Raw genomic sequence first — 218,961 nt, 5'->3', positions numbered from 1 at the left:
AAATGACTGTGATTAGCTGCTGCTTTGGCCTCTTATTTGTCTTCCCACACAGAGAAGTCCTGTAAGATCTGTTGAGCAAACAACTTGCAGATGCCTTTTTGAAGCATGTACAGCCTCTAAAAATACATTTGCGCCCCAAGGCAGTGATTTTGCAACTCTGCTGATGGGAGCTTTGAGCAAGGGATCCCGGTGAATGTGTCCATCAATGAGAGTAACATGAGGACGTAGCTTAGCCATGCACCGCCAGTCACAGTGAATGTAAACTATTCATGTCTCCGAGCATTATCTGCCACTTGGTCTGACTTTGTGGGGTGTCTGCGCTGCTCTTCGGGTACCAGGAGGGGTGGTCAGAGTTCATCGGGACGCCCTGGAGTCTTTCCTCTTTGTAAGACATGAGCAGGTAGGATTACAGTTTCAAGCAGCTATTAAGGATGATCATTTAACCCCGAGCTGGAGAAGGAAATGATTTCAACTCTCACCACAGTCTTCAGGTAAAAACCTCCCCCCACCCCTTCTCTCATTCTCCTTTGGAAGTAAACATTTACATTCTTGTGCTCGGTGTTTTAATAGAGATTAAGCTGAATTTAAGCCTGCGTGTCAGGCAGCAATTCAGGTAGCTCATACCATACATACCTGTGCTATTTTTTGCCTCTGGGGGCATTTCTTTAAAGCTCGGCTGAGGACAGATGACATTTTCTAGGAACGTTGTTATTACGGTGGCCCTGGACATCTTCAAAAGCGACAAGCGAGCCTTAATGCCCCACCACTGCGGGCTAGGCTTCAAAGGACGAGAGTGTCTCTCATTTTAATGAAGGTACGGGATCAAACGGAAGAGGAGTTGCCAGCCCGAGCCATCAATTATAAAACAAAATTCCTTCTTTGTTGAAGTGGAACACGTTGCGGCTCTTTTCTGAGTCAGTAAGAAAAAAAAGACTAAAAAAAATTTAAAATGAGGTCAAAATGCCCTCCACAGTGATTTAGCTGTTCGCCTGGTCCAACTTGAATTGTATCTGTTTGGGTTAATATCCGACCCCAGGTTGGACACACATTAAGAAAGTATGTGATGTTCATGTCCAAGGATACAACAGACCAATATCAAATTCCACAAAAAATATGACCCACTTAATATGATTCATTAAAGCAATGACATGGGTCTCATCAGGCTAAACCAGAAACAACCTCAGATTTCAATCATATGCCAGCAAAGGCCAGGGCTATGAACGTCTCATTCCATCTGGTTGATCTCAGTTCTTAAGCAGTGGGAGCCTGATTTAGATAAAACTCTTCCTGACCTTAAATGGCACATGGTTGGCAGCATGGGATGCCTAACTTGAAAGACTAATGCATTTCATACTAAAGCTGTGATAAAGGAGGCACAATCCCTAACCGGCGCACAGCCGACAGCACAAGACGTTCCAGCTTGAGCCTGTGGATCTGTGGGGTTTAAGAAAGAGGAGTGGACCTCTGTTGTGCTCTTCTACCTTCAGGATGAGTCATTTCTTTGAATAATTAAAAAGCAGCAAACATTCCAACCCCTCATGTAACAAACGAGCTGTTAGTGCTCTGCTACAATGAAGCAACCATGTGTCTAAAAAGTCTTTGTGGGTTTGAAGTTGTCCCTGAACTGAGGTCAACCTTTCCAAAACCCGTGACTGGATATGAACACGGCCTTGAAATTAGGATTAACGTTGAAAAGAAGCTGGAGTTAAAGTTTTCAGCATGAAGGTTGAGTCCCCTGTTGAATGACTGTGCGCATGATCTATTTAGTTATTGGTTTAAGTTTCAATACAAGCACTTCTGAGTACAGGTAAACAGTGAGGGGGGAAACAGCTTAGTACAAGTGATCTAATGCAAGTCATCCATTCGGTGAAAGTCAGCCATAACGCACAGCCATAAAAGCATCACTTCAGCTTTGCACGCGTCTTGCGCTGAGCTGCACATCGGCGCGTAACGACCCGGGAGTGTGTTTCTTTAAGAATGTAAGGTGGGTGAGACCCTTTTCCTGACGCACGCCTGGTATGCAAACATAAATTTAGCAGCAACGTGTTTGCAGGGGGAACAAAATATCTGGAAGCGACCGTGGACTGTCATGCTGTCTCCGTCCGCTCTTGGCTGACTTTTACCTTTTTTCCTCTCTCGCTCTCCTGGAAACTGGAGCCGGAGCGCAGCGCGGAGAGACGAGCGGACCTCTTTCTCCCCGAGTGACTGGGGCAGGCTGGGACATAGAGCGGGCGATCAGAGCCGTCTATCAACGCTTTGAAATTACTTAAGAGTTTGTTTGCGTCCGTGATGAGTGGGAGCTGTTTGTGGACGACTAGCCTGGTTCTCCTCGCTGTCTGTGCGAAGGTAAGCCGCGGTGGCGTCTTCACGCGAACAACTTATGGATCCTGTCATTTAACATGAGGGGAGAAGGCGCACCGCTCCGGTTTCAGCGCATTTAAGTCAATTTATTGGGAAGGAAATCAGACACCTGTTGCTTTCAGTTTGGCTTGCCCTCTGTTTCTAAAGGAAAAGTCAGCCTATGTAGAAACATCAGTGACCTGTCGTTTCAAATTTATTACAAGAGTGCTCTGAGGTACAGATTCATACATGGCTCATAGCTGGTGCCCATGCCTGTCAGTACTTTGCCCCCCCACCAGAAGCCAAAACTATTCATCATCTGGTGATGCTGTTTGTCTAAAGCAGCTATTGTTTGCAAGAAATGAGGCCGCTGATTGATGGGTGTAGAATATAATAAAATACACTCCACCAGGAAGTTAGAAATTAAGAAAAAGATTGATGGTGAACAAATATATCTGCTGTTTTGGAAAAAAAAATCAATGTCCAACAATCACTACTAACATATTCGTCACATGTACATGTATTCATACAGTCCCTTTATATGTATGCATCAGTCTTGTGAGGCAGGATTGTGTAAAAGCTGATTCTTTCTGCACAGCGGGGAGTTTTAACCTGGTGCACAAAGCAGTTGTTTGGTGACAGATTTTTTTTTTTGGGGGGGGGGGGCTGTCAGCGTGTGTAAATGACCACAACAGGTGCTAATAGCACTTCAAGGTGATTTGGGATTTAGGCACCCTGGCTGCTACACAGTCCTGCTGAGTATGTCCACATTGTAATCAGTGACTTTCAAGCAACGAAGGAGAGCTCGGGACTTTGCAGGTCTGCAGACCTAACTGTGAGGCTACAGAGGGTTTATCCTCTGATAAATTATCCCTGTTAGATATTAACTGATTCAAATATGTTGGAATCAGCACAAACTCATACGTCAAACAGGAATGACTCTGTAATGAATGTTACTTACAACTGATTGCTTTCAGCTCGATGACCTGCCGATGGTAACGCCCAAAAAATGTCTTGGATGATGCTCACACTGACTTCTGTGTTGCAAGTGTTTGTGGTTTGATTATTTTGTGTCTCCATCACAAAACCAGACTGAAAAATGACTCAAGAGATTATTTTGCTCAAGTGGTCAGCAGACGACAAATCTTTCCATCTGCTCTAGGCCCGAGCAAGTCTGCACCGGACTCTTCAATACATGTTTAATGCAAAGCTGGTTATATGATTCTGATGAACTAATAGTGCCATATTAAAATAATGAAACTAGAAAAGAAAAAAACATCCCCTTTTTATCCTACACTGTTAACACACACCGCACAGTGACGCAGTGCCTTGCTTTGCGGGGCCAGAGGTCAACAAGTGCCTCCTCCAAGGGTCCCTGTTTTGCAGTGGCATTTTCTTTTCATGTGTGCTCGTGGGTCAAAGTTTCTGCATTACAATTTGGCAAAGGAATGAGACCGTGTTTGTGTGCTTGGCTGCTGAAAGTTGTGCGGGTGCAATTTGTGTGTGTGTGGGCCAAATGGCCTGTGGCTCCAACCCTAAATGGAATAGACCTTCCTTTGTGGGTGACATAATGACATACCTCGAGCATTTCTTGGAGGGTCTTGTTGCTTTCACTCATTTCCCCTGATTTGTGCAGAAAAGTGGAACCTTCCAGAAACACTTTTCCTGGATGGGGAATTAAACGACGGTGCGTGCATGAGGCTGTGCCCTTAAAAGACGCCCTGGCATCTCTGAATGTTAGTGCCTGTAACCTGGCAGGGATATGGAGCAGAGCAAATCCTTCTCGTACGCTTTCATTTTTGTTCATTTTGGCTCTTTGTCTTTCCGCTTTGAACTCCTTAGTAGTCACTTTTGAAACACAGGGCACACGCTGACACAGATCTGTGGATTCTCAGTTCTGTTTTATCTATCTATCTATCTATCTATCTATCTATCTATCTATCTATCTATCTATCTATCTATCTATCTATCTATCTATCTATCTATCTATCTATCTATCTATCTATCTATCTATCTATCTAAGTTATAGATGTTGCTGGGATCACTCTCCCATTCACAGGGAATATTAGCAGCACTTTAAAAAAAATCTGCTTTCTTCAAACACAAAATGAAGTGATTTTTTTTTTCTAAATAAAGATGCAAATAAAACACAGAAACACAAAGAGCCTGTTACTGTGACAGCTCTATTGAACTGGTGAGTTTATGTGGAGTATGGCTTGTAAGAATTGATGGATATAAATCAGACTTCAGAGTGTTGGGGCTGCCACACTCACTTCACCACATGCCTTTCCTCTAATTGCTAAGCTGGAATTCAGAAGGAAATTAGCCACAAAAGCAACCGATTTTGATGTTTACTCAAGGAAATGGTCCCTCTCAGAGTCCTAATGCAGGGAGCAGAGTGCGTTGAAGTCCTCAGGATTGGGAAGCTTTGGGGCCTAATGGCAGGATTAAGTGGGGTCACGACGTGCAAACGGTCCCAAGTGAGCGTCCGTCAACAACAACATCGCTTGTTCTCTGAAATACGCTCCTCAGCTCGATCGCTTGATCATAAAGACCCCAAACTATGCAATTAGCTTTCATGAATACCTTTGTTGTGGACGCAAGTGGAATGGGAAGTGAATTAATTTCGAGAGGGATTGGGCCCTCTTGAGGAGTAAAGGAAAAAGCTTCAGAGAACATCTGGCCAGTGATGGATGGATAGAGCAAGTTTTTGGAGTGCGTTAACAAGACCAAGTGTTTTCAGTTACACTGCAAAAGCCCTCATACTCATCTCATTGTTCCCATCTGGGCTTAATCTGTGGAGTGGGACTGAGGATTGTTTAGTGTGTGTGGGTGTGCGTGTGTGTGTGTGCGCGCGCGCGTGTGTGAGCACACAGTTTCTTACAGTCCAAGGGCAAAATTCACTGGTACTCATGTTTGTATAAATTGCCAAGATACCCACAAAATGTTTCACTTTTCATGCAGCGCTATTAGTGTTCCTGGCATGGTAGCAGTGTTTCCTGTGTGTCCTACTCAGGTGTGCCAGCATGCAGCTCTTCCAGTTCTGGAAATCCAGAGAACAGACTTGCATCCCTATAAAGCCAGGCCAAAAGGAAGTAGCTTCAGAGTTTTCTCAGTGGGCCAATGAAGGAAAAGTTCTGCAGAACAGAAAAGGAGATGGCAGCTCCTGCTGGCTGTTGAATCCCTAAGAAAGCTCCTTTTCAACAGTATTTGGATAACTAAGCTTTAGTAAAGCTTATATCTCCAACATGAAATTTTTCTTTTGCCTCTTTCTGAAAATGGCAGGTTATTTTGTACTGAATGAGAATACTCTTGGAGTAAGAAAAGTTTTTGAAAAAGCTCACAATCAGAGATTTTACAAACTTGGCATGGACATAGACTGTATATAAATAAGGGACAGAGTCTCCAGATCTGACAAGGTAGTATACAAATAGCAGGGGCGGGAAGTCAGTCTATGAGAAAATGACGACGCTGTTAGTTTATGGTTTCAATTTTAGGGTCTAGTCATATTTTTTACAACATGATTCAGTGGGGTATAGTTCAGGATGCTGCTATTGACAAGTGACTACTGTGTAGGTGTCATATAAACATCTGACTTGGGATCTGGCTACAAAAAAATGAATCTGGCAAAAATCAGAATACTCAAGATGAGGCTTCAAGATGAAAACCAATGTGTGACATCACTGGCACGAGTAAAAATCCGAAATTAGGTTCTGAGAGGAATTTTTATCAAAGACAACTTTTATTGTTCCTTGCAATCCAAGTCATGAATGGAAAGTAAACAAAATCTGACTTTAATTTCTATTCAGAGGAATATTTGGAAATTCATGGAAACTGTCTAAGGTTGTCCGAAAAAGCATAATAGAGACCTCAAAGTTTCGTGGAGAACTGAATATTTCGACTGGGGCATTCATGCTCTGTTTAAAGTATCTGTGGGAGTGCCTACCATTAAAAAAAAAAAATACTAATTTCAGTATTAATTTAGAAAGAATTAACATGGAATTGGTCAAAGCTTTGATGCATTCAGGTCAGCTTAAGAAATCTCTCATTTTCTTTCTTGCCGAGAAATCTAGCTATATTGCTAATAATTAAACTTTCAGGTTAGCAGGAAATTAGCTTAGCTTAGTTTAAAGATTGCAAGCCAGGAAACAGCTAGTCATATTTTGTCCAGGGCTAATAAATTCTGCCATCAAAATCCTTTAAAGCTCACTCAGTAATAGTCTTATCTTATTTATTTAGCTGTATAAAAATCAAAGTGTAAAAATCCAAGCTAAGCTAACCGCTCCCGTTCTTTGTTTTGCATTTACAGTACAGAACTTCTGTGAATCTTCTCCAACTCTGCGCAAGAATGTGAATTGGCAGATTTTCAAGAATGGCAAACTACTGCTTTCACATCAGGAGTTGATAAAAGAAAAGATGGAGAAAGGAAAATATGGCTTTTTTGCTGTTTTCCCTCCAAAATCTTGCAGCACTTGATTGTGTTGTTTACCTTTTGATTGCTTGATGCTGAGCTCTAATAACAAGCTGTGACTGAGTGCCCAAAGTGGGCTGTGCCAGCAAATGGCATAACTCTCTGGAATTGTGTTGCACGCTGCTGTGCCAAAGTGCATACAACAGGACATGTTGTTCAGACTACATTATGAAAAAGCATAATGAGATCTTGTGGTTTCATCTGCTTCTAAAAATCCTGCACAGTGCAGAACTCTGATTTAAAGTCATGGCGCTGTCATGCTTTGATAAAAAGCTGCCAGTAGATGGCAACATTACAGCAGATGGACCTTCTTTGTCCACTTCAGCAGTTATATCCTCTGTGGCTCCCACGCCCATTTGGGATAGTTGAGCCTTATGGTGATTTTGCAGGTGGCTGCCCTCTATCCCCTTCTGTTTCCTCTGGAGCCCCATGTGAATGTATTTGTTCCTTCATCATGAGGTTTATTTGTCATTGCCAAGCTTGAAAGCCGAGCCTCTGGCATTCTCTTCCTCTGATGAAACATCTTCGGCTCCATCTGTAGTAAACCCACGTCCCCTCCATCAGCGTGATTGAGCGTTGTTGTTTTATCCTGTTGTGTGTTCCTGGACGCCAGCGCAAACTTCATTTGCAGCAGCCGAGACCGTCCGTGCATCATCTGGCCTGCACATTTTTCACATGCAGCTGATCACAAAAGCCGAAGCAGAAGCTTGCAGCCGAGCAGCTCGGCTCAGCCTTGCCTCGAGCACATGCATCGAGCCCCGTCTGTTCTGCTTTGCCCCGGCCTTGACCTCAGACACAGCCCCGGGGTGGGATTGCAGCAGGAGTGCCGGGGAGTGGTGCTAACGAGAGGGGAGAAGCAGCACTCAAATCCCTCTCATGATGCCTAATTAGAAGGGAGGCACAGGTAGGAGGTGTGAGCATGGGTTTGAGAGTTGAAGCAGTGGTGGGGAGGACTGTCAGGAGAGAGATAGACATTAGAAAGGGGGGAGGGTTACAGAGGCAAAAAGGTCAAGAATGGGAAGATGAGAAAAACAATAGAAATTTTAGTGAGTAGAACGCCAAAGGGGGAAAAAACGTGTTGCCATACAGGTCAAAGCCAAAGCCTACACCAGATCACCAGAAAAAAAACTGAATTGTCAAGGAAAGCAGGGTCTAACAAAAAATGCTGTAAAATAAAACAAAACTGTCACAGACTTGGAGGCATCAAGGTGGAAGGTGACTGGCATGCTAGAAGATACATAGAAGTTTAATATTAATGGAGTGATACTGATGTAGATTTAATCGATAGCAAGTAGAGAAAGGGACACACACACAGACATGCAGATGTCTGACGAAATGGGGGGGGGGGGGGGGGGGGGGGGGAGTGTGTTATTGATGGAGTGAGACAGGAAGAGTTGCATGAAGCATGCACGGAGAGCAAAAGGCCAAACAGCAATGATGTATAACAAAGCTACCAGCATAAAAGTGGGAAAGGAAAACATAAATATTAAAGATCTCCTGATCTACCGAGTGGCCGACTAGCCTGAAAAACAAAGAGTAAACCAGTTATCTTAGCTTAACTCGCTCACTTTTGGGAGGAGGGAAAAGGGAGACTGCATACGAGTGTGAGAAATGTTAGCAGTAAGGGGAAAAGAATGAGTGGACAGCTAAATCCAGTGGAAACATGATGGACTTAAGGTCTGCAGCGCTGCTGTCTGACAGGGTCTCCACGGCTGGCTACGGTGAATGTTTGTGAAGCTAATGATGCTTCCTGGGGTTCTCACATCTGTTTCCCCCCCTGGCCACATGTGCTTTGAGTAAACGCTGGGCGGCTACGACTAAACACTAGAGACCCCATTACAAATGATGTGCTATTAGGATTACAATGCATACGTCCACAGAAGCAGATTGATGAGCATGTAATCATCCATAGTGCGCTTGTGGGTCTTTGTGTAGATGCGCATGCATTTGTGTCATACGTTCAGCTAAAAATGAGACACATATACAACAAAAGTCATTCATTACAACTTAATATTCCTCAATTTTTATAGCATTTATGGCACCATGCTATTCCATGTTAGCTTCTAGCTTTTAGTGCATTGCTTCTAGAGTTTAGTTTTTCCTTGTTATATATGAACTGAAAAACACACAGAAGGATTTTGATGTGTCTGTGAAGGTTCTCAGTCAAGGATCAAGGATTTTGATGGTTTTTGGATAATCTTTTGGATAAAAACTGAGTAAAATGTGACTTTTAAGGCTAAAAGCTTATATATTACTAGCTTAAGCTGGTAAAAAAAATAAACGTAATGTTTATGTATAAATATAAGCTAAAAAGGAAACCGTACATTTGAAAAAAGCACATTTTACCCAAAGGTTTTAAGGTGTCGGTGTGTGCAGTCTTGTGACTTTTGTGACCATTGGAGCCAAAAGTCCATCCAAATTCCTCGTTCCCAGGCTTCTGCAGGGATTACCTATGCCACAGTGCCCTCTACAAAATGCGCTCACACTCGCACACATGCACACAGAAACACACACAAATCATGCTGGGGTGAACAGTCACACATCGCAGATGTTGTGACTGTGGCTTATAGCCCCTATAAAGAGGCCTAGGTCTGCCCTCTGAGAACCTCCCACCTGGGAAATCTGTGTGGTCTTGGCGCATGTGTCCATCGTGAGTGTGTTTACACGCTGTTGCTAAGAGTCTGAATGGTTGAAGTGTCTGTCAAGCTCAGGAGTTTAAGAACAGTTTAGGCGGAGCATTTTTCATATTTGTTATAAACATGCAATATTGAGTTTAAGTCATACTGTTGGATATCAGGCTAAAGCGTTAACCAAAGAATGAACTCATTACTACGAACTTTGAGTTCACCAGCCACCAGATTTCAGATGACGTTTGTCTCCTCCCAGTGTTACATTTGACATGTTACTGGGGATTTTTGTCCCAGCATACCTCTGTGTGGTGACATCATCCATGCTGGGATCTCAGTGGGGCAACTTGTACCTTGAGCAAAAATGCAGTCTCACATACCCCTGTCTTGTTTGCATCTGTCATCCTCTCAGCACTCCCCCTGCCTCTCTGATGACAGGTATGCAGCTTGAAAAGCATTTGGCAACCATGACCTGGAAAAGTGCACATTTGACATTGAACATGTCATTCAGCCTTCATTCTCCCCACTCCTCCTTCACCTCGGCAGGGCATAACTCTAAGTCTTTCGCGTTATCGGCACAGCTTCTTCTCTCATCTCAACATGAATTGCTTCATAGCTGGAATAGTTGGGATTGTGGTGACCAGGTGGCCTGTGAAGCCATGTAGATGATATGAGAAATACTGGTCTCAGCTCAATGCGAAGGAATCTGTGAGTTCAGATATTTTAAGCTGAATGCAGATATGAGACAGATGGATCGATGGACAATCGGGGGCACAGGCAGGAAGTTTGTAAAGTACCTGATAGGAAAGTTCAGGTGAAACCGGTATGTCTTTCTTCATGTTGATTGTGCTGCTGAGAGTTATTGACAAGGCGTCTCAACACACTCTGGAGCTGTAAGTCTGGAAGAAACCTGATAAATGACATCAACGTTTCAAAAACATGAGCCATTAAAGTATTTGCTGAAATGAAAAGATAAACTGTCTCTTAAAAGAAGGATAACTGACAGTAAATTTCACCGGTTATTGAATGTAATAATTACAACAGTTAGAGGCCTGAAGATGTAAAACTCTACAGTATTTGGGGAAAAAACACATTGAAGAAATGTCAGATCACAGTTTAAATAACAGCTGTCGACTGAAATCGTACCTACTCTTAAACTAATCGATTAGTCATGGCGTGGTGGGAGTGGGAGGCAGCTTTATCTCTACATTAATGAAATTTGCCACAGACCATGGAGTGCACTCTGTGGCTCCGAGCCTTATTAGGTTAAATTAATTTAAATTGATATAAATGACTAATATTTACCCATATTAAATAATTGTAACTATTTAAAATTATTAAATGATTAGATCATGTAATCTAATTTTGGAGAAGACTGCAATGCACCAGCCCATTTCTTATGATCTCTGAAAATACCAAAAGTTTCAACGTAAGAACTACACCAAACACCTTTTGTGAGCAATATATTCCAATCATGCTTTACTTTTTTCTAATTTTTTTGATGTGAGAGGAGGCTGCAGCCTCCTAGCTGCAGCTACTGACAGATGCTGGAGCCACTGAAGCTGTAAAAAAAGGGGATTATTATAGCACATGCATACTAAAATCTGTTAAGTGTGCATGATTTCAGTTAAACGCTCAAGCTATAAACATGAAAGTTGGTGAAAAAAAAGAAATAAAGAACCTACTGTTTTTATATGGTATGCCATGTTGGTTGTTGAGCTGCTGTAGTCAGATTTCTCAGACTTCTAATGCAGCCACTCCAAGAAACATCTACATACTTAATTTGGCTGACAATAGATATACTGTAGCTTCAGTTTGAGATATTTCTGAATTAGGGTTTTATGGTTTTGATTGGAACAAAATAACGTTCTGTAACTGGAAGGGACAAAACACCATGAGTTTAGCTGTTTTAGTTCAATTCTCTTCTGTTCACTGGGGCTTGTTTTACAAAAACCCTATGCAGGGAATACCCCATTAACCTCCTAAGACCTGAACTCTTCCACGGCATGCATTTTTAATTTCTCTTTGATATTTGGGCTGATTGGGTCCTGATACATCTGATGAATGTAAAAACAAATTCCCAGATTTTTTTTTTTTTACCTAATTTTTGTTCCTAAGAAAAATAAGAGCCACATATGAGGATATTCATTTAAATTTCGATAGAACAGTAGCAGTATAATGTCCTCGTAAGTGGATATCAGGCCCTTGTAGAGCAGAATTGAGTATTTTGGTCTAAATAACCCAAAATGTGATGTCAACATATGTGGACACCAAGTCCTAGGAGGTTAATATTTGTTTGGTTAGCCTATCAACTAAAACATTTGACCAACTGATTCGGACTAGTAATTAGCTAGAATTTTATTTGTTTACTGACTCAAAAAAGCATGAGTGGTGAGCGTCTCCTGCATCTTAGTGAACTGCTGGGACGTCCTCTCCTTTTTGCACTGAAAAAGTTTCAAGCTAGCTTTTAGGGACAGAGCCAGGTGTAGCATCCAATAAGACATCTTTTTTTAGAGCCAGAACATCATTGGAGCTGTAAGTAGAGAAATTGCTTTTTGGTAAATTTTAATTGGGGTCTATTCTAGTATTCACTGGGCAAGCACTTCTGCCTTGCTTGCCCTTGCAATATTTTCTCTATCCTACCCTGACTTGGTTTTATGGCTAAAGACCATAATAAGGATCCATTATTTTACTTGTTTTACATGTAAATTATCTTATTGTAGGTCAAAAAGTTTTACTTCAAGTAGGAGCTCAGTAAAATCAGCTATTCTTCTCACTAACCCCAAGAAAAAGCCACGATTCTTTTGATAAAACAGCTGCTGTTTTAAATGACTGCAGGGATACGTCTTTCTGTTCATGTGTCAGACTCAGTATTTCATCCAATATTTAGTCCAGGTGCACACTGCATGAGCTTAATGGATTTTGATAAAACACCAGGAAATCATGCCATTAAAATGTTGAATAATGGGGCATTATGCCCGTAGTGAGCGTTAATGTTGACTTATTTCGTTAATGGAAGATGGAATTAGGGAGAGGCTTTCTGAAGTCTGACTGACAAAGAGATGGCTTGTTGTTTTAACTTAAAAAAAAGGGCTGGCTTTGCTTGTAAAGAGCGAGCAAGATCCACTCATGTGTTTCGTCTTAGTCATCAGCTGAACCAAACTGATGAAACTGATGATGATTGGCAGGAGGGCGCAGCAGGAATGCGACTACAGCTCTTTGCACAACAGGTACAAACTGTTCCATCATCATGAGAAAGTAATCGTTACGGGCAAATCATTACATGATCAGAGGAAACCAAATCTGTGCCAAATATGCACAGTATGAATGTTTGATAGACACAGAACGACAGTTTTTTACATAGGATTACTTAGGTCAGAGCGATTCATGGTGTAATTAGAAGTTTTACTTGGGAGTTAAGTTTACAATCCCCAAACATTTCCGGCACATTTTTATTGTGACTCTATCTGGAAGCAGCTGTAATTAAAGAAAGGCTTATCAACATGTTTTAAATGTGCATGAACTTTCACTTGCTTAAAGAAAAAGCACATCCTAATCTCTTAAACAACATCAGGAACATCTTAGTGATATAAAGAAATAATTTACCGGCTCATTTTCACTAGAAAAACATTTTGATGACGTGGAAAACTCTCAGTACTGCATTTTCCACAGTTTATCTCAGATGTCATATATGACGTTACAGATAACTTTAGTAAATGTAAATGTATTATAATTATTACCGCTGCCCTGTAGTGGGCATATCACAGGACTTGTTGGGAAAAGGGAAGAATAAATCAAAAGAAAAGAAAAATGAAAAAACGTCCCTGCTTCAGTTTTGGTCTGAGAACAGTAGAATCATTCTTATGAACAAGTACTGCTTTTCCAGACTTTTGATCCATTTTTTTAGTGGTTGACGTTGCATTTTAATAATATAATATAATTTTTTTTACAGTGCAGCCAAACCAATACAAATAATTCTCCTTTAGTCAGTAAAAAACTGCAGATGCAGCAATGTCATGCTGCACGTGGCATCTCTCGTCCAAAGTATATAAAATTACTGTTATTTTGTTTGTAGATGCATGTTTGGGGAATAACTGTAGCTACAGCTAGTCCCAATGACAAATTCAATAAGTTTCTGTGTCTGCCTCCCAATAAAATCAACATCATTTATCACTACAATGAAACTGCATTAATGCAAACGTGCATTGTTCCTCTGCCAAGACAAGAGCCAGGCCATTCGTCTGTCTGTCAGTTTGTTTATAGTCTGTCTGTCAGCAAGATTATACAAAAGCTGAATTTAATGAGACACAGTGGAGAGGTGGAGCACGAAGAAAGAAACATTTAAAACATTCATTTTTGATGAAGATAATTTTTTCAATTTGCAAACTAGGGCAATGACTTTGCTGATGTTTTATTTTAGTGCCTTGTTGGTTGTGTAAATCCTTGCACTTTGAACCCTGTGCAGTAATGGATAAACAAGGTTTAGCACATATGTTAACTGCACATCGATTAAATATAAGCATCGCAACAGACTGATTGCAGCCTTCTGCTTGCAATGCAAATGCTGCAATCTTGAAGTCTTCAAACCAGAATTAAGTCGTCTTTATATAAAGAGCACAAATGATAGCGTGTGTTACTCGGTGATTATGTACTCTAAACGGCTTGCCTGTGAGATTGACGTTTCTCAGCGTTTTTAGCGTTTGACTTGAGCACTCAAGACAAATGGGCCTCGACTTAAAACTTCCACGGTGAAAAATTGGATAATGTAGCTGGAATAAATCTCCAAAATAGGGTGAGCCTGTTTTCCCCATAGCACACAACATGTTAATCAGGAGCCAACTGTGCAGCAGTTGGACAATCAATCAGCTCGGCATTTTGTCTTATTCCATTATATTAACACCTGAATGGAACTGGCAAAGAGGCTTTTTGCTTAACAAGTTTGGAATTTATTGCCGAAAGCTTACAAAAATGCCACTCTCTGCCTTCATATTTAATGATGCCTGCTCGACCAATTTTAATATTACAGTATGTGGTTGCAATTGCAGTGGCTTAATCTATTTTATGTTGGATATTTTTGCAGGAAAATATTTTCCTTATAAACCAGACTGAGCTTGCAGACCGCTAATTTATACAACAGATGTGGAATTGGGCAAAGCTAACAAAACATTTAGGTTTACAGACCTCTTTGATATTTAAAGACAGCTACTCAAGGGTTGCAGTATACTACAGTAAAGCTGTTTAACTGAGCCTAAAAGATTAATTTGTAGAACTGCTTGTAAATCAAAGCATGTATAGCAAAGGTGTGAAATCACTTTTTGCATGCAGCACCAACTGTAGCTGCTGTTGCGTGCAGGTGCGTCCGTGCAGAAACTGTGCCTCGAGCCGCTGCCGAGGATGCAGGTTCGTGTTTAACAGCGTGTGCCAAAACTGTCTCGCCTGTCGCTTTTAACTTTTATCTGTGCAACCATGTGTGTCTGTAATGCAACCTTAGGTGAGTCTTGCTCCAACATGCCATTATCTTGCTTTTGAGTTGCTCTGGCGTAAAAAAAAAAAATATACATACGAGTGCAAAGATGCGTGTCCGTCTTTTAATTTATCTTTTAATTTCCTTGACATATTGAATTTATGTATGTGTTTCGTTCATTAGACGAGGCAAGCAAATCTTTTAAGACATATATTTACATCATCTTGGAAACATTTTCTTTTGCTTTACTTCTTGTATCATTAAAGCGTTCCTCCACACTGCGGGACATCTCAGCTTGGCCGTGTGTGCTTGCTGATGGACTCACTTAACTCCTGCTGAGCTCTGCTCCAGGGTCTTGGGGACGTGGGAGGGGTTGATCCACAGCCTCTCCCTTTTCCTGGCTCTAACCTACTTTAGCTTCCAGGCTTCCTGCTCCTCACAGGTCACACTCTGAGTACTGGTGTGCAAGAGGAGACGGATGACCAGAGTATGAACGTGTTTAAGTCATAAGCCTGTTTAAGTGCTCAGGAGAGACCCCACCTTGTTCCTCTGCAGTGTCATGCAAACTGAAAGTGTCACTGATGGCAGCGTAATTTCCTCTATCAGAGAGAGAGACAATTATATAAATATAGAAGTCGTAAAGGGTGGATATTTTTCTTTCTGCAACAATCCAGGTTGCTGCAGAGGCTTATCCAGTTAGTTCCCTGATTTGACATTGCAAATGAACCCACTAATGACATACACACATGCACAGGACAGCAAACCTCCCATGTTTGTGATTCCCATTCAGTCCCTGACTTGTCAAAGTCTCTTTTGGTCAGACTGTTAGATCCAGCTGTGCAAGTCAACAGTTCTTATTATACAGAAGAAGCCAGCTTGGCTCACAGGCCCTCTGTGAACTTGCATGCCCCAGTTATCTGGATGACGCAAGTGAATCAGGGCAGATCCACCACTTGTGTCTCATTAATATCAGGCACACCCAGCTGTTGTCATAGTGCTGCTGTGTACAAGACCTTTTATGCTTCCATCTTTTCCTCTGTCTTCAGTAAATCGAGCAACAGTTTTCTGTCCCGCTCATTGTTTATTATCGTTCTTTATTACACTTTCAGGGTGGAAAAAACAGAAATAGTTACAAAAAGTTATACATGGTGTTAAACATGGCTAGTAATGTGAACAAAGAGTAGCTTTATATTGGCATTCCTGAGATAATAACAGGTTTTGAGTGATAACAGTTTAAATATACAGAAACCAGAACCTGAAAATATCACAGCTTATGGTGCCAAATTCACTCTACAGTTTATTAAAGGTTTTTTTCACATTAGATGGAAAACATCTTATTACCATTAGATTTAAGGTCTTCAGCCAAGAAAATGTAACCACTAAATATGAGTTTTAAAAGAGTTTTGTCACTATAAATGGCCCATTAATTTTTCTGTTGATGATAGAAGTGGAAAGGAATACAGAGGGTGTTTGTTTCCCCAGAGGCAAAAGATGAGCTCAGTCTTCAGAGTAGGGTTTTAGTTAGGCTTCAACCTGTAAACTGTACATAAAAGATGGACACAGGCACTATGTAATCACCCAGTGGGCTGTGATAGCCCAGTGGAAGTCTTAGATTTATTATTATAGCTGTTCCCCTGATGTTTCTTGGAGTCAGAAGTAACCCTAAATGCATCAAAGGGTTGATTTTTCTGTTTTCTTAACTAATGCTTATTAGCTCCATTCACAAGGTACATCTATGCACTGCACAGATGTGTTGCACTGACACTTATACCTGTATGTTAAGTAATGTTCAAAAGCTAGAAAACCATTCCCTAAAAGTGGTGCACAGACTTGCTGTATTATTTGTCCAGTTCATTGACTTCAATTAGCTCAAGTGGCACCAAGCAAACAGCTAGTGATGGAGTCGGCTCTCATCTGGCTATCAAAGAGGCCAAACCTTTTTTTTCTTGGATGCTAACATTGTTTTCGGCATGTTGTCTTGGTTTGTCTCAGCTGTTCTGTGAGGTAAGGCTTCCTGTTTAGTTTTGAGCTCCTCTGGCTGAAGGACCGATGAACTTATACCATGGTGTGCATCTGCTGTCTGTCTGTCCAGGTAAAATTAGCAAGAATTGCTACTCCTTTGAGAGTATTTATCACAATGTAATTGGACTAATACACAACAACCCAACAGAAGTTTGCCCAAGGTCACATCTGTCATTTTAAGGTCCACAACCCTTAACTCGTGCTTCTGATGATCAGTGAATGGGATGAGGTACTATGTCATGGAAGTTCTAGTTAGTTGGATGAATTTAGACAATATGAAGATGAAACTAGCTAAGCTGAGATACTCGCAGAGAGCTGCGAGGTCCTACTTATGGTGCAACAATGCAAGCACCTAATTTCACTTCCAAAAAAGGGCTGGGCCGCAGGGGATTATTGTTTTACCACAGTATGCGAATATGATTTCTCACATGCATGCCAGTAATTAGTTGAGTTTTCTTTCATTTTTCTTCTAAATGTTGTTTTGACAAACGAGTTGTATTATTGCTGAGAGAATTAACACTGATTGAAGATCAGTTTTTACAGTGTATGTAAATCTCATGGCAGCTGCCATCTCTAACAGCCTCAAAGTTATTAACACAGAAACCGAAATGGAAAAAAGAAATGAAACACATTTTCCTTAATAATCACTCTATCTCAAAATGCTGCCTTCACTCACGACACACTCCACCAGCCCTGCACATGTCTTTACTTTGCTGTCCTTTCCACGACCCATAATTCCCTTCTTCCTGCCCACCTAACTCTTAAAGATTAACAGAGTGCTCACTACCTGTCCACCTGCTAGAGGCATCACATTTACGGGCATCACGGTAATCTCAAGGGTCCAGTTGGTCTTTTAATCCTTGGAAACAGAAACAGAGAACCCAGTCAAGGTCAGGCTGTTCAATTTCCAGGGGGATCTCTTATTGAAACTTCCATTGTTCAGTCTGGGAGGCCATCTGTACCAATATCACTGTTTAATGTGCCAAATGCGACTTATGTGGATATTGTTTTCTTAGTGTTACTAAGATGTTACATGATTTCACCTTGATTAAATCTAACCAACTTTTTTTCTCAAGAGCAAAAGGCACAGAAAGGCTGGCCTGTGCACTGATTTGCAGCAGCGAAGGTTTTTGTAGAGTTCATGCCCTCATCGCTGAGCATGCGGGCGTGTTTGGTAGCGGCACAAGATTACCATAAAGCTACGCTTGAGGCTTTTATTGGCTTCATCTTCCCAGTCTTGACTTGAGATATGCCCTCGGGATCTATCAGTGTCACCTGGATATCTGTAGCCAATGTGAAACCCGCAGAATCTGAAGCCATCTCTGTTACATGCACCGACAACAATGGAAGGGTGACTTGGACCACATTTTGAAGGTTTTGGTTGCAGAAGCAATTTTGGAGCTATCAGATTGAAACTCAAGATGCCAGAGCAAGTCAGTTCTGTCAGGAATTTCTAAGATGGGTGTGCTTCTATTGAAGACTACTTTCTAAATGTAAGGAGAAAAAAAGATTCCCTTTCACGGTCACATAGTTTATATCGAAGATGCCACTATGGGGTTGTAGAGTCTCAGATTTCTCCAGTGTTTAAAGAGCTCCTAGGTTGTCCATAACAAAAGCAACTGAGGCATTTAGGCGGCCTGAATATCTTTGATAAGGAGCATTGTATTATATTTCCATAAGTAGATGACTTGTTAGGTCGGATTGTAATACTATTCCATCCATTTTAGAGGCCCTCTTATCTGTTCTGCCACTATGCACTGTCCAAAACTCAATAGACCCTCTGATTTCCAGTTTTTAACCATCTGGCAGCTCCAACTCCCAGATGCACATTTATACTGTACTTTATTAGCTTGGGATTTTCCACTTCTGAGTTAATGTAGGTAACACAGGCTAAACTAAATGATTCATGTGATACCCTCCTGTCTTCGTGTGTGTTAGCGCTGTAAGTTGAGCATGATGAATCTCTCAGAAATAGGATTTTCCCTCACGATTAAGGGTGCGCAGTGTGCCGAGGCATCGCGCACTCATGTCATACCTGTTTCTTCCGACATTAAACCTTGATTCAGTGCCTCGGCCTGTGTAGATTTCGGCGAGAAGCGGCTTCCAACCGTTTGGCTGCTCTTGCGTTTCGTGCCACCAGAGATTTTCTTCTCACTTTGAAAAAATAACCTAAAAAATAACATTTCTTACACAAACTGAAGCCACAGCCAGCTGGTTTTAAGAGACAAATCCCACATCTTGCAGGGTGAAACTTGCTACCCTTCTCTAGCAAGCCTGTCAAGTCTGTCCTATTTAGACTGGAACTAAAGTCCCTCTTTGGGGAAGGCAGCAGCACTGGATAATATGATGGAAGAGAAAAACTGCTCATATGTGTGCCATCTGACAAGAACCTGTAGCTTTGCCCCATATTTGCAATGGGACAAAATAAAAATTTCTTATCTAAAATGATGTTTTTGTCCTCTGTGAGTTTGGCTAATGCTTTTTCTAAAAGGGAAATACTGGGAGAGGCGTTCAGTGTTCTTCAGCGGACTTGTTCTGTATAACTGTGCCCGGCAGTGCCAAACCCTACTCCCTGCAGAGATGACCCTGGGCACACGCTCCAGCTGTGCAAACACAGCCGCATTGCTGAGCACACACTTACATTCTGGCTGAGCCAAATCCAATTATTTGCCTTGCCTTGAACCTCTTTTTTCTTCTTTCATTTCAGTAGTGCATATTCAGCTGCCTTCCGCAGTGCACACGAGCTGAACTGCCAGGCTGAACAAGGCTGACAAATGTGCTACTGTGGGTACTTTTTTGCTATATTTCTCTCATGTGAACATACCCCTGCTTGTCAGTTTAATTTCTCAGCCTTTTCCTCATTTCTCTCCCCAAGCGTTTGGCATGACAGTAGGTATCCATTTCTTTTGAAGGAGCACCACCAAAGTCAACAGGGAGGGGATGTGAGCCGCTCGACCATCAGTCAGCTGACACTGACGGAGTGCAAAAAAAAGAAAAAATGTTTATGTCAGAAGAGTCCATCCCATATGAAAATCTAAGCACACAGTTATGTTACCTCAAGTGGCCTTTGTTGCTTCAGTTTGACCTACTCCCTAAAGGACTCACAGTTTATGAGGATATCCCAAACAGCAATGATTTAAACATAGCAACTGGAAATAAGCAAAACTTTACTGGACCGTATGGGGGTGTTTCTACTCCCCCGCCGAGCCAGAACCGTTATGTTTGATTGTACAAAACTAAATCCTGCTTCTTCTCAAGCAACGGTGAAGTGATGCCCGGGACTTATAACTTTAACTTCAGTCTTTGAACACAGTATCATGTGTGGGCCTATCCATTTCACCCTAAAAGGAGCTCTTTTTAGCAGCTGTGATGACTGTGTTTTTAACCTGTAGACCTGATGTTAGCATAAATAGCTAAATAGTTGATGCTATATAGCTAAATGTCAACAGCTGGTGTTTTTAGCCCACCAAAGAAATTAACTTCTGCTTAAAATGAAAAACCTTTTTTTGTGCAAAAAACAAAAAAGGTAAAAAATTAAAAAAGTCCTAATATACTGTATATTATATGGAAAATAAAGCTGTGCAAATATTTAGTGTATTAAAATATTGTTTGGGACTCACCTATTCTCAGTGCAACTATTCACACCATTCACATAAAGCGGTATTTATTTTTTTGAACCAAGCTCTATTTTTTCTTTTTACATTTTTTTGGATCCTAATAAAGAAATCTGACCAATCAGACCGTAAAATTTGGTAACAAGTGCTCTTGTGGCTCAAAACGTGCACGGTACCGAATATATAAATAGTAAAATAGTATTATTTTGCCTCAGAAACTCGTTTCAGACGCTGCTCCGGCTCTCTGAAACGATTTCTCTGCCTCCTCAGACATAGTCCCAACTCCGTATCTGAAAAATTCTGAATCTCATTTCAATTTCTCGCAACATGTTCATTGGGTAATTAGCTAATATATAATAATAAACACTCACTATTTCATATATGTTTGTGTTTTGTAACGCAAACCATCGTTTTGAATGTGCTGCCAAGTAGTACAGTGCACAGGCAAAAGCCTGCTCCCTGCCTCCATCCAGGAGAACAAAAGCAGCGGGAGAAGAAAAGTGGATACTATCGTGTTGCCGTCAGATTGACAAGCAGAGTTCATGCCGCAGACGTGAGCTGACATTGCAGATCTTTATGGCTGTGACCTTGACTCGTAGCCAAACTCAATCCTTTTTTCTCCTAAATGTCAGATAGCGCGTATTAACACGAGAATCTGGTTTCAGCTACAAAGACAAATACAAAACACACATATTTTTATAAAATGTCCCCACTGTGTCCCCCCTCTGTGTAGCAGCACATTTTAAGTCACACATATGTATTTCTACATTCAAGGCCGAGCACTCAGAATCAGTCGAACACACAGGCTTAGCTGTGCACACAGAGGAACAGCACTTCCTTCAGGAATGCTGAGCAGTTCTCCCCACGTCTTTAAAGACTGTCCTTTCAAGTGCGCCGTTGTTGGAACAAGTTAAGTGTTATCGTAACTGACAATAGTTTGTTTGGGAAAGAATTTCTTCAATAGCTTGGGGCGTGATCGGTACAGTAAAACCCTGATGAGTGAATCTTTCCATTTCTGGTGAACCAGCGTGACCTGCTTTATATATATTAGCTGACCATGGTATACAGTGGGAGGAGCTTCTTTTGACTGTGCTTTTGCTTTGGACCTAAATGATTTTTCTGAGATAATGGAGTGCTTTTCAGGCAGGGTCCACAGGGAGCCCTAATGCATAAACAAACACACGGTGCGGTGTCTCTCTTTATGCTGTTGCCGGGCCTAAAAGGGAGGGACCTGCCATGCTTCAAGTACAATGAAGAAACTCACGTTCCTGGAATTTGCACACATGCGTGCAGAAAAACATAACAAAATTGTAAGATTGCAAAACAAACAGTATAGCAAACCTGGAACTCCCTATAGGATATTACTATAAACAAAGACTTCATAACTTACATGAACAGTACGACGTAATGAAACATAAAGTTAGATAAACAGGGGCCCCATAGTGGGCTCACACATGATGTCAGATAAATCTCCAGTGGCATGTTTAAGAGTTCAAATGGCGCCTCCGATCTGTCTCTTTAATACAGAGGGAATGTGGAGGATGCACTGTGCCAACTCACTCCCTCACCCACCCATCCACCATGCGCTCCCCTTCCTTCAAACGCCATTTTGGCCGCGGCCCAGATGTCAGGGATGTCATTCATCACACCGCTCCCTCTTGTCAGCAATTACACAAGTATGACAAGGACATTTAAATAATTTTTCTTGACATGGTATCATTGTCACAAGTCTCTGCAATTATCCTCCATTACTGGCATCAACTACCAAAGTGTTAACGCGCTCGCTCTTGTTTTTGCCATCTTTTTGAGACGTATTTTCTAAAGTGACATCTTTGTATAGTATCTTTGCTGATTTTAGAAGTTTGAGTAGATTAGTCAGTCTTCTGTGGACAGCAGCCTTTGTTTGGTCACATAAAAGTTGACTGCATCATGTAGACCAGTTGGGAATACATCATTTTAATAACTCCCACGATGATTGTCATATTCAGAGGACCTTAAAGAAATCACTGGCTTTCTTCTGCATTTTTGTCTGTCAGTGATGAGTCAAGTGGGGGTGTTTGAGACAGTCTGTCAGACAGATTCAAGTTATTGTCAGTGTTCAGTCTGGTACTGTAGCATCATAAAAACCTGACTGTTATAAAAACTCAGATTTTTAGATCGAGTTTAGGGTGCTCAATAACTGTTGTGTTGCTTTAAATGCCAGACTGAATTTAGACGTTACCCACCATAGGCCTTGTACAACTGGTCTGTTCTAATAGTCGTGGGCCTTACTTTTATAAGAGAATACACATTTACTAAATTATCTTCCGATTCTCTTTAGTATTCTTTTTCCTTTTTCAACATGCAGTGTCCTGAAAAAAGTACCTCCCCTTTCCTGATTTCTCCAATTTTCACATATTTGTTAAATGTTTCAGATCATCAAACAGATTTTAATATTAGACCAAGACAACCTGAGTAAATTAAAATGTATCAGATCAAAACGTATCAAATGTGTCAGATGCACACAGGTACAAGTAAAACTGCAGGACTTAATCTCAGCAAAAGCAAACACACTATGCCTACATTTATTTTATCACGTGTATAAATATGTGCAAAAGACTTTTCCCCTCTTTTTTAATAAACCCAAACTTTTGTTGAAATGACCACATCTGTGCAACCACTGCCACGGTGCATCATTTTATAAATCTGACCCTTTTCCTTATTTTTGATATGTTGTTAGATAATTGTATGTTTATACTTTATTGATATTTAAATGCAATTTTTATATGAATTGCCATTTAGGTAAAATGTAAAAACTGGTTCGGACCCCGCAGTGGTGTAAGTGTTGGTAGACATACTGTTTTGTAATTCCTTGAGGTGACTGGAGTCCACCTGTACCAAGCAGAGGATTCTGAAAATGCTTTCCAAAAAGTACAAACCTATATTTTTCAAATTCCTGAACTGAAACTGTGTGTTAATACAAGAAATAAGCCCTCTGTAGGTCTCTGTAGACTACCACAATTAAAAAAGTGAAAGCGGCACACATTTTGAAATCTGTGAGTTTTCCTCAACACAGCATTAATCATTCCCGATGCGTAACATACCAACGATTTGTCAGCCCCGAGGCGTCCCATGGGAACGCAAAAGGTAACCTTACACGTCCCTATGATACAAACAGTTCTCATGTTTCCTCCTTTTTCCGAATGCGTAACATAAGAACGTGTTGGGTGACTGAAAGAAACTGAAACATACCGACGTAATAAGTGTTGGTACGCGTTGGGGGCGAGGACGTGCTGTCCTCAAAGCGCGATGAATAGTGAAATGGAAATACTTGAAAACCACCAGGATTCTTCTTAGAGTTGGTCACTTAGTTGAAAAAAGTGACTAAGCGGATGGCCTGTTGGTCATGAAAATGACTAGAAACCCAATAAACACCCCAAAAATGCTTCAATCATGGAATAACCTTCCAAAAGAACAGCCATCTCAGCAGGACTATCAATCAGACCTTTATAGTAGAGCAGCCAGCGCTCTTAGAGTTTGCCAAAGTGTATTATAAGACTTTCAGAAGCAAAAAAAACAACTGAGCTGACGAGTTAAACCAAGAGCGGTTGGTGAGTGGGTGGTAAACACCATCAATAATAACATCCCCATAATGAAGCATGGTGGTGGCAGCATCATGCTGTCGGGATGTTTCTTAACAGTAGAGACAGTGAGAGCTCATTGAAGAAAACCTGCTGTAGAGAGCAGAGACTGAGGTAGCGAATTATATTTCAGCATAACAGTGGACCAGAGAGCCGAGACAACACTGGAGTGACATGAGGACAAGTGTCCATGGGTAACCCAGCCAGAGCTCAGCCTCAGACCTCATCTGATCTCTGTGAAGAGACTTGAATATGGCAGGTAACAAATGCTTCCATTGATGATGAAGGATTTACCAAGAAGAATGGGATAAATTTCCAAAATTTAGGTTTGCAAAAACTTTACAGACATACCTGAGAAGAGTTAAATCTGTCATGGCTCTGAAAGGGTCCTAAAGAGTATCGATATAGTTTTTTTCAAAAGACATATTTCTGTTTTTTATTTTTTTATAGATTTACAGTAAATTCTGTTTTCACTTTTTCCTCATTGGCTGATTGAATCCAGTTGTAGTGGGAATGGTGAAATTAAATTCACCACACTATGCAGTGTATAAAAAGTGAAAAATCTCTAAAGACACTGCACATGCACAGACACAGTTGGACCGATTGTTGCACTGTTCTGTAAACTTAGCAGAAAGCTAGTTCTCATTAAACAGACTACAGGGAGTGCAGAATTATTAGGCAAGTTGTATTTTTGAGGAATAAATTTATTATTGAACAACAACCATGTTCTCAATGAACCCAAAAAACTCATTAATATCAAAGCTGAATGTTTTTGGAAGTAGTTTTTAGTTTGTTTTTAGTTTTAGCTATTTTAGGGGGATATCTGTGTGTGCAGGTGACTATTACTGTGCATAATTATTAGGCAACTTAACAAAAAACAAATATATACCCATTTCAATTATTTATTTTTACCAGTGAAACCAATATAACATCTCCACATTCACAAATATACATTTCTGACATTCAAAAACAAAACAAAAACAAATCAGCGACCAATATAGCCACCTTTCTTTGCAAGGACACTCAGAAGCCTGCCATCCATGGATTCTGTCAGTGTTTTGATCTGTTCACCATCAACATTGCGTGCAGCAGCAACCACAGCCTCCCAGACACTGTTCAGAGAGGTGTACTGTTTTCCCTCCTTTTCCCTCTCATTTGATGATGGACCACAGGTTCTCAATGGGGTTCAGATCAGGTGAACAAGGAGGCCATGTCATTAGTTTTTCTTCTTTTATACCCTTTCTTGCCAGCCACGCTGTGGAGTACTTGGACACGTGTGATGGAGCATTGTCCTGCATGAAAATCATGTTTTTCTTGAAGGATGCAGACTTCTTCCTGTACCACTGCTTGAAGAAGGTGTCTTCCAGAAACTGGCAGTAGGACTGGGAGTTGAGCTTGACTCCATCCTCAACCCGAAAAGGCCCCACAAGCTCATCTTTGATGATACCAGCCCAAACCAGTACTCCACCTCCACCTTGCTGGCGTCTGAGTCGGACTGGAGCTCTCTGCCCTTTACCAATCCAGCCACGGGCCCATCCATCTGGCCCATCAAGACTCACTCTCATTTCATCAGTCCATAAAACCTTAGAAAAACCAGTCTTGAGATATTTCTTGGCCCAGTCTTGACGTTTCAGCTTGTGTGTCTTGTTCAGTGGTGGTCGTCTTTCAGCCTTTCTTACCTTGGCCATGTCTCTGAGTATTGCACACCTTGTGCTTTTGGGCACCCCAGTGATGTTGCAGCTCTGAAATATGGCCAAACTGGTGGCAAGTGGCATCTTGGCAGCTGCACGCTTGACTTTTCTCAGTTCATGGGCAGTTATTTTGCGCCTTGGTTTTTCCACACGCTTCTTGCGACCCTGTTGACTATTTTGAATGAAACGCTTGATTGTTCGATGATCACGCGTCAGAAGCTTTGCAATTTTGAGACTGCTGCATCCCTCTGCAAGATATCTCACTATTTTTGACTTTTCTGAGCCTGTCAAGTCCTTCTTTTGACCCATTTTGCCAAAGGAAAGGAAGTTGCCTAATAATTATGCACACCTGATATAGGGTGTTGATGTCATTAGACCACACCCCTTCTCATTACAGAGTTGCACATCACCTAATATGCTTAATTGGTAGTAGGCTTTTGGGCCTATACAGCTTGGAGTAAGACAACATGCATGAAGAGGATGATGTGGACAAAATACTCATTTGCCTAATAATTCTGCACTCCCTGTAGTATCTAAGATAAATCATCACTATTTGATTAATGAAAGAAGCAGACACTTAATGCAATAAACTCAGTGATGGGTTTATGAGCCTAAATACTTTTTAAAGCCTCTAGGCTGTTGTTTGATTAACTTGGGTCTGAATTTATAAATATGCTGCCCCGTCTGCAACTTTCCCTTTTCACCAGTTGATAGATGATAACAGGACATGGCCACTGTCATGCACACACTGTAAAGAAAAAGCAAATGAAATTAAGTTTTGGTCTGTGTAACTGGCAGAAACCTCAGCGTACTGGTAAACATCCAAAATTCTTTCCATTTTGTGCCTGATGTGCAGCTGGCTTCCAATAATGTGGAACACAATTGAAGAATGGAGTATAGATTAGGGAGCAGATTGCTGGATACTTAAAGATGCCACGCTAAAGGCAGGGCCCATTTCATTATTTGCCTCGCTGCCAGCCAGATGAGGTCAGGGCTCGAGAATGCCACAGAATATGGAAATTAAGATTGTTGGATGGTCAGGCAACTCCGCAAATGAGGGGCTTAATTTGGGAGAAGGAATGCACTAGTAATTCGACGGTAACCGCAGACGGCTTTCACAGCGCACGTTGATGTCGGTGAAAACAGTTTGGGAAACTCTGCGGAACAAATTTGTTGGCCTTTGCTGCGGTATGAGACTGCAGAGGTCTCGCAATTCTTCACAGATCAGTACAGCACAGTTTACACTGATTTCACTGGTGAAGAAGTGTTACCTTTACTGAAAACCCCCAAGGTTCCAGTTATTTGGCCACGATTCACGCTAACAGCTTGCCAGGTTTGTTCTTTGTCTATTTCAAAGAAAAGTGTGATTAGTGGATTGGTCTTCTGGGAGGTCTGGCATCAACCGCTTTCATGCATGATCAATGTGTGGGCCACCGCCACAGAGAATTCTGCAACAGCTAATGGTATGTTAAATAATAGATGAAATAGGAGAAATTTGCTGATTTGTGACCAGTACTACTTGACTTTGGGCCCTCCAAAAACCCAAATCTGATCCGGTTTTGCACCACACAGTTCAGAGGGAAAATATAATTGAACTGACATTTTTATGTCATATTGCAGTCATAAAATGGACAAGAATTTATAAATATGAGTTACATTTTTAATTTTTATTCCCAGGAACATGACTAATTTTGGCCGAGTATTTCAAAAACTGCTGTGAGACAGTGTTGCACACTGACAATGTAATTTTTATGTTCTTTTAATAGTTTTTGATGAGTGATGTACTTTAACCCACCTGCTGTAAAATGATCAAATGCTTCGTAAATAAATCAGCTATTAATTGCATTTTTTAAAAGAAGCGTATTTTATGTGGGTCTTACATCATTTTCTTTGTAAGCATCTGAAGACTAAAACCTGAATGGAAAGTTACAAAGCCACGAAACCCTGTAGAAACTGTTACCTTCAGTTATCTTGTGACGATCGCCGTCATGTGTGAAATGACCCTGGTGTTTTGCATCGGCCGTGCAGTAGCACAGTGAACTCGTTGGCCTGCTATGCGTGGAACATCGAGTTGTAATTGTGCCACCCAGCTGTCTATTTGAATCCTTCTACGAACTGATGTGATGAAGGGGGACAGATGTTTTTGAATGTGTGTGTGTGCGTGCAGTACAGTAAATCAAACGCACCACTGCACCATCCATCTCTGTAGCCTCTTTGGTCATGGCAGGCGGCCCTGTGTTCACACACTTGCACAGCTTCATTACTGACAGAAGTCAGCATTACTTAACACCACTGGACAGATCCACAGATGGACTAATGAATCGATCAGACTAATGAAAAGCTGCGAGGAAAAGCAGCTACACAGCTGCTGCAGCCCCCCTAAAACATATACACCCCATCCATGTCCGATGGTTGCACGGCTGCTAGCGTTATATTGATATGATAGTTTACAGTTTCTCTCACACAGTAGTGATGCTTTTCAGTGATAAATATGTATGAAGTGTACATATGCTTTCTATCAGGTGTATTTATCAGACAGAATGCGATACGCAGAGCACCAAACAGGCCAGAGATGCATGATCTTAAAGGTTAGAGATGGATGTCTTTCTATCCCTGCCCAGATGGTTACTTCAGGCAACTTACTCTGCGCCCGTTGTGGTAAATTAATAACATTTAACGATCCTCTTCGGTGTGAAATAACATGATAGATTTGGTCAATCTGCCTTTGTCGTAAGGCCAGCGGAGCAGAAGATGGATGATTTCGGTAAACTATCTCCTCCTTTGAAAATGTGACTCGATCATGATTTGTCCACCCTTGCTTGCTTGGGTTTCACACTCTTCTTACATAACCTTCACATCTGTGTTTCACGATGGAATCAACCAGAACAAAGAGCCAAGGCCATTCATCATGGGCAGAGGCTTAGACAAACAAGTGACTTTTTTGTCTTTTAAGTGGGTGTGATGGAAGATGCAAACTGGGTGGATGTCTTGAATCAGAGCTGTGACATCAAAGCCGAGCCCAGCTGAGGCCTCCCTTCTTTTTCTTTCAGTCACTGAAAGGCCAGCTTGACCCAAAAAAGTAATATCTCGTTACTACTCAACTTCTGTTGCCAGAGACACTGTTACGAGTGAATGCGCATAATTCTTAATGTGTAAAACTTTGGAAGCAAGGTTCTTTGAAGCTAGTAAAATTACAAACGTTTAGTCACAATAGACACATTTTTAACTAGCAATGAATCCTAAATTCATCGGACTCACACAGACCTAGAGACTGGTCAGCAACCCTGGCGAACTCCTAGGGAAAAATATGTATTCCCCGACCGGTTGATGAGAGATTGCTGGAGGTTGCTGGCTGCTGCTGAGTGAAAACAACTGCAAAGAGGTTGCTGCACTAAAACCCTCCGTGTGATTATTTTGGTTGCAAACATTTTGTGGCATTTACTCTTTGAGCTGCAGTGAAACTTATAAAATTCCAAGGGACCTGGAAATGGAGATATCTGCCTTCAGAATAAACGTTGTGCCTTGCTGCAGCACATTTCAAAAGGCAATTCTCCATTTCTAGTTTGAGTCAGACTTTTGTCACAGTTTCACTATTGCTTAATGAGCAAGCACTTGGCGACAGTGGGAAGTAAAAACTATTTTAACAGGAAGAAGCCTCTGCAGAACCAGGCTCAGGGAGGGGGCGAGCATTTACTGGTTGGAGGTGAAGGAGACAGGACAAAAAACACACTGTGGAAGAGAGCCAGATATTAATAATAACTAATGATTAAATGCCGAGTGCTGAGTGGTGAAGAAGAAACACTCAGTTTTAAGCCTAATCTTCTTAAAAGCGAGAGGGTGTCTGTCTCCGCCCACAGAGGAGTGGGCTGAAAGCTGAAGACTGCCTACTTTTAAACATTCAAGGAACCACAAGTAAGTCAGCAGTCTAAGAGCAAAGTGCTCTACTGGGGTCTTTCAGTTGAGAATGGGCCTGATTTTTCAAGATGTTGTATGTGACAAGAAGGATTGTAAATTAGATTCCGGATTTAATAAGGACATAATGAAGAGAAGCCAAGATGACGAAATATGCTCTCTCTTTCTAATTTTGTTTCTATTTGTATTCCATGCAAAGTATCAGGAACCAGAGCAACCTGCTGACAGGTCTCAAGGCCTGTGTGATTGAGGCCTTGGTTAGCCAGACCTTAAACTGCAGTTTCAAAGAAGGTAACCGATCAGTACAGAAATCCTGAATCGTGCTGTTAAAACCTCCTGTTGTATTTTAACGAATTAACAAGGTCAGTGTGTTAATTGAAGACATGCTTAAGCACAAGTTGTGCGTGCTCTAGCAGAAGAGTTACTGAGGTGCATGGTTTCCAATTTGAAGTAATGAAGAAAGTTGTATGTCTTGGTCTAATGCCTTCCCCTTCATCTCTGTGCCAGATGTGTGCAGATGTGGTCTTCCCTTCAGTACTTTGTCAGTCTCCACTCGCTAGCACTGTGGGAACCCGTGTGGCCCTGTTATCTTTTCCTGCAGCTGGTATACTCTGTGAGCCCTGCGGGGTCAAGAGTGTCTCATCAGACTCGTGTTATTGTACATGACTGTTTCTTTCACTGCGCCTCCTTTAAATTTGATCTGACGTGAGAAGCTGTTTCTCTGTAACAAGTTAAAGCTGCATTCATTTGATTTTTGAACCACAACAAACTGATATCCACACACAGGTAAAGTAGCGTTGCCCTATAACAGGTAACTTGCACATTATACGTAGCTTTCTTATTTATTATGTATACAGAAATGTTGACTTTCCAGCTTAAAACCCCCCCACATGTGTGCACTGAAATAAATGGGACCGAATAACCCAATACAGAAAGTGCTACACAGTGCTAATGTTTACTTTGAAATCAGCTGCTTGATTTATCTTATTTGCCTTCTTTATCTGTTTTTAACAGCTCATATTTTCCTTCTGTCTTGTTTGTACTCCTAAAGTTATTCCCCACATCGCTCAGATTTTTTCCAAGCATCTTGGGTGTTTTACATGCACAGAAGTGCTGAGATCCACCTCTCCAAGGAGGTCTTTAAACAGTAAATCAGAATGACATCTTATACACAGCTGCTTTGCTTGTGTGCTTTTTACCAGTTCAGTGGGGACCAGAGAGGGTGCTTTCTTTCTCTATCAGTACCTTGATTTGACTGGCTTTGTATTCGACTGCAGGTGAGGGAGAATCATGCAAAATCATCTGTACACTTCCAGTGGTAGTTCTGTGTGCTCAGCTACTTACAGTGTCACAGCACTCCACGCTGTCGTTTAAACTGTCAGACTTCTTGGATGGCTTTATTACAAACCTCCACATTAAATATAAGAGAGGTTGTTACCTGAGCAGGGAAACCACACGATGTCTGGTACACAGATTAATGTTAGCCATGAAGCTATTTTTGCATTGAGATGTCTCCATGCTGGCTAATAGGATACAAAAGCCCCAGGACTGAATTTCACAGCTCCATCTGTACTGAATGTACTGCAAACCAAGGGTTGGAGGCACTGAGTTGTCCCACCACATAATTAGCTCCCCACTAAAGCTGAAACTCCACAATGAACCCTCGTGGCCTCGCACATGGTCAGCAGGTGGACCAACCTGTCTGCTTAGAAGGAAATATGCTACTTGCTAATGTTGCACACTTAGACGGGTCAAGCGCTCAGGTTGCAGTCAGCTCGTGGTCAACTCGGGAGTGACGAGCTGTGATTTATTGTAAAGGCACAGCCGGTGTGAGCATTACAGTATTTGGTCTCTGTTTGCATTGCAGGCAGATATTTTGTGGTTAGAAGGGATTTTTGCAAAAGCCACTGGATAGTTTCAGAAAAATGGCTGGTGACAACTGTGGAATAAAATGATCGATGATGAACTCTTTGGATGAGTTATCCCGTTGCCTCGCGCAGAGAAACCATGGGACACAGTAAATAACTCTGAGTCAGAGGCAGGTTATGGATAACCTTGCTGAATGATGTAGCCTGATTGATTTAGTTAATATAAGTATACCGGTCCTCTGTCTTTATTTGTGCAAAATAGCTAATGGAAACAGTTGGCTAATGCTGTAGTTACTCATCAGGCAGCTGCAAGGAATCCCTGACATTCAACACTAGACTGTAAAAGTGATGATACAGTGAAAAAACTACACAAGTGTAGTTTTGTCCTTTTATTTTCATTTTATTCCCCAATTTAAACTGTACTAAACAACTTTTTAGCATTTTTTGTCCCATTACAAATAAATACATAATTCAGAAACCATTTACAAATGTTTTTTCAATATAGTAGCAAAAACTATTATACACATTTACAAGGCCTGAAATAGTCCCTCCGTGTTATAAATGCAAGGCTTTTCGTTTTATATTTCCAGTTTATGAGCAGCAGTTTCACAGGCCGTATTAATGATAGATGGTGACAGTCGGGTCTGTTAGGTGTTGATGTCTTGCTGACTGCTTCCTGTCAGACGATAAAGCCAACACCTGAAACGAGAGAAAATTGGAGGCATGTTCACTTTAGTTGGATTAAAAAACCTTCATCCAAACCTTCTCTGATGCCAAAAAAACATTTTTTCTCTTTCGTTGTATTTACTTGCACTGAATGTACAGATTTTTACTTTTGAGACTATTTCTAACAAACCACACAGTCAGTTTTTATTAAAACGGTTTGTCTCAGTTTGACTCCCAAACAGTTCAAATTCAAATTCAAAAATTCAAATTTTATTTGTCACGTACACAGTCATACACAGTACGATATGTAGTGAAATGCTTGGACAACTGCTCGTGACCTAAAGAAAACAAAAAAGGAAAGGCTATGAATAAGATAGGAAATAAATATGAAAAATAACATATCTGAAAGGACCTTTCTGATCAGCCATAGTATCAGCAATGCAACAGTGTAATTCTCACCTCTTTTCCTATATTTGACATCTGGAAGGCCACAAAGCCTAACACATTGTCCGTGTGACTCAAAGTCTGTTCAGTTTCTCCATCCCCGATTCTCACAGAGAATCTCCTCACAGAGGCCATCAGAGGAGGGTAAAAATCTTTTGAGCTCCTCTTCCTCGCGTTTTGATATTTTTGGACTTCATCATATCTGCCCCTGTGCTGGACATATGAGAGGCTGTGATGTTCAGGTGAAACGGTCGATTCCACCGCCATGGCTTTTGATGAGCAGAGGTACGCCTGTCACATCGGAGCGCTGTCTTGCTTGTGTCTTCTGTTTGAACGGGACTGCACAACCGGACATAGAGTGAAGAAACTGTGCTGCTGCAAGCCGCGTGCTCACTGGTCAAAGGTTTGTGTTTATGAAGGATAGTGACGTCGCCTACGCTCTCTTTCTCAACTTTACTCTCTATAAGGGCTTGGACTTGGAATTGCTTGATGGTTTCTGACGTCAATGAGTCCCATTGCTTTATCAGCTTTGACCAAATATGGCCATGATGCACTATAACATATGATATCGCAGCTTTTTCTGGTATGAAAAAATATTTTGTCATTCCCGCCCTCTGCTTTGTGTGAAATAATACACAGCAGTAACTGCATAATAGGTGATATTTTCTGGACCAGTATGTACGATGCAGAATCAACAGTTTGCATTGCATTGCATTTGGGAGATCACACAATCTGTACAGTAAAGGGAGAAAATGTAAATAAAAAAAAAAAAATAAGAGGCAGGATGGAGCCATGCTTCTATGTTGTTTACAACAAATTCGGACTCTACCATTTGAGAGTTGCAGCTCAAATTGAGAGTCTGCAGACAAAGTAACATTTTGCCAAGCATCTTCTGCTGAATCCCATCTGCTTCATGGTTTATGTGTTCAGAGAAGCTCTTTTGCATACCTTAGGTGTGCAGTGGCTATTTTAGTTACTGTTGCCCTCCCATTAGTTCGAATAAGTCTGCCCATTTTCTTCTAACCTCCAGCATCAATAAGGCGTTTTCACTCACTACTACTCACTCCTTTTCAGACCATTCTCTGTGAACCCTAAAGACAGTTACATGGGACAGTCGCAGTCCATATTTCTGATAGCAAGCAGCTGAACAGGTGTACTTAATAAAGTTGCTGTTGAATGCATGTCTTCCAGTGAGTTTAATGTTGCGTAATATTACTAGCTTAACCAGAACATTTTCAGAGTTAGCTAATGTGATATTGTCAGAATGAGTGAATCCAGCATTATTTCCTTCAACACTTAAATGCATCTAAACTGTGTCCAAACTTGATATTTCAGATTCGATTTACACCTTTACTCTAACACTATTTGGTAGCAAAGTTAGCTAGAAAATGTTTGAATGCTAAGTGTAGCCGTTGTCTAGCATTAGCTAATTGACCAGTACGCCCCACTACTTTTCTATGTATTGTCTCTTCAGTTGTTGAGTAACCAAGAGAGTGTGTGATATTTCTGATTTATCCAAATTATTTGATTTCCCACCTGGAGCAGCAACGTTATTCTAGTAATAATACTTGAGCTTCCCTTTAGCGAGACCCTAGCGAGGCAAATGGCCGCCATGTGAATGTGTTGAATTCTGTTTACATTTTTAACTAATCTCTTCTTGCACTGTTTTATAGTATCCTGTTTCAACAGGAAATGCACCAGATTGTAAGTAAAGCAGGCTGCTTCAAGACAACTTTAAAGTGTCATAGAAACAAAGTGCATCACCGTGAAGGTGCTGTGCATCGTTAGCAGACGTTAACAAGTGGGACACACAGACCCGCACGCAAAGGGATGTGACAGTGCCAGGAAAATATTTCATCAATCAGAGGTTGATGATTTTTTTTCCTCTCTGTCTCCTGAGGCTTCTCATTCCTAATGCTGTTCCAGATGAAAAGTGGTGGGAGTTGAAGATCACAGCAAGTTGAGCTCCTTGCCCTTCTTCTCTTCTTGTTCTTAGGACAGACTGCACTTGGGAGACAGACACTAGTAAATCAAGTTGAGTGAAATCTGGCAGAGAAACTGGGGAGGTGGTACAACTTCAAAGGCTGCCTGAGGAAGAATATTAGATAACTAAATAATCCATCAGGAATCAGAGAATGTGATGAAAGTAGTGCTTCAATTTTACTTAGTTTTCTCACAAAGCTTTGTCATGAACTGTTACATTTAAGGTTTCCTGTGTGGATAGCTGAGGTGAAAGTTATAACCAGGCGGGTTGTTTTTTCCTTTTCATCTTACAGTACATTAAGGGGTGTCTTGTAACCTGAGGTGTGCCAAGTCTCAGCATTTTTTATGAGTTACCTTCATCAGTTCTGAAACCCTGATGTGTAATTGAAATATTGCTAAGCACTCATAATCTCATGCTTAAACAAATCTTCTAACTAGCTGATGTGTGGGCGGGTAGCAACGGATATGGTGAAAATCCTCAGATGAGAAAAAGGTCATGCTGGGGTTTTTTGGTTATGAAAGAAGAGTAGAGAAAGGGAGGAAAATAGGGCCACCGTGTTTCCTCCTCCAAGATGTGTTAAATGAAAGCTCACATAAACCCCTCTGAAAGTAGATTAGCAAAAATATCTTTTCCTCTTAGGTTTTATTCAGACAGCAGCAAGTCTTTAAAAGGGGGTGAGGGGGGGTTCCTTATCTAAACATTGGAAGGAATCTTATTTATCAAAGGCACCAGTGCATGAAACAGAAGTCTAGGTTTTGGTCTAGAGTAGCATGGCAAAAGTCACTCGTTTTTCATCGTTTCCACCCAAACAGTGGAAGCTGGCACCTCGTTATAGGAAAGCTCAATTATAATATCAGGTTGGATGTTATTACTGTTGATTATGTGCTTTTGAAGACCCAACTTGCCCCGGAGTTCACTTCCTCTCCTCTTCCTTGGTTGAGACGTGCTCTTTGAAATCTAACTCGCCTTGGAGGTTAATGAATCACCATCTTGGCTCCCTGTTTTACTTTCACCCTTGCTCTTTGTGACATTGACGCGCGCACATACACACACTGCATTTAAACCCAAATGCAGATTTAGATATTTGAATACCAGTTGGAGTTGGCTCCAAACTTCAAACTTTAAGTGTACATAAACTGGAACATTTGTGCTTGTCAAAGATCTAACACACTCATTAATTCCCATATTTGGCCGACACGGAGCGACATTAGCGGAGTCATGTTTGTGTACTCTGTTGAGTGTACGCCCTTTTTAGGTCTGTTTATATTAATTTATTTGAAAAATATCCATAAAATATATTAAAGAATGAAGTAGCCACCCTGACATCACCCACTGATATGTCACAGGTGCATGAAAACACTTGAATACTCATAGATCTTTAAAGTTAAAGGTTAAAGTTAGATTTTTAACCTATCATAGGATATAAACACCCCAAATTAGGCTTTGCTTCATCATCTGTTATTTCCCAATTGGGACCATCCATCTGTCCATTTTCTTCCTCTTATCCAAAGAGATCACAGGGACAGCAGCCTAAGCAGCACAGACCTCCCTCTCCCTATTTACCTCCTCCTTTCCTCCTTTCCAGGCTAGCCAAGAGATGCAATCTCTCCAGTGTGTCCTGGGTCTGCCCCAGGGCCTTTTCCCAGTCAAACATACTTTGAACACTCCAACTAGCAGACGCCCAGGAGGCATCCTTGTCAGATGCCCAAACCACTTCAACTGGCTCCTTTCAATGTGGAGGAGCAGTGGCTCCAAGTCCCTCTAGAATAACTCCTCACCCTATCTCTAAGGGAGAACCCAGTCACCCTTTGGCGAAAGCTCATTTCTGCTGCATGCATGCCCAATTTTAAGCGAGTCCAGTTTTTCTTGATCAGCATTGTTCTTCCTGCATCCAAGGGTTGACAAACTCTCCTCTCTAGTACCCTGGCATATATCTGGCATAGATCAGGAAGGCTAAGGAGAGTTGTCCCCCTGTAGGTTGGAGCACATCCTCTGGTCCCCCTTCTTAAAGATGGGAACCATTGCTCCAGTCTGCCAATCCAGAGGCAGTGTCAGTTATTTACTGGTTTTACAAAATAGCAATAAGGTAATTTCTGTGGTTTGGGGTCTGTTTTAAGAAGGAACATTTGTTGCATTGTCTGCACGGCCTTCATTTGCGGTCAAGTTGTGGAGCGTGTTAGCTGACACACACATCAGCAGAGCTTCTTAATGTTTGCACGCTTGACTTACTGGGTATTTGCTCAGCCTCCGGTATAGTGCGTGGTTCTTCAACATTTACTTTTCAGCATCAGTAGCAGAAAGGACACAACATTAGTCATATGACTAGAGATCCTGCGCAATATGCTCAGAAATAGACTGTTTTGGAGGTTTCCATATCAGTTATTTGGTTTCAAATGTCAGATGAGCAAACTGTCCAGGGTGCACGCTGCCAGTCACCCTATGACAGCTGGGCTCTAGCCCCTATGACCCTGAACTGGATAAGTGGAAGAAAACGAATGGGTGGATGTTAAAATGTGCTGAATTCACTTGCATAGACATAACAGATCTTAGATATTCGAACTGTTGAGGCACGGTTGGAAATTTCCAGCAGCATGTTTTACCACTTTCTAACAAGTGAGTCTTCACACTCATTTGTCTCCTTCTGGATTTGCAGACTCCCACATGCAACCACTTTGGAATAATTATAAACAGTCTAAAGTAAAATGTTTATTTTTGTTCATCTTCAGACACGTACAAACCGAAGTGTTACACTTGGCCCAACAGCTGCCACATCTTCAGCTCCATAACCAACAAAAGCAAGCCTGTGTATTATGGTCTCTGTCATCCAAGGAGGCTTTTGGCCACGCTGTGACTTATGAGTTGTTACAGAAGCCCCCCACAGTCTAAGTGACTGCAGCTAAGCGGTGCTGAGTGTGGGGCTTTACACCAGATTTGATTTGTCTTATTTGAGAGCACATTCTGCGGCTCTTTCCCACACAGAGCCAGCGTAAGTTTTGCTGCAGTTGCTTAGCAGCGCTTTTTTCGCCTCAGCAAAAAATTTCTACAACCCCCTACATTGAGCCTCAAGTGCCCCAAACCCACATGCACAGCCCTGCATCGTGCTGCCTTAGCACAGGCCCGGGAGGCAGGCACTCGACCCGGGTTATTACAGGGCTGTTTATGACCCAAGGATAGCAGCTGAAGGCCCCCGTTCAGTGAATCTGCACGTCTTTCAGAATGCGGGCCCTGCTGTGCTGCTAATGGGCCCTATCCAACATACCCTTCACCCCCACCAGTCTCTCCTGACTGAAGATGTGGGTTACTACATCTTGTGATATCAGATCTCCTGTGCTGTGAATTCCTCCAGAGCCTGTAATGATTCCCATCATTAGGAGGGATGTGTGGTTGAGAGAAGAAACCAAAAAGAAAAGAAAAAACAGACCTCAGGAGGCCCAGCAAGAGCAACAGTTTTGCTTAATTAAAAAAAAATCTCATCATTGTTCCAGAGGGACAACATATCGTTGCAACAACTTGTTGCACAGCTTGATAATAACCTGCAACTGCCTCCTTCAGCTGCATCACATCACTGCAAACACGCTCTCAAAAGGCTTCCATTAACACCCTGCCCTGTCTTCACACCTCTGCAATCATGTGTAATTGCAGTGTGAACTGTGTACGATTATGTAAAAGTTGCGCAACCGTCAGCTACCATTACAAATAGCTATGACTGTTGACACTTTGGGACGCAGCTGTTCTTGTTCCCACACCGTAAGGTGGAGCTGGGGCATCTGCTGATGTGACGAGAATTTCATTTAAAGCATTCTTGAATCCATAAATTGTCTCACCAGTGCTGTTGGTGTTTTAACTCAAAGGACTTTTGCTACTGTGGCTTTGTTTTTTCAGATTGCCGTGTGGGCCAACAATGGAGATGCAGTGTTCATCAGGGAATTCACGCTGATTCGGCGAGATCACCTTGCTGAAGAGCCTCTGCATGATGGCGGCCAAAAACCAGAAGACCCGGTAAGTTTAAAAGCATCGCCGTTCATCTCTGTTAGCAAAAACTTAATATGTATAGCACGTTTTATTGCAGGTGAAAACACAATGTGCCACACAAAGCAGGAGCACAGCATAAAAGGTAAAAGCAGCTTCCCCATGTCTGGGGACCCAGGGAATAACCAAGGCAGCCTCTTCCAGATGACCTTAAGGGGGTTCTAGCTGGTTATTACCGAATTCCCACATTCCTGCTTTTTAATTTCAAACATAAACTTCAAATATCCAATTCTCCTTCCCTTAGAACTCGCATTTAAATAAATCGAGATGTCAGATAAAACTAAAACAGCCAATAAATCTATCGCAGTGTGTTTACATAACACTTCGCAGCAGAGGAGTGAAAAATCATCTATGTTACACCTCAGTAATGAATGCAAGTGAATGATGATTGTGGGACCTTGGGAGAGGAGGTGTAATCTGACTGCAGGCTGACCCAGCTTGATGCAAAACAGGGCAGCACACGCAAACGCACTAACATTTGTTGCGTGTTCGGGGGTGGGGTGCCCCATCGCATTCCTCGCGCTCTGCCATCACCTTTGATGACACATGATTCCTGCCTGTGGCAGTTTTTGTCAGCTGATCTCTCTCCCAGATGTTTTATCTAAGCGGTCGGGGAGGGAGGTATGAAGGTGTCAAACTGATGTTGTTGCAGGCATTGATGTGTATCCTCATCCTCAGTGATGGGATTAGTCCTGGCGTGATAACAGAGCAATCTTTTAAAAGTGATTGAAGGCTTTTTAACTATATTACGTTAGCGCCAAGAGTTAGCTCAAGGTGAGTTTTTACGTTGCGCTTTTGTGTTTTCTGTGAGCACGTTTTGTCGTTGACGTGACTTCACTCGCATTTTTCTGGTTTACGTGCCTCTGTGACCTCTGCAGAAAGTCCTTCAGACACGTGTTTCCACGCCTCGGCAAATAACCATCTGACCTCAACGTATTGAATATTCACCAGCCTTCAACAGATGCACACCACTAATCAAACAGTGACATTTCTTTTGAAATAAAATATCTGCTTGAACTCGCCATCGTGCTTTCAAGCAGGATCGTGAGGACTTATTTGACAACTTGCATGTGCTGGATAGTCTTACAGATCTGCAAAGGGCAAAGGTCATTTTGAGTTTTGGGAGGGTTCTGACCACGCCTTCTTTGTAATGTTCATGTGAACTCTAGATACCGCCTGCCCTTAAATGATTTAACTTTTATATGCCGGAGAAATATTTAACGGGAAAAAGAAACTATAAGGAGTCAAGAATTCAGATGCTGTTATACATGTTTACAGTTAGAAACCACAAACGCCATCTTTACAGCGTTTGGATTTCATGCTGAACCCAAACAGCAGTGTGATTTATGACGCACTGACCTCGAGCAAATGTTTGAATTTGCACGCTTTTTAAATGATTTTCAAGCCAAACATCATACAGAGAGTATTTATGTAACCACTCTGACATACTGTAGTCATGCCATCCCAGCCTCAGCTGCTCTTTATAGGCTTCATTAGAATGACTTTTGTTACATTCAGCACACAGGTGCTTTGGTTGTGATAGCCCCACATTTACTGTAAATAGATAGAATGACTTAACTCTGTGGGAAAAGCACTTCTGCCTCTTTATTTTAGATGAAATGATAGAAAGCTGTAATCTGTAAAATCTGATGACAGACCAGTAGAACGAAATTGTCATGATCTAGAATGACTTTTAGAGAACATTCAAGGCCAAAGCAGACATTACCAGCAGTTAACCTGCATGTATAAAATCTACAAAATTTTTTTCTACTTACTTAACTGAATAGCAGAACAGAAATAGAGGATTTCTTAAACTGACGTTACAAATGCTGCGTTTTGCTAAATTTATGATGCTAATGTGTCTTCAGATGAGGAGCTCACAGACTCCCAGGAGCCATACTTGCGATTCCTTTCAGCACTCAGCTGTTTTCAGTCTCTGTGTGCTTGTGGCGCTGTTCTGTGTTGGATCTAGGTTCAATATTAAGGTTGACTCAACGCCAAGATAAATGCAGCTTAATTAGCAAGTGACCCAGGAGGCAGATCCCCTCTAAAGTATATTCCCTTTCTCTCTCGTTTAACTTTCACGACTATATGCCAGGGTTGGTCGGTGGGCAATATGACTGACCTCCCCAGCACCCTTTACCCCATCCCCCAAGAGAACCGCAGATGAATTGTTCTCTCCAAAGGAAAGTGTTTTTCCTGGCAGCCTCAGCGCGATCTACTTCAATGGAATAGAGCTGTCTCGTACAGCTGAGGTCTAACATACCTTTGTTAATTAACCCATATTCATTATATGATGGCATGCGCTTACTGTAGCACTGTCAGCATTCATAAACATATATTAAGTAAATTTATGGGATTGAGAAGTTCCTGATTCAAAGTGTGCAGGGGGTCTGGTGGCTGAAATGTTGGCGGCTTAGTCTGAGAAAGTTTTTTTCCTTGTAATGAGACTGAATGAGTGAGAATGTGAAGATAAACAGAAAATCTGCTCATAAATCTAGCACTGGCTAGTCCTGCTCTTTGTTTGGCCACGAATATTTTTATTTTCCCTGCGTGCTCCTTTGATCTGCTGAGGTTTAAAGAACTGCGGCTCACTAAAATCCTTCAAAACGATGAAAACGTATCATTTTTACCTCATTTATACAAAAGAATAAAACACAAATAAATAACGTAAATCCTGTTTAACTGCAAATCATTTTAACATATCGAATTTTGAAACATTCAGTCATCTACCTTCACAATGTCATCGATAGGTTGTCTGGCCATATGCAAGGAAAATGCAAAACCATCGGGAACACCTCCTAAAACCATCATCAGCGAACACACTTTCCAAATTATTAAAAATACACACTTTAAACACATTGAGAGTGCAAACTTCTGCCACAGCAGCGCACTCATTGGACACTATTTACTTTTAAGGGAATATTATTGTGTTTATTTAGTTTTCCTTGTTCTTTTTAAACCTACTTTAAGACATTTGTGGTGTGAAGGTGCAACGTGCAGGTTTTTATATAGAAATAAATATATATTTATGTAATATAAATGATAAATGAAAAATTATTCCAGTTACAAAGCGACCATGATACAGAAATGTTGTCATGCTTCTCTGGAGCGTTCGTGATATCACGGGGCTTGGTTAGTGCACATGGCATGTGTTGCATGCACATCTCTAATAGCATTATTGATGCTGATCATTGCATGCATGCTTTGAAGTAGCATTTGGTTAATGCAATAAGCTATGCTTATTTTAGCAAGACTAAGTGCACACGAGTGCTAAACTGACCTGCCATCAGTTCAGATCTGCCACAATCTGAAAGCATTTAGTGCATTCAGGATTTGATATGTTTTTGTGCTGTTTTGGTCAAAATAACAGACGGGAGGGAAAGAGCGAGAGAGAGCACACGGTTTTCTCTTTAGCCGCTATGTCTAGACACCAAATACGATCAGCTTGTCAGCAGGCAACTTTAAAGTAGATTACTGAAAGCTGATCCCTCTGTTAGTGTGTGCGCGTGTGTTTGTGTGCAAATGTCACCTCATACTTTGTTTGTGTGTTAGTGAAGTTCTCGCTGGCAGGAGTGTCTTTGCTATGAGTTTATCTGCATGAAAGCACTTTTGCTTCTTTAACATTGGCAGACAAATTCAAAGTTTAAGGACAAGCTGAATATGCTGCACACATCATATTAGCTCCTAACTAGGTAATTGTGGATAACATGTCAGCAAAGGTTGCCTCTTTACATGTCAGGACACCACTCGGTGCTTCACACCGCAATTGCGCACAGATCTTCATTCGCTGTGCTTTGTCTGGCTCACATCCACTGCCACTTGAGAGTCACTGATTCACCTTAAATGCCTTTGGACTCTGGAATGAAGAGTGCCTGGAAAAAAACACCCTGGCAGACACAGGGAGATCCGGCAAATTACATACACAAATGAGATTTTGAACCCATACCTTCCAAAAATATCCATACCAGAGGAAATTAAAGTGCACTGCACACACAATTCATACTGAAGAAGAGCAGAAGTGCCTTACAAAAAGTATACAAAGTACTTGGATTAACCGTTTCCACATGAGACATTTTGAATTGTCATGGCAAGAAGAGCACAGTCCAACTGACCCAGCCCATTGCCCTGGTGTTATCAATGATGGCTTAGTGGGACACTTCCAGTAAGCAGTCGTTTAGTTTCTTCTGTTTTTGTTGTTGTGACAAACTGTTTGTTTGCCTTGTAAAGTGTTTTTTTCTGGTTCTGGTGGGTTGTGATGCACCCATTGCTGCTTTTGATCAAATTTTAAGTGAAATGTCTCTTCCTGTCTGCTCTCAGTCTATCTCGCTTCTTCACACGCCAAGAAATTCAAGCCTTAATGTCTTTACATGCTCAATTGCACCTCAGGCAGCATTTGTCGGGGTTGTTTTTTCCCCCCACTTTTTGAGAAGCTTCAGAGTGAACAGGAGCTGGAGTGGTTCCGCCTTTTGGCAGGGTATCAGGGGTTGCAGTAATTGGGGTTGGGCTTGTAGGGCCAAGGGCCAGTCTGGGTGGTACGCACGGAGAGCGCTCAGTGGCTGTGGCAGCAGCAGCTTACAGAAAAAGTAACCCATTGCTCAGCTGCATGCTGACTTGGCAGCTGTGTTTTGCATGTTGTGCCAGGTGGAAAGGGCAACCGTCTTGCACAATTAAACACTTCATTTGTCTTCATTAATGCGAGAATTGGCTGACAGAGAGGGTGTTTACGTTCAAGGTTTTTTGACTTCATTGTCAAGTTAAATGCGATCAGGAATTTCTGAGCTTTTGATGTGATGAAATTTACTTAAATTGAGCCAGTGCATATAACAATGCCCATAACCTTCCAAGCCTCCAGGTAATATCTCCTGCACATGAGCATGGAACCATGTTTCAAGTGCTGCTGGAATGATGCAATATTTTGTCAGGCAGGGCAAGCACCCTGAGCACGCATATGGAAAAGATCACTATAAATCATCTTAAAATAGGTGACTAACATTGTAATTTTAATAAAGTATGACCTTCTCTAGTGTGCCTTTGTAATAAGCACCTGCCTCACTTCTCATGAGGAAACACAAACTACCTGGTGTTACCAAAGTGGTAACACTTTTAGATAAATCTCAATTAATACATTTGGCAATTAGACTCCCATGACCCATCATGGCAGAATGAAATCCCAGCGGTGGTAGGATTTAGGGGAGAACCCCCGCAGTGTAGATGCTGGTGGTGAAGAGGAAGACTGAGGCTTGGGTGGAGCTCTGAATAACTCGGGTGAGGCGGAGATGCGAAGGACGTGGGTGGCATGAATGAGAGTCTGAATGGAAGAATGACACTGGGATTTAAACCACAGAGAGTGGAGGCTGATTGGCTCAAATAAGGCGGTGGAAAAGATGATTGGACTGAAGGAGGGGTGGGGGAACGCCAGGCCTCAAGGGCCGGTGTCCTGCAGCTTTTAGATGTGTCCTTGATCCAACACTGCTAATTTAAATGGCTATATTACGTCCTCAACATGTCTTGAATTTCTCCAGAGGTGTGGCAATGAACTATAATCATTTGATTCGGGTATGTTGGTGTGTTGACCCAGGGTGATGTCTAAAACCTGCAGGACAGCGGCCCTTGAGGCCTGCAGTTCCCCACCCCTGGACTAAAGTCATGATGTCAGTATTGAAATTGATAGACTAGCAGCCAAACACCGAAGCCTTCAGATGAGTGATCCTAGATCTTCCTTATTGAACTTAATCATGAGCTTCATTAATATAAAACTAACGTTCATGCACTTGACTGATTTTTCTCAGTTCAAAATAAAGATCTGTCCAGCAAGTGCTGTTTGGTGTACTAACGATAAGCAAGTCAGCGCAATGGGCAGAGTTAATGCCAAAGTCAAGTGTTGTCAAGCATCACAACAGGGATGTGTTGAAGTGACAGTGGTCGCTTGTGTTTCAGCGCTCAAAAGGCATTGCTGTTCACCAAATGGAGAAAAACGCACTTTGCCATCTCCCCAGAACAACCAGCATGTTGAAATGGAGTTAGGCGGACGCGATGCTTTCTACCAACTGGTTTTGGAAAACCTGCCTAATCCAGTTAGGACAGAAGCAACGTCAGACTAAAGATGGAAGCGAGTTTAATAAGTTGATAGCTACTTCTGACATCAGGCTCCTAACATTAAGTTATGGCTCACACAAGAATACGTAATAGCTTTGGCAGTTATCTTTTCACTTTTCACTTTACTGCACTTAGTGATTACACTTTCTAAACACTTAAATGTTTGTGCGAGCCCAGTCGCTGCCCAGAAACTCACCGGTTTATGTCCCTGTCAATTTTAATATGCACATTGTAAAGGTATGTTACTGCCAAAATGAAATTTCCTCCACCTTTTCACCCAAGTGAGGTCTCACTGGATAAAGAGGATGCTGTGTGTCAGCTACTCAGTTCCACAGAAAAACGGCAGAATTTTCAGTCTCTGCCGGGATGTTCTCAATTTGTACAAACAAGCAACAAATCTCCAAGGACACCACCATCCCCACCCCATTTAACCTTTGGTATGATGGTAATAAAAGTGGAAGGAATCTTACACTTGGACACACTGCGCTGATATTTTTAACATTTGCTTCTTTTTATTGACGTAAACTGAGTTGTTTCACTACATGCAGCAAATCCAAAGAGCAGAAGACGTAGACAGCAAAAGGTTTTCTCACACAGTCCCCTCGTCTGTATGATGCCCTAATGAAAAGCACGCTTTATTTCACCACTCGGTTGTGAAATAATTCTCTCACATTTCTTCATTATTAAACTTGTTGTTAGAGAAATCAGCTCCTCTGGATCTGTTCACGTTGCATGCGATTGACTATTTATCAAAACACTGCCCCGATGTGAAGCAGCCCATGCTCGAGTTGGATTGGAAAAACCTGGATTTCAAACAGTGAGTAAATAACTACTGTTGTGAGTCCAGTTAGCCATAAATGTAAATGTTTGTTTTCACATAGCCGGGAGTCTGAAAGAGACCTCGACTTTGTTGAAATTTGTTTGTGACAAACCAGAGGAATCCTTTTTTTTCTTTAATTCAAGAGCTGATTTTCTTTAAAACAAGAGAAAAGCTGAGAAGAAAGCAGTGAGTTACAAGCCATGTGTCTTCTGGACTTGTACGCTTTTGGCTGGCTGACTGGTGTTTGGCACTTGCGAGGGTTGTTTGGAGGCTTGAAAGTGCTGAGTGCTGGTGAATGTGGTGTAAAGCCACGTGGCTTTGGACGAGGGATCTTTCTCTCACCCCTGTGTTTGTTCCATCAGCATATGTGTTCAGTAAATCCTTGGCCCGAACCGTGCCACAGCGAATGCATCCCCCCCGCTTGATGTGGTCTCACATCCGTGCGCTGTGGGTACTGGAGTGGTGCTGCTGAGGTAATGCCACCAGGGACAAGACCTCACCACAACACCCACATAACAAATGTGGGTGTTGTGCATGCAGCCAGTGGTGTGTCTGTTGCTGGCTACTGATGCACGCACACTCCCATCTGGGGAGACACTCGCACAGCGTACCCTCGCGTAGTCCCGTAGCTCGCATGCTGACATGTGCATATGCGTTATGAAGAATCCATGTGTTTGTGATTTCGGCGCCTTTTAGCGTTCAGCACCAACACACAGAACTGTGCCTTTGATTAATGGGAAAATCTTCCCTCTCCTACTAAGCTTTCACCCCACCCCCCACGCTCGTCTCTCCTCGCCCTCTGCGCAGTATCTGCTCCTCGTTGGCGTGTGAAGGCACGCACAGATTTTCTGGACGAGTGATTGATTTCTAATTGTTTACATTTCAGGTTGCACTCCCTTCTGCAGAGGTTTGTATTCTTCTCCACATTCGCTGTGCATTTACGCAGGCATGCACAGACACAAACAGAAACACTCATACAATAGCGACGTGTTGATGCCAGCGAGTTTCATCCAGGAATTTTTGGATGTCTTAACTCGGGTTTTTGGCACCGCGTGCGCTAATTGTCTCCAAGTGGAGGTGATTGTTACGATTAGGCCTTTAATTTTCTGGCTTCGGATGTGTGTTTGGGCGTGTGGGCAAGATTATTAAAAGCCCTTGCCATGAATGTGGTTTCTTTCTGTTTAAATAGGAGTGTAATAAGCTAATTTAAATTTTTACCACAGTTTTCAAATCTAGGGCGTTTTAGCCAAGTAAGGACACAGTAGTTCTTCTTCTGGATGTGAATCCTTCACCCTAAATCTTACTGCTGTTAAATAAAACTGTCTCTGGGACAAGTTGTTTTTCACCTTGTGGTTCCTGACTTACTACATAGGAGTTACTAACTGGAATAAGTGTAGTAGCACTCCAAAGTAAGCTTCTGTATGACTTGCTTATAGTGGCCACTTGGCTCAGTCAGTCTGCAGTATGTAGCCAATCTACAGTGTAAGCAATAGTGTTAACCTGAGTTACAGCAGTAATTACTTGCTGCTGAAGGATCCCTGCCACCTATGTAGCAGAGTTTACCTTAAGAAGTGGGAAACCTGCAACCCAAAGCCTATCTGCGTCTTTAATGTGGGCTCTAATTACGCTTTGTGTTGGTTGGTGGACATGTACAATAAAGCAGGAGAACAAACATACATATCTCACAATTTTCCTCTCCGGACAGCCGTGTCCTCTTCTGGTTCTCACAGGTCTGCCAGCACAGCTGGGTCGATTACTGGAACTGCGATTTAAAGTTCACAGGTTGGATAGTCATAACAGAATGCAGAGAGGTCTGCAAATTGGATCAAACAACCTTTGATTGTGATATTTACCATCGTCAAGTAGTTACAGACTGCACAGAGTCATAAAGTAGCAGCTGTTGGATAAGAATCCTTTGGTGTGATGTGATGTTCAAATACACCCTCATTCAGTGTGTTTTCTGCTTTTATGTAAGAAAGTTGAATTTAGCCAAAAGAAACACAAGTTAAGACTAAGATAAAACTCCCTCCAGAATACGAAATTATAGCAAAAATATTTTGTTTCACTGTTTTTTAAAGCTGCTCACATGATATCCTAAAATGTGACTGAGACGTGTTGGTTTCAGTAGTACGTGTGAAAAAAATGTTCTCTATTTACGGTTCATGTTTCTCCACCGGCTAGTTGTTAGTTAGTGAGTGTGTGTGTACAAATCAGTGTCTTCCAGTCTAAACTACAGACACTGGTGGGAATTTGCTTGTATGCGCAAGGAGGTTTTGGTGCATCATCGTATCATCAAACATCCCCAATGTTGTTGGGGTTGAACCAGTGAATCAGGGCATCACAGACTGGTCTCTGTGCTTTCGAGCAATTTCACAGTGACTACCAGCAGCCACGCGTAACTGAGTGTCCAAGTGACCAGTGTGACGAGGGCACAGATTATTATTCAGACATTTTCTACAGCTGAAGCCACCACACAGCGGGCTAAACAGCAAAGATGCAGTTCAAAATGTTACCCTCTGTAGCTACGGCTTTCTTTAGGGAAATAGTGCTTCCAGCTTTAACCTCAGTGAGTAATATAATTCTTTAAAAATAGTGGTAACAGGAGTATTTTCCTTTTTTTTTCTTGTGTTTTTTTCCAGATGCTAAACTAAATAAATTTAGTATAATTCAGCAGAAATCTTTATAATAGAGATCTTTCTTCCTGATGTGATGTTCTCTGCAGCACAAAATATCAGTTAAATACAGTATTTAACAGAAAGAGGAGGGTCTGTTCTTTTAAAAAACATGCTGAGATTTGTAAATACTTACGCATACCACCTAAGGTGATATTAATAGTGATTTATAAATGATCGTGTGATCCATCTTCCTTGTGAGCTTGTTTAATACAACTTAAATTACACCAGGTCAATCTCAATCGAGTGCAGCAATAGTTTTAACAAAAGGGGCCTGGATTTGCTCAGGCATTTTTCAGCTTTTGTAGTATTGTCTTTCACCTTATGGTTAAGTTGCTTTAAATAACAAAGCCTTTGTTTCCAAAATGTAATTTAAATGCAGTTTTTCTGCAGGGCAAAAAGCCCTGATGCTTGTCTCTACACAAGTTACATACTCATGAGAGATTTTATGCTTCTCAACTTGACTTCTTTGGCTGGATGACTTAAAGCGTAATGGACATCGGGTTTGGTCCTAAACTCGGTGGTCTCCCTCTGGTTCATGCTGAGAACCAATAACTGCAAACTGGTGTAAGTACCATAAGTACCGTAAGTCTAAACATGGGAAAATCAGGACCATCCAGTATATGCGTGTAGACCTTCAAACACATTCAGGCGCTCACAGAGTTTTTGCTCTCAGGGAGCGCTGGGAGAGAATGTAATCTGTTCACAAACCACAAAATTGAAAAATGACCCTGACATTCTTCCAAGCTGAAAAGTGAACAATGCTTGCAACACAAGAAGGCATAGTTTAAACCAAACCTTTATACAGCACAGAGGTAAGCCTTTAACGTCAAATGAACACGGTTTAAGGATCTCTTTAGGTTGCGTTTCTCTCCCCTTCAGATGCTCTCACACTTGCACACACCTTAAATATGAGTCATGCAGAAAAAGGGCTCTAGCTGGCACATAACTATACATGCATGGCAGATTCAAGGCACTGCTATGCAGAAACTGCCTCGCTCAGGTCCCAGGAGGACCAATTAAGCTATATTTGTACCTCTGATATCTTATTTATCTTCCCATTGCACGGGTCAGATGACAGTTAGAGATATTTGTTCCAACTTGTGTAGCTGTCCTCTCATCATCTTTATTTTTTCCAGTTCTCTGGTTAGGCCTCTTTTTAAGAGAGACCTCATCAAAACAAATGAGACTAGGACAAATGACTGTTAAGATACTGAAAAAGTACAGGATCGTGCCAGTTTTCACTCTGGGGGAGATCTGGGGGATATCTGGCTGATGTGTGGATGGCAGTGGATGGTTGATGGGGTCCTTTAATCACACATAGATTTTCCTGCAAGTAAAAGTACAATCGGTCCCATATTTAGCTTCTACTTATTTCTCTAAACATCATGTGCATGTAATATGTGCAATAAACAGCGGAGTGCAATAAAGTGTCACAGTGTGTGTCGTGCGATGTGAGAGAGCAGGGTTGAAATAAAACGCTGACAGATGATTCTCTGCGAGACAGATGTGTGCCGCTGTCGAGAGTTATTGCGCATGGTATGAAAGATTTCCTGTATCTGTCCTTGTGGCAGCGGACCTCCTTCTCTAACACACTGATTCAGCTACAGGAACTCTTTCATACCGCATGCAATAACTCTCTTCAGCGTGTCCAGGAAGAGGTGCAGAGGGCGGTGAGCGTGATGAATAGGCAAGTTTATTCGGTGACCTTCTCTCCGCTACAGCTTCAAAAGTGTCCAGTTTGCAGCCAATCACAGAGCCAGCCATCCTGCTCGGGTTATCCCGTCTGTTGGTGTCTCCAGCTCCGATGCTACCTTCCCAGCAGACCCCAGTAAAGTGCGCTGCACTCACAACAAGTGAGTGATAGGAAAACTTCATTTTGTTGAACATGTTCCTTAGGAAATGGAGCCTGCTGATCCCCTTCTTGTATACATCCTCTGTGTCGGCTTTCCTGTTCAGCCTGTTGTACATGTGGACGCCCATGGTTCATGAACATCCTGTCCCAGGACAGACACGGGTTATATAGCATCTGAGTCTTAAGCACTTAAATTGGAGGCAACTGGACTTCTTTTCACATTCAGAAGCAGATGATTTCTCCCAGATCATTTCACAATAAACAGTAAGATTGTAAGTTAGATTAATTTTTAAAAGAACACAATTTTCAGTGTGTGTATGTGTTGTTGTTCACCTTAAAGAACCAGTAAAATTTCGGGCATTGGCTAAAGCTCTTTTTCACCAGACATTATAGAAATGACAGGAATTTGAGATGCCTTTGGAAGTAGAAATAAAACAACACAGACACACAAATATATAAAAATACCCATATCTAGAATATAATAGAACAGCCCTTTATTGTGATTGTACTGTACATGTACAACGAGATTGTGGACAATGAAAGTGACAATGATAATGTACCTCTTGTACTGAGCAGCATCTGGTGCTCGAGGCAAATTGTAGCCTTCCCACAACAGACGTGGAGATTTCCTGGATTCCTTTCACCCCCCTTTTTTCTTCCTTTCTAAATCCCGAACCAAATCTTAGTGAAAGGTGACCCAGTGGAGTATTGAAGCTTCCAGATTTATGACCCCACAGTGAACGATGAAGGTCTTGTGATGAAAACATTGCCTGGAGGCCTCAGGCTGAGAGCCAGGGTGCTAGTTGACTAAAGACAACCGTTTGGTTTGGTGTTACATTGTCCCCCAATGAAACGTCTGCATTGTCTTGTTACACGTGTGTCTGAGGGGGGAAGGAAAAGTCAGTCTGTGATTTATGAGATTAATCTTCTTGTTGCTGCAGAGCCAAATGTGAAAATCTGCAGAACAATATAAAGCCATCAGTCATTTGATCACTGATGAAATCATTAATATTGCACGGAACGCAAGCAAGAGCTCATCTCCGCTCACCCAGGAGTGAAAAGAAAATCTTGAACCAGAATTAAAGAACAAGGGGAAGCATCCTCTTTCCTCTCGACCCCTGCAGCATTCAGCACTTTTATTTCCTCCATGTTAAAAACGTGCTCTGTGCTGTTCGGTTATGATTTGTGGCGCCTTCGGTTTTACAGGCCGAACCACAAACAAACGAGTGTATTTCTCACAAGCAGCTTTTCTGAATGACCTCACTGGGATAATGATAGGGTTGAAGCGCAGTGGATGAGCTTCTCCTCCGCTCCGTCGGTGCGATGCTATAGATGATGGAGGGATGGGAAGCGGAGGGGGACGAGGGCGAGGTTTTAAGGCGCTGGCGCTGTTTCGCCCTCAATTGCACGGCGGCACGTCAGCACGTGGCAAAAGACACCAAGCAGACCGAGCCGCACCAGATGAGCTGAGGCTGCAGCTCCCGTCTGGCACGCAAACTCGGGCCCCACTAACTGGCTCTCGGATCGTTTTTGTGTGTCCTCGCCGCCTGTCTGCAAGAATCTGATGACGGCAGCAAAGTGTGGGAAAAGTGTTTGTAATGTTTACAGTTGCTGCTAATGATTTAAAACGTGTAAATACGTGTGTGATGTACGAGCGTGTTTGCTCTATGGGAGGGAGGGAAGATTTACTTTAACACCCTCTCATTTTGTGTCTGTTGCCAGAAGCTGGGGGTTTATGTAAACCTCTGCCACAGTTGAGAGGGCTCAGACCACCCCAGACATGCAGACATGTCTCATCAGTGTGCGTCATGGATCACCCGTGGACTCTTTGTATGTATGTGCACACGTGTGGGAGGGAGCTGCTAATTAAAAGTGATATTCGGAGCTCAACGGACTGTGTGCTGTTCTCTAGATGTTTTCTATTAATGGATGTAGTCTTTTATTATTTTGTTCTTTCACATTGCACAAAGTTTCTTTTAAAACCTGTCGAGGAGTTTTGATGATGAGCTTAAAAACTTGCAGTTTTGTCTCTGAGACACAAGATGCTGCTCTTGAGCTATGACGGCTACAACATCGATCACGTCAGAGGCTGAAAAGTCAGTACAGCGATAAAGTTGGCTGTGAAATAAAAGTAGAAAATAACATCAGAGCAGAGTTTTCTCTGTATGTCTGACTTAAATGCCACTCTAGAAATTCTATACTTTGGATATACAAATAAAATGTCCCTGCGTGTTAAAGGATTGTTATTCTTTCACCACTGTTTTTGTCCTTATCATGAATTATAAACTTATTACAAATGCTTATTAGGTTTTTAATTATAGGACAGTTATCTTAGTGGTAGAAAAAGACTGGAAGGTAAAAACAACTGTTTTTGTGAGCAGGTCCATCCATTCGCTTCCGCTCATCCTTTTCAGGGTCGCGGGGGCGCTGGAGCCTATCCCAGGTGTCATAGGGCGAGAGGCAGGTTACACCCTAGAAAGATCGCCAGTCTGTTGCAGGGCTAATACACAGAGACAGATAATCATTCGCACTCACACCTATGGGCAATTTAGATTAATCAATTAACCTACCCTCACAAACTGCATGTCTTTGCATGGTGAGAGGAAGACGAGTACCCGGAGGGAACCCATGCAAACACGGGGAGAACATGCAAACTCATGCAACAAAGAAGATGTACGTCCTCTTTCAATTCTAAGGATTTATGTATCAGGACATTGTTAAAAAAAAGTTTGAATCTCAGATAAACAGCAACATTTTGTTTGAGTTTTTAACAAAAACTCCAAAATGTAAAATCAAATGTGTGAAAAATAGCTTATAGAACCACCTTTAGTAATAATTGTTTTCTGTCACAGTTGCAGGGGAATCTTGGCCCACTCATCTTTGCAACATTGAGGCTTGTGGTCATTCATTTATGCACAGCTCTCTCGAGATCCCAGCGCAGTATTTCACCCAGGCTGAGGTCTGGACTTTGACTGGGCCATTGCAACACCTTAATTTGTTTGTTTTTTTCAGTCATTCTGTTGTAGACTTGCTGCTGTGATTGTGATCATTTCCCTGTTGGAGCCAAGCTTTAGCTGTCAGACAGATGGCCTCGCAGTACTTTGGTATAATCTTTTTGCAGTTTCTCTAAGCATTGCATCGTCTGATCTTGGAGGAAATTTCCTGGAAATTCCACTATCGGGAATGTTCACAATGGTCTTGAATGTTTTCAAGTTGTCAGTAATCTCTCTCACTGTCTAATTTTTTAAAATAGCCTCATGGCCCTTCCCACATTGATGGGCAGAAACAATTACTGCTCATTACTTCATGGCACTGTGTTAACACACATCCATAGACTGCACTACTTAGAATAAGAATTTCATGCAATTATATCAGAAACCATGCTGTAATTCATGCATAGCCCAAAGATGATCTAGTATGCAGGCTGCAGTAAAGGTAAAGCAAAGGAAAATCTTTCATCTCTCCTCTGGTGCTGTTCACTGTTACTGCCAGAGGTGCTACCTATAACCAACTTCAGTAGTTAGGAGTTCACTACAGTAGCATACTTAGACAGCTGTGAGCCTAAAGGCTTCTTAAAAACATGGTATAAGGGTTTTTATGGGATAGCAGGATGGCATATGGGTGAACTGATTTATTGCAGCTATTTTTCTGCGATAACTCTTCCATCATGCACCCAAATGTTTACTCCCCATCTCTTGGGCAAGCTTCGACTTGACGCTAACCTTAAAGGAAGATACACAAAGTTTCTTCTCATTAGTGTGCGGTTTCTGGCTTTGTTGTGTAAGCTGTGCGAGAGAAACTTGATTTAATATCCAGTAATATAAAGAAACATAGCCTAAGGTGGATGTTTTGCCACATAAACTGTCTTTTGTCAAATTGCGTTGCATGAAATGAATTATTGCTTGCAAAGCAAACACTAACGGCGCGCACACATACATGTAGACGCTCATTTTCTCATCTCTTTCACATTTTTTCCCCTTATTCTCCTTCACTCTCACTCTTGCATACACAAGCACGTTACCCGCAATACCCTCAAATACAGAGATGCAGGCTTCCAAGGCTAGCAGCAACCTATTATTAAACATGTAACTCCATATCAGAGATAATTTGACGTTTCCTTGTGCAATCATTACTCCCAGTTTTCAAGACCTGGAAAACATTTTCACCTCTTTTTTATATACTGTGTATGATCGTCATGTAATCTAATTGCACTGTAGTTGATTGGTTTATTTGATTTAACATTTTTACTACTGGAGGGTGGCAGATACAAGCTGTGTCTCGAATCATCGAATGGACTTCCAACCTTTTTGACCATTTTGAGTACTTTAATAGTGGACTTAAAATGGTCAAAAAGTTGAACTTGCATTGCTGTGCAGTTTTAAGGCAGTAGGAGAATACATTGTTAACACTTTTAATGGTCTCAATGCTAGTGCTGTACGATATTAGATAAAGTTTTGTATTGATCTGATATCAAGTAAATAAAAGGCAGCTTATGTAGGGTGTGCCATAACTTATGAGATATAGAGGTAATGTAGATAGACAGGAAAGCAGGGAGAGAGCGAGGAAGAGCCACAGGTCAGACTCAAACCCAGGCCTACCTACTCTCTTGTATGCTATACAGCACACGGTCGCCTGCTAACCCACTGAGCTAAACCAGTGCCAAACTTTGAATGCGTTTTACTGGCCACTAAATCACTTTTAATTTTCACAATAATTCATTAACACAACAAAATCCACCTTTCGGCCTCTTATGTATTTAGAGGTTTTTTTGAGACCTGGAATGTTTATGTGCCTGTCTGTAAGACCCTTTCGATCACTGTCTGTTATTTCAATGTGCTTTAGGCTATAAATAAAATAGATGTGACAGTTAACATAGAAGGTTCAGAAATGTCAGAAAGTGTTAAATCAACGATTTTTTTCATTTCCAGAAGAGTAATTCATTTAACACAATTCAATAAGGCAACATACATTCAGTATGTTGGCTTATTGAATCAGCTACAGAGTAACATTTCAGTGCGATATATGAACTCGTTTTAAGACACTGCATCTTGGATCTGGAGAATTTTCACTTGTTCCATCGGCAGATTTTTTTACTTAGTACACTCGTTTGAAATAAGCTGTAGGTTATGGCATCTTATTTTAAGTGTGATGAGATATTTTTGACTAGAAATTAGACAAATATACTAGTTTTTACAGTGTAGAAACACATTATTGATGCTATTACACTAGTGTCAGTCCGATACCACTAACTGTGTTGGTATGGATACTACCAACGTTTGGACTCATCTGGCCACCACCTCTAGTTAGCTGCTGCTGTTTAGTGTTTGTGCAGGTTAAATTGTAGTCTTCACTTTGAAAGGTGTACAGTTACATGTAGGAGAGGCAGTGAGTTGGAAATATCCATGAAATGCAAAAACTAGTGTATTGTAAAATTGTAAATGTAATCTGGAAAGATCATAACTTGTGGTGACAACACCAGCCTATCAGAATTTACATAATACAAGTATAGGGTGCATATAGTGTAGCACATGAAACAGTAGTAGATAGTTAGTAGTATTTAATAGTTGTTTTAGCCGACTTGGTAAGAAACTCTCTAGTTCCATGATTTGCACTGATGTGCCTTGAGACAAGTCCAGATGTGCCATGGGATTTTGCAACAACAACACATAATTATTGCAGTGTACAGCTGCACATAATGTAAATTTAGCAGTTGGATTGTACATTTTCTGTAATTTCTTTGTAAAAATTCATTTTAAAAGACGCTCATTAACAGCTAATCTACCTAAACAAAAGAGAAAATGTAACACTAAAGCTACTTGTCTTTTGGCTAGGGGTAGAAAGTTTGCTACTAGATAACATAATGCTTAAGAGGTATGATCTGTAAGCTTAAGTTTTAAAGGCTGAGGCAGCTATACTGTTAGTCTCTTTGGGAAGACAGCTTCTTCATGTGATACTAATAAAAGTGGCTTGCCTTTAAGTAGTAGATTGATAACACTGGCCTGTATAAGGCACGCCACCAGTAAAATGATACGAGTACTGTCACTGTGGGTAGACAGGCTGAGCTGAAATGCAGTGCAGTGTACTTTATGTAAGAAGGATGGAAAGAGAAGACTAGATGGAGTGAGAGTCTGTAAAGCAGTGAGGCTACAAGAGAAAAAATAAAAATGGGATGGAAGTGTTCAAATCTTGGTTGACTCATGTTTCCTTTTTCTTTAGTAGGATGTCTTTAACTTTGTCTTTCCTGTTCATATTTTAACAGGCTGAAGTCAGCTTAATGAAAGACTCCGTTTTGGATAGATTCATCTCACTTCAAAAATCTAACTGAGCAATATCAGAGAGAAACAGCCACAATGCCTTTTTTTGCGTTACTGTTGCGTCCTCTGTGTTTCTCGGGCAATTGCACAGGCATATGGGTGAGGAACGCTTGAAAGCAGATCTGTGGCAGGCTGATGGATAGTTTCCTCTTTGTGAATGTGGGCGCTACAAGACAAAGCCCAGTTGATGTTTTAAAGTTTGACTGCTTGAAAGAGCTGTCAGCACTCCCGGCACCATGACAAGTTCTAGAGAGAGGAGTATATTACATAAGAGATGTCACACTGTCTATGTGGATAATATGATTCTGAGCTTGTAAAATGAGCACAAGTGTTTAAAAATAAGGAATTCTCATGGAAGTTATATCTCAGGTGTTTTTTGGACATGTAAAAATGTATGTCTGTGATACAGTAACTACAGATAAAGCTAATATACTTAAACAACCACTAAAAAGAAATATTGAAAATGTGCTTTATTTTATTTGTTCATTTTTTGTTCTCAGACTGTTTATTAAAACCAGGTTTTCAGCTGGAAGAAGAAGTTATAGACAATGAGCTATAGGTGCATCTATTAAAAACCTTTAATAAGTAAAAACCCTGGTGACCTTGACCTCAAGGTCAGACGTGAGCTTTTCAAGGTCACCTTGACTTATTAGTCCACAATTACCTAGAAACTATTCTTTTGATTGTTGGGGTTTCTCTCTGTTGTCATACATTTTTTACCTTACAATAGTAACTGCATTGAAGCAACTGTTGCTGTGATTTGTTGCTATATAGATAAAATTGAATTTGAATTTAAACTGGAAAAAAATCTATATACTATCCTGCAATTTGCATTTGTTTTTGCTGCACTACAAACTCCTTAAAGTAGGTTTACAGAACAAAGAAAACAAAATTAATATATAAAACACGCAAATACAGTAAAGAAGGCTTTTAGTGATTACTTTATGTACCTGTATCCTCACTGAGATTTAACTAGAAATCTTTTTTCTTGGTGTGTTTTTAGCATTCGGTTGATTTCTTCATAGCTTTGCAGCTATAAAAATCCACAGGCTCTGAACTCACTTCTAAGCATCATCAAACAAACTTGAAGTCATCTTATCTGAGCCCATATTTAAGATAAAAATGTGAAGATTGCACTATCAGCCTTCAGAGCAACATAAATTCCGTGTTATCACCTTCCCATAACTCCGTCATACAGGCAGCGATATGAAAACCTTCACAGCTTCACACACAGTAGAAAGGAAAGTGCGGTTGAATAGCTTTTCTCAGATTTGAAACTGGCTAGGACACATTTAAACAAAAACCGACGCCAACAGCCTTCATCAGAGAGTGACCAATTGCTTGAGAACTGTTTTGATGAAAACCTAATTGTGTGAATATAAAATATTCAGTGAATCTCCAACTCCAGTTGTGCAACACAGTGTGCTCGAGGTGTCGTCCATTTTTTTCCTACTTTAATCGTTTCCATATTTATAGGTCAGACACAGGTCAGAACAAGGAACTGAAGAGCGCACGCCCCTTCGCTTTCCGTGTAATTGCATCATTATTTAACGGAGCGAAAAACGTCAGATTTCAGAGGATGCTCCAAAGGTTTAAGCCTCCTTTGACCACCTTTATCGTATTACTATCACTTTCTCTGATCGTCCTAGAGCCAAAGACAACATGCAATACATCTCAGAAAATGGAAAACATATGTTACTGCTGTGACTTAATTTTAGGGTTAAAAACTGAAACCTGAGCTGTGCGAAGAGTATATAGCACATCAGAGACATACTTTGTGATTTGAAAAGCTTCAGCTTGCTTTGAGTTTAAAAACTCCACACTCACACTTCATGAATAATAAGTTGCTGAGACAAACCAGGGGTCTTTTTATCTGGGGTTGCTCCTTGCTGTCAGTGCTCAGAAAACGGTTGGTCAACTGTTTTGTCTCGTTTTGCAGTTTTAACTAGGAAGCCTGTTCCATGTCTGCGCTTCGGTGGATTGCTCTCTATTGACTCTCATGGTGTCAGTAATTAGTCAGTGTTTGTTCTGTGTCCTTTTCTACTGAGATTAGCTATTCGTGGGGTAGGAGTAGGGTCGTATAGGTTTACTGTTTGATGTGTGCTTTTAGAAACTGATATGGACCCTGACATGATCATGCATGTCATATTTACAGTTTTGCATTCCACAAGGAGGCTATTACAGCCAAAAAACTTGGATTTCACAGTTTTTATTGCTTGAAATGACTCCTGCAAACAGCTGCAATATATTTTTATTATAATGTAAGTTTTCCCAGACAGCCTTTTAAGCAATACAAGAAAACCGGTTCTTACTTTTGAATCCACTCTGGACATTCTTTCAAATGTCTCGCAGTGGTATATAAAAAAACTTGTGTTACTGACTCTGATGGATAATAAGGGTCAGCTCTGTCTTTCTAAGGTTAGTTTGTTTTAAAAATTGCTTGTATATTAATATTTAATAGAACAAATGAGCTCACAGCAGCTCCACCAGCTTTTCTCCTGCTAATCGAACTGACCGTAACACCAAAACTGTACACTTCATAGGGGTTTTTTTTGCATAAATTGGAAGGGTAGGTGATTTCTGGGGTGATATATGAAAAATATGCTTTTCTTATATTTAAAAAACATGGATGCCTGTCATCTTGTCTGTGCTAGAATAGAATAGAGATTGCATTGCTGTGCGGTCACAACCTCATTCCAGCTGTCAACACACCTGAATCAAATGATTAGGTCATTACCAGGCCTCTGGAGAACTTCAAGACATGTTGAGGAGGTAACTTAGCCATTTAAATCTGCTGTGTTGGATCAAGGACACATCTAAAACCTGCAGGACACCGGCCCTCGAGGCCTGGAGTTCGAGACCCCTGATTTAGGGTGACCTGATCCAGCCTTAACTATATGCTTTATCAAAAAGGAAAGTTTTAAGTCTAAACTTAAAAGGAAAGAGGATGTCTGTCTCCTGGATCTAAACTGGGAGCTGTTTCCGGAAAAAATGGATCTGATAGTTTAAGGCTCTGCCTCCCATTCTAGGAGATGCTAAGTTTATCTGTTTGTAGTTGTGAGAAAGGTGGTGCACGGAGGCATTGTTGGCTACTTGCTATGGTCAAAACCAATGTTGGTGTTTAAGAACTGTGAAAACATCAGGATGTAAAATCACAGCATTAAGATGTTGATTCAAAAAGTTCACATGTTGAATCTTTGGTGTCTTCTTATTACAACTAACTGTAGTTGCAAAGAACTTAGTCCAAGCACTTCTCTCCAGCTTTTGTTGTTGCTTTATTACAGACAGCAACCTCTTAGATCATAAATAACTGACTTGTTAGTGACGGGCAGGAACAACTTTTCCACCGTCGTTACTCACGTCATTAGTCCTATCACCTTTAGATATTGATTGGGTGGTGAGAGAGCCGTGACACAGAGAAACGCATTGCCGTTCCAACTGAACTGTTTTCAAGTGAGAGCACTGTGAGCATAGCAGGAAAAAATCTGTGCACTAAGGGTGTTTTTGCAATGCTCAGTGAGCACTGTTAACACTGAACATTGTATTTGTATAGAAAGTAGACACTGCCAGAGCAAAAACAGCTGTCAGTGGACACACACCCTAAATTGACGGGTTTTTTTTAGATTGATTTCAACAAAAGGAAGTATATTTTCAGAAAACATGTGTAAACTGTTCTGAGCAGCAGCTATATTATCCAGATGATACGGCAATATGGTCTCCATTTTGAAACACGGGGGATCAACTTGATGCCGGCTATCCCATAAATAAGCTGCGGTGCTTAGCGTCGGCCCAGATCGGGATGCAGGTCCCACGCTCCCCGTTTCACTCTAGCCCCAGCCTGGTGTAACTCACTCCAGCGGCTTTACGCGGCTAATTTATGCCCATCCCTTCCTTTCGTACCCTCTTTAAAACACCACAGTGGCCGTGGGTGGGTGAAAGAGGGATGTGGAGTGTGTGTGAGGTGGTGGGCTTTGTGTAGTGGGACCCTGATGAACTTAGCCTTTGCATTCACCAGAAAGCTGCTAAAACATATGCGTGCTAATGGGAAAAGCTTGATGGTGAGAGCACATGAACACAGCTTCAGGAAGTAGTAAATGTCACTGCTGATTCTTAATTACGTGCTCGAGTCCTCTCAGCGCTGTGGCCTGCATGTGGAGTTTTTAGAGGCTTTCTCAGGTGGGATCAGAATGTGGCTTATTCAATAACAGTAAATTGTTAGAAAATATTGTGAGCTGAGCACAGTGGTGGTTGGTTTTAGAGCAAAGAAAGTGCGTCTTTGCTTATTGTACCCTTATATCAAGACATACTTTTTTTTATGATCCAATTCTTGATTGATTTAAGTATTAAACTGACGCGCTTTTGTCTTGTCTTCCTCTCTTTACACCAAACTGGTCACGGCAGATGGCCCCGCCCCTCCCTGAGCCTGGTTCTGCCGGAGGTTTCTTCCTGTTAAAAGGGAGTTTTTCCTTCCCACTGTCGCCATGTGTTTGCTTACAAAGGGTCGCCTGATTGTTGGGCTTTTCTCTGTTTTCATGTAGTCTTTACCTCACAACATAAACGGCTTAAGCTGACTTTTATATGCTATTTAAATGGCATTGAAATGAATTTAACTGAATTTAATTTATATACGTCATTGTTGACATGTCCATGTGACCATTTAATTTATAGTTGCCTGATTTCTCGTCCCTGGAGAATAAAGCTAACCCAAAATTCTGTTTTTTGGTGAATTTTATGAAAACTTTCTTTATTGATCTGGCAAATCAAGCAAGTATTTCAATTTGTCCAATGCTAGAGTTTGTAGAATAAAAAAATAAGAGAATTCCCATCATGCTCTCGTTATATCTGTTTTTTTCATTCATTTTATTCATAGTTTTGTCCCTCTTAACCTTGCTGATTATATGGGGGTTTTTTGGACTGATTTAATAGCTAATGTCAAATAAATTCACCGGTAAGCTATTGTAAGCAATCCAATCTCACGGGTTGTTCTGGGGCAATGCAACTCTACAAGACCTGAGCTCTCATGTGCCTGCTATTCTGAAAAACAAATCATTTTTGCTTTCATGCATACTCCAAAAAGCTGTGGCCCCAAAATCGAGACAGAACAAATGTCTTCCTCTGCAGAGCTGCGGGGAGTTCACCGAGAAGATGTACTCTAAGCCAGAAGAGATTGGCCCATCGGAGGACGAGCTGGCGTTCGTCTTTCCCTCGAGCGCATTATTTATCCCGTGCCTTTGCATGCATCCTCCCACCTGAGCCATGATACAGTAATCTCAATAGGTGTGTTTATGGCTCTGTAAATCTATCATCTTCACATTACCACCAAACACTGAAACCAGCTTGCTCGCAAGGCTCAACGATCCAGCTGACCGCTCCTCTGGATGGAGTATTAAATAATAATCAATCACGATTAAGGAACGATGAGAGGAAAAGCTTGACTCATGTGGAATGCGTGGATGTGGAAGAAGTGAAAGCTAAAGCTTAGGTGACAATGTTGGAAAAAAAGAGATATTTAGGGAGTAACATGTTTTAGCTGTAACGCTGCTTACTTTCATTTCAGCTCCCGTCTGGCTTTAATTGGATTTAGATGATTGTCAGGGAATTACATCTTTATTTTAATCCTCTGGTTTTGGTGGGGTGGGGAAGTGTGGTTGACTTTCAGCTGCAAGTCGTAAAATCCTTGTCCTGGTAAAACATTTTATACCGTGGCTCAGAAAGCTTTTTAAACAATGGCTTTCGTATAAATCATGCCTGGTGCACATACATCGTCTGTGAGGGTGGTGGGAGGCTACCATTTATATCCCGCCTGAACCATTAAAGTCTTCTCGTGGGAGCTGAGGGTTCGGGCTTTCGAGGGGTCCTCGATGTGAGTCTCTCGTTAACTTTAGCTTCGTTTGTCTCTCTTCCTCAGGACGCTGGGACTGTTAAGTAATGTCATCGCATCATAATATTGTAATCTTTTAATTTGACTCTTTCTTCTGCAGCAGAGGAGCGGTATCAGTTAAACATCTTCTGCTTGGAAAGTCAACATAGTGACCCTTTACAAGACCTCAAACACATTCAGCATGAGAGAGCTTTTCTAGTCGTTTCACCAGACAGCGAGTGATGATAGAAGCGGTGTTTTCAAATGTATGGGGTTGGCTCAGTTTCCATCACATTAAAAAGTAAAAACAACAACAAAGTTAACTTTAACATCATTCTATACTAATAATGATGAACAGCTCATTTTGCTGAGCAATACATGCTGTATTGTCAGCTGTTTATCACAGAGACATCATTAGGGGTTCTCAAGTGTTGTGCAACCAGGCGAAACCCTGCTCATAATCCCAACACTGCACACTGAGAGAGAATCGAGTGATTTTATGACAGATGGTGGTGATTTGTCACAATCAAATGAGAGATTCTATCTGCCTAAAGACAACACGGGGATGGGTGGAAGCAGCGGCCATGAAATGGTTTTTTTATTAGCATACAACTGAATGTTGTTCTCCTCGCGCCTGTGCAGGTTCTCTCAGGGTCTCTCTACTGGCTTCCTCCCACATTCCAAAAACATGTTAGGATAATAGGTGAGGATGGATGGATGGATGGATGGATGGATGGATGGATGGATGGATGGATGGATGGATGAATGGATGGATGGATGGATGGGCAACTACATTTCCCTCATCTTTACTTTTTTCACTTGTTAATGATATCGTTTGGGGGGAAAAAGAAATATCAACCAGTGTGTCTGTGGTAATTCAAAGCTTAACAACTTCATATAATCTTTAATTGAGGGCTTTAGATTATTTTTAATTAGATTGAAAACATCACATGAACAGTAGTGTTATGGGCATTTTTTTTTTAATATAGACACAAAAAGCAGGAATACTGAGAAAAAGATAAGCTTGAGTACAAAGGTGATTAACCTTGCATAAATTACAGGAAAACACAAGCGACAAAGGGCAAAACATTAAAGCGATGGCAGGACCACAAGGAGAACTGGTGAGTCAGCAAGTAAGTGTAAAGTAACAGCTAAAAAAGGAAAATGGAAGATGACAAAAACTAACACAGAATCCAACTGGTGAAAACCAGTGAGGGTCGGGAAGATGATTAGAAGCGATTGAAGGTAAATGAACAGGGACTTTTGGTTGTTGCTGTCAGACAAGCTGGTCTGAGTGTATCAGAAGCTGCTGATCTGCTGGGATTTTCCAACACAGCCGTCGCTTGGATTTACAGAGAAAATGTGAAGTGAGTTCCAGTTCTCTAGATGAAAGATGCCTCATTGATGTCAGAGGTCAGAAGAGAATGGCCCAACTGCCCTGAGGTGATAGAAAGGCAACAGTAACTAATAGCTACTGGTTACAAGCAGAAGAGCGTCTCTAAGCATGGAAGATGTGAAAACTTGAAGCAGAAGGGCTACAGCACCAGGAAACAGCACCAGCCACCACTCCTATCAGCTAAAGATCAAGTATTGATCCATCCTGCTTTCTATGGGCGGTTCTGGCTGGTGGCGTAATGATGTGAGGGATATTTTCTTGATACACTTTGGGACCCTTATTACCAACTGAGCATCATTTACACACCACAGCCTACCTGAATATTGTTAGTAACCATTTCCATCCCTCTATGACCACAGTGTCACCTCCAACTGGTTTCGTGAACATGACAGTGAGTTCAATGTACTCAAATGGCCTCTACAGTCACCACATTTGATTCCAATAGAGCACCTTTGGGATGTGGTAGAGTTGAAGATTCACATCATGGATGTGCAGCTGACAAATCTGCAGCCATTGCGTGATGCTGTCATGTCAATATGGACCAAAATCTTTGAGTAATGTTTTCAGCACTTTGTTGAATCGATGACTTCAGTCAGGAAAACTGGGGTGAACTTTAATAGGACTTTTACCATCATGTGAATGCGCTCACTTTAAGTTTTAACTGCAAAATAAAAGGGGATCTAAATTAGCTGTTGGCTTGTTTACAGTCAGTCTTCTTGTTTCTGGCTCTGTGAGATTGTTGTTGTGATTCAACCTTGTTCCCATATGTCAGCAATTACTTTGGGGCAGCCAATGTTATCCTAACCCATTCTTTCATATTAAAGCAGAATCATCTTTTAAGACAGTGGAGCATTTGTCTGTGGACAGTCATTTCCCCTAATCCTCAAAACCTCCTGCATGCTTCTCTTATGCAACCTAATATCCGAGCCTGCCCTTGTGTAAAATAACAATGCGCTCTATCATTTTTCTCACCTCATCATCTTCATGGATTGTTGTTTAAATTGTCAGGAGACACCTTCGGCAATGTTGTGGTAGAGAGCCGTCTCCAAGCTCGTGTCAATCAAAACCGTTAATTTCCTCCTCGGGTGTTTGGTTTTAAGCTCTAGGCACATCATTGATGCCACGGTTTATTTTCTGTAGTCACACATTGGCAAATACGAGAAGGATTTCTTCTAAAAGTAAATATCAGAGGGTTATGGATTGAGAATGCATGGGCCGCATCAGCCTGTGAACATGTCAAAGTCCACGTCCTTCCCTGCTGGCACCACAGACTACACCAGTGTGTGCGCGTTAAGATAATTCCCCAATTCATGGAACATGCTCAACCTACCAAATCAAACAAGCTAAGTCCGATTCTGTCAGTGACTTTGGACTTCGAGACAGGTTTGCTTTGTAGAGCTGAAATATAAAAAAGTGTGTATGTGTGCCGCGTTAAGTGTCGAGACGTCTGCTCCGATGTTGTGATTAGGGTGGCTGACTATTTGCTCTGGAGTGCAGCACATTCCTCTCAGCCTTAATTGATACCAATTATGCGGCTTTTGATTTGGTGTTTGATTGGGAAGAAGATGTGAGGCCTTGATTCGAAGGGCACAGAGTTTTTATTGTGTTTGGAGCCTCGGGGTTGGATGCCTGAATGATAGCTTGCTACCTTGTGAGTAACATCAAGGAATGCCAGCGGGTCATTTTGCCTGCGCTATTTTTAATGTTGGGTTTCAGATTTTTGTTTTTTTGCGTCCTGCCATCGCAAAAGGAAGCTGGAAAGCCACTCAGTGTATAAGTATATTCCCCGTGTGCCAAAGGGTTGTCCATCTTACTGGGTGTTTTTTTTTCTTTAAATAACTACAGGATTTGTCCCTCCAGGGGACACCTGGCTTGTCCCCCACCTCCACGGTGTAAATGTTCTCTAGCTTAAACTGCCAGATGTTATAAAAGGCTCCATTGAAGTAAACCTTTAGCTCATAAAAAAGGGGGTTGTAGGCGGGTGGCTGAAAAGTCTATCCTGATAGCTTCAGTGACCACACTATGTCATCTGATTTAACATAGAGGCTCACACATGTAACTCTTTGGGAAAAATAAAGCGATTTGGAGCCAACGGTGAAGTATGGCAGTGCCAAATGTGTCTCTGCTTTGCTCAGATGTGTAATTGAAGTCACCAGTTCTGCGCAAGCAGGCTGGAAATAAAAGGTTAATTCTAAAGATGTCACAGTAGGACCGAGAGTTTCTGACATTTCCAACAGAGTGAGGGAAAACTACAGAGAGGGAAAAAACCCATCCAAAGCTTAAAAGAAAGAGGAAGCAGTGGCATGAGTGAGACGGAAACTTGAGATATTAGGAAAAGAAATGGAAAAGAAGAAAATTGGTTTACAGTTGTCTGTCTGCCATTATTCCTTCTCTCTGACAGTCTGACCCACACACACACACACACACACACGCACACACACAAACATGCAAAGCTGTGAAGCTGCTGCTGGCCCAGCTTCTTGTTTGTACTAACACTGTCATCTGAAGCCCATTTATTGATTGGCTAATGTGCCAGACCTGAGGGCTCATGGTGCTTGGATCAACCCCCCCGCCCTTCCGATTACTTCCTCCAACTTTCATGCAGTGCACGCTCTAAAACGGACACACACGCACACACATTCACCCACGCTCTCCCTGCCCCCTCTCCCTCCCTCCGCTTCCCCAAGATACTCTTGAGAAAGAACGGGAGCAAGTCAGACAGGAGACGGCAGGCAGGGAGGCAGACACAGCACGCAGAGTGACCCACGGAGGAGGCCGTCACGCATCGGACCCAGACACACACACAAAAGTACTCACGAGCAGATCTGGAGGGACTGGGTCTCACACACGCGCACACACACACACACACTTTGAAAAAGGCATGGAACAAGACTTTTCATCCTGCATGCTGTTGATGACAGCTCTTCTACTTCTGGTACTGTGATTTTTACCCTGTTATCTCAATTGCATTTTAAAGTTTTTATTTTGTCTTTGGTTATTAATGTCCTCTAAAAGCATCTATTTGAGTGTTTATGCTTGTATGTGTGTGTATTTTGAAGTAAGCAGTGCACTCTCCACATCCTGGAGTCTTCTCAACAGTAGCTTTGCCAGGTCAGCTACAGCAGTCCTGCAGCATTGTCTTATTATATTATTATGTTTTTTAACCTAAGCCATGAAAAAAGGACTTGTGCATGCGGAGGTCAGCGAGCTGCAGGCTCACTGTTACATTACAGTGCCTTCCTCACAGCATGACCGTGAGTACAGTACTGTGCTGCGCAGTGCTGGCCACATGACAAGGGATTTAGCAGATGTGCAAATATCATGTGTCTTTGCCAACTGCAAAGGCCGTCGTATTGACACAGTCTGCAAAAGAAGGCACCAGAGTCGGGTTTCTTTTTCCCCTTTTTCAGGAGTTTTCCATCTTCAGGGAAAGTGTTTTTAGTCTCAGCTGCTGACAGGTGACTTAAATAGAATCCGTCCATCAGAATAACTCATAACGTGGAGTTAAGTGATCTTTAATCATATGCTCATTTCCGCTTTTTTACCTTGTGGAAAAACAAAGGCCTTGCGGTTGTCACCCTCGTGTATTTGCTCTGTTTTTTTTTTTCACAGTATGAGCACCAGTGAGCAAATGATAGTTTGTGTTTGCAAAGGTGCTTTTGCAAAGAGTTTTAGGAAGCATTATGAGTCAGTTATGGGTGCATGAACGCTCAAATGAAATAAGAAGCGCGATAGATCATAGCAGAAGCGGTGGGACGTGCAGTGATGGAGGGTTAAGGAAGAGTAGATATCTGAGCCGTTTGATTATTGGCTCCAAATCCCAGCAGGACAGCCGTCCAGCTAGCGGAGCCTTGTCTTCCTCCGCTTTCATTGAGAACAATAGCAGCGCAGCGAGCCAAACAACCTCTTCATCTCCATCCCTTCATCCTTCATCTACTTCCACTCCTCTTTCTTCGCAAGCCTCTCTGCGCCTCGAGCACTCTTGGCTTTGCAACACACAGCCTCAGTCGTAATTGAGTGCAAAATTCACTGATTGCTTTTCAAAGGAGAATTAAGGTGGTGCACTAACCGGCTGCCCAGAGCGCAGCCTGTGTTTATTTACCGGGATCCAAACATTGAAATAGTTGGCCCGTGCAGAAAGTAGCGCCGCTGCCGATATGTTTGGCTGTATGCTCCGCTGGCTGTGTTTAGGTTTTGCCATTCCTCTCTGCTGTTCCTCCGGCGTCATCAGCACTGACAGCCATTTATATCAGTCCCCACGCACTTTTAATAATGTGAACCCGCCATCCCCTCTCAGGACTGTACAGCATGGGTGTTTTTCCTCCCATGACCCAAGGAAAATAATCGGAGCCCTATTATTGCATTGTTACTGTTTTTCTTTGCACGATCCATTCATCTCTGTATTTGAAGTGCACTGCCATGCTGTTCGAGGGAGGAAAAAGGGGGTAAAGAGGTCAGCATGAACTGGCTTTCCCCTAAAAAAACCTTTCTATCTTAAAGCATTCTACTTCAAACGCAAGCCTGGATCTTCACTGTAAACTGCCCAGTAGGTGCAAATTCATTTTCTGAACACACCCCACCCCTAATGTTCAGCGGCTTCTGGGTAAATGAGCTTGTTTAGGGCTCACATTTCATGCCTAATCTGCAAGAGCTGGAAATGTTAAATCACTGTCAAAAACTCTGTTGGATGTGCAGACACAAACTGCCGCCTCACGGTGTAAAAGTCCCTATTGTGCGACGCTGTCCAGAGCACACAATAGCAGCATTTCTGCAATGTTAGGAAAAGAAGTCTTTCATGGTCCAGCAGCATTATGAAGACTGAGTGGTTTAAAAAAATGATAATTTTTCTCTTGTATTCATCTGCTCCCATTGAACACTCCCAAACCGCCTTGGAAGATTGGCAGGTTACTTTATTGACTGTGTTTGCGCTTCGGTCTACTGAGCCACATTCCTGTTGCCACAGGAGGTGGACGATTTGTCCCAGTGTTGGTTCCAAGTTCCAAGTCTTTTTTTTTTTTTTAATTTTCCAAGTTGTCATCCATTAAACAGGTACAGGACCAGTTTTTTCCTTTACCTCAGTCTCACTGGCAGGTTTTAAGTAGAATACCTTCACTGAGTCCTTGTTCTAGATAGCAAAAACAATCTGTTTCCCTTTTCACCTAATCTGAGCCCGGTATTCAGAAAATGCAGCTCTCTATTGCTTCATTCAGTCAGCTCTGGAAAGGGCATTGAGAAAAGTGAAGCAGAGGAAAACTATCTTGACTTAAACACAACAATAGATATTGCCATATTGCCTGACAGCAGCGGCATTATAAATAAACCTTTCCCTACGAGCACGGCGAGTTAGTCCACTTGGAAAATACCAAAGACTTTATGAGGTAAACAGGAGCTGAGATAGCGAGGATCTTAATTTTTTTTGGCTGTCACCCTACATCCGAGACGCACACTGTCCTTGTAGTTGTAAAATTTAGCTTCTCATAATATTGATTTTGGGTGGCGCAGTAATATTCCCGTCTCCGCTGCCAAATACAGCACAATGCAATTAACAGAGAGAGGCACACGAGTGTGGCCCGAGCCTTAAGCAAGGACTAATATTTCAAACTTTAATGCATGACTCAGACATTTTAAATACGCAAAAGGGCCAGAAGTCAAGAACTCGTGATTACTTCCTCTTACTGCCTCTCTTTTCCTGTCATGTGCACTTTTATTGTAGTTTTTAGGTTTTTTTTAAGCTCCTCAATTGCAAAAGGAATGGCTGCAGGAAGCCACAACTCACTTGGCTAAAGAGCTGCTTTCTGTAATGATGGGAGATCTTTGCTAAGTCATAAGGTCAAAGAGTCCAATATAAAGATGACAGTGAGCTTCAGTGATCAGTTTATTTTATCTCAGCTTCTGTAGAGCTGATGAAGGCTGATAACAGCAGACGCCTGTTATCAGAGTGTCCAAAACACTGCATATTAACGTCTCTTCTTCTGGTGTGTAGAGCTCGCGTACGGCCCGATCAGAAGAGGACAGAGACACGCTTTGGGACGCCTGGGGTTCCTGGAGTGAATGCTCTCGTACATGTGGCGGAGGAGCCTCCTACTCCCTCAGACGATGCCTCAGTTCCAAGTAAGACCCAAAAGCTTCACAGAGGTAACCTGTGAGAGAACATGCAACAGTGTCGGGAGAGCTGGTCTGGTTCTCTTCATAGAGTAATATTAACATTTGCAAGGCTAATGTCTCCTGCAACATCAGACTTTTCAGAAGGAGAAGCCGCACACGTAAAAATATTGATGATGGAGAAATAAAGATTAGAGATTGCTCACATTCTTGCAGACATTACTAGAAGTTAACATACTAAACTGCTTTTCCTTATTTCTGTCATTGAGGTAAATATTATAGTTGTGGGTGGTTGTTAAATGTGTGTGTGAATGGGTGGATGACTGGATATGTAAAGCGCTTTGGGGTCCTTAGGGACTAGTAAAAGCGCTATATAAATACAGGCCATTTACCATTTACCATTAAATAATGGGGTCAGTGTATTTACTACTTCATATTAGCCAAAAGTTCAACTTAAGACTCCTCTAGAAGCTCAATTTCAGGTGTTTTTTCCAAATAATGGGTCTTGCTGACATCAGAGAGAGCGGATATCCTAATATGGTCATCTAATTTGTAAGAGGCAGCCAAGCAGCCAAAAACCTCTTAAAGGGAGAGAAGCTAAAAGACAAATGAGGATTATTTTATTTTTACAATCCTTTGGGCAGCATTTACTGATATCAGGTCTAAAAATCTCGGATGCAGAAAAAATTCCAGAAAAAACAATCATTATGAGAAGCAGGGGCATAAAGAGCCTTTTTAAAACAAAAATCAGTGGCCTGATGTAACTGTTGAGTTTATAGCGCAGTCATTAAATGATGACTACATCACAGCAGGAGAGCATTTGCTGTAAATTGAAAGTTAGAACCTCAGTGACCCTCAGAAAAATGGAAACATCCCACCGGCAATTTGTTAGCGTGTGTTCAAACGTGATCTGAGCTAATCCCCTTTTCTAAAGTAGAAAGTCCTGACTGAAGTTGGACGGATTTCCATCAAAATGCAACATCATTGCTTTTAGGTTTAGGCAGGGGTTTTAATAGTGTGAGTAAATCCCACAAATCAAATCCTCCATTCCCTTGGGTTGTAAGTGGAGTGCTCAAAATACACATGACTGTTAAAGATCCCTGAGTGGATCCACTATGGACCCGTCTAGACAGCCATGTGAGCCAAAATCTTGAATTCATCATTGACATTTGGAATCTGAATTTCAGTAATGACCCCAACATGTTTCCTCACAGATCAGAGCAGAACAATCAGTGACTCTTGCGAAACTACATGCCGCTTTTAATAAGTGTTTTATGTGACAGAATTTGGGCTGTGCAAACACGGAGTCCCACATTGGATGGATTCCCACTGCTCATCATCTCAGGCTTATATCAGGAACCTCTTAATCCTTGTGCCAGAGTCACCTGGTCGGTAAGGTTTCAAGCTAACCCACAGTGCTCCAAGATTAAAGCTCAGGGACCGAGTGCATTGGGTAAAGTGGTCAATTATAAACAAATTTAAGGAACAAGTGGGAAAAATGGACATAAGAAGGGAGACAGTACATTTTCCTTAGAAATGTTGTCACATTTATAGGCTGGGAAATAGCTGCAGGGTGACTTCACTTGCATTCCTCTGTTTTACAGTTCCCAGAATATACTGCTGCTCAACTCAAGGTAACCAGTGACGTTTGCTGCTGGCTGCAGAGGTAGCACCCCTAGTGACAGGACTAGTCACTCAGATCATGAAACAGTGCAATAGTCTAGGATCAAACTGCCAGAACAGCTCACATCATTCTTGAGGTCACAACCGAGGTACTGTGAAAGGCTCTCATATGTCTGCAACCATGAATCCATCTGCACTGGCACTAGACAAAAAGACTGAGCAGCATACAAGTGCCAGAGGGCCCCCACCCCCCACCCCCCGTGTACTGCACTGTAAACATTGAGGTCAATGTCTCTTTGAGGAGTTCATTTCACGATCTCTGGAGCAACCACTTCTCTTTGCCTGCCCAGAATATTTTGGTCAGACAAACCTCAGGAGTAATTGACTTGTTAAGAGGTGTTTGGGGCTTGAGCTTCATACGGGACATAGGCAGCGTGTGTATGTGTTGATGTACATTCTCCGCCTCCTCTAAGTCCAGGCAGGTTTGTTTACCAACTCTGGCAGTTGCCATAATGTATGGAGCTCTTGAGCAAATGGTAGGAGGCTTCGTTCCACCTTGTCCCACCTCACCCCGCTCTTGCGTGGGAATGAGGGAGTCGTAGCCTGGCCTCGGGTAGCAGATCAAACGGCATCATTAAAAAGCATAGCACAAGGCCCCTTGTGTGTGTGTGTGTGTGTGTGTGTGTGTGTGTGTGTGTGTGTGTGTGTGTGTGTGTGTGTGTGTGTGTGTGTGTGTGTGTGACTCTTTGGAAAAGGGAGCTGGAAATAGGTCTGCAACACCCTCCAAACCAATACCATTCCAACTCTCTGACTTTTTAATGCACACACGCACATACAGGGCACTTATTGCTACTGCAAAACACACCAGAGTTAGTTAACCTCTCGAAAGGGCATGTGCAGAAGTACAGACTATCCGCAGATTGCCTGGCCTTCATTACTTCTATCCACACAAGTTACTGCACTTGATCGCCGGCTTCTTTATTAACAGCAGCATAGCTGGTTGGATCCAAGTGTGAACATATGGATTAGATGTCATGGCAAGAAAAAGTGCTGCTCCAATATTAATGAAGCACTAGGCAGGAAAATATTAATCTGTACATGTTATTAAAAAGAAAAAAAGAAAGATCCAACCTCAACTTTGTTTAGAAGAAATTCACAAAGAATTTGACTGTGTCGTTTGTCACCATGACACCAATGGGAAGTAAATATCAACAACTGTAGGCAGGAGATGTTTCCTGTAGCAATGCGGTCACGTATGTACTGAAATTATACAGTGGGTGACATGAAGTGACATTAGGCTGTGAAGGCATGCCGCAACTTTTTAAAGGCAAAAGTGGGTAAAAGTGAAATTTCTCCAGGGCAATGAAATGTGAAATTAAGGTTGGCCTAGCAACCAAGATTATGTCTCTTTTACAGCCTTGGGAATCACTCTGTGTGGTCCATGCTGTGTTATTAACACCTCCATCCTTTTTAGTAATATTCCTAACAGTAGTAGACCTACAGCTCTGCCCTACAAATGAATAAAAAGACAAAATATATCATGATTAATTTCACTGACAACTGCAATATTTTTGCCTAATCTCATGATACTCTGGCCTCTGTTATGCTCTTTGTTCCATCTTTTTCAGCTTCTCGTTATCCTCCTGAGATAAACAGTAAACTCTTAGCTTTCCTAAACTGATCAATAGCAGAGCTCATAGCTTGAGCATATTTTAGGCGTTAGCAAATCAGCTACATTTTTGTGTGCCCACATGCCTCAAGTGTATCAATATTGTGGCATGGGTTTTGGAGCCCTGCGTGCAATTACTTTCAATCTTGCGAGAAGAGTTGATGACATATATATGGACATTATGGGCCGGATGAATTTTACTGCGTATCCAATACTAGCCCAATTTTTTTATGGTTACAGTAGATTTTCCTTTTTTCTGTTTAATGCTATAGATGGTACTTTTAGTCTTTGTTGAGTCTCGTGCAGTTAACTAATGAGCGCACTCTCTGTAGTTGTCTTTTTGTGTTTGGGGTCACAGTTTGTGAGTTATGTTTTATGTGCTCCAAGACTTCTGATATTTCAACCGAGTTATTTTTCCCTAACCTATGATGACGCCATGATGAATCCCATGTCCTGGCCCTACGTCTGCTTAGCCTCCACTTTAGAGCTTCTAAAATCAAAAGGAAATGAAAAGGGAAATTCATTTTATTCCCTTTGCCTCTTTATGTCTCGTTTATATATTGCTTGTCCCAGTGTGAGTTTCCACGCTGATCCAGATCTTAGCTACCTGTCTCTCAACTCTTGGTCTTTGAAAGTCTCTTGTTAGGGGTTCAGGCCCCATGGCCTACTGTTTGATTTGGCAGAGGGGACCGTCTGGATTCGTCACAGGTTCTAATGTTCTTGCCATGCCACATGGTCCACATCCACTCCCTCCATTCTCTGGAATAACATTGTAAAAAACCTTAAGCCTTCATTCACTGCTGAGTCCAAAGTCAGTGACGTCTCCAATCATGATTCCAGATTAGCTAAGGGCCAGTGACACTGGAATTCCTCTTAACTTCCCAAAAGAATACCATTTGATTAGTTTCCACTGGGGTCTTTGATAATTGCCCTATCATAGTCACCATCAATGGTTTATCATCACTCTGCATCAAAGCACAAAGAAATCCTCATTTTCAATAAGTGGTTAGCTCGATAATTTGGGCAGAGACAAAGCAGACTGTCATGCAGGGAGTCGTGATCCAAACTGCTCCAATCTGTTCAGCAGACGCAGGCTGGAGGGCTTTACTCTGTCTGCGTTACTACTGCGTGCAGCTTTGCATTTTTTCAGACACACAGAGAAAATGGGGCTCCTATTTTTAAATGTTGTGAAACTCGTGTTAAAGCTTTAGATTTTTGAGATTTTCTTTTACAAGTAATAAGCTTGAAGTCAAATTGTCTATAAAGATTATTCATATCGCAGAGAATGGAGGAACATATGTCGAGTGTGGAAACTGAACTAGAGCCTGACTGCAGGGGAAATAATAGCTATTTGCTGTTATATCTATATCGGCATATATAGTAGCCAATAAATGAAAATGCAAAAGGTAAAGAAATAACACAGTTTTATGCGTTTTGCAGAATTTGTCCATCACAGTGCAATCTAATGCAGCAAGTGCTGGAAATCCACAAACAACAACCAGCTGGGCAGGTTGTAAGTACAGTTAGCAGCACAGAAAGTTAAATTATTCATCAAATAATTGCATTGAAGTTCTTCAAAAGGCACCAATGCCACAAACAGTGGTCCAGTTCACTAACAGATAGCTAGAGACTACTTGGCCACTCTGCTGCTGTTCTTGCCTTTCAGTCAAAGCAGTCGTGCTCAGAACTTTGATAACTTTAAGTCTCAATGATAACAATTTTAAACAATGTAGCCCTGTACAATTGTTTATGAAGGCTGTTAATGTTTATTTCTACTGTGTCGTTGGGCTTTATTCCAGTCTTTTAAATGCTTTGTGAGCCACCCTCAAGTGGTCATTTCAGGAACTGCAGGTTTTATCAGCTTCATTTGTCATCTTCAGCGTGCCACTGGATAATTATGCACAGTTACTTTGTGTGAAATACGCTGTTAAAGCTTTGCAAACGCACCACAGACTTATGTTCGTGGGTTGCCACATCAGCGCTATAATTTTCAATATGAATAATGAGGGAAGAGTCACTGGATATAACACCAGCTCCTTCAGATGATGATGACTGGTTCATGTTATGGTTTGTTTTATCATTCTCTCCCACGGCCTATTTACCCATGGTTTCATTTTTTTTCCTTCTGTAGGACCTGCGAAGGACAGAATATCAAATATCGCACATGCAGCAATGTGGTAAGTTGAACCCACTCATCTTTGTGTCGTGGATGTCGACACAGCTTTCAAGTGTTTTTATTGAAGAAGTAAAACTGATATGGCAAATTGTGTCTAAAAGATTTATGGGTACGGGGTGTAATTCAGTGATTTGGGATCTTGCTGTTTGAGAGAAAGTAAGAAGTTGCATCAAACTTCTTCTGTTTCCATTTATTCTGCTAATTTCATGCAGCAGTCTTCTTCCCACATACACATTTAGAGATGCAAGACTTCATTCGCCCTGCCTTTTTCAAGAATGTAAAATATTTTTAAATATGTTTTAATGTCCCTCAGGATTGCCCTTCAGATGCCGGTGATTTCCGTGCCCAGCAGTGTTCAGCTCACGCAGATGAGCAATACCAGGACCAGTACCACGAGTGGCTGCCGGTATACAACGATCCAGACAACCCGTGTGCTCTCAAATGCAAAGCCAAGGGCTCAGGCCTTGTGGTGGAGCTGGCGCCCAAGGTGCTGGATGGGACACGCTGTTACACAGAGTCTTTGGACATGTGCATCAGTGGTATCTGCCAGGTCAGTAACCATGTCATGAACCTCAATTGCTTTGAAGTCATCAAGAATTTTGGTTTATTTCTTTTAATTTTTGAAGCCAAGATGTACATCTTGTGGGACTTGCATATAAAAACTTCTTTTTTTCAGTAAACTAAGCAAATCCTTATATTTAAGATCAGCTCACCTTAAAAATAACTGAAAAGTTGATCTTCCAAAGTAAATATATCCCAGTGTGTTGTAAAAAGTTTAGATTAAGCTAGTAAGGCAAGTGAAGTCAGTGTGATGCTCTGTGCAGCTCTTTGATTGGCAACCTTGGGTCCTGGTATTCATGTGGCATTACTTTGACATGTACAATCTGCTTAAACATTTTCACAGACCACTACACCCCTGCAACAATACTCTCAAATAGGTTTAGGATCAAGGTGTGAACTTCCCCAGATCTTAATTCGAGTGAACATTTGTGGGATGTCCTGGAAAAACAAGTCCAACAAGTCCGCTGAGGCCCCCGTCTTTAAACGATGTGCTGTCAGTGTGTCTGATACCGCAGTAGCCTCAGAGATTTTGATGGGCTAAAGCTGTTTGTGGAATAAGGGGAGCCTACACAGTATTAGACCAGTGGTTCTAATGTTGTCGCAGTACAGTACTCCTGTCAACACTGGTACGCAATTTTTTTCAATATTCAAATTTCAATATCGTGCATTTGGGAGCAAAAGCTAAGACGTAAATCTCAAGAGGACCACAGTGGACTACCTTACAGCACTAGCATCACGACATCTGCTTTACAAATGAATATCCAATGAGTATTCCTTTAGATTTAGCGTTTGACTGACAGCCCAGGAAATATTTTGCAATGCATTTTCTGGGGTTGAATGGAATTATGTCCCAGGGCATCGTGTCTGCAGAGACTCAGAAGTGTCTCCCTTACAATGCTTGGAATGATATTGCGGTTTTTGGTTTTGTCTTGCTGACAGAAACTGCAAAATGAAATATCCACCATTCAACCATGGATGGCGTCTTAGTAATTCAATGAATGAATATTGAGGAGACCAGAGGGTTGTTTGAATCGCTTCATGGTAACACTTAAATGGTACTGAAGCTCCAACAGAACCAGCTGGAGTGCTTCATGATATCATATCCTTTCTCTTTACTTTTGTGTTGTTGCAGAAAATCTTCCCTGCTATCTTGTCCTCAAAACTAAGAAGGTAGAAGGTCTTTCAGGCTCTAAAAGTGAGGTGACTGTGCGTGTCATTTGTGATGTCTCAAAGTTTTTCGTGCTTCCTGTGTTTTCCAGATTGTAGGTTGTGATCATGAGCTTGGAAGCACTGCGACCGAGGACAACTGTGGAGTCTGCAATGGAGATGGCTCGTCCTGCAGGCTTGTGCGGGGACACTACAAATCCCAGCATTCTTCAGGAAAAAGTAAAGAATTGCTACTCTTTTTTACAATTTTTATTAAATAAAGAAGTAATTGCTGAGCTAAAGAGGTCCTCGAGCAGATATACTTGTTCACCACACAGACTATAAACAAGAGTTATAACTAAGCCCAATCAGCAGGGCACACAGCTTGGGATACCTGCCTCCATGCCTTTAAAATAGCTGCTTTGAAGATGGGAACCATGTCTGTGACCGCTCGCAGTCAGACGCCGTCTTCAGAGTAACTTCTGTTACTGCAACTTCTGGATTTGTTGCAGACCAGCCTAGATTGATTGCAGTATCTTGACAATCTGTCTACGTATATAAACTAGACAGCAGATATTTTCTAAACTTTCTGTCTGAGAGTGACTGCAATCAATTCCAATCAGACTGCAACTGTTTGGAGACAAGTTGCATCTCACCATGGGACCTCCTCAATCACCTCGAGGCTGAAAGTGTTGCACGTCTGAGCGACTAGCTAGTTGCTGCAACTGATTGCACTATTTTGAAATGAATTGCAACCACCAACTTTTCCTAGTCACAAGAAGGTTGCCATCCTTTTTCTACTCTAGCGTGTCTGAGTCATAAGTCGCTCGTTTTTAGCATTTGTGTCATATATTGATGTAGTGATTGGTACTGTTTCTTTGTTTTTGTTCAAGCTGAGGACACAGTGGTCACCATCCCTTACAAGAGTCGTCACGTGCGTCTGATCCTGAAAGGCCCGGATCACTTGTGTAAGTCCTGGTAGGTCCAGGGTGCCCTTCCATCCAAAACAGCTGAGCATGATCTCTGTGTTTGGCAGTGCTCTTTCATTTGTCAAATACTACACACTGAACATGAGTTCACCGCACCGCTCTGACTTTTCTGCACGGCGTGTTATGTTTTTAGCATGCTCCGATGCAAAAACAGTGAAACAGACACGGTGGTGACATTTTCATAACAGAAAACAGAAGATCGTACTTGGCAGGCCTTGAAATGAATGTTTCACACTAATAGCAATCTATGATCGATCTTTTACTCTGATTTCCAAAAGATATTACATTTTGGCCTCTCTAATAAAGACTCGTCTTAAAAGTAGCCCAGAGCAGACTAACCAGAAGAGATACGTGTTTCTTCCCTTTGCTCTGGCTCTGAGAAGACATAAGGCTTCCAGGGAAATTCACTGATGTCAAAGTCCTGGCATCAAATCCTCACCGGATCAAATGGATAACAAATGTTTCACCTCTGTGCCTGTCCTTTGCTCAGTGGCTAGTTTCCAGATCATCTTCTGAATGGACAGCTTTTTCATTAGATATTTCCACCCCCCCTATCCATTTTGCTCTCCGGCATCTTGATTGTAACCATGTGTTGCCTGGTGGTCACCACTTGTTCCCATGTATCTTTGTATTTTTTATTTTCTTTAAGCATCAACACTGAAGTTACACAAGATCCTGTATAGACAGGGATAAAGTGAGGTCAGTGAGGGGAAAGCATGCTGGCTACGTTAGCCTCATCACAGTGATAGAGTGACCACAGCACCCAGTCTGAGCTCTTTGTGTGTCGCTGGGTCTGACTGAAGGATCTGTGATCAACATTTTAATCACAGCTCCAGAACTTAAGAACTTTACTCATAAAATATAAAAAAAATGTAAAAATTAAAAGAAAGATTTTGTGGCAGGCAGTGGCCACACCTGTTTGTCTTCTCTTTGCACATATTGAGACTTTAATTGTTTGTTTTTTTTACCTTCAGACATGGAGAGTAAGACTCTACAGGGGGTAAGAGATGAACTGGTCTTGGATAGACCCGGGCAGTACTACATAGAGAACACCACCGTGGACTACCAGAAACTTTCAGATAAAGAAGTCCTGAGAATCACTGGCCCACTCGGAGCTGACTTCACAGTCAAAGTAAGCGCTGACATTAATGCACATCTCTTTTTCTTTCAGGCTACAGCAGCCAGTATTTGTCATCATCTTGTTAAAAATTTGAGAAATTTCCGAATTGTCCATCTGTTCTACTTCAGGCTTGACGGGTGTCTTGCCGGGGACCTGAGGAAGGACAGATCTCATATTTTCTCTAAATATTGTTTTGTATTACCAAGGTGAAACAGGGTGTGACATATTTGGCTGTCTTTGTGAGAACATTCATTAACATCAATGCATTCCTTACTGTTAAGTTTAACCAGCATATTTATACAAGCCCCAGCCTAAACTTTAGCTTCAAAACCCAAGTTTTGACCCTCAAACAGGTCTTTGAATCTGCATGAAAAAACGAGGACCCGACACAAATTACTACTAATACAAAATGTCATCACCCTCCCAGCCACACGCTTGCTTTAGTTGATTTATATTCGAAGAAGTCGTCAGAAGAAAGCTGCAAACCACAATTGCCCTGTTCTGCAATCAGTAAATCCATCCTTGTAGATGTCCTCTTTGAAAACTTGCCATGATTTTCTGCAGATATGTTTTCTAGAACAGGCTCTGCATTGGTTTCTTTAATGCAAAATTGTTCCAGTCAGCTCACTGCACTACTTGTTAAATGTTAATGTAAATTTTCTCAGGCACCAAAACCGAATGGTAATTCATCAAGTGGACAAAAGCACCACTGAAAGCAAAAAGAAAAGAAAAGAAAAGAAAATAATAATAATAATAATTTTAGAAATTCCGGGGAGATAAACGGGTCACCTCTCTGACTTTCTTCACAGGAAGTTAAAACCAGCAGCGCCTCAGCAGACCTGCGTGCTTGCAAATCAATCACCCTCATTCTTTGGTCTTTGGTGCAGTTTGAGTCAAAACTGTTGTTTTTGTCATGCAATCTCCTGAAAGTGGTGCGGCCAGTTTTTATTTTTTTCGCATGAACTCCTGGTGAACGTCTCACAGCAGCAAAGTTTAAAGCAGCTTTGATTTCATGTGTTTTAAAGATATTTGAGTGTGACTCTTTTAAATGTGAAATTCAAACAATTCTTTTTGTGCAATTGTTCACTTTGAAAATGTGTTTGAGCTGTGTGCCATGCATTCACACAGTAGCACAAACATTCAGAGCCTCCGAGCTCCTCACCGCTCCTCTGTGGTGTAAGTGCCGCTTACTGAAACTTGTACTTGACTCACGGTAAAGTCTCAAACTTTGAATAACTCCAAAAAATCTGATTAGAAATGTGTTATTACATAACAGCGCATAAGCCTAGTTAATACAACGAGCAGTGACGTGCCACAGTGGCTGTGACGTGTTTTTCTGCTTCAGGCCCACATGTGAGCACAAATTCCCAGACTAGGGCAAGTGAGTGGGCGTTAAAGGTTATACAGCCACGAGCCTGCGAAAACTTCCTCCCTCATAAACACAAGTCGGGATGGGACAATAACGAGGAACTGTCGAGAACGAAATCTGAGAAGCTTTAAATGGATAATTTTCGAATCTGTCACGAGGCGGACAGCCAGCTCATATCACTCCGCTGGAAAAAGGTTTGGACAAATGGAAAATCACATTAAAAAGTTGCCAGACAGTCTTTCCACAGTAAATACATGAATACGAAAGAGCGGTCGTCAAGTCTGATTTATACGTGCTGCTGCTAAAATGTGTCTTTGGGCTTTTTTTCAAAGCAAATGAAATAAAAGGCTAAGAAAACACGGACAGACATGGACGTACTTATTCTATTATTGTGTTCTATTACTCTGTTAAAATAAGGACTGTTCTAATTCTTAATCTATTAAAACAGCCTTTATTCTTTATTTTATTAAAGCAGAGCTCTAAGAAAATGTTTCCTCTGATCCAGCAGTTTATGAATTATTTTGTCTCTTAAGAGGATTTCATTATAATATTTTAGCTAGTAGCTGTGCAGATATGTACACTTTAGGTTTCCAAAGGCCAAATTCTTTGAGCATGTTGCGTTTATAGAGCCTTCTCCACATGGAGCCTTGTGTCTTGCAGATAAACATGGGCAATGTCATTGTACAACATGATTACAAAACGAAACGTAGGTCAAGTTTCTAAATTATCTTGAGAATAATTCAAGAAAAAAGTCACTTAGGATGTTCATACATGCTAGGAGCCTGAGTAGGGTGAGACACTGGTTAGTCCCATATTTTCTTTTTTTAGTGCTTCCCTTGTTTGGTAATTCCAACACAGTACATAAAGCAAAATTTCTACAGAACGACATCAGTTTCAATGAGAAACGGCAGTTTGTTGTTTCAATAATTAAAGTGAATTAAAGTGAAGTATTGCAGGGTGAATATTATTTTCTTGAGACCAAAGCTTCCAAAGGGAAGCTGTAAACATCTCTATTTCTCTTTTAAAGCTGGACTTTTCACCATACAGAGGGCCATCTGTGTAATTTAGCTCACTACTGGAACCAGCCTCAGTCAGTGATTACAGGAACTGCAGTGCAGTTTGTTTGGCACTTCCATATTCATTTTTAATCAATAAGGTCTTTTTTTTAAATCAGGAAAGTGTTAAGAAAGAAAGCTAATCACTAAAAACTAAGGCTAAATAAATAAATCAATTAATTAAAATTCTGTGGACGCAAAGTCAGTTTTAACAAATTATTTGATTCTATATAGCAGCCCTATTAGGTTGTCATGGCTACAACAAAGTTCAATTAACACCCCAAGAAGCCCAGGATGAGTCTCTCTTTGCCTCTTAGTTTGATACACTATCTTTAAAAAAATCTGTTTTTTAATCTGTCTAATGAGAAGGAAAGTGTGAGCCGTGCAGTGTAAATACTGCAGTCACCCGCTACACTGATAGTGATGACAAGAAATGCTGATTATATCTGAACAACGTTTCTGTAGGTGCAGTTTACGGGTGGTACAGACAGCGTGGTCCAGTACATCTACTACCAGCCCATCATCCACCGCTGGAGAGAGACCGACTTTTTCCCGTGCTCCGTCACGTGCGGTGGAGGTAAGCAGCATTTTGAAAATCACAATAGCAGCCTGCAGCATTTTCACTTGACCGATAGCAGGTTTGGTTTAAAAACAGGATCCGTTTAATTCACAGATATTTATTAAAAGCCTATTGAATCGTTGTCCTACTAGATCTCTCTTGATGGTCTTTGATATTTGCTGGCCTGCAGGTTACCAGCTAACCTCAGCAGAGTGCTATGATCTACGGAGCGGACGGGTGGTTGTAGACCAGTATTGCCATTACTACCCGGAGAATGTCAAACCCAAACCCAAACTGCAGGAGTGCAACATGGAGCTGTGCCTGGACAGGTTGGAAAGCAGAACTTAAAGAGGATTAAATTGGACTTTTTGTGAAAGCAAACCCTAATTTACTGTTTCTGACTTTTTAGTGACGGCTACAAGGAAATTATGCCATATGACCAATACCACCCCCTGCCTCGGTACATGCCCGACTACCTAGTAACACACAGAGGCACACAATACAAATCCTGACATCTGCTAATAACCGTCAGTCACTTTATGATGTCACCTTTCATGATGTCAGATGGGAGAGCAGCCCCTGGACGGCCTGTTCCACCTCTTGCGGCGGGGGCATCCAGAGTCGCTTGGTATCGTGTGTGGAGGAGGACATGCAGGGGACCATCACTCCCACAGAGGAGTGGAAGTGTCTTTACTCTCCCAAAACAGCTATCCTGCAGCCCTGCAACACATTTGACTGTCCCACCTGGCTGGCACAGGAGTGGTCACCAGTATGTGAACATTTCTACTGTTGAAATTCTTCTGTCATGTAACGTCTTGTATGTGGTGTATTTATGAGGCTTGTAAACATATGATGTGTTCCGAATGGGCAACATACAAAAACCCAGTGACACCGCAGCCAGTGTGATCCCTCTGAATAAATTTCCTTTCTGAACCATTGCACATTGAAATGATCAAGGCACTGCATCTGGATCAACCTAACCCTCCTGGTCAGCTTAGCTATTTTGCTTTAATTCTTAGAGCTGCTGTTACATTAACCAATCCTACCATAAATGTTGTATATATCTTCCTCCTGGGAAATTTTCTACCTCACCAGTTGAATGGGCTCATATAGAAATGTAGCGAGCTAGATTTGTGGCCTCCTAAAAACCTGGGATGTTGTTTATCTAGCACATTCTCCCTCTGCCTTTAAAATGCTTGTTTTGGCAGAGGATAGACAAAGTTCGCTCCCGAGCAGAGAGCTGCTGGGATTTTGGAAGGACTCTTTCTGTACCTCCCTTGAGTCAAAGACTTTCTATCAAATATGAGAAAAGCCTATTACTAGGAATTAACACATGGAAAAATAGGTTGATATGCTTGCTATCTGTGACTGCATGTCCTGTCATCCCCAGTGCACAGTGACTTGTGGTCAGGGACTGCGCTACAGGGTGGTGTTATGCATCGATCACCGTGGCCTGCACGCCGGAGGCTGCAACCCTACCACCAAACCGCACATCAAAGAGGAGTGCCTGGTGACTGTGCCCTGCTACAAGTCCAAAGGTGGGTGATTTTGCACGTTTTGTCATGTTTTAAATATAGAGTGGCGCTTTTGTTCAGCCTCATTTTTGCATCATTTCCTGTAGATACACTACCAGTTGAGGCAAAACCTGTGTGGCATAAGCAGGCCATAGAGCTTGAGGAGGAAGTCACAGCCGGTGAGGAACCAACGTGAGTACTAGCACTCAACAACAAAAAGCTAAACTGTCTTTCTGACTCTTAAAGCATTTGAGACCTTCATCACTAAGCCTCTTTGGACCAGTCAGAGGTGCAAGTCCTGTTAAAACCATTGCAGGTGTTTGGGTCTTGCTGCACTTTACTATTCTGGAAAGCTGCAACTGCTAAAGCTATACAAAGTAAAGTTTATCACCCGGAAAAGAAGGGGAAAATCTACAGCATTAAATTACTCTTGGTCCTCAAGGTTAAAAAAGCAAAAAGTCAGATCCCAGTTACACAGTTTCAACAACCAGCAGCTTAGGACTAACCTGGAGGTGAAATTGAAGTAGACAGAGCACGGCACTGGCACGTAAAGGCTACAGTATCAAGGTTGTGTTCATGTCAGCAGCAATTTCCATCAACATGGAGTCCAACAGGAGCGTTTACTACAAATCCAATTTCAAAAAAGTAGAGACTCTGCGTAAAATGTAAATAAAAACAGAATGCTTTGATTTGCAAATCTCATAAACTGTATTTTATTCACAGTAGAAAATGCACTAAATATTTAAATGGAGAAAACCTACCATGTTATGCAAAAGATTTCCTCATTTTGAATTTGATGACAGCAATGCATCTGAAAAAAATATTCCCATGTAGCAGACGGGTCTGCCCCGGATCTGGTGTCAAGCTGGCACTGCTGGCTGACTTCTGGCATGGTAAGTGGTATGTCCTCCAGATATGGGCCAGGTCTGGTGTAGATGGCACTGTTTATGTGATGGCATGCCACATCTGGCCCGATTATGGTTTGGTTTATGTACCCCAGGCCCATAGAAAACAGGTCTTCCCCGGATCCGGCATCAAGCTGGCACTTCTGACTGACTGGTGTCATGGCAGGGTGTATGTCAACCAGATGTGTGCCAGGTCTGGCAATGATGGCACTATTTATGTTCCTATTCTCCTATTTTAGTTAGAAGACCCAAATGCCATGTTGCAATGCTACACTGCTATGGTAGCCAACGTTTCAAATGCAGGTTTGACAGGTTTGTGAGTGTACACTTTATCCAAAACCTGGTGAGGGTTTGCTCATATTTACCACTGGATGGCTGTAGCTCAGGAGGTAGAACAGGTCACCTACTAATGGGAAGGTTAGTGGTTCGATCCCTGGCTCCTCCAATCTGCATGTCAAGAGTGTGAATTTGTATGCATTCAGTTTAGAGTAGAAAAGCGCTATATAAGAATCAGTCAGTTCACTGTCTGAACAGAGTTTTGTCATGTTACTTTCGCACTATTGTATATTACATAGGTTTACCAGAGGTAATCCACACATGGGCCAGCACATAACCACCAGTGTGTCTGCAACTGGCCTTGTGCTGGCCCATGTGTGGGCCACCAAAAGGCCGTCATTCTTTGCGGTATGTGGGCCATGTGTAAGCACATTGTGTGGGCCAGATCTGGGCTATACCGATTTTGCTGTGTGGGTTGGGACAGCTTTTGGAAATGAGCGCTGATAACAAGCCAGATGGTCCTGCTCCTCTTTAGTCTGGTAGAAATGGTGTCCATGTTTTCCAAGGAGAATTTCACATCCAGAGAAGATGTTGGCGCCTGTACATCATATTCATATATGGTTTCTTCCTTGCATGATGCAGCGTGTTAACCTGCAAGTGTAGATGGCGCAGTGAACGGTGTTCACACGCAGTGATCTCTGGAAGTGTTCCTGAGTCCATGCAGTAATATCTGTGACAGACTCAGGCCTTCTTTTAATGCTGTGCACACTGAAAGATAATCATTTTTTGGACTTGTCTGATGCGCACAGAGATTTCTCCAAATTCTCTGAATCTTTCGATGATATTATGCACTATAGATGATGAGCTATTCAAAGTCTTCACAATTTTACAATTATACCCAGTTATGTTACTGACCTGTTGCCAGTTATTTCATACTAGCTGCCTTGGTCTTAAATAAGCACTATTTGCTCCTTTAACCCTTGCTTTGAGCCAACTCCACTCTGATTGGTTTTCCAGTTTAAACAGAAAGTTTGAACAGGAGGCTTCTCTTATGTATTCCTAAATTAGGGACATCCCCTGTCTTGAGCAGTGTCATGGGGATTATTTGCACACACTCTGACTGACGTCTTTATTTTGAACTTTATTTTGTTTAATATGATCACCCAAGGAAAAGCACAATAGGTCCACTTAAAGGTACATTTGAGGGTGGTTGAAAGTGTTTCTTGTCACCTGCATGGAACTAATAAAACGTTGTATGGGGCTATTGAAGGGAAGAAGGGAAACTAAAGGTGAAGAGTCAAAACATCTTTCGGAAAGCCTTAAGAATGTACAGTCGCTGGCTACCAGCATTACCTCAGCAAGCTCTCACACGTTCCAGATGTTCTTGTCCCACACATCAGTTAGCTAATAATGGCCGCCTTCTGAAAATGCACAATATTTGGACTCTGCCCAGTGTCTTGCATGACTTGTATTAGCAACCATGTTAGCCAGTTTAAAACATCTGTAACTCTGACTTATCTGTGGAGTGAGAGAAGTGCCAAAACATATGATTTTGCTCAGCTGCAAAAAATAAAAAAAAGCATGTCTGTCCTCAAAAAGCACATAAATATCTGTTTATAATATGCCGTCATTCACAAGCCAACAACAATATCTGCTCACCATATGGGGCCAGGTTACAGATGTGAGAGGAAAGAGAATGAAATTCCTGTGCTAGACTTATTGCACCTCCGTTGCCTGCGCCGAAACCCACCGCTGCGCGGCTGCTTGAAAAATTAAACCCATATATGTTCTCCAATCAAGCCAAAACATTTTTTCACCGTGAGTAAATAAAATATTTCTACTGATGGATATTTAATTGATACGATTAACATGGGGCTTTGGCGGATGTGACAAAAATGTGTTGTTTCCCTCCATGAATGAAATCGGGATCGTTTTTGAACTGACAGATGTACTTTAACGGCGCATGAAGATAAACATTTCTGTGGGTTCGCTCGTTGACTTTGTCGTTCCTGTTCCAAAGTCTAACTGCCGGTGATTCATTTGTTTGCCCGTAACACAATGAGTCCTTGAGCTCTTGTACAGAGCCAGCTTTGCCTTAATCATGAGCTCTTTATTGAGGCGTCTTATAAAACAGAAGGGTCCTCTTGTGTTGCGGTCAGACTGTTAAACCAAGGAAGAATGCGGCACAGTGGTGAAGGCTGCCATGCAAAATATGCTTTGCTACCATTATGAGCTTATTAAGGAAAGATAAAGATAGTTTGTCAGGTTCACAAACCCTGTTAGGAAGCAGTGCTTATACTTGCACATTATGTACTTTACCGATTTAAACCGTTTTGTTTTCACCTCAAAAGATTTGTAGTGCTCACTTAGGTAGTTCACTCGTTTCTTTTCATTGCTAAGTGATTGCAGAGGAATTTGACTGCATGTTCTTCCTTCTGATTGGCTCCCTGCCATAAGCAGAAGGTTTTAACAGCAGGTGGGCGTGGCTTCTGTCCTCCCACACAGATCCTATTGAAGAGATCCCTTCTCTCTGACATTGTAAATGGTACATCATTCCTATCTAACTTTCGTATTCCACTGAATGCATCTGAGAGCCTGGGATTCGGGATCTTGCCCAAGGCTACTTAGGCATACAGACTGGATATTAGATCAGCCAGGGATCGAACCACCAAGAATAAAAGCGACTTAAGAGCAGTCATCACTGTGATTCTAGAAACTTCAGCACGTAGCAATGGAGGCTCCCATGCTGCAAGCCTGACTTCTAATCAACGCCATTATCACCTGCTGAAGCTCAGGCTCTGGCTGCCGTGCTGGGGTCAGCATACACCCACTCTATGTTGTTCTGCAGCTTTGTGTTAGCATGCTGTCTACGCAGATGTCTGCAAAGACCCGATGTTTTGTTAGCAGTATGATGCGGTTGTTTCTATACTGGACGCAGGTGACACTTCAGCACTGCAAACATGTCCTTTTGTGCAATAAAAATAAACGTCCTTAAAAATTGTAGGCCATCCCACCGTTTTCCACATAAACTGAAATCAGCTGATCGGCATGTTTAATGTGTTTTTCTTTCTGTCTGTCTGCCCGTCGTGCAGATAATTGAAGTAACAGTAACCTGATTACTGAAGTAATTACAGTGGCGTGGTACATTACTCAGTTTAACGTCTAGCACTCGCAACACGGAAGCACTGAAATAAAGTCATACACTCGCTTTGTGTCTTCTTGTGTTCAGGTTTAGCAAATGGAAGTCGTTAATCTAGGGGGGAAATGTAGCTATTTTAAAAGACTAATAGCTTTGCCACTACCTATCTGCTACATGAAAAACTGCATCTTGATTCAGACACACACACACACACACACACACATCTGCTCATGACTGTGCAGAGCTGATGGTTCTGATGGATGTAGTTTTGTTTTTTTACTTTCACATATGTCTCAAATGACCATCCTTATCAGCTACTCATTCGATCAATGACAGCTGTGATTTAGAAACACAGTTCAACCTGTGCCTCTGGTCTTAAAAACTTTCGCATGTACTCAACACCTCCAATATGACATATGTGCAAGTCCTTTAAAGTCTGTCTGCCAAAAAGGAACCAGAAGTGTTGAGCTCAGACCTAAACAGGACAGCTGCTCTGTGTTGTAAACATCAGGCTATTGTCCAAAAGCTACAGTCCACACTGTAAGTATTTGGACAGCTGGACATGTGTTTTGTTGTTAAGGCTCTGCGCTCCAAATGATTGATGCCACGCGAAAGGGCCAAGACTCAGTTTTAATTTGAGTATTTTCCTATCAACTGTAAAGAAACTTGTGGTGAAAAATACCCATAAATTATCTGATATATATTATTTTATTTCCTTTGTTTGAGGCACTGCAAAGGGTAAAAGTGAGAGGCTGTCCCCTCAGACGGACACTCTCTGCTGTCAGCTTAGCGGTGCATCTGTCACAGAACTGAGCACTTGCTTACTGGTAATATAAGATGTTAATAGGAAGGCCTCGTTTATTTGCTCTCAGGTGCACGTTGTGGGACAGATGCTGTCTTTGTATGTCCATATATCAATAAGTGAGTATCCAGAGTTTTCACAAGGACAGAATGAGCACAAGAACCACTTTGAATGATCTCCTAAATCACTTGATTTAATCTCACTGAGTCATATAGAGCTTTTGTTCAAGCATTTCTGTGTGCATTTTCAACAAAGTTATAGAATCAGTTCAATCTGAAGAGCGCTTTCAAACTCCTTTCTGTATCACACCTTCTGATCTTTTACCCTCTCTGATTTCTGTTGAAGGAGTGATAGTTCAGTCTCTGGGCCTTTCAGGTTTTTCTTCCCCTCATCCATTTTTTAAGATGAGGAAGGATGCACATGAAAGCTGTTTATCCAAGAATAGCTGATCGTAATGTTTCACAGCTGTGCAATTAATCACGCTGCACTGACTGTATTTCATAAATGCTTAATGAGTTTAAGAACCCAGCCACTAATGAATACAATGTGTTTACAGAGAAAACTAAAAAAGACAGCAAAAACAAAACAAACAAAAAAAAAATCGACTGTGATTTTCTATCAAACAGTCCAGGTTTGGTTTGGAAACAGTCCTTATCAAAATTTTCATACTTTTCCACTTGAGTCATCTGTTGCTTGCTCTCCTCTCCAGCTTTATCCCCGGTCCCTGGCAGCCCTGCAGCAGGACTTGTGGTGCTGGGACCCAGCATCGGACGGTCAAGTGCCAAGTGCTGCTGTCTTTCTCCCAGACAATCGTGGACGTGCCAGATGATGAATGCGAGGGGGTCAAACCTGCTACCAGCCAGCCTTGCTACAGCAGTCCCTGCTCTGTAGATTTGGGTGAAGCAGGAGAAAGTGAAGAAGTGGAAGAGGTGGAGGAAGAGGAGGAGAAGGGCAGGACACTGCAAAGAGAGGAACTGCACGACTGGGAGTACGAGGGCTTTACTGAGTGCTCAGAGAGTTGTGGGGGAGGTATGATCTTTATTGATCTCTCTGACATGGGAAAGTAAAGAGAGAGAAGTTGAAAGAGTAGATTTGGGGAGTTGAAAAGTTAACTCGTGTCTGCAGCTATGCTGACACCCTCCCAGTGACAATAAAAATATGCTGGCGCTTAGCAGGTGTAACATTTACCACATCTCCAGTCTTAGGTCAGCATGTTAGCATGTCTGCGATCACTGTTTTCTGCAATCCTTCTGATGCTGTTTCCCTTTAAAACCAAAAATATTAGCCTTATCGTGGCCCTGGAAGAAAAACTCAGGAGATCTCACAAGTCAGCTCTGCATCCTGTGGGGGACCATGTGCAGATTTCATAGCAATCCATCTCAAAACATTTTCTAATATGCTTCACAAAAATATGTAAAATTTACTTCCAACTGAATCAGGGACAAATATGCTCACATTAAATTTTTTTTTCTTCTACTTTTGGCTGATATCGCTGTAGAAATACGCCTACGCATTTTGGCACAGTCTTCATCAGGTACAAAAGTTCAAATGCTCTGAAGACTGCGTGCTGAATCGTGTCAGTTTATTTCTGCTGTGACGCGAGACCCACTGAAAAGTTTATTGCGAGTATTTCTGTCCTTTATCGGTGTTTGAGATGTGCTGCGTTTTTGCATCTCTTTAAATATACTACTTGGATTTTCAGTTTAGCTCTCTACTGAAGCTTTCACTGTTTACGCATCCTTTTATTTTCACTCTGGTGGATCCAGAGACAGTGCCAACCCTGGAGCTGTACACCTGTGGTGGCTCCAACGCGCAGAGCAGATTTGTAGATTATGCTGCGAGTAAATACATCAGCAGCAGACAAGTGCTGTTATGTAGCTTGATTTGACAGTAAGTCTTGAAGACCAAGTCAACTCCGTGAGCGCCACTAAGTACGTCCCAGCTGATTCATTAAAACAAATGTGATGTGCTCCAGCCTTAAACTATTGTCACTGGATGTCTGACGCCAGTAAATGCCTCGAGCAGATGCAAGTCATATCATATTAAATGATAGCGGATGGCATAGAGGTCATACGTCGCCAGTGCTCAAGGCACTGGGAAAATGCTTTGCCAGACAGAGACCACTTTCTTAAATATCCTGCCAACATGCATTGAGGCCCACTTTAATCTTCCTACCTACACATGCAAGCATGCGTGCCTGCCTCATGTGCGTTTGCCTTAATCTCTGCGTGTGTGCGTTTGTAACTTAATTTCTGCACACGGGTGTGGGCTTTTGTCAGTGTCTGCGTATGCGCTCATCCAAACTCAACAAACTCCCATTCGGGGATGATTACACTCCGGTATCAGATGTCCGATGCACACCCTGAGGGCTGTGCTCCTGTGGACCATCACACTGCTATGGTGTTTGAAGTTCCTGCTTCGCTGTTATTGTCCCCAACATTAGAAGCAGACTCAGGGAGTTATGTTACATTACTTTTAATATGACTTTGCATGAAAACTCTGAGAGTGCATCCACAAGTTGAGGCAACCAAAGTGTTTTAATGTATTTTGGACCCTAAAATCTTCCTTTTTAATTACAGCGTCTGCAAAAAAGCAAGCATGACATTGCTGTGTTCTCTAACCGCAGGTGCGCAGGAGGCTGTGGTTATCTGCCTGAACAAGCAGACCAGAGAAGCAGCAGACCAAAGCCTGTGTGTGAGCTCTCGGCGACCCCCACGACTCCTCCAGGACTGCAAAACTCAGCCCTGCCCACCCAGGTACAATAAAAACCCCTAACTCAGACCTCATTATCGTCATCATTATTATTTAAACATGTTTCAAACGGTTTGTGCATGAAAATTAAAAAGGATTTGATTAATGGATGTAGTAAAAATAGGGAGGAAATGCATTTTTGGGGGATGGAAAAAAACGTTTGGCTACGTTTAAGAGAAAAATATTAATTAAAGTCAGGAAAAAAATATGGCCGTGCTTTCTCTTAGCTTGCCAAGAGTGCATCCATCCAAAAATGTGCAATATTCAGTACAGAAGTGGAACGCTGATGTACCACTTTTTCAGAGCCTAGATAAATTCTTAGCTGAATCGGTTAAGTTTGACGGTTCGTTGGTAGAGAAAAATTCAAAAGCTTCTAATCCGCTGTGTTATGCCTCTTGGTTCAAACCAACTGGGGCAATTAAATCTCTGTTAAGGCTGCTCGAGTCCAAGAGATACTAAAGCAGAACGACAGAGATGGATGGTTGTATCTCTGCAAGCAGCAAATTAAACCTTGTGGAATCTGATAGTGATTAGCTTTACCTGCGAGGTTCAGTTGTCCTTGGAAAGGGAAATCTAGGAGGCTTCAGCTGTTTTTCTAAGTGATTTCTTTTGGCACGCTCTTTTTACAACTAGGAATGGCCTTCAGTGATTGCATGTCATATTGACAAATTCGCCACATTACCAGAGGGGTTAACAATGTAGGGTTTATCCTGAGGGGATGCTTTTGAAAAGCCTGTGGGTGGGTAAGTAATGTTATGCAGTCAAGCATGACCTATGTTAATACATGTAATGGCAGTCTTCCCGTTTCCCTCTCCAGGTCAAAATGTAGGTCCAGAGAAAAAAAAGGGAATCATTGAAGTAACTGTGATCATCCTCTGGGGAGCGTTCAGTGCTTGCTACATTTCAAGCTCAAATTATTTTTGATATTACAGGTTTAAGCTGTGCTGTTAATGTTTAAGTCAAAATGTAGCTTCTTCTTTTTTTTTGTTCAATTCAACATACGAGCAGTTTATAAACAGTGTTATTTCACATTTCAAATTGCAAATCATAAGTATTTTTTTTGTGAACCTACCAGATTGATGCACGTCCAGATTAAACATCTAAAAGGTCAAACAGCAAAACTGCATGTTGTTTAACATGAGCAAACTGTGGCTAAATGGTGAGTGGACTTTGTGGTTGGCCACACGTTTCAGGTTAACACCGTGCACATTGTCAGTGTTCTACCCCTCACACTCTTGTCAGAAAACCCAGAGGCTTGCAGCCTGCCCTTGCCTGTTTTTCCAGGCTTTGAGTCTTGTTTTTAGGCACAACAAATGCAGTATTGGGCTTGTTTCCTTTGGCCCTTTTCTCCCTCCCTGAGGCCTCCTCACCATCCCATATTAAGCTACACTCTTTGGATAGTGTTCCCCCTGAAAGGAAAACAGCCATAGGATTTAGCTTTGAGTAAAGCAGCGGTCCATGAGCAAGCTTCATTCCCAATTCTTCTCAGAGCCTTAAATAAATATGAGTAGTTTTGAAATATCACCCAATCTGTCGAGCAGAAAATGAAATTGCTGCCATCTCATTTCAAACCAAAACTTTAAAGGCATGGCAACCACTTGGACACTGGCCACAATTTGGAATAAACCTGCCAAAGTAACTTTGATGCTGGATTAAACCCAGTTTAAAATTTTGTTGGGCAGCAACATGAATATTAATTCCAGTAGTTCATTGGAAAAATACAAATGAAAAAGTAATGTAATAGGGATTTCTTGAATACCGTGAAGCTCGGTGTGGGATTTTATGTTTCATGTCTTTTTCACTTGTATTCACCTTCATGATTTTACATATTCATAAGACTGCTAAGGTGTTCTCTCACTGGATCAAGAGATATATGTACAGTACTATTTACAATGCTATGAAGTATAGATAAGATAAGATAAGATACCTTTATTAGTCCCACGAGTGGGAAATTTCATGTGTGCAGTGTACTGTAGATTTGCCATAATGAGCACAATAAACATTGTTCTAACAGGTGGGAAACTGGAGAGTGGAGCTCCTGCTCAGCTACATGTGGGGTAGGTCTGATGATTCGCACTGTGGGGTGCACACACCGGCCCTCTCGTGACAGCAATCACACTTTAGTTTTGAGGGACGAAGACTGTCAGAACCCCAAGCCCAGTCCTCTCCAAGCCTGCAACCGCTTTGACTGCCCTCCTATGTGGGACACGCATGACTGGGGACAGGTAAAGGACATCATCTATAAAGTTTACCACTGCAAGTGTTTGACGATTGGGAATCAAGCGCATGTGACTGATTTAATCTCTGCGTGTTTTTGCACCCAGTGCTCCCAAAGTTGCGGTGGTGGGGTTCAGAGGAGGCAGGTACTATGCAAGCAACGGTTGGCTGATGGCAGCATTCTGGAGCTACCTGACACGTTTTGCCCTACTAAGAGTCCTACAAGCCAGCAGCCCTGTGGTGAGCAGGAATGCCCACCTGAGTGGGTCACAACTAGCTGGTCCCAGGTAGCCTACCTTTCAGCCAGAGACCATCCTGCCATATTGCTGTTGTTCAAATGGACATGTTAAAACTGGTACTTTGCAGGTTTTGTTTATTTTAATACATTTCTCTTGTTTTTCCAGTGTTCAGTGACATGTGGAAATGGTATTCAGACCCTCCAAGCTGTTTGCAGGAAGAAAGAGGTGAATGGAAGGTATTTGACAGCAGACCCTAAGAACTGTTCCCTGCTGGCTCGTCTCAACAGAATCCGACCATGCTTCTTCAAGCCCTGTGAAAGTAAGATACTCTTTATTTGGCTGTGTTTATGTAAGTTATACTGCATAGAACCAAAAGAAAAGGGAGTTAGCTCCCTTTTCTTTTGGTTCCTTAAATGCAAAGTTTTGTATGTCCAAAAGTACAGATATTTGAGCCAACAAGCAAGCATTAACCTGTCCTCTTAATTACAGACTCTGTCAAGCCTGATGCCACCATACTGGCTCAGAGAAAAGTTTATATCCAGTGGCGTAAAGGCAAAAAGGTTCACCTGGGCATTGGTGGTTATGCGTACATCCTGCCTTGGACAACTGTGGTCCTTCGCTGCCCAACCCGCCACTTCCGTAAGGGCCAAATCCACTGGTTGAAGGAAGGGAAGCCCCTGATCAACCTACCACACCTCTCCATAACGTCACTAGGATATGTGAAGATCCATCAGGTTCGTGCATCTGATGCTGGGATATATACATGTGTCGCAGGTGAGGCACAAGAACATTTAGTCTTACAGATCATTGGCAGCAAGCAAAAGCTGTCTGTAGCAGAGTCAATGCTCAGACGACAAAAGGTTGGGCGACCGGATGCAATCTCAGCTCAAGAAAGATTTCAGGAGCTTCACAGCTCCCTCAACCGATATGATGCAATTATTGAGCGTTTGCTTAATCATAAAGAATCCATTCGAGATGAAAAATACATCGCTGACAAATCACCTGCGAGTGAAAAGAACAGTTCTACCCTGGAGGATGAAGGGTCAGAAATTTACATCCCAGAGGTCCTCGTTGCCGACACACGCAGGCTAGAGGAGATCATGAAAAACGTTGCCGAAGACCTTGGAGGACTACGGGAGGAACAACTTATCGCACAACTGCTTAGTGAGCTCACTGTGGCACAGGGTGAAACTAATGAGTCGACTCTTCACCCTCCAGAAAGTGCTGAATCTTCCACGCAAGAGCCACTCCATTATAAACCAAACACTAAAGTCCACACAGCCAGACCAAGAAACCCGCTGATAATTCAACGTTCGAAAAAGATTGGAGAGGGGCCACAATCTGAAATGATAGTTTATGTGGGAATGCCAGTTTTCCTGCAGAAACCAGTTGTTAGTTTAGTGTTGAAGTGTGAAGCAGTAGGAAATCCTGACCCATCTGTGACATGGTCGAAGAATGGGAAAGAGTTGCGCTACAGTAGCAGGTAAGAACTAACCTTGAAGTAAGGACTTTTTGTGAAAATGACATGGCTGCCTGTGGCTTTTTTATGATTATATCAAAGACCTGGATAAGGCTTCATAGATTGCTTGTCTTTGTGTTGGCAGAGTAGGCCTGTTGCCTACAGGATCACTGAGGATCCAGTACCCAAGCAAAGGGGATGAGGGTTTGTACACCTGCACTGCCAGAAACCGTTTTGGAAGGACATCTCTTTCATCTTCTGTGCAAATTACTGGTAAGGTTTATAGATCCGTAAGTTTCAATGGTTTGTACAGAAGCTCCACCTTCTTGTGGTTCAAGCTTCTGCTTTGAGATGTTTTGAAAGTGGCCTTGAAGCGAGTAGAAGGCAGCTAAGGTTCTCAGTCACACAGGCTTAGAGACTAGTCATCAGATATCTGACAACCAGTGTTGGTCAAGTTACTTGAAAAAAGTAATCAGTAACTAATTACCGATTACTTCCCCCAAAAAGTAATCCCGTTACTTTACTGATTACTTATTTTCAAAAGTAATTAATTACTTAGTTACTTAGTTACTTAGTTACTTTTTAAAAACACGATTTACAACCTGAAGAGGTGATAAAGCGATAGATCTTTCAGCCCAATTCTACTTTTTCTGCATAATCCATCATACAAAATGTAATCAAATGAAAAAGTCTCTCTTTTTTTAACTTGTTTTATCAGTTTTAATCTTTTAACTTTATGCATCAAGCAAAAATTTAATTATATGCAACATTCTCCGACTTTAAGAAATTAGTTTAACATTTAAACCTATTTTCTGCACATTCCAGCACATAAAATAAAATATTTTTTTGTGTTTACACTCACTCTTTCAAATAGATGCAAGTACAACACAGCAGAAAATAAATAACATCAAAGACTCAGTGGTCCTTTTGCTCTATTTTCACCTGTAAAGCAGGAGTAGGGTAGGCGGAGGTTTACCCTGGTGCAGGTGTGCCGCGGTCAGTTGAAGAATCCGCGAGTTTCTCTGTGAGTTTCCCATTACGTCGTTGCGCACTCGGTGCTTGCTTGGAAGTTTAGGGGTTTTTTTCGTTGTAAAAAGAAGTTTTCTTCCCACGCACGATGGACGCTAATGTTTTTGTCACTTTTTATGGAATCAAACTCAAAGTAAGGTCAGTACTTCCACGCTTTACACGCTGCACGCTCATACTCTCTCCCACAATCGATATGTGATCCATCGTTGATCTGCACACAGCTGTTGTCACGAACGCACTTGCTTACGTCACTGTCGTGAGACATTCTCGCAAAAAAATCACGGTTTTAGTAACGCAGTAACGCAGCGTTCCTACGGGAAAGTAACGGTAATCTAATTACCGTTTTTGCAATAGTAATCCCTTACTTTACTCGTTACTTTAAAAAGTAATCAGATTACAGTAACGCGTTACTGCCCATCTCTGCTGACAACCATCAGTTGCCTGATAAAAAATAATATGAATTCTCTGACCGGTTGCTAGGTGATGTTGAGTGAAATTCAAAGCAGGCACTGGACCAAAAACATCTTTGGGATTTCTTTGATCGCAGATTGTCACGATTGCCCATAGTTTGCATTAAACATGCTGAGCACCAGCAAACTGCTCTCCAAGCAGTAGTGAAACTGTGAAAAGTGTGATGCACACAAGAACTGGAGAACATTCAAAGTGAATTGGACCTTCCCATTAAAACCAACACATTTAAGAAGATGGGACTTTTGCTTTCAAGGTGAACGGTCTCCATTTCCAGTCTATATTGTTCTTTTCACACATTGACTACTGCTTGGAGAGTAGCTTGCTAGTGCTTGCCAACAGGTCCGCATCTTCCATGCAAAATATGGGCGACTGTGGCAACCTCTTTGCAACCTAAGCAATCGCAGCTCCGTATACCATTTTGCGACCAATTTCCTGCTAGTGACTGCATCGGCGTAACTTTGTGCTGAACATTGGGGGGGGGGGGGGGGGGGGGGGGGGGGGGGGGGTGTCAAAATCTCTGTCTAAATAAATCTGGGTAAATTCCCAGATGATTAAACATGCAACTATTTTGCTGGTAATACTTGAAATGAGTAAAGAAAATCAACAGCCTATTTATGCAAGATAATTCATAATTTTATTAGGGGGGGTTATATTGGTTGCGTCTGATTATTGGGGGGGGTCATAACCCCCCTACCTCCCCTGGAAATTACGCCCCTGCGTGACTGCCAGCAACCTCCAGCAAACACTATGTGGACCACTCTCTGGGTTCTGTGTGAATCAGCCTTCAGTAGTTGATTTCACAGCGACCCATGGTTGCCAGATTGGTGCTAAAAGGTCTGAGCAGGAAAACAAACAGAGAACAAACTGAGGGGCTGCAGCGATGGACAAGATAAGCAAAGCCTGTTTTGAAATGTGAATCATGCTGTTACTCTATTACACTCCAAGAATTAGAAATAGGAAGTTGTTAGTAAAGAAAGTTGGTTGAGGTTAAACATTTTGCAGAATTACCCTTTGTGTTTTCTTGCTAAAAGCTAGATAAAAAATGCCACATGTAAATCTTTGTGTAATGTAGGTGGAGCCAGACTTTTAGCTGCTAACTGCAATGAGGTTTCAGAGATATTTTGCAGTATATAGATACTAAAAACATCACTATGACTTTTGAGAAAAGTATGTTAGAAATACTTAAAATTGATCAAGTTTGTATGGACCCAATGTCGAGTTGAGTTTGTCCTAATGCTTCTTTGAATAGTCCAGTTTATAGTAATTTGTGTTGTTCTTTGTGGTTTAGGCTTCGAGGTTCTGGGAAAGCATGCGTCCATCCAGCGTAGAAACACACAAACTCAAGAGTAACCGCAGACACAGATATTCAGTAAGCTCTTACTTATCCCAGTGGCTCATGTGGCTGAGTCATTGACAGAGGAATGTCCGGGGCATCACACAGAGCTCCGGTCACCTCTGAGCTACGCTGTCCTTCATCTCTTCGGCATGATCAGCCACATTCTCATCAAAGCGCCGCCACTGTGCGTTTCCTGATCCTATAGTACGCTTCCTCTCCATACGGCAACAATTAGAGGTTCCAGGCAATGTTTCAAAGAAGATTAACTTAACATACCATATTCAGCTAATCTAAATAGAAAGGATAAGGAGTCTTTAAAGGGCTGAAAAATGCCCTGACTGTATTTTGTTATATTTGAATTCAGAGTCGGTTAAAAGCAATGTAATGACTATACTCTTGGGCATTTTAAGGTCAGAGTATTTGAAGAAAAGGAAATGCAATCCAAAATACATGGAATGACTTTCAAATATTTTAGGAAGACTGTTTTGTCATGAAGCTGTGTGGTAATGTTTTTCTTTAAATCCTGGTGCATCAACTGATGAGGTTGGTGAACACACCATTCTCATTTTATTTTATATTTTATGTTATTTTCAGGTGGCAAAGGAAGAATCTGTGTCCAAGGCAACAGTGTGGGAGCAAATGGACCGGCTTGTTCTGAGAGGAGGAATGGCAGTCGGTCGGCCGAGCTGTGCCAAGGACAAGCCTGCCTCTTCAGGTATGCTGCTGCTCTACATGTGTGTGCTATTAGTGATGATAAACACTGAGTTTAATATTTACAGTAAGAACAGAAATCCTCCGTTTACTCACTGCATTTGTTGAGTATCTGAAAAGATTTTTTGGCCTGAAACATCTAATATCTACTTGACTTTTCCTCTTGTTTTATTAGGTGGCGAGTTGATGCTTGGTCCCCATGCTCAGCCACTTGCGGTGGTGGAGCCCAGACTAGAATTGTGCGCTGCATGAAGGGTCCCGAGGGCAGGTCAGAAGAGGTAGAGAGTCCAAATTGCCTTGGAGCAGGAAGGAAACCCTCTGATGCAAGGCCGTGCAACCTCCATCCCTGTGCAAGATGGGCCACAACCTCCTGGGGGCCGGTGAGCCAAGATATTATTGTGCACAAGCTTGTTTTCACAAGGTTTTATCATAAAAACACAGTTTAGACTCAAAACCTTCCCCTAGCAAGAAAATATTTTTGTAATGATAGCTAGGAAATCTGATGAATTCTCCTCTTCCAGTGTCATGGCAGGTGTGTGGGTCCCAGTTTGGCCACACAGCACCGCCATGTCTACTGCCAAGACCCCAATGGTACCAGAGTCCCCCACAGGATGTGCACTGGGCTCCACAGGTAAAGATGGGAATAAGATTAAGAATGTTTAATACTGTTGGTGATATGTGCTATCGATAGACATTTTAAAAATCCAGTTATGGTTCATATTACAAAGGAGAAAAAAGGCTATTCAGCAGAATACTATTTCAGGTATGTTCATATTTTAGGCCAAGCTCTTTGAGGAATTGCACCGCTGAGGCTTGTGCACTTCAGTGGCTCGTGGGGCCTTGGACACAGTGCACCGCCACGTGCGGACGGCACGGTTTCCAATCACGCCAGGTGACCTGCGTCCACCTTCGGACCAGCAAGGCCTTCCGAGACCGTCACTGCACGTGGAGGCCTCGGCCTGCCAGCTGGCAGCGATGTAACATTTTATCCTGCGGCAGAGGTGAGAAAAAGTTACAGTAATGTCAAGTGTGAGTCATAAATAAATGTACAACATATTGTGGGTTTTTGCGAATTTTATTTTAGTTTCTATTGCTTAAAAATGTTTGGGTTATTTTTTTTAATTGCAACTTTATGATTTTCTTCTTTTGAGGGGAAGAAATTCTAGAAGGCAGAAATTTAGGAAGTTCAGAATAGATTTTACAATGAGAAGTGCAACTGAAATGCTCCGTGAGCCTGCTTGCAAAAGCAGAACACCATACAGTGCCTTCATAGGCAGTCACTGAATCCTCTTATTGCATGTTTTTGATCACATTGACATCTTTGCCTTATTAAAGAATCACACCAATAACGCCTGATGGGTCAAACTTTGTTTTCTAGCAACACAAAATTGTTGCAGTGGTTTTAGTTAAATGCAGTTGCTCACACTCTACCTTCATTTCAACTAAAAAACAAAACAAAAGATGAAAAGACAATCTAGTTGTGTTTGCACTTGAGCCCAGCGCATAATAAACATAGCTGTGGTTTCATATGATGAGACTTGGCAGTATCTGTCTCTAACTTGTCTGTTGGCACCCCATTACAAAACTGGTGAAGGAAACTTTGCCCGCGGTGCTTAAAGTGCTGAAAAATTGCCTTAAAAAACCAACAAAAGCCTCTGCTGTGTCAGGTATTTCCAGAAACAATGTGCCGGTTAATTAGAAAAAGCCACAGACCACAGTGAGAGAAAGATTGCCAAATGTTTACGAATTAGAGCACTGGACCTGAAATTTCCAACAATATATCCATAGCTAAGCACTACAGCCCACAGCCGCGACTGTGCATAGTAAAACGTATCCTCTGTATATTCCAGCAGGAGAGTGCCGGGACAGCACGAGGTACTGTGAGAAGGTGCGGCAGCTGGAGCTTTGCCTGCTGCCCCAGTTTAAGAGCCGCTGCTGTTTCTCCTGCCGAAACACCTGAAACGGAGATGTGAGAACGTTGGTGAAAAATCTGGAAAGGTCAGGGAAGGTGTCACGGAAGTCAAGGAACCTCTATGCCTATCCCAACACCCTCCAATGTCTTCAACGATCGCTCCTGGATTCCCGAGTGCGGAGGAATGTTTGTTTGTCATACCCAAAAGTGACTAAAATCGACTTTTAAGATACCATACGTGGGTTTGAATTCAAAATTATTGCTACGAGAGGAAACCACGTCTGTTAATGAAGGCTTTGGTTTTACTTCTTTATTTTTAATTTAAATCTGAAGTTCGTACAAACAGCTTTTGTGTCCCAAACAGTAGATATATTTCCAGTGTGAGCAGTAGGAACTCTGCGGTTTCATAAAGGGGAACTAAAGCCTTAAAAGCCGTGATTACGGTCATGTCCACATTAACAAAATCTGAGCAACGTAATCTTCAGTTTCAGGTTCCTGAGCAAACGGAAGATCACTATCATGTTCCTCTGAAACACAATCACTCCACGCCAAATTAAGTTTATATGATTGCATTCAAATTTACGAAGTAATGCGATGTTAATAATCGGCCTAAATAGATGACTGACTTCATACCAAGGAATTCTGGGTAAACGCCAAGCTTGTGATAACCACTGGATAGCTCTGTGTTTGTCTTTACTGCTAGGATTTTGATGCTAAGTGAGCTTTTATGAACGTAGCAATGGGTTAAAAAGGGGTGGAAAACTGAAAACCAGCTTGATGCTGCTTAAGTGAGAACGATGACAAAATAAAGCCTAGTATTAAATAACTGGGACACATTTAGTACCAGCCACACTTGGAAAAAAGTTTTCATAAACATAAAATATTAATTTTAAGCAAAATGCAACAAAAATGCATAAAATCAAAGGTTTATTTATTCAAATAATTAATCAGTAAGGGAAATGTGGTCGGTGTAAACTGAATGTATACCATATATCAAGTAACTTGAATTTGACCAGATTACATTAAGTTTATCATTTTACATGTACTTATGTTACAAAATTACACGGAAAGTTTACATTTAATCAAATTAAAGCCAACATTTTGGGCATGAATAGATTTAGCACATGTTGACCATAATAACTGGTCTTTCAAAGCAGCAAGGGAGTCCGATTGCAGTTTTTAGAGGGTAAGACTCAATTTTATTTTATTTTTTTTGCATGGGTTGCACTATAGGAGGTGTACGACTGAAGCAAATAATGTTTTGGGAAAAAAGGATTTTGCACTCAGAACTCATCCAAGTCTTTGTTAAAAACATGGCTTGCAGAGTTAATTTCTTTCTTTCTTTTTACGTAGTTTGTAAAGTTGCATTGTTTCAGTATTTTTGTTTTGTGATATTTCTTGAAAAGATATTTGCCAAACGTGTCCCTTTAACCACTCTGTGAAGTTACACACGCTCACACGCAGATCTGATAAAGTTCATCCAGTCCGCCATGTGTCACAGTGTCATATTTACATGTCTGTGAATGTATGATGGGAAGCTTTGCAGTGATCATTACTAATGTGTCGTGTGGACACATTAGTAATGGACTTGGTCTCTGCGTCCTGGGTTCCACAGAGCTTCACTGTCATCAGGTGCAACCCAGCTTTAGCTGAAGACTACTTGGCCCTACGCTGAGGTGTGGTTATGTGATATCACAAGAGGAAAATATTGTATCACATGTCATTTTCTTAAGTTATGTAGATATTTGTCATTTAAACTATTTATTTCCATGTGTGTCCCTGAGCAAAGTTTCTGTAAATATTACAGGGGTGGGTCTCTCCTTGCGGCTGATGGTAGTTGATGTGCATGCGATGGGGACCCCCTGCTGGTGACTTGATGTGTTGCTCCCTATCGTTAAATAAAACCAAATACATTCCTTTTTATAATCTGGTTGTTGTGATTGCTCTTCTTTCTTCTATATATATATTTTTTTTTTTCATGGGAAAGTCCATATTATGGAGTCAGAGATCAACATTAACAAATCGACATTGATGTCTGTATTACAAATAACAAGAGCAGGAATTTCAACATATAGTAGTGCTGTCATCATGAAAAGGGACACTTCCTGTCAGGATCTGAAGGCGCCCTAACCGGTCGACCTGCCAGTGTGTATATTTGTGTGCATATTTGTGTGCGTGTGTATGTGTCTCTCCTATCGCCCTGTCTTCCCCTCCGGCTCCGCTGTGATGTGTTAGGGGGTAACCTAGCAACAGGCTACCTCCGACCCAGAAGTGCTGTCGCCCGGAGCTGCCGCACCTGCAGTCAATCCACCAGCTGCTGCCAATCAACTACCATCTTCAGCAGAAAAACAAACAAACAAAAAAACATCTTCAGCAGGGCTACTTAATGGTGTGGCTGAGCGACAGACAGCGCTGGAGTATTGCACTAAGCCTGGTAGTGTTTTCGAGTCGCTAATGTTATTGAAGTACTGTCTGATCTTCGTACTCATTTTGCTGTCGTGTGTGTGTTCACCCAGGGATTGACGGAGGATTTACGGACACAAAGGAAGCACTTGGAGGAGAGACGGGCACTACCACGCACTATCACCATTGTTGCACATTTGAACTGTTGTCACCTTGCTACACTGTGAATAAATGCACTGTCATTATTTCTGAGCTCCGCGCCTGAGTCCACTCTTTAACAACCGTGACACTTCCCTTTTTATATCTGATATAAACTTGTCTCTCTCTGTTTCTCAACTTGGGGAGAGGAACAGCAGTTCACAAGATCCCTGTTGGCGTCAAAAGGAGGAAATTCTTGCCATGATCTGACTATATAACCACGTCATTTTTTGATTCATTCTCAGGACTGTTTTACATTAAATTATGGTGGAAAAGGGTTTTCATCATTCCTGTTTGACAGCAGTGAGGGTGCTGCGAGTTTCTCTTGTGGATGAACTAGAAGGACAGGTCGACTCTCTGGTAGAATTCCTAGTGTGCCGGGAAGTGTTCACTCGAGATGATCGCGAGGAAGTGTTATGTCAGCTGGGTCCCCGGATGAGAGTGAGAAAGGTGCTGGATATCCTGGAGTGCAAAGGCGAGGAAGCGGCCAGGATTTTTCTTAATGTTAAAAGTCACTATCAGTACTGCAAAGAAGCGGATCCACCTCAGTCCAGAGGTATGCATTTTCAATTTTAGCCACAGGAATGTCATTGATCAGCAGTGTTGGGCAAGTTACTTTGAAAAAGTAATTAATTATAGTTACTAGTTACTACTTCAAAAAAATAACTGAGTTAGTAACTGAGTTACAAGATTCTAAAATAATTAATTACTTGAAAAGTAACTATTGCGTTACTTAAAAAAAAAAAAAAGTTTAACCCCCTGGGGATCCAGGGTATAATTGGCCATTTTTAACTACTTGTGATTTTCCCTCCACATTTCACCTTTAAAAACTGTTTATTTGCCTTGTTTGGTATCATTCTTTTCAGCACAACCTCACGTGTCTGAATTTACAGTTATGTTTTCATTTTGACATACTGTATTAACACAATTGATCTAAAATCATCAAAAAACAAAATCAGAGTAGAAAAAGTTATATTTTTTTACTGTAACAAAAACAAACATGTTTAATGAATCATATTTCATAACTTTAAATACAAATATAAATCCTATGCACAAGTTTTGCAAACAACAAATTCATTTGCATCCATTTACCTTTTACCTTGAGTTTTTAAATAACCCTTTCAAACTATTTACAGAACAATCAGCTGTTCTGCATTCAAGAAGATGCCTCACAAATTATTTGTGCCACTCCAAAGAAATAATTTCTGTCCACTATAAAGGAGAACACCACAGCCTGATACCTGCAGGTCTGACAGCAGCAGGTGTATCACTCCTGTTTCTAACCTGGAGACAGCAGTCGCCTCATTGTTCTGACACACAACACAAAACTATCAACAACACTGCACACTAACTACACAAGCTACACTACCGTTGATCAGTTCAAGATAAGGTTTTCTCTTAACTTTAGTTGGCAGGGGTGTGTCTGAAAGGGGGAAACAGAATGGTAATTTATACCGCAAGTACAGTCTAGTCAAGCACTGTACTGAAATGTATCCTGTCCTCATCCTATATACCTGTATATATTTTTTCCAGCTATACAAGTACATATGAGTGGAAGTGGAAAATTATACTGAGCTTCTTTTCTTCTACAGAGTACAGCAAAGCGAAACAAAAACACAAAGAAGTCCTGAGGCGCAGGAGTGAGAGCATGCTTTTCTACAACACCCGGCACGGAGAGAAAATTCAGTTTTCCGAACATTATGTCAATCTTCTCTTAGTTGACGGACACCAGGGATTAGAAAATAAAAGGCATGAGGTGCTGACCTTTGGACAGAAGCGACTGTGTCAGCAGAAGTCAGCAGTGCATGAGAAAATCACACCAGCTGAACTGTTCTCATGTGCAAAGGCAGTTCGTCCAGTCAGGAAGGTTCTGGTATCGGGGGTGGCTGGAATCGGAAAAACTATCCTGGTGCAAAAGATGTTGTTTGATTTTGGGGGAAACAAGGACCACCTTGCCTTTGACTTCATCATACACATGACCTTCAGAGACTTGAATCTGATTGACGAGCCCACAAGTTTACGAGAGTTGATCTTGCGCAAAAACAGGCACCTTGCTAAAGAACTGGATAACATCTTGGCAAATGACAACAAACTGCTGATCATCCTGGATGGCTTTGATGAGTTCAGACACTACAGGAGCTGCGACGTAGACTCTTTTGTAACTGAACCAGATGAAGATGCAGAGGTTATGGAGGTTATTGGAAGCTTGATGCAGGGTGAACTACTACCAAATGCTTCTGTGTTGCTCACAAGTCGGCCTGCAGCTATCAGCTACATCCCTGTGGGCTGCATTGACCGCTTTGTGCTCATTGCAGGGTTCTCCTTGGCCGAGGTTCAAGACTTCTTTTTTCGTTACTTCCAGGACAGGACCCTTGCTGACCGCATGTTCTCAGTGGTATCTGCAAATGAACTAATGCTGACACTGTGCTACATACCTGCATTTTGCTACATTGTCTGCTGCATCCTCAAAGAGAGCAAAGATCTTTGTGGGGGAAGCCCAAAGACCATGACGGATATTTACGTGCAGTACTTGGTGGCTTTGCTTCGATCTCACACCCAAGCGAGAGCTGAAACATGTCTTCAAGACCAAAGAGCGGGGGCCATCCAGCAGCTGTCTGATACTGTTTTAAAGCTGGGTCGACTTGCCTTCAAAAACCTACTGGAGCATCAAACATTATTTTATAGCAGCGACCGAGAGGTGGCAGCGTTAGAAGGGTCCAGCCTCGTTAGTGCTTTCCTCGACAAGACAATTGCAGAAGAACCTGGGTTCACTGAAGAGGTCTATTCATTTGCTCATCTTACTATTCAAGAGTTCTTTGCTGCAGTTTACTGTGCGGTGACGGATCACCCTTTGCCTGACGCACTTGAGCGCACATCATGTCCCAGAGATGTATCCAACAGTGGACACTTGGACCTTTTCAGCCGCTTCCTCTCTGGAATCCTCTCTGAGCGCAATGCCAGTCTTCTATCTAGGCAGGTGGGGATTTGCTGCCACAAAGAAAAAGCGAACGCATATCGTGAGAAAATCATCAGAGAACTGAGAGCTCTCTGTGAAAGTGGAGCCCACATCCTAAACCATTTGCATTGCTTGTTTGAGCAACAGGACCCCTCGTTAGCACTTGATGTGCAACCAAAGATGCTAAGAGTTAATGTTAGCGATGAAACGCTATCTCAAATGGACTACAATGCTATCAAGTATTTCCTAAACCTCACCGAGGGTAAAATATCAGAGCTGGATCTTACTGGGACTGGAATAAGCTGTGATACACTAAGAGATATTCAACATCTTTTGGGTAGATGTGAGAGTCTTTGGTGAGTTTCAGGTAAAATTCTGTTTCCAAGCTTTGATAGACCCTTCCATGTGGTTGCAACCTTATCAATTGCTTATGGAGCGCCACATATGGAAAGTGCTTGCACAATATGTATTTACTGCTCCATCTCATGTTTAAGGCTTGGAGAAAACAACCTGGATATGGAAGCAGTACAGGTCATTGCTGATGTGTTGAAGGAATCGGAGAATATTGTGTACCTCGGGTAAGGTGTTAGTTAGTTTTACCACATTTTTGGAACAATGTATGACAAAGAATCATCCAGATGATGTCACCCTTTCTGTTCCTCTTAGACTTGGGTGGACAAACATTAGTGATGACGAGCTTCTGGTCCTTGCTTGTGCAATAGGGGTTAAAAAAAAGCTTCAGGAGTTGTGGTAAGAAACTTTTTGAGTTGTTTTATTATCCTGGCACATGATGCTGATGTTTGAGGAAATGGGAGTTTTCCAGTGTCGAGGATGACTGTGACGGTTTGATTTAAGAGTTTTTAAAAGGTCATAGATTACACCTATGTTGTAATAAACTACGCTTATATTTAAAGGCTTTTTTATGTAAATATGAAAAACCTTTATTGTTCCCCCTGTGATGGAACAGGATGGAAGGCAACCGAGTGAGTTACAGAGGTCTGCTGTCATTAAGCGACTTGATCCCAGATCCTCTGAAAAACGTTGTGTGAGTATTGAATTTTGAATCAAATAATTCAAAACAATACCTCACTAATTTGTATTTTCCTAGAGCTTATCCCCTTTCCCTCTTCCTATAGGGCGATATGGAATGACCTGACTGACAGAGAGCCAGAGTGCATGCAGACCAAGGCCAGCATCACTGTGAATTTCACAGACGATGCTTCGTGGGCAGAGTGGCAGAAATGGGTTTTTAAAAGGTGTGAGGTCAGCAGCAATGAGAAGTTGCTGATGGTACTTCACAAAGTGTGCAACATATCGACCCACCACTTCGAAGCTCAGTGGACGAAGACCTTCTACAGTCAACTTTCACAGCTCATCAAGAGCAGAATTGAGAGCTGTACCGAGGAGGAAATGTGCAAGAAGCTCAAAAAGTTTGACAGCTTTTTGGAGCTATGATGAAAAACACTGCCCTTATGTTACAAGCTGTTAATAAATTGTTGGTTTGCATTGTGATTGTTTTTTTGAAGACAGTAATAATAATAATATAATAACTGTAATAATCATAAAAATAATTTTTAAAAAGCAATATACCTCTCCCTCCCCTGCAAACAAGTCTCAAAATGGATAAAGGGAAATCATATCAGTTTCATCAATCACAGAAGTAATTTCTTTACTTCTGTTTTCACAGTAGAGAATTATGACATCCAGAAGTATAGGGTCATTATAAATGGTAGTTTACACTTCATTACATTCCCCAGAGATTTTTGGTCCGTGTTGACATGATAGCATCACACGGTTGCTGCAGATTTGTTGGCTGTACATCCATGATGTACCCATTCTGCCAAAAGTGCTCTGTTGGATTGAGATCTGGTGACTGTGGGTGTCATTTGAGTACAGTAGACTCATTGTCATGTTCAAGAAACCAGTTTGACAAGATCTGAGATTTTTGACATGAGCCAGCTATGTGAGTGCACTGGAGTCATAATTACCAATGAGCCTCAGTGTGTATGTCAAGAAAATATTCCCTATGCCATTAAAGCAGTTGCAAGAGCAGGCTAAGGTGCTTGGAAAGAAAAGCGTCTGGACTTCTTTAAGTTGCTTGAAGAAGTTTCACCTCTCATCCGAGAAGCTTCTTCAGTTCTAAGGTCAAATGGTGGAGAGTCTCACATTTAAGCCCTACGGGAGTGTGCCTCCAAAGAGGATCATTGAACCCCCAATGATCTCTTACCTAATCACACAAGCCAAGGAGTGAAAATGGGTGTAGGTCACAATCAGCCAAGGAGGATGATTAGGGGGTCGATTTTCCCTCTTGGGGTCCAAACGCTTTTCTTTCCAAGCTCCTTAGACAACAATGACCTGGATGACTGAGGACCTTCACAGACAGTTGAAAAGTGGTTTTTGTGGTCCACATGGATAGGTGGGGAAAAAAAAGAAAATTAGTGACTGGCCCGTACGGGGATCGAACCCGCGACCTTGGCGTTATTAGCACCACGCTCTAACCAACTGAGCTAACCGGCCAAGTTGTAAAAAGCGACGTAAAAGTACGTATAAAAATGATAGTCACTATGTATTGAAAACTTGTTTTTAGTGATAGACGACTTACTTTCACCTTACGGACTTTGACAGAAATAAACAGGGCTGAATACAAAATAAAACTAAAAAAGTTTCGAAATTTGAAAATTTTGTGGTAGTGAAAATAAAAGAATAAACATGTTAATGTTGAAGAACAGATAGCATAACAAGCATTGCATCCATTATCAATATTATTCTATTTCTAAAAGCCTTTTTACAAATTATTTATTGACATTTTAACATGTGTATAAAGTGATTATTATTATCGTTATTATGCTATTATTTTACTATCAAATACAATGAGTGATTAGGTAGACTGTGCTGTGTTTTTTATTATCTTACATTTAGATTCACTAGTTTGCAGAATAAAATGTGGATGTTACAACCTTCGTGTTTGTTGTTTTTTTACGGTGGAATTATTCACCGGAAGTTGTGTAAGTTGCGGCTCGCTCTTATGACGAATTTACCGTGCGACGTTACTTTGCGAAGCAGCGCCGTTTGCGTGAAGATATCACGCTAGCTGCTGGTTTGTTATTTTTCTGAACTCGGTGTTAGTCTGGACTGTTTTCGCATCTGGAGCACGGTGAGTTATGTGAATCTTTCGGTCTCCTGAACGTTGAGAAAAAATCTGGCGGACTTTAAAAAATTTTGGCATGACGGAAGGGTTTTTTTAAAGTCACCACCCGCGAATTTCCAATTACTAACTTGGACGGCAGTGTTAGCTAACCACCAGTCTGGCAGCAAGGCATTCCCTGTGCACTTAGTAAAGAGCTAAATTCAAAACTAACAGTTTATATGTACGTTTCTTACCAATAATTTTATCAATAAAATGATGGCATTATAAAAGGGGCGTGTTCGATATGGAGTGTGCAATCTGAAAATGGGTCAGAGTGGGCAAAACGTGCAAACAAACCCCACGAATTTAATATAAATATTACTACGAAGCAGGATTTGGAGTTAGCAGCATAATTTATGTCAGTTTGGGGGCAAAAGGGTGGTTTTGATTATTGAAACTCTCGTTTAAACTAGTTGGTACTCGCACATCACACCTATTAAGATCATATGGTTGATTATGTATCTCTATAGTTAAATTTAATGGTATGGCGTTTTGTAACTTGCTGCTGTTGTTCTTGTGAGACGCCAGACCTGTCTAAATTTTGGATTAAACCTTTCACAGCAGCATTGGCCCTGAACAGGCACAAGGTAGATCAGAAAAACCTGAATGGACTTTTCCAACTCATAGCCTTCATCTTGGTATCTCTTAGCATGGCTGTTGTTTGATATATGTTGAACTTGCCTTTTAGTACAGGCTCTAATCTCATAACAACACAAGCGTCTTTGTTGCAGTCCTGCCCCCGAGATGATTAACTCAGAGAGGGGAGCTACCAATGCTGCGGCAGCAGAGCCCAGCGACAAGAAGGAGATGGAAAAGAAGAAGAGGTCCCGAGTCAAACAGCTGCTCAGTGAGGTGAAGAAACAAGTGGAATTCTGGTTTGGCGACGTCAACCTGAGCAAGGACCGCTTTCTGAAAAAGCTCATGGAGGAATCTGACCGTGGATGTAAGAAGCTATCAATACTTTATACGTTTCACTGACTCTTTTTGACTTGGGAACAGCCTTAAACTTGTTACCACACATTATTTCTTATAGATGTTGATATATCTGTGTTGGCAAGCTTCAATCGAATGAAGCAGCTGACAACTGACACAAAGCTCATTGCCAGGGCGCTAAAGAATTCATCTGTAGTTGAGGTACTGTAAAGTAAATTTTCATTTTGTTAATGCTTTATAACTTACAGTATTTGCATAATATAGAATCATTTAAGTGTGTGTGTGTGTGTGTGTGTGTGTGTGTGTGTGTGTGTGTGTGTGTGTGTGTGTGTTTCAGCTCAACCTCGAGGGAACTAAAGTAAGGCGTCAGCTTCCAATTGGGGAACTACCGAATGATGTGGACAGTCGCACGGTTTACGTGGTAAAAAAAAGAAAAAGTCCTCTGGTGTCTGTTTGATATGTTTGCTTTTCACGTGAATTTTAATACTTTCCATTGTTTTAATTATCACCAATTAAAGAGAGCAGAAACGATTCTATACATTACACCTGAACGCAACATTTCTCTATGATAATAATGTGATGTAACGTCTATAATGTGATAATGTGGTCGCCTTAGGCACACGGCTGTGACTACGCCCCACCTGCCTGTCATTCACATTTTCTTTAACCCTGATTCCAAAAGAGTTGGGACGTTGTTTAAAATGTAAATAAAACCAGATTGACAGCAAAAGGTCTCATAAAAGTCAGGACAGGGTCATGTTTCCCAGAGGGTAGCATCCCCTCTTCTTTTAACGGTCTGTGAACATCTGGATACTGAGGAGACCAGCTGCAGTACTTTTGGTAGAGGGCTAAAGATCACAGGCATTCAAATAATGGTTTTCATCCTTTTCCTCTCACACACTGTCCCAACATTTTTGGAATCGGGGTTGTATATACAAGTTTCAGCCAAGCAAAAGAAAGTCTTTAAAAAGAGAGGATAAGGTGCTTGGTGCATCCACTCTTTGTTTCAGTCAGGACCAAGTATTAGAACAGCATCATCTTCTCCCTGTTGTTCGCCTGCTCTAAAATCTTCTTGGATCCCAAACTAATGATTCTTTCTTCTTCTCTTTTTCTAAGGAACTTTTGCCAAAGGATGTGACACACAGCTGGATAGAAAGAGTGTTCACAAAATGTGGAAATGTGGTTTATGTCAGCATCCCCAGATACAAGTCCTCCAGGGACTCCAAGGGTTTTGCCTTTGTCGAGTTTGAGAAAGAGGAGCAAGCACAGAAAGCTATAGAGGTGAGAACTCAGTGGGAATATTTCCACAGCTATGATGTCGTTGACGTTAACGTGGTGTTTGTTTTTGGCTGGTAGAAAAGATCATGGAAGAATTTGATCTTTCAAACAGATGCTGAACAATCCTCCTGAAGATGCTCCCAGGAAACCAGGGATTTTCCCCAAGACGTTGCACAGGAAGCCAATTTCTCTCTCAGCTGACAATCCAGCATCTCGGATAGGTGATTTTATTTGGCGCCGTTGCAATATTGAAGTAAAGGATAGCGCTGCAAAGTGTATTTATCCTGGCTTCTTTACATCCATGTGCTGCAGGTGAAGAAGAAGAGAAGAAGAAGCGAAAGAAGAAGAAAAGGAAAGAAGGTGCCACGGCACAGGCGCCCGCAGAGGAAGTCAAAGAGCAGGCGATGGAAGCGGAGGCGGCTGAGCAAAAGAAAGATTTTGACCCAGAGGCCACCGGCGCTCACAAGACACCAAGCAAACTGTCAGAGAAGAAAAGACGGCGGTCACATACGGCGGAGGGATCGGAGAGCGATGTACCATCGAAGATAAGAAAAACCAGCGAAAGTGAAGGTGGGGAGAGGGAGAAAGACGGAGCACGGAGTAGTAAGTCGTCTCTAAGCCACCAGTGTAAAAAAAAAGAAAACTACAAAAAGATCTAAATGGGACAGCTGTTTGTCATTTTACCTCCTCATTGTTCCTCATTTTAAGGTCAAATTTAAGTCTTTTTACACCCAAACCACAAAGTTGGTTGTTGTGTTAACGCTGTCCTTCCCCTCATAGAGTCGCCCACTCACAGGGACGCACAGCAGGCTGTTGAGAAGGGCAAAGAAAACAGAGACGACTCAACAGTTAAAGCAAAAAGGAAGAGAAAAAAGAAGCACAAAGAGAAACTGAAAATTGGGGAAGAAGTGATTCCACTCCGGGTGCTTTCAAAGTACGAACCTGCATCCCTTGTTCTAACGAGTTAATACAATTGTAAAAGGTTTTATAACTAGCAAACTGAACCCACTCTGTCGGCCGTGTTATTCCTTCTTTTTCCACATCAAGGAAAGACTGGCTTGGATTAAAGCAGGAGTACCTGACCTTGCAGAAAAGCAGTATGTCAGCCCTGAAGAAGTGCATGACTAAAATAAATGACAAGGAGCACAAGATGATGGAGACAGATGGTGACCCTCGGGATGCAAATGGTGAGTTCTCTTCCAAACCTCACTCATAGGCCTCTAACTTTAAAATGTTTCCCCCATCCTCCTTTATAATTCCCACATATCTCTTTTTCTGCATCCACAGGTAAGTTGAGAAAGCACCACAATGATAATGAGAATCCCATAAACTTTCCAATGTTGCGTGTCTCATTAAACTTGGCATTAGCTGGGGTGGCATTTGCAGTAAGTGGGCAAGTGCTGAAATTTCCATGTGTTGAAAACAGAAGTGTATGATAAAACAGGAAACAACGATGCTGAACTGACAAAGATTTTGGCCTGGATTTTTGGGAAAGTGTTTTAAAATAATTGAAAGAAAATTTTCACTCGACATTCGTCAACATCGCACCAGAAATCACACAGCTTTACTCTGACAAGGACAGATTGCACTGTTCAGCTGCTCATTAACACAATTATCCAATCAGCCAATCACATGGCAGTAACTCAGTGCATGCATTCATGCAAACATGACCGTGCTGAAGTTCAAACTGAGCATCACGATAATGAGGAAGAAAGGTGATTTGAGTGAGTTTGAATGTGGCGTGGTTGTTGGTGTCATAGGGCGGGTCTTAGTTTTCAAGAAACGGTTCATCTGCTGGGAGTTTCCCACACAGCTATTTCGAGGGTTTACACAGGATGGTGTAAAGAAAGGAAAAGGAAAGGAAAAAAAATCCAGTGAACGGCGGGGATACTCAGGAGAGAGAGGCCAGACTTCAAGTTTGCTAGAAGTAGGGACGTTCCTGGTGACTAATTTCTTAGTCGACTAAACGAGGAAAAAAGAAATGAGACTAACAGTCTAGTTTAAAACAAAGAAACACTCAGATATCAAGTGAAATTTTAGGACCTTCTAATGGATAATAGCAAAAAAGTGTCCAAACAAAGGCATTTGAAGCCTTTAATCACAACAATGAATTCTATTATGGATACTGTGTTCTATTCTAACAGGATAATGAAAAAGAAAAAAAACCTGATTTTAAATGTATGAAAATGTGTTACTTACAAAATATATTCAAGTATTATTAAAATATGCCAAATTAACAGCTGAAAGATAACAAATTGTTCTGCAATTCATAACAATCATTTCAATAAAAGTTCAAATATAAAGCAATAACAAAATGATTTGATGACAACATCTCTATTAAGCAGAGAAGTCCAAACCTCCCTGTGCCCAGCCACCTCCTTCAGCTGATCTGGGGGAACACTGGGACAAGAGATGTAATCTCTCCAGTGTGTTGTGGGCCTCCTCCAGGTAGGACAGGCCCAGAATACCTCACCCAGGAGGCGCCCACCTCAACTGGCTCCTTTGGATGTGGAGGAGTAGTGGTTCACCTCTGAACATCTCTCAAGCTAATTTCTTTAGCTTGATAATATCATTCTGCATTTTTGCACAACATTGTTGGGGGCTGCAGCTCCACCTGGTGGCAGATGAGTGCATAACATTTTGGACACAACAGCTTCCCGGGACTGGACATCAAATAAATGTTAAACATTAGATTAAAAGACTAGTCATAATAGAGATTAGTCACACTCACAATCTCTAGTAGGAAGGTGACAGTAACTCATCATAGCTGAGGTGTGCAGAAGAGCACCTCTGAATGCACCACACGTGGAGACTTTAAGTAGATGTTTTGAGGGCAGAATTGGGTCCAAACCAGTACTAGAAACATGTACCTAATATAGTGGCCAGTTTGTGTATATTAACAAGCTGCCAGAATCTGGGTGAAGCTTATTGAAATGTATATCTCATTTATCTTAGAACTATATACATTTACAGCTTTCAGTATGTTGGAATTCAGCACTAAAACCTCTGAAATTCAACTGATTTGTGTTTTTGCCTTTTGTCTAGTTGATGAGAATAACAAAAGTGAAAAGGCAGCTAAGCAAGGACCTCAGTTTGTCAGTGGGGTCATCGTGAAGATTACAGACAACAAGCCGCTACCAGGGAGGAAAATAATCAAGGTACTTTCTTTTGTAGCTTTGCATGATTCAGAGTTCAAAGTAATCCTCCTTTGTTTTAACACATGGTGTGGTGCAGCCCCACAGTTCAGTTGTGTATCCACATTACACGATGATTCCCGTAACCCCGCTAAAGAATGACACTGTGTGTGTAGGACGCGCTGTGTAAAATTTCTCCAGTGGCCTATGTTGACATCTTGGAAGGAGACGCTGAGGGACACATCCGCTTTCACAGCCCAGAGGAAGCGAGAGCAGTTAGCGACGTCAGAGCAGAGCTGCAGAAAGAGCATAGCTGGAAGCTGGAGATCCTCACAGGTGTGAATTTTATTTCCTTATTTTCTCTGAAACCTTTTAAAAATTGTATTTTGTATGGATTTCATAACTGATGATGGAGAAAATGCTCTGTCGGGCCATCAGGCTTCTGTGTTTTTTAACCAAAGATTTGATAAAACTGTGAAAGGCGTCCTTTAATGAATTTCTCTGTTTCTTTCTTTATTTTTAAAGGTGACCATGAACAAAGGTACTGGCAGAAGATCCTCGTGGACCGCCAGGTCAAACTGAATCGTCCAAGGGAAAAGAAGCGGGGTACAGAAAAGGTGAGCTCTACCTTACAATGTGAAATACTCAAATCTGCATACATGCTGCAGTGTGCATCAGTGCATCTGTGATTATTTATTACATTATGTGTATAAACAACTTTAAACACGCACACAAAGCTGACTTTCTTTGTCAGTGTTGCAGCTAAATGCTGCACCTTCATGTTTTATACTCACAGGACAAAAAAAAAAGTCACTAATACCTGGAGTAATTTTATCACGTTAGCGCACCCATTCATACATACGCCTCCCTGTTGTCTATCTGCTATCTCATCTCATTTTTAATTTCCTGTCACATTTTCAGCTCATATCCAAAGCCGAAAAGATCATCATCGCCCGCGCCAAGGAGGCTAATAAGCACATCCACTTCGATGACGACTGACAGCTACTGAAATGAGTTTTTAACAGCCGAGCGAGGCTCTACTCTGTAAACTTAACATGATGTCATTTAAAGAGGACCGCTGATGTTGGTGTGTACCTGGAAGAAAGTGAACAGACCCTCATAAAGAAGATTAAAGGAATAGCCTTTAGCTTTGTTGTTGTTTGTTTTAGTTTAGTTTTTTTCTGGCACTGGAGCAGGTAATGTCATGTGGAATACAGACATTTTGGCACCATACTTTTAATTGATGGACTTTAAAAAGAGAAAAAGATTCTGTATAGATGTAAATATAATTGAGTTGGAAGTTCTCTCAGTTAAGACATTGCCTTGTGTTATTTTTTAATAAAATGTCATTTCATGATTACAGCATTTTGTGGTGTATTCACAATATAGTTTTGGAAAGTGCTCCTGAGGTTTGTATGAAACACATGGAGGTCATTTCAGCAGATTGGATTACTTCTTACTGAAACAGTGACTGATTTTAAAAAAGTGTACACTTATTATCTGTTGGAAGTCCACATCTGTCTGTCTAAACCTGTTTCCCATTAAGTGCCTCTCACTTTCAAGATTACATAAGAGTGAAATTGAGACGCTTACAAGTATAAAAATAGCTGATGTTACACAATCTCCCCATTCATGGCTTTTTTTTTTCTTTTTTTATTGCTGTAGAAGTAGAAACTACCTGAGGTAATAATGTGGCGAGACCACACCTTATCAGCCACCTTAGTTTCTGTCAGAAACCATGCAGCTGATTATTTGGTTGCTATGGTCTATACAGCTGTCGCCATCAGGCGAAGTCCCTCCTCGGCCCAAATTTCTGTACCAGTACATCTTGGATTCTCCGTTCTCTGTGGAGCATTCGAAGCTAGAAAGCACTTCAGTGTCTGTAGGACTCTGTGGTTTCTGTGTGGCACCTCTGGAGGAATTACAGGCTGAGGCCTTGTGTATTTTGGGGTGTTGTCTCAAAGTCTTTGGGCTGGCTTTGCTGTCGTCAGGAGATTTAGGTTTGCCCACTGACATGGTGGTTCTCACAGTGGTGAAGCTTTGCGGCGAATGCCAGACTCTGTAGTCGTCCGTCACGGTACTCGCTGCATGGCGGTGGACGTCATTTATCTCAAGGGCTGGCAGGTTTTTTACCTGGCAGTGAATGCTGTGGTCTCCTGGTGAAGAGAAATCTTTGGTGTGGCCCTGAAACTTGGTTTCAAGGGAACAACTGTTGAACCTCTCAAAACAATCACTGCCTTTGTCAAGGTCTTGGTGTGTAGACCAAGCCTGCTTTGGCTTGAAGGCCAGTCTCGGCTCCAGCGGGAAGTCCTTGCTGCTTTGGTTAGAGTGCTTCAGTTTGAATGGTCTGGGGTTTGTTGGGTGGGGGATGTAATCCGATTTATAGGTGGTGGTGTTTGCAATGTGTTCTGGTTCCTTCGCCAGTGCAAGCATGTTGCCTAATCCATGCTTGACTGTCAAACCGCCTTTCAGGATGATTGGCTGGTGCTTGCTGCCCTCCCAATGTTTAAAATCATCTGAGTGGAAAAAACAAAGCGGATTTAACTCAGGATGCAAATTTTGCCATATTCCTTGATATCTCACAGTAATATTCTTGAAGTTGCTTACTTTGATAGGCGCTCTGGTAGTCAGTCCTGGATGGTGTCTGGTTTGCAGGACTGAGTGGGCCTTTGCATCGTCTGTAGTCTGGCTCTGGTGGCTGTGGGACCTTTGGTGGCTTTTTTATCCATTTTTGCTGAATGTAAAATGATCTGAAACACACGACATACGATGAGCAGACCAACACATTTTTACTTCATGAATGATAGAAAACGAGAAAGATGCCACACCAACAACTTGTTTTCCTATTACCATTAATCAGCTGATTTCAGAGCAAAGATTACACAGTAGTCTTTGTTTTTTTGTGCACTGAAATGTTGTCATGGCCAGTTCAGTCTTATTTAGCTGAGAAAGCATCCATCAGTTGCTGTATGCACGTGGGCAGAGCGCCAGCCAGGTTTATCCCACTGTCCAAAACTGAAATATCTCTTTCCTCAGCTAACTAAAATCTAATGACATTATAAAGGGAAAAGAAAATACCTCAAAGAGGTAACCTCATGACTTGTCCCCTTCAGCGGATGGTAAGGGATCTTCTTTGTTGCTGTTGTCACGATTGCTACATAACAGGCGGGAGGAAGGAACCTCTCCTGGTACTCTGTGGTCATGGAGGTCTTTGTTTGGGGTTTCAGAGAGTGCTTCCTGGAAAGTTTATGGAGTGCATCATCACTTTAAAGGGGATCTATTTTTGCCTTTCATGCATTAGTTTCAAATAATGGTAACACAAAATAATCCTTGTGAGGCATCAGTTTAGGATGCTTGCTGCTCTAAACGCCCACTTTCATGCCCTTTTTTCTTTATTCTTGGCTCTGTAGTGTCAGTGACAAAAATAATCCTAATATAGCCATCACAGGCACATAACTCAGGCTGTGAGCACAGCACCTCCACCCACCTGCTGTTCAGACCTTCTGGTTACGGAGGCTGCCAATCAGAAAATGGCTTAAAGGGAGAGGGGCTGCAAAATGTTTTGAGTTTTTTTTTTTTTTTTTTCACAGCCTGCATCAAGTAGAGGTGGGTAGATCAATCTTAATATCGATAGTATTGATACCAGTGTTGATATTGGTATTGGATCAATACTAATGTGACAGATCAGTACTTTTCTATCCTCTAAGTTCAGTATGCAGCAAAAATAGACCTTAAACATACACTAAGAAAAATGTCTGAGCCTTTTTGTATTGGCTGCTACATCTATTTTACTTATAGCCTATAGCACATTTAAACAACAGAAATTAATCAAAAGTGATTTAGAGACAAACCCATTTACACCTCAAGTCTTTAAAAACAAACAAAAAACAAAAGCGGTTTCTAAATAGATGAAACACTGAAATGATAAGAATAACAATGATCTTTTAAGTAAAAATCAGTGATTTAGTAGTCATTAAAATGTGTTCAGATTTTGCAAATTTATGACTTTTAATGTTATAAATCACATAATCCAACATAATGTGCCTTTTTAAAAAATATCGGTAATGGTATAGGTAATACTTGCCCTGTATGTACTTTTGTATTGAATTGATACAAAAATCTGCGGTATGGCACAGCAATGATATCAAGGTTCAGATAATTAAAGATTTGTATTTAAATGTAGTTTAACTCAACTTTAATTTCAAAAAAGCAAAATAACGGGTTTTTTGGGGGTTTTTTTTTTTTAGGGTTTCAGCGGTGGAGTTAGCACCGCCAGTCCAAATCCCTCATAGCATTTTTAACTGAAAAGAGTGTATCCTATAGCATAAAGTCTGCTCACACCTCTTTTGGTGACACACAACTAACTACAAATGCTTCGTGTCCGTGTATCTGCACGCCAGCACATTCCATTAAAATTCAGTGAAATTTGAAAAAACACACGCAGAAACAAGCTAGCTCTTTCCGCTTTCGCATAAAACTGCTGAGTTTCCAACGAAAGAAAATATCTCTCTCTCTCTCTCTCACGCACACACGCGCGCACACACACACACGCATACACACACAACTGAGCTCACTTTATCTGCGCAGCTGGCTGCTCGTTGGTCTGCTGTCTGGCAGTTTTCAGGTGCATTTCTGCACCCTGGCTGGTTCTCGGCATCCCGCAGCTCCGACTTGTGGCAGTCCCGCTCTGTGGTCGCTGCAGGCCTAAAACATATGAATAATTGACGGCGTGAACATGGGACGTGTGCTGAACGAGAGTGGCTCGCGGCTAAAAATAAACATCGGTGGATTCGTGTGTGATGCGGGCCGGTTGTCATGGCGAGGACGCATGCTGTGAAGATGCGCGCGTGCAGCGAGACTCGAAACCTTTGCTCGAAGCGCTGTGTGCATGTCACCCGTGGATTTCTTTTTGCAACGTCACGCGGACTCCCATCTGTCACTTTGTAACTGCTTTGAGGGCATTTCTTTCTCCCCACTCCCTCCCACACCCTGCCCTAAAAAGCATAAAAGCATGTACACGTGCACCAACAACTACATATAAGTTGGAGTGGTCTGAAACAAACCGTGACCTCCCCGTGTGACCTATCCACAGAGTGTATGGTCCTGAGCACAAGTCTTAACAATTAGGTCTTGAATTCGTCAGATCTGGTGTAATGCTATGATCCCTCACTAGATGGCGCCCGCACATTAAAAAAAAGACCCATGACTCACAATTTACTTCACTTCTTAGTCTTTCTTGACACCAAGAATCAAATAAATTAGTTCATCCGTAATAAAAACTCTAAATGGTAAATGGATTAGTGCTTATATGACACCTTTTCTACTCTTTTACTCATAGCGCTTTTTAGAACATGACTCATTCATGTACCTTTTTCTAGTGCTTTCTATCTAACATTCGGACACTAGTGGATGCATCTGAGAGCAACCCAGGGTTCAATATCTTGCCCAAGGATACTTTGACATACAGACAACAGTAGCCAGAGATCAAAACATCAACCTTACAATTACATAAGTGACCTGCTCTTCTTTCTCCAGAGTCACAGGACCAAGTAAAACTACTTGTTTCAGTTTGGTGCTAGATACGATGAGCGCATAAACAAAAAGAATGAATATATATATATATATATATATATATATATATATATATATATACCCATGAGACCAGCACTATTTTTCCAGTCTTCTGTTGTCCAATTTTGGTAAACTTGTGCAAATTGTAGCCTCTGTTTCTTCTCAAATATTATGGTTTTGAGTCCCATCTGGCTTGCTGACAGCAGCACCCATCTGCTTCATGTTTTGACACATTGTGCACTCAGAGATGCTCTTCCGCGTACCTTGGTTGTAACGATTGCTTATTTGAGTTTCTGTTGTCTTCTTGTCAGCTCAAAGCACATTCTGAAACACTCACCACCAACAATGGCACATTCAAAGTCACTAAAATTCAGCTGAACTTCAGCGGGTCATCTTAACCCTGTCTATGTGTCTACTTGTACTGAGTTGCTGCCATGTGACTGGCTGATTAGATATTGGTGAAGGAGCAGGTGAACATGTGGGTACACAGTGAAACTTCATTTACGCTGATGTTTAATTTGATGTTTGGCGTGGTCTAAAGATACACAGTAAAAAAAAAAAACACAATAAAAGATACAAGATAAAGATTAGAGAAAGGACTCATGTAAAACAAGTTCAGACAGAAGCTAACTTGTGTATGATAATTGAGCATAGAAACTGAAAGCAGTGTTTTACATTCAGTCAGACTTGAGGAACTTGGCATGATCATCAATCACTGGGCTGGTGTTTGATATAACCAACCACTTTGCATAGAAGTTATGTAAAATGACTCTTTCCAAATAAGAGTCTCATAGTTCAAAAACTCCAGAGAAGACCACCCAACAGTTTCATATAAGGTGCAAAGATCTGTACTATAAACACCTCCAGTACTGAGCCTGGGAGTAGCATCAGAACAAAAAAAAGACGATTTAATGAACTCACAGCATCAGAAGAGCCTTGTATTTATTTAATTGGACACTATCAGCCTAACAGGCTGGCTAACTTAATGAATTCCTGTGCAAAGTGCCTTTTAAGTCAATACACATTAGTCAGTAAATTGGATGAAATACAAGCTGCTGACAGACTGCCCATCTATAAAAATGGGCTCTATCCCTAATGCACAGGTGTCATTTCTCCCAGCTCTGGCTGATTAGACTTTCGCTCGGGATGAGATTGGGAATTGCACGAGGACACGGGACCTCATCTGCTGATTCTAAAGTGGCGATTTTGTGCTACAAAGCTAAGAGCAGAGTAGGGAGACTTAAGCAGTTGAGGAGGCTTCACCTGAATGAACATACTAAGCTTGACTGTAAGACCATGTGAGTATTTACCACGGACGAAAAAACTCCTGGATTTTGTGCTCGGATGAAGCGTTACATCATGCAACAAAACAGCAAATCCAGTTTTCCACTTTTGTTGTCACCTGATGATTTCAGAGTTTTCTAATTGGTTACTGACTCCACAAAAACAGTGAGAGCAATTAAAAAAAATAAAAATACAATCACTCTCCAAAAATGACGTGTTTTCTTTCTCTTGAGGCAGATTTTGACAATAACTTTTTGATCTAAAAGATACAGATCTCCAGTAGTTTTAGTTTCAGGTTACAAGCCAGAGATTCGAGTGCTGATTGTGCGGGGTCAAGCGCCACTTCAGAAAACAAACTACTGCAGAAAATCCTTGATTAGTGTTGGAACATAAATACAGAAAACCGTGTCAGATCTGCACCGATAACTCGGACATCTGCAGCTGTGCCTGTGGACTCTGCGCGTTTCCTTCATTCTGACTGACTTGGAGTGGAGCTGCATTAAAATGCAAGAGAGCTGTAAAGAAGAGCCTCGGAATAAGGAGTCAGGAGGATGGGGAGGTTTATGGATATTTGAAGTCTTCTGCCATTAAGGATTTCTGACTGCAAATGAGAAAAATAATTCTCTATTCAGTATTACTCAGAATTAATTTCGGCATCTTGAAACGTGTGAGGCATGTGGAGAAATAGATTTGATGTTCATGGGAGGAAATTGGTGCACTTATCCTCCACTGTGAGTGGCGTGCCTTTTATTTAATGTTGAGCTGTATATGTTCTCATGAACAAAATCAGGAAACATCATTAAATGAAAAAGACCGACAGTTCAGCTGTTCATTCAAACTAACAGCACTCTGCATGTCAGTCTTTCTGCACGTGATGCATAATAAGGGGAGCTCTTGCATTGATGAATACAGCACAAGTAAGCCAGATGGTGTTACCATAGCCCAGTAGATGCATTACATTGTTACTGGATGTGGATTAGAGTTGATGCAGAGTGCGAGAATTATCAAAATGTTGATTAACACCTTAGCAAAATTGAAGGACTCAAACAGTCCAGATGTGGAGTAGACAGTGGGGTCACGAGATACTATATAGTCATTCTGTTATTGGACTTTGTTGCCTTTTATTCCCCAACTGAGGGCTATTAACCCAAATCAAGTCCTGTGAAAAACGAAATACACTTAATGTTTCAATAGCTTGTAAAACCACCTTTCGCTGCAATAACTTGAAGTAACAGATTTCTGTTTGACTTTATCAGCTTCACTTCATTGACCTCTGCGGGCATTCATCCTGTCCTTTCACAGCTCTCTTAATCTCCTACCACAGTATTTCAGTCAGGTTGAAATCTAGACTTTGACTGGACGATCGTAACACCTTGATTTGTTTCTTTTTTAGTCGTTCTGTTGTAGACCTGCGCTGCTTGGGAGTCACTGTGACTGCAAAACAAGCCCAAATCATCACCCCTCCACCAGCGTGCTTGATAGTTGGTTTGAGGTGATTGTGCTGATATGCTGTGTTTGGGTTTTGTCGAACATGCAGTGCACTATGGCCAAACGTAGCACTACTACTACTACTTACCTTCTTAAATTTTTGGAAGAAGTGAGACTTGAGTTCATTTTTTAAAGTTTGTTTTTCACATAACTTTATGTGAGGAGAGTTTGCTCTTTGAAGGAAGAACATAGATGACATTAGGGGTCTCAAAACAATGAATTCATGTGGCTATGCACTGACTCTAAAAATGAATGACTTGTTTGATTGTTTACCTAATATTGCTGCAAGTTTGTCAAGTTACTTAATGATGCCTGAACAAAGAGGCCCATTGTCACATTATTAGACGTACTTACAGGCTAGCTTCTATGATTTTTGTAATTGTGACCTAACCAAGCACAGTCTGGCAGGGGTGTGTCTGTGGATAGGCTGGGGTTTCATTTTTTTTTTTTGTTTATTGTGGTTTAAAAAAAGATTTATGACAATGATGTTACCATGAAATCAAAAGAAAAATAGGAAGCAGTAAAGCAGTTAGTGAAATCCATCTGTTACTTTGATGTATTTTTTTTTAGCACAGCAATGAAACTGAAAAAACAAGTGCACAGGGGTGGTGAGGAAGTCTGAAACCATCTGCGATGTAGATATTTCATTTTTAAAACCTTTAATTCTGCTCATATTTTCTTATGAGCCGTATGAATATTTGATACAAATACAGTTTTGTGGGTCAGTTGCTTGCATCCAATAGCTAAATGCAGAGATCAGTGCATTGAGCTACTGTATATTTTTATTGTTCTGTCGCCCCCGTTCACATTGATTATTTATGTAACATTGTCTTAGAGCCGAATGCAGCATTTATCCCAAACATAGTTCAGTCCTGAGCAGACCTCATTCATGTTTGTTCTGTTGAAGCCCACAAATGGTCCAAACCAATAATTTGCTCACTCTAGGCAGGCGGATGTCACAAAATCAAAAAAGAATGCATACTGTTACTGTAACCTGTGACCACATATTGATTCGGTTGTGCAGTGCATGGCACTTTGCTTACTTCATCTAAGTCACAATAGCAGTTTCCTCTGGAAAAAGAAAAAAAAAACCATGCCCACTGCTGATTTGAAGGTCCATTGTGTAGGATTTGGGAGACACTGTTGCAATGGAATATACATAATTATGTTTTTACTACTGTATAATCACCCCAAAGTGTCATTTTCTCTCATTTTAGAATGGTCCCTTCATATTTCTATAGGGAGTGCGTGCTCTTCCACCCACAGTTTGCAGTGTTGGACCAGAGTGGACATTTAGAATTTGTAGTGGCCACCAGCTTGACGATGGAGGGTGAGGCCGCTGAATCCTGCACACGGTCCGTTTAACTCAAGTAATCATGTGGGCTATTTTTGCAAAAAGTTTCAAATGAATTTTAAAAAATGTGGCTAAATGTGTCCTTGTCCTTACTGATCATCACTTCTCATCAACAAGCTAATGGCAACTGTACCCCCCTGGGCTGAAATAGCCCAAAAGGAGTGAGCCAATAAATTATGTTAATCAGTGGGACACGTTGGAGGCGTGTTGTTGCCTTCGTGAGGGGGGGGAGCATGCCTGCGCCACGGAAAGGCTTCAGTCTTAATGCTGTGTCCTCTGCGTGCGCACTGCCTCCCGCTTCCACGCTCTCCCTCTCTACTGTTGAGTGCATAAGAGCGGTTTCCTCTGCAGACCACTTTGCAAAGCTCCGTGCAACAAGTTTGCAGGAGCAGCAGCGGCACGCCGTCACGCAGGTTGACTTCACTCGGCTGGAGCTTGAGCGGCGCTCCACTCATCCATCTGTCGCTGTCACCACAAAGTCACCGTACGTGAACGCAGCGTTGCAGGCGCACGCACGCTCGCTCACTCACTCACACAGAGCAGAGTGCCATAAATTGGTGACTCCGCGCCAGATGCGGTTTGCTCTCAGCAGCGCGTGGAGTTGTTAGTTAAATGGAGAACGCAGTGGCGAGAGGAGCATCTAAGTGCATGGAAAAAATGGAGAAAGAACTGTCGCCCCGGCAGAAGCGACACTACTGCCGCACGACTGCGCTGAACGTCTTCTCCTCGTTTTGCTCCGTGGCGTCCGTCGCCTTCTGCATTTTCCTGAGCATTAGCGGAGCTGACATCAAGAACCGAGTTGTGGATTTGGAGAGTGCCAAAGGCGAGCACACCTTCACCCGTGCCCCTGGCTACTCCGTGGAGGATTTCAATTCACTGATAGAGGAAAGAGTGGACGAGCTGCTCTCTCAGGTAAGATTGGCTTATGCGCTCGGCTCTCCGGCACTTTGTTGTTGAGCCCTTCACTTGCGCGTAAATGGACTGTGGTTCACTCAAAGGGCGAATGAATGAAAAATGATGCTTTTCTTTCACCTTTCAGCGCTCCTATGAGAATTTCGTCAAGATTCGGACAGCCAGACAAACATCACCTGAATGCAACTGCCCTCCAGGTAAAGGAAACTACTTTTCCAGTGCGGTGCGGGCGCGGGGTTGCATGTGGGAGTGTGAGGTACTGGCTTTTAAAGCGGGTTTGACTCCGAGCACAGGCTGGTGTGAGAATGAATGGAAGCTTTTCAGGGACAGGTTTTTGTTTGTTTGCATGTTTGTAGTTGATTTCATTGAATCTGATGAAATGTGACAGTGCTGATAGTTCAGGGGAGGTCTCCTGTGAAGGATGCGGACAGCTGAGCGCTCAATGCACCTAACAGAAAGAAAGGCATTTAACAGCCGTCTATACATAGAGGTGCTGAGAGATTGTCCGACTTGTGATGTTGCCTGCTCCCTTGTTCACATGGAGGAGAAGTGGGAGAGGCTGAAATTCACATTTCTAACCAGTAGATGGAAACATTTATTCCTCCAGTGTAGCGCAGCATTCTGGTCATTTTAGGACTGAGCCGAGGTTGGGTTGCCAGTGCATCGTAAGTGGGGGGGGGGGGGGGAGTCGAGGGGAATGTTCTGGATTTGAACTTGTGGGGTTTTGGTTTACTTCTAAATGTTTGCCAAGCCACTATTGTGCATCAGTGTAGGTTAGCCTTCAGGGAAAAAAAAAAAGAAGAAATTAATAAAAAATAAAAACAGCCAGTCCTGCTCTTGAATGTGTGATTGACAGCTCCAGTTTCACTGCAGTAAAAAAAAGAAGAAGAAGAAGAAAAGATAGAAATTATAAAATAGCACCGACAGAAAACAGATAAAAAATACAACATTAGCCGATAAGGTGAAATCCAGATGGTGCATCGGGGACTTTGAGGGGTTGAAAATTACAAAAAATCTCTCACACCTGCCCTTAAAATAGCTCACGAGTCCCTGAAAACGAGGGACGGTGCGTAAAAATTGCTGCAATTTTGTAACAATTAATGCAACGTTTTTGTTCATCCCCTTGAATTAAAGCTAAAAGTCTGATTGTTAAGCCCACATTCAGCTAATGACTCAGGCACCAGTTCTGTTTTTTCAACAGCTACAATAATGTCACATCTCCATGTCCAGACATATACAGAGATAACAGGGTGTCAGATAAGGGCTATATACTGTCAGTGATAAATAAAATGTGTCTATTTCAACTGATTCTCAGATAAAGTGAAGGATTCAGTCTTTGCCCAAAAGTTATGCATTTTAGCATTTTAGGCTAAACGACCCAGTTAAAGTCCATCCATCATCTGAAAACTGCTTCGTCATAAAGCCGAAAACAGGGCTGTGTTTTCTCGGCTCCTGAAAGTGCTGACATTGTGGAGTTATGTTCTTTACAAGTAAGTAACATCCTGCGGATTTCTTAAGGCTTTTTTAAAATTACCTTTACATGCTTTTTCATACATGTGCCAAATATCAATATGAGCACCTCGAGTAATGCGTTCAAAAGGTCACCAGCAAGCATCCCGGCTCCTTAATGGTTATCCGACAGATGGGATGAATTGCTCCTTGATGTCAGAATGAAGTACGCTGTATGGCCTGTCTAATAGCATGTTACTGCAAAGCACTCTAGTAACATTTCCATGCTCTCAGTGAACCACACGTGAACCTTTGCGTTCCTTCCTGGCACACTGCTGAACCACTAGGTAGACGGCATGCTGCGGGACGCTGACATGTTTTCACAACTTTTTAAAGTTTGATGAAGAGGGGATCAGCCTCAGTCAACTCCAGCTGGGAATGTTACACAGTAAGTGTGAACATACTGTAGGTGACCTTTCTGGAAAAAGTCACAGTGCATAGTGGTGCTTGGAAGGTTTCATGGAAAATTCTCGGGTATTGGCAAACATCTGCGCTGCAGGTCTGAAATTAAGGTGTTGAATCCCAACCAAAGAAAGTGCTTTGTTGTTGACCCTCAACCCCTGACCTCCCCTGTTTTTTTCTTTTTCCTTCACCCTGCCAAATATGAACAGCAACGCAATAAAAAATATGTTTATATACCATAATCAGACACGGGCACAAGAAGAAACGAGACTAGTGCGAGTGATAATCCCAAACGAAAGATCCTTAATCTTCAGTTTTCACAAGTGCTCTATCAACTGCAAATGTCTCATCTGCAGAGTGGGCATGCCTGAATTAATGAGCCAGAAGTACTGCGAGTATTAACCATAATGAGACACTCACAATCAGGCGGCTCTCTGTTCTCAATCCCTGTCATATGTTTGCTATTTATTTTCTCCCTCCACAGTTCTGTAAAGGGGCAGAGAATAAAACAATGCAAACATTTCACATCAAATGAAGCGAGACGACGCTAAAAACCAAGACGGCTCCGAGCTTGATCCTGGAAGCTGGCAGCTAGTTGTGGTCTCTTATCCCCCCCTCCCCAACCCCCATTTATTTTTTTGAACTATGATTTCATACAAAACACATATATCATCAGTGTACTTTGAAGAATCTGCAGCGTAGTTTAAAAATCCAAACGCTCACGCAGTGTAAGCGTATTACGCACGCAACTTTCAGTAATACTTTGTTAGTGCTTTGGAGCGTGCTCTTTCCAGGCAAATAACTTTATACTCTATGAATTCTGAATGGGCTCACTCAATATCTAGCCTCTCCTCTGTGTAGGAGACAGCCTGTGGCTCAGATGAGGTCTTTTTTTTCTCCCTCTCTCTCTTTGAGGGGAGGACCGTAATGTGCTTTTCACAGTCTTCACTTTATTGCTGTCAAAGAAGATGGAGTGGTTACACAGACAGAGCAATGGTCCATAGCTTGGGGATATTTTATAGGTTGTTCCTGAATCATGGGAAGTTTTTCGCCGTCTTTATCTGAGAAAGTTGGTTGTGAACTTCTACTGTGTTTTATTCATGCTGATGTCACTCCTGGCGGGAAAAAAAGTGATGGGTTTGCCGATGCTGTTTGTCATCTTAACAGCGAGGGGGGGTATCGCTTTGTGTTATTACTCAGTTATTACTTTCTGAGGGAAAAACACCATTCTGACACGGGCTAACTTTTCCCTGCAAACTGGCACAGTCTGTAGTTGAGCTAGAGATGTGTCTCCTGGGGTGGCAGTTCCTGTCAGTCGGTCCATCTCTTTGGTGCAGGCTGAAATATCTCAACCAGAAGGACGTTTCACTCTGACATTTACGGCCCACAGAGGATGACTCCTGCTGATTGCTAGACTTTTCCCCTTCCTCAACCAGCGTGTTAACACTTCTTGGATGGAATGGCATGAAATTTAATATTAATAATCCATCCACCTCCCACTACATCGCGTGCAGACACATTTGCTCCCTGTGAAAAATCACAATTTTGTCTTATATGACAAAGCCAGCAAGCTAAGACACCTCAATCAAGCCGTCAGATGAGGTCGGCATCCATGTGTAAAGGAACAAACAGGTGGGTTTAGCATATGCTGTTAAATGATCCGGATAGAAACTAACTAAACCCACAGAAAGCTAACCTAGCATGGACTGCAGGATAGATTAATAGCTCAGTAAGACACAGAAATGGAGACTGCCACGCTCTCCTATGGTTTTTTTCACTTACCCAGTGAGGAGCAGGGCGAGCCTTTTCACGCCATTAAGGAGACCGAAAATTACATTAGAGACAGAAAAACGAGAGGGGAAAAATGTTACAGGGAAAAAGGTTCAGGTTGATCAGGGATGAAGAATAGCGAAAAAATATATATTTGGAGTGTAGAGTGGTAAAACGTAAGCTTACCAGATCTCCAAATAGCCCACGTATGTCTGACAAAATAGCCAGCAGACAGAGTAAGTGTGTGTGTGAGTGCCAGGTTTTGACAAGAAGGTACACAGCGTGAATTAAAACATATGGATTGAATTTTAGTGTGAGTTTAGTGTGTGGTGGGGAGCCCAGCAAAGAAACTGCAGAGCCAAATTACTCACTTTGAACAACAGTCAGTTATCCTGAGCTTCACATTGTCTGAAAACGTATTTTACACCCTCCGTTACAATTAAGGAGTAAATCAAACCTGTGAAACCATCATGATGTGAGAATGTCTCCAGTCGCACCCACACCGTGCTCTACACTGAAGCGAGTCCCTTTATAATAATTGTTTCAGCATTCGCGGGCTGTTTCCCTTCTTCTTGTTTTTTTAAAATGTGCGTGTACCTTCTCCTTCCCTGGGATCTGCATTCCAAACAGGGCCTGTTGTTTAATGGGACCATAATAAAATGTGCCGTCAGCAAGCACTGGTGGTTTGTGCTTTCTCCTGTTTACTCACCCATACGCCTAATTCCCCGCACAGCCCCCTTTCCCCACTCTGCAGCATTTCTTGATGTTAACACTTCAAAAAGCCTGGCAGCAAAACACTGGCTGAAGCACTCTTGAGAAAACAGGAACATATTACTTGTAATGTGTGGGACTTTGTTCTCCCCCCCAAAAAAATACCCAGTAGTGCTTGTCAAGTGCAGAAGGGCAGCAGGGGGCCACATCAGCTGGATGTTCTGTCTTTTAGATTGCAAAATACAATCATAAGCACATGCAGCTTTTTTCCTTTCATCCTTGTCATCTCCTGACTTGATCTGATTTCTTTACCAAGAGCGAAAATACACACATTTCAAACCAGTCCCAACTTTCTCCACCCAATCGCTCCTTTTCAACTCTTTGTGGCCACGCTGGTTTCCAGTCTCCCTTTCTGGCTCGCCAAGTGTGTAATCCCTCTGGCCTGATACAGTTACAGTCATGCCAATCCCCTCAGATATCCTCACCTCAGTAGAGGCAACTGGTAATTAATCACTGACAGCTTTTGAATTAAGCCCTCTGTGTGGTTTGGTGGTGGGAGGTGCACTAATAGCCATGTAATCACTGAGTGATAGGTAAAGCTAAGCAGACTTCCAGGTAGTCACTGAGGCCAGCTGCTTCTGGTTAAGTGAGTCCGGTTAGGCTATTTTTGCGACCACGTGAGGTCGGAGACAATGTTGGAGCCCAGGAAACTTTGCCCGGAGGCAAAGGTGAACAGGCAATTATGATTTTGATCGCTGTTCAATTGCATATAAGTATATCGCCATAAAAAGAACAGTGGACTCCAGATAGTGAATAACATCTTGCCGGGGTCATTTTATGCATGAAAAGCCTGACTCATTCACCTCCGACTCCACATCATTCCCAATAAATTGACATGACGTGATTTATCGGGATGAATCATCACAAGTGGTACTTTTACCTTAATTTTCTAAATTTACACAAGGCTGGTTATAAATGGCAGGGAACACATGGTTTCTTTATTTGACACAACAGTTTTTACTGGACATGGTGAAGTCGCTCTGTTGAATGCACTGGAACTGACTGCAGGGCTTTGAAAGGGTGACGCACTTTTCTCTTTTTAACTATACATTAAGCTGAGGGGACGCTCATAATGGAGAGCAGATCACATGATCTTTCTATGAGCGATGTCAACAGCACTCTGCTGGAGATTCAAGCACCTCAGGCTGGGAGAACGGGGCCAAAGGAATGGACCAGAATCCAAATGCTCTTGCCTAATGGTTCGTCTCATGTGTCCTCGAAACATTTCCTGGCGGTGATCCTCAGTCGTCATTTTGTGTGGAATAAAGCAGGAAGCATGGAGATCCTGTCTTGGCTGCTTGTACACTTACTACTTGGAAATGAAGAGGTTTCCATCACCAGAACTTTGAAAGCCTGTGGCACACCCAACCACTTAATAAAAGAATTGTCTCCTTTTATTTAATTTTTTGACATGCTTTCTTCTTTGGCACGTTTTTGGCATTATCAAAGCACAACGCTGAACAATGAGATCCAAATTATTAAAGGTGGAGCACCCTTAGAGCAGTGTGGCTTTATGCCTTTCGTTAAGGCTTCTCGCCCTGCGTGCATGTGCTCAAATGCTCGTTCTTGTTCCTAATTTGGGAAGTTAGTCCTCACAGTTTGTGTTTTTTGTTTTTTTTAGATCAAAATGTAGGAGCAAAAAAGATTCTGCAAAGATGATTATAAAACGTCATGCTACGCTCCAGCCGATTAACCGGATGTCCGCATGTTCTTCTTGGTGGTCGTGATGCATGCTAACACAGCCTCTGCTCACATTGCCCTGTAACCTCCAGTGTGAAATCACTGCTGTTGGTCTGCCTTGATGCTCCCTCTCCCAGGATCCGGCAGGCTTATGTGAGAGCAGGGTGGCAAATCATCCACAAAAGACGACTTATAAACCCTCTGCCTCGTAGCACTGGGTGCCCTCTGACACTAGATTGAAAGTTGAAGTTGTGCTCCCTCTGAAAACTACTGAAGTCTCCTTCTTCATGAGCCTGCATACTCATCCCTGACCTGCTAGTATTCAGACAGATGTGATACCCTTTCAATGCCTCTCCTGGGGAAGCGTCTAAAGTAGTCATTGTTTGCCATTTGTGAAGCGTTGCTGGTGGTACATGCGCGTGAATAACTATTACAGTGACATTACTGTAATATTACATTAATTGGCTGGTAACCATGTTGCTAGTGTTTCTCAGCATCATGCTCTCTGATTTAGATTTCAGTCTAACCCAATTGTCTGAACGAGTACATGTTTAATTTCTTTTCACTGTAAGAATGGCTTTCCAGTGTCTGTCATCAAATTCAAATCAGTATACCGTAGCTTGATGATGCCAGCTTTCATGGAAATTCTGGGCTCCAGACAGAAGAAAACTAGGAACCCCCGAGGCGATCCCCACATGCTCCTGCACCTGCCTTCCTTGCCTGTGGCTTTGTGCCCCAGGCCTGTCAGGCCTCGCAGGCATGGAGGATGGCGGGTGAAAGTCACAGATGCCGCTGCTCTGTATTTTATCAGCCTAATAAGAATAGTCACTGCAAATAAAACAGGCTGGTGTGCCACAGCAGAAAGCGATAGTTTTGCTAGTGTGTGGATGTCATGCAAACTATTGTTGATATAGTCTACTTGCTATTTATGGGCTTTTCTAGAAACAATACATGGATGGCCTTTGCTGAGCCCCATGTTTTGTTTATATGCATCATTTACTTAAGTCCACAGTCTGATTGCAGCTTGAGCTTTTCCATGTAATGATCACTTCCACAGCTCCAAAAATGGCAAATCCTGATTCAGATTGTAGGTGACCACAGAGAAGCTTTCTATCAGTAGAAGAGCTGGTGACACTGAGACAAACAGTGATCGAAGGTCAGCAATCTTTAAGTGCTCAGAAATCAACCTAACACCAACAGTACTCAGATGGGCTGGACGTATAGTACCTTTCTACTCAACGTGAGCACTCACAGCACGTTTTAAGATGAGTCTCATTCGCCCAATCAGTCACTCACTCACTCCGTGTCTTTCGAAAGGATGCCTTGACACATTACTTTTGGAAAAAGAAGCCAAAGACACATACCTCTGTTTGCATCGGAGGAGCTGAAGTAGAGTAGGCAAAGAGTTTTAGTTCCGGTGTCAAAGTGAATCTGTCACCATCGTGCATCTCCATCCTAATAACGCAAGCTCTGAACTCATTAAGGAAAACTCAGAATGCTTAATTCCTGTGTCGTGTTCCTCTTTCCAGAGGAGCAAAGTATGGGATGGAAATGGCTCAAGACCCGAAGGTTCTGCGGTGGGTCATTAAAGCTGCCCAGAATATTACTGGCACTCGGTAAACTGCGATATCGATGAGCTGCAGAGCCCAAAGGGAAGCCAATAAGATAATACCTACCCCAACCACAGCTTGTTCCCAGTGCTCATATCTGGCGATCAATAGAAGTATTCCCTGATGTAACACTAGATTTCGGAGCAGTTTCTTTCCTCAGGTGGAGAGATTGATGAGTTTATCTCTAACACTTGACTACAAATAATCGCTGTATTTTTCTATTTTTCATTCATTTGTCTTTTTTCTTCTCAGTAGCATAAAGGTATTACATAAAGAGTTTTTCTTTTGCACACTGAACATGCATTACTGTGTACAGAGAGGCTCAAACATTCAAGAGATGTAGAGAACACTTGAGGAGGACTTTTATTTCCAGGGTTTTTTGTATATTTCAAGTTCAATTATTTACAGTGGTTGTAAACATTTATTAGCGCTAATAATTTGAAACGCCCGCTCATCAATTTTTAAACCATGTAGTTTCAGCACAAACAAGCAGGCAGTCCCTCAAGCTATTCAAAGACAGCGGGGAATCAGGCAATTTGTCAAAGTGGAAAAAGTGATGGAGGCAAGCTGGGTTTGCCCAGCGGCTGGCCAAATGATGCATGCTCCCAGACTCCCCACAGGGTACGCCAAGCAGTCGGTTGGATCAGACTGTTGTGTTTCCCGTCCAATGGGCTGATACACCTTTTCTGGGTGTTTCTTAATGTTTATTTTTACTGCCTCTTCTTCTAGGTTCATTTTAAGATATCATAATGTCCCGCATCAAATCCTCTTGGCGTCCTTGATGACAACCAGTAAACAGAGGACTTGCGTACTGTCTGGCGGCTCTTACTTCTCTGCTAAATGTGAAGTAAAAAATGAGTCATGCTGTAGATCGGGGAGGGTAATAAAAACACTGAGCAATTATTCCAGCCCTTTTGCACTCACTTATGTGCTATTGCACATCTGTGAACACAACTGGACAGCAGAATATGCTGATATCACCCCCCTCGGAGTACAAATATGGAGACAACAGTATCACAGAAACATGCCACCACAGAGCCTTTGTAGCTTGGCGATCGGCGCTGGGAAATATTTTTATGTTATTATGTGTCCTTTCTCAATTAAGAAAGGAAGAAAGCGTGGAATAAAATGAAACGAGGCCATTCATTCTTAATCTCTGTCAACTGTGATGTTAAAAACAGCGTGGAATGCGGTTTTCTAATTACAGCTTATGTAATACTATTTTTCCACAATATTTATGATGACTTTTCCCGCCCTTTAGCATGCAATTAATCTAGAACACGCAGTGAAATAACAACAAACAGTACGGTGCCCCACGCGGCAGCTTGCCAGATTTAGCCTACCTGTGAACGTACATGCGTGTACTGCATCAATGTCAGCGAAGGTGAATCGATACGCAGAAAGTCGCTTCGTCGTCTGCTCAGACGGTATTGCTTCGAGAGAGCCCCTCCCCTTCTATCTGATGAAGAAGAGGGTAGAAACAGCTGTGTAAGCCACAGTTAAGGCTTGGAAAACCCAGCAGTAGACAGACAACCCTGTGCACTTTAATTTAATTGGCTGGTCATACGATACAGTTCAAGCAGGCTAGACGCCTCGTTAAATGGTAATTTCTGACAGCTTGATAAACGGCATTAATGCTGCGTGGTGGCCTTAAAATAGGCCTCATTTTTAGTCTTAAATGGAGGGACTAAATTCAGAAGTTGAAGACATAAATATAATAAGTGCCCATCTAATTGCTTTTCTTCTGTCAGCCACTTTGAAAACCTTACAAGCTTTTTAATACTTTGAAAACTTGCTGTCAGGTTATGTGTAATATTAGGAATTGCTTACAAGGGTAAAGACAGAGTGATGCATTCATGAAATAATTTTATTTGTTGAACCAGTCCCTCACACAGTCAGAAATCAGCAGGAGCAGGTATTTTGACACATTGTGAAAGGCTGCAAAACATATTGCAAAAGAACAAATGTGGGTTCGTACTTCTACTAGCTGGTTTATTACTATATCATGGAAAATAATCATTATCAAACTATATTATATTTTGGAATCACAAATGTAGTGATCACAACAACAGTCACCTCGAGGTACTTTATACTGTAAGGTAAAGAGCCTACAATAATACAGAGAAATCCCCACCAATCAGACGACGCCCTGTGAGCAAGCACTTGGCGAAAGTGATGAGGAAAAGTCCCTTTCAACAGGAAGAAACCACCAACTGACCCAGGCTCAGGGAAGGGCGGCCATCTGCCATGACTGCTTGGGGGTGAAGGGAAGGAGACAGGACGAAAGACAAGACAAGCTATATACAATTCAGTGCTTTTAGTGATGTACTTTAGACATGGTCAAGATGACCTACTGAAGTTAAAACCGAGGAAGGGGCAAGAAAGGTGATTTGGTTCACTTCAGAGAACGATCTCAAAAAGAGAAAATATCCAGTGAGTGGTTGTTCTCTGGACAAAAAGCCCTTCTCAGTGACATTACAAGTCTGGAGAGAAAAGCCAGACTGCTTTGGGTTGATAGAAAAGCAACAGGAACTTAAAGAATTCTTAGCAGTAAGGAGAATAAAAAGTACCTCTTAACATTTCAAATCTTGACAGGATTTGACATGTTGAGTATAGCCCAGTCCAAACCTGGGCTACACTTTGCATAGACTTACAATCTTCTATTGTCATATTTAACAATAGAAGATTGTCTTGGTGTCCTGGTCTGATGAGTCTCAATTTCTGTTGTAATATTTGGCTCTGAATTTGGCTTGAACAACATAAAAACATGAGTCCATGCTGATTTGTATCAAGTTCAGGCTTTTGCTGAGCTTCATCCAAACACCACAGCCTATCTGAATACTGTTGATGACCATATAGTTTAGAAGACTGTGCTTAATTTCAACCAGTTTAAATGGTGAGGGGATGTGAGAAATAAAGGACTGAATCATCACCCCAGATGGGACTCGAACCCACAATCCCTGGCTTAGGAGGCCAGTGCCTTATCCATTAGGCCACCGGGGCTCTGTCATTGGCTTCCTGTAATAACGATAGGTGGCACGAGGCAAACAACTGCATAATGGTGCCTTTAAACATATGTGTTACAGTGTACATGTATAAAAGTCATAATGTTTTTAAATCTGTCCACCAATTTAAAGGTAAGAGTAGCACTCTCTTTGCTCTGGTGCACACTGTTGATGATTATCTCCGCTGAATATGCCATTCATCTGGTTTCATGCTGTTCACTCTGAGGTTGATGGGTTGCTTCAGTGCATGCGTACAGTTGTTTTTGTTAGGTTTTAATGAATCCGCCCCACTGAGTGGAAATGTTATGAGATTGTAAAGCAGAATACCTCGTGCATATTTTATACGTCTCACTTGTAAACATGAAAGTATAAAGTTCATTTGTGCCCACTGTAACATCAAGCTGATGCGTTTTTACAAAAAGCCTGTCAAGTTGCACTTTAACTGTTTTCTAATGTTTACATGTTTGCATGTATTAATGTCGGTTTTATTATTATAGACATTACCGCGTTTGTGATATTAACTAGATTACTTGTTCTATGAGTTTTTCTAAAGTGTGCCCACACTTTGAACTTTTTTAAAATGAAGAATTTGCTTCAAGAAGAAAGCAACAGCGATGCCTCGGGTGTAATGCTTTAAATCAAATCCAGCTTTTCAGACTCTATCAGCCATCGTGACGTCATGCCGAGCTTTGTCGGGATCCAGGTTAATGAGCCACTTCCCATGAGCCCTGCTGCTATCTGAAGCATCTCCAGTTCTCATGAGTTTCTCGTACCGGTGCAGCAACCCAAAATTAACTCTTCACCAAGACTTGACTTTGTCTGTATGTTGGCTTGAACTTACCGCCTGCCATGGCAGTTGCATGGCAATTCAGCCACAGAGTCCACTGTATAACGTCAACATATTCTAAAACTTGAATGCATATTTGTGCCATGAACCTGTCGAGAAGTGCACTCCTGCAGAATATCATACTTAAATGTTCCGCTGTGCGTCAACGTTTACTCAAAGTTCAATCTTATGCTTCTGTTACAGATTTGCAGTTGTTTAATTGATGTCATTTTTCCTCCTTTTCTGTGAATTGTAAATATTTACTGTTTCGTAAGTGCACCTCCGAGTGTTCTCGCTGCTTTGAGCGCTGTTTCATAAATGTCATGTTTATAGCTTTGATGCTTGAGCAGAGTAAGACTCAGTCACAGTGATGGTTGACGAGTCCTTTTTATATACAAAAAAATCATATATATCCACTTTATGGTCATAATTCAGTTAGCAGTGTGTTGTCAAGGTTATCTCCACTGTGAGTCTGAACAAAACAAATAAAGCCTTTTGAAGACTTTCCCTTCACAGGAGATTTACCAGGTGTCAGCTTGACTGATCTGAGGTGCTTCAGGTAGAGATAGTGTCTCACTGTTAAAAATGGTAAAGATGTGAAAGGACCCATCACCTCTTTGCCCTTGAACTTCAAACAAATTACCTTCCCAGCATGCTTCCCACCTGCGCTGTTACTGTGAAACATTTTAATAGCTATGGTGGTGGTGGTGGTGGTGGGGGGATAAATAAAAGAAAAAAATAACGGAGAAGAAACAGGAATTAGCAGAAAGCTCGTTTCGGCTGATTAAATGGAGCGTAACGCTAGTATGTTGTGCTGTGGGATTTGGTACCAGAGATAAGATGACTTATCCAAATGCATGTGCAATCTGAATTTAAGTTATACGGAGCATTTCGTAAACATACTGACACGCTAATGACTCGTTCAGCACCAGCATGCGTTTGCTGTCAGCTCCCACAGACTTTCATGTAGCATAACAAATGAGAGGGAAAGTCTTTCACATGTGTGGGTTTCGCGGATCCCCAGTGTAACATAGACTTGATCATATACTTGTTTTCTTAAAGCAGTTAGTCATGCGCTGTTGGCTATCCCACCTATGAACTGGGAGGTACTTTTTTTTTGAGGTGGAGGTCAGTTGGCAGGAGCTGGCAAAGCATCTGCATTACCCCAAATGTCAGGGCTCAGTAATATGAGGGTGTAGGTTTCATCTGAGTGAGAACAGGGAATAACACGACATAACTCAGTGGAACTCAAGATTTAAACCAAAGAAACACTGAGTCCCACAGGAGCCGGTGTACTCTTGTGAATGTCAAACCCATAAATCTACATTTTGCCAGCGCCGGATCCAGTTGCAGTTTGAGACCGTGCTGCTAAATTAAAAGAAATCACTGAAAATTCTTTATTATTTCATATTTAATTCTCCACTGAGGTGGATATTAAAGGTAAAGGTAAAAGGAGAGTATCATATTGTCTATTCAGCAAAGTCCTCTGAGACTTCCTAATATACAAAATTGGATGAAAACTCTTCACCACCCTTAACGCTCTATACGGATTGCATTTCTATGAGCAGTGGCAAAGCAAGACCAAAATCAGTGAGTTGGATATGAAGCTGCAGTACCTCTGAGAAGTGTCACGTGAAGCAGAGTACAGTGCTGACAGAGGCCATACGGCATCGTTTTAGGTTGCACATTTGCCCCGCGGCTCTGATGTTATGGTGGCAGGCTCTGCTGAATAAATGCGATCTCTGCACAGGCTGTGCACATTCAGTCATTTTTAATAGCAAGTAACATTATTTGTGGGCACATGCGAGCTTGGAAGCTGACTGAGATGCTCAGGGTGAAAAACAACATCTTGCAAGTGCAAAGGCCGGTGTGAGAACTCGTAGAAGGAGGAAAAAATTATATACCTCTCTCTCGTGCTGTATCGTTCTCCTGACACTCTACCCCAGGTAGACTACTCCCCTCTGGCCTGTTCTCAGATTAGCATGTGTTGGCCAAAGTCAACATGGAGAAGAGTGAGGAAACAAGTTCTCATTCGCACTAAGGTTGCTAATACCTCACCATATCTGATGGCAGACTTTGAGATGTGTCACATGGACTGAAATAAATTTAAATCTAATAAATACAATGAGTGCATTATTACTTTTAGCTTAGATTTCTGGAGGGTGGAGACTAATAAAGTGCCTCTAAAGAGGAAAAGGATGTCTGGAGTTTGTGTGAAAAAGAAAAGTGTCAAATATTTGGACTGCACTAACTGTCTAACTCTCAGAAAACTTCAGGAACAAATAAAAACTCACGTGCAACAATACACAGCGCGTACCTGTGCATATCTATAACATAAACGCCTTTCCATTACAACGTGTGGTTTTTCCACAGTCAACCACTAAAGTACCCATAAAACAAAGCTGAGGGGGAAAAAGTGCTCGGCTGTGTGCGTCTGTGGCGAACACTTGTTGTTGTTGAGTTTTCCCATGGCAGAGGCAAATAGCTTGTAAAACAAGTTACGCAAAAGTCACCAAAACATCATCACGGCGCTGCTTGCCACCGCTTGATGTCAAAATTGGGTCATGTTGAAGGCCCTTCCCAACCCGCCCGTGTTTAATTGCCATGTGCTAAAGAATTTCCCATGTGCACACAAACCAGTCAAGCCTGGTGAGACCTAATAATTGTTCAGTCAACTCTTTGTGCTGCTGTCTGCATTCATGCTGCCAGATTTTTCCCCCCCTTCTTTTCTCCGAATGATGGCGGCACAGAAAGATTCGATACTTGACGGGGGTTATCTGCTCAGCAATCCCTTTGCTACATGAAAGACATGTTTAGCTACGTGGTTTCCGGGCCAGGAGCTAAGCTGTCTTTTTACAAGCAATCTTTGATTCACAAGGGACATTTATCCCTTCCTTTCCACCAGTGTTCCCCCTTGTCTGCTTTGTCCAGTTGCCTCTTTCTTCCTCTCAAAGGCTCTCTGCAGCTTCAGCGAGAGGAGCATAGGGACACAAGCTTTTTAGGGTCTACTGAATGGATTTATCGACTGGGTGAGGCAAAAAATAAATAAATAAATGAATAAAAGTGACCGAAATAAGCAGCAATGAGAAAAGCAGAACTGGTGAGGGGAAAAAAATACACTTTGTTTAAACCAGAGCAGCCTGTGTGTGCGTGCTGCTGATATGGATTTCCCCATGAGAAGGTTCAGGTCCCCAAATTCCTCCTCAAACAGGCCTCAAAAAAAAAAAGAGATTTATTTGGCTTTTTGCCTCAGACTTGGAGGGAGAAAATGGGAAGCAAACTGGGGTTTTTAGCATGCGCTCTCCAAAAAGGGTTTTCTGTGACGCTTCAGAATGATAAATTATAGAAATGTCTTTGGAGGCCACATTAAATGGTTCATGAAAATAGCAGGCCCTCTGAGAGTTAACTGTGCCTTCTCTGTTTAGCATGCTTTGATGATGGTAAATGGTATACTGTTCTATCTGCTGTGACCAAATGTCCAAGTCCTGAAATGGTTTCATCCTGAGGACTTTTGCCTTAGCGTGCCTTCTCTGTCCTGAGTACAGCAGGCCACCGGTGTGACTTGTTATGCTTGGTGTGGACTCTCTGGTGACACAGTTTCGTTACGGGTAGCTGGGATTTTACCTGCGCTCGCCAAATTCATTAGAGGCCTCTGAAACTCTAAACATGCCGCTCAGATGGAGCAGGTCAGGTTTTGCCCATTATTGATGTCTACAAATATTGAATATGTCGGTTAGGTCTTGTAGCATGGTTGTTGCGTGTATGTGTGTAGATGTGCGTGCAAAAATTCAAGCTTGCGTTAGACAGACCTTTTGGCTTGACTCCTACCTTTCATAAAGAAAGCAGCCCCTGTCAGATGCCCAAAAATCCCAGGCTGGAGATGAAACAGAGAAGAGTGTGTGTTGGTTTGCATATGTGTGCACTGTTTATGTGTGTACCTGAGTCCTGTACATCTCTGGCTTTCCTGCACCCCATACTGACATTTCCAACGGGTGCTGGTGTAAATAAGGTCGTCGCCCACAGCAGGTGTGGGGAGCAGTCCCGAGAGCAGGGGAGGTCTAAGCCCCTTCAACCCTAGGCCGCAGCGAAACCATCCTGGAGAAGTCAATATTTGCAGTCGGTATCAAAGACGGGCCTGTTTTTGGTATCAAAAACCAGGCTGTACAGAAGAAAGCTTGTCCATGAATTCAGATGTAACATCTCCAGCAGATCAACTGGTGTTAAATACGTGGAATTGTTTATGAAATCAGCATAAATTCTCTATTGTTAGAACGTGTTTTGAGATATTAGTTGTGTACTTTGTTTTTGCATTGATTTAAATGGGACTCTTTAATCTATTCATAATCCTGTACGACTGCATGTAGTAATATGTAAATGTAGACTTTGAACAAGATCAGAAATACGACTCCATTATTGCACATGTTGCTCAGTGTTAAATGGCGATATGAACATAAGACTGCAAGCTATTTTAGCTAACTTTACAATGTGGTAAAATGTGATTTTTGTAACAAATATATGATTCGGATAAGACATATTTTTTTAACTTAAAAAATGAGCTATGCAGCTAAAAGTAATAAAATTAATGCACGTTATTAAAATACTTTTGGATAAAACTGTAACATTCTCATCAAGTTGGGTGCTAAGATCTAAAGGTGCAACTTATATGGGCTCTGTAATTAGCTAAGGAAGAAACCCCTTGGCTCCAGCATCATGTGTACTAGTCAGTCACGCTAGTAGCTCCCCTGCTTTAGCGCACTGTATGCAAGCTAGCATGCCATCTTGGTAGAATGCTAGCACCTGTGCCATGTACTGGTTTATACTCAATATAATCAAAGACAGTGAATTTACATTAACAAACAAGAAGTATGTATTTATAATCAAATTTTGTCTGCTTTTGAAGCTTTGCTAATAGCTAACGAGACGTTAACTTGGTCACCATTTTGGATAGGATCTAGTGAATATGGTCCCAGTCACACAGGCTTAGAGGCTAGTCTGGAACCATCTGGCAACCACTGATCGTCAGGGGAAACATGTGATTTTCCTAGCTGGTTAATGAGTGGTTGCTGGAAGTTCTGGGAACCACTTACCAACCAGTTGGGGAATACATATTTTCCCCCTCACAACCAGTGCTTGCGTCATATCTAATATAGCAAACAGCTCTCAAGCATTACTGGAAGAATATGGGGTCAAGTTCTAACATATGCTTTTCTAAACAGGCAAATCTTGTGAACTTGCCATACCAATCATAGTTTGTGTGCACACTGTTTTTGCTGTGGAGTCTGTTGTAGGTACATTCCAGGTTTTGTCTTTTATACAAAGTTGTCTGCTAACTACCAGATTTTTTCCAACCTGATTTTCTTAAACTGTTCGTGCTTTTGCCTTATGTGGCACTCAGCAGCAGGTCAGTGATTTTCTCTTTGTAGCACGTCTTTCCTTGACCTGCTGGGTGTTAGAAAACTTTCTTTACTATTTTGGGTGTACATTTCAAGCCATTCACACCAAGGCATTCACAGGAGACCAGACTGCAGTAGTGTATTGGTCCATTCCTCCCTGTCTCTTGAAAGTGTGTGGAAAAACACTTACATGGCTTTGCTTTGATTTGCAGTGTGTACAGAGGGGTTTCCATCACAGACTCTCTCATGTGGGCCACTGGTCTGGCTCCTGTCTGCTCATTGAAACCCTCCTCTCAGGGGGGTTTAAGACAAGACAGTGCCTTGACTTTATCACAGACCATCTCAAGGAATTTCAAGGTTGCTCATCCTCTGCAGTGGAAGAAAATCTGTAAATGTACTAAAGGAGACAGATTGCTTAGTAATAGGCTTCCAGTATAGCAAACAGACACAATTACCAAAGCATATTGTTGTTGATGTTGGAAAATGCAGCTGTGCACAGATTCCTAATGCAAACAGGCTCTCAAAAGCCATTGCTCAATTATACAGTTGTGAATAAGACCGCATGACATTACAAACAGACAAGTTCTGGGTAACATTTGGTGACACTTTTTACAGTCCAGAATAAGGGCTGTGTACAGCATTAGCTTTTACACACCTTCTTTCCTGAGACACAAATCAGCCACACTTGAGCTTTAGGGTTCTACATTAGCTTGTGGTAAAGAAGCCAAGCAGGGCACTGCCAGCCCAACACTCCTGTGTTGCAGTCTTTTTAGTGTCCTTTTATAGTCTCCTTCCTTCCTCCTCACACTCCACAGTCTTCCGAGAGGCCGTGCAGGCACGATGGGGAGTAAGGAAGTCAGCATGCTTCATTAAGTGAATGTGGCACACCACGCATGTCACTGAAAACAACAGAGGCTCTGTTCAGGAAAGAAATGACACTTAGAAATAATAGCAAGCCAGAGAACTGCCTTTAAGGAATGGCTGATGGTTATGAGGCCTCCAGCTGTGCTTTGCAGATTTTTATTTTATATAAACAAGCTGGAAGTGTTGTAACAGGTATACTTCTTTTAATGGGACTACTTCAGTAGCTTAAGCTTGAAGGCACTGAATTACTACACTTTATTTCTTGTTGTTATTTTGTAATTAACTTCGTATGTTCTTTGCTTAAACCTGGATTTAAACTAGTTCTCCTTAAAAACAGATCTCTGTGCATCAAAACAAAACCAAAAAAATCAAATCCAAATAATGCCCTTATACTGTAAAATGGCTTAAATGTAGTTTCACGTCTGCAATTCATTTAAATTAGTCCTATCTTCATCTCTCCAGCTGCCTGCATTTTCCCACAGTCTCCCTCAGCATCTCGAGACCCATTCGCTAGCTAGCTAGTTAGTTATCTTACAATGGGACAGTGTCTGTCCACACTATCCAAGTAAATGCTACCTCACGCAGAAAAGGAAAAATCTGCTCTTCATATATAATAAGCGAGGGCGCCGTTCTGGTGAGTAAGGTGTAAAAAGAGTTGTTTTATCACAGTGACTGGAGGACATTGCACTGCCACTATTAGACGCTAGCTCTTAAAGCTAAACATTTACATGTTAATTGCACTTAGAGCCACATAACAAGTTTTCAGCCCAAGTAAAGTTACTTTCCCATGTGACTGCTCTGCTCCTTGTTTATTCTCTCTTTGACTTAGCTTAGCTAGCATTATTAGACATTTAATAATGTGTCGCTAAGGTAATTGACTATGTGCACGAGACAATGCTAACTTCCTGGTTTGAGAGCGGCTGTGGGGTTGTACATTTCCGGTAGCTTTACTTTGCGGTCAATCGCTACTGCGAAGATATACTCCAAAATCATGTCCAAAACTCGAAAACGGAAAGATCGCATTAAGTTACAAAGAGCAGAAGGTGGGAACACTCACCACTGTTGTGTCATAAAAAATCTAATGATCAATTTTGACGTTTAAAGCGTTTAGATCGATTAGTTGTTTACATCACTCAACACAAGCAGAACTGCATTACTGCAGCAGAAGACACATCGTCCACATTCAGAAGCATCTCTGTATAGTGACTGGTCTTATGATTTAAACAGGCAAATGTTCAGCATTCAAACTACAGGTGAAGAATAGTCAAACCAGATGTTTCCCCCGTTATGTCGATATCAGCTAGTCAAGTACACACCTACACAGCATGTTAACAAACCGTGAAAAAAGCCACACAAAAAATGAATGATTGCTGGTAACGGTTTCTATACATTAGTATTTACGAAGGGTATGTTGTGACTTACCTTAAAAATTACAGTGGTCCCTCGCTAATAACGCGGTTAACCTTTCACCTCGCTGTTTCACGGATTTTTTAGTGCAAGTTTGCATGCTTTTTTTTTACGTCACATTGTGTCCTGCGTCCTGATCGCTGCAGACGATCTCCTCCGTGACGTCTCTCCTGTACAGTACAGAATCGCTGCATTGATCGCTAGCAGTGTGACTCTGAAGTGCAGTACTGTATGTCCACGATGTCCACCAAACGTTTTGCACCGTCAAAAAATAAATTTGGCTACTTGATTTCACCTATCGCTGGTTATTTTTAGAACATAACACCCGCGATAAACGAGGGACAGCTGAGAAATATAACATTTGAATCCCTTTTCTCTTTTGCTCTGAGGCGCGGGGGAAAAATATCGACAAGTCGATGAACATCATTTACAGATATATTGGGTAAATGCCCAAGACATCTATAGAAATGTAAATCGCCACTTGATTCATTTGCTTAACTTGTTTTGGACCATAAACCAGGCGCGAATAGGACACCGGAAACAAAGCTCCCCACAGGAGTTTCCGCACCGGAAGTAGCATATGCTAATGTGCACATAGTCAATTGTCGCTAAGTAATGTGTCGCTAAGGTGTCATACACTGAGCTAGCTCTGGCAGGCTATAGTCCCATCCTTCAAAATGATAGCTTGTGTTTGTTATGTATTAAATCATCACTTTCTGAATCACAGTTATAGGTAACATGTGTTTTTTCAGCTGTGGTTTATCAAGCATTACTTCATAGGTACTTTACATTTGGTTTAAGATGTTGCTAATCAGCTAATATTTAATCAAGAGCAGAATAATCCTCTTTTGTAGATAGACAAGCTAGTGAACTATTTATCCTGTATGGCTGCCAAGATGGGGGATTAACACTCTTTCTTTAAAATTATTTGGCGGTTGGGATCAACGTCAGCTAAGCTATCAAAAGCCTAAGTGCTGATGAGTTGATTAATGTGTGTTATGTGGCAAAGGTTGCCTGCGTGCTCAGTGTATACTCATGTTCATTTCAAAGACATTTATTGAGGAACAAAATACCCCAAAAAACTGTTTCCTCTCTCATGTTGGGTGGGTGGGGGGGAGGGGCCATTTCCATAAATCACATTTTTACTATTTCTCACATTACATTAAATGAGTTATTAATATTTCTGTGGTGTCATACAGAAACATCCCCACATTCAGTGCGCGAGCAAGCAGGCAGCATTTTCTCTGCTCTTTGTGAACAGACTCGAGCGTGGGTGTCAGGGGGGTCTTTTATAATATATCGATGAGATTAAACGAATCCTCGCTGACAGGTGCGTGTCTGTTTCACCTCCGGGGTGTCTGTGCTCGGGGCGGGTGGGGATTAGAGAAGGTGAGGGTGTTGGAGCTGTGCCGCAGGGCCTGTCCCGGCTGCTGCTGTTTAGCCAAGAGAGCGCCAGCGAAACAGAAAACAGATGACAGAGAGACGGGGAAGCTGAAAGGCTGGCTTGTGTGTTCTTTCTGTTCTGCGTCTGTGTTTACCCTTGAGGGGTGTCAATAGGATGTGGCTACCATATTGTGCGCCGTATTACCCATGCTGCAGCATGCTGTGTCTCATTCATTGGCACTGCTGTCCTGGCTATTTTATCACCACTGTTACATGCTGTAAAAACGCACACTGACTCATCACTTATTTGTGTCAAAACACACCTCACTATGCAGCTGAATCGCTGCTCTGCTTCAATGAATGAGTCTTTTTTTTGTTTTAAATTGTTTACCTGTGAGACTGCAGTTTGTGCCGTGTATATAAAAAAGCTTGGGGAAATTCATCTTCGGCTTATCCTGCAGAAACCCATCTCCTTCTTAAACAGTCACTCCTGTGCTTGCTTAGAACATTTTGACAGTCCGCTCGCAGCTGTGCAGTGGTCCACATCAAAGTGGCTCTGGCAGAGACTGACAGTCTCAATTAGGACTTGTGTGCCACCTCGCTTTTGCACAGGCTAAACTGGCTCCTGCCCAAATCTTGCTGGATCATGTTCTGTTTTTTTGAGGGGTTTTCAAATGATTTTATGTAATGTTTTTTTTTCTTTTTTCTGCTGCCCTAGAGCCAAGACCCTAAGGTCCATATCCTTTAAGGTTCTACACCACTGGCTGCAAGAATCCTGCTGGGATATTTTTTTTTTCACCAACCTGAAACAGCCTGGAGTGATTAATACCCAGGTTTGTTTAACTGGCCTGGCAACTATTGTAGATTCGGGCACAGGAACAAGTGCTATTATTGTGCTATTAGTACTATTATTATTACTACTATGGAAGATGTGCCCTGATATGCCCTAAAATGCTGATGCTCAAGCATTTTTAACCCAAATGCAGTGAACATTGTGTTCCAATCAGTGCAGTTTTTTTAAATTGATGCAGCTGTCTGATATTCAGCAGGCTACATTCAACAGTGTCTGATGGCTTAGGTCCAGGTGGGACTGACCTTAGGTCATCACACACTTGCACACAACACCTCGCCATCGCGTCAGCTACTCAGTGCTGACAAGCTTTGCCAAAGCCAGGACATGCACGCGGTTGGGTGGGCAGGCAGACAGACAGACTCTGCTGTCTGGCACAGACAAGGCTCAGAGACAGACGGCTGAGGGATGTTTGATGACTCCCCGAGCTCATCTATCAATCACCACCTTTCCAGACTCTCAAGGCTCTTTGGAGATGCCACAGATACCATCCTCTGACGTCAAAACTGACAAACAGAAGGCGAAGATGGGGTAATGGCGGCTCGCTTGTTTATGGTCTGGTGCCCTTAGAGTGAACAAGGCCTCTGACCCGAAAGAGCTCTCATCAGAACTGTGAGGCAGGCAGCAGAACAGCACTTGAGACTAAAATAGTATGAGGGGGTGGAGGCCATGAGATTTCTGGCCATCTGTTGTGATGCTTAAATCCCATGGAGATGGTGCTGAAAGAAATCCTAACAATACTATTTGCAGTATCTGCATTATGATACACACTTGAGAAACTTTGCACACAAAGTTTAGAGCTTTCAGTTTCGTAACAAAGAACAGAAAGCGATTTTTGAGGCATTCTCGGCTGGAAGAAGTTGGCTACAGTGGGTGCAGGGAATGAAATGCATGTTCTGCAATGCAACCCTTACAATTCTTGGAGTACTGGTGAGGTGGCAGTGTGAGTGGGATTAGTCTCCAGCTGACTTTAAAATCCTGAAAACAACCCCGGTGCACTCTGCACACCAGGTCATTTCAATAAACACCAGTGTCAAATTTGTACCTTTAAAACTGCGTCAAATAAACTTGACATATACATTTTCAATTGTTCGTGCTGGTGCGCGCAATATGTAATTTCCCCAAATGGCTCTTAAGTAAGCAAACTTGTATGAAATGTCTCCGTCAAGAAATGCCAAGAGTCATAAGTGTCACTGGTTGCATAGAAGATGAAGTGTCATTTAGTTTTTTGCCCAAAACCAAAATAAAACGTTTGCCTTGTTTGAGCATATTTTTCTTTTGCGCATGTGGTACAGATCTTGGCTTACAACACATTTTGTAAATCTTGTGGAACCACGTTCTGCACTGTGCCTCGTAGCTGCAGGGACACAGATTCTCTTCCTTCTCAGCAGTCCAGCATTTTCCCCGTTGCATCTTCTCTTCTTACCGCTGACAAGTTACCAGCACCGTCAGGCCAAGACACACTCTTATACCGTGGGATTGATGGGTGCCAATGGCTTCCTCTTCTGGGAAACATTTCCTCGAATAAAGGCTTGCGGTGAAATGTTTACAATGTGGGAGCTATTAGCAACCTTCAGGGAGAAACAACCCAGCGTGGTGTAATCAATACTTCTTTTGTTTGCTGAACCCGGACATTCAAACCCCAGAGACTTCAGCTCCCCGGCTATATGGCTCATGGCAAATTTTGCAGCGAGGCAGCTGCTTTGTGCATCTGATTTAGTGAAGTGTAATACTAGAGTTTTAAGAACATGTAAATGGGTTTACTGATGGTATCTAGCTTAGCACTGAGAACATGACTGTAATACTGGAATGTTCTAATCAGATTCTTGTTACTAGCACCGAGCTAACCGGAAAGATAACCGGAGACACGGCGTGTATTAAACCTTCTATGTCTATAAATGCTGTCAATTGAAAGTATGATCCTCCGAGGCTGACTTTGTGCAAATCTGGCCTCAGAAACAGATCTCATGAGGGAATATAGGTGATAATGGGAGAGATCAATGGAAAAAAACCATGAGCTGAATACTTCTGCATTGGTACCCTAAGCTGAGCACTGGCATCTCTCTAGCAATCCCTATTTGTGACAGCTGCACATATGTACAACATGCTCATTTCCGTGTGGGGACACATGCATGTAAGTCATGTATGCCCACAAAACCCAGGATACAATCAAGTGAACCAGATCGGTCCCCAACACCTGCTATTGGAATTCGAGGATCAACACTCACACTAGCAGCTGATTCCCCTTTTTCTCTCACATCCCCAAATGAATCCGGATGATTGATGAGTTGAACACATGCAGAATAACTGTTTATCTCAGGCATCATCTCCCACCTCCTTGAAATTAGTTTCCCATCTACCTTTGTTTAATTTTGTTTCACGCATGCTCTTAACTACATCTGCACTATAAAAAACCCAAATAGCCACGCACCTGTTCTTGCTTTGGCTCACTCCAAAGTCCACATTTGGTCTAATGCAGAAGTCTTTTGGGAGCTTCTGTTGTGCCTGTCAAATATCTCTTAGCAATGTAGGGATTTTTGCTTGTGAAAAACTTTTAATTGCAATGCAGACTTTTTTTTTTAAGGATTACAAATAAATCTAAAGGTGTTAAAGAAGCAATTTCATGGAACGGCGCAGAGAGTTCACACCTGCTCTTAGGTTTTCAGGAGCCTTCAAAGCAGGCACATGGCTTATGTTTAATGAGGTAGTCATTGATTCAGTCTCTGCAGGAAGGTTGCCCGCCTAGTTAAAGCAGTACAATTACCCTGAATGTGATTTTATTCTTCCATTCACTCTCAGTAAAGTCATTGTGTCAGGGTCAGATTGCAGTTATGTGTGTAAGAGAACACTACAAGACAGACTGGATTTCAGCACCAGGTATTCAATAAAAATATGCAACACTTCCAGTTAATTAATTAAATAAAACGTGTTGCAGCCTTTGTAAATTATTTGAATTAAACCTGCTGAAGAGGTTTTGTAAAAGCTGTTTAACATGCTGATCTCTGCCAACTAGGCGCGGACAGCTGTGAACATGAGCGCCATAACAGTAGCTGTCGACTTTTCCTTTTTTAGCAAACTTGAGTTTTTGATGCTACAGCCACCTGGAGCCAATATTCATTTGGCCATTGGGCCATCCAAGTTAAACTGTAATTGTAACTGCAATTAAATCTAAGCAGTTATGTGCAAAAAATATATAGACTGTATATATCTTTTTTTTTTAATGACAGATTAGCATGTTAGGCTCGTCAGATTAAACCATTGATCGTAAATATATAAAGGAATGCAAGTTTATCCTTCAGTCAGAACTCTAGTTTGACATTGTGCCACTAACCTTTTGTCCTCAGTAAATGATGGATACCGTTTCCCTTAATCTTTAGAGACATGTCTCCATCTTTTATTCTTTTCTTTTCCATTTACCACTTGCAGGCAAAAAGTCCAACATGGTTGCAGAAAAGCCAGCCTTAAAACCGTTGGTCATTGTCTAATGATCTAGCTTTTTAGAAATGTATCTATATTACTTAACAAAGGCTGGTAGACAAAACAGTAAGTACTGGCACATATATCTGCTACCTGTGCTGCCCAGAAAAGTTAGACTAAGTTGGCAGCTTCTTCTCAGATTGTCCTTCCCCTTAATGTAATTTTCTTTGTTTGATGTTAACTGCTCCTCTTTCATTTACTTAGCAATGTACACTGTTATTGAATGTCTGGTTGAGTGTATGAACTGTGCACTAGTGCCAAATCAATCAGCAGGCGGTCTCCAACACCTTGCAGCTGTTGACAGGTGGTTGGCTGGTGTATGACCCGTGTTTAAAAGAACAAAGCACATGTGATTATTCATACAAGTAAGGCAGATATGTGCTTGTTTACGGCTTTTCTCGAAGCACAACAACCCTACAGAGCTGTGCATCAACCAAGTGATATTTTGCAAAAGAAACTCTGGGTCTTTCTGGTCCGCCCTGCAAACGGTACCAGTAAATCCCTGTGTTACTTTTAATGTATTATGCAAATATTGATATTTCAGAAATGAGTCTTAAACGTTCCCCTAACAGAGCTCTAAGTACACTGTAAACAAGACCAGAATAATTTAGCCAGTTATGTATCAACAAAGCCTCAGCCTGTCGTCATTATGACATAAGATCGACGTTGAAGGTATTAGTCAGTCCTGTCTGTAAACACTGGCACTCCAAGACTGGACAAGGCTACGCTCTGAGTCATGAACCAACTTGGTGTTGTGCTTGGATTTAAAGTTGTATACTAAAGGCAACTAGGGAGAAAGTGCTTGCTGTCTCTGACTGCATTGCGCAGTTGAATACCTCCACCCAGAACACTACCTCATACTGTAATGTGCTGCGAGCCTCTTAACTTCTTTATCTGCACAAAATAAGTTGGTTGTTTAAAAAAGAAAACAATCTTTTCATAATAAATGAAGCAACAGCAATGTCAAATAACTTATGTGGTAAATTGATCTGGTAAATATAAGTAGTACACTGAGTTCTTGGAACTACAGCGTAATGAAAATACTTCAGAAACTGCATCCTACCAATGCGTACGATTTTACATAGTTAAGAGAATTCTATTTTCTGCACCTGAAAGAGAGCCTGAGTGTGGGTGTGGGTCTGGTAATGAATAAACCACGGGAGCTGATTCAGGAATGCCTCGTAGCTCACCCTTCCAGTCCCGATCCAAGCCAAGAAAGAAAATCCAACGTAAGTAGACAGTGTTTCACCATTCAACATCAGCGGTGAGAGCAATCAATCTGTTATAATCAAGTGACTTTTTAAGCCAATTTGGTAGTACTGGGGAGAACTGTGCAGGTCACACTTGACTTATTGTAGAATTTGATTTCTTTAAGAATAAATGTTTTGGTCTTTTTGACCAGCAAAACTTAGATGCATTTTTTCCCCCCCACAAATTCTACTTGTGGGCTCAGTGTGGCATTCTGAAGCGTAGAGAGAGTCGTCGCGGTAAGGTCGGGCACCGGGCTGTAAGGTTAGAAATAGTGCCCCTGGGACTGCACCGAGTTAGAACTTGGCGATGATCAGATGGGTCTCAGGTTACTACCAGCTGCCCACCCAGATTTGCTGGCAGGTTAAAGTGTCCAAAACCGAATTCCTGCCAACAGTGAGCTCAAGTCCAAGCCCTGAGGAGAGTATTGTGTCTCTGGCACAACCCGATGTTCAGCTGCAGCAAAAGCCTTGACAGAGGGGAGTCTAAGCATTGATACTGTGCCTAGGTTAGGAAAGCCACAAATCAAAGGTACTCCGCCCATGGAAAGAGATGCCCCATAAAATGCTGGAAAAAACGTGTATGCAAAATCAAATATAAACCATGATGGAGAGTGTTTTGAAAAGAACATCTTTAAAGACACATAGGGGATTTTGCAAGTTAGGAAAAAAACGTAGGTTGTTTCTCGTTGCTCTGCATGTATGCTGGACAGCTTATGCACAGTACTGTTGCACTGGGTCTCTAAACAAAAAATGCAGAAGCTGTTGCTGTTACAAAACATGTGTAGAAAGCTTTATTGTTCATGGAGAGTAATGGAGTTTCCCAGCCACCACTCAGTCTGCCTGCACACTGATGTATTGACCCTTGGTACACGGAAACTAATAACTTTAGTGAGATATAGGCTTGATGGACCAAGCAGCAAACCTTTTGTGATTTTGTAGAATTCCTGGGTGAGTCTTCTATTAGCCTGTAGTTAATAGAGCTTGAAATTAAACAGCAAAACTGCAAGTGAACTGTTTCATGATCTTTTGCCTCCTTCTGCTATCCTCGCTTTCTTCGCCTCCTCCTTCTAAAGCAGAGAAGACTTGCCTCCTTTCACCTTCATCACAGTAAGTTAAATCACAGGTAATCAAGCATATTGTTATTTGATTTGGATTAATAGCCTTATGATGGGCCTCTTTTTTTTTCTTTTTTAAATTCAAGCCATGGCAACGAGTTGAAGCTCGAAGTCCGGTGGGGGTGTGTGCTGGGTGCCCTTTTGAAGCACCCATGGCCGTTCAATGAAAGGCCAACATTGTCAGCATCCCAAAGATCCCCTTTGTGTGTGGATGTGTTTGATGGGGGGCCTTGTCATCTTCATGAGACAGCATGTTTGACTCACGACGGGAGGGCCTTTCACTACAAACGGCTGTTTGCTCCACTGCCAGCTCTTCTGCCTCTAATAGCATCTCCATGCAGTCAAACCATCAGATGAGGCACTGCACTTGTGACATTTTTAACCATGCTTGTGCCATGTCTCCATGGATAGTAATATCTGTCCGTCAGTTAGATGGTTGGCTGGCATTAAAATTACTCAGGAATTTGTCGGGGATGAATCCTATTGGCTTTCAGACTCCTTTGCGTTTTCTTCTACCACCACCTTGAGAGTGATATTTTAGTTTTTTTAGTGAGATTTTTGGACAGTTAGTAGATATATTACATAGAAATTTGCTTTAGCACTGTCAAGATGTTAACATTTGTGACTCTGAGAGAAATAACTTTTGGATGAGGTGAGATGATGTTTGCAATCCCTAGGGAAAAGTATGGATTCCCCCCACACATTAGTAAGATTATGGAAAATATCTAGATAATGTAGGGTGCTAGCTTTGATCACAAATGCAACTGGGAATTGTGCATGACAGTAGACTGTATTATTTTTGCATACAAGCTTGTCACGTCTCCTTTCTGATGACATCTTGAAAGACAATTTGCAGCACTGTTTGTAAGGTTTTTGTACAGTTCCCATCCTGTGATGTATAGTCCGAAGTATTCTTTATTATTCCCATGAATAGTCGCTTCAGTCACTTACCTCACAATAGTTTCCATCCTACCATCCTACTTTGTTTCAGTTAATTCACCTGTCATCGCTTGAACTTGCCAAATGTCACTGAGGTTTCATCTGTATCTGTTTTCTAATCTCTTTTCTGTCCCTTTCCCTCTTCAACTTTAGCATTGTTAAATATATCAGATTGTATGGAAGTTTCTTATGTGACGTAATACTCACATTGTTTGAGAGTTCTGCATCACATTGAATTGCTTGGTAAGTGGTTCCTGGAGGTTGATGGCTTTTGCTAAGTGAAACCGACTGAAGCTAGCACATTTCAAATGGTACAACCTTTGATTTCAAGGCAGATGGTCTCTATTTCCAGTGTGTGTTGCATTTCTCAGTTTCACTACCGCTGTGAGAACAGTTCGCAAGTGTTTGTCGACAAACTGGTGACTGCAGCGATCGGCTAGTGACCAAAGCAACTGCAAGGAGGTTTTCACCAAATGGTCAGGATATCCTGTAGTTTCTTTCTATAGTATAAAGTGCCTGATTTTGTACATTGAGGTGCTGGTTGTTGTGGTACATAAATAAACCTGAACTGACCTGAACTGGATTCAACTGAATTGAATTGAATGGTTTCCTGTGAGTGACTCACCGCCATCTAAGTCTGTGTTAAACAATTAGTTTCACAGTGATTATCATTAACCTCCTGCAACTACACATTATCTGGTCAGGGACCATACATTTTTTACTTACTTGCTTTTAACCTACTGATTGCTAGATGGTGTCTTTTAATTAGTGGTCACATGACTGCAAAACATCAATACCGGACCTGTATTGCATTCAAAGGAGATTTTGGTGTAAATATGGACATGGACGCACTTTTTTTGTTTTCTTTTGCAGCAAAAGATGGCTGTAGCATAATCCCAGGCAAGCCAAATTTAGAGTGGGGATTAAATTGATATAGAGGCATATCAGAGTGTCACAACCGTTGTGAGACAGTCTGTCTCAAATCCCGTCATCTGGAGGTGCTGGGAGCAAACAACTGGCCACTGTGGAATTAAGAGGTCTGCTGGAATCACTTGAAACTTTCATGGAGTTATTTGTGTCTGCCCTGATCCACTTTATTTGCAGTTCAGAGTATCAAGTGTTCGGAGTCTATGCAAGCGTGTGTAAAGGATGGATTTAACAGGGAAGTTGAGATTTGGTCTGTCTTTGCAGGGAGAATTAGTTACGAGAGCAGCTGGTAACCGCATACTCTGTTTAAATTGTCTGGCGCTAAACTCAGAGAGGAGTCCAGCCATTCATTTCGAGCTAGAGCAAACACGTTCAGGTCAGTATCTGCCATCACGGCCAGTGCACTCCTTTTTACCCAACCCCTCTCAGAAAAGGGAGATTTGGACTGTTTGCCTTGAGAGCACATTACTTTGTGTTGAGACTAAAACTGTCCAAAGAGGGGGCCTGTGGGCCAAATTTGGCTCTTAGCAGAAGTTTTCATTGGCAATCCAAAGACTTAAAAAAGTAGTTTTCTTTATTTGGTCTAGTTAAACGTAATTTAGCAATATTCGAAGTGTGTTTTGATTTCCTCAGGCATATTAACAGGCATTTGGGAGACCAAGGAAAATATTCCTAGTTTTACATTTTAAGATTATCAATGACCAGAAGAGTTCCATCCTAAGGGACCCAAAGTATGCTAGATCTCACCCCTCAGCATCCAGCGCAACAATCTTTTTCAAGACCATATATCATTGGATAAATGGATATACAGTAGGTGCGTTGACATTTTTCTAAGCTCCAAAGTCATTTAACCTATTGTGCACCACGCAGCAAGCTCCAAGTACTCCATACAAAGTACTTCATATTTGGAACTGGCTGTATCTGCTGGCGAGCACTACTGAACCTAAGAGATGCACAGACCGTCACATTAATCTTCATGATCTGTAAGACTCTTCCCATCTGTCAGTGCAAGGGCTGCTGTGATTAATGGTGAGGAAATTAGCCCCTGTTTGACTGAGTACACTAAAACTGCCCGATCGACTCAGGGCAGCGTAGAAGGCCTTTAACTAGTTTGTCTTGTGTCACACCGTAAATGAGGCCATTAATGGAAAGGCCACATTACTTGTCTGGTTGAAATCTACCCAAATGAAACTGTTCACTCTTTGCAGTGCATTTCTCATGACTTTGTGTCTCAGACAGTTCAGGTCACAGGGTAATGTCAGATTGTTACATAAATCTTTTTTCATTCGGGCCTATTCAAGTGCACTCCTGTATCTGTGAGGTATGTGATTTTTCTGTGATGCTAAAAGACCCTTGCAGCAGGCACTGAAAAATTCCAGTCCTTTGTTCACTGAACACATTCAGGAAAAAAGGCTCATTTCAAAAGGAAAGTAGAGCAAGAAACCTTTAGCTGCTTCCCGTCATTGCCCCTAAGGCTAAGAGTGGGATTGACTGACAGGGTTTTCAGTTTCAGGCCCCTCAAAGCTGTCAACTTTAGACCTCAACTGCCAGTTGCTTACCACACGGCCCATTGGTAAGCACAGACGCATTTCTTCTTCAGACCGCAAATATTACCTTTCTGTTCTGACTCGCTTTTTGTTGCCCAAACCGCTGCTCATATGGGGCTCAGGGGGCTTGTCCCAGAATTCTTCAAATCTGACAGAGGAGCAGTTGTTTCAGAAGATCCTTTCCCTTGAAAAAGCCTTTGCCACCACTCAATAAAATGCCAGACATGAAACCTCTGCAGTGTTTCATGTTGTACTAACCACCCCACTCTGGTTTTGTAACAGTTACCCAAACTCACAGGACCCGGCTATTACTCACAAATGTCACAACTGAACCCAGGTCACAAACATGTGTAAACTGAGCATGACACTCTGACTGGCATTGGGATACCAGAGTTCCTGATCTTTTTCATCACCGCCATTGCTGACACTAACGACTACGGGTTCTCGAGAGAACTGTAGGGTTTGATTTATGACGAAGTGATTCTGTTACATAGACTATGTTTGCAGCATGTATTTACTCTCCAAGTGCTGTTGCTGGATCTACATCAGAGGGCAGAGTATTGGAATAGATCAGGGAGGATGCTTCATAGGCTGAGTCAGCCAGCATTTACACCTGTTATTTAGTGCCATATTAAATTCATAATCCTGTGTACCATCATTATACAGCATACCAAAACAAATCCGTGGATAGTTTCTTGATCCTTTAGACCAAAGGACAAATACCAATACTGATCGAAAGATTCTTATATAGATACAATTAAGGTCACCCAAATCCTGGTGTTGCATTTAGTCAAGACAATTAAATTATCAACATATAGATAAACACATTTTTGTTTCTTTAACAACACAGCTTTAATTAACGGTGTCTCTGTGTCTTTGCAGTCAGTGCCTTTCACTTGTGACATATAGTGGGCAGATGGTGAGAGTGAGTACAGATGGCTGCCAGGGTTCCCATGTGCCAGCCCTGACAGTGTTATGCCACTGCCAGACAAGGGCATGTATTATATGTTATGGTAGGTGCCATGTCTGAACCAACAGCTGACCCAGCGCTCCTGTTTAGTGCAGCACTCGTCTGGAGCACAGATAGCTTTAAATGTATATCCGTGAATGACAGGCGGTGGTTGTTATCATGAGAACACAGAGTTATTTACTAGCCTCACCTGTGCTGGATGTTTGTGTGGATCCGTACCCAGGCTGTAGCCATGGAGTCGAGATGACGAGAGACAAAATCTCCAGTCTAAGAACTTGTAATTTTCCCACACTGACGTTAAAGTAACCTTTTCATGCCTGTGCTGCTGTTATAATTGCTATGGTGTTAAAATAATAAGTATCCCAGCAACAGATGATGGGATGTCAGATTCTAACTTTATGCAACGCTGGCAAGTGGACTATACTTCTCTTCTGCTTTTCCCCCACTTTAAAAACATTTAAAAGTAATAAAATAGTTTATGAGATAGCCGTACACACAACAGTGTTAACAGCCAGTCATATGACAACAACTCAACACATTTAGGCTCGTAGACACAGTAAAGACTGAGTGTCAGAATGGGGAGATAAGATGATTTAAGTCATTTAAATCTGATGTTGTTCAAGTCTGGGTTTCCTGAAGAACAGGAAACTGAGGCTGCAGTTCACATAGGCATCAAAACTGGACAGCAGAAGATTGGAAAAATATCGTCTGGTCTGATGAGAGTCTCAGTTTCTGTTGCAACATTTTGATGATAGGATCACAATGTGCCGTAAACTCAAATGGCTTCCACATTTGAGTAGATCTTAATCCAATGGAGCACCTTTGTTATGAAACGGGGGATTCAGATCACAGATGGGCATCCAACAAATCTGTAGCAACCATGTTGGCAGCGCCACCCTTTTACTGTACAAAGGGGATTTGTACAGTAAAACTGCAGCGGTACTAGTCGTCGATTACAGCACATGCAAAATTAAGAAATTTTGTATCCTCTTTTGAACGAACCCATTTGGGTGTTAACAGAGATGCCATCGATGCCATTGAATCGATGGCATGAAGAATGTGTAGGGGTTTGAGTGGTGGGTTGGGTATCCTTAAAGAAGGTGATTTGGTGAACTGTTTGCACCACTGGGGAGATACCGCACATACTATTTTCCTAGTTAAGGCAATGACACCACATGCTCCAAACCTCCAAACCAGGGTTATTTGTTTGTAATGAATTGCCTCGTACTTCCATGCTGAGTCTGGGAACATCCTTTAAGAGCTGAAGTTACCCATATTCAACTATAAATTAAGTTTGGGTGGTCACAATAGACTTTTGTCTCCCTGTTTATGAGAAAGAAAATGAACTAAGTCCTATCTTTATATTCTCTTTCGTTGCTTATCAACCTTGGACCCAGGTTGACTTATGCATGCAAACGAAGCTGCCATCAGAAGAAAAAAGTTTCTTTACATTTTCATTTGTGCCTCCTGTGCACGCCGTTGACATTAAGTGAAATTTTGAGGTCACCCACATGTAACTTGAATAAGTATTGCCTCGTGTGCCAGGAAAACAGATAAATCAAAGGGGGGAAATTCACATTTGTGCACATATACTGTACACCATCCAATTTCCTCAGCTGGTATGCTTGCGGAAAGTACAGTATTTCCACTCCATCGCTATCAGTATTAACTGAAAAACACAGCACGGCTTCATTTCATTTTGTTAAGAAACTGAAATGCTTGCAGCTGAGACGCTGAGAGAGGGCTATTTATTTCTTTTGAAAAACAAATATGTAATGCTTTGTGAATCGATTCTCCAAGTTTCTTTGCCTCTCAGCAGTAGGAATAACTTGTGTGGACAGTTATCCTTTTTCTTGTGAATTTCAATAATTCATAGCCATGAGACTGCTGCTTATTAGCAACTACCACGTTTTAAGAAGCTCCTGACCTTTATGAACTGTATAATGTAACTCAGTTTATTTAATGGCTTGAGGAAGTTTCAGCTACTTTCCAAAATCTGGGCAACAGCATTACAGTATATGTCTCTTTTCCTTCCTTTTCTTTACGGCCAGTTTTCTTACAGTGATGCTCTTTACCCTTGTCAAGTAGAAAAAAGTAGACCTGAGTGAATATCAGCCAAGTGTGTCCTTGGATGCCCTGTGCTCATATAACAGTTTTCCACAGGAGTAGGTTGCAGTATGTCTCTGATGATTAATTGTGATGATTATGACATTACCGTATAAAAAGCAATATCTGCCACCCAAGTGAAATATAATGGAAAAATTTATTGAGAGTCTACCTTCAGAGTTGCGGCAAAATAATTCACATCACACAGCTAATATAATTCATAGTGTCTACATCTCAATATTTTGAAGCCTAGCTCTATTAGGTTCCTATTAGGTTCCTTCTTAACTTCCCCGAATACCCTCACCTCCACATTGCATTATGTATAAATGGCTACTTAAGGCCTGTTTTAAGAAACAGTGTAGGTATTTCATAACCAACATCTGTGCAAAGTTGTTCAACATCCAAGTTGAACATTTTAGTACATTTGCAGATTTTGCACATAGTCTGTGCTGAAAACTAGCTTTTTAGCTGACATGATTCAACATGTGAGAGCTGTTAAAGTAGATTTTGAGGGCATTCTCTTTTCCAGGCTTGCCATTTTTCCCGGTCTACCTTTTAGTTTTTATTAAGCTAGGCTATATGCACCCTGGACAGTTTTTTGTGTTTGTTAATTTTAAGTCTTTTGCAAACAGCTCTCTGTAAGAAAACTGATATTTTTTAAAATCTGTGTGCAAATGTTGTAATTGTGAAGCATGATAAGGCCCATTCCTTCCATAAATACTTGTGTTTTGGTTGCTAACTCCTTTTGTTGCTAAATGCATTAGCAGCTAGCTACAAACTATATGTCTCTACTGTTTTGGTAGATTTTTTTTGTTTTGTTTTTCAGTTGGAGATAAGGTTGATTAATTAAATTTTTTTGGTTGAAAATGTCAAGACAGGTGGAAAAAACAATACTTTAATCCTATAGTACGACCAACTGTCCACTGTTGGTCGTCATCATGGAGTAATTGTAGCGAGTCAGTCACGTGACTGAGTGGAGGGAAATGAAGCTAGTTTTCTAGGTTTCGGTGTTCACTACAAGGACTGAGAGACCTCTTTTATGTGCTGATTAGTGCAGCTGGTTACACATTTCTCAGTGTTTTTCCTGTTAGTGTTTCCCTTCTTACAAGTAATTTAACCAGTAAATCCTGCAGTTTCTTTTCCTCAAAAGCATCACCTGCGATAAAAACATCACTCCCTGCTCTACTGGGAGCTCATTTTTGTGAGGCAAGAGATGCGCTGAATGTTAATCATGAGCTTGTCTTGTTATAATACTGAAAACATTATGCAGTGACTTTTGTTTAGAACGAAGGAAGCTGTGTGCTGAGGTTCCCCTTTAGTTGTTTGCTTATTTTGACTAATCCAGAAAGCACTGGGACCACAGAAGTGGACGCTTGACAACTGCAATACAAAGATAATAAACACCATTTTATTTCCTGCAGAATTATTTTTATTTTCGTTCCAAGAATTTTTAAAATGCTTTGCAGGAAAATTATTGCCTCGTAGTTGGCCCGGTGAAATGTTACCGTAAGAAAACAGATTTTCGAAGCTAATTTACATTTTGTTGAACATTTGTAAATTAGATGGTAACCAACATCTGGTGCACTTAGCCATCTGGTGCACTTAGCCTCCACTGATGAGTAACTGCCATTTTACAATATTTTGTGGAAAACCACAATAATGTGGCATCAAACAGCAGGCTGGGAGTAAAACTAGTCATTGTGATTATGTATAATTACAGTTAAAATGACAAGACTTTGATAAATTGGCGTTTTCAGTCAACTTGACTTTAATCAATAAAATACACTAGCAGGAGCCATAAATGGAGGTGAATGAAAAACACCAGTTAACTATTGAATCTATTACTATTCATGCCAGGATCTTATGAACTTATAGGACATATAGCTCGTCCCCTTGTGGGCCATGGCGGTATTTCGAGCTACAAAATGAAAACATGTAATTATTTCTGTCAAACTATTGATTGTGTGTTTTCTTATGTTAAAAGCTTTCATTTAGTCCAAACACTTTTCCTGTTTAAGTTATGGGGGACGGAGTTTCAAAAGCATGTCTAAGCAACAGTAAAGAGCGTGTAATTTGTGTAGGCTACATTTGCCATCCTGCCAATCATGCTCTGCATTTAAATCGCGTCTTCTAGAAACGCTTACAAAAGACTCGCTTAGGAAAACAGATGTATCCGTTACATGAATGGTGCACAAAGGAACTGTCTTTCGCTGGTTGTTTAATGTGTATGCAGTTTTCAATTTGGGATTCAGGTATGTTTTTTTAATGGCAGGGATCATCGGTTCACTTCACGATTGCTAAATGAGTTTGTAAATTTCCCCACACCCACAGTGCATGCCACCTAATCTAGCCACTTTCTGGCAGGCACACCTCTCATGGTGGCAGAGAGGTCAGCTGTGAATGACCCGTGACCGCACATGTGCAGTGCAACAAGTTTGAGAAAAAATGATTGCTGATTCCTACTTTTTCTCCTGGAGATTGCATAGCCATTGTCTTTAATGTATGGCTATGGTGATTTGTTGAAACACTGATGCGATTATAAAAACAGGGCCTTTGAAGAAAGTGTATAAAATGAAAGATGTGCCTTTTTTGAGTCCTATTACCACAAAGTAGTGAAAGAGCTTCCAAGTGTCTTAAAACAACACTAATTAATGAACTTTTCACAGTGTGACTCCTCCCTCTCAGCTCATGTGTTGTTTTTCAGGACTCTAGTGTCCGGCACTAACATTAAACCTCTCCTCTCCCCGCGTACACGCAGTTTCACTTCCCAGAACATGTTTATGCTTTCTCCCTCCTAACTCATTACTCGTCCTCCACACGTTTTCTGATGTCTCAGCCTCATCCGAGATGCATGGGGCCTTTGTGTGCACCGTGGAGATGAAAGGCCCCTCGGTGAAGCGGCAAACCGCACGGAAACAAAAGGATTCTTTCTCTTGCGCTCACACATTGGAGCAATCTCAAAGACAGCTGTTGCTCTCTCGGGTGTCCCAAATCCTCTGACTTGTTCAGGCTCTCTGTTTCCATCCTATCCACCCCACTTGGTACTGATTTATGAAAATATCAGAAAGAAATGGAAGAGGCCACCAAAGTGGTTCCGCGAAGAGGGGACGCGCTTAACTGGGGCCCCTCCCTCGTTCTGTTTACTCTCTCCTCAGCTCTTCTGATGCTCCTTCCAGTGCAGATAACTGGGATTCTGGAGCGATGCCGCGAGCCGACCGCTGAAGATGCTCTGCTGTCACAAATTTCCCAGCTGATCAGGACGAATGACTTTTCAGCGCCCACATATTTAACCCGCAGTGGGCGGGTCGGTGCGTAATGAAGGGATGTAAATTAAAGCAGTGTACTGTAGCTGTAACATGTGGGTTTGTGCTGAGGCAAAGGGCACTCCAATTACTGGCTCCGTCACCAGAGCATGATGAAAGTCCTCTAAGCGGGGAGAAGTAGTTGCTCAAACATGACGCTCAACCTTGTGTTATAACTCTTTCCAAGAAAGGACTGTAAAGATTCATTTGAGAGAGAGAAAAAGTTTTTTTTTTATTGCATGTTAGCACTTTTTCAATGCCTTCAGATGGAAAGCGGGCTGAGGGGCACAATCAAATCCATTTTGCGTGGTAGTCCTCTGATAGAAAGTGTCATAATTGGTTCCAGAGAGACGAGTGAGTCTTTGCAAAATTCTGTGACTAAATTGAGTTGCAGTGAAGTGCACAGAAAGGAGTTTCGAATTTAAAACATTCCAATGTCTTATGGGATGCCTTTAGTTTCAGAAACTCTCCTCACTCTAGTAAATTGAAGGACAAATTCAATCTAAAGTTGAGCAAGATTTTCGTTCATTGGAGACTCCAAAGACTATGAAATATGAAATATTACAACAACAACATAATGTCAGGCTTACACGGCAGAATAATGATGCTTTTAAACTTCGGCTTCGCTTAACTTATTTTCTTATTTAATCAGTGTTTTCTGCATTAGTTACATTCCTGGATCCCGCGCCTCTCACGAGTAAGGCAAATAACCAGCAGGGAAATCAGGTGAAAGTCGGGCTTTGACCTGGCAGTTCACCACAAATCCGCTCTTAAGTAAATGGAGATGGAGTGCAGAGCAACTTGCACCCTGGAGCTTGGAAAAGTGTTGCCTCCGTGCAGAACCAGAACGGGGCAGGTTTACTAGTCATAAACACGAGAAAATATTAGGAATCCAAACACTGGATTTATGGTACTTTTTAAAGGCATCTGGCATCGCTGAACTTTATGTGAAATGTGTAAACACTTATGTAAAGCACAAGTACGTCTGCAGCGAATTGGCCTTTGCTAAATTGAAAGTTGTGTGGTTTTTCTTTCATTGTGTCTGCCCACCGGCAGCATAACTCATCTGATCCCAAACCATGGAGGCAAACACAAGGCTGGAAAGACTAGAAATCTGATCTTGTTCTCGAAAAGTTAGATTAAATACCTGTATATCTTTCTCTACCCTTTGAAACCTTCAGAGTCATGAATGAGTGTTCAAATCCCTATGCACACCACTGTTAAATGCTAAGTACGGTTCACTGAAATCTACCATAAATACTCGCAGCGATTTATTGTAGCACAGGGTTGCAAGTTCAGGGAAGTCAAAAAGCTGCTGATCAGGAGCTTTTACCAAGGACCCGATAGAGCTCCTAAGTTAAGAGAAGGGGCAGCTGCTGCACGAGTGCAACTGAAAACTGGTATCTATGTTGGTAAATTAAGAATTAAGTATTTAATCGATATAGCAGAGTAAAAAGCTGACTCGTCTTTGATTCAGGGAACAAATATAAATGTATCCTTCGATGGCATTTATATGCAAATATACATACAAATACAAGGTTTTACATGTTAGGAGATTTTAAAAAAAATTAAAATAGCGGGGTTTAAAATTAGATAAATACAACCTCAAAATAGCATCAAAACATGACACAGTGTCATGATTTATTTAAGAAAAATTGACCAAAATGTCTGTAAGCAGTGTGTGAAAAACCAAGTCCACCCTTACTGCTTCCTTAGGAATTAAAAAAGTAAGTAGCAGCCAGGTTCTGTTAGTCAAATGAACATGATCAACAGCAAGTGTGTGTCTCTGTAAAAGCAGAGGTTTGCTGATCTGGAGCATTTAGGTGTGTTTTAACACAATACCAGGATAGAAAGACATTAACAATGATCTTAAAGAAGCAACTGTTACTCATTTTGGGAAAAGTTATAAAGGGGTTTACATTTCCAAACATTTGGAAGTCCATCATTCTACACTGAGAAAGATTATTCACAAGTAGAGAACATTCAAGACATTCAAAGTTATCCCAGGAGTGGAAATTGTAGCAACTTCACCCAGTGCAATTCTCTAGGAAACCTTTAGAGCTGCATCTCAGACTTTACAGGCCTGGTTAAGGTTTCAAGGAATGTGGCAGCACTGCTAAAGTTTGCAAAGTTGCATCTGAACGAACCACGACATGTTTGATCAATGTCCTGAAGATACACGGCACCATGTTTGGTGAGAACACAACATAGCAGCACAAACAGCTCATGCCAACTGCCAAGCAAGGTGTAGGAGGGGTGATGATTTGGGTTTATTTTGCAGTCACAGGACCTGAGCGCCTTGCAGTCATTGAGTTGACCATGAACTCTTCTGAATACCAAAGTATTCTAGAGTCAAATGTGAGGCCGTCTGTCTGACCGCTAAAGCTTAGCTGAAACTGGATCATGGAACAAGACAATGATCCCAAACACAGCAGCAAATCCACAACAGAATAGCTGAAAAAGAAAAGGATCAAAGTACTGCAATGGGCCAGTCAAAGTCCAGACCTCACCTGACTAATGCTGTGATGGGACCTTGAAGTGAGTTGTGCATGAATGAATGCCTGCAAACTTAATGAGTCGGCCAAAATTCCTCCACAAAACAATTACTTTAAGTTATTGCTGCTAAAGATGGTTCCACGAGCTATTGAATCATGGGGCGCACTTCATTTTTCACACGCTGCTTCTGCATTTTGGCTCAAGTTTTGTTAAATAAATAATAAAACTGCGTAATATGTTATGCATTGTATTTTAGAACTTGGTAACCAGCTGATTTTTACATTTTTATTATACCAGATTATGAAAACAATATTGACTGATTGTACATTTAAGCTGAACTTCCAATGACAATGATACACCTCACTTGCTCTAACTTTTCACAAATATGTCTCAAAGTTATCAGTTACATCAGGTTTTATACTACTAACTAATATCTGCACTGGTGTCTTAGCATTGCTGACAATCTCCAATTACACACGCACAGAAAAGCGCTCAGGCCAGAGTACATCGTATAGATCTGTGTGTGAACTGCTTCTGCAGGAAGCCATACATTCTTTAAAGCACAGCAGTATGAGGATCGATCAGCTTGCTCAGCCCAGTGGAAAACTGCATGAATCTGAAGAAATACTGTAGCTAATTTATTTATTGCAAGCATAGTTTGCCTTGTAAGAACAAACCTAAATAATTAGAATTAAATAGGGCAGAATAAGAAGTGGACATAAACGTGCAAATGTTCAGCGAGTGTAAAAACACTTGTATAGTGAGAATGTTCCTCTCGCATTTACAGTGTCATCAGATAATGAGGCACTCTACTTGGCCACTCTGTTACAACATGTACCAGCAGGAGTGAGCTGAGAGAAACGGGCTTCCCTGCGCTGAACAGAGAGGATCTTTATTTATTTTTTAATGTGTAAGGTATTCTTTGTGTCCCTGCATAATGTATATCTGGCACTCATCAGATGGGATTGTGTTTGTTTTTAGTCAATATTCCATGTATTTATGCATGCTGTCAACAGCACGGCCACAAGGTCCTGCCAGCAAGTTAAAAAAAAAGTGTCAACAAATCCATCTGGATAGTTTGTTCAGTCAGGTAATATATCCTGGATGTGACACCCCTTCTCTCGCCCCTGTCCAATCTGCAACTGTTTGCATGTGCACGCTGCAGCAATGGCTGAAGCAGATATTTAACTTGGAAGACTCGTGGTCCTTATCTGTTATGGCAACGCTCAGAAGACGTCAAAAAGTGATGAATTGTAGGAAACGGCGGAAAACTAATAGTGAACAATAACGGTCGAAAGATGAAGTCATAAGTTTTTCCATTTGGTGAATCCTCCATTTGGAAATGGATCTGAGGAGACATAGTTTTGACTCTTAAGTGTTTTTAGACCAGTCGCTTCAAATGTCATTCACTGGAAGACCAGTGCATGTTTTTATACTTATTTGAACAGTGCTGACAGCTGGAGAGTACTGTGTATATGTTTAACTGACAGCATCTTGCATCCTAGCTGGTCCGAATTGAAGATGTCAGCTTTTAAATGATATCAGAGTTGCTTTACCATGAAATAAAAATGTATCCAGCCTTGTGAAAAATAGTAACGCTGCTCTGTTTCTCTGTTTCTCTCTTCATCGCTCTCTGCGGGACTGCCAACTTGTCTTGGATTGCCGTGAATGAATTCAGGTATGTCAAATCTTTTTATTCCATAACTAATGACATTACCTCTCTCGCCGAGCCTTCAAGTAGTAGTTCAGTTCATGTAAAGCAATATCAGCATGAAGCGTTAACAAAATAATGCACAAAATAGTGCTTTCCACTTCTGGAAACACCCAATTATTACACCCAATTGTGAAACTTGGCAGAAAGCTGAGTTGGCATTTTGTAGCATATAATTATGTAAATGCATAATGCAAATGAACACTAAATCAGTCTTTGAAGTGGTCAGCATGCCACATAGACTTTTAAGCCCCCCGCCCCCACCCACCCCAATACACCACATTGTAGAGTCCCCCTTTGGCTTTTGTGTTTCGTATCTCCGTATTGTGTAACTGGCAATTTGCACCCTACTTTTCAACCAGAGAACAAAGACGAAAGTGTAGTGTGCAACCAAACTCCCATTCTGCATCCCCCTCGCAGTGCAGGATTGTTTTCTTAAATGAAAGATCTGATTTATGCAATAACACAGAAACGCCGAGTGGAGACGGTCTCGGCTGTATTGGATTCCCCTCACAACTCTGTCTGTATTTCCTTTGCAGTGTTTCACTTTGCAGTGGACCTGTAGTTTGAATTTAGTAATAAAGAGCGTGAGGGGAAAACATACAAAAAGATGGACAATCAGAATATTAGCGAGGCGATTTGCTGTAATGCTGACAAGCGAGACTAAGGGATCAATTCAAAAGACTTCTAATCCCGGGGACTTAATTGCTGCATTCTGGCAGCCATTTGAGACAGCAAACAGCACCAACTAGGGCAATCAGAATATAATCTCATCAATCTGCTTGATATGGTCATTACAGTGTGGATTAGAGTAATGAATATGATCCCTTCTTACTGTAGGGTTTTTAATATAATTCGATTTCGATGTTCCGTGATGTGGTTCCAAATGTCCAGGATACAGCGCTGAATGCTGCAGGAAAAAGGCTGTCCATTTTTATTGGGTCCTTCTAATCTTCCAGCGTGGACAAAACAAGAAGTGAGGGTTTGTGTGGTGCATATGACAGAGCACCAAGTTATTTATGTTTAGTCTGAGTAATTAGCGGACAGGAGTATTTGCAGAGGCAAAGCCGGTTATTGCTAAATATCTGCCTCCCGTCCATACCATCGAGCATCTTTCCACATGATTTCTCCCAGCATCGTGCCACTGCGTCCTTCCATTTAGCTTCTTTTCATCTTGGTCCTCATTTTCTCTGTTCGTGTTTGCATGCCCGACTTTATGATCACGTTCCATTTATAATATTTCGCCTGTTTTCTGTCAATACCTGTCCCTGCTTCATTCCTGGCCCCTGTCCCAGTCTGGCTCTCTATAAATAATGCCACCTGTTGGGCTTGGGCCTTTATTACACTCATGCAACTGTAAATAAGCGTGGAGGGCCAACGAGAGTACCCAGGCTGGGCTAGTCATCCCACACTGGCACAGAGAGCTATGCTTGGCACTCACTGACTAATGCATTTGCTAGTGAGGCCAGAGGGAGAAAGGCTGTAGTAATGAGGCCAAGGTTAAAACAACCTCTGATTCTCTGCAGAGGGAGCATTTATGATAGAAACTTAAATGGGTTTATGATGACGATAAAGAATCCCCAACGATTTGTGCTTTTGACATGAGGACCGGTGTCCGCTCTGGGTTTTTGTCAGCGCGGATGTGTTCTGCGTGTAGCAACGATGATGAAGCTGCAATCTAATATCGCCTCTTAAACAAGTATGAGGTGACAGCGATCTCAGAGGAGGAGTAAGGTAATCGATACACGTTTCACACTTTAAAGCCAAAGGCACGGTGCGAGGGTTAGGGGGTCGAGCGCTTGAAAGCACGCACAGTTGGACGCGATCAGGGTGTGGGATGATGGGGTCAGAGGTCAATTCTCTCAAATAGCCTGGGTGAGTACAACGGGCCATCGGCTCCTTTGGCTTTGAAATGGAAGGCGGTGGCTGCTCTCGCATGCTGGACCAGCTTTCAGCATGCCACAGCCTGTCATCAGACACACTTGTCGTGTCAGGTGTCTTCCTGGGAGTGGCTATTTTTAAATGATGAACGAGGGATTTAGCGTAGTTGATGATCACATGCTGTGTACCACGCACTACTAGCACGTTAAGCCTCCATATTTTGAAGTGGTGCAGTTATTACATTTCCACACACAACCTACACAAGTTGTGCACCTGATGATGATCATTTCCACATTATGCAGACATATATGAGTGAGAAGTCTTGGCTGCTAAATCACTTGAGTAGCTGGAAGGAGAATATGTGGCTGGTTAATTAGCCTGTGCTACCCAGCCATAAAGAAGAAAATGCCACCCGGCTCCAAAGGACGGAAAATCAGTTTTCTCCTTATATTTGACTTGAGGGAATTTTTGTTCATCTGCTAATTACTGTCTGATACATCAGCAAGGAACAAAACCGCTTCCCTTTCTCCTTCAAAAGGACACGCCATGTCATCCTGTTCTGTATGCCAAATCAATTAGTCATCAGAAGTCCCTCGGAGAAGAACAGTTAACCTTTATCTCCATCAATGTTTCATTACTTTTACCCCTGTTTCCAGCCTCACATTTTCTCCCTCGTCAAAATAAAAGCAAAGCCCTGTGACGATTATAGTAAATAAAAACAAATTTGATCATTAGTATTCTCTCTTTCCTCTCACAGATATTTAGCATCAAAGGGGAGGAAAAAATGTTTTAATGTCTCTGAGCTGCTTGTAGTCTGGATTCGGAGAAAAAGTGTTATGCTGCTGAGAGTGTATTTGCGAGACGGTAAAGTACAGTAATATTTTTGTCTCACTCCTGCAGAGTCAGGCGTTTGCAACAATGAATTCTTGATGACTCACACTGGAATAAACAGTGCATGGTCCCCAAGATGCTTTTTTTAATATTATGAGTTAAATTTATTTCCAAGATTGTGTAAAGTAAAAGCAGTTTAAGATATACCCGCTGAACAGACAAGTAAAGGGCAGTCACATTTCAGCAGAATGACATTTCCTTCTTCCTTGCCCCAAAGTTACAAAAGCTACTTACCTCTAGAGTACAGCAAGCATTATACTTGTATTTTTTGGCTCCTGCAGTCACTGAAGTTACAGTTTGATACTTTTAAATTGTGTGTTTTAACCTATAAATATGTCTCATTAAAATATGTTTTTTCATGACGCTAACATCTTAGCTTAGTTTAGCTTAGCTTAGCATAAGGATTAGAATTAGCTGCTAACGTATTTTAGCTGCTCACACAAAAAAAGCTGAAGAACTTAACATCGTGCCTTATATCATCTTGGCTAAGTCTGTACCAAATGTTCCATGATGAATTCAGCTAGCTACATGTTCAGCTATATATGAGTAGAAATATAAAAAACCTGTCGCTTGGAGTGAGAGGTGGCTTTGTTTTGGGTGCTTAAGCTTGTGTTTTAACATTCCTAGATCCAAATTCCACAGAAAACGCTGTATTTCAGCTTAATGAATAATATAAAATCAATTAATTAGCTGACGGGTGAACTGATTTTATGTTGCACACAGATTCTAGTTTCAGATTACAAAACATTAACTGATAAATTGGGTTAGAGATGGGATTGTGAGCATGCAGCCTGTATATGCCCTTTAGGCCTTTTTTATTTTAATTGCCTCCTCAGAAGTGTGACAGCTAGGTGGAAACTCCCGCTGGTTATATTTCCCCCTTACTCGCTAAGCCCAATCTGCAAGGTCTCACTGGCTGTTGGGCTTCTGTCCCACTCCATTAGAAAACCTCTGACAATGGACACAAGCGACAGCTCCGGAGAGGAGGAGTAGGAGGGCTGCCTTCCTCTTCCTTTCTGTCTTGCACGGGCTAGTTGGGTTAGGTGGCAGCCAGACAGACTGCAGCTGGCTGTTTCTGATTGCGTCTAATCACCGCTCTGCTTTTCTAGCATTAGCATAGGCATGTCCTTATTTTCGCTATATTTTCGCTACACTACTTATAGCTGACATACAGTATGAGAGGGTAACATGGGGGCTGAGGGGCTGGAGAAAAAAATTCTGACAATTTCAGTACATACATAACACGCTAAACCATTTAAAAGCAGGATAATAGCAGTGCCAACCAGTTCTAGAAAAACAATGAGAAGTGGTTGCAGTTCATGTTATTCTAAAAAGAAATAACCATACTATTAAAGACTTTGGAGACAATCTTGTTATGTCTGCATTAAATACCTTCACAAATAAAACAAAACTCCTTTGCCAAGTACGCGGATGTCAAATTGTGAAAGTAGCAGCTTTGTTGAGTGCCTTGTTGTTCCACCATAAAATATTAAGCATAGTATTTACATGTTCATGCTTCTAAAGTCGTACTTTTACAAAAACACAAATGCAAACAGTAACATGTGATAATGGGATGCTTTTGTCATAGATATATTACTAGACTGTATCCTGCAGTTTACTCCCACAGCACATTTACTGGTGCAGCCGACAGCTCCAAATGTTCTCGAGTTGGCTTCGGAGCACAGATACAGATGGATTGATGATGACAAAACACCTCTAGTTGTTTATGTGTGAAGTCTTTGCGGTACGACTGTTATGATATATTTGGTTTTAAAGTCTAAAAAATATGCCCCTGCACTTGAATCCAATTTTGTGTGGAGAGAATTTGTGGGCTCTCAGATGTCAAACTTTTAAGAATTACATTATGAAAAGCATGTATTGCTTGCAAATGTTTGCTGTTTAAAAGGGGGCAGCTATGACGGTGAACCAACAGTTACAATCCGGCATTTTAGTCAGATTGACGTGATTTGTTTGAGATTGCAATTTTCAACATTTCTCAGTCTCACTTGTTAGAATTTATTCAAAACACAGCCAGCATTAGCTAATTTGTATTTATGAAACGGCAGAAGTGCAATGAATCACTTATTGTTAATGCACGATGACTTTGCTACACATAACAAATCATTAGTGAGATTACAAACTGTTTTCTAAAGGAAGGAAAAAAACACCTGGAGATCAGGTGTTGCAGGTGTGGGCCCTTCTCCTGCTAAACTTGGCTAAAGAGCTTGCTGTGATCAAGCACAAATGACTGTGCACAGTCGAAGGTTTTCTGCTCCTTTTCATCTTGGTATTGGGCCTGCTCTGGCTCATTAGCAGCAACACAGTTTGGCAGACAAAGGCAATCATGTGGACGGGCAAAGGTTCAAACTGATGGACTTTGTCAACTCACATTAATCCTGACAATGGTGATTGGAAAGAATCCCCCTGCCCAAAATTCCTAATGACTGGAATGCTCGTCTTGATGAGATGAGCATCGCTTTCTTTCTCTTTATGCTGCTATTGAGTTGTCTTCAAAGTACATTTGCACATTAATAACATGCCCATAGCAGCAGTGTGAGAGGCGGGAATACAGTACAACTGTGGTCTCGCAATTGACAAGATTAATGAATCGGACCTGACGGGGAATCCCCGGCAATCGCAGAGTAATGATGGCCCTTTTGACGGCAACTGCCAACAGTCCACGGAGTGGCTTTGATATATTCACTGTTATATAAGTCCTGCGGCGTACTATGCAGCTGAAATCCGAGATCCTGGTGCTATCAAATAAATTCCAAAGAGCAAATGAGAAAATTGCAATGCAGTCCAAACTTGTGCAGTTGTGATATAGTTTGGAAACAGTAAACATTTTCCCGTGAAAGACGCTCTATTTCATGCTCATGCACAAGGCTCATGACAGTTTTGTTCCTGTCACAAGCAGAACACAGTGTTCCCATCTACCCATTTGTCACAGCATCTCAAACTTGGAAATATTCATCTACCCAAGACTGAAACAGCCTCCAAAACTAAAGCACTACTGTAAGTTGGAAGTTTACTTTTCACGGTCAGCAAATTGGCCATTTTCAGAACAAAGACAATGTTTTAGAGTCATTTTTGGGTGGCATGCTTGCAGAAACGAGGCTTCATGGTACGGCGGTCGATTGCTTGCAGCACAAGTCTGTGAGCAGGATTTCTTCACATTAGTGAGCATCCTGGCCACGCTGCCTTTTTTAGGGGTCCATGCTTGGCTGATGTTATTTAATACTGATTTCTTTCACTTGGGAAAAGCTGTTTTTACCTCTTGTGGTCAATTAATTGCATTTTGAATAAGCTGCTCATTAGGACGAGCTGTCACTGTTTTGCTGGCAGCGAGATGCTCAAACATGAATTGTCTCCTGAGAATGCTGTTTCAGTGGAACATCCCCTCGTACTGTAACTGACTTGTAATGCCCACAGTGCATTGAAGCACAACACATTTTCATCTTGTGAAAGCACGTTTTTTTCCCAAGGAAATGTCTCTTCAGGGCTTTATTGCCACAGTACATTAAAGGTTTCTTCATCTAGTTGAGCAAATAAGCAAAAACCAGTGCTAGTATTGTTTTGCTGATATCCAAAACCTTAAAGGAGACGATAACAGGACAAAAGCGCAGTGAAAATGGTTACACGGAGAATTGCGAAACAACGACAGCCTCTCATTTGGGGCTTATGGATGCGGTGTGGTGTATGATCATCAGTGGGGAGCCAGTTCAGTGGGGTGCCATTGAGGACCCGTTTGCTCTTATTTGAAGCCACCCCAAGCGATTCATTAAATTACATCGGTGACCCAAGGAGTTTTTGGGAAGGAAACCAAAACCGCAGGCATTCCCACCACCCATTCCCGCTTAGAGATGAGAAAATTCTTTTGCTGGAGACATGCTTCAGTGGTATTCCCAACTTCATTCTCTCCCTTTGTGCTAAAATCTATAATCTATTGTATAACAACAACAAAAAAAGCTACAGCTTCCCACAGACATGTGTCCAAAGAAATCCAAAACCAGAGATCTGTCTAATAATTCTAACAAGACGGTGAAAATTATACAAACACGTCGCCATAACTGTCTCTTATCCGAGGATCACTCTGTGCTTTTTATGTACCTTCAGAAGTAAATGCTGCATCAGCTCGTAAAAAAACCTCACCAGCAGAGTGAAAATGCTGCTAGCAGCCCCAGACTCTAATCTAGTCGTAACCCAATCCGTGCACAAGGCCTTTTGTGTGCAAACGAGCCCTCTCAGTCACTTCAGCCCTGGAGCTTGTGGTCTGCATTCCCCCTGTCGTAGACACAAGCTGTCTAAATAAATGCTCGCCGTTGCTGCTTTATTCTGGTGGCAGCTTGTGTTCAGGGGGCCTCTGGCGCTTTTATGCCAACATCCATGCTGCACACATGCTCGTGAACATCCGCAGACCAAAACAGTGGCAGGCTACCAGGCTAACACATAGCAACACACAGCAGACACCAGCTGGGGACCTGTTAACAGCCAAATAACATCGGTCTGTCAGTGAACAGCTTGGTGCTGGTGCTGCCTGTTCATTCCTGCGATGTGCCGCCTGCAGCAGTCAGCGACGGGCTTTCAGCTGGCGCTCACGGCTGGTATCACATGTGCTAAGTGTCACTGCCAGACCCCTATGGCCTTGTGCGTTCTGCTCAGACTACACAATCAGCCCGGACCTCCAAGTCTGCAGACAGCATCTGCTGGACTCCGCTGGGAGAAAAGTGCTCTCACAGCCTTTTAATGAAAAATTCTGTTTTGGTGGGTTCAGCGATACTTATGAGTAAACCTGCTCACTCATTTTAATGGTGTTTGGAAGCCTAACTGGTGTCCTGAGCCTGCGTCTTTGTGTTTTGCATCTATTTCCGATGATTCTCGCTGTCTCTGCCCTAATAACTTCCCTCCACACGCTTCCGTGTGGTCCTCGCAACATCCCTAATCTGAAAGCCAGAACATGCCAAAGATTTTAAAGGATTGTGACAGGAAAGCTTTTCATTCCATCTGCAATAATTACCGCGTATTCAAAGAGAGACGAGACCTTCATGCCTTTCGTAATGAAATAATGACGGAAAAGTGAGCCATCCAAGAGACACTGGATATGATTTGCCACAGATGTTCAGGTTTAAATGTCGACTAGATGATAATTTTTCTAAAATACATTTAAAAGAGCCGGAATCACACCGTTTCAAATCTACCGGCGTGACATATGTAAGACATGGTCGCACATGGGACTTGTAAGGGCTTATTTTGCTTAGTAGGATGTTCTTAAACACTATGAGATGACACTACGATTCAACATTATCTATCTGAGGGATAGCATGGTTTCTCTCTGAGCCCCTTATGACTTTTATCCCTGACCACTCCGGTTAGCTCTGCAGCGGTCCGTGAAATTTTTAACATCTCTTCCTGAAAATGACGAAAAAAATAATGAACCTCTTGTGTTTGGCTACAGCTTTGAGCGAACACAAAAGTATTAGTGTTTGTAATTCTCTACGTATCTGTGACAGTTCAGGCTTACGCTGCTTAAATTACCAGCAGACTTTTAGTGTCTCTGACGTTCTTGGTCAGCAGAGATACGGGATGCGGAGGAAAAAGACTTTCTGGGTAACTTTAAGGGTGCGTAATTCTTTTTTCTTTTTCTTTAAAAGGCTGCAAAAAAGAGCTCCAGAAAGTTTGTTAACTTGGACTCATCCCCGTTCCCCCTCCTGTGTCAGACCGCAGAAAGAGCCAAAGCCTTGGTGAATCAAAAGCACAAATTGACCCCGTTCCATCTCTTGTCATCGAGTCTCATTAAAGGCTCGGTTTTTCGAGGCCACAAGCATCTGGGGTTTAAAAATAGGATCCCAAAGTGCCTTATTGTGTCCTCATTTGGTTTGTTTATTTATTTCATGTAGGCTGTGCATCATGCAAAGCATTTTTTTTGGGCGGCCTTTCTTCATTATACTTGTTTGCACGTTGTTGCACTGTTCAAATACCTTGGTGAATCAAGCCTAGATGTCAGCACTGGAATGGCAGAGGTAGGCTTTGGCAGAGGGTGCTTTGGCCACCCTCCTCAGCTCAGATAAATACAGTCATGTCAATTATTCCTGTCTCGGTGGCCAGAGTCAATATAGTGCGGCGCACTGTCCAGCAATTACACATCTCAAAATTAATTTTATTATAAATCTTGACAAGGAAAATAAAACGTTAATGGTGGTGAGTTTTAAAAGTGCCTACTAATGACTCGCTTTAAAACCCGTCCCGCCCCCGGGCAGCATCGTTTCAGCGAGCTGCTTCAGAAGGCGCCAATTGAAATTCAGCAAATATTTTTTTATGACAATCATTACCGTGAAGTCACCACAAGGTCCAGTGAACTCCAGTGATACTGTCAAACAGGAGACAGGAGCTTGGACGTGCTTCTGTGTTTTCCTCCCTCTCCTCTCACACATATATGTGTCTAATATTTTTGGCACAGGCTAAAGAAGTCAACGGGTGACAATGTGGGAGCGTTGGGTAACAATCTGAAAATGCAATTCTTTTTTTTTCCAGATAAATTGTGATGTGCTTAAAAGCGCTGGTCTGGATGATGTTTTTTAATTTCAAGTATTGTGCTATGTGAGAAATATACATAGTTGGGAAAAGTTTATAGTTTGACATGAGATCCAAGTTTTTTTTTAAGGTATTTTTTGGATTTACTTTTGTCGGCTGTTTTCCCAAATTGGGATTTTTTTCCCCCATTTTTTCTCAAGAAAAGCCACAAATCGTTTTTCATCTAGATTAGCTTCATGTCCCTGTGCTGGGAACAGCCGTGACCAGGGGCCTTATATGTTTGAGTTGTCCGTCTGTTCATCCCATTCTTGTAAACTTAATATCCCTTTGAGGGATTTTTTTCAAAATGGAACCAAAGTTCACTTATATGTGTTTAATTACTGTGATGCAATAACACTTTTTTGTTTTTACCACAATTTGATTTTTCCTGACAGCGAAGTGGTGAAAAAACCTAAATGTTAAAGTTCCTTCAAAACCTTCAGCACACATGGATCCAAACTGCAAGTTGGCAAAGACAAGTTGCAGTTTGTTGTCAGTGCAAAGCTGCTTCTGCTCATTCTTTTTTCTGCCTTTTTACCAGAGAAGTTGTCACCCAGACTACTTTGCAAACCACATTGTCGGAATTGAAAGCTATAGATTTTGGAAGTCTGCTCTTTTAATGCATCAGCAGTCTGATTTACGGAGGGTCAAAGCTTGCTTGCTTTTTATGTCAAACACAATTCCCCAAACCTGCTTGTCTGTCTGGTCTCAGCAACATTTCATTCTGCTCAGCATTTCTTCTTTTGAGAATAGTTTATGTTTCCATAGGTGTTCATCTTACAGATCCTTGCCTCGCATGAATACAGAACACATAGCAAGCAGCGATATAAAAAGGAGTATGTATTGCTGTTAGAGGCATCTGGGAAGTATGCTCAAGGGTCACCACAGAGTTATTTGAGGGTTACGTACCCAACCTGGCACCTTGCTGCTAATGTCAATCAGGTTAACAATAGCCCACTTATTGGGTCATTATAGAAATGTAACCAGCAGACATCCGAAGGTCAAGCTGTGCTGTACAGGAACGAAAATGTGGCTCCTTGGTTGCAGTAAGTGAATACCAGAGCCTTAAAGTAAGAAAATGTGACAAGCAAGTATTCATGCTGTATTGCTCTTATTTTTTTACAGCACTCTTAAGTTCTGAGTCCTTTTTTTTAAATATACCTTTTGTCTTAGAATTAATGACTGATATAAATGCACTTTACTCGTTTTTATAACTTGAAAATGCAGCTGTTAAAATCACATAAATGTTATCAGCCATGCAAGGGGCCAAATCTAGGTGGATATGAATGGAATAAACAGATGTGGCAGGAAAAAATGGAATTGCTTCTTCCTTTTCCTCATGCTTCGCCTCTCCAGATGTATTGAAAGGCAGACAAAAGGCACTGATCCATCACAAAACAATAATGAAACACGCACTGTGCACATAGACATAAGTTAGGAAGTGTTTGTCGCATTCATTCTTTTCCGTGCTGATGAAGTTCACAATCCCAAATTTAACTCTTAAAAAGTAGCTCTTTCCACAAGTGCTCACTTGATCATGCTTAGCATTTCAACTGCCTGCTATATTCCCGTTTCCTCCCACTGTCCGTATGATGCAGAGCTACTCGAGACTATTTCCTTAATGATCTGCAAACTACCCTGAATTTAAAGTAGACACTCGCGTAATCTCTGGGCCAGAGACTGAGTGCTCAAGGGCAATCCGCGCTCCAGCAGACCTGCCCGTCGATAATTTCCCAATCCCCTTCTCACTTTGCAAAGTAAACACACGTCTGCTCTCCAATTAACTACTACAGTTCCTCGAGTGTTATTGGTGTGTGGGTAAGCGGGGGCCTACAGTTATTCAGTGCACTTCAGAGTCAGCTCCCAGCCCATATAAACAGTAGAACAACTTTTTCCCCCCTGCAATTATCACGATGGACCCGTGAGCAAATTAGGACATTTCTCACTGTAGGAAAACTGACCTTTAGAGGGGGGGGTTGACTTGTGAGCTTCCAAACATGTTTGCAGAACATCTAATACGTTTTTGATGGAAGGAGTAACGAATAATCTGTGCTTACTCTGCTACCCAGTGCAAACAGACACGCCGCTACGTCTTAATTCATTATGCCACTCGTGTGGTGCAAAAGCGTTGTTGCTCCACAACAACCCACATAGTCCATATCATAGTGAAAAGCCTTTTGTTGCATTGGTGGAGAAAGTGGTGGTGCTGTAAAAAGCTGCTCTTTTGTTCTGATTCAAAGAACAACGCTGTGAGGCTTTTTGTCAGACTGTAAAAAGTAAAATAAAATAAAAGCGCCAACACGCAGTCAGCAGTAAGTGGGAAGCGGATGCTTGTGTAACTGGTTCTCTTCATGCAGGGGTGAGTTCTTCTGCGCTGTCACCAGCTGAGGGTAAGCAAAGTAGACGGCGCAGGTTGGACAGGTAACGCGAAATAGCTCGAGTAGCGCAGCTCTTCAGGAAAAGGAAAAGTGAGAGGCAGCAGGTGGTTGTAATTAGCAAATTAGTTTGGGTTTTTGAAGGGAAACAGTCATTAATGCGGTGCTTTGTCAGAGCCGTTTCCTCTTCCTTCCCGCTGCCACTACAGGGCTCTCTTCAGATTTATAGCCCCGCTATTTGTTTTTCTTCCCCCTCTGTTTCTCCTGTCAGATACAGTCACGAAAACACAAAGTCAGCCGCATTATTGTGGTGCTTTCAGCATCACCATGGCGCACTTTAGTTAATTGTCACGTTTGATAGTTTTGGGCTAATTTGTTAAAATTAAAGCCTTACTTCCTTCCATTTAAAAATACATTTGTGGTTCTTTAAATGTCACAAATCTTCTTGCATTCTCTTATTTCCTCTATTTTTTTCATTGTGAGGAAGGAAAAGGGCTGAATGTGCCACTTACCTTCCATTTAATTCATTTTCTCTTCCCTCCACGCACCCGTCATCATGTCATCACCAGTATCCTCCTTGCAGCAGGAGACCATAGTTTTTCTCTCTCTTCAATCAGCATCCCCCTCTCTTAGCCTCTTGTTTACCCAAACTCCTTCTTTCTGGAGGCTGCCATGGCTTGGTAATGATTTTTCCCCTCTTAGCCCTCTCCCCTCAAATTCCCCTTCTCCCGTATATTGTGGGTGGCAGGCTCAGGGAACCCTTTCCTCCTAACATAGTAAACAAACAAACAATTAGTGCCACAATAAGCATTTACCAAACAAATTTGGGGATTTGTTTACCTTCAATACATCCCATCCCTTTTTCTTTATTTAGTGTTTATTTTATGAAATGAAAAGTATCAAGTTAGAAAGTATTTTTTTCTTAAATTTACCCCAAAATAATAACTGTAATTTGTAACATGTGCATAGCGATGAACAAAGACAACTGTGTTCCCTCTCCTGTGCCGACTTGCCAGTCATCTCTGTTAAAAGAGGTTGCCTCATTTCCCCTTATTATTCTGTATTAGTAATTTTGATGAAAGGCAGGCGTCGCTGCTCAGAATGTGAGAAAACATCTTTGGTGGTTTTCCCTCACTGTAATCGATACACATGCCTGGATTTAATCACGCTTGCTCTATCGGCGTTAACACGGCAACCCTTAATTGGCTTCCTGCGCTAGACGGCAAAGTCTTAATCTTTGCTGGCAATCACACTTTTGCCAGATATTATTTAAGTGACGTCTAACATACAGTTACACTTGGGATCAACTGAAAAGGTGTCGCTTTGATGTCTAATTTTATTTCTAATCTGTGTTTAAAACCCATCTGTGGCTGCTGCGCTGATGAAAAAAAGCATCAAGCTAACTAAATATGGTCCAACAGTCATGCCTTTTAAAAAGGAGCCATTTGGTTGAAGAGTTAAAGAAGAAAAGTGAAGGTTGTTACTGCTTCAATGAAACAACACGTGTCTCGTTTAATACAACAACAAGAAGCGCTCCAAGACCGCAAAGCTCTGCCAAGCCAGCTCACGCTCTGGACAGTGTGTACTTTTAAGGGACTAGTATTTGTTTTTGTGCGTATTTATTTTTTTCTTTGCCCTTCTTAAATGTTCTTCAGAAGGTTGTAGTGCAGTAAAAAATCAGGGAAGCATGACAGATGTTTACAGATGCATATATATTCTCACTTTGACTTTCAGATCAATCTATCGACCTTGAAGGTGAGGTCAAAGGTCAAATGTGACATGCTATTTTAAATGTTTACATATTGTGTACTTTCTGTATGTTGGCAACACACACCACCCGCATAGGAATCAAGCTTTTAAAGCTTTCTGTCAGTTTTCAACCAATAAATCATTAAGTTGACCTTGAAGTCCTCGGTGGATGTAAGACAAAATCCCCACTCTACACTCCTACAAAGTTTTATCAGAATTCATTCAAAACCTTTTAAACTATTGTGTTTACAAATTAAACACAAAAAAAGACAGAATTACGCGTGTGCTACCAAAAACATAACCTTCTTGGCAGAGGTAATGATCAATTTACATACACCCAGTCCAGGTAAGGCCCTTTCAGTCAAAACTGTCCTCCAGTGCTTGGGGATTAGAGTGGTGCAGTGGTAAGCATGAGTTGCCCCCAGCAAGGAGAGTCTGAATCGGCTGATTGACAGAGGTGTTGAGGAAAAACAGTCTTCTCTTCAATTTTTAAGTCAACTTAGCTGTAAAGGAGACATTTAGACATCTTCCCAAGAACCTGAAAGTTTATCTTTTCAACAGTTTTACTTTGGTGGGTTTATGATGAATTTACTGTCTCTGTTTTTTACAAAGTCAGAACATAGCCCGTCACATATGGCATCAAATTTAAAGTAAATACGTGCAGATGAGCACATCATGAGCCATCGTATCGATGAACACTCCTTATGTATCCAACTTGTGAGGCAATGTAGTATTTATTCGTGATGTGGCTACCTCTAACTATTCACTTACAGAATCTGGCTTCTGTAATGATGAAAAAGGCCTGCATCACTGCTGACATCACATCACATTCTTGTTCCCCTACCCGCAACCCCACTGGTGGTGCTTTGAGGACACTCAGCAGGATAATGGTGGTGTTTGTGCCACGCTCTCTGTTGCAGAGGTTCAGAGACTTCATTATCTGCTGCTCAGTTTCTAGTGGGAAAGGCAACGTGCATATCTTAAATTTCTGTCCTCAGTTGGATTTCTTTTGACATACAGTCTCAGTCACTGACAGAAACTACACGCAGGTCATGCAGTGCTGGTCACCTGGCTCGTCTGCTGCCTGCTGTAAGTTTAGGCATTACGATCCTTCATGATGTTTGTTTCAGCGATGGGGAAACTTGTGTTCATACTTAGCCGCAGCGTGCATTGGTTTTTGCATATTTTCCTATTGTGGTAACGCTGCTTTTGTTATGTGGGGGAGATTTTGTATTGCTGCAGTGTAAGCAAGTATGTTGGTCATAATAAGTTTCTCTATGTTCGCTTTATAGATGTAAACACAACTGCCTTTTTTTCAACAATACTGCCTTTTTAGAAATTATTGCTTGTCGGGGGCAAAAGATCGATTTTTCCCACAAAAATCATTTGGAAATATTTTGAGAATTTTCTCTGCTAGTCTTTGCTTCGTAGAACATCTTAATGGCTCAGCTTTCGTGGATTTCACTGCTGCACCTCATTGCTGTAGATTGTTGTGACGTTAATGTTCCTCACTTGATATTTTTCTCACACAGTGCTGACATATTTTAGCAGCATCTCAAGTGGAATATTGCAGTGAGATGTATCCATCTGTGTTCGCAAAAGAGAATATTACCTCCAGCAAACGTAGTTAATTAGCAAATGCCAACACATATTTAGGCCTCATCACACAGAGAGACCTAGAGAATGATGGGTAATCCTCTGGTAACCACTGGTCAATTGGTAAAAATGTGTATTCCCTGATCAGTGGTTGTGAGCAGTTGCTGTGTGATTAATTGCTAAAGCCCCATGCAGGTCAGTCTGCGTAGAGACCAGTCAGGAAACCTCTAGTAACCAGCAGTTGCTAGGGAAAAAGTTCACAAAGAGGTATACGGTGTGTCCTGTGATTGCTTTGATTGCTACAACATGGCAGCGGTTGCCTATAGTTTGCATGTAAGATGCCAACTTGTCTGCAAACACTTGCAGTTTGCTCTCCGTATTGCACTTTTGCTGCGGGACTCTTTTTGACCAATTTCACCTGGCAACAGCCAACAGCCCTAACCTCCTACAATTGGTTGTGAATTACTCATTTCAATCCCCGGGCTCTCTGTCCTGGTCATTGTGTCCTTGGGCAAGACACTTCACCTACTGGTGATGGCCAGAGGCGCCGATGGCGCGATATGGCAGCCTCGCTTCTGTCAGTCTGCCCCAGGGCAGCTGTGGCTACGACTGTAGCTGCCTCCATCAGTGTGAGAGTGAATGAATAGTGCTTTGGGTGCCTTGAAAAACGCTATATAAATGCAATCCCTTATTATCATTATTAAAACAGCAGTTTATGTTAATATACTCTTGCCTCAGTGAGCTGGTTGATGAAAACGTTTAGTGCCGATTTTGTGGAACAGGGGAAGTAAGATACCTCATCTCTACAACGCTCTAGAGGGGACATTCAGAGCTGCCTCATTTGCAGATTCATAACCATCAGAGTTATAGTGTACACCCTTCGTATAATGTCACCCAGACATTTTGATCCCTTTGGTAGCATTGGAAAGGATGCTTGATTTGGCATGTTATTATGTCAGCCAGGAAAGCTCATGGCTTATCTCAGAAAAAGACAAAGACAAAATACAGCAATTACCCTGGAGAATTGAAATGTCAAGGCAGGTTTAGCATTTCCAGCAATCGAAATTGGATTTGAGACACATCTCCAAACTTTAATAAAGTATTGAAGCTTGTACTGCATTTAAGTGTCTAAGCATATTAGAATGTTGCTTGTCTAAGAAGCTTTAAGTTTCTAAATGTCATTTGTGGTTGATAATCAAGACCTGGCCTTTATTTAGCCCATCTTAATGTGACTTAATGAACCTTGGTTTATAGGCATTATTCTGAATGACCTGATGAACTTTCAGAGTGGACCATCCATGATTTTCCTTACTTTCTGGCACATGTACTGCTATTTAGTGGATCTATATATTAAACAGGGACAAAGGTTAAAATAAAGAGGTCAGCGTATTAATCATAAGTAATAAGTCAGTTTTTTTCTACTACTGGGATGCAGGGGATATCCTTACCAATGTTATTTCTGGCACAAAGGATGAACAGAGGAGCTAGACAAAGACTAGAATGAAAATTTTTGTGTGTGTGTGTGTGAAGGTAATTTGTACACCAACTTCTTTTTACTTAGTAATCAAATGTGTGGTTATGGTGGCTGAAAGGGGCCTAGAGAATAGAGATTAATTAATTTCTAAGGACTCTGGTTTTAATGGGACATCTTTTCTTGCTGTTTTATTGGGACATCTATAATTACCTTAGTAACCGCAGCAAGCAGTTCCATTAAATTTTGTCATGGTTCAAGAGCAGCTTGAGAAGAAAGGTACTCTTCACATCAAAAATGATAAGTCTGCTCCTGTCAGACTTTTAAGAGTTGGAGAAAAAGGCTTGAACTTTGAGAAATACAAGACATGGTCGACACTGTATAATGAAAAGATAAATCTTACATATATGGGAAAATATGTCTGCAGTAGCAAAAACCAGGCACATGAAGGTGGGTCGAAATTATCATCACATAAGCAACTAGCAAGCTTAAAGGTTTGAATCCACAATCCACCCTGTGCCTCTGAGAGACTTGAAACCAAGTGGAAACTCCCTTTTGCTTACATGCAGCTGTCACCACCTGCCAGGGAATTCAGAAAAGCAGAGTGGTGAAGTCAAAACAGCTCCTGACCTTGTCTGAAGCATCTAACCCTCACAGGTCTCCGGTGTACTACATTTTGCACCATGGGAAGCACCTGTCTCTGCGGCTTCCTCTTAATACACTCAGGATATCACCCATCACTGTTCAATTACCCTTAAAGGAGTCTTAAAAAGTAGCCCAGGAGCAGAGCGCTTGGGGAGGCTTCTCTCTGTCCATTTGGCATATGCTGAGCCATTAGTGACAAGACAGGAACAAGGCATTTTCAAGGAGGAAAATTTAGAGGGGAAAAGGAAATGTCTCTGGTATGGGAAATGTCATCTGCATGACATCTGCTTTTATGAAGTATCATTGGAGTCTTTGTGTCTCAAAAAGCATATTATTCAGAAATATAATGAGGCAACTTAAGACATTTCTCAGGTTTGGATTATATTCGAAGGTCAGATACCGTCTACCGTTGTTTTATATTTGTACCGAGATTTTTGAGCGCTGTAATTCGTACGCTGTCTGATAAAGTGCCCTTCAAAGAATAAGAAGAGCGTCCCAAAGGACTTGCCACTCTGCAGTGATAAAACACAGATCCGCTCACATCCCTTCCAGTCTCTCCACAGCAGCTCCAGAGCTCCTCTCTGTGTCGCTGGGGTGAGCATTGAGTAAAGACAGGTTGCCAAGGTTTGAGACTCATGTTAGGCTCTAAATTCCCACACCCTTCTTCTGCCTGCGCCTTCTTTTTTCCTTTGCATCATACGCCTGGCAGCGGCACAGCCTAAGCAGTGCCCATGATGTAACTCCAGCTACCCACTCCACAAATCACACACACACAGCGAGCAAAGGGGCTTTTCATACTGGGGGTGTACTCCTGCCCTCTGTGGTAAATTTTCACATGCGTAATGTCTTCTGGCAACGTCACGCTCATGTCCTACATCGTGTTAAGTGACAGGATAACAACTGAGCTGTTTACTGATTGTACAGCAACTGAACAACTGTGCTATTGTGTAGGCTACACATTTACAGTTCCAGGGAGCAGCAGACAGACACTGAGGACTTTGGGATAAACGTATCCCTGCATCGGAGAGGCCTTAGGGCTGACTGCATAAACATTTCAATTCTTGTGCTGTCTGTTTTATCCATCAGGCTCTCTGGAAGCTAGCCAGTGATAATATATTACTGCTACTTTGTTGCTGATTGTAGATGTGAATATCAACAATACTCTGCTACGTGTGCCAGCAAATAAAAGTCTACAGCCAGCAGCTTTTTTAGCCGTGCTTGGAGTTAAGAATTCAAACAGCTAGGCTGTGATCAAAATCTCAACTAGTCCCAGACTGCATCTTCTCATTTCCACACTCCAGTTTTTATAAACCAGAGACACACAGAGACGCGTTTTAGCTGCAGCTAGCTGCTATAGCTAGCTGTAGCCGCTGTGCTTTGTCGCTGAGTAGCATTTCTGTCAGGCAGACATGAGAGCAGCATCTTATCACATAAAATTCTTCAGGAAAATTCTCCTATGGCATGCCTTATGTCTGTATGGTTTATATTCAGAAGGAAAAAAAAGCTAGCTGGTTTCTATCCAGAGGATAAAAAAACAGCCTATCTTGGACCCGGTAATATATTGTTCATTTAATATGCACAGAGCAAGTGTGAAAACAAGTTACAGTTTTACTCACGGTTATAATGTGCTCCAAATGATTTCTTACCCTCGCACATGAACTTCCACAGGTCTCCACTTATTGCCTTACAGCCTCACGGTGATGACAGGACTTCAAGCAGATTTTGTTACCTTTGGAAAGAACTGGAACAGGAAAGAACAATTTCCCTCCATTTCCAGTCTTTTTGCAATCCTGAGCTAACCAGCTTCTGTTGGTAGCTTCGTGCTTGCCATAGGGACATAGGGGTGATAGCAAGCTTCTTGTTGAACTCTCAGCAGCGGAGCAAGTTATTTATTCCTGAGGTAAAACATAATATTAGGTCTTTTTTTTTTTTTTTTTTACCAGAATGAGGAATTTAGAATAAGTACAGTTTACCAATCAAAGTCATAGTAATGTTTAACACTACTGGAGTCTCCGTCTGTTGTATTTAATGATTTTGTGGGTATAAAAATCCTATAAATGCACACTGGCAGCACAGTGAGGTAAAGTTTGGCAAAGGCCATCAGGGACCACTTATTAGCCTGGTCCAAGCCTAGTTATGCCCAGAAACGTCCATTGAAACAAAACTTATGTGGAAACCATTGTTACAGAATTATTGTAGTGTGGCTGTAAATAGTGTTTAAGGCTCATTATCACAGGGGCCTCCCTGGCAGAGCTTTGGCACAGGGGAGCCTGACAGGATGGGATCTCTCCATCTGTAACTGGGGTATGGAAGGAAAGAAAAAAACCCAACAAGTGCTTCCACTGTGTACATGCATTAGAGAACTTTTCTCTTGGGTTGAGGCCAAACCTTGAAAAAGTTTCCCTAGCGTTGGAAACGGTAAAATCTTTGAATACGGTGGATCAAGCTGCAGGGAGGAGTGACATAGCAGTTATGGAGCAGAACGAGGCATATGGTGGATCAGCAGTAGTGGGAGTTCAAGACCAGTTTCCCCACAGGGTCAGGAAAGTGTGATGTATTTTTGATGTACTTTTTTTTTAAGCGGTACGCTTTGATAATCTGGTAGTTCTATTAGAGGCACGAAGAACAAGTCATATGTTGGTGCTGTGCTTTTAACATGTGCCATCTTTGGTTACATGACCATGACATCTATTAGAGTATCTTGTCTGTTGTCTAACAAAAAAAATGCCGTTTTTTTAAAGGAATTAATTGGATTTTTTTTCTTATGTTGTGGCTTAAGAAATGGATTCAGCCTGCAGCGGCAGCATAGAAGAACATGCAGCTACTGCTCATGTTTGCTAATGTTAACTGGAGGTGAAGAAGGGAATCTGAGACTGTGAAGTGTTGCTATCTGGATAGTTTGCTGAAAGTTTTCAGACTCAGCTTGGGGATTTTCTACCTGTCTGTTAGTTTAATCAGTTGACTGGGACTGTTTGTTTTTTTGTTTTTTTTTAAATCTGTGATTAATAACTCTGCTCTGACAAAAGCTCTCACAGACTTGACAACTCTGGCAGAGACAATTTTATTGGTTTGAGCAGAGTGGGTTGCCAGCCTCCAGTAAATAGCATGATTAGGCTGAAAGATAAAAACAAGATATGGCTGTGTTGTGAGGGTTTTCCAAAAAGTGATGTCTGCATCGATTCAGGTACGGCTTTTGTCACAATTTAGGCTGTCTGAATCGATGCAGTGCTGTTGAATTTAAACCAGCCGTGCACGTGATTTGATGGATGCCCCTCTAGTGAACATGCTGAAGTTGTCAGGTTGTGTCCAAGTTCATCAAAATCAGTGCCTGTAAAGATGCCATTTACGTTAAAATGCTGTATTTTTGCAGTTAATCAGTATAATAATAAAGGATTGGATTTATATAGCGCTTTTCAAGGGACCCAAAGCGATTTACAATGCCACTATTCATTCACACACTGGTGGAGGCAAGCTACGGTTGTAGCCACAGCTGCCCTGGGGCAGGCTGACAGAAGCGAGGCTGCCATATCACGCCATCAGCCCCTCTGGCTAACACCAGTAGGCGGTAGGGTAAAGTGTCTTGCCCAAGGACACAACAACGAGGACAGAGAGCCCGGGGATCGAACCGGCGACCTTCCGGTTACAGATACGCTTCCCAACCCCCTGAGCCACGGTCACCACACATACACAAAAAATTACAGTTATTAGTGTCAAAACTTTTTTTGATGGCTTGAACATTTAAAGTGTTGTTAATCTCAATCACTGAATAATATATACAGCTGGTGAACTACTCATTCAATTCTAGTTCTACTTACATAATGCAACACCATCACAAACTGCTCTGTGTCAGACATAAAATGTTAGTATGAAACAAAACAAGATATTTTATCAAATGATTACAATCCTGGATCGGAGAAGCAGTCTTCAAGTTAAACTCGATTAAAATTTCCATCACCTGTTTTTCATAACGCCCATCTGCAAATGTTCAGTGTTTACGTAAATCTCAACCGCCTTAGCATGCATAAAATGATCCACCAAAATTACTGCTTAGGGCCTCTGTTCAGGCACTTTCCCAGTAATGATTGATAAAGTGGAGTTCGTGGAAAATGCACGCTGCCAGAGTAGGTGTTACATGTACAGCGTTACATGCTGTGAATTATGCTGCACATGCACATGACAACCCTGCCCATGCACAAGCCTCTCGCCGCGCATGACAGCCGCTGTGAGAACGGGGCATGTTGGAAGGCAGATAGATGGAGCACCCCTCGGTTTTTGAGGTTGATAGTTTTCAGAGAGAGTCGTCAAGGATGGCTTGGTGCTGAATTCGGAGCAGAACGTCTTCACACGCAGGCTTCGACTAATTGAACTCCTCTCTAGGAGTACAGTAACGCATCGCCTCTCCTTTCATGTGCTTCCAAAAGTGCAAGTTCTCATGGAACATGGGGAGCAATAAACAGCGTAACATGGCAAGTTTAATGTGAACAGTATGCTGCCACTTGAACGAGTAATTGACTTCAGCAGTCCTACAATCAGTGCCCTGTTTGCAGAAATCAAGCCCTGCTCTTTTCCCGTAACAGTGCCCAATATTAAGATGAAGCTTGGCTTTTCTCTCTTCATAAAACCAACTTAAAGGTAATGCAGTTTGATCTCAGTCAAACAATTCAGATTTTTCTTTTAGCAGACAGCACAAACAACAGCCAAAATGTATTTCCCCTTCTTTAAGTAACAAACATTAAGAAGGACCATCTGCTATCATTCCATCTCTGACAATTTGTGTGTCTGTAAGTGGAAAGTGTGTACGTATCCCATGTGTGGCCTTAGACGATGCTCAAACGGTCCCCAGCATTAAACGTGGAAACACGCACACATATGCTACAGCACTAGCTGTCTAATCCTGTTTTCATTAGCATTTAGAAATTGGAACAACGGGCGACTCAAAGAGATGCCACTTACATTTACTCATCACTGTTTTTGGTCAGACGGCCAAATCTGATCTCCACCCAAAAGAAGTTTCCTCAGTGTCATTATCTCTAGCCCAGTTCTGTCTTGTTATGAAGCAACCAAGAAGCTTTGTAGTTTGATTAAACAGAAACTTTGTGAAAGGTGACATTCAGTGCTCTATAGTCATGAGAGTCTTATTTAGAGGGAAAATAATGAACCAGTGCATTAAAAATGCAGCCGCAGTAGAAAAAGACTTGCTTTGGTGTTCATTTTCTACATGGCAGCTCGTTATGCCACGAAGGTAATCCATAACAGAATGCCTTTTTGGGTCCTTCTGGAAACACAAGCTCTAAATAAAAAGAGGTTTTTATCACTGCCTCACACAACACATTGTATTCTGAAGGTTACCGTTTGGCTTGGACTTGGGTAAATGGGTGGCCTGAAAATAGCATCCAGGTCTTCTCGTAAGCACCGCTCCTTTTTTCGTGTTTATCTAATAACAATCTGGACCCCTTTAGTTTTGGCTTTGCTTATTAGTTTGTTTGCCATTGACTGGCACCGAGTGCCTCCTCAAATCTCTTTCATAAATACCTCTCATACTGTGCTCAGGGTATTTGGTTTGGTGTGCAATTTCCGTGCTGCCAAGGTTAAGCGAGCAGGACTAATTGAATCTTCTTGGATGTCTTCTTATGATTTATGAAAGAACAGAGTAGATTCAAAGGCTTGATCTGCTATAATCTCTCTCATTGCGGCCACTGAGAGAGGAGGTGGTTGTTCAGCTTAATTTAAGACGTCTGCAAATTTCCCATAACCCCTTTGATTCTACACGTGCTGCATGGCTAATTGTTCTGTACCACTGCCATATAGACCCTTTGTCACTACTTAAGAGATAACTTGTTAGGAATACTTTAGACAAAAGTCAGCTTAACGAGAATAGGTCTGTGTTTTTCTATTTCCACCAGTCAGCTGAGGTGGAGGTTGTTTTTTTAGTACTGCTTGTGTGTTTGTCAGCAGGATGGCACAAAAACTGCCAAATTTCCAAAAACATGGCGAAGAGATGGAGGATGGGGAAAAAAAGGAGAACCTAGGTATTTCTTTTGTGGATAGGGTGTACTGTGCAAACATCTTGAGCTACCCATCATTTTTTAAATAAAAGTGATAAATAGGTGTAGTAATTAAAATGTGGGAAAAAACTTTACATCTAAGTAGAGCATTTAATTCAAAAACTAAAGATAAAAACACCTCAAAAGACCATCGTCTACCAGCTGGAAGGTCAATGGATTAAAGCCCGGTTCCGCCTTTCCATGTTTCAAAGCATCTCTGGGCAAGATACTGAGCCCCGTGTTGACCCCCAATGCATCTTGCAGAGTGTGTTTGTAAATGTCAGATAAAAGTGCTCAGATATAGATAAAGCACTGTGTGACTGTGTGAATAAGATGAAAGTGCCAATCAGACAATTTCCAGATGGTACTACATGGTGGATCAAAATCTGACAAGGTCCCCAACATCACTGGCTGAAATGCAACTGAAAACCATGACAGGGAATTGACTGTGTTTGACAGATGACTGTACACAGTCAGTGTTGGGTCCTCTGTACATAATAAAGATTATTTACTTCAGCCTCCGGGACCCTTATCTTTGGAACCAGCTTCAAGTTTGGGTTCAGGAGACAGAAACTCTCCCTTCCTTTAAGTTTAGGCTTAAAAGTTTCTTTTTTGATAAAGTATATAGTTAGGGTTGATCAGGTGACCCTGAACCCTCCCTTAGTTACACTACAATAGGCTTACTGTAGGCTTCCAGGGGCTTCCCATGATGCACTGAGCATTTGTTTTCACTCACTATGTGTTTACACACCACTCTGCATTAAATCACTAGTTATTATTAACACGTTAAAACCGATGGGAGCGCGGGCGTGGTCAAACTACTGGAACCATTGGCACAATCGAAAAATTCCAACGGTTCCTGAAAGCATCAACGCTGTTCTTCTTCTGTGACATTAGGGTCATTACGGTAATCCCAGGCAGGGCGCCACATCCGAATGTCAGCAAATAACACACAAAACAATGAATTATTACAAATTATTTATTTTTTTGATTTTTTTATTGGAATGTTTCAACTAAGCAAATGGTTCAAGAGTTAGGGGAGTTAAAGATGTTCATTTCTGACTCTTATCCACATCTCTTCCTCCCATCAACCCCCAACTGGTCGCAGCATAATAGCCACCCCTGCCTGAGCCTACTCTAGGTTTCTTCCTGTTAGAAGGGAGATTTTCCTTCCCACTGTCACCAAATGCTTGCTCAAAGGGGGTGTGTGATTATTGGGGTTTTCTTTGTATTATTGTAAGGTTGTTACCTTATAAAGTGCCTTGAATCAACTGTTGTTGTGATTTGTACTATATAAATACAATTCAATTAATTGGATTCAAACCACAAATGTCAAATCTGGATTCATCACTACACTGATTTTCAGTCCGGTTCTTATGTAGTTTGGGATGCCTCAGCCTTTTCTCCGTTTCCCTGCCTTAAGAATGGCTTCTTTACAGCCACACTTCCTCTGAGGTGATTTGGCAAAATATAAATAAAGGCTGCTCAAGAAGTTTTGCACAAACTTTTTGATCACTTTAGAATGGCTCGGGTGTTGCACTTTTGACTTTGATGCACACTCTGGTTATGTAAGTGACTCATCTTATTTATTCTGCTATGTCCTGGGTTTAATTAGTCCCATCCCTTTCCTACTGAAGTAGCTGAAGTACAAAGATCATTTGAAGAGGAAAAACAATCATCTAAATTACTATACAGACTTGCTTCTACAGTACTTTTTATGTTATCCTTTGTTCCCTTTGCCCTTTCTGTTAGTATATTTTGTTTAAATCTTTCCATAGCGGGAAATGCATTAATCTTAGGGTCGTGTTTATATTATAAACTAGGTAACGTATATTATGATACGACTTATAATATGACTGTAATATGAGCATGCATATATTACTTTGATTACTTTGACACCAAGAGTAAGTTACATAGAAATACAAAATATTATAAACCAAAAGTGTTCTGTCAATTAAATATTTTTATTATTTTAATCATCATTGGAATGATGGAAATTGCATTTTTCAAATATATGTGCGATTTTAGAGGAAAATGGCTGTGAGATGAGGAAGTGGCAAATGTTTGTGGATCCTTTGCTAAACCTTTAGGATCAAGACCATAATAGTAACAATATGTCATGATGGAAGGGCTGGGGCCCCACTGCCAGCTTTGCTGTAGCCCTGCAGCCACCTGAAACTACAGGTCAGGATTATAAATCATCCCAAGAGGATGAGCTCCCCCCCTCCTCCGCCCATAACCTTTGACTTGGTCAGTTTGACTGACACGTAGAGAGGAAACATGATGAGGAGGGACTTTTTCCAAACACTTTAAAAACACTCTTTGTTTTTACTGTCAAACTTCAAGGGCTTGTGAAAAATCTCCTCTAGTTATTTCTCATGAGGCATTGTGTTACCGTGTCTGGCATTTCTCTGTTGATGACAGGAAAAAAAAATCCCCAGCTGGTGGGCATCACATATGATTTGCTATATTTTCACTGTGTTGATGAGCTAACGGTCTTATTTGGCACCAAGTATTTTGGTTAATACAATTACACTACTGCATTCTAATAATGCATTCTGCTTTCCAGATGTTTTTATTATATTTGTGTGCTGGCGTGTAATCTGATGTTGATGTTTCTTAGATCATGAGAGCAGTGGACACCATGGTTCACAGTCTGTGTCACTGGTTTTACGTAAAGCTGTTGGGGGCAGATGGTGCTGTGATATTAATATCACGGCTCATGAATATGAGTTTTATGGCGTGTTGTCTGAAGGCAAAAATACCGGATTCGATTTCATCTTGCTGGTCTTGCTCAGTAATCTCTTTTTTATTACTTTTAGGTTTAATGTGTACATTTAATTAGAAACACTGATCGGAATATTGACACAGTTTGAATGCCTGTTGAATTCATAGTGAGACAGCCTTTACTGTGATATGGATAGACGTAAACCAGAGAAGCAGGCAGGCAGCGTTTACTGGTGGTTTTCTACTCTAGCACATCCTTTTTGCCTTGCACACCTTTTTTTTTATTTTGCACTTTTGAGCTTTTGCATGCACACACTCACACTGTACTGATGCGCTGGACGGCAACCTTGGGTTCAGTACTTGCCATAGATATTTTTGACATGCAGATGGGAGAAGCCAACTGACCTTTACATCAGGAAGCTACATAAGTAAGCTAGGAACTATGAAAGGTAGGCTTAGTGTAGAGAATACAGCAGTGCACTGCTAACCTCACCTACAGCCTCTCTGCAATTATTGCTCATCTGCATGCCACTTTGCAACCCAACTCAGCTCCAGCTCTTCCTTTTCATATTGCCTGTATTAATCAGTTTTACATCTATTATGTATTTGGGTCTTACTGTTGTACTTCATCCCAGAGGCCTACACTCTGTGCACCTGGAAGGTTTCTGCAGGAAAATGAAAACAGATTTTCCACCACAGTTGTCAAGTTTCTTTAATAGCAAGGATTTTTCCCCAAGATGGAAGCTTGACCTAACAACTGGTGTTCTAATACGGAAATAATTTTCATTAGAAATCCTTCTTGTAGCTTAAGCAGTAATGCGAGTAGGTTTTATCCAATTTATTTTGATTGGAAATAAGGTAAGAAGAAGGAATTAACTCTTATAAAGAGTCCCCTGACTCAATGCAGCAACATTGTTTTTACACCAATTACTGCAGTAAAAATGAGCGAGGTATGTATAAAGCTTGTAGTTGCCGGCTATGACTCAGCTCCGGAGGAAGATCCTTAGGAACTGTGAGTGCTTTGTGAAAAAATTGCCCTCATTAAGGGGAATTAATGGCTTACAAAAGCAACTAAAGGTGCAGTGGTTTGTGTGTGTTTTTTAAAAGGAAAGATTTGCTGAGGTTAGAAAAATGTGAGCTTTGTTCGTGTGCAGGCTGCTTTGGCTTTCGTACCAATTCATTTCCCTTCCAGCTGAATGTTTTGCGCTATGATGCATCTACTTTTGCTCACAGCCCATCATTTGAAGACCGTAGTGGAAAGATCACCATGATTTGTGGCTTGAAATAATCCCTAATAAGAGTGTTTCATTTAAATTTAGTTGTTTTGGTCATGTCTTTTTAGAGGAATGTTGTATATCCCTGAGCATCCAGAGGGGTTTCCTGGGTTTGGGAAAATAAACTCCCTACTGGCTGACTTTCAGTGAGTTTAAGACTGACAGCCTGAAGATGACACTTTATTTTTGTTTCCACTCAGGACTCATTCACGGCTGTGAGACACTTACAGCTTTCAGCATTCTCCCAGAGCTCGTCTGAGCTACCCTGTGTTTATTTTGGTCGGTTAGGAAAGCCTTGAAATTCTGTTGTCAGGTTGTTTTCATCAGTCTTCTTAAGGGATTTGTGATACGACAGTCCACATAATATCGGATGTGTTGCAGATATGCACAGAAGTAGCCTCTTATCACCGTCGTTTTTAATCATCTCAAGTTATTTGTTTGATTTTCCTTTGTTTTTTTTTTAATGCCGCTTCCACTAACTTCACCTACCTGTTCCCACTCGAATATCAACCTCGCATCTCAGTCTGTCAACACCTGCAGGTCTGGTGAGAGGAGGCTTCTCTTCAAATTGCACTTTATATATCTGGAGCCGATTTGACATACTGTGCCATTATTTTATGATTCACTGGAGTGCTGAATGGAAAAATTGGATTGTATTTTTTGCAGCTCGTGCCCAGCAGAGGGCTAAATTGGCACTCATCTTTAGTGAGGCCAGTTTTGAGAGTTCAGTGGAGCATTTTCATTTCGATACATTTCTAGTTTCAAGCCTTGATTATACGAGTCGCGCTCATTCTTTAATCTTAAACGATAAAAAGATTTAATGTCAAGTCTACATAGCTGAAATGTAACAACCGTAATATCTGCTCTGACTGAGGAGTTTTATAAGGGCAGTGAATTCAACAACTCCACGCAACAGGGTAAAAAGCATGTTGCTCTAGACTGTAGACTTTCCATTTTCCCCTTAAATCTTTCATCCCTCTATTCTACTTAAGCGATCGCCTTTGTAGCCCACCACACTCACAGCCTGTCTATCTTATATTTTCCTTTGCTGCTGACAAGATAGGGTATCTGTGACATAAGAGCCTGTACCCGTCATGCTTGCATGCTCAAACTGTTGCAGGATAATCCACCAAGCCTGAACCCTCACGTAAGCACCAGCTTCAGACCACCGAGGTTGGCCGATAAGTTGAAGCATAGTGAAAGTCCCTTGGGAGATAGAATACATTAAAGAGTGAAGGGAAAAAAAACAATACCGGAGTCCCAACCAAATCAGATCAAAGGGAATGGAAACGTCCCGCACATAAGTGAAACTGCAGCTTTACTGACCAGACAGTGGGATTGTGTTCGCTTAGATTTGAGGATAAGTTTGCCTAAATTTAAAAGGAAGAAAAAGAAGAAGAAAATATATAAACACTTTCTTGTGCCAGACCAAAACTAAATTCCAAATCCAAAGCTAATAGATTCACAGTGATTAAAAAAATGAAAAAGAAACTCAGTCAAGTTCTAGGAATCCTCATATTTTATAAACTTGAACCAGCAAAATCTGAATTTTTATTTTCCCCTGAAGATAACCAACTAGATTGAACTGGGTCATTAAAGAATAAAATTGCTGCAAAGCTGCTTATTGTGACTGCTAAATTATTTTGTAATTTAGTTGAACCCTCTAACCATGTAATATTTTTTTCAGTAGAAATAATATTGGGGATTGTCAGAAAGGGAAAGGGTCATTGAACAGAAAGTAATACGATTTGTACAGAGCAGAACTTCATGGAACTGGTTTCATTTTATCGGAAGTGTCAATATTGATCAATCAAATCTTAGAGAGTAAAGACCAACGGTGGTTATGGCTTTTATTGACACACTGACTCCATCTGAACTGAAAGCTATTTGCTGTGGTAGCCTCTGTACAGTTAAAAAAACAAGAACAACCACAAGCAGTTAAAAAATAGGATCGCAAACCATGCTAGTTGTTGGCTATCCTACAGTATCCAACCAAACATGACACTAATGTAATGAGGATAACGAACTGTATTCTAGTTTATTGAAATAGCTGAGTATTGTAATAGCATTTTGGACTTGAGCGCTGCTGGCTTTTCTCCGGTGACTTCATTGGTTTGAAGAACTGTCCTTGAGCAGTTTGGGGCCCTGTGGTCCATATTGTATAGCCCAATGTCTTTTAAATCCAGCTACACACACATATACGCACTCACACACCACACACCATTGGCTCTCAAAACTCTGGTGTTGATAAGGTCAGCCAGCAGTCATAGCGTCCGTTAGCAGCAGGTATAGGGTTACACGCGATTCCATCGTGACATTTAATAGCCACAAAAGCCTTAAACACAGATAAAGTATTTCATTTGAACTTGAACAAGAGAAGGATCATTTGAAGCTAATCATGCACGTTATGTCCCAGTTACAGAAATCCTCTTGTGACGATTTTAGCAGCTCAAGCACACACACAGAAGAAGGTGTAGTATGTATTACTATGCATGTCGCCATCACTATGCTCGGTGCAATGGTCGCCAAACACGCCCTTCATAAGCTTTCAACGTATCTTCTGGCTGATCCCCTGAAGAGCCATTTGGCCACGTCTCAGTTTCTCAGTTTCCTTGGTGTTCAACAGGATGCCTCAGAGCTGCACTTTAGAAGGGTAAATTTAGACTCTTCCAACCTGAATGGTCAAATCAGTTTAGAGGTCAGATTATGCTGAAATAGATTTTCACTAGAATCCAATATTTCACATTCGAAAAATCACACAGCACAACAAAAATGTCACAAAATGCATATTGATAATTTTTCTCCGCGCACCAGGCACAGCGGAATTGGTTCGGTTTGTCCCCAGTATATTTTTTTGCTTTCTTATGACCACTACTCATGCTAGGGCCTTCGTTTGGGTCAGAATTTTCTCCGGGACCCAGGTCAGATTCTTTTCAAATATTTATCTATTGGCAGTAGGTGCTGCGTCATCTCACAGTATGACCATTATGTCATTTGTTCTTCGTCTACTTCAGTTTTACTGGCAGTTGGCAACCCATTTAATTGGGGCAGGTAGTTGTACTGTCCTTTAATGGAAGAGAATGTAACTGTTCTGCCCATTACTCATGCCGGTCGCTTAGGGCAGCGGTCCCCAACCTTTTTTGTTCCACGGACCGGTTTATGTCCGACAATACTTATACCGACCGGCCTTTAAGGTGTCGCGGATAAGTACAACAAAATAAAACCAGTACCGGTACCAAAAAAAAGAAGAATTATTCATAACACACGGGAAAAGACCAAGGGAAACTGAGTTAACGATAAAAACCCTGAAAACCATAAATTTCACACCCGAGCCTCAACTCTCGCGGCCCGGTACCAAACGACTCACTGACCGGTACCGGTCTGTGGCCCGGGGGTTGGGGACCGCTGGCTTAGAGGACTAATCAGGTGGAACCAGATAACCTTCTACGGCACACCTATGTGCCATGGCACAGTGGTCGGGAAACACTGGTATATGCCGAGTCAAATAATTAACTCTCGGTCACTCTTTGTCCCTCCTTAACGCTGTTATTTGAACAGACCAGTGTTGAAATGAAGGCACAGGTGGATGAAGCTGCAGTTCAGTGAAAGTTGACTAGACAGTTGGCCCTAGACGGCGATTTTATCATGACAATTAGATTAGGTTTTATTTATCTGGTAGATTGGAAGCCCCCGTGCGATCTGGGGGGGAGGACATGCCAAGATATGACTTGGTTAACACTAAAAAGAAACCATTCATTTCCACTGTGGATTACACTTCACCGTTGCCAAGCCAAGCTGGGCTCATCCTGGCGTTTTTATTTTTCATTTTCACAAGATGAAACGGTATAGCTAACAGTCATGATGTTACCCATAAGTAACACTCCCTTGAATGCAAGCACATGTTTCCAGGAATGTCCTCGGGATACAGTGAAGGTTCCTGATAGAGTCGTCAGGAAGGCCGACTGTGCCAGTTTAACTCCTTGCATTAAAGCGGCGCGACTTGGCCGATCGATTGGCTTATTACTGACCTCCCCTCATCAGGGAGTGTGTTCTGCTTCCATCACGACCGCAGTCAGTTCTGTGGGGAGGATAATTGCAGTGTGCAGCTAACGGGGTGGGTCTCAAGTATCCCAGCACTGAGCCTGCTGCCAGAGGAAAACACATTGATCTCTGAAGGTGATGAAAAGGCTCTCTCTCAAAGGCCTTACTTCCTCTTCAGGAGCGTTCAAGCCTTGACACTGAACCGAAGCGAAAACGTGGATGATCCACGCACGCTTGCCAACCATAGTCATAGTCACGTCATGTGTCTTCTGTGACAAAGCTCTTGTTCGGTTCTGTAATGATTTTCAGTCCACGGAGCTGGGCGTTAAACGTGTCTGAGTGAGTGTACGTCTTTATTATAAGGTTACCTTTGAAAGACGACTGCAGGAATGTGCTAACTGGCAGTGTGCTGTAAAAAAGAAAAAAAAGTTTCACTTGGAGACTGTTTTCGGTTTTTTTTAGTGTGGCAGAAGGAGAGGAAGATGCATTTTTAATACCGGTCTCAGTCTGCTTGACGCAGCGTTAATGGAGCCTGCAGCGATAGACAGTTCCTCACATCCTAATGGATTGATTGGTTTAATGAACTGATAACTGGCATCTGGACAAACGCAGCGCAGAACCCAGCCAACGTACACACACCACATTCACATACACAGGCACAAAATTGCCTTATTCATCAGGGACGGATGGAGAAACGAATTCATTTCAAGCTGATAACAACATACCCTGACCACTGCTGAGGGTGTGCAGGGATGCTCCCAGAAAACATGCCTCATTAAAATAAAAAATAAAAAAATCAGGATCTGCTTTCTGCGTTGTAATGAATCCTGGTTCGTGTAATTAGTTTCCAATTGCTTCGTGGTGATATCTTGGGACTTTCTGACATTAACCAGTGGGCTGTTGGTGCTGTGAATTAGTTTGAACTTTAACGTAATAACAACACAACATGTTTTTCATGGCGTCTTGTAATTAATAATGACAGAACTGAGTTTCATTAGAGTTTATGAGGCGGGCGACGCTGTTCATTACTTCTCATGACTGTTCATTAGATTACATTTAGGCTGTAATCAGTGAGATGTTTTGCTTTACTGTAGCTTTACTGTCTTGAGTAGCACTCTGTAAACAAATCTATCTGCATCTAACAATAAATTTGTTACAGAGACAATACAAAGATGTCTGTGTAATGGCTTTTGATTGGCACTGAAATAGATACAGGAAATGCCCTGTAGCATTGCAATGGACTGGATAAATAAATACAGTGCTCACTGGAGAAGATTTTCTGCGGTGACAAAATGACTGGACAAAGAGAGGACAGTAAGTAAATGTAAAAATCAGACACAATGTGCCTCTCTTTTTGGGGCAACGAATTAAATATAATTGAAAATAAGTATTTAGGAAATGACTATAATCATCATATTTATTCAGTTGGAAATAACGATAATGAAGATATATGCCACAGAATCAGAGAATAATGTGAAATATCCTTTCAAACACTGTTTTTCTAGGTCGGGCTGGGATTTAAATGCGGGTCTGGGGAAAATTAAAATAGGCCCCCAAATTCTTTTGCAGAGTTTGCTGTTTATATGAAGTTGCCAAAAACCTTCAAGAAGCTGTTAAAAGGAAAAAAAATATAAAGAAGAAGAAGTAGTTGGGGTTTAGGGTTAGTAGCTTTGCACTCTCTAAACAAGTTAACAAACCTTTTTTTTCCTTTTACCTACACGTGTTACAGTCCGCCGCTTATTTTTGGCTCGCAAGAAAAATAACCCCAACAGTTTGAAGGCAGTTAAAGAACCGCTACCATTAAACATGGCTGATAATAGGGTTGCTCTTTGAAAAGACGTAACTATACACGCTGACCATGCTGTAGTCTGTTCTTTGTATCAGATAGCAGGAATTTGGACCCTTGCCTCTCATTTCCAGGACTTGAACTTCTAGTGACACAAGTGAAGCTTGCTATGTGAATGTGAACTGCAAGCTGTACGTCAGAGTACGCACATCCAACCATTGGTACAGTTGGTATAATCCATGCAACTTTTCTGTTCTTTGAGTAAGCCATTAGACATGATAACGAGGGAGTCCACCTGACATGCTGCTGCTAATGTTTAGAGTGTAATATGGTCATTTTGGGTTTTGGAGCCTTTTAGTGCCTAACGACCTTCTCTTTGAGAAGAAGCTGTTTGTTTGACTTACTTATCTCTCTTAAACTGAACGATGTTGGGGAGGTGATGGGGTTCGTAAAGGTAGGTAGGGTCAATGAGAGTCCAAGGACTTCCTTCTGGGGCCAACTTAGCCGATCTCAAGTTTGAGAGGACTTTCCTATTTCACTCAACAATACCCGTGAGTGATGTTCCCAAGAGGGGTGTAAAACTGATGGAGAGACAATCCAGATCTTCATCTATCTTTTTGTACCACTCCGTTGACTCTTCAGAATCAGGTGTTTGTGTGAGGGGAGCACAGATGCACTTTAACGTTGGACTGCATCTGCGTAACCTCAAAGACTTCAGGGGTCAGTGCAGTAGTTCAGCAAGCTGGATTGAATTTGCTCAACGTGGCGCAATATGGAAGATCCAGATTATTAGAAATTTCGACGTGATCCTCACATGTGTCTGTCAGGTTTGACACTGAGCACTTTATTATTATTCTTTTTTCTTTTTTAGCTCAGTAAATCCGCTGACTTGAGGTTTTTGTGAGGAGCAGTCTTCTGCGTCTCTGTCTTTGCTTTTAGATTTTGCAATTCCCATTTCTGACAACAATACACAGATGAAGAGAGCAGTGACATTCATGGACAAGGATGATTGTAAAATCGTGCTTAAATTTCCATTTTTTTCTCCCTTGGACAGTGGACACATTGTTCCACGAATTAGCATTTCACGTATTGATTTATTCATTGTCATGCCGAGTAATGAGGATCTTGGATGAAGAATGTCTTCGTCTTTGCCAGACGTTTCCACAAAAATGTACTTGTAAAGTAACAGATGATTGTACAGTAGAAAGCCAGCTTTTGTGCAGCTTTAGTTCCTCTGACCTGGATACCCAGGAGTTGCCAGGTTTAATAAACTCATCCATCCATGTTGTGGTATTAAATGGACTATATTAAAGTCTGTTTTGACCAAATCCTCCTAAATCCTTGGAATGCTTTAGACATTGATCATAACAGTTGTGTTTTTTTATTAGAAATATTCCGAACATTTCAATTCAGCTTTGAGAGCCAAGGTCTGAGGCTAGTTTGGGCCACACTGTGATATTGTAGTGTTTATCGACTCAACAATGAAGCAGGCACAACTTTAGTCACGATGGGACCTGACAGTCATGGCAAAGCCAGTGTCACTTAACATAACTGAACCAAATCCCACAAATTTTGTTCACGTCAGTTTCTGAATCATTCCCATCTGAAGTAGTTAGAAGCACTGAACTAATATGACATTTATATTGGACATTGTGTGGACATTATTATGAATAAACAGCAAGGTCAGTATGCCGTGCGTTTGGTATCCAAAGATTTGGCTGGTTAAAATTTAAATTTATAAGTAGTCTTAGAATGAGTCATGGACAAATGGCTTCATTACTGTGCAAAGTATTGAGCCACCCCTCAGTTCTTTATATTTTACTGACTCTCTTGTCATTTTTAAAGTGGTTTTGAGAAACAGTTCTGAAGGTCTTTCACAGCCTTTCTTTGGATATTTCTTTGAATTAATTTTCATTGGAGTGCTTGTACCTGACCATTTTCAGAGCAATGTTTTTCATTTGTTAAGCCAGTTAACACTGACCTTTGAACATTTTAAGCATAAAAGGCACCTAACTCAGTGGAAGAACCAGTCTCGTGTCAACACATAACAGACAACTTAGCAAAGAATTAATTTTAAACTGTATGCTTTTGTGGCAACCTGTCACAAAAGCACATGACTTGTTCCCATTTCTTTAGATGAGTCTATGAAAAATACCAAAAATGTCAAGATAAATTAGAGTTTGATAGACCAGTATGTAGGCAGATTTTGATCCATGATGTAGTACCATCTGGAAAGTGTGCAGAGAAAGTATACCTGGATAGAAAAGCACACTGTGGAAAATTATCAGTCTTAGATTGGCCTCCCCAGAGCCCAGACATCAACATTATTGAAGCAGTGTGGGACTGTGTTAACAGGGAATGGAAAAAAGGCAGCGAACATTAAAAGGAGATTTTTAAAATTAAAAGGACTTTTAATATCTTTCACGAAACCCGAAGAACTTTTCTTGAAGACTGAGAGAAAAGTTTGCGTGCTAGATTTCAGGCTTTTTCGAAAAATAAAAGTGGTCATACCAAATATTGAGTTTAAAGCCTATTAGAATTGTACAAACTCCTTATACACATTTGTCCTTATATACTTATACTTATATACTTATATACCAATTATGCTTTCAGATTTTTGCACTGTAGGTTCAGTTCAAGAAGGAGATCTTGCTTGTGGTATTAACAAACGAGTCTTTCAAAACGGGCGATTTTAGGCTTTTTCTATCTTTAACAGAAACCTTTGATGCATTTGAATGAACACTCAGAAGTACATTTTGCTTTCCTCTTTATTTGCAATTAAAGAGACCACAGCAAGTGACACAGACCGTGTTGAAGATCAAAAGTTTTAAGCTTCACTCGTGATGACATTTTAACAAGGGGCATTATAAACTGTGTATGATTTCGGCCTGCAGTTTCAGAAAACATCTCAATTTGTTCACTGTACCCAGGCATGGTGCAACTAGGCTTACTGTGAAATCTAAAGCCAATTCTCGTCAAACTTGATTTACTTTGGAGGTTGAAGCTGGTACCCTGTTTGCTATTTCTGGCATAATTTTGACTTTTATTCTCAGGGATAGCTTTATTACTTTGAGAGGGAAGCTTTGAATGGTTTGATTATGTATATCAAGCTCAGTAACAATGCTGGTATTGTAAATGAGTCCGGCCGGGGCCTGGTTTACTTAAAACTGATTGATTTGGAGAGAAAGGAGAAACGGATTCTCTGTGCTGTTAGCTGTGCCGGACCAATCTGTATTTTATGGATGGTGGGCAGTGCTAAAAAGCAATTATGTTTCAATTCCATGAAGTATAAACAAGAAATTTATTATGTCAAACAATGCATAGCTTTGAAATAAGGTTGTAATGAATGGCATGAGCAGAATTATTCAAAAACAATATAGCCATGGCTTAAAACAGCATGTTTCACAATGCTGCCAATTACTTTTTTTTTTTTTTTTTTCCAAATAACTTTCGAATGACTAATAGTGTCAATATTTTGGACCAATAACACTCTGCGGGGTGTAAAAATCCCACACTGCGTTGTAAGAAAGCAGAAAATTGTTGTGCTGATGGTTTCATGCTGCTCTCACAGCTAACATGGTACCAATCAAGTCAGTTTATATCCATCAGTTTAGTCAATACAATGCCGTCGCTGCTGTAGAGAAGTGATTACCGTGTTAAAGCAGTGTTTCTGCTTTGACTGGCACTGTCTACAAATGACAATTTGACAATTTTAGTGAACAAAGTTACTTTTCACAGTATGTTTGATTATATCGCATATGCACAAAAACAAGGCTCAAGACCAAAACTGTTAATTTTTTAAAGTTTTTTTATGTTAACTGAAATTAAAAAACTTCTAGATTAAGATGCAAAAGCAGATTTTATATGAATATTTAGATTTTTGGTTTAGCAGTAGTGTAAATAGTTGAATTGTCTGTTGTCGCAGGTTAGTGAATGATATTTTCGATAAACTACTCTACTAGCCTAACAAGAACATGTAACCATTGATCACAGTCCACATGATGTTATCACCACAAGCTAAAGAAAGAAAAGTCGCTAGCACTAATTAGGGACATTTCTTTCGTTGACTGGCCAGGTCACACCGCTTGGCCTGTGTGAGTGTGTTTTTACCTCATATCAGAGGTTTGCTGGATAAGGATTTGGGTCAATATAGCTCATTGTTTAATTGGATTTTATGTATCAAAAACCATTCAATAAATTGTGTTTTTCAGACATAGCTTTGAGAGATATTTGCAGTTAAGGTAACAAAACTGAGATTCTCTTTGACCAGATTTCCTTTGAATGGTGGCGATTGATATTTAATGTTTTATTCTAACAGTGCTTTTGCAGCCATCTTGATTAGTGCATGCTGTGGTTAGTGCTAATACTCAGTCAGTTGCTGTTTGTGTGTTAATGGTAAAAAACAGCAATAAGATGTTATGTCTGTCAGCTATCATTCTGCATTTGAATGGGATCAATGCAGAGTAATCGGATCAGTAATTGGAAATTAAACATAATCTGTTTGTTATAACATGTGGATTAACTGGGATAGTTGCAAATCTATTGTCATCTATTAAAAATCTGTCTTACATATGCATAAATCTAACTGACTGCTACTTGGTGGCAGTCTGCCCATGTTTAGAAATTATTCTGCGATTATTGTCAGTTATTATCTGTCTGAGAGTGATTGCAGTCAGCCCGAGTCAGCCCATCGTTGTTTGGTTACCTCCTACCAGCTGATATGTACAATCACCTTGTGATCAAAGTGGCTGTCCGGAGGTTGAGGGCCCTGCACAGACAACATCTGGTTGGTCCGTAACGACCTTAACTACTTCCCAGCAGACACTGGGAAATCACAGTTTTCCTAGTCAAAAGGCAAATGCCATGCTGTTTATACTCTAGTGTGATTGAGACATGAGTAAGGTGCATCCATAAAGTGTAATGGTACATCACACAAACAGGGATATCAAGACAAAGCTATTTAATGTAGTGCACTTTTTGGCACTCTAGCTTTAGCTTAGTTTTTCAGCCCTCTTTGGACGTATTTGGTAAATTTATGGTCAGCTGAATAAAATAAGCTTGTAATTCATTATATAAAGATGTGAAGGGATCACCGCAACCATTAGGATAAATGTGAGTATATCTACAGTAGTCACTGAAAACAAACGGACTGACATTACCATCAGTGTAGCCTAGTAAAAAAACAAGCCAAACCGTAATCCCTGGTTGTACATTGTGATGTGGCTCTCTGCTGCTTCCTTTCTCAAATATAAAAGCCACCAAATAACACAATGTAAAAACACAATATTCAACACCACAGGGCCCATTTTTGTTACGTCTGACCAAAATCTTCGCCTGGCCAAACATTTACTACGAACATTAAATTCACTCTGATTTATTTCACTTTCATTTTTAAAATCTGCTGTAAAGGTTTCAACAGATTGTTCGTAGTTAGTGACCCACGTCATGACATTCCCGGCCGCATTGTTTTCCGAAACCGCTGTACACGGGATACTGTGAGAAAACAGCGGGCCAAAACAATGTTTTTGAGCAAGAGTGATGTTTTGCCTTAACAGGCAGCCGAATGTCTCCCCTCGCCCTAGAATCCAGCTGTTGATTTCACTTTTTTAAAGAGGTTCTGGTCACTTTTTTTTGTCTTAAGGAAACTTGAATACATCTGAAAACGTGTTTGGACTGGCCGTTATAGACATTGTTAAGTTATCCTTTCATTAATGTTTCATAAACTGAAATATTGTTGTAGGCTTAGAGCACTCTTCACCAAGTTTTTCAGTGTATAGTCTGGATTCTATGGCGATATCTCCTTACAGCCTATAATCTGAATAAAAAATATTGTGATGAATATTAGGAATCATGATGATATCTAAAAATCGTGTAGAGTATTTCGTCTGGACCACACACTCCCACGAAGGCAGTATTTTCTTAAAGGTTGTCAAAAATATCCTACTGAAATCAGAAGGATGTCATCTTGTCGTACAGGATATTCCTCTCTGAGGTGTCATGTGTCATTTCAAAGTGAGCAATAATGAAGTGACTGCCAAACGCAGTAAACCCCCTTCTGTTTCTTTTAAAATACAAACCTATGGAGAACCCAGGGTTGATATGAACCACAGTAAAGTGAGAGTCAGGCTCCACCTGTGGTTTCATTCCTTAAACTTTGCCTGGACCCTTCACTGGCAGCAGCTGACATTATCCTGGAAAGGGTTCAAAAGGAGCAAAGTTGGAAGTGGAGGCTGAGCCAAGCAGTGGTATCAAATTGAGCACTTAGCATCATACAAAGAGTTGTGCAACATAATCCTGCGTTTTGCACCCTAATGACACATCTGGAATGTCATAAATCAGCCAAACACAGCATAAACAGGATTTTTATTTTTGTTTTGCACCATACTTACAGGCATGCATCTGGTTTGCACGCAGGGTATGGAGGTCAATTTCAGCAATTTAGATTCGTAATTAGTATGATTGTTTTGCATACTTGCATACTTTAGCTGAACATGAAAGCCTAGCATCAAAGTCATTTCTTGGAGCACCTTTTAATACCCAAATAATTAATTCTGTGCTGTGCGCTCTCTTCAGAAACTTTCACCAATTCTATTTATTTTGCTCAATTCAGTACAGTTTTATATACAGCACCAAATCAACAAAAACACTGCCTCAAGATGCTTTATACTGTAACGTAAAGACCCTACAATAACACATAGAGAATTCCAACAATCAGACAAACCTAAATGAGCAAGCATTTGGTGACAGTGGGAAGGAAAAACCTTCTCTTAACAGGAAGAAACCTCCAGCACAACCAGGTTTAGGGAGTGGCAGCCATCTGATTGGGGGTGAAGGGAGGAAGACAGGGACGAAGATCAATTATAACTCAAATTTAAATGCAGAGCGGTGTATAAATACATAGAGAGTAAGGATAAGGTGAATGTAGAAGAAACCCTCAGTGCATCATGGGAAACCCTCATCAGCATAACTGCAGTGTTACCTAGAGAGAGTTCAGAGTCACCTGAAATTGTTTCATGACTGTGATTATCTTGAACCTCTAACATGATGACTCAATGGAATTTTTTGATTAAATAGGGATTAAAAAAGAACTCATCAATTTATTGGCAAGATAGTGTGGCTGATATAGCGTCACCCATCCATCCTCTTACGCTTATCCTTTTCAGGGTCACCGGGGGGCTGGAGCCTATCCCAGCTACCATAGGGTGAGAGGCGGGGTACACCAAGGGCAGGTCATCAGTCTTCCACAGGGCTAACGCATAGAGACAAACAACCATTTGAACTCACATTCACACTTATGGGCAATTTAGAATGACCAATTAACCTAATCCCACTAACTGCATGTCTTTGGATTGTGAGAGGGAGCCGGAGAGATTCCACGCAAACACGGGGAGGACATGCAAACTCCAGACAGAAGGGTGAAATCAAAGGATGATCTGATATCCTCGTGTTGGTGTTGTTCCCAGACCATCATGAAAATGTTGTTCCAGGTTCAACATTGCAAGTGACCAATCACATTGTTGTGACGTTATTCTTTTGCGCGCCAAGCCATTCGTGCATTTATGAAATTCCAATGTTGCAAGGACAATATCAATTCTGCTTACTGTTTATTAAAGGGTTACAGTTAGGGTTAGGGTTAGGGTCAGGGTCCGTTGATCGGCGGACAGAGGCGGTTTCACGCAGCTTTAGAACAGTTTTTTGTTTTACGCCGCTTTTTCCCGAAGTCGCAAAAGTATGACGTCACAACATTCTGATTGGTCACTTGCAATGTTGATCCTGGAACAACATTTAGTATGATGATCTGGGAACAACACCAACACGAGGATATCAGATCAACCGAAATCAAACTCGGGACCTTCTTGCTGTGCAGCAACAATGCTAATTACCACACCGTTGTGCTGCCAGATATAGCAATATCTGCATTTATAATGGCTGATAACGTTCTTCAGTCATGTTATGGCTGTTGACGTTGCATATTATATCCACCAGTGGACACGTTGCAGTTTCTCTGTTGGCAACACCCATGTTTGAAATACATAACTACACAGAACAAGTGTTAATGAAGTCTATCTATGTTTCTTGTGCCTGGAAAAAAATATCAGCTAATATATCAAAATATTGAATTTTTAAATATCGATAACAATATCGGTCTCAAAAATCCTATATCTGTCAGGTTTCTCAAGTTCTGCCTTTATAAAAACACTCCTTTATTATAGGAGTAGCCACTGATATGGCACGTTTTCCACTGCCTGAGACTGATGTTCACCCAGTTTGTTAAGTCAGAATTTGGATGTTTTTGAGGAGACACACTAGCCAGTGTGTTTGTTCACAGCTGCTAGTCAAGCGTAAAGAATACCACTGCATACAAACACACTTCTCCCGACCCTGTCACGCAAGTACTGTGACCGTCAGTTCCTCCCCCTTGAAGGCAACTCAGGCTGTTAATAAGTCATTCGAACTGGCACTAGAAATGAGTTTAGTTTAGATTTGTCATACCATTAGTCCAGAACCAGCACAGACTACAGTGGCCCTGAGTTAGGTAAGGTTAGTAAATTAATAGAAAATAATCAAACTGTCGATCCTGGCGGCTGTGCAATGCAAGTGAGAAGCTATATAAACATGGTTGCTTAATGTTTTAATGTTAAAAATGTTAAAATTCTGGCATTTTACTGTGGAAATGACAACAAAAAGCCAGAAACAAGAAAATTAGTTTTAGCGGCTGGTCTCATGAACAAACTAACATTATTACTTCAAAGTCATTTTATAAAGGAAATTAGAGATATTTACACTTTTTCTTCCTTTTTTTTGAAGCGTTACCTGTATTCAGTACGATCTAGTCAAGCCATCAACTTGTAAAACCTGGCTAAGCGTGTAATTGTTTTACTCCTCCAGCTGAGCTTTAGCAGCATGATAGTGTTGACAGGAAGATGGCAAACACAAACGCGCTAGTTAAGATAAACAAATTTCAAACCTGGGCATCCGTGCTGAAAGACAACCTTTAAAAGGAGAGAAAGAAATAAAATGACAGCATGAAGCAGACCTTGGAGTTCTTTCTTCCACCTCGACTTATGTCTACATATACATAAAACCTCAATGCTTAATAAGCAGTGAGGCTGGAACGTGTTTGGTTTTCCAATGTGAACTTTTCACATTGGAGGTTTTTCCTCACCCTGGTGTGCAAAAGTGAGAGCGAGAACACTTGTAGAATATGAAACTTACACAAACAAAATGACAATCGCATTCTTCTTCTTTTTTTCCAGGACCTCCGGGAAAGCGGGGAAGAAGAGGCCGTAATGGAGACCCTGGTATGCACATTTGTGTTTGTGTGTTTGTCTGAATCTGAATCGAGTTTTCTCAATCCAGAAACGTTTAAGGAATGATTCAGGAGGACATTAGCAAATCGTGCTGCAATCATGTAAAAAGTATACTGTATATCTGTGGAGGCCAAAATAGGTTATAGATGTGTAATTTGTGGCCGGTTGGTTTCAGCGTTCGCTTGGATTGTTTGAGCTGCAGTCGCTGCAGAAACACTGTATTTTCCCGGTAAAGCTGAGGGACAGAAAAAGTGATTGGAAACCTGGTGGAAGCTGCTGATGTCCGTGCTTACGCTCAGCGTGGATATGTTTATATGCTGTCCCGAGCTCAACCCCCACAAACTCAGCAGCGACTTGCTATAATGTAATCAGGATCTCCAGTCTCCCCCTCTCCCCTTCCTCAATCTGTCCCAGCTGAGGCCCTGATGCCCGAGGCCTCAGCTGGGACGTGTCACGCAGTGACAATCCCCGCCACGGGAAGTGTCACCTAAAATTGAATTCGCAGCGAGAACACGTACTTGGCGCCCAGCTCCGTCCACGCTCCGCTCACCTGATAGCGGGAAGTGATAATGGAATCTGGAGTGTGTCGGCCTTTTGGTCGAGAGCACAGAAAACAGAAAACACTTTGGGAAAAAAAGTATTAGCTTTGCAAAAGGAAGGCAGAAAGACGGGGCGAAGCAAAGTCCCCAGCCTTAGTGAGGCAGACTGAAAAAGAACAGCTTTGGTTTCGTAGACAGAACCAAACACTGGAATTTGCACAGGAAGTCAGAGGAATTCAACTGAATCATTTGAGATCTGCTTGCTGAGTATTAGTATTTTTATTTCCTGTATTTTCAGTCGAATTAAGGCTCCTGCTTTTGTTTCGAGATGTGGATCTGCTATACGTTTCTTTCTTCTTTTATTTTTTCTAATTTGCAAATTACCATAGCGATCTTGCACACAGCCTGAAAGCCTTTAAAGATTTTAAAAATTAATAAATAAAAAAATAATAATAACAAAATGAGTTTACAGAAAGACAGCGGTCCAATGTTCCGGTTGGCTGCAGATCTGAGATACCGCCAGGCTTTGTTTATGCAGCGCTTAACCTCCCAATAAACATCCACCATGCCAGCGTAGTTTAAATGGCACCATTGTTCAGACACATTTTTTTTTTGGTCTCTGTTCAGCCAGAGCAAATGCGGAGAATGTGAATTGCTTCCTCTTGACAAATCAATTGGAAACAAGCAAGCAATCATGGCCACTCATGATGCCTGGGCTGGTGAGGTACAGCGGTCTATTAAGAATAGACAATAGGGAGCAAATGTAAGGACAGGCCCCGACATTCAGTAGAATATTTGCAAACCGAAGCACTGACTGGATTGAAGTATCTTGTCGGGAAACAGATACGTGAGGATGTTTTATCTACATCCTCACGTGCACGCAGCTTTGAATGCTCTCGGTGTAATTGCAGATTGACACGCAGTTTTAGTTCAGTCATTTCCGCTGAATTCCCCCAAATAGGACGTGTTTGACTTGCTTTAAAAAGTAGATTCAGCCTGAATCCCAGAGAAACGCTCAAAACAAACTGCACTGTGGAGAAACTGAAAAGATATTTAAGAGACATTATTTATGCGACTGAAGAAATGCAGTCCTTGATGGGCAGGGGCATGCTGAATTCTGCACCGTAAGCCTTCTGCAAATCCAATTTCCCTCTTTTAAGTTCTCAACTCTGGTGGATGTTGAAGGGGAGCATATTTAATTCATGATTCACTTTAACCAAAAGAAACTATGCCGTCGCGAGTTTCCCATAAATTCATGCTGAGGTGTTTTGCAGTTTACTCATCTACAAAGGTAGGAGGAAGATTTCACCCACCACTTGGCTCCGCTGACAGAAAGAACAAATAGGAAAAAGAGACGGTGATGTTTACCTATGCATTAAAAATGAATGGGATACTTCATTAGGATCTCTTGTTTGTTTACCGCTAACATATGGAAAGGAAAATTGTGGCAGGACAGTTTAGGATGAAGAAGGTTTTGTAGCATTGAGAAGCCACAGGCTCAGACTGTTCTAGCAGGTGGTCAATGCTGGAAAGTGTTAGACATTTCCTCGCATATTTTTTCCCCGTTTGAATAATCAGGTCTGTGACTCCTGCGCTCACAAAAAAAAGGAGGAATTGATGCTTGGATTAGGTGAGCAGTTCCACTTTACACACGGAAAGGTTGAACGTTTGTTCGAGTGGAAGTCACGGTGTGAGAACGGAAAGCGAAACCGAGCCTTGGTGACTTTTACTGTGCATTATAAAAGACATGACACGCTACAGTGTCAGCTAATAGTGCTTTTTGATTTTACTCTGGCCGTCAAGAAGCTGTAACAGTTGTAGACCCTCAAACCTTTAAGGTGCCTGCTATGTTCTTTATCGGAAATTGTACCTTTTCTTTCCTTAAATCACACTTTTTTCTTTGATTTCTCATAATTACTAGCTGAAACACTTAAAAAAACAACAACAACATAGTGGTGCAGGTTTATTAAAAACTAAGTGGTCCACTGTAACTCAACGAGCCATAAAACAAACGAGCAGTGAGGCTCAAACACGCGGCTCCTTAAAATCCCCAGCTGTAGGAGCAATTTGCAGTGGTCATGAAGAAGAAGCGTTCAAGGACATAGGAGAAAAAAAACCCTATTTCAGTGTTAAAGCAGCTGGGTACCTTTTTAATAAGAACCTGAAGACCTCAAATGATTTGCAGGGTTCTGGGGAGCCCTGAAGTGCGAGTCCTTTGAGCAGCAGTAATTGGGCAAAAGACGAGTGTCACCTCACAAAAAAAAAAAGTGCGGGTATTTCTTTAACAAGCACACAACCTCTTGTAGCAGTGAAATCGGAGCTACTCGCAAATGTAAAATGCGATCACCAGGCCTGGTGACTGTTGTTGGCCCCACCGCGGTATGGTAAATAGCTGGGAGTCTTTTGTTCTCTGCTGTAAGGTAGAAAGATTACTGAAAGAGGCCATCTTTCTCCCATTCCTCATCGTCAGTGAACGCATCGCGGCAAAGATGAAATGTGAAGACGGTCCTATCCAAAAAAATAATTCTCAGCTAGAGGCTGATTTCTGTTCTTAGTAATTCTGGATAAGTGGTTCCAGTGGAATATTGATGATCTGTGTCTGTTTGATCGCTGATTGAAAACACACTAACCAGGGATTTTTCCTCTCTCTTTTCAGGACCTCCTGTAAGTATGCCTGCTTCACATCGTTTGTGATGACCCCGTAAAGGTAAAGGCAGAGCAAAAGACATGCACAGAGGTGCAGACAGCATGCCGCTGTGTAAGGTATAAGATTACAGGGGAAAAGGCACATGCAGGGGCACGCGACAAGTGCAGGTTGGGATGGTATGTGTGCTGCAAAGAGCAATTTGTGTACAAGAAAAAGAAATGCAAGCAAGAAGAAGAAGGAAATGTTTGATATTTTAGGAAAGAAAGAACCAGGTGAGGTTTATACTTCAGGCTCTCAGGAAATAATCCTGCACATAATCCTCCTTAAAACAATTACACTGGGTTTAAACGCTGATATTTAGCATTGATTAAAGAAACGAGATGTAACGTGTTAATTAGGGAGTTTTGAATGATGGAGGCTTCACTATGTTCGCTCCCAGTCTTTCCCCTAACATAAGCTAAACATCTATGCAGATTTAGCTGATGGACATAACTGTGCTATATCATTTCATAATGTATCTTTGATAAGTTGCCTAAGTGCTATTTCTGAAATGCACTTTAAGGACAAAGTTACTTTTTTAAAAGTGGTTTTTTTTTTTGCTGTTTATGTACCGGTAAAAGATAACAAATCACAACACACTTGCTGACAGAAATTTCAGCAGCTGTCTCGCTGACTTATTAAAATAAACTCTTTATCACTGGCTTACCCCTATGAGGCACCCTCACCCGTCATCTGCGCAGCCTGCTTTATAAAATTCTCGCTACCAGCATCTGTCCCTGCCAGCGCCCTGAACCCGAAGAGATTATCTCACCTCATTACACCGCCGGGTGATCGCAGATTCGCTCGTCTTTCAGATGGAAAACCTCAGAGTTTCCCTAAAGATGAAGAGAGAAGCATACATACATAATCGCCAGAGCTTGTGACAGTTTGCAGCAAAAGCAGGTCAAGCGGGTACTCTGTGTGTGTCGGTGCGTGTGTGTGTGTACATGCGCGTGAGCTCTGTTAAAATTTTTTATATTCCAGAAGGCTGGTGTGATTGAATAGGTATAATAGTGTGTGCCGACTGAGCTGTAAAAGCTGTAAGTTAATCCTCCGAGCCTTCTCAGACGCTCGCTCCCGGGGTTCTGGGACATAAGTAAATGCAGGTGGTCTTACTTCTCAGCCCCTCGCGCCAGGCCTTAGATCTGACAAATAAAATCATACTGTGATGTGTCTCAACAGTTGATCGGAGTCCCAGAAGCGTCGCTGAAATGTTCGTGCAGTAGGAGACGGTGGATTTGCCAATAAACGTATGGGATGCTGCTATTACTTTATCTTTATTTAGGCCTTCATTAGGATGGTTCTTTGAGCGAGACAGTGAATCTGCTGTGCATGAGTACCTGACAGTGTTCCAGCTGTGGCCAACAGGTCACCTTCTGATGAAGTCATTTATAGGTAGCACAACGTGCTCTAAATGTTTGGTAGGGGTCCAGCTTTTATGGCTCCGAGGGGGAAAAAAAGCTGTGATCTGGCAATGACTCACCCACTGCTCACCAAATCTGTTTCTGAAATAAAAAAAAGCCCATTCTGGTGTCAGTGATCTCATATGGGTCTTTTTTAACATCTGGTATGGCCAACCGGAGGATGGCAGGGGACACGTCGGCATGAATATTCAGCAGTACCCGCTATAACTCTGGGAACACTGCGTAAATTGCACACAGCCCTCGGAGCCAAACAAACCGACCGCTGCAGAAGTCATTACAGATCTATGTGCCTTAATCGTTACTAAGCTACCGATGAACGCACGGGGACCGGCGGTTTGCAGAGACAGAAAGAGAATAGGTCTCCTCAATCAAAAGTCATCAGGGAAGATCTTCTTTGGCGGCTCCTGATTGCCTTCAGATATGGAAAAGCGATTTTCGTTGTTTTGATTTCCTCGTCTTTTTCCAGAGCCTGCGCGCATTCGTCAGCTTTCACGTCGCAGACTCAATTGTCCAGCGACGTGCTGCTGGAGAGCTCCTGTTATTCTCCAGACAGATTGGAAAAATGTTCAAATGAGACACCTTACAGATGATTTTCAACTGAGAGTACTTACACGAGGAGCGATTTGCCCGTCCTTGCCACCGAAACCCGAAAAAATTTTCTTTTTCGGTTACCGCACATTAATATTCTCTGGGGTGGTGGTGGAGGGGGGTGGGGGTTCTTCGAATTGACAGCTGAGGCGAAGTTATCATGTCTTTCCTACTTGGTTTTTTTATCTTTTCTCATCTTTCTGTGCCTCTGAAAAAGCCGCTTCATGTCAAAACATCAACCCCGAGCGCTCGCCACTCCGTGTGCACACCATTTAGTGCCAATCAAGCATAAAACACCATCCCTGAGGCTGCAGTCAAGTTGAAATCTGGTCAGAAAGACAAGGGGAAATATTTGAAAGCGATACAAAAACTGGGAACATCAAACCAACTTCAGCTCATTTAAGCGTGTCTGTGTACCACAACGAAATCTGCGGCCAAGCAGGGCTACAGTGCAGCCATGAGGTAAATAAATCTGGTCGTGTCTGTATTTGACAAGAGGTTTCCGCCTCCCCGCTTCATCTGCGCGCAGATTCCAGCGCTGCAGGTTGGAGCTGATCTGTCACAATCTATGAATTATGCAGTCGCGGAGCAGGGATTAGAGGCGATGTTGGGGTGAAGCAGAGGAGTCCGGGCGCCCTCAACTCTTCATCCTTCATCTGATATGCGCTGCGGCTCCACACCTGTTAATAAAACATCTTCCAGCTGGAGTTTGATGACTTCTGCCATGCAGAGGAGGAGACGTTTGTGGAGGAAGCCTTGCATTCTCACAAGTCGTGCTCATTTACACTTTTTGCTGCGTTGTGGGGTTCTGTATGCTTAAAACTAAGCGTCCACTAACAGCCGTAGCATCACAGGAGAGGCCGGAGCGCAGACAACACACAGGCTTTGGCAGGGAAGAGAGTCCCGCCGAGAGCTGAAAGTGGATCTATCGGACATGACAGCGTTTACTTGGACTCATAAGGGCAGCGGTGCTTGAACAAGCCTACTGGCACTGGATGTGACAACATTGAGAGTTTGACCTTTTCGACGTTAGTCCTCTGCTCACGCTGTGCCCATCAGCGGCGCTTGTTTGTCAGTAAATGACGACGTGCAGCTCTCGGGCCAACCGAGTTGCGTACTTTGGCTCGCTGAGCAAGCCGAACACTCACAGGGATGACTGGATGTAGCGCTGAAGGAGCGCCGAATGAATGTTAAGCTCGCAGTTTTAGAGAGAGAGAGAGAAAAAAGCTTGACAACTTTGTGATTGAAAGGAATTTTCCTCCTGCTCACAACATCAAATGATGAGAAATATAAAAGCAGCCAGTGTGCGGTTCTGATCGAATCAGCAGAAGAAGCGAAAGAAACACTTTTCCAAGTGGAGCCTTGTCCGTTCCTCAACATTTCATGTCCGCAACAAGAATTTTGTGGGTCAGAAATTTGCTTACGTATTGCACATGGAAAAATTTGGCCTGCACATTTGGCTTTTCATGCTGACAATTTGTGTTAAAGCTGTTTAAATGCCTCTCTCCTCGGGAATGATGAGATCCTGCGGGAGGGAGGATCTCCTCCCTGTATAATTTGATACCACTTAAACAACGCACACACACATACGTAAATATATAACCAGTCGCACTATCGGCTTCCTCAGTTCACAGAGTCCCTGCTCCCACAAGAACATCCAAACACATAACAACAAGCATACACACACACACACACACACACACATAACACATTAAAGTCATCTTATGCCGGCTAATTGTGATACACTGTGGATATAGGAACCAGATGCCATTCCCAAGTCAGTTTTCCAGTGTGGTTTTCCTATCCCTGCCTAACCTCTGCGTCCAGATTCCCCCGACGAGCACCAGCCACTTGTGGTCGTTCGTCCCTGCCCATTTTGCTCTGATTACTCACATCTCTGTCCTCCATTAGCTTCCCGCCTTGAAGAAAAGTTCCCCTGGGGCCCATGCTCGTATGATTGAAGGTTCCCATGCAGAACTAGCAGATGGAGGTGTACATGTTTGCACTGGATGTCCTTCTGTGTATTGGAGCTTTATGCACAATCGAACCAGAGCGTGCTGCAGATTCTAACACCAGCGATTCAGTATAATTGCAATGTCAAAAGGGAACTTTTGCAGTGCGGAGAGCAAATGCTGAGAGCAGCAATGCTGTATTCGTTTCTTTCCAAGCTGCAAAAGAACTCATAGATTTGGAGTAAACTGACTGGTACTTATAAAGCGCTTTTCTACTTCGCTCAAGTGCCTCATACGACATTCACACAAGCACTTTTTTCTACATTAAGTGCGTTCTGTCTGACATTCACACTCCAATGAGCGCATCAAGAACAACTTGGGATTCAGTGTCTTGCACAAGGATACTTTGAATGACCTGCTCAACCTTTAAAGCTGTAGCCATCCCAGAAGTAAAAGATAAATTAGGAATCTGAAGTATAGCAATTTTATCCCAGCAACTAAACAAAAACGTTGAATTATTGCTTGAAGTCAGTCGGATTAAATTTGATTCTGACTTTTCGGTTTCAGTCCAGGTTCAGCCCTTTCGAACGCTTCACTGTGGCCCTCCTCCCACTCACCCCTCCTCACCTACCCCCTCTTCACCCATCAACACTTGGTGCCCGGAGGATAGCTTCTTAACTTCCTGTGTACACATGTTTATTGATATTGTGCGGCTGTGTGAAAGGAGCGCGCCTGTAAAGAAGAAGTTGTAAAAGCGGTAGTTGTTTGCCTGTGCTCTCGGAGATGCCAGTGCTCCAGGGTGAGATGATTGGATCCATGTGGCCGGTAGTTCAGGCTACAGCAACTGCTGCCAGCCCAGTTGGCCCCGCTTCCACAAAAAGAGGATATTAGCTCAGTTTGATGGATTGATTTTTCTGAACCTCGATAAGTTTAACAGGTCACCGCGATGAAAACTAATACAACCGAGTCCAGACAGAGGTTGCACGCACATCTCTGACTTTTTGCATCTCGTCGGATTATGCGGATTGTCTCGCAAGATTGTACAAGCAGCTCGCGGCCAAAACCCACGAGAATCGTTTTGCTCGTGTCAACAACAGCTAAAGCTGTGGACGCGAGCCAGCCCCTCGCCTCGTGCTGCTTTCATCCATCATGTTTTGACTAAATTATATTAGAAGAGGAATGTGAAGAATGGATATTCGGTGTCCTGACTTCTATGCAAGACAGCTCAAAATTAGCCTGACAGAAAAGATGTACTTTTCAGTTTGTGTGCTGCTGCGGCTTGAGCATGGACATTCATAACGAATGACAGGTTAAACTGCTTACTTACTGATTGTAGGGAAATGAAAAAAGAAATATGTGAGGAATAACAACAAAATTGTATGATTTGTGTATTTAAATCTGTCACTGCATTCCAGATCAGGCCAAGATTTATAAACACCAAAATTAGAGATATAAAAGGGGACTATTATAGAAACAATGCACATAAAAGCTTCCGCGGTGGTTGAAACCGTATCATCATCATCACATAATTTCTTTGACATGAAAATGGAACTAAAGAAATCAAATTGACTTATGAATAAATTAGGGGGTCAGCTAATGAGTGTGTAAGTGACACAGGGTCGAAATGTATCAGAACACAGAGCACTAACTGGCGCTCTTCCATTAAGGTCAGTGCCCTATTTACTGGTTTTAAGGAACCAGCAGACGGGTCTTCCTTCACCTTCTCCACCAAGTTTCATGAAAACTGGCTCGACAGGCCTAAGCCGCAGTCGAACAGATGAAAAGCTTTCTGGAGGGACATTGCGCAATCTGTTCACTTCTTAGTAATCACCATTGCAGGAGGCGCATATGAAATATACCTCAGTGCCAGAACTGTTTTATTGAACATCATTTACTCTTTCCATCTAATATGAAGTGAAGTCAGTTACATTGTCAGATTTAAATGACAGTGTTCTCCATGTTGCTTGTGGGTTTGGCCTCAGTTCACTTTGCCTTTTTATATTTCCCCGCAGACCTTTCCATATTTCTCTCCCACACTTTTTTTTTAAAGGTGGCAGGGCTTTCCTCGTGCAGGCCTTTGCAGGAGAGAGTGGTCTTGGTTTGGCTTCGAATGAGAAGCTAGACATGTGTCTGGACAGGAAAAAAAAAAAGAAGCTTAATCCTGATCCAGTGGTCCACCATAAACTTGACAATATCATACATACAGGATGTTCTGTTACAAATCATCTCAAGATGGAAATTTGACATAAGTTTGCCCAGCACTGAGCAGCAGATGATGTGAGGCTTACCGTCTGTATGATATGTGTCATTTTCAATAAGTGGATAAGAGCTTCTGCTTTGGGGTGGCTGCATTCATCAGCTCACATATAGAGGACATGTTTAGTGTTTTGGACGGCCCGCGTGGGGAGTAATCTTGATCGCGGAAGAGATTTTTATGGGAAATAACTCAGAGAGTATGCCAGATTCACACAAAATATGGGAAAAAAACAGAAAAAAGTGAATACG

At 41.7% G+C, this 218,961-nt stretch overlaps 5 protein-coding genes and 2 non-coding genes across 13 annotated transcripts; 4 read left to right on the top strand and 3 right to left on the bottom strand.

Annotated features, from left to right (window-relative positions):
* The first annotated feature begins 2,015 nt into the window (after nt 1-2,015).
* On the top strand, nt 2,016-102,824 carry LOC101469483 (ADAMTS-like protein 1). 4 transcript variants are annotated; one of them, XM_004554382.4, is made up of 26 exons: nt 2,016-2,346; nt 38,606-38,722; nt 69,752-69,879; nt 75,294-75,339; nt 75,652-75,888; nt 77,159-77,285; nt 77,939-78,013; nt 79,009-79,166; nt 82,044-82,155; nt 82,328-82,466; nt 82,547-82,597; nt 82,702-82,906; nt 83,528-83,675; nt 83,759-83,843; nt 89,483-89,802; nt 91,400-91,529; nt 93,539-93,749; nt 93,849-94,028; nt 94,146-94,299; nt 94,470-95,463; nt 95,585-95,712; nt 98,870-98,990; nt 99,162-99,366; nt 99,508-99,617; nt 99,767-99,987; nt 100,840-102,824. In XM_004554382.4, the coding sequence occupies exons 1-26, from the start codon at nt 2,290-2,292 to the stop codon at nt 100,944-100,946; spliced, it is 4,566 nt and encodes a 1,521-aa protein (XP_004554439.2). In that variant the 5' UTR covers nt 2,016-2,289; the 3' UTR covers nt 100,947-102,824. The 4 variants fall into 4 exon arrangements, with proteins under 4 accessions (XP_004554439.2, XP_004554438.2, XP_004554440.2 ...); XM_004554381.4 differs by having other exon boundaries at nt 2,017-2,346; nt 100,837-102,824; XM_004554383.4 differs by lacking the exons at nt 2,016-2,346; nt 38,606-38,722 and adding an exon at nt 65,924-66,703 and having other exon boundaries at nt 100,837-102,824.
* A 15-nt stretch (nt 102,825-102,839) lies between these two features.
* On the top strand, nt 102,840-107,961 carry LOC101470521 (NACHT, LRR and PYD domains-containing protein 3). Of its 2 annotated transcripts, XM_076881881.1 has the most exons (7): nt 102,840-103,332; nt 103,415-104,055; nt 105,092-106,811; nt 106,950-107,033; nt 107,122-107,205; nt 107,423-107,500; nt 107,592-107,961. In XM_076881881.1, the coding sequence occupies exons 2-7, from the start codon at nt 103,764-103,766 to the stop codon at nt 107,908-107,910; spliced, it is 2,577 nt and encodes an 858-aa protein (XP_076737996.1). In that variant the 5' UTR covers nt 102,840-103,332; nt 103,415-103,763; the 3' UTR covers nt 107,911-107,961. The 2 variants fall into 2 exon arrangements, with proteins under 2 accessions (XP_076737996.1, XP_004554442.2); XM_004554385.3 differs by lacking the exon at nt 102,840-103,332 and having other exon boundaries at nt 103,342-104,055.
* A 937-nt stretch (nt 107,962-108,898) lies between these two features.
* trnai-aau (transfer RNA isoleucine (anticodon AAU)) lies at nt 108,899-108,972 on the bottom strand. Its single transcript has one exon. It is a non-coding gene; the product is annotated as a tRNA-Ile (tRNA).
* A 498-nt stretch (nt 108,973-109,470) lies between these two features.
* On the top strand, nt 109,471-116,347 carry larp7 (La ribonucleoprotein 7, transcriptional regulator). Of its 2 annotated transcripts, none has more exons than XM_004554392.4 (13): nt 109,471-109,609; nt 110,374-110,585; nt 110,676-110,776; nt 110,913-110,996; nt 111,692-111,856; nt 111,966-112,074; nt 112,166-112,423; nt 112,634-112,787; nt 112,901-113,040; nt 114,899-115,011; nt 115,164-115,323; nt 115,513-115,604; nt 115,909-116,347. In XM_004554392.4, the coding sequence occupies exons 2-13, from the start codon at nt 110,387-110,389 to the stop codon at nt 115,984-115,986; spliced, it is 1,653 nt and encodes a 550-aa protein (XP_004554449.1). In that variant the 5' UTR covers nt 109,471-109,609; nt 110,374-110,386; the 3' UTR covers nt 115,987-116,347. The 2 variants fall into 2 exon arrangements, with proteins under 2 accessions (XP_004554449.1, XP_004554448.1); XM_004554391.4 differs by having other exon boundaries at nt 112,166-112,456.
* Nucleotides 116,348-116,616: 269 nt separating this feature from the next.
* Nucleotides 116,617-119,826, bottom strand: LOC101471574 (uncharacterized). 2 transcript variants are annotated; one of them, XM_004554389.6, is made up of 4 exons: nt 119,562-119,826; nt 118,066-118,224; nt 117,595-117,737; nt 116,617-117,503 (listed from the first exon to the last, which is right to left on the bottom strand). In XM_004554389.6, the coding sequence occupies exons 1-4, from the start codon at nt 119,642-119,644 to the stop codon at nt 116,707-116,709; spliced, it is 1,182 nt and encodes a 393-aa protein (XP_004554446.3). In that variant the 5' UTR covers nt 119,645-119,826; the 3' UTR covers nt 116,617-116,706. The 2 variants fall into 2 exon arrangements, with proteins under 2 accessions (XP_004554446.3, XP_004554447.3); XM_004554390.6 differs by lacking the exon at nt 118,066-118,224.
* Nucleotides 119,827-124,957: 5,131 nt separating this feature from the next.
* Nucleotides 124,958-209,758, top strand: LOC143416740 (collagen alpha-1(XXV) chain-like). The gene is made up of 4 exons (XM_076882243.1): nt 124,958-125,596; nt 125,724-125,793; nt 209,214-209,258; nt 209,682-209,758. The coding sequence occupies exons 1-4, from the start codon at nt 125,297-125,299 to the stop codon at nt 209,756-209,758; spliced, it is 492 nt and encodes a 163-aa protein (XP_076738358.1). The 5' UTR covers nt 124,958-125,296.
* Nucleotides 136,269-136,341, bottom strand: trnar-ccu (transfer RNA arginine (anticodon CCU)). The gene has a single exon. It is a non-coding gene; the product is annotated as a tRNA-Arg (tRNA).
* Nucleotides 209,759-218,961: the final 9,203 nt, after the last annotated feature.

Source organism: Maylandia zebra, linkage group LG3 (assembly GCF_041146795.1).
Source record: "Maylandia zebra isolate NMK-2024a linkage group LG3, Mzebra_GT3a, whole genome shotgun sequence".
Taxonomy (NCBI): Eukaryota; Metazoa; Chordata; class Actinopteri; order Cichliformes; family Cichlidae; genus Maylandia; species Maylandia zebra.
This window is presented reverse-complemented; position numbering and strand designations above follow the sequence as displayed.

Excerpts from the sequence above, each read along its gene's own strand:
- LOC101469483 (XM_004554381.4), top strand. The coding sequence starts at position 2,290 with ATGAGTGGGAGCTGTTTGTGGACGACTAGCCTGGTTCTCCTCGCTGTC. Across the intron at positions 2,347-38,605 it reads TCCTCGCTGTCTGTGCGAAG|ATTGCCGTGTGGGCCAACAA; the intron begins GTAAGCCGCGGT and ends TTGTTTTTTCAG. Across the intron at positions 83,676-83,758 it reads GCCCTGCTACAAGTCCAAAG|ATACACTACCAGTTGAGGCA; the intron begins GTGGGTGATTTT and ends CATTTCCTGTAG.
- LOC101471574 (XM_004554389.6), bottom strand. The coding sequence starts at position 119,644 with ATGCCGAGAACCAGCCAGGGTGCAGAAATGCACCTGAAAACTGCCAGA. Across the intron at positions 117,738-118,065 it reads CATGAGGTTACCTCTTTGAG|ATCATTTTACATTCAGCAAA; the intron begins GTATTTTCTTTT and ends CGTGTGTTTCAG. Across the intron at positions 117,504-117,594 it reads CTACCAGAGCGCCTATCAAA|ATGATTTTAAACATTGGGAG; the intron begins GTAAGCAACTTC and ends TTTTCCACTCAG.
- larp7 (XM_004554391.4), top strand. The coding sequence starts at position 110,387 with ATGATTAACTCAGAGAGGGGAGCTACCAATGCTGCGGCAGCAGAGCCC. Across the intron at positions 110,586-110,675 it reads GGAGGAATCTGACCGTGGAT|ATGTTGATATATCTGTGTTG; the intron begins GTAAGAAGCTAT and ends TATTTCTTATAG. Across the intron at positions 110,997-111,691 it reads ACAGTCGCACGGTTTACGTG|GAACTTTTGCCAAAGGATGT; the intron begins GTAAAAAAAAGA and ends TCTTTTTCTAAG.
- LOC101470521 (XM_076881881.1), top strand. The coding sequence starts at position 103,764 with ATGGTGGAAAAGGGTTTTCATCATTCCTGTTTGACAGCAGTGAGGGTG. Across the intron at positions 107,034-107,121 it reads GAGAATATTGTGTACCTCGG|ACTTGGGTGGACAAACATTA; the intron begins GTAAGGTGTTAG and ends TGTTCCTCTTAG. Across the intron at positions 107,501-107,591 it reads GATCCTCTGAAAAACGTTGT|GGCGATATGGAATGACCTGA; the intron begins GTGAGTATTGAA and ends CTCTTCCTATAG.
- LOC143416740 (XM_076882243.1), top strand. The coding sequence starts at position 125,297 with ATGGAGAACGCAGTGGCGAGAGGAGCATCTAAGTGCATGGAAAAAATG. Across the intron at positions 125,597-125,723 it reads TGGACGAGCTGCTCTCTCAG|CGCTCCTATGAGAATTTCGT; the intron begins GTAAGATTGGCT and ends TTCACCTTTCAG. Across the intron at positions 125,794-209,213 it reads TGAATGCAACTGCCCTCCAG|GACCTCCGGGAAAGCGGGGA; the intron begins GTAAAGGAAACT and ends CTTTTTTTCCAG.